General features: G+C 52.0%; 11 protein-coding genes and 1 pseudogene across 17 annotated transcripts; 5 read left to right on the top strand and 7 right to left on the bottom strand.

The window, feature by feature from the left end:
• Positions 1-5,978: 5,978 nt before the first annotated feature.
• On the top strand, positions 5,979-10,152 carry FOSB (FosB proto-oncogene, AP-1 transcription factor subunit; the record flags this gene model as incomplete). Of its 2 annotated transcripts, XM_081108239.1 has the most annotated exons (4): positions 5,979-6,104; positions 8,024-8,344; positions 8,591-8,698; positions 9,691-10,152. In XM_081108239.1, 4 exons carry the CDS (start codon positions 5,979-5,981, stop codon positions 10,150-10,152), a joined length of 1,017 nt encoding a protein of 338 aa, XP_080964365.1. The 2 variants fall into 2 exon arrangements, with proteins under 2 accessions (XP_080964365.1, XP_080964366.1); XM_081108240.1 differs by lacking the exon at positions 8,591-8,698.
• A 9,129-nt stretch (positions 10,153-19,281) lies between these two features.
• RTN2 (reticulon 2) lies at positions 19,282-31,109 on the bottom strand. Of its 4 annotated transcripts, XM_081108174.1 has the most exons (11): positions 30,904-31,105; positions 28,713-28,757; positions 28,144-28,614; positions 27,764-28,034; positions 26,881-27,113; positions 22,945-23,152; positions 22,451-22,589; positions 22,241-22,310; positions 21,824-21,870; positions 20,029-20,087; positions 19,282-19,768 (listed from the first exon to the last, which is right to left on the bottom strand). In XM_081108174.1, the coding sequence occupies exons 1-11, from the start codon at positions 30,935-30,937 to the stop codon at positions 19,687-19,689; spliced, it is 1,659 nt and encodes a 552-aa protein (XP_080964300.1). In that variant the 5' UTR covers positions 30,938-31,105; the 3' UTR covers positions 19,282-19,686. The 4 variants fall into 4 exon arrangements, with proteins under 4 accessions (XP_080964300.1, XP_080964298.1, XP_080964297.1 ...); XM_081108172.1 differs by lacking the exon at positions 26,881-27,113 and having other exon boundaries at positions 27,777-28,034; positions 30,904-31,109; XM_081108171.1 differs by lacking the exon at positions 26,881-27,113 and having other exon boundaries at positions 27,777-28,034; positions 28,713-28,754; positions 30,904-31,070.
• Positions 31,110-31,698: 589 nt separating this feature from the next.
• Positions 31,699-35,843, top strand: PPM1N (protein phosphatase, Mg2+/Mn2+ dependent 1N (putative); the record flags this gene model as incomplete). Its single annotated transcript, XM_081107337.1, is given in 12 exon segments — positions 31,699-31,742; positions 32,286-32,305; positions 32,308-32,393; positions 32,396-32,480; positions 32,483-32,723; positions 32,725-32,944; positions 34,167-34,205; positions 34,207-34,232; positions 34,234-34,277; positions 34,351-34,456; positions 34,557-34,617; positions 35,760-35,843. Coding segments are annotated over 12 exon segments (1,056 nt in total).
• A 4,097-nt stretch (positions 35,844-39,940) lies between these two features.
• Positions 39,941-54,170, top strand: VASP (vasodilator stimulated phosphoprotein). Its single transcript, XM_081108620.1, has 13 exons — positions 39,941-40,228; positions 47,283-47,454; positions 47,535-47,700; positions 49,886-50,000; positions 50,367-50,404; positions 50,519-50,760; positions 50,890-50,990; positions 51,963-52,014; positions 52,177-52,213; positions 52,434-52,479; positions 52,619-52,709; positions 53,859-53,916; positions 54,020-54,170. Exons 1-13 carry the CDS (start codon positions 40,224-40,226, stop codon positions 54,055-54,057), a joined length of 1,161 nt encoding a protein of 386 aa, XP_080964746.1. The 5' UTR covers positions 39,941-40,223; the 3' UTR covers positions 54,058-54,170.
• Positions 54,171-56,340: 2,170 nt separating this feature from the next.
• On the bottom strand, positions 56,341-150,979 carry LOC308531249 (optic atrophy 3 protein-like; the record flags this gene model as incomplete). Its single annotated transcript, XM_081108175.1, has 2 exons — positions 150,204-150,979; positions 56,341-56,762 (listed from the first exon to the last, which is right to left on the bottom strand). The coding sequence occupies exons 1-2, from the start codon at positions 150,343-150,345 to the stop codon at positions 56,341-56,343; spliced, it is 564 nt and encodes a 187-aa protein (XP_080964301.1). The 5' UTR covers positions 150,346-150,979.
• LOC308531358 (optic atrophy 3 protein-like) lies at positions 116,152-117,369 on the bottom strand (annotated as a pseudogene). Its single transcript has 2 exons — positions 117,215-117,369; positions 116,152-116,564 (listed from the first exon to the last, which is right to left on the bottom strand). The product of its transcript is annotated as an optic atrophy 3 protein-like (transcript).
• Positions 150,980-151,841: 862 nt separating the features above from the next.
• GPR4 (G protein-coupled receptor 4) lies at positions 151,842-155,964 on the bottom strand. Its single transcript, XM_081108024.1, has one exon. The coding sequence runs from the start codon at positions 155,554-155,556 to the stop codon at positions 154,465-154,467; it is 1,092 nt and encodes a 363-aa protein (XP_080964150.1). The 5' UTR covers positions 155,557-155,964; the 3' UTR covers positions 151,842-154,464.
• Positions 155,965-167,520: 11,556 nt separating this feature from the next.
• Positions 167,521-194,965, bottom strand: EML2 (EMAP like 2; the record flags this gene model as incomplete). Its single annotated transcript, XM_081106832.1, is given in 23 exon segments — positions 167,521-167,967; positions 169,768-169,898; positions 171,386-171,481; positions 171,923-172,010; positions 172,567-172,664; positions 172,895-172,983; positions 173,254-173,321; positions 176,654-176,785; positions 179,236-179,361; positions 179,475-179,629; positions 180,801-180,900; positions 181,893-182,027; positions 183,157-183,252; positions 184,361-184,471; positions 184,597-184,666; positions 185,395-185,544; positions 189,433-189,562; positions 189,770-189,798; positions 191,643-191,747; positions 191,921-192,044; positions 192,139-192,357; positions 194,795-194,917; positions 194,920-194,965. Coding segments are annotated over 23 exon segments (2,547 nt in total). The 3' UTR covers positions 167,521-167,841.
• Positions 194,966-205,300: 10,335 nt separating this feature from the next.
• GIPR (gastric inhibitory polypeptide receptor) lies at positions 205,301-214,946 on the top strand (the record flags this gene model as incomplete). The annotated part of the gene is made up of 13 exons (XM_081107831.1): positions 205,301-205,381; positions 205,768-205,867; positions 206,438-206,545; positions 207,077-207,180; positions 208,320-208,423; positions 208,613-208,757; positions 209,487-209,646; positions 210,077-210,137; positions 210,452-210,521; positions 210,643-210,731; positions 210,819-210,957; positions 212,689-212,730; positions 212,823-214,946. The coding sequence occupies 13 exons, from the start codon at positions 205,301-205,303 to the stop codon at positions 213,027-213,029; spliced, it is 1,410 nt and encodes a 469-aa protein (XP_080963957.1). The 3' UTR covers positions 213,030-214,946.
• Positions 214,947-217,280: 2,334 nt separating this feature from the next.
• On the bottom strand, positions 217,281-224,870 carry SNRPD2 (small nuclear ribonucleoprotein D2 polypeptide). The gene is made up of 3 exons (XM_081106910.1): positions 222,968-224,870; positions 221,432-221,611; positions 217,281-217,551 (listed from the first exon to the last, which is right to left on the bottom strand). Coding segments are annotated over exons 1-3 (357 nt in total). The 5' UTR covers positions 222,970-224,870; the 3' UTR covers positions 217,281-217,376.
• Positions 223,750-232,733, top strand: QPCTL (glutaminyl-peptide cyclotransferase like). Of its 2 annotated transcripts, none has more exons than XM_081106908.1 (7): positions 223,750-224,020; positions 224,500-224,643; positions 225,382-225,663; positions 227,385-227,537; positions 227,637-227,736; positions 228,190-228,306; positions 230,724-232,733. In XM_081106908.1, exons 1-7 carry the CDS (start codon positions 223,811-223,813, stop codon positions 230,867-230,869), a joined length of 1,152 nt encoding a protein of 383 aa, XP_080963034.1. In that variant the 5' UTR covers positions 223,750-223,810; the 3' UTR covers positions 230,870-232,733. The 2 variants fall into 2 exon arrangements, with proteins under 2 accessions (XP_080963034.1, XP_080963035.1); XM_081106909.1 differs by having other exon boundaries at positions 223,796-224,020; positions 227,376-227,537.
• Positions 232,734-235,126: 2,393 nt separating this feature from the next.
• Positions 235,127-251,453, bottom strand: FBXO46 (F-box protein 46). The gene is made up of 2 exons (XM_081106907.1): positions 251,395-251,453; positions 235,127-238,054 (listed from the first exon to the last, which is right to left on the bottom strand). Exon 2 carries the CDS (start codon positions 237,975-237,977, stop codon positions 236,160-236,162), a length of 1,818 nt encoding a protein of 605 aa, XP_080963033.1. The 5' UTR covers positions 237,978-238,054; positions 251,395-251,453; the 3' UTR covers positions 235,127-236,159.
• Between the last annotated feature and the right edge of the window lie 11,543 nt (positions 251,454-262,996).

Genomic DNA, 262,996 nt, shown 5'->3' on the forward strand with positions numbered 1-262,996 from the left:
GACCAGAGAGGTCCAGATAGGTTTCTGTCTGAGACAGTCTATCAGAGTTTATGAAAGAATAAATGAGCCCTAATTGGTTTGGGTCAGTGGATACAGCATTAGCCTGCAGAGCAAAGGGTCCCAGGTTCAATTCCCAACAAGGGCACATACCTCGGTTGCAGGCTCATTCCCAGCCTGGGCCTGGGTCGGGGTTTGTGCAGGAGGCAACCAATCGATGTCTTTCTCTTTCTTTTCCATTCTCTCTAAAAATCAATGGAAAAATATTCTCGGGTGAGGATTTAAAAATAAATAAGTCCTCGAGTGAGGATTAACAAAAATAAGTAAATAAATGAGTGAATGAAGATTTATTTAACCAACAACTGTTTATTGAGCACCTACTGGGTGCCCGGCACGTTGCTAGGGACGTGGCAGTGACCAGGACAGCCTCAGCCCCGTGGGGGAGACAGACCTGTTCCCAGTGATGAACCCAGACAGGCAGAGCTGGGAGGGGAACCTGGGAACTGACCCAGCTTGGAACTGACACATACACCCTGGCTGTCTCTCTCCCAAGATCAAGGGGTTTTGGGAGGAAGGGCTATTGGAGCTGAGTCCTGGAGGAAGAGCGTTTGAGCCGGAGGAAGCAAAAGGAAGAGAGTTCCAGGTAGAGGGAAGAGCACACAGAAAGACCTGGAGACGAAGGAGAGACACCATGGCATCTGGAGCGCTGAGGAGGAGTTGGGAGAGGGGAGCCTGGGTGGTCAGCAGTGGCCAGGATGTGCCAGGCCTGTGGGCCTTGGTGAGTGAGGAGTTTCAATGCAGAATGCCAGGGTATTGGCAAGGCCAAGCTAAGAGTCCCCATTGTGGACGATTCTGCTTTCCTGACACACCACAGACACCCCCTCCAGGAGGCTTCCAGGATTGCTCACTGGGAGCTGGCCCAGCCAGCCAGTAACACTGTTCAATGCTGGGCAGTGAGGAGCCAGTAGTTACTATTAATCAGACTGGTCCTACCCTCACTGAGGTCACAGTGATGACATTCGCAACCTCCCTCCTCTCATGCCTTAGAAACGCTCACAGGCCTTTCTCTCGGAGCCAAAGCCGTGGCATCACCCAGGGCTTGCTGGAAACAACAGACTACACCAGACCTGCAGTTTAACCAGATCCCCAGGCGAGCCATGATCACATTCACAGCTGCGCAGCACTGCTCTGGAGCTGAAATCTCCTTGTGCCTCAGTTTCCTTCTCGGAACCATGGGGCTAATTCCCCATTGATGGGACAGGTGTGGTGAGAATCCGCTGACGTGTGTGTGTGAAAGCGCTGAGCACAGCGGACTAAGTGTTTGCTTTCAGAGGTCCCTCCTCTTCATGTTTATTAAGTTTCAGAGCCCACAGTCCTCTAGCCTTCTTGCTCTCTGGATGGGGAAACTGAGAAATGGGGTAGCAGCGATTTTGCCAAAGGGCGGAAGGACAGACGGAGGCCTGCCTTTGGCAAAGTTGGCCCAGGGCTCTTTACAGGCTGTGCTGAGCACTGTCACCCCGCCTCTCACCTGCGGGGCAGAAGCCTCGGGGTTCTCCTTGCCTGCTCCACACCGAGAGCCAGGGGTTCTGCCCTCTCTCCTTTCCTCAAGTTCTCCTCCTCCTGGAAGCCCCCAAAATTGAGCCCCAGAGAGGAAGACTTGCTTTGCTCACCCCATGCTCTGTGGGTGGGTGTGTATGTCTGTGTGTGTGTTTGAGGAAGAGAGAGAGAGTGTCCAATGCCAACTTTTCCCTTGCACACAGTAGGCACTATGCTAGGGCCCATGACAATCCTAGGGGCCCATGAGAATGTTTGATTTCTTTTAAAATCTGAAGGAAAAACTAAACGTCTAGGGAAAAGAAAGTGCTTTAATATATAATGTTATTTGTCTTTATAGCAATGCAGTTGTGAAATATAATTTAAAAAAATTTTTTTTTAGGAAGAGGCCCACCGAGGTAACAGCGCCAGGGGCCTGTGAAAGTTACCATGCGATTGTGTTTCTCTGCTTCCCATGACGTCTCTAGGAGGCTCTATGTCTGAAAAGGTTAGGGTGGCTTTGTTTTTAACTTTCCTTTTTTAATCCTCACCTGAGGACATGCTCAGAGAGAGGGCGGGAGAGAGAGAGAGAAACATCAATGTGAGAGAGAAAGTGTGTGACAGAGAAACATCGATTGTCTGCCCTCTGCAAGTGCCCTAATCTGGGACCGGACCCACAACCCAGGCATGGGCCCTGATGGGGGATTGAACCAGCTACCTTTCGGTGCACAGGACAACGCTCTGCCAACCGAGCCACTCGGGCCGGGCACAGTGGTTTGGTTTCAATAATAAAACAAATCCCTATAAATGTGCCAGGTGTGTTCTGGGAGCTTTATTGATATTTACGTAACCTTCCCACCAGCCCCAAGATCTGGGCACTATTTTGTCCTCATTGCCAGGTGAGGAAACACTTCCAGACATCACTCGCTCAAGTTCCTCCGGCCACTCACTGGTAGGGCCAGAACGTAAGCTCAGGCTGCCTAGATTCTGGGTCTGCCTCTTGGGGGGCAAACACGCAGTGTCCACATTCGTGTGACCGTCTGGGTGCACCACTATTGACACACATCACTCATTCAACGATCGTTAAAATCACAGCCTCTGAAGCCCTCATGCTTCACGTTTACCCCAGCGCCGCCACTCATTCGCCGTGTGACTCTAGGCAAGGGACTTCAGCTCTCTGGGCCTCCTATTCCTTTGCCTGTAAAATGATCATTCCTACCTCATAGGAGTGTGGTGAGAATGAAATAAGAATTAGCCCTTGGCCCTGGCTGGTTTGGCTCAGTGGATAGAGCGTTGGCCTGTGGACTGAAGGGTCCCAGGTTCGATTCCAGTCAAGGGCATGTACCTGGGTTGTGGGCACATCCCCGGTGGGGGGTGTGCAGGAGGCAGCTGATGGATGTTTCTCTCTCATCGATGTTTCTAACTCTCTATCCCTCTCCCTTCCTCGCTGTAAAATATCAATAAAATATATTAAAAAAAAAAGAATTAGCCCTTGTTATTGTTGAGTGAAGAACACCCATGAGTTCCTGTAGGGAAGGTGTACCTGTCATGTGTGTGTCACGTGTGCTGGTAACCATGTGATGGTGTGTGTTTCTATGTACAGGCATGTGTAATAAAGCTGTTTTTCTGTGTGGCCATGTGTGTTGCTGATTGTGGGAGAATGCCTGAATGCCCCAGTGTGACCCTGGGAGTAGATACCAGTGGCTGTGTGGCTGTGTGGGCCACCCATGTTGGGCGACCGTCTTTGGGTAGCCAGGCGAGGTATTTGTGTGTCTCCTTTATTCCAAGGGAGAGGAGATGAGGGGCCTTGAGGGGACAGGGGATTGAGGGTCACTCCCTGTCTGATGCTGGGGCCGAGTCACGGCCTGCTGGTGGTTGGTGTGTCATTTCCTAGTCCCTGTCCCCACTTCCAGACTGGCAGCCGACAGAGGAGGCGTCGGGGGACGAGGCAGAGGTCAGTCTTGAGGCTGGGCTTTTGTCTGGCAGCATCCACCTCCCCATATTGCCCCCAGTGTCCGTCCAGCCTTCCACATCTCCCTCCCGCTCCCCACTACTGAGCAGAGAATCAAAACTCTCCTGGGAATCCGGGACCACCCCCTCCTGCTCTGCCTGAGATGTGCTGTGTGGCCCAGAGCCAGACCCTCCCCTTCTCTGGGCCTGTAGCGTTCAACAATTTTAAAGTGATTCCCCCGCTGAGCCCAGGGCGGGCCAGGCCCGGGCTTGGCACCTGGAGGGAAGTGCCAGGATCTCAGAATTGTGAAGCCGCTGGTGGGACCCTTTCCAGTGGGTGCTTATGAGTTGGGCCTGTGGCTTCCAAAATATCCGGATTAGACTATCTAACCCCAGTTCCTAACTGGGTGGCCTCAGGTGAGCACTTTACCCCTCTGAGCCCGGGTTACCACAGTGGACACTGTGAGCAGACAGGGCTGGATTTGCAAGGCTTACAGCTCTGGACGACTGGAAGCTGCTGCTACCGCAATTGTCACTTAAACAGTCCCAACACCTAGGGCTTTTCAGGGAATGTCACTGAACCAAGCAGCTCTCAGAAACCAGGAAGAGGGTAGGAACTCTGGCGTTTGACAGTTTTGAGTTTGACTCTTTCGGTGGAACCTTGGGAAAGTTATTTAACCCCTACAAGTATCATTTTCCTCTTTTAGCAAATGAAGATTTTCCTCCCTAAACCCTCAAGAGTTGTTTTAAGGATTACAAATCTTGTATTGAAAGTCTTAGTATAGAAGCTGGCATTTGGTTATTGTTGAATACATAACATCAATCATTATTATTATTATTACTAGAGATCCGATGCACGAAATTCGTGCAAGAATAGGCCTTCCTTCCCCCAGCTGCCAGCACCGGCCTCCCTCTGGCACCCAGGACCCAGGCTTCCCTCGAAGCCCTGGCTTCATCCGGAAGGTCGTCTGGAAGGACGTCTGGTCTAATTAGCATATTACACTTTTATTATTATAGATTATTATTCCCACACACACATTCTTACTGTCTATAGATAATAAATGGATACTTAGAGGTTACCAACACCATTAGCAGAGACGTGTCACCTTGCTTCATTACCCATCCCCTCCAAACCTGCATACCTCCCAAACTGTGGACCTGGGGGGCCAGTGGTGTCCAAGACCCACATCCTTAGTCCAAGCTGAAAAAACTAAAGCTGAAGCTCAAAGAGGGAAAACATTCCCAAGCTCACAGGGCAGGGCAGAAGCTGCGCAGAACTTCGGGACTCCACCCCACCTCCACTTTCACCTGGAGAACCCCAGCCCCTCCCACCCGGCTCGGGACTCCAGCACCCTAGCCGGCGTCTACTTTTGGAGATCTGACCTTCCTCTCGAGGGGGGGGCGCTGCACCGCCGGGAAAGTTGGGAGGCGCTGCCGGAGTGGAGGGGTCTCCCCCGCCAGGGTCTTCCCTGGGACCTTCCCCAAATAGTCTAAGAGCCTATTAATACCAGCCCCCGGGGCGACGCGGCCCTGCGCAGGCGCGAATGGGTTCCGCAAGCGCGCCGTGAGTGCGGGCCAGCGAGCGAGGGATTCCCTCTGACGTAATTGCTAGGTTACCAAACAAACACTCTGCCTAGCCGGCCGAGCTCCTTATATGGTTAATTGCGTCACAGGAACTCGGGGAGGCGGGGCCGGGATCCCCTCCTGCCGAATGCCCTGGAGCGCAGCCCCCGAGATCCCCCGGGGCCGCGAAGGTGTTGCAGGTGACCAGATGGAAGACAGGGCACCCTCCCGCCGGGCGGCGCGGGGTTCAGTACAGCGGGGCCAGAAATCTGGGGAAGTTTTCAGAAAGAGGGGCGGGTGACGTAAGCAGGGAGGCGGGTCCAGGCATATAAATACAGGCTGGCGGCTTTGGGGTTCATTCATAAGACTGAGAGCTACGGCCACCACTGGGACACGCGGAGCTGGGACTTGGGGACTTGATTGTTGTGGTTGTTGGGGCTGCGGAATTCTGTTTATTAGTTTTTCTTCCGGAAACTTTTTGGAAGGATTCTTCTGGAGAATTCTACATTTTACTTTGGAGGACCCACTTACTTTTTTCCGTCCTCTTTATTACTCCCTTTCCCTTGGGGGACCCGCCGGACGCGTGGAGGAGACAGCACCTGAAGCAGATTCTGTACGGCCAGACAGCGCTCTCCGCCTCTGGGGGAGCGATCCCTCCGACCCCACGACCCCACGCCACTGGGTCCTACGGAGCCTGGACTTTCAGGCGGCACAGCGGCATCTTGTGGGGGCCTGAGCACCGCAGAGGAATTGCACCGAAACTTTGCCGTTGTTGGAACGGGACGCTGCCCCCCACCCCGAGGTTCCCCGGACAGCGCACTTTGGGGACGCGCTCGGCTCACCCCGGACTCGCGCCTTTCGTCCCCCACCCGGCCATAGCCTTGGCTTCCCGGCGACCTCAGCGTGGTCACAGGGCCCCCCCTGTGCCCAGGGAAATGTTTCAGGCTTTCCCCGGAGACTACGACTCCGGCTCCAGGTGCAGCTCCTCACCCTCTGCCGAGTCTCAGTATCTGTCTTCGGTGGACTCTTTTGGCAGCCCACCCACCGCCACCGCCTCTCAGGTAAGTTCCAATGAGTTGGGGTACTGCTTTGTGAGGTTTCTTTCTTTTTATCGTTTTTTATTTTTTAGGCAAGGGTGGAACGAGCAATCTCCCCACCCCAAATAAAGACGCGTCAAAACCCGGGATCTGCTAGGGCATAGGCTCACAGCGCACTTTGCAAACTGCAGAGTCGGGACTTGTTGGTCGCGTAAGCGAAGCGCAGGGAGGGACCGCAGAGGGGTACGCTTTGAGAGTGGGAAGAATGTGCCGTTTAGTGAAACGCGCGGTCTGCGGCAGCAGGACTGAGGACTTTTAGGGGGCTCCGGGACTGTCCCCGACCCAGGTCCCCCCTCTAGCGCGGTTAGGCAGGTGGGGGAAATCCCGGGGACGCGTCCAGCAGCCCCCTCCCTTTACCTCCTCCATTGGAGCGCCCACTCGGGCGCTGTAGCTCCCGATGCAGCGGGAAGGTGGGCCGAAATCGCGGCTGCACTGCCTCCGCCTCCTGCGTAGAGACGTAACGGGGGACCCGTGCGTAACGGCTGACGTGCTGGAACCCTCCGTCTGACGCGAGGCACGCACGGCGCGCGGCGCCCCCTCCGTCCGCCCCGCCCCTGACGTCCCGGGAGCGTTCTATTTTGGAACGGCAGGGCCACGTTGCTAGGGAGGGAGCAGCTCGGCGTTCCGATTGGTCGCCGCGCCGCGAGCGTTAGCCAATCAACTTTCCCTTCCTATTTGTATGGTGCCGTTCCCTTCCCACTCCGTCCTTGGAACCGTGGGTTTCTCGGCGCTCCGGTCTCTTTGACGGGCCTCTAGCAGCGGAGCGAGGGAATCGTGTCGCGACAGGAGCAACCCTCTGCGACACGATGGGTCTGCGAGGACCGGCCGGGGATCCGGTCCCTCCGCTCTCAGGGGCAGGGAATGTCTGTTGGTAGGCAGGGGTTTCTTCGGGAGATATGGTGGCCGGCATACCTTCTCCAGGCACAGGCACACTCTATCTCCCTCTGCCCCGGACTCCCGGGCCCTCCGAGGTGTCCAAAGACAGGACTAGAACCGCTAACTCTGGGAGCAGCAGCCAGGTGGTCTCCAGGAGCCCCGCCCCCTCTGGGTTTCCAGGGCGCTGATTGGCCAGCGGGCCAGCCCGTCCCTCACCACGCCCCCTGGGAGAGTAGTTAGCGTGGCGAGCAGTTCTAGGCTACCGTTTGGGGATTGGGGAGATGAGCGCTGCTGGGGTTTGGGGGCTCGGGACCCATGCCCTTCCCTCTCCGCGACAGTCCGAGGGAGCCCGGGTTGTCATTTTTTTCTACCTGGGCGTCCATCGTAACCTGTCACTGTCAGCCTCACTCTGGGGAGAGACCATTACTTGAAACGTTGCTCTGAACTCCTAGGCCCATCTCCCAACACCCTTTTAGCTGGGACCCCCGCCCCTGCGCAAGGGGGGGTCTCACGGACCCTCCAACAGCTCGTCCTCGCATCCAGAGGGGTGTGTGTATGTGCACGAGTGGAGAGGAAGGCTTGGCCTAAGGCCTCTCCCTCTCCCTCCCCTTGCCTCTGGGGTGGGGGTGGGGTGTAGTGGCTGTGTGTGTGGCTGTGACTCTCTCCGGGGCTTCTGTCACCCGGCTGTGTCCAGCCTTCTCCCCACCCCCCCACACCTAAGAGTCACCAACTCGGGGTGTGATTCACCACCCGCTGGAACCGTGCAACCTTTCCCCGAGGAAGAAGGAGGAGGTAGAAGCCAGTTGAGCAGAGATCCTCTCATTAACCACTGCGTCACGGTGTAGTGGAAGGGTGGGTGTTGTGGCTTTTTGCCTGTGACACACACATCCACACCCGCTCACCCTGTGCTCACTCACGGGGCCGGTGTGTATATGTGTGCTGGGTCTGTGTGTGTCGGTGTCTCTGTTTGTGTGTCTACGCCTGTGTGTGTATGTGTCACCCCGTAGGAGTGCGCCGGTCTTGGGGAAATGCCCAGTTCCTTCGTGCCCACGGTCACCGCGATCACAACCAGCCAGGACCTCCAGTGGCTCGTGCAACCCACCCTCATCTCTTCCATGGCTCAGTCCCAGGGACAGCCCCTGGGCTCCCAGCCCCCCGCCGTCGACCCCTATGACATGCCTGGAACCAGTTACTCCACGCCAGGCATAAGTGGCTACAGCAGTGGTGGAGCCAGTGGCAGCGGTGGGCCTTCCACCAGCGGGACCACCAGTGGACCTGGGCCTGCCCGCCCATCCCGAGCCCGGCCTAGGAGACCCCGAGAGGAGACGGTGAGTAAGAGGCCTCAGAACTTCATCTGGGGAGAGGAGACAAGAGAGGCAGGAACTTTCTCATATTGGGGTGAGGGGCCACCGAGGCCTCAGGGCCGCAGGAACCCCAGAGTCCTTGTCACAGCTGGCGAGGACCGGCGGGTGCTGTGCTGGCTCCTGGGGGTTCTGGAAGAAGAGGAGGTGCAGGGTGGGCGGACGAGGTGCACCATGTTCCCAAACCTCATAACCTTTATCTCCCCTACTCAGCTTACCCCTGAGGAGGAGGAGAAGCGAAGGGTGCGCCGGGAAAGGAACAAACTGGCAGCAGCTAAATGCAGGAACCGTCGGAGGGAGCTGACCGACCGACTCCAGGCGGTGAGGATGGCCCCTGATTGGGGGGAGGGGGTGAGGGTACGCTGAAGGGGGGCTCTTTCCCCACCCTCTGTCACCCCCACCTGTGCCCTTATCCTGGGCTGAGAACCAGAGCTTCCACATATGAAACTAGGTCCAGGGGAGGCCAGATAGGGGCCCCCTGTGCCCACACCCAGACCCTCACATACTCAGGTCAACCCCTGGCCACTCACCCCCGTCTATGCCCCCCACCCCCGCCCCCACACACACCACTCTCCTGGCCTTCACTTCTTGCTGAGGTGGCATATGATGGAACTTGAATAGAGGGAGCTGCCAGGCGTCCCTCCCCTTTGGTCTTGGGCAAGCAATAACCCAAGTTTTGCCTCAGTTTCTCCATCTCTTCCACCCCTCGTCAGATCCCCCAGGTCCCTTCTAGCTTTAACATCTCAGAGAGTCTGGGAATTGAACTCCTCCTGTCCGACGTCAACGCCCCACTACCCACCCCAGCCCCGCGTAGCTCCTAGACTGTGGGCAGGTGGCATCCAGCAGTCCCCCTCCCCTGTAACGTCCTCCCTCGACCGGAGAGTGTCCTGCTTTGGGCTGGCAGTGTGACCTGCTGCTCCTAGAGGAACCGGGGAGAGCCTGTCCGTTTCTGGGGGGACAGAGGAGACTGGCCAACAGAGGTAGCATGACAAACATAACCACCGTTCATTCACTCAACAAACCAGACACCCCCATGTGCGCCTGGCCGCTTCCCCACCACCCACTGGGCCGATGGGGAAACTGAGGCTCCTAAAAGGCAAAAGCCCCTGGCCCCGGGTTCCACAGCACCAGGACCCCCACCTCAAGGGGCCTGTGTTCTCAGCCAGAGCTGCCTTCCAGCCCTGGGCCTTCGCAGCAGCAAGTCCAAGGGACAGGGCTTCGGGGCTCCAGCCACCACCCTCCTTCTCTCGTGGCTCATGGTCTTTCTCTTCTCCTTCCTCCCTCTTCTGCATGACCGGCCGCCGGGGGCTCAGGAGACAGATCAGCTGGAGGAGGAAAAGGCGGAGCTGGAGTCAGAGATCGCCGAGCTCCAAAAGGAGAAGGAGCGCCTGGAGTTTGTGCTGGTGGCCCACAAACCGGGCTGCAAGATCCCCTACGAAGAGGGGCCGGGCCCCGGCCCGCTGGCGGAGGTGAGAGATTTGCCGGGGCCAGCGCCCGCTAAGGAAGATGGTTTCGGCTGGCTGCTGCCGCCCCCGCCACCACCGCCCCTGCCCTTCCAGACCGGCCAGGACGCACCCCCCAACCTGACAGCTTCTCTCTTTACACACAGTGAAGTCCAAGTCCTCGGCGACCCCTTCCCCGTTGTTAACCCTTCGTACACTTCTTCGTTTGTCCTCACCTGCCCGGAGGTGTCCGCGTTCGCCAGCGCCCATCGCACCAGCGCCAGCGACCAGCCTTCCGACCCCCTGAACTCGCCCTCCCTTCTCGCTCTGTGAACTCTTGAGACTCAAAACAGACAAACACACGGGGGAGACTTGCAAGAGGAGGAGGAGGAGGAGGAGGAGGAGGAGGGGAGAGGGGGGACGAGGCTGAGCGGGTGCGTGGCTCCCCCGCCTCTCCTGCCGGACTCTGCAGCCCCCGCACCGCACCGCACCGGACAGGAGGGCCTCCTGGGTTTTGCGCTGCCTCTGGTGCCGGTGGCCCCGCGAGGCCAGGAAGCTGGTGACTTTGGGGGCAGGGGGTGGGGAGGGGATGGGGGTGTCCATCCCAGCTGCCTGTTGTTCGTCTCACTTCAACCCGGTCTCTGGGGCTGAGGGGGTGGGGGCGATGCCCGCCTGCGGGCTGGAGGGGGAGGGGTGCCGGCGTGGGCCGGGCTGGCGGGTGGAGAGGCCCAACTAGGACGCGCCCCAGGCCCCTGCCCGGTGTCCCCCAGGCCCGCCCTCAGGGAGCGATCAGGCTGGTCCTCCCTGCTGCCCGCCCTGAGCTGAGTGATCCGCCTGCTCCGGGGTCAGATCCTCCTCTGAATTGAGCCCCCTTTGGAGGGAAGTTGGTGTTCCCCGAGGGGGACCGCCTGCCCCCGACCCAGACTCAGTCTGCAATGTGAGCCTCCCTCCCCGGCCGTCCAGCCGCCCCCTCCCGGCGACACCGCCTCTGATTGGATTTCTCACCCCCCGGGGTGCCCCGCGCTCAGCCCCCCGCCCCGCGTCCGATGACAGTGTTATTCCCGGCCGCGCCCCGTCGGCCTCCCCTCCTGGCCTTCCTGGTTGGGCCTCTCTGATCCGGGCAGCAGGGGGCGCTGTGATGCCTGTCCTGCTGGAGTGTTTATACTGTGAAATGAGCTGGCCTGTTGTGGGGGGAAGGGTGGCGAGGGGAGTCGGGTGGGACCGAGCCCTTGCGGGGGGATTGTGCGCCCCGCTCCCCGAAGCCTCTTCTTGGTTTCTCTCCCCGCTGCCTGCCTCCTTCCTCCCCTCGGCAGTGAGTTAGACTCAAGGGGGTGACAGATTCGAGAGGGGTGACCCCTCCGCCTCTCTCCTCAGGACCCCCAGCCCCCCCGAGATGCGGCCTTTTTCTCCAAGGCCTGTCACCCTACCCCGGCCTAGGACGCCAATTTCTCTCTCCCCTGGGCACCCCCACATCTTACCTAGAAAAGGAGGTTGCCAGGGGGGAACCCCATTATTTTCCCGGAGAAGATTTAAAGGCTGAGGCTTTGGTCCCCATCCCCCCAATATTTTTGGACTGGTGAACTGGAAGGGGCCGGGCTCCCGTGAGCCCAGCTTCCTCTCCCCATCCCCCCAGTCCCAAATCTTGGTTTTGGCTCCCCCCGACCCCACCCCACCTTTTCCTTGTGCTTCACCTCATGAGAATTTTATTGTGAAGCAAAAACTGATATTTTTAAAAATCGGGTGGGCCAGGCCACCCTCGTGCTGCATGGAGAACATTCCACGTGCCCCGTCCTGCGCCTCCCAGACCCCTCCCATAGCTATTTATCCCTTTCCTGGTTTCCGAAAGGCACTTATATCTATTATGTATAAATAAATATATTATATATGGGTGTGTGTGTGCGCGCGCGTGTGAGCGCTTCTGCAACCTCAACCTAGGTCACTTTGGCCCCCAAAGCCATGCCCTCGAATTGGAAACGCTGCTTCTGGAAAATCTGGAGGCAGCCTGTCTCTAGCTGCGTCCTTTCTGACCGGCTCAGCCCCTCTGGTCGTTCCTGGCAGCCTCTGGCTGTCTCTCTCCCGTGTCTCTCCCACTCTGTCTCTTCCCAGCCTGTGTGTCTCTGACCATTTCCACCCATCTCCTCTCTGACCGTCCCTGATCGGCCAGCTGCCTTCTGACTGTGGGTTCGCTGGGGACATGAGATTTTATTTTTGTGAGTAAGCCTGAGGAATCATAGGCTTTCATAGTCTGTATCGTTGAGAATTCTGGGTGCCAGTGTGAGATTGCGAGCAGGGCCTGCCCCTGCCAGCCATGATTTATTGACTCCCCCACCCCATTCTGTATTTGTGATTCTCTTTTTGTATTTTGCACCTGACCCCAGGGGGCTGGGACTGGCTGGCCCTGGGCCACGACCCTCCCCCACATGGTTCTGCACTGTCGCCAATAAAAAAGCTCTTAAAGATGCATCCACCAAGCCTCGGGATCTATTTTCTCCTGACACCCATCACCTGCCTTCCTTTCAACACGAGGGAGTGAAGGTTAGATTGCTGCGGGGACTACACACACACACACACACACACACACACACACACACACAACTCCTGCTAGTGAATCAGCCTACAGCAGGATGGAGGGAGGGTAGATAGTCAAGAGGACTTCCCACACACAGGTTGTGCCTCCTGCTAGAAAAAAAAAAAAAAATAAGCCGAATATTAGCTGTCAAGTGTGTGGTACTAAAGAGCCAGGGAGGTTTCCTTATGAGGAAGGAATATGTGGGACCCTGTCTGCTCTGGGGGTGCTCTGAGCAAAAAACGGCACAAGTAGAGCAGCTTGAAGCATACACCCTGATTCTGGAAGAACATTTAAGTTGGCCTTCGGAAGTCATAAGCACTACAAAAATATAGATGATGAAAAATATGAAGATGAGTTTCCTTTTGCTTTTCGCGTGACTACTTCTGGCTTATGAGCAACCTATCAGGGTCAACCCACGACTGACTAGAGAGGAAACATTGTCACTTTGCCAAAAGATACAGCTGAGCCTTCCCCGTTACAAAACCCAAGCCCTCACTTATTGGCAGAGCAGCAAGCACTCGGGGAATGGGAGTGATGCTCCAGGGGTCATCCGGATGCCCAGTAACTTAAAGGGACAAGCAGAGAAAGTTGTCACGGATTTCATTAGTTACTTTTTACAGTTTTGCTAAGCACCTGCCCTGTACCCAGCCCTGTGCTGTGCCGTGTTGGAGACCCTGCAGGGACGGAGACAGGCCAGGCTCTCCTCTCCTAGAATAGGGTTCACGGTCCAGTGGGGTACACAGTCAGGGATGATCCAAAGTGAACAGGATTGGGAGAGTCCGTGAGCCTGGGGGGGGCCCAGGGGGGGCTTCTAATCTGGTCTGGGAGTCAAGAAAGACTTCTCGGAGAAGGGGACAGCTAGGCTGAGTCCCAGAGGATCCATAGGGGGTGTAGAAGGGAATAAATAGGAAAAGACTGGGGCTGACCCGGGCAGTGAGTACAGAGAGCTGTTGGTGGAGAGAGGGCTCGATACTCACTCTGAGGAAGCTGGAGGGTCACAGTAGCTGGGACAACAGGTACAGAGAAACAGGCTAGCAGGGACCATATCCCGCAGGCATCAATTCCGGACGGAGACTTTAGAGCCAGGGCAGGTTTGGGGGACAAGAAGGGGGGGACAGTTTTATGCTTTAGGAAGACTCCTCTTAGCCTTTCAGGAGAACGGTAGCTGGGGGAGAAAGGGGCAAGAGTCGGGCAGGAGACCGGGGAGGATGCCAAGGTGGGGCACTGGAGTGGGAGGGAGTCTTGGAACAGGGCCAAGGCTGTGGGGGAGAGAGGGGAGGCAAAGGATCTAAAAGTAGTTGAAGAGGTAGAGGAGACAGGACTTGGTGAGGAGCTGGCGTGCAAAAGACGGTACAGAGAAGTGGTCAATAGCATGGTCCCCGGGGTCTGCGAGCTGGACGGGAGGCTGCCAAAGCTGGGTGACCTTGGGCAAGAAACTTCATCTCTCTGAACCTGTTTCTCCTGCTGCATAATGGGCCGGTAGTGAGTGCATACTCCGCCCACCAGTTGGGAGAAGGGAGGATCTATCAGTGAGGAGTCAGTGAGCTCCTGTGACAGCAATTACCACCGTCCCCATCGTCATTGTCCTTATTGAGGCCACCCTGACTCCCACCAGGAATATCTTAACCCCCACCCCCACCCCCCGCTGCTGGCTAATCCCCTCTCATCCTCAGGTTCTGCTCAAATATTACCCTGCGACCCCGCCTACGTCAGCTCTCCGTAATAGATGTCTCATCTACTTTGTACTTTCCTTCTTAGTAGTCACCCACCTTTCTAATTGTTCATCAAAAGTGCAATTAATGATTGTTCAATGTTTGCCTTCTCCACTGGACTGGGAGTACCATGAGGCCAGGGCCGGGGCCGTCGTCACCATCGTGTGCCCAGCACCGCCCAGTACAGGGCCAGGCATGGAACACAGCCTTGATGAATAAGTGAATGAATGAATGAATGAATGAATGAATAAAAATGAGTACATATTTCACTGGTTAATAAAGTGCACGCACAAATGACTGAGTGGGTAAGCGACAGGGAGAAATCCAATATAATTCTGAAGCCAAATATCCTAGCACCGAGAGGGTAGATGAGTTTTTCTCCGTCTTTGAAATTCGCGGGAAAGATGTAACCACCGGAAGAGACCCGCGACGTTTAGGATGCGCGGTGATGCAGAAGCCTGCAGCGACCTCTCCAGGTGCTGGCGCCAATCCGCACGCTCAAGTCCATTTTGGGGAAAGGAAAAAAGAGGGAAACGTGTCGCCCGAAAGGTGGAATTGAACCACTCTGTCGCTAGACAGCTACAGGTTTGAAGCCTGCACCCCAGACCACTGAGGTTCATCCGGGCGAGACACTCCTGCCCATGCCCAGCTATATAAAACACAACAATTCCTGTCACTTTATGGTTATGGTCGTGTAGTTTGGAAGGTTATGGGATTGTTTACTTCAATAACTAAAAGTTCCTGCCAGTTATTTATTGTGGCTGATAGACTTCCAAAATATTATCTTTGCCTCCCATGATAAGCACCATCTTCTCTTTGGAAACCGTTTATTTGCATATCGCGGAGCATTCTGGGAAACGGTTCCCGAGGACGTGGCCCACGCTCCATAGTTGTTAAAGGGCCAGTGCCCCCCCTTTTTTTTTTCCAAGTGAGAAATCCGTTTTTCAAGAGAAGAGACTCGTAATTTGGCCTTCGGAAGTCCCTTTCCTGAAAAATCCGAATTGGAGTGAGTGGGTTTCTGCTGGGGTCTGACTGAAGCAAACCCGGGAGGCTCCGGCAGGCGGCTGTGGGGCTGGGGCGACACCTGCTGTTCTTTTATGGAACTTCAGCGACTTACGAACACCTATGATAATTCAAATATTGGAGCGCCTACTGAGTCCCAGGCACTGTCCTAGGTGCTGGGGATACAGAAATTCTGTCCCCTTTCCGCTCAGCCACTAGAAACCATCAATTTCTGTCCCTGCATTTTATGGCCAGGGAAACTGAGGCTTAGAAACGAACAGTACCCGTAATTCAACGCAGCCCACCCTGTACCTGGGGGAACCCAACCTGTGCCATTGTAATTATTATTACTAAAAAGGTCATCCTTTTATAACCGAAGTCAGTAATCCCCCCCCCGCCCCGCCTTTTTTTAAGTCAGTGATCCTTTATCAACAATATCATTCCCCCACATGAAACCTTCCCATGGCTCCCATCTCAGAGTAAAAGTCAAAGTTCTCATCACGGCTTATAGCCCAGCCCCTTCCACCCCTCTGACCCCACCTATCCCTCTCTCCTCATATACTTGAATTCTGGCATAAAGATTTTCTGCTACACATACCAGGCATGCTCCCTTCTCAGAGACATTGCGTTTGCCAATCCCCCTGCTCGCATCTCCTTTCCTCCACATGCTCACATGACTCCCTGCCTCCCTTCACCCTGGCCTCTGCTCCAATATCACCACTTAATGAGACCTTCCCTGACCAGCCAGTTTAAAATAGCAAGTCCTGTCACTCTATCCCCTTACTCTGCTGGCTTCTTCTCCATCACCCTGCTATATTCTATGTCTATTTGCTTACCATCTGTCTGTTCTGCTAGAATATTGGCTCTATGAAACCATAAACGTCGTTTTGGTTCATTTCTGTGTCTCTGGTGCCTAAAGAGTGCTTGAGCAGGTAGCGGATGATGCTCAGTAAATACTTGTAGGATGAATGAGAGACTATTATTGCTGTCACTAGAGGTCCTTGGCCTGGCCTGCCGGGATCCGGCAGAAACCGGCTCTCCGACATCCCCAGAGGGGTCCCGGATTCTGAGAGGGTGCAAGCCAGGCTGAGGGACCCCACTATGGGCCTCTAGTTTGCATATAAGATATTTAGTTCATCTCTTTCCCCCCTCCCCCCTCCCTCCTTCCCTCTGAGATTCATCGGTCTGCTCCATGTTTCCATGCCTGTGGTTTCCCCTCCTGCTTTGAGTGTCTGCCCCCTGGTGGTCAGTGTGCATCATAGCTACTGGCCGGTCAGCTGGTGGCTTAGGCTTTTATAAATATACACACTAGAGCCCCAGTGCATGAAACTCGTGCAAGAGACTCAGCTCCTGCTCCTGCAGTGGCTGCCTCAGCCCCTGCCACTGCAGCTTCGTCTGGAAGGACATCTGGTCTAATTAGCATACTATACTTTTATTATTATAGATAGACTAGAGGCCCATGCACTTGGGGGGTGGGGTCCCTTAGCCTGGCCTGCACCCTCTTGCAGTTCAGAAGCCCTCAGGGGAGCCCTCAGTTGGACATCCTTAGCACTGCCACGGAGGCAGGAGAGGCTCTTGCCACCGCCACTGTGATCCCCAGCCATGAGTCTGGCTCAGGGCTTCTGGCTGAGCAGTGCTCCCCCTGTGGGAGTGCACTGACCACCAAGGGGCAGCTCCTGCGTTGAGCCTCTGCCCCCTGGTGGTCAGTGCACATCATAGCGAGTGATTGAGTGGCCTTAGCATATCATTAGCATATTATGCTTTGATTGGTCGAATGGCCAACTGGACGACCAGACACTTAACATATTAGGCTTTTATTATATAGGATTCCCTAAGCTTCAGTTTCCCCACCTGGAAAACAAGACGAGTATAACTGATTTCACTGGAGGAATGGTAATGAGCAGATAGACATAAAAATATGGCACAGGGGGTTATGGTGGGATAAGGACGCATATGTAATACCTTAATCAATGAAGAGATTTTAAAAAATATATGGCACAGGACCAGGCAACTAGGAGGCACTCAGTACAGGCTGCTTCAATATCCAGCCTGTGTTCTGCCTCTGGGATGGAGAGTGGGGGTGCCAAGGATGGGCTTGGGACTTCAGCCATTCCTGGACCCTTAATTTATCCCCCCTTGCTTTATTTGTTATATAAACATTCTTTTTAAAAATTATTTATTGTTGAAAGTATCACATATGACCCTCTTTTTCCCCCATTGACCCCCTCCAGCCTGCCCTGGACCCATAATTTTGACCAGTCCTTCTTCCTCCATTCTTTAATACGGACAAATTAACACTTTGTCTTATAGAAAGTGTGAATAAAAGCATCTTTATGAAGTTTTGCTATTGATTTTTAAAATTTGGAAATTTAAAAAGTTGTCTCTGCTTAGTAAATCCAGATTTGAGAAAAGCCTCCACTAAACCCCTTTCTTTTAGTTTGATAGTCATGGTGAGGCAACCCATGTATAACTATTGCTCCTGTAACATCATCTGTCTCCTAAAATGTAACATGTGTTGCTAGAGGCAAGTGAAATGATTTTAGGTTATACATTTTATTTAATTGTTGACAGTATTACAGATGTCTCCCATTTTCTCCCTTTTTTGCCCCCCTCCACCCAACCACTACCCCACCCCAGGATTTCCCCATGATAGTGTCTGTGTCTATCCTATATAACCCTATATAATAAAAGGGTAATATGCAAATTGACCTAACAGTGGAACCACTGGTTGCTATGGTGCTCACTGACCACCAGGGACCAGATGCTCAATGCAGGAGCTGCCCCCTGGTGGTCAGTGTGCTCCCACAGGGGGAGCTCAGCTCAGCCAGAAGCCACCAGGTTCACGGCTGGCAAGTGCAGCGGGCGGCAGCAGGCCTAAGCTGTCAGTGGCACATCCCCTGAGGGCTCCTGAACTACTAGAGGGCACAGGCTGGGCTGAGGAAGCCCCCCTTCTCCCCCCGCACCTCCCCCACACACACACACATGCAAGTGAACAAATTTTGTGCACTAGGCCTCTAGTATGCATATGTGTTCTTTGATTAATCTCTTACTGCCTACCCCCCCAAGATCTGTTATTCTATTACTAACAAACATTTTAAATGTTCATAATTTTGTGTTTATTGTTACTGTTATTGTCTATTTCTGGCAAGTGATACTGACTTCCTTAGCGATGAATTAACATTTCCTTTAAAAGGACATTTGTCTTTTTTTAAAAAAATCTTCCCCAAGCCCAGCTTGTGTTGCTCAGTGGTTGAGCATGGATCTAGGAACCAAGAGGTCACGGTTGGATTCCTAGCAGGGTTGCTGGCTTGATCCCTGGTGGGGGGCCAATTGACGTTCCTCTCTCATTGATGTTTCTATCTTTCTACCCCTCTCCCTCCCTCCATAAAGTAATAAAAACATATTTTAGCCCTGGCCGGTTTGGCTCAGTGGATAGAGCGTCAGCCTGCGGACTCAAGGGTCCCAGGTTCGATTCTGGTCAAGGGCATGTACCTTGGTTGCGGGCGCATCCCCAGTGCGGGATGTGCAGGAGGCACCTGATCGATGTTTCTCTCTCATGGATGTTTCTGACTCTCTATCCCTCTCCCTTCCTCTCTGTAAAAAAAAAAAAAAAAAAATCACTAAAATCTACTTTTTTAAAAAAAACAAGGCAGTGGCTATGTGTCTGGATTTCAGATGAGATGGCTGTGCAGCAGGTAGAGTGTGGGGAATGGCTAGGGGTGCTGCCTTGGGCACAGGTATTGAAAGTGGCTGCCAAGGATTGGTTAGCCCTTGGATGGGCAATCAATCTCTCAGCCTCCTCCCCTCAATCATGTCATCATCTAAACAGATGGTCCAGGGGGCTTCTTCTGCAGAGATGGGGAAGGTTCCTCCTTGAGTGTCGCTTACGTACTTTTTAAAAAAATGTGTATTTTTATTGATTTCAGAGAGGAAGGGAGAGGGAGAGAGAGATAGAAACATCAATGATGAGAGAGAATCATTGATCGGCTGCCTCCTGCACGCCCCACACTGGGGATCGAGCCCGCAACCCAGGCATGTGCCCTTGGCCAGAATCGAACCCGGGACCCTTCAGTCCGCAGGCCGACGCTCTGCTCACTGAGCCAAACCGGCTAGGTCAATGAAATACTTTTTCGTGAAGGAAGGTGAAAGCCGGAGGGGGCTTGAAGAACAAGAAGGCTTGGGTTTCCACAGAAGTCTTTATTACGGTGTAAATCCAAGCTCAGGCCTCCCCTGGGCCCCATGCAAAGCCCCGGCGTGGGCCCAGTAGCGTCCAGAAGACACCAAGCCCTCACGGCGCCTCCAGCGGCGGGGTAAGTGCAGGGCGGGTGCCCTAGCTAGACAACTACAAGTACCAGCAGGACCTCGGCCAAGGTGCCTCGCTTTTCCTGGACTCCTAGAGCAGAGCCTCTTGGGAAATGTAGTCCTGGCCGCTCAGGCAATTGGCGCCTGGTGTGAGTGATCCAGACACCCACCCGGATACGGCTGGGGCTGAGAAGGGAAGAGGGTGGGGATGAATGGGAGACCGAGGGGGACAGGGGGCTGCAGGTGGTGGGGGCAGGCGTCCCGCGGACAGAGACGCCCTTTTCATTCGGCTTTGGCTTTGGATCCGGAGACTGAGGCTGCTGCCGAGGCAAGGGCTCCGGTCCCTGGGATCTTAGCTCGGATCCTGAGGGAGAAACAGGTAGAGGGGTAAGACGCTGAGAATGAAGAATGATCAATTCTGAGAACTAAGGGGAAAGCTGGGTTGGGGGACTAGCTGAGTCCCCAAAGCAAGCCCTGCCCTCCAGCTAATGGCTTGGGTTGGAGTCGTCCAGCACCCTACTTTGAGAAGGGGGCATTCAGCCCCAGGAGATTTAGGGACAGGGAATGAGGAGTTCTCACATTCCCCCCTTCCCCATCTCACCCCTCTCCATCCCATGCCCTTACTTAGCTTTGATGTGGCTCAACTGATTGGTCACCAATCCCACATACTGGTCGATCTGGGCCTGGGGAGACCAAGAAAGGATCAAAGGAGAGATTAGAGGGGGGTTCCTCTTCCTAATTTATGCAGGAGGCTGCTTTCTCCCCCACATCCAAGTCAGGATTTGGGGGGATGACTCCACTTTCAACTTTAAACTTGTGCCCTAACCAGTTTGGCTCAGTGGAGAGAGCGTGGGCCTGCAGACTGAAGGATCCCAGGTTCGATTCCGCTCAAGGGCATGTACCTGGGTTGCGGGCACATCCCCAGTAGAGAGTGTGCAGGAGGCAGCTGATCCATGTTTGATCGATGTTTCTCTCACATTGATGTCTCTAACTCTCTATCCCTCTCCCTTCCTCTCTGTAAAAAATCAAAATATATTTAAAAAATAAAATAAAATAAACTTTAAACCTGATGCCCTGAAAGACAGAAGTTCAAGTTGAAGTGTCAGTCGATTGGGCCACACTCTGTGTGGGGCGTGATGTCACGTAGACTTGCGAATTGGACAGTGAGTCTGTTTCCTGGGACGACTGTTAATCTTTGAGTGAGGGTGTGTGTGTGTGTGTGTGTGTGTGTGTGTGTGTGTGTGTGTGTGTGTGTGTTTAGGGATAGAGTGAAAGTAGAGGCATTGGTGTTAGCTGTCATTGATTTAAATACTCATTTAATCCGTAGTGTCGGTTGACTTTGAGGTCTGGATGATTCCAGCATGTGAAGAAGTTAGGCCTATCTCTGGCAGGGACATGAGTTAACTCTCAGCTGTGCTGGAGGAGGGCATGTCAGTCCCTCTGTCTGTCTCTGGATAGGATGCATGTCAGTTGGCCTTGGTTCTGTTAGCATTCTGGGCAAAAGTCATCCACCCATTCTGCCGGAGACGTCAGTCCCTGGCCACTTTAGGGAGGGAGAGCGTCAGTCGGTCCACCTGTGCTGCCTGGGATGGAGACCATCAGACCCAGAGTACGTGTAAGGATAGATGGCATCGGTTTGTCTGTCTGTCTGCAGCTGGACTATGTGTTTGTCAGTCTCTGGTGGTGTCAGAGGGAGAAGGCATTCATCCGTCTGCCTGTTTCTGGCTAGGATGAGTGTTGTTCCGTGTGAGGCTGTGGCAGGGAAAGAAGACATCAGTTAGACTGACTCTCTGCAGCGAGGACTTGACAGTCAGACCTCGGGCGCATCGTCAGCGAGGAGCATCAGTTAGTCCCCCTGCCTTGGGCTGGGGCATGTCAGTCAAATCCTGGCTCTGTCAGGGGACACCAATCAAAACCCTGTCTCTGGCTGCTTAAATATATTGGTTAGACCAGAGATGGCGAACCTATGACACGCGTGTCAGAGGTGACACACAAACTCATTTTTTTGGTTGATTACTCTTTGTTAAATGGCATTTATATATATATAATAAATATCAAAAATATAAATCTTTGTTTTACTATGGTTGCAAATATCAAAAATTTTCTCTATGTGACACGGCACCAGAGTTAAGTTAGGGTTTTTCAAAAGGCTGACACGCCGAGCTCAGAAGGTTCGCCGTCGCTGGGTTAGACTCTAGCTCTATTGAGGGCAGCAGCCAGAGCACCTGTGCCTGGCTGGGACCTATGTCAGTCAGACCCTGATCCTTTCCGGGGCAGAAACACCAATTGTTCCTCTTGTCTCTGGTTGGGACATCTGTCAATGGAACCCGGACTGTAGAGGAGGGGGGGCAGCCAGACCACCCATATTTGGCTGGGATACCGCCAACCGAGGGCCTGAAAGAGGGCCCGTCACACTCACCTGATGCTGTCGGTACAGCAGGGGGACGGTGAATACGCCAATCACTCCTGTGGGCACAGAGATGGGGGGTCAGGGTTCTCACAAGAGATTAACAATTCCACCGAAACCGGTTTGGCTCAGTGGATAGAGCGTCGGCCTGCGGACTCAAGGGTCCCAGGTTCGATTCTGGTCAAGGGCATGTACCTGGGTTTCGGGCACATCCCCAGTGGGAGATGTGTAGGAGGCAGCTGATGGATGTTTCTCTCTCATCGATGTTTCTAACTCTCTATCTCTCTCCCTTCCTCTCTGTAAAAAATCAATAAAATATATTTAAAAAAAAAGAGATTAACAATTCCATCTAGGTCCCTGTTCCCCTCAATGACCCACCTCCTCACCCAGCCCCCCACAGCCTTGCCCCCCACAGCCTTCCCAGCTCACCCAGAATGAGAAGAGTCAAACCATTGAAGACGGCACCCACGAAGGTCAAGATGTAGAAGAGAAGGGCGAGCTGCGGGTGAGGGTCAGGGTCAGCAGAGCTTGTAAGACACTCCCCAGGGTCTGAACTTACCCAGAAATGGTCCTCTTACCCCCCAGGGGAAGGAAGGCGAATGGTCGGGAACCCAGGAGAGAAGGGGGGCTTTGGGGCACCTTGAGGGAGTCCACGAGGTCTTCTACCAGGAAGAAATGCCGCAGCTGGGTGGCCGCAGACACCACTTTGGAGGCAATCTGCTGGGACAAACGTTCTATCTGCTCCCGAGTCAGGGTCAGGTCCACGTCCAGATAGGCCCTGAGAGGACAAAGGGGTGTGAGGTGACTCAATGGGTGGGTGGGGCTCAGGCTGAGAGGTGTGGCTGGGACAAGGGCAAGAAATGGGGTTTGGAGGAAAGCCGGGTGTAGAGGGCTAAGGTCAAGGTCAGGGTCAGGGTCAGGGTCAGGAGATGGGATCAAGGAGTACAGTTTAGGGCTGCAATGGACAGATCAGAGCATGGTTTAGTCAGGGGCAGGGCCAGGTTGGAGTCAGAGAGAGGAATAGGTTGGGTCAGGACCAGGGTGAGAAGTCGGTGCCTGAACTGAGGTCATCGGTCATGACTTAGGGTCAGCACCGGGGTCTAGAGAGTCAGGGTCAGGGCCGGGGTCCTCACTGGAAGGGGTTGGCACCGTCCCCCCGGTGCACGGCCTGCAGCACTTTTCGGTAAACCCTGAGAGAGATGGTGCCACAGAGCAGCAACAGGGCCACATGGGCAGCCACGGACACGATGCTAAAGTGCAGGAGGCACAACAGGGAGACCATGAGGCCTGTGAAGACCACTCCTGATGTCTTCGTGTCCTTCCAGTACAGCAAGTCCGCCACTGTGGAGGAGGGGAGCAATCAGGCTGGGGTTTGGGCCTGGCCTGGCTGACCTCTTGACCTCCCACCTCCTGTCTCAGGGCTGAACCATGACCCCTTGACGCAGCCATGTCAGCCTTAACCCCAATTTCCAACGTTTTAGTGTCTTCTTTTATTCCATACTAGGGGCCCAGTGCACGAAATTCGTGCACTGGGTGTGTTTGGGGGGTTGTGTCCCCCAGCCCAGCCTGCCCCCTCTCACATACTGGGAGCCCTCAGGCGTTGACCCCCATCACCCTCCAATCGCAGGATCGGCCCCTTGCCCAGGCCTGATGCCTCTGACAGAGGTGTCAGTCTGGGCAGGGGACCCTCATTTCCCCCCATCACTGGTTCTGCCCCCAGCCCAGGCCTGATGCCTCTGGCCCAGGCGTCAGGCCTGGGCAGGGGACCCCCAGACCCCTCTGATTGCTGGCTCTGCCCCTTGCCCAGGCCTGATGCCTCGGCCAGAGGCGTAGACCCCCATCACCTTCCGATCGCCTGATCGGCCCCTTGCCCAGGCCTGACGCCTCCGCCAGAGGTGTCAGGCTTGGACAGGGGACCCCCATCTCCCCCCGATCACTGGCTCTGACCCCCACCCAGGCCTGAGGTCTCTGGCCCAGGAATCATGCCTGGGCAGGGGACCCCATCTCCCTCTGATCGCTTGCTCTACCCCCCGCCCAAGCCTGACGCCTCTGACCCAGGCTTCAGGCCTGGGCAAGGGGACCATCATATCCCCCCAATCCCCGGCTCTGCCCCCCACCCAGGCCTGATGCCTCTGGCCCAGGCATCAGGCCTGGGCAGGGGACCCCCAGCCCCCCACCCAGGCCTGATGCCTCGGCCAGAGGAGTTGACCCTCATCACTCTCCGATCACCAATCACCGGATTGGCCCCTTGACCAGGCCTGAGGCCTCCAGCAGAGGTGTCAGGCCTGGGCAGGGGACCCCCAGCTCCCCGCGGTTGCAGGCTCCGCCCCTGCCCAGGCCTAATGCCTCTGGCCTGGGCGTCCGGCCCAGGCAGTGGGGACCCGCAGCTGCAGTGGCCCCGCGATCGTGGGCTCTGCTTTAGGCCCAGGCAAGGGACCCCTAGCTCCTGGGACTGCCAGCTTCGACCGTGCCCAGCTCCCATCGCTGGCTCCACCCCTACTTCCTGCTATCACTGGCCAGGGCGGCAAAGGCACCTGATTCTCCGATCATGGCTGGGGGGCAGGGCAAAGGCCTTTGCCCTGCCCCCAGCTCTTAGCTCCCCCCTGGGTTTCAGATCACTGTCAGTGGCAGGAGGCTTCTTCCTGCTTTCCCTTTCACCTCCCTGCATTATGCCTACATATGCAAATTAACTGCCATCTTGTTGGCAGTTAACTGCCAATCTTAGTTGGCAGTTAATTTGCATATAGCCCTGATTAGCCAATGAAAACGGTAGCGCCGTACGCCAATTACCATTTTTCTCTTTTATTAGTGTAGATCGCCTCCCCTCTCCCCTTCTTGGGAAACCCAAGTTAACCATCTAGCAAGTCTCTTTATCTTACTCCAAGTATAGATGATGTGTGGACCCAACTTTTGGTCATTATGTATGAAAAATGGAATCGTATATACACACATTTCTGCATCACACGTATCTCGATCTATCTTCCCTCCTAGAATTCCCTGCTAGTCAACTGGAATAGCTCTTAATTCATTCTTTTTACTTAAGAGCGCCACAATACTCTGAAGTGTAGCTTCACTGCCATTCATTTTATTCGATCACATATCTATTGCTGGACCATTCACTGTTCCCTCCCCTCCTTTTCATAACAGTACTGCAAGCACCAGCCTTCTACAGATATTTTTCTCTTTTTTTCTTTTCTTTTTTTACGGAGAGGAAGGGAGAGGGATAGAGAGCTAGAAACATCGATGAGAGAGAAACAACATCGATCAGCTGCCTCCTGCACATCCTCTACTGATGATGTGCCCACAACCAAGGTACATGCTCTTGACCGGAATCGAACCTGGGACCCTTCAGTCTGCAGGTTGATGCTCTATCCACTGAGCCAAACCAGTCAGGGCTCTTCTCTCTGAGAGAGAATCCCAAGGTGGAATGGCTGGGTGGATGTCATAAATACTCCCAGATGCCTGACTAGCAAGACTGTAGCAATTCTCATATCCATGAGCAAATCGAATGGTGATCTTTTCCCAGCATCCTGCCCAGCAGTGGGTGTTACTGTTCTTTATATTTTGGGGCAGCCTGGTAGTGTAAAGTGATAGCTCCTTGATATCCCTACCAGCACATTTTCCTAAGTCCTAAATGTATTAATAACCCACCCTCCTTCCTAAGCATCTCAGCCACATTTCTGACCTCTTTCTGAGACCCACCTCCCAAGTCCTATCAATAATCTCCAGACCAGCCCTAGTCGGTTTGGTTCCGTGGATAGAGCGTTGGCCTGCGGACTGAAAGGTCCAGGGTTCGATTCCCAGTGGGGGGCATGCAGGAGGCAGTCGATCAATGATTCTCTCATCATTAATGTTTCTCTCTCTCCCTCTCCCTTCCTCTCTGAAATCAATAAAGAAATATATTTTTAAAAATTAAAAAAAAATGCTCTAGCTGGTTTGGCTCAATGGATAGAGCGCTGGCCTGTGGACTGAAGGGTCCCAGGTTTGATTCTGGCCAAGGGCACATGCCTGGGTTGCGGGCTCGATCCCCAGTAGGGGATGTGCAGGAGGCAGCCAATCAATGATTCTCTCTCATCATTGATGTTTCTCTCTCTCTCTCTCTCCCTCCCTCTCTCTCTCTCTCTCTCTCTCTCTCTCTCTCTCTCTCTCCCTTTCCCTACCTCTCTAAAATCAATAAAATATATTTTTAAAAAAATTAAAAAAAAATCACCTCCAGCCCTAGCCGGTTTTGCTCAGTGGATAGAGCGTCGGCCTGTGGACTCAAGGGTCTCGGGTTCGATTCCAGTCAAGGGCATGTACCTGGGTTGCGGGCACATCCCCAGTGGGAGGTGTGCAGGTGGCAGCTGATCGATATTTCTCTCTCATCAATGTTTCTAACTCTCTATCCCTCTCCCTTCCTCTCTGTAAAAAACCAATAAAATAAAAAAACAATAACCTCCAGACCCTGTGTTTCATCGCACTCATATACACTGTATCAGCCTCCCCATAATCCGCTAACCAGGAGCCCAGACCCTTCCACTTCTTTCTTCACCCGCTCACCCTCACTCCAATCAAACCCTGATCCATCCCGATGGTTCTTCTCGGAGTCTGACTCCCCTTCGTATCCACCCTGTGCACACCCTCCCATCTACCTTTAACTAGGGCAGGCCACCCCGCACCCCCAGGCGCAGGGGCCTCCCCAGCAGGCTCCCCGAGGCCCGCGCCAGCGGGTGGGGGAGGGGCCGGGTCGCCCGAGGCGGGGGCTAAGTTTAGGCTCGCGGGGGGGAGGGGGCCCGGCCTGCAGCTGTGCTGGCCCATCCAGCTCCTGAGTGACAGCGCCGCCTGGGCCTGAGGCTGGGGGAGGGTGCCTTCCTGCTCTTAGACTCCAAAGCCCTGTCTTGGGGGAGAGGGTACCCCACGCTCCCTCCACGCTCTCCCTCGACACCCCCAAACCACCCCCAGCCTCAGCCTGCAGCTCTGGGGAATCTGGGACCAATAGGAAGCATCCTCCCAGACGTGAGGGCGGTAGCGAATCTGGATCCCTTTCCGCCGCCCCCCAGTCCCGATCCCAGCCCGCCCCGCAGGCCCACCTTTACTCCCCATCTCTGCTCCGCGGGAAAGGCTGCGGGCTCCACCGCTTCTCGGGGCTTTTGCCCACTTCAGGGGAACCCAGAGGGAGGGAGCAGGGGGGGCGGGGCCCCTTTGCGCCCAGCCAATGGCTCTCCACGGAGGTGGGGACAGTTCCCAAAAGGCGTGGTTCTCTTTGTAAACAGCCCCCAGCCGGGGTGTCTGCAAGCAGCCAGCCCTTGGCGGTTCGTGGAGGCTGAGCATATTCTAACGCAGCGTCTGCTGGCCACTGGCTCGCGGCTGTGGTCAGGGGAGAGGAGTTTTTGAAAGGCACAGAGTTTACTTATAACTGTCCCACAGCCACATCCAGAGGAGAGCTTTATTTTTTTCTGGGGTTTGGCCTGTCCACAATCAGCCTCTAGGGGGAGCACTCCAAAAGAGGGATTTATTCATTTTTTACTTTTTAGCAATCAACCAATCCTAATGCTCGAAAAAAAACGGCTAACTTCCCAGTGGAAATCTATATAAAAAGAGCCGATGGCAAAAAAGAAAGAAAGAAAGAAAGAAAGAAAGAAAGAAAGAAAGAAAGAAAGAAAGAAAGAAAGAAAGAAAGAAAGAAAGAAGGAAAGAAGGAAAGAAGGAAAGAAGGAAAGAAAGAAAGAAAGAAAGAAAGAAGGAAAGAAGGAAAGAAGGAAAGAAGGAAAGAAAGAAAGAAAGAAAGAAAGAAAGAAAGAAAGAAAGAAAGAAAAAGAAAAAAAGAGCTGATGGCAATCTTAGGTAACGGGCAGTTAAAGGGCGGCATTCATATGTCCAGCCTCCTCCCTTCACTCTCCATTCCTTGGCGAAGTTGGTCCCTTCAAATTGCAACCCGCCCACCCGCGCTGTGATCCGCAGGAGCACCTTCACTCGAGCAGTTTACCTAGAAGGTGTGGTTCCAGTGTGGATTCTGATTGGTCCGTGCTAACAAGGCACTGCCCCGTGATTGGTTCCCGGTCCAGCTGCCTCCTAGGCTCTTCCTCTTTCTCGTCCAGCGAGGGCTCAGCAGGCCATGAGTTCGAGTCCCGGGATCCGGGCGGGGACGGGGTCCGGGCCTGGGGGGTGCCAGAGCCAGGGCTGGATGGTGGAGTCAAGGCTCCGGGCGGCGAGGACTGAGCGAATTCGAGCTGTAGGTCCAGTTCTGGCGCGTTAGAGAGAGAAGGCCATGAGCTCTCACCTTGGAGGTGCCCTGGGAAGAGACTAACTCCCCGCCGCCCGGTGACTGGTCCCAGCACGTGGGGACATCTCACCTTTCCCAGCCTCTCTGGCCTCCGATCCGTCGGGCTCCTCGTCTTCCAGGGGCGTGGAGCTACTGGTGGCAGAGTCCTCCCCGGACCCCGCTCCCCGGCCCACCCAGTCCAGCTGGTCCAGCCGGAGCCCCAGGTCCTCCGGGGTGCGCTCGGCCTGCGGGGCCGTGTCAGGGTCTCCCCGGCGCACAGGCTCCGGGGATTGGCTCAGGCTGGGGATGCTCTCCAGGCTGTCGCCCAGGCCGGGCTGGGTGGGTGGGTCTCTCGTTTCCGAGACTGAGCGGCCCTGGGGCCGGGGCCGGCGGGCAGCCGAATCCCGGCGCGCTCCGGAGCCCACCCCGCCGTCGAAGGCAATGTAGGAGAAGGTCAGCTCCCGGGGGGTGCCCCAGTCCTGCGACGTGGTCTCTTCCTCATCGTCCTCCGAGAACTCCCGGGCTGTGTGCAGCTCCCGGAAATCCGAGTCGTCGTTCCCTCCTGCAGTGAGCAAAGCAGGCGTGACCACCCTCCTCCCCCTCCTCCCCAGCTGTGAGCTTCTTTCAAGTCACATGTTCACGTCCTCCCCCTCCACTTACCTTCCGTGGAGTCAGGGGTAGACGAGGCCGTAGAGGGAGCTTCTTCTGGGAGAGGGGAGAAAGCAAAGATTCTTAGAAGTTTAGACTGACCACTGAAGGGCGCCAGTCCTGGGAACCTGGATGGTCCGAGCTAAGGAATCTTAGAACATTTGAGTCCCAGGGCCTTTACAACATTTGCACACAGACTGTAAAGCCTAACTCATTTCTTTTTTATTTTTTAAATATATTTTATTGACTTTTTTTACAGAGAGGAAGGGCGAGAGATAGAGAGTTAGAAACATCCATGAGAGAGAAACAACATCGATCAGCTGCCTCCTGCACACTCCCCTACTGGGGCTGTGCCTGCAACCAAGGTACATGCCCTTGACCGGAATCGAACCTGGGACCCTTCAGTCCACAGGCTGACGCTCTATCCACTGAGCCAAACCAGTCAGGGCAACTCATTTCTTTTTTTTAAAAAAAAAAAAAATACATTTTTATTGATTTCAGAAAGGAAGGAAGAGGGAGAGAGAGATAGAAACATTAATGGTAAGAGAGAATCATTAATTGGCTGCCTCCTACACACCCCACTCTGAGGATCAAGCCCGCAGTCCAGGCACGTGCCCTGACCAGCAATGGAACCGTGACCTCCAGGTTCATAGGTTGACACTCAACCACTGAGCCACACTGGCTGGGCAAGTCTAACTCATGTCTATCAGAAGCTCAGTCTTAGAAGTTCAAGTCCAGGAACCCTAATTTCAGACTCTTCAAATTAGGAGTCTTAGGAGGTACTAATTCACTCATTCTTTCAACAACCATTTGGTGAAAGCCCACTATGGGCTGGGCACTGTTTTAACCCCAAGGATACAACTGCGAACAATATAGACAAAACCCCTGCCCTCAAAAGCTTCTAGAGGAGACAGACAATAAACAAGTAAATAAATGAGGTTGGTGCTTTATGTGTGTGGAGAAAAGAGCACGGTGAGAGGGTGCAACTTCAGACAGGGTGGTGAGAAGACTTCTCTGATAAGATGACATTTGAGCAGAGGTCTGAATGAAGCATCCAAGCAGGTATTTAGGGAAGAATCTCCCAGGCAGATGGAAAAGCTCAGTGCAAAGGCCCCGAGGCAGGCACTGTTTGGCAAATTTGAGGAAAAGAGAGGTGCAAATGTGCAATTGGAGCCAAATAACTGAGGGGACGAAGGGTGGGAGATGAGGGATGATAAATAAGGTGGGAGATCATGTAGGGCCACCTTTATAAGCCCAATAAAGACCTTAGAATTTTTGGGATGATACGCTAAAACGTTGAAATAACAAATTCTTAGAATTTTGGCATCTGGGCTTCCCAGACATGCAATTGGCTAGATCTGAGGGTGTGGAAATCCCCAGCTGTCAGAACCACGGGAGTGTGGGACAGAATGCGAGACAGGGACTACAAGAGCCCTGGGCGCAGAGATCGCGAGGGTCAGACAAGGCTTTTTCAGTTGTGGAATCCTGCCCCTCACAGCTACCGAGCTTCGGGCTTTGCCTACAGGAGATGCTCAAAACCCTTTGGAAATTGGACTCAGACTCCTTCCGCTCCCATCTTGTTTCCTTAGCTGGGGCATGGGATGCCAGGAACCAGAGGGCCGGAGCAGAGTGAGTCTCTTCCAGGGTTACCACTAACCAGTGGTAACGCCTGCGAAGGACCCAGGAGTCCTCGCCCCAACCCAGGAATGGCTGCTTCCCAGGGACAGGAGGTTGGACAGTTTGGGCGAGGTCGGGGCTGCCTGTGAGTCAGGGCAGAAAACAGAGGTGGAATGCGAAGGGGGGTGATGGGAGGGGGGGTGGTGTGAGACTTCTCTTTTCCATCCTGATTCTACCCCTCCATTCAACCGCCCTCCCCGCCCGCAGCGGCCAGCACCAGGCATGGGGACAGCTCCCGGCAAACGTCCTCATCCCCGGGGTGAGGCCTGGCCACACACCCCAGCGCCCAGCGCGCCCCCACGCCAGTTATCTCAGTGCCCCCCAACTCCGCCCTGTGTCACTCAAGTCCTCCGGGTCAGGTCGCCCCCGTTGCCGCTAGATCGCGGGGGGAGGGGAGAGCATCCTTTGTCTCCTTCGCCCCCTCCCCCATCCCTGCTCGCCCGCGGCCCGGTGCGGACAGGATACCAGGGAGGAGCCCACCCGGGCCTCTGCGCCCCGCACCAGGCCGGAGCCTGCCCCTACTCACTGCAGTGGGCGAAGACCGGCAGGACCTGCCCCATGGCCCCCCTCGGGCCTGCATCGGGACCCCCGCCCACTCCGGCCACGCCGCCCTGGGCCTGGGGCCGCGGGCACTCATCTCCACCGAGCCCACGACGCCGGCGCCATCCTTGCCGCCTCCTCCTCCCGGGCAGCTCCAGCAGCCGCCACCACCGCCGCCGCCCTTCGCTCGGCTCGGCGGGGCGGGCGGGGCCGCGGCGGGGAAGGCACTGCAGCGCGGAGCTGGGGGCGGGGCCAAAGGGCAGGCGGGGCGGGGCCTGAGGGCGGGCGGGGGCGGGGCAACACCGGGAGGAGGGCGTGGCTTTTGTACTAGAGGAGTGGGGCTAGGTAGGATAGGGTACCGGGCCGACAAGTCGGTAAAAGAAAAGGGCGGAGTCTGGATGGAAGGGGGCGCGGCCTGTAGGGGAAGAGGTGCGGAGCCTAGGGTGGGGTGAGGGGCTCGGGAAAGAACGGTGGGGCCATGGATCTCCGAGGAGCGGAGTTAGGGGTGGCACTGAGGAGAAGCAGGATTTGAGTCTGGATTTTCAGAGGGAGTGGGAAAGGGGGGGGATAGAAAATACCCAGAAAGTTTTGAGACCTGGAGAAGAGCTCAGACAAGGGTGGGGCTTAAGCCGGTTTATAATTACGTATTCCGATAGCTGGGCGGGGTCAGTCAGAGACAGAGGAGCTAGAGGCGAGATATAAAGGGAATAGGAGGCCAGGCACGGGGGGCGTGGCCTAGGAGGTGGGCGTAACCCGCAGAGAGGAGGCGTGTTTTGGCGCAATGTCGGGGCTGGCCTGCAGTGAAGAGGCGGGGCTAGAGGTGGGGCCAGGACGGAGACTATTAAGAGTTTGAGGCTGTGGGATTGCCTGAGTGGCGGGAGCAGGAAAGGAAGCATCCGAAGTCCGGGGTTGACACCCAGAAGTGGAGAGGTCGAACTAAAAAAATAAAGGATTTAAAGATTTAAAAACGGGGGCGAGACCACTGAGCTTGGACGGAGCAGGGCCGGTGGGGACTGAAGCCAAGAATGTAGTGTTGAGAACATGGATTCTACAGTTCGTGTCCCAGCTGGTTCTGCGACTCAGTTTCCTCTTCTGTAAACCGGAAATGATGATGTAAAATAGTGTGTAATACATGGTGAATGTGAATGCTACTTTGCTATTATTTTTCCCTGACCCTGATCCCAAACCTCCCTTTGAAGGTGCGAGACAAAGGAAGACTCATTAGTCAATCTCTTTGAGTGGCTCGACTTGAGTGCAGATCAAGGAGATTTCGTGGTTTAAAATCTCACAGTGGAGGGGATTAATGCAGTGGTGGTGGTGGTGGGGGCAGGTGCAGAGGGTGAAGCCTTCCTGATCCCAAGACTGAAGGGTGGTGGCCCTTGCCCGCCTGCGGAGCGTCTGCTCTGGCCAGCGCAAAAGGAGGAGGGGGCAGAGGAGGAGGAGGGGCGCAGGGCTCCCAACGGGCCTCGCCTTGGTTCCTCTTGGACGCCCCGCGATGCGCTCAGCGGCCGCACGGGGGTGAGGCAGCCTCTTGGGGCCTGCGCTTCGGAGCGAGCGCAGCGCAGATTGGCGCGCGCACATGGAGGACGCGCATTGCGCTTGGCTCGCGTTCCCCGGGCTGCCCCAGGGCTGGGCTTTCTTTGCTGTCCTCGACGGCCAAGGCGGGGCGCGAGCAGCCCTCTTCAGCGCGCGCTACCTGCCCCGGCACATGCTCTTGGCGTGGGACCCTGCGCCTGGCGAGCCAGAGGGCGTGTGCGGGGCGCTTCGCCTGGCTTTCTGGAGCGCAGACGCACGCCTGAGCTCGCTCAGAGCGGCCCCGCGGCGAACCACGCGGCTCCACCGCGGTGGTGTTACTCGTCTCCCCGCGCTTTCTGTACCTGGCACACTGCGGTGACTCTCGCGCGGTGCTGAGCCGCGCTGGAGCTGTTGCCTTCAGCACCGAGGGCCATCGACCCCTCCGGCTCCGGGAACGCGAGCGTATCCGTGTGCTTCTCGGCGCGCAGCTGTTGGATACGTGCCTGTGCAAGGTCCTGGGGTGGGGCTTGGGGCGAGGAGCCTAATGGTTTTAGGGCGGAAGGGCTTTAATGGAGAGGCATGAGTAAAACTAAACAGGAGGTGGAGTTCCACTGAAAGGCTTCTGCTGGAATGGGGCAGGGCCAAAATATGGAGAGGGCAGAGCCGGAGGGCTGCCTTGAAGCAAGATGGAAAAGTGGTACTTGAAGTGCTAAATAAATAGGTGGGAGGGGTTTAAGAGAAAGGGCGTGGTCTTTTGGGTGGGAGGGCCCTGGGTTATAGGAGTGGGTCTTGTTTTTTAATTTAATTTTTATTTATTGATTGTAGAAAGAGAAGAAAAGAGAAAGACATTATTATTCCACTTATACATTCATTGGTTGACTCTTGTATGTGCCCTAACTGGGAATCGAACCCGCAACCTTGGTGTATCAGCACAATGCTCTAACCAAATGAGCTACCCAGTCAGGGCCCAGAGTGTTTCTTTTTTTTTGTTTTTTTTTTTTTTTTTTTTTTTTTTAAGAGAGGGAGAGATGCCGAAACCGGTTTGGCTCAGTGGATAGAGCGTCAGCCTGCGGACTGAAAGGTCCCAGGTTCGATTCCGGTCAAGGGCATGTACCTGGGTTGCAGGCACATCCCTGGTGGGGGATGTGCAGGAGGCGGCTGGTCGATGTTTCTCTTTCATCGATGTTTCTGACTCTATCTCTCTCCCTTCCTCTCTGTAAAAAATCAATAAAATATATTAAAAAAAAAAAGAGAGGGAGAGAGAGATAGAAACATCAATGATCAGAAAGAATCATTGATCGGCTGCCTCCTGCACACCCCCTACTGGGGATCGAGCCCGAAAACAGGGCATGTGCCCTGACGGGGAATTGAACCATGACCTCCTGGTTCATAGATCAGTGTTCAACCACTGAGCCACACAGGCCGGGCGGAGTGGGTCTTGAGGCCTGATTAGGACCAGGAGGCGCAGCTAGAGTGGGAGGAGCTTTGGAGAAGGGGCGTGGTTCTCTTAGCGCCGGCGGGGCTAGACCAGCAAGGGGTGTGGCCTAAGGGATCTGTCCCTGTGAGGTGGCTTGGTTTAGACTGGCAGATGGGCGGGGCTTGAGAGAAATGGGAAGACCCACACCAGAACTCAGGGATTGTTAGGGAGCTCTGCTTCCGAGAGCGTGGGGCCCCGCGCTGGGGCATTCAATCATGTCCCACTACTGTATACTCTCTTTTCTCCACCTTCTTCAGGGCGGCCCGGACAACACGACCTGCATCCTGGTCTGCTTCCCCGGGGGCCCCCAGGCCTTGCGAGGAGGAAGGAGCTAGAGCTGGATGCAGCCCTGGGCCGCAGGGTCGCAGGTGGGCAAGCTCTGGAAGCCCAGCGGGAAGGGTGGTGGCAGGGGCACTCCCATAATCCTTGCCTTCTTCTCAGCGCTGTGTTCCTCTGCCCAGGAGCCCCCCAGCCTGAACAAGGTGTTCAGGACTCTGGCCTCTGAGGACATCCCGGATTTACCTCCTGGGGGAGGGCTGTACTGCATGTGAGTCGGGTGGGAGGGGGTAGGCTGGGGGGTGGGGGGAGGTGGCCAGAGGAGGGTCTCGTCCTGAGGCCCCCCCCCCTCCCCCCACTCTGCTCTCCAGGGCCGCTGTCATCGCTGAAGCTTATTCTCAGCTCTTCCAGGCCTCAGGGCAGCGCTGGGAGGTAAGGACCCTCTGTTCTTGAATGGTTCTCTTGGAAGCATGTAATCCGGCCCCCTCCCCCCGCCCCACACACCTCCTTTAGGGATAGGGAAATTGAGGTCAGAGGGGACAAGGGACTTGCCTGGTATATTAGTACCTTCTCACCCCTGGCTTGAAGCATTGTGCTAGGTATTACGGCGGGGAAGCAGAGCAGAAGAGACTGCGCCCCCGCCAAGAAATGTGCCCCTGCAATGCTCTGTAAAGCCCCATCATTCCAAGCACCACCCCCTCCATCCAGGAATAAGGCAGAAACATTCAAGGAATGTTGTGGACCAGGCCTGGGTGCACTCCGGGCCAAGAGATCCCTGAGGATGGCCTGGGTCTTGGAGAGAGGCTGTGAATTGGGCCCAGGCAGCCTAAGAGAACTGGAGATGTCCAAAGAGGCGGTGGATGGGCCACGTAAAGGCAGGGTGAGGTGGGGCTCCGAGTGGAAATGGGAAGGAGGAAGCCGGGGCCAGAGGCTTCCGCATAGCAGAAAAGAGAGTTTGGTTATTTCCACTTAGAGGAGGGCGGCTGGTGCTAGTGTCTGAGCAGCAGGAGGAGGTATTTGTCAGACTTGTTTTGAGTTGTGAGTGACAAACCGAATTCATTCTGGGAAAGCAAAACAGGGAATTTACTGGGCCATGTCATTGAGGAGTTCGGGGACTTAAGGCATGACTGCGTCCAGTTGTCAGATGATGTCATCAGGAACTGTCTCTTAGTTTTATTTCCTCTGAGTTGGCTTCGTGCCCAGGCAGGGTCTGAGCTCGAGGGAGCAGAGACTTGCAGCTCCAGCCTCACACCCCAGGAGCTTAGCATCCTCCGTGGAAAGAAGGCACCGGTTTCCCAGGAGTGGCAGCAATGGCTCCAGAGCTGGTTTTCATCGGCCGCCCTGGGTCACATGCCTGCCAGTCACTGTGTCTCTGACTGGCCAGACTGTGGTCACAAGCCCACCCCTAGAGCTTAGGGTTGGGGGTCCAGTGCATCCAAACCCGATGGATTGAGAGATGGGGGATGCTGGTCCCCCCAAAGGGAAATAGGAGTGGTAGCTTCTAGAATATAGGGGAGTAGATACTGAGACTAGAAGGGGCGTCTATGCACCATCTCTTATGTTTTATGCTACAGAAGGTGCAGAACGGGGCTGGGAAGGCCACTGGCACCCATTCAAGCTCGGCCTTGGACTTCAGGCCTGACAGCTGTCGTCCTTAGGTGTCCCCCTGTTGTTCTTTGGGGCCCTAAGGGAACTTAGAAACCTCTCCTTCCTCAGCTACAAAGAACAGCGGAAGGAAGAAGAGCTGATGGAGGAACCTCAAAAGGTTTATTTCCCCTTCTCCGACTTCCCTCTCACAAAAAAGTCTTATGAGAGGGGGAATTCCACTCACCATCTAGATGGAAAACACACACCCCAAAACCAAATGTTTAGAGCTGAACGGATCCTGAAGGATCACCCAGTTCAATAACCATCTCTCCCCTTTCCATTTCTCATCTGTTATGGAGGAGCTAGGGGAGATGTTGTTATGAAATTAGAATTACATAATTCAAGATACATTTTTCTTATAGAAAACACACCCTCCCCCCACCCCCAAACACCGTTTGCCCAGTCATTTGGCAAATATATTGGGCACCTGCTCACAGCCATCAGCCAGGGGGCCTCACTGAGATTCCTGTGTATTCTAGGGGCCCACCTCCAAGAGCAGTGGTTCTCAACCTTCTGGCCCTTTAAATACAGTTCCTCATGTTGTGACCCAACCATAAAATGATTTTCGTTGCTACTTCATCACTGTAATGTTGCTCCTGTTATGAATCATCATGTAAATATCTGATATGCAGGATGGTCTTAGGCGACCCCTGTGAAAGGGTCGTTCGACCGCCAAAGGGGTCGCGACCCACAGGTTGAGAACCGTTGTCCTAGTGTGTGTGTGTGGGGGGGGGGGGCAAACAAGGGAACCGATAAACAAGGTCACCTCAGACACTGACAAGTGTCTCAAGGAAAATAAAATAGGGGGATGTGGTAAGAAAGGCTACTTTGGTTTTTTAAAATTGTCATTTATTTTTTTTAATGGTAATAGATCCCTTGGTTCAAATTCAAAGGGTACAAAAAGGTATGAGAAATCTTGCCCTAGCTGGTTTGTCTCAGCAGATAGAGCGTTAGCCTGCAGACCAAAGGGTCCCAGGTTCAATTCCTGCAAAGGGCACATGCCCGGGTTGCAGGCTTGATCCCCAGTGGGGGGAGTGCAGGAGGCAGCCAATCAATGATTCCTTCTTCCATCATGTTTCTATCTTTCTCTCTCCCCCTCCCTTCCTCTCTGAAACCAATAAAAATATATTTTAAATAAATAAATAAATAAATAAAATGAGAAGTCTTTCTCCATCCCCACCCCTCAGCCCCTCGGATTGGATGCTTTAGATGGCGGATCAGTCTGAGGAGGGGACAATGAGCGGAGATCTGACAGAGAAGCAGCCAGCCATATAAACACCCCAAGGAAGTGTCCCAAGGCAGACCAGTGCGAAAGCCTAGAGACAGGATCAAACTTGGTATTTTCTTTTCTTTTTTTTTTTTAAATATATTTTATTGATTTTTCACAGAGAGAAAGGGAGAGAGACAGAGAGCTAGAAACATCAATGAGAGAGAAACACCGATCAGCTGACTCCTGCACACACCCCAGTGGGGATGTGCCCGCAACCCAGGTACATGCCCTTGACCGGAATCGAACCTGGGACCTTTCAGTCCGCAGGCCGACGCTCTATCCATTGAGCCAAACCGGTTTCAGCAAACTTGGTATTTTCTTTAAAAAAAAAAAAAAAAAAGAGTATTGATTTGAGAGAAACATTGATTTTTTTTGTTCCACTTATTAATGCATTTATTGGTTGATGCTTGTATGGGCTCTGATGGGGGATCAAACCCGAAACCTTGGTGTATTGGGACAACCCTCGAACCAACTGAGCCTGGCTAGGGCTGGAACTTGGCATTTTCAGGATGAGGCTTGAGAATGACCATCGAATACTCCACAATCCCATTCCCTATCCTGTTGGTAACCACTGCCATGAGTTGGGAGTGGCTTTTTCCAGACTTTTGATTCTGCACATACACCCATGTATATGGTGTTTCCTTGATCGTTTTCATATCCTCTGTAGCATTTGGCAGTTTGTTTGTTTTTCCACTCAGTGATATGTTGGGGGTAGTTTCATGCCATTTGCACGCCTCATTCTTTTTTTTAATGTATCTTTATTATTTTTTAATTTATTTATTAAGTTATTACATATGTATCCTTATCCACACATTATCCCCCCCGTTCCTCCCTGCACTCCTCATGCTTTTAGCTGCTGCCCAGTGCTTCAGATAAGGGATGTGCAATGGTTTCCCTATCCATCCTCCTCTTTAAAAAAAAGAAAAATTTTATTTATTTTTTACAAAGAGGAAGGGAGAAGGATAGAGAGTTAGACACATCAATCAGCTGCCTCCTGCACACCTCCCACTGGGGATGTGCCTGCAACTAAGGTACATGCCCTTGACCGGAATCGAACCTGGGACCTTTCAGTCCGCAGGCCGATGCTCTAGCCACTGAGCCAAACCGGTTAGGGCTCCAGCCTCCTCTTGGTGGACCTGTAGGCTATTTCCAATTTCCTGCCCTCACATCACTGCTGCCATCAAGATCTTGGTCAGGCTCCTTGTGTACATTTGCAAGGGTTTCTCCAGTGCAGGGAGTCTTAACTACCTGTTTTACACAACACGAGTTAAGAATGGCTTTTACATTTTAAAGGGCTGTAAAAGACACGTCAAAGGGACTCTATGCCTAATACGCCTAAAACACCTACTAGAAAAAGTTTGCTGACTGCAGTGCGGGTGGCACACAGAAGCACCACCCCTCCCATTTCACAGATGGAAAAGCTGAGACCCAGAGAGGAGAAAGGACTTGCCCAAGGTCACACAGAACTGGAGTTCTGACTCAGTTGAATACCTGGGTGTTGAAATGCTGTCCTGGGCCTGGCTGAGTTAGTGAGTCACAGAAATACGAGGAAGTCTACACTTATTCCCAAAGAACTTACAGCCTGAGGAGACACGCAGAGAAACAATTCTAACCCAGGTGGGCCCGGGTTCAAGGGCTGCCACGGTGAGCCGGCGCAGTGACTCGATTCTGCAGAGAAGAAATGATGTCAGCACATGTCCGAGAAGCATGAGGTGAGGTCAGGGCGGCACCGAGGCAGGGGCTGTGGCTTGGACAAAGCCTGGGAAGGTTGATGGGCTCACCTGGTCATCTGGACCCTTGAGTACTGTTCGTTGTACACTTCGCACCAAGCACCCTCAGCTCTGGGGGTTCAGGCAAGAGGCTGATAGCCCAGATATATCCCCTGCCTCCAGGCCTCAGTCTCCCCATGTGTAAACGGCAGACTGATGATTCCCCAGGCTTCTGCCCCCCCGACTGGGGCACCTACCCGGCCAGGTGGCGCCGTGCGGGAGAGGTGGGGCCTCAGGAGTGACGTCACGCGGGCGGGGCCGGCGGGGCCGGCGGGACCCGCTGCGGAAGCTTCGGCGGGTGTTGGGGCTCAGCCCGCAGCCCGCGCGGGGCGGGGGGAAGGGGCTCGCGGGAGCGGGGACCGGGGAGGGTCGCCCCGCCTTCGTGCCCCCCAGTTGCGGGATGATCGTGCCATTCTCCGCGGGCGGGACTGAGTGACGGCGGGGCGTGCGTGGGGAGGGAGCTGGGGGCCTCGTCCCCCTGGAACCGGCGCCTCACCCCCACCCGGTCCCGCCGCACCCCACCCCCCGCGGCTGTGAGTCAGCGGCGGCCGCGCCCCCTCGGCCCACTTCCTCCTCACCTTCCCGGCCGGGCGGGGGGCGGTGCGGGGCGGAGTCCTTCCCACCTTCCCCCCGCCAGTGCCGGGGAGAGGGTGCGCCTTCAGTCACCCCCCAAATTGGCAGAGAAGAGAGACGTTGGGGGGCCAGAGGGGAGGAGTTAAGGGGGAAAATGTGAGGGTCCTCCTCGCCCCCTCCCCAAAGTGAGCAGAGTGCAAAGAAACGGAGAGGTGGATGGGAAGGGCGAGAATGCACGGTGCCCCCCTGAGATCCCCCTGGATTCCCATCGTGGGGAGAACTCGGGTCCCTCCCCCTCCACCGAGCGGCCCCCCCACGTGAGAGTGACCCCGGCAAGCGGCCCCACGCGGCAACGTTGGGGTGTAAGGTTCCGCGTTGCCCTTTTAAGCGCCCTCCGCCCCACCCACCCCGCCGCGGTTGGCTCGCGGCCCCTTTAAGGCGCAGGGAACTGTGGGTACGGGGAGTGGATGTTGGAACGAGCGGCCGGGAGGGAAGTACAGTAGTAAGAGTAGCACTGTAGCCGCCGGCGGCCGCGGGGAGCGCCGCGGAGGGGACGTCGCACCCCCTTCTGTCGCGGGGACCCCGGTCAGACCCCCCCAGAGGGTGGAGGTCGCCCGAGGACCCGCCCCGGCCCCGTCCACGTTTTCCCCAGGAAGCCGGACTCTATGGGGCGGGACCCTGGGGGAGACTGAGCAGAACCCGGAGCCAACCCCGAACCCCTGAACCTCGAGCCCGGGGCGCCCCGTTCTGTGGGTGCGCCGCCCGCCTGCGGAGCAGCCATGAGGTGAGCCTCCAAAGCCTCCAGACCCTGCCCCGCCGGCGCGGCCCCCCGCCCCGCCTTTGTCCCCTCCCCCCAACTCGCTCCGGGCTGGAATTTGGGGACCGGGCGCTGGGAGCCTCGGATTGGCGGCCGAGCCCCCTTGGATGAGCTCCAGATGTCGACCTCTTCCCCCGACTCCCAAGGTCCGCGGTGGTGCCGGGGAGGTTCTCCGGGGAGAACCTCAGATTCGGGGGCGTTCCGAGGACTCCCGAATTTTTAAGACTTTTTCCGGCGGCCGTCCAAGTTGGCAGGTCCTCCCCGCCGGGGGGCCAGGCTTCAGGCAGTTCTCAGGATCCCCCCAAATCTCAACTCGGGCCCCGAGAGGGTTTGTGGGGGCCGGTGTGGGGGTCCCCGGCACCTGGAGCACAGATGGGAGCGCCCACCCTGATTCGCGGGGTTCCCCTTTACGTGCCGCGGGAAAGTCTTCCCGAGCGGGACTCGCTCCTGAACTTCGAGGGCCCGGAAGCCGCCCCGCAGGTGGAGGGGCTCGCCCGGTGCAGGAGGTCGGGACGCCCATCCCCCGGCGCCCGGCGCCTCCGCCTCGAACCCGCCGAGCCCTGCGCCGCGGGACCGCGCACCGAGCTGCGTGCCGAGGGCGGCGCCCCGGCCCGGGGCCAGGCGGGCGGCCCGCTCCCCACCTGCGCGGCTCGGGCCGGAGGGGGCGCGGCGGCTGGGGGAGGGGGCCTTTGTCTGCCTGACTCACCTGTCGAGACAGCTGGTGCGCGTGGGGGAGGGGGCCGGCGCTCCCCGCCCCCCGCCCCCCCCCCCGGCGGCGCCTCCCCTCCCCCCACCTCCCCCTCCGGCCGCCGGACTGCGGGGTTGGAGGAGGGGGCGCCCTGGGAGCGTCAAGGTCACAGCACTCTCCCCGGGGACCCAGCTTCCCAGATCGTCCCAGCCGTCTCCCCTCGAATTTAATCCTGGGGGGGGTGTGCGGGGGGGAGGGGGCCAGGGACCCGGGGGTTTTGTCCTACCCTGGCCTCCCTCAAAACTCCTGGGCTCACCTGAGGGCGGGGCCGTGGGGGCGGGGGCCCGGGCCGGACCCCCCCATTCTCGCTTCCCCTGGAGCCCCATCATGTCTCCCCAGTGGCCTGAGTCAGACAATACTATCTCCCTTCCTCCACTCTCCCAGGGACTTCCTGCCCCAGAGACCCCGGCGTAAGGGGGAGGCCCCTGGGGACAGCTGGGTGTTAACCCCGTGGCGCCCACATCCTCCCGCCCCCCACTCTCCACACGCGCCCCCTGACATCGGGGTGGCGTTCCTTCTTATGACCATTGGGGAACCCACCTCCCGCATTTGTCCCTTCTGATGTGAAAGGGATGGTTGGAAAATTGGGGACCAGGAGGCACCCCCAGATACCCTCAAGGCTTCCTGCCTGCCCTTCCTCCCAGGACAGCAACATCCCTCCAGGTCTGCCCTGGACAGAGGGCAGTTCCGGGGAGCGGGGCTCTCGTCCCTCACCCTCTTCCCCGGGGAGTCCTCTCTCCCACTGGCCCCCGCCCCGCCCCGTGCGCCCCCCCGCCCCCCCGCGTTTCCGGTCCCAGCACCGTGGAAGGCGGATGGCGGATGTCCGAGTTAGTGCTGCCTCACTCGCTGAGACCGTAAAAGGGCAGGAGCAGTGTCTGGGCCGGCCTCCCACCCCCACCCTCACCCCCAAGCCCAGTCCCGAGGCCCTGGCCCGACCACAGCCCCCGCTGCTGGTGGAGGCCCAGCTTCCCACCTTCTGGGGGGTGGGCAGAAGCTGAGCTGGGGGTGTCCCACCAGGGGGTTACTTCCACTTCCTGGGGGGTCTTCCCAGTCAGTGGCCACACCCCACTCTCTGGGCTGTGCCTCTTCTCCAAAGACAGCTAGGATTCAAATGGACCCACCCCCCCTGGATCCAGCTGGGGAAACTGAGGCTCTGGGAGAGCCGGGCCGAGCAAGATGCAGCCAGAGGCAACCTTGAGGGAGAGAGCAGACTAGGATCCTCTGATTTCTGGCTGGTTTGGATGGTGGCAGTCTTGGGGGGCAGTTGGAAGAGAGGATGTTAAGATGGAAAATTACAAGATAAACGCTCTTTTTCCCCCAGTTTGACAAATATTTGTTGAGTGTCTAATGTGTCTTAGACTCTGAGCTGGGATTCTGGGAAAGCGGGGAAGCCGGGCGCAAGTCTGAGCCTCTCAGGGCAGAGGGACGCTAAAGGAGAATTTGGGTTCGGTTCTTTCTCCTCCGATAGCAGTCCTTGCTATTATTTTTATTTTAAAAAATTGTGAGACCATTGGATCAATGATCTACTTTGTGCAGACGCTGTACTAGGTACCTAATTCCGTGTAATCTTCAACAGCAGTTCTAAGAGAGAGATATGTCCTGACTGCCCCACCTCCGAGTTTACAGATGGGGAAACTGAGGCATGGACAAATGAAGCAGATTCCCCAACAGTTTGGAAGTAGGCAAGTCTGAATTTGAACTCAGGACTGTCTCCAGAGTATTATGCTATTAAAGAAAAAGGAAAAGAAAACCTTTAATTTTTTTTTCCGCATATATATTTTTATTGATTTCGGAGAGGAAGGGAGAGGGAGAGAGAATCATTGATCGCTGCTTCCTGCACACCCCACACTGGGGATCGAGCCTGAAATTCGTGCATGTGCCCTGACCGGGAATCAAACCATGACCTCCTGGTTCATAGGTCGATCGATGCTCAACCACTGAGTCACACTGGCTAGGCTTAATGGTCTTTTTTTTTTTTTTTTAATATATTTTATTGATTTTTTACAGAGAGGTAAGGAGAGGGATAGAGAGTTAGAAACATCAATGAGAGAGAAACATCGATCAGCTGCCTCCTGCACACTCCCTACTGGGGATGTGCCCACAACCAAGGTACATGCCCTTGACCGGAATCGAACCTGGGACCCTTCAGTCCGAAGGCTGACGCTCTATCCACTGAGCCAGACCGGTTGGGCGGCTTAATGGTCTTTTAAAAATATATAGGTATAAAGAATTAAAAAAAACAAACATAGGTAACATGCTTTCACTGTATGAACAGTTCATGGAGATACGAAAAACGAAACCCCTGTGGGAACCTTTACTTTCTTGTTCGCTTATAGGAAACAGACTGGTCAGGGGAGAGGGACTGGTGTGAGCCTACACAAGCCCCACAGACAAGAGATCTGGTTCCCTATTACAGGGTTGTTTCAAAAGAGTAGTAGTTTGGAAAGGTTGTGTGTGGGTGCCGGCAGTGTGGATCACAAGTTGTGTGGTGTCAGGCAGCTATAGGGTACGTCTTAGGGTAGAAAAAGGGGCAAGCCTCTGACCTGGAAGGTTTGAGTAAACCAGAGTGACTATGCTTGATTGCCTCCAGTGATGAGAGGCTCTCTCCCCTGTTTTGACCCTCCGCTTCCTTATATGGAGCCTGTGCATGAGCTTCAGGGTTTTTCTTATCTCTTTGAAGCGTTACAGCAAACCACTGAGTGATGGTTCCCAGGGCTGGAGACAGAGGCTCAGAGAGGTGAAGCCACACAGCACCAGGTTGACTTGAGCCCTCTCCCATCCACCACCACTTGCTAGAGTTTTCCAGAAGGTGGGGACCTGTGGGGAAGGGAGGGTCCTGCGCTGGCTGGGAATTAAGGCTCTCTGATGCGGGACTCTAAGAGACGAACCTCAGTCCCAGCTTCCTGGCTGTGGGATTTTCTGCTGCAGGTTTTGCCTGGCTTATAGTTTTAATTTTTGAACATAAGTACTGAATGAGTTTTTTCTTGCTAATACCAGCCTGTGGTGAAAAAAAGAGAGAAAGAAAGAATCAAGCCCTAGCCGGTTTGGCTCAGTGGATAGAGCGTCAGCCTGCGGTCTGAAGGGTCCCGGGTTCAATTCTGGTCAAGGGCACATACCCAGGTTGCGGCCTGATCCCCAGTAGGGGTCGTGCAGGAGGCAGCCCATCGATGATTGTCTCTCATCACTGATGTTTCTCTCTCTCTTCTCTCCCTCTCCCTTCCTATCTGAAATCAATACTAATACTACTAATAAAAAAAGAGTCAAGCAGTTTTAAAAAGTGAAGAGTGCGATGTGTCCGTTTCCTCCTTCCTCAGGTCCGCAGTGCCCGTCCTCGGAGGCAGGCACTGTTAGTCCCTGAGAAGGACCTCTGCAAAAATCACCACTGTGTACGGATGTGTTTGTCTCCTCCCCACCTTCTTTTAAAAACCTCTGACACACACCACTTTAGCCCTTGGCTTCTTCAAGTTTTAGCTTAGCTGTTTCCTCACCTTTAAGTGAGGTGAGGAACTTGGGTGGACTTGGTTTCAAATGCCAGCCCCTCTGCTTACTCGCTGTGTGACCTGGGACAAATGTCTTCACCTCTCTGTGCCCATGGTTCCTCCTCTGTAGTAAGAGTAAGGACCAGAGTCCTTCTCCTGAGGTCCCTGCGAGGTTCTTTGTGGAAACTGCAGCTCAGCAGCACCCAGAACAATGTCTGTAGCCCAGCTGCCGTTGCTGTAAGTTTTCATTTTTTATCGATGGCTGATTTAACAGCTGTTGAACACCTATGTGCTGGACACCATTCTGGGTTCTGGAGACACACATCCCGGCCCTCATGGTCCTGACCTTTTGTAGGACAGATGGGGACTGTCAGGGAGGGAGGGACGCCATGACGTGGGACGTGCGATGAGAGGGAGAGACTTTCCTGTAGTCAGGGGAAGAGGCTGGGGGAGGTGAGGATCCAGGTGGAGGAAGAAGTGCTTCGCCTGAGGCAGGAATGCGCCTGTAGAAGGAACAGCTTGGAGGCCGGAGGGGCTGAAACTGCGAGCTGGGGGCAGGGAAGGGATGAGATCAGAGATCACACAGATCACGGAAGCCACAGAGAGATCTTGGCTTTTTTTCTCCCAGAGAAGGGAAGGGACTCCATCTGACGTGTTTTTGCAGATCCTTCTGCTGTAATGGGGACACTGGGGCCTGGTGAGGGGTAGGACCAGCCTGGGGTCGCTCAGCAGGCGCCCCTGGGCCAGGCCAAAGCCTTGGGCAGGGCAGGGCAGCTTGGGAGAGCAAAGTGCAGCCAGGGTGGGGTAGCAAACACAACCCGGGCTCCCGGCCAGAGCCGGCCCTGTGGGTGGGTGGCAGGTGTGGGCGAGGCCTTCGTCCTGCCCTGCCAGGGGGCAGTGGGAGCCAGAAATGGCCCCTGAGGCCGCACCGGTCTGGAAACAGCACCTGGTGTTTGGGTTGGTTTGGGGCCCACACAGTTCCTGGCGGTTGAGGCTGTGGACTTGGCTGCCAGGTGGCCTGGGTTCAAATCCTCATTCTGCTGCTGACGAGCTCTGTGACCCGGAGCAAGCACACAGCCTCACTGGGCCCCCACTGGCTCCCCGCGTGCGTACTGAGGATGAAGTAGTGCGCATCTTGAAGGAGAATAAAGTGAGTGACCGAGGAGAGGGCTTAGGATGTCCGATGAGCAGACACCCGAGGAAGGAGACGCCACGATTTATGTAAACTTGGGGGTGTCCGGCGTTCAGCCCCGGGCCTAGGAACCCAGAGCTGGGTCTGCTGAGGGGTTTTCCCTGACTCGTCTTGAGCAGCCTGAGCCGCACACCCAGCCCCCAGGCCTGGCTGAGACAGGGCCCTTGTGGGGTATAATTTCTCTCCCCGGAAACCTCTGACCATCCACTTCCTCTTTTCAGGAAAAAGTTTGGTGGGGGTGGGGCGGGGTAGGGACTAGCACTTCCCCAGGTCTGTGTGACCTTGAGCAAGTCACTTCCTGTCTGGGAGCCTGAGTTTCCTCGCTGGGGGAGGGGAGGTTGACCCTCCCCAGAAGGACTGCGGGGGGGGGGGGGGGGCGGGGTAGGGGGGGTGCCTGTGATGTGAGAGATGCTGACAGTTACTAAGTGCTCAGTCCATGCCAAGTACGTGGCTTTACGTGTCCAGACTCATTGCTCCTCCCACTGTCCTGGGCGTGGGGGGTGGGGGTGGGGGGCCTGTCATTTCCCCAGTTTGCAGTTCTCAAGTGGGAGGGTCACTCGCTGAGTCACATGGAGCAGGTGGCTCCGTGGGGATTTGAACCCAGGTCTCTGGATATCAGAGCCTGAACTCTGAACTAGTTTCTTGATACCCCGCCCCGCCCCCCAAGGCTGAGTCAGATGTCACTTGCTCTGGAACTCCTCTGTGACGCCCAGGCCAGGAGGGTGCTCCCGACTGTCTGGGGACTGGACTGTCTCCTGCACTGGAGGGTGGGGCCGCGGCTGTCTGGGTCATTGCCCAAGACATGGGCCTGTGGGAGCAGGGAGTGTCTGCCGATGGCCCGGGGCACTGTGGGGTGATGGGCAGATGGATGGGGTGGCAGCAGGAAAAAGAAGAGGTTAGGGTGTAGCATTGGTCCCCAACTTGCTGCAGGACTACCCTTCCCCTCCCTGGGCTCAGCTTCCTCCTCCTACCGAAGCAGGGAGTGTGTGTGTGTGTGGGGGGGGGGGGGCGGACGGGGCGGGGAGAACCCTGGAAGAGATAGGGAAACTGAGGCTCCAGGAGTGCCAGGCTGATTCCCAGTGCCGCCGCCCAGAGTTCCTGCCCCATCCCCACTGCCCTCCTCCTCCCGGGTCCCCTCCTCCTGCTCTCACTCCGGACTTCTCTCTCTGCCTCTCTGCCCTTTCCATGTGTTCCCCTCACCGTTCCCTTGTCTGTCTCCCCATTGTCAGTCTGACTCTCTCTCTCAGCTCTCTCTCCATGTCAGCCTGTTTGTCCATTCCACTCGGTCTGTCTGTCTGACTTCCTCTCCCTCTCCTTCTCCCCGTCTGTCTCACATCCCCAGTTTGTGTCTTTGTCTCCCCCAGTCTGTCTGTCTGTCTGTCTGTCTGTCTGGCTCAGCCCCGCCTGTGTGTTTTCCTTCCCAATCACTGTCCATCTGGGCGTCTTCAGGGGTCCATCTCCCCCTGCCTTCCCGCGTTTTCTCTCTTCCTCTCACACTGTCCCTGAATCGGAGGGGGACCCAGGTGGAGAAGGTGCCCAGACCTGGAGGGGTGCCTCTTTCCCGCTAACGGCCTCACCCCCTCTCTCCCCATTTCCCGGCAGCGAGACGGTCATCTGCTCCAGCCGGGCCACTGTGATGCTCTATGACGACGGCAACAAGCGGTGGCTGCCTGCGGGCACGGGCCCCCAGACCTTCAGCCGAGTCCAGATCTACCACAACCCCACGGCCAACTCCTTCCGGGTGGTCGGCCGGAAGATGCAGCCAGACCAGCAGGTGAAGCCCGCGGCCGCCCCTTCCCAGGGCCGCGCCCTCCGCCCCTGCACCCCCCTCACCCACCTTTCCCCTCCTGCCAGGTGGTCATCAACTGCGCCATCATCCGGGGTCTCAAGTATAACCAGGCCACCCCCAACTTCCACCAGTGGCGGGACGCCCGCCAGGTCTGGGGCCTCAACTTTGGCAGCAAGGAGGACGCCGCACAGTTCGCCGCGAGCATGGCCAGTGCCCTGGAGGCGTTGGAAGGTCAGAGACAGTGGGCGGAGGGGCCCCTGAGCCCTGCCGTGTGGCCTGGGGCCGCCACTTCACTGCTCGTGGCCTCAGTTTACTCATCTGAAAATGGGGCTGATTCATTGCTACCGTGGACCGTTTTTCTGAGGATTTTGTGTGGGCTCCTGTGTGCCCCTTGTACCCCTGGATTCCTAAGGCTGCAGTTGCCCCATGAATTTTCACATGAACACTCCTGGGTGACCGCCTCCCAGATCAAGGTGTAGCTGTTTCCAGCTCTTGGAAGGCTCCCTCTGCCCTTTGCCGGGTATTGTACTGGCTCATATCATCATCAACTCGTTTTCAGACATCGATATTAAAAAGATCTCCAGGTGGTAGTTCTTTAAAACATAAATAAATTATATATATTTTAATATCTTTTTATTGACTTCAGAGAGGAAGGGAGAGGGAGAGAGAGAGATAGAAACATCAATGATGAGAGAGACTCATTGATGGGCTGCCTCCTGCATACCCCCCACTGGGGATTGAGCCTGCAACCAGACATGTGCCCTGACCAGGAATCGAACTGTGACCTCCTGGTTCATAGGTTGATGCTCAACCACTGAGACACACTGGCCGGGTGGTAGTTCTTTTTTTTAAAATTCATTTTTGAGTGAGAGAGGCTGGGGGTGGGGAGAGAGATGCTGATTTGTTGTTCCGCTTATTTATGTATTCACTAGAGGCCTGGTGCATGAATTCATGCACTGATGGGGTCCCTCGGCCTGGCTGGCGATCGAGGCCTATTGGGGGTGGGGGGGCAGCCAGCTGAGGGAGAGGGGCCACAGGAGGTTGGCCAGGGGGCAGCTCCTGCATTGAGCGTCTGCCCCCTGGTGGTCAGTGCATGTCATACAGTTGTTCCTGTCCGGTCATGACAGTCGCTTAGGCTTTTATATACAGTGGGGCCTTGACTTACGAGTGTCCCGACTAATGAGTTTTTCGAGATACGAGCTGTCTCTCGGCCAATTTTTTGCTTTTGAGTTGCGAGCTAAAATTCGGGTTACCAGCCAGCTTCAGATACCCCACCTCTAGTTGGCGCAGCGAACGTCACAGTGAACACCACATCAGCCCAGCATCACGTGTCTCAGTCGTTCACTTTTTGACTTGACATATGAGTAATTTGAGTTACAAGCTCCGTCACGGAACAAATTAAACTCGTAAGTCAAGGCCCCACTGTATATCGATTGGTTGATTCCTGTATGTGCCCTGACTGAGGACTGAACCTTGGTTCATCAGGACGATGCTTTGAGCTACCGGCCAGGACCAAGGTGGTAGCTCTTAACCTGGACATCTGGGTAAAAGGCAGGTTCCAGTTCAGTTGGGCTGAGGTGGGGCTGAACCTCTGCGTGTCTAGCAAGTGCCTGGCAGTGGCAGCCCCTGGGCAGCGAGGCGTTAGGTGCCGCTGTGCCTCGGGTCAGGTCGCTGCTGGAGAGCTTCAGATCACCAAGGGCAGGGCTGTCTGCTTCCTGGAGCGGCTGCGGTGACAGGGCTTGCTTGTCGGGGCACAGAGAGAACGATGGGGGGTGGAACTTTGTGTCCGACGCCAGAGGCCGGGGGTGGTAAGGAGCAGGCTTTCAGCCTTTTCAGGGTCCTGGGGCTGGGGTCTCCGTGGCTGAGCCCCTGGTTAAGAGTAGATGTGGGAGCCCTGGCCGGTGTTTCAGTGGTTCGAGCGTCAGCCTGCACACCCGAGGGGCACAGGTTCGGTCAGGGGCACGTGCCTGGGTTGCAGGTTCAGTCCCTGCCCCGGGACTGGGAGCTGTGCAGGAGGCCGCCAATCGATCTGTCTTGCACTCCTCTTCCCGCTCCCTTCCACTCTGAAAATCAATGGAAAAATATCCTCGGGTGAGGATTAAAAAAAGAGAGAGAGAGTAGATGTGGGAATCATCCTGAATTTGTCTTGTTTCTGCAAATTCCAGTCTGCAAGTGACTGCCCCTTTGGGCCGTCATTGTCCCCCACCAGTCACTCGGGCATCACCACAGCCTCCACCACCAATCAGCTCAGTCAAGGGAAGCTTGCCCAGGTGCCCACACCAGCCGGAGTGTCGGGAAGTGAGCGGGCACCTCTGGGCAGGAATCCTGCCGGGCCTGGGAGAGCGGAGGGAAAGTGCCCCGAGGCGGGGCCAGGTTCCGGGCTGACGCATCACCGGGTTCCACTCTCGCTTTCCAGGAGGTGGGCCTCCAGCACCGCCGCCACCGCCACCGCCAGCGCAGCCACAGGCGGCCCCGCCCTCCTGGTCGGTCCAGAACGGCCCCGCCCCCGAGGAGGCGGAGCTTCAGAGAAGGTGGGTGGGGTCCCGGTGGGAATCCTACCGCTGCCGCGCCCCCGACGCCTAGAATTCTCACCTCCAACTGCAACTCCCAGCGGCTAGTAGACCGTAGCTTTCAGGCGCTCCTGCCTCCTGCTGGTTTAGAAACCCCTCTCCCTTCCGAGAGTCCAACGCTTGGCTCTTTAAAGCATCTCGCGCGTTTTGTAATTCAGCTGCTGACAGTCTGGTGACTACAGTGCTTGCATCTTGGTCTCACCCTGTCCCTGCTGTCCCCCCCCCCCCCCCCGCTTTCCTGGGCCCCTGGGGAAGGGAGCGGGTGGGAGTTAGGAGCCCGTCTCAGGGTCCTGAGTGACGGCAGCCCCTCCCTCCTCCCCTCCTCAGGCAGCCAGAGCACCTGGAGCGCCGTGTCTCCAATGCAGGTGATTGTTCACATGGTCCCTGGGGGGAGGGGGGCTCCCAGAGGAGGGGGGCCAGCTGGATAACAAGGAGGGAGGCCTCTCTCTCAGCACCCCTCCTTTGTCTGTTTGTTTCAGGAGCCCCCCCTGCTCTCCCAGCTGGGGGACCGCCTCCACCTCCAGGACCTCCCCCGCCTCCGGGTCCCCCCCCACCCTCTGGTCTGCCCCCCTCGGGGGTCTCCGCTGTAGGGCATGGAGCAGGGGGAGGCCCACCCCCTCCACCCCCTCTCCCCACAGCAGCTGGCCCCAGTGGTGGAGGGACTGGGGCCGCCGGCCTGGCTGCAGCCATTGCCGGAGCCAAACTCAGGAAAGTCAGCAAGGTGAGGGGGCCAGACATGGCAGGGTGTGGGGAGACGGGGCCCTGAGGGAATAGTGGGGAATGAGGCCTGAGTTGCCTGGGGACATCAGGAGGCCTGCGCATAAAGCCCCCCTCTCTGTAATTTCTCCAGCAGGAGGAGGCCTCAGGGGGGCCCGCAGCCCCCAAAGCTGAGAGCAGTCGAAGCACAGGGGGCGGGCTCATGGAGGAGATGAACGCCATGCTGGCCCGGAGGTGAGCCCGAGCCCGGACCTCCGTGCGCCTGGGAGGCTCTGGGAACAAACCCTCAGACCAGCGGTTATCACCGGGGCCGGTAGGGCCAGGTGTGGGGCTGGCTGATTCCCGTTGTGTTTGTGTTGTTGTTTCTTTGGATGAAAGTTCCCTCTGTGATAGCCAGGTTTGGGATATAATGCTGCAATTGCCTTCTCCTGAGATGGCTGGGTTTGCAACCACCTGGTAGGCTCTAGATTCAGTGGTTCTCAACCTTCTGGCCCTTTTTAAAAAAATATATATATTTTATTGATTTTTTACAGAGAGGAAGGGAGAGGGACAGAGAGTCAGAAACATCGATGAGAAACATCGATCAGCTGCCTCCTGCACACTCCCCACTGGGGATGTGCCCGCAACCAAGACACATGCCTCTGACCGGAATCGAACCTGGGACCCTTCAGTCCGCAGGCCGATGCTCTATCCACTGAGCCAAACCGGTCAGGGCAACCTTCTGGCCCTTTAAATACAGTTCCTCATGTTGTGACCCAACCATAAAATTATTTTCGTTGCTACTTCATCACTGTCATGTTGCTACTGTTGTGAATCGTAATGTAAATATCTGATATGCAGGATGGTCTTAGGCGACCCCTGTGAAAGGGTCGTTCGACCGCTAAAGGGGTCGCGAACCCACAGGTTGAGAACCGCTGCAAATTCTAGGACCTTAGACATTCCTGCCTCAGAACCTGAAAAGTTGGGTTCCTAGAATTCCAGAGCCCTCGGCCCTTAGAACTTTGTGGTTCCCAAATGTGAAAAACGCAAAATCCCCATCCTACCTCGAGAACAGCACTCTGTAACTTCTAAAATTAAAGTTTTCTTAGCGTTCACAAGTTCCACAACTCTGTACCCTAGAATCCGCCTTTCTGAGCTCTGGGAAGGGGGCTGTTGAGTGGCTGAGGGAGGGCTGGAGCCATCTGTTTTTGCCTTTCCCTCCTGCAGAAGGAAAGCCACACTAGTTGGGGAGAAACCCCCCAAGGATGAATCTGCCAATGTGAGTTAGGGGCTCTTCCTGCCACATACACCTTAGGCTGTCCCGTTGGGGTAGGGATATTGGGGAGGCGGTGTGACAAGGCTGGGCTGGACAGAACCTGGAAGAGGAAAATGCACAGAGGTGTGGCAGGGACTGGCTCATGACAGTTTTATTTCCCACCAGCAGGAGGAGCCAGAAGCCAGAGTCCCAGCCCAAAGCGGTGAGTGATAGCCCAGTCTAGCCACAGGAACTACAAATCCCAGGATGCTTTGTCCTCACACATAAAGCACATTCTTGAAAGGGTCTGTGCAAACAATACTGGGGACTGTAGTCTCCTGAGATGGTTCTTTGCACAGGGGCTGATGAGGCTGTGGGAGGATGGGGGTGGGGGGGGGGCATTCCTCCTCCCTTATCTTTCTGATTTGTTGCCTGTCCCCCAGAACCTGTGCGGAGACCCTGGGAGAAGAACAGCACAACCTTGCCAAGGTGGGTCGTCAGTACTGGGTCCCTCCTGCCCCAAGTAGGTGGATTTGCTGAATCTGTAGGGAGGAACGCCATGCTTGTGGGATGGGCGGCAGGCCCTCTCCAACCTCATGTCTGCCCCAAACCACACCCTCTCTCCCAGGATGAAGTCGTCGTCTTCAGTGACCACTTCCGAGGCCCACCCCGCTACACCCAGCTCCGGCGATGAGTCAGACCTGGAGAGGGTGAAGCAGGTAGCTTGGCCAGGGGACGGGGGGCGAGGTTCGGGGGCTATGAAAGGGGCCACAGGAAGAAGAGAGATCTGGGTCTACATCAGTGATGGCGAACCTATGACACGCGTGTCAGAGGTGACACGCGAACTCATTTTTTTGGTTGATTTTTCTTTGTTAAATGGCATTTAAATATATAAGATGAATATCAAAAATATAAGTCTTTGTTTTACTATGGTTGCAAATATCAAAAAATTTCTACATGTGACACGGCACCAGAGTTAAGTTAGGGTTTTTCAAAATGCTGACACGCCGAGCTCAAAAGGTTCGCCATCACTGGTCTAAATTCTGCCACTGACTTGCCATGTGATTCTAGAAAGGGCCTCGGAGACACACTCTAATCTATCACCGCACGCTTTCCCGGGGAGTACCCAGAGTCCTTTTCAGCACACTGGCCCCAGACGCCCATTACCCACTGGAGTTGGCAGGAGAATAGAATGTATTTGCCATCCCTGGTACTGGATGTTCTCCAGTGCTTTTCTTCTAGCTCAGAGGATCCAGAAATCTCCAGAATTCTCCAGTCCCTCTGCGGCTTTGTCAGTGAGGTCATGGTGTGTGTGTGGCCCTTCAGTCATTAAGAAAGGAGAAATTAGCCCTAGCTGGTTTGGCTCAGTGGATAAAGCATTGGCCTGAGAACTGAAGGGTTCCGGGTTTGATTGTGGTCAAGGGCATATGCCCTGGTTGCAGGCTCGAACCCCAGTAGGGGGCGTGGAGGAGGCAGCTGGTCAAGATCAATGATTCTCTCTCATCATTGATGTTTCTCTCTCTCCCTCTCTGAAGTCAATAAAAATAAAATTAAATAGCCCTAGCTGGTTTGGCTCAGTGGATAGAGCGTCCACCTGTGGACTGAATGATCTCAGGTTCGATTCCAGTCAAAGGCACATGCCCAGATTGCAGGCTCGATCCCCAGCAGGGGGCGTGCAGGAGGCAGCGATCAATGATTCTCTCTCATCATTGATGTTTCTATCTCTCTCCCTTTCCCTTCCTCTCTGAAATCAATAAAAAATATTTTAAAAAATAAAATAAAAATAAATAAATGAATTAAAGAAAGGAGAGACGAGTGTCTGCAAGTCCAGGCACTCTTCCTGATTGGTTGCACCCCATTGCTTTCAGGAGTTTCTGGAAGAGGTGAGGAAGGAATTGCAGAAAGTGAAAGAAGAAATAATTGAAGGTGAGGGGGTTTTGGAGGGATCCTGTCCCTGGGAAAGAGCCCTGTTTTGGAAGGGAAGGGGGAAGAGACTCTGCCCTGACCTCTGACCTTTGTTTCCTTCCAGCCTTTGTCCAGGAGCTGAGGAAGAGGGGTTCCCCCTGACCACAGGGCCCCAGAAGACCCCGTTTCTCCTTTCCGCACACCTTGCCTGTCACCCTGCTTTCCCTGCCTCGACTTGACTTGGAATTGGCTGAAGACTACACAGGAAGCGTCCTCCCCCCTCCTCATCCCACTTGGAAAATTCCAAGGGGGTGTGGCTTCTGCCATGCCCACTCCTATACTGGCTGCTGATTGGCTGGGGAGGCCCCCACCCTCTGCTCCCTTTGGTCCTTCCCCTCGGCCATCCCCTTGGGGCAGGTCCCTCTGCGGGGGATGTACCAGTGAACCCCACAGGGGGAGGAAGGAGGGAACGGCACATTCCCTTGTTCTAGATTTCACTTTATCGCTTAATGCCTTCAAATTTTTGTTTTTTTAAGGAAAAAAATTATATATATATATATATATATATTTAGGTTTTGGGGGGAAGGGAAATTTTTTTCTCTTTGGTTTTGATAAAATGGGGAGTTTTTAAATGCTTTAGCCCCGGGCTTGTCGGATTCCGGGCAGCTATTTAAGGGGGGGGGGTGGTCCCACCAGGCTGGGGGCATCTCCCCTCACCCCAGGGAACATCCTTTCCCTCCGGCTCCTTCCCCTTTTCTATGAGGAATTAAGATGCTGTAACTTTTTGGAACCTCAGTTTTTTGGTTTTTTATTTGGGTAGGTTTTGGGGTCCAGGCCATTTTTACCCCCTTAGGGAAAATAAGATGAGGGAGAAAGGAAAAGGGGAGGAAAGCTTTCCTCCCCTCTCCCACCTTCACCTTCAGCTTCTTGAAAATGGGCCCCCGCGGAATAAATCTGCCAGTTTTTATAAATGCTAAGATTTCTGGAGTGATTGGAAGGGCTGCTCTGATGAGGACGGGAGGGGGTTGCTGTCCTCCGTCCCCAGCAACCCACCTGCTCCTCTGCGTCCTTCTAACCGCCCTGCACCTGTTCCAGTTCCCTCGGGCTCCTTCAGCCAGGGTGGGCTCTGCCGGCTCTGACTTTTCCACAGACCTCCCTCCCTCCCTCCCTCCCTCCGCTCCTTACCAAGGCAGCTTCCTCATTCCTTCCTTTTCCCTCCTCCCCCTCCCTTAGCCAAACCAATCCCCCGGCCTAGAGAAAGCCCGGGGCTGTCCCTCACAGACTGCCGGCCCGGGGCAGGCCCCTTTGCTGCCCGGAGACCTTGTTCCCCATCTGCCCACTTCCCGTCAGAACCTCCCAGCTTCTCCTAATTGTAATGACCCGTGTGTCCTTACCGGCATGCACCATGGCTCTCGGACACACTGAGATGCCCCCATTACCTCGGAGCTCCTTTAATTATAAAAACATTTACAGTCTAAAAAAATAGGAAGCCGCAGAGCTCACGCACACCCCCTGCAGTGGTCCACTGGGTTGGCAGGCAGGCTGCACCGCCTGGTGGAATATTCCCTTGGGATGGGGGCGGGGAGCTTAGGGCCCAGGGGCCAGTGGTCCCGCGGAGGAAGCCTTTGCATGAAGGAGGTTGAGGGGGGACTGGGGGCCAGTCCAAAGGCAGAAAGGGAGAGGGACCCCTGAGTGTTCTGAAGAGCAGGTGTGGATGGAAGGTGGGGTCAGGACCGCTGCCCAGGTAGTAGGAGAACAGGTGGGTCCGGGTGAAAGGCCAGCGGGGAGGATGGTGGGTAAGGACAGCGGTGGGTCCAGAACTGCTGGTGAACGGGGCTTTGGTTACAACAGAACTGTTCAGCCCCCTGGCGGCACCGACTTCTCCAACCTGAAGGGCATGTCCTGCTGGAACAGGTCCCGGGAGCAGGGGACGGGGGAGCCGGTGGAGCTGCTGGGAGGACCCTGCCAGCCTTTCCTGCGGGCGGTGCCCAGACGAAGGTGCTGGTGCCGCTGTTGGGATGATCACTTAGGAGGCGCCCTCAGTAGAGGTGCCAGTGGGGGGCCAAAGTCAGGCACCGCAGTGACCTATTGGAGCCAGAGCTTTCCAAGATCCATCCTATTTCTCACCCCCATAAAGAGCTGAGGTAGACAGATTTCTGCATTTCCCTTACAAGGGTCGCAAAGGAGCGAAGTTTCGGTGTCATGGGGAGGCCCCCTCCGGGTAAGTGGCGGTGTGAGTGACAGAGGGTTAGCCAGGTCTGCGTGTCCTGCTGGCCCCTCTCGTGGGGAAAGTGACCCAAAGCCTGGTTGGATCAGCCCGGGTCTAGGATCCATTCTGCCCCCAAAGGGACCGGTGGTATTAGCTGGACCGGGTCAGGAAGGGACGGGGCGGACGGAAGGCCATATCGGGGAAAGTCACGCTCCAGACTAGGGCCCGGCGGCCTCCTAGTCCTCAGGCTCGGGCGGGGGCTCTTCCTCGGGCTCGGGCTCGGCCTCGGGCGCGTCCGGGTCCTGGGTGCACATGTGGGTGCGCAGATCCTGGATCTCCGCCCGCAGCTCCTCCAGGGCGCTCTGCTTGGGCGCCGCCTGCACCTGCGCCTGCAGCGCCTCCAGCGCCAGCGCCAGCTGCTCCAGCTCGTCCTGCATCTCGCCCCAGGCCACGTCCTGCCGCCGCTCCTTGCGGCGCTGCTGCGACTTCTGGCGCCAGAACTCCAGCAGCAGGCAGCCGCCCGCCACCGCGAAGACCGTGGCCTCGCCCAGCAGCTCGGCGCCCAGCTCGGCGGCCGCCGCCTCGTTCAGCGGCTTCACGGCCTGCGCGTCGAAGCCCAGGAGGCGCATCTTGGCCCGCATCTCCGCCCAGTGGTACACTGCGGGCGAGAGGGGGGTCAGGCACCTTGGGGGGGGGCGCCCCCTCCAGCCCGCCCCTCCACGCCTCCAAGTCCCGTCCGGAGCTACTACGGGGAAGGGCGGCGGAATGTCTGTGGTTGGGGAGTGAGCGCCGCAAAGAAGACCCGCGGGCACCACGCCGCCCAGCACGCGGGGTCGGAGTTAGTTCTTCGGACGGGGCGGCCGGCGGGAGGGCGGCCGGCGGGCGGGCGGGCATCTTTTGAAAACGTCCCGAAGGTTATGGCGAGTAGCCGAGAAAGAAGTGCTGCCCTGGAGGGGGGTTCTTAGTGGGTGGCCCCAGCCCAGAGCCGGGTAAACGTCGCTCCCTCTGGTCCGCCCCCCGTCTCCCCCCCGAAGGGCCAGACAAGCTCCTTTCGGCCTCCCCAGGAGGCGCTGACAGTTGGCCCTTTCCCTGTGCGGGTTCGGGCTGTGGAAGGAGCTCGGGGCTGGGCGAGGCTGCTCTAGCGACGACTCCTTTACCTAATCCTTACTCATGGGCGTGAGGGAAACGTAACATAAACAGGGAGTTGGTGCTGAAACCTGACTCACTCCACGAATATTCATATCCATCCATTGATCTAGGGGCTGCTGGGAAAAACGATAAGCCTCTTTGCCCTCATTAAGGGATGGATTCCTGGAAACGTCGCAGCAGCCGGGCTGATCTGATCGGGCCACATTCCCACAGAAAGGGGCGAGTCGCCAGGGCAGTCCATCGGCCGCCTCCCGCTGTGGTCCCACCCCGCCAAGGTGAACCACTTTTTATCTTTTCTGCATTTTTTCTTCCACTTTAACCCTAGGGTGCCAAATCACAAGCTTATACCTCTAACTCTTGATTTACTCAATTGGATTTTTAAAAATTTTATGACTTGAGCCCTGGCCGATGTGGCTCAGTTGGTTGAGCGTTGTCCCATGCACCAGGAGGCTCCCCCCCCAGTTGGGTTCCCTGTCAGGGCACATGACCGGGTTTCAGGCTCAGTCCGCGGTGGAGAGGGGTGGGGGTGGGAGTGCAGGAGGCAGCCTATTGATGTGTCACTTTCACATCAATGTTTCTCTCCCTCTCCCTCTCAAAATCAATAAAATATTTAAAAACATTATGACTTTACTTTCCACTGCTACCCCCACTTGTGTGAATTTAGCACATTCTGTGTCCTTTCCTCTCCCAAGTTTTGCAAGCGATTTTTATTTTGTCTGTTACTATTTTTTTAAATATATATTTTACTGATTTTTTACAGAGAGGAAGGGAGAGGGATAGAGAGTTAGAAACATCGATCAGCTGCCTCCTGCACACTCCCCACTGGGGATGTGCCAGCAACCAAGGTACATGCCCTTGACCGGAATCGAACCTGGGACCCTTGAGTCCGCAGGCGGACGCTCTGTCCACTGAGCCAAACCGGTTAGGGCTGTCTGTTACCATTAATTGGTAGCCTTTGTGGTTCTAAATAACATGCCTATTGCCTTAACTTCCTGAGGCGCACTTGTAGGCACATTAACTGCTCCTCCCACTCTCTCCTCTCCCCTGCCCTCCATCTCCTGTGGTCTGTCTGCTGTGCTATTATATTTACACTAGAGGCCTGGTGCACGAAATTCATGCAAGAGTAGGCCTTCCTTTCCCCAGCTGCCAGCACGGGCTTCCCTCCGGCACCTGGAACCTGGGCTGGCTTCCCCCAGGTTGCTCGCAGGCACCCGGGACCCGGATGGCAGGAAGGATGTCCGGAATGACATCTGGTCTAATTAGCATATTACACTTTTATTATAGATGCCTTTCTGAGTCATAATAAGTGTTTACTGTTCTTTGCCTACTTTCACACTAGACTAGATGACAGTTTCTAGGCCCAGAATCACCCGTGCAAAATTCCTCAGCCGTTTGGGGCCTGGTTCCATCACTTGTGCCGGCGGAGGGACTTTCTGTCACCCTGTAGCACTGACTGCACCAGGATGGGCTTATGGATGAGTTCCTCCTGTTCCATTCTTTTATACTTTTCTATCCTAAGCTTGTTTTTCTCTTTAGTCCTGGGAATGTTTCTTGTCTGCGCAGTAAAGGATTAACCCTACCCTGCAGCTGGAGCTCTGGCCTTCGCCCTTCTGTCCCGTCCGGAGAGGAAGTCTTTAAGTCCTTGGAATGTCCTGCCTGATAGGAGTGTCTGTTTACTTGGGGCCTGGGCCGTGCCCGAGAGTGGACTCTAGCTCTTCATTTACCGGGAGGGCTTTGGGCCCCGTGGTATCAGCTCACCCCCTGGAGCCAAGCGGCTGACCTAAGGTGGGCCACACAGTTCGGAAACCTGGTCTCTGCGACCCACCCCCCTTAAAGCCCCTGGAGGACATGGCCTGGGCGAGCTTCCCTGGTTGTCACTCATTGCTGCTGGGAGAAGTTAGTGCTGTCCCCGATCCCACTGGGACCACGGGAGCTCTCCTGGATTCTGCCCCACGTACCTCTTCCCGAGGCTGATTTTAACCTGCATCCTCTCTCTAATAAACTGTAACGGGGGGTGTAATAATCAGTGAGTCTTTCCACCAAATTATTGAAATTGGAGGTGGTTTGGGCTCCCTGAACTTGCGGTTGGTTGTAGGGAGTGGCTATAGCAGTGGTTCTCAACCTTCCTAACGCCGCAACCCTTTAATACAGTTCCTCATGTTGTGGTGATCCCCAAACATAAAATTATTTTCGTTGCTACTTCATAACTGTAATTTTGCTACTGTTATGAATCATCATGTAAATATCTGATAGGCAGGATGTATTTTCATTGTTACAAATTGAACATAATTAAAGCATAGTGATTAGTCACAAAAACAATATGTAATTATATCTGTGTTTTCCGATGGTCTTAGGCGGCCCCTGTGAAAGGGTCATTCCACCCCCAAAGGGGTCGCGACCCACAGGTTGAGAACCGCTGGGCTATAGGGTTAAGCCTCAGATTGACCTGTTGGCAAAGCCACAAACAATTCCCAGCTTAGAGGGCACAGCCCTCTTAGCATAATTAGGCTTGACCTTATTGATGTTATCTGGATAGCTAATGAGCTGTGGGAAACTCACTGTAACTATGGTGACCACTACCTTGTTTACTTCTGGCTATAACAGAAGGCTCAGCTTGCCCTCTGGCTCTCTCTGTGGCCTCAGCCAGGCACAGGAGATCCACCTAGACCCAGCTTATTCTCTTTGTCTGTCTTTTCTACAAAGGCTCCCCAAACCTTTGGCTGAGCTGGCCGCGCACAGTTGGTGTCAGAGTGAGGGTGTGCCTGGCGACCCCTCACTGTGCGTGGGATGCATTTCCTCCCCTCCATTTCCCTGTCACTCCTGGAACACTTCCTCGTCTGGAACACGGCCCTGCACTGATCCTTCACCTCTAGACTTTTCTCTCCTGTTTTTCTTTAAAATTGATTTTAGAGAGAGGAAGAAGGGGGAGAAACATCGATGTGAAAGAGAAACGTATATCGGCTGCCTTCCGCATGCGCCCCAACTGGGAACTGAACCCACCAGATGATGCTCCGACCATCGGAGGCACACCAGCCAGGGCTTTCTTTTTTAATTTAATTTTCCTCATCACCATTTATCCCCCTATACCATCCTCCCCCCCCCCCCCCCCCGCCCTGCGCTTCTGTCCTGTTTTCTCCTCCCTCCTCTTTGTTCTACATTCTGGGGCTTTCATTAACTTTTCCTTTCAGAACATCTTTGAGTTTGGGGGATTTTTGCAACCATGCCTGTGATTTTCATTGTCTTTCTTTATTTAAACAATTGTATTAGAAAACATCCAAGCTTAGAGACAAGTTTAGCTTCTCCATGAAGCGTTATCAAATCTACATCTTGAGCCCTGGCTGGTGGCTCAGTGGTTAGAGTGTTGGCCCACACACCAAAGAGTCTTGGGTTTGATTCTTAGTCAAGGGCACCTACCTGGGTTGCAGGTTTGAGGGGGAACCAATCCATGTGTCTCTCTCATATCAATCAATGTCTCTCTCTCTCTCTCTTCCTCAGAGTTTTTTTTATTTTTATTTATTTATTTTATTGCTTAAAGTATTACAAAGGGTATTACATATGTGTCCTTTTTTCCCCTCCGCCCTTGACAATCCCCTGGCCTCCCCTACCCCCCAGTGTCTTATGTCCATTGGTTATGCTTATATGCATGCATACAAGTCCTTCAGTTGATCTCTTACCCCCCTCCCTCCTGCCCCCCAACCCTCCCCGGCCTTCCCGCTGCAGTTTGACAATCTGTTTGAGGCAGCTCTGCCTCTGTATCTATTATTGTTCAAAAGTTTATAATGGTCTTCCTCAGAGTTTTAAATTAGTCCACTTCGTCCACTTATCAGGATGTAGCGTTTTGCCGAAACCGGTTTGGCTCAGTGGATAGAGCCTCGGCCTGTGGACTGAAAGGTCCCGGGTTCGATTCCGGTCAAGGGCATGTACCTGGGTTGTGGGCACATCCCCAGTAGGGGGTGTGCAGGAGGCAGCTGATCAATGTTTCTCTCTCATCGATGTTTCTGACTCTCTATCCCTCTCCCTTCCTCTCTGTAAAAAATCAATAAAATATATTAAAAAAAAAAAAAGATGTAGGGTTTTTTTGTTTATCCTCACCCGAGGACATTTTTCTCATTGTTTTTTAGAGAGAGTGGAAAGGAGGGAGTGGGGATAGAGAGAAACATTGATGTGAGGAACACTGATTGGTTGCCTTTAGTACATGCCCCGAATGGGGACTGAACTGCAACCTTTTGGTGCCCAGGACGATGACACTCCAGTTGGTCTGATTGCCATTCTTTTTTTTATTTATTTATTTAATATATTTTATTGATTTTTTACAGAGAGGAAGGGAGAGGGCTAGAGAGCCAGAAACATCAATGAGAGAGAAACATCGATCAGCTGCCTCCTGCACATTCCCCACTGGGGATGTGCCCACAACCCAGGTACATGCCCCTGACCGGAATCGAACCTGGGACCCTCCAGTCCACAGGCCGACGCTCTATCCACTGAGCCAAACTAGTTAGGGCATGGTTGCCATTCTTTATGCTGTGTCTGTGGACGCTGCCACAGGAATCCAACATCCTATATAATAAAAGGTCAGGGAACATAAGCAGAATGACCAGAATGACTACTTGACCGGTCGCCATGAGGTGCATTGACCACCTCTCAGTCCCCCTGCCCCAGCCCGTGAGCGGTGGCTCACGGTGGCTCACGGCAGCAGCTCATGGCGGTGGGTGGGGTGATGAGTGGCGGCAAGCGGCGGCAAGTTATGTGTGCATGATTTCGTGCACTGGGCCTCTAGTCTATATATATAAAGCCTAAGCAACCGTTATGACTGGTTGACCGAACGACTGGTCAACAGGTCACTGTGATGTGCACTGACCACCAGGGGGCAGATGCTCAATGCAGGAGCTGCCCCCTGGTGGTCAGTGTGCTCCCACAGCCAACCTCCTGCAGCCAGCCAACCTCCCATGGTCCTTCCCCCTGGCCGGCCAGCCTTGATCGGCCCCAACTGGGACTGGGGAAAATGGCCCCAATTGGCCCCAATCAGCCCAGGTCGAGGAACCCCACCCATGCACGAATTCGTGCACTGGGCCTCTAGTCAATTATAACAGGCTCTCTAAGGCATGTGCCTGTCTGGCTATCTCCATTTAGTCTAGGGTGCGGAAATCTTCTAGGATATACAGTTGGATCCACTGGGTGCCGCTTGAGTCCCTACCCTGACAGACCCAGAGGCATGACTAGGATAACTGGTAAACACACAAGGTAAAAACCAGGAGTGGGGAAAGGTTTCCGGAATAAAAAGGTGTTGGGAGTGACTTGACCCAGCAACACCAAAGTCAGTGTGGGCCATTCCCAACTTTTGTAGGCAAAATCATGCTGTTCCTGGCATATCTGGACTGGGGTTCACTAGAGAGCTAAAGGAACCAGTGGTGGTGTGGTGTGGGGTGCCCTCCTCACGGAGGCCATGGCACCTGAACAGCTTAAATGCTTGTGTGTAATTTTTAATTAAAAAAAAAACAACACCTGACTTTAGAGAAAGAGGAAGAGAGAGGGAAAGAGAGAGCAAGAAACATCAATTGGTTGCCTCCTGTTTGGGGATTGAACCTGCAACCTGGCTATGTTCCCTCACTGGGAATCGAACCCACAGTCCTTTGGTGCATGGGACGAGGCTCCCACCGCCTGAGCCACACTGGCCAGGGCCAGAAAGCTTAAATGTTGCTTCAAAGGCAGCTCTCTTTGCTGGTACCTACCCTTCTGTGCGGGTAAAGACCACTTTGAAAAAGTTGGTCCCCGTGTGTGGAAAAAATACAGTGTTGTGTTTCTCCTTTATTCTCACACGAGTCTCCTCACACCACATGTGTGGGCTTCTTTCTCGCACACCGGGCAACTCTCTGAAACACCAGCCCGGTGGCCTACAATTCAATGAATCCAGACACTAACTGCAGTTCATGAGAAGCCCTCCAGCTGAGGGCTCAGCGCCACAGCACGGCCCCCCACTTCAGACTCTAAATACAAACAGCAGGTCTCCAGGTCCCCCACAACTCCTGTCTAACATGGCTACAAACTAGAGCAGTGGTTCTCAACCTTCTGGCCTTTAAATACAGTTCCTCATGTTGTGACCCAACCATGGAATTATTTTCGTTGCTACTTCATCACTGTAATGTTGCTACTGTTATGAATCGTAATGTAAATATGTGATATGCAGGATGGTCTGAGGCGACCCCTGTGAAAGGGTCGTTCGACCGCCAAAGGGGTCGTGACCCACAGGTTGAGAACCGCTGAATTAGAGGTTCCCATTGTTGTGGCAGAATGCACGGGAGGACGATCAGCCAGCACTCTGAGGGAGGGAAGTTTAACTTTTATTTCGAGATCTGCTAATCCAGGGGAATTCCGGGTCCAAAGTCTGAACTGAACTCCTGGGGAGGCTCTGACCTATATCTCCTCCTGTGGCGGGTCCCTGAGGGTCCCTGAGGGTCCCCGCAGCTCCACCCAAGTCAGCTTTGGCGGGACCTTGGGGTTAGGCTCCGCAGCTCAGCCCAAGTCAGTCAGAGTGGGGAAGTAAGACTACAGTTTTAACCAGATACTGAACTAGGTTACAAGCATTCCCCCCACCACCCCCATTTTCCTTTTCACCATGACATTCTCCTTGGATTTGATCATTTGCTAGAACAGCTCACAGATCTCAGGAAAACACGGAAGATAACCAGTTTATCTATATATATAATACCCTAATATGCAAATAGACCGAAAGGCGGAACAAGCGAACAACCAACCGGTGACCATGACGTACGCTGACCACCAGGGGGCACGTGCGGAACATGTCGGGCGTTGGCAGCAGGTGGCAGAGTGTGGAACATGGCGGGCATTGGCTGCAGCAGGATGGTGGAGCAGGTGAGCGGGGGCATCAGACCAAGGCAGGGCACCGGTCGCTGTCATCAGCGCGAGCCTCTGGTGGTTACTGAAAATTCTTTGCTCCTGCACGCTGCGGTCCTGCCGAGCGCTTGCACCCGCTGCAGGCGCCGTTCCCACTTGCACCTGCTGCAGGCGACGGCCCTGCTCATACCCACTGCCAGCACTGTCCCCGCTCACACCTGCAGCTAGCACTGGAGCCACCACTTGCACCTGCTGCCGGTGCCCAGCACTGATCTCGATCATCCCTGAGGCCTTCTCCATCTCCCCCTGCTCCTGAGAGGTGATCAGGGCAGCAGCCGCCTCTTGTACCCGCTGACGGCACTGGCTCCGCTTGTACCTGCTGCTGGTACCGGCCCCAATCGCTTCGTGCCATCAGTGGGTGCGAGTGGGGCTGGCGCCATCAGTGCGTGGGAGAGGCAGCAGTGGGAGCAGGGCTGCCGGCAGACAGGGGACCAGGGGCCACAGTGGGAGGGGCCAGGCTGGGGTGTGGAGGATGGGCTGAGACCCACCTGTATGCCCACTGCAGCCTCACGGCCCACAGTTCCTTCCAAGGTGCATGAGTTCGTGCACTGGGCCCCTAGTTACATATTAAAGGACACGATGGAGAATATGGATAAGCAGAAAGGTCGCGCCCTGTGAGGGTGGGAGCACAGGAGCTCCCTCCTGGTGCAGCTCGTCACCACCTTCCTGGGCCCTGATGTGAGCACCAGGTTCTCTGAACTCCATCATTATGAAGGCATAAATGATTATTAACTCAACCTCCAGACTCTCTTCCCTTCCAGGAAGATGTGGGTGGGGTTAACATGTCAAACTTCTAATCATGGCTGGTGGCCAGCACCCATCCTGAAGCCATCCATGACCCTGCTCAGCATCGCCTCGCTTTCAAAACAAAGGACACTCCTATCACCCAGGAAATTCCAGAGGGTTTAGGAACTCTGTGTAGGAAACCAGGACCAAAGACCCAATGTTACAAAAAAGATGCTCCCAGTGTTTTTATCACTTAGGAAATTACAAAGGGTTCCAGAGGTCTGTGCCAGATTAGATGGATGGATGGATGGATAGATAGATAGACAGATAGATAGATAGAAGGATATTTTTTTCTATTATTTCACAACCTGCCTGACAGAGGTCTTCTGAAAGAGATTTCCCTTGGACCAGGAAGCTTGTGCACGAATATTCATTAGGTATATGCTAAAGCAATTTCTTCACCGATACATCTCCTAGGGCAGCCGTGGGCAAACTACGGCCCGCGGGCCGGATCCAGCCCGTTTGAAATGAATAAAACTAAAAAAAAAAAAAAAAAAAAGACTGTACCCTTTTATGTAATGATGTTTACTTTGAATTTATATTAGTTCACACAAACACTCCATCCATGCTTTTGTTCTGGCCCTCCGGTCCAGTTTAAGAACCCATTGTGGCCCTCGAGTCAAAAAGTTTGCCCACCCCTGTCCTAGGGCAATGGAAACTAAAGAGAAAATAAAAAAATGGGACTACATCAAAATAAAAAGCTTCTGCACAGCAAAAGGAACCATCAACAAAACAACAAGAAAGCCCACTGCATGAGAGAGCATATTTGCCAATGTCATCATCGATAAGGGTTTAATCTCCAACATTTATAGGGAACTCATACAACTTAACAAAAGGAAGATAAACAATCCAATCAAAAAATGGGCAAAGTACCTAAATAGATACTTTTCAAAAGAGGACATTCAGAAAGCCAAGAGACATGTGAAAACATGCTCAAAGTCACTAATAATCCGAGAGATGCAAATCAAAACAACAATGAGGTACCATCTCACGCCTGTCAGAATGGCTATCATCAACAAATAAACAAACGACAAGTGCTGGAGAGGATGCGGAGAAAAAGGAACACTTGTGCACTGCTGGTGGGAATGCAGACTGGTGCAGCCACTGTAGAGAACAGTATGGAGTTTCCTCAAAAAGTTAAAAATGGAACTCCCATTTGACCCATTGATCCCAATGCTAGGAATATATCCCAAGAAACCAGGAACACCAATCAGAAAGGATATATGCACCCCAATGTTCATAGCAGCACAATTTACCATAGCTAAGATTTGGAAACAGCATAAGTTCCCATCAACAGATGAATGGATTAGAAAACTGTGGTACATATACACAATGGAATACTATGCTGCTGTAAAAAAGAAGGAATTCTTACCATTTGCAACAGCATGGATGGAACTGGAAAGCATTATGTTAAGTGAAATAAGCCAGTCGGAGAAAGAGAAATACCACATGATCTCACTCATTTATGGATAATAAAGACCATTATAAACTGATAAAAATTGATACAGAGGCAAAGCAGCATTAAACAGACTGTCAAACTACAGCAGGAAGGCTGGGGAGGGTTGGCGGGGGGGCGGGGGGGTAAGAGATCAACTGAAGGACTTGCATGCATGCATATAAGCATAACCAATGGACACAAGGCACTGGGGGGTAGGGGAGGCTAGGGGAAGGTCAAGGGGGAAAAAAAGGAGACAAATGTACTACCCTTTGTAATATTTTAAGCAATAAAAAAAGCAAAAAAAATATCGATGAGAAAAAAGAAAGAAAGAAAAATATTCATTAGGTCTTCTTACACCATACACAAAGATAAACTCAAAATGGATTAAATACCTTAAATATTAGACTCACAACCATAACAATTCTAGAAGAAAACGTAAACAGGAAAATGTTGGACATTTCTCAAAGCAATATTTTTTTCTGGTATATTTCATTGGGAAACAATCCTATCTAATAATAGAGAAACATGGTAATTAACCATAACTTTGCTACCCTGCCCATTGGCTAATCAGCGATATATGCAAATTAACTGCCTGCCAAGATGGCGGCCAGCAGCCAGGCAGCTGAAGCGAACATGAGGCTTGCTTACTCCAGTGATGGAGGAAGTCAACGTTCCCTGCCTGCCGCAGCTCAGCTCTGAGCTCCGGATGAAGCAATGTTGCAATTATAGAATCTAAACAAACCCCAGATACCTGCTTTCAGCCAGCGCAGTCTCAGAGCTTAGAGCGGCCAGTGATGGCAACAGAGTTTCAATTATAGAATCTAAACAAACCCAGGTACCTGCTTTCAGCCGGTAATGGCCTCAGAGCTGGAGCCTGCTCTCAGCTCCAGTGACAGCTATAGAAGGTAAATTAATCCCAGAATAAAAAGAAAAAAAGAAAAAAGGAGAGGCTGGGAGCTTCAGTCTCCCACCAGCCTGAAAACAGCCCTCAGCCCCTCACCCAGACTGGCCAGGCACCCCGGTGGGGACCCCCACCCTGAAGGGGGTGTGACCAGCTGCAAACAGCCATCATCCCCTCATCCAGGCTGGCCAGGCACCCAAGCGGGACCCCCACCCTGAAGGGGGTGTGACCAGCTGCAAACAGCCATCATCCCCTCAACCAGGCTGACCAGGCACCCAAGCAGGACCCCCACCCTGATCTGGGACACCCTTCAGGGCAAACCAGCCGGCCCCCACCCGTGCACCAGGCCTCTATCCTATATAGTAAACGGGTAATATTGAAACTGACCTTAACAGCAGAAGGACTGGGAATGACTGATCACTATGACACACACTGACCACCAGGGGGCAGACACTCAATGCAGGAGCTGCCCCCGGTGGTCAGGGCGCTCTCACATGGGAGGAGCTCTGCTCAGCCACAAGCCAGGCTGATGGCTGCCAGTACAGCAGTGGTGGTAGTAGCCTCTCCTGCCTCCTCAGCAGCGCTAAGGATGTCCGACTGCAGCTTAGGCCTGCTCCCCGCTGGCAAGTGGACATCCCCCGAGGGCTGCCGGGCTGCCAGAGGGATGTCTGATTGCCATCTTAGGCCCAATCCCCTGGGGAGGAGGCCTAAGCCAGCAGGTGGTCATACCCTGAGGGGTCCCAGACTGTGAGAGGGCACAGGCCGGGCTGAGGGACCCCCCATCCCCTCCAAGTGCACAAATTTTTGTGCACCGGGCCTCTAGTCTATATATATAAAAAGCCAGCGACTATAAAGACCATAACGACTGGTTGCTTTGGGATGAAATGTTCTGAAGATGTCAATTAATTCCATCTGATCTAGTGAATCATTTAGGATTGAAGTTTCTTTGCTGATTTTTTGTTTAGAGGATTTGTCCAATGGTGATAGTGGGGTGTTAAAGTCCCCTACTATGATTGTATTGCTGTCAATCTCTCCCTTGATCCCCTCCAGAAGTTTTCTTATGTATTTGGGTGCTCCTATATTGGGTGCGTATATGTTTACCAGAGTTATTTCTTCTTTGTTGGATTGCTCCCTTTAGTATTATGAAGTGGCCTTCCTTATCTCTTTTTATGTCCTTCACTTTGAGATCTAATTTATCAGATATAAGTATTGCTACCCCAGCTTTTTTTCATTTCCATTCGCCTGAAGAACCTTTTTCCATCCCTTCGCCATCAGTCTGTGTGTGTCTTTTTTTCTGATGTGTGTTTCCTGTAGACAGCAGATATATGGGTCATGTTTTCTTATCCACTCAGTTACCCTATGTCTTTTGATTGGGGCATTTAATCCATTTACATTTAAAGTTATTATTGATAGATACTTGTTTCTCGCCATTTTTATTCTTTACCCATGTGTTCCTTTTTCGTTTCCTATTTTTTCTTAGGACAGGTAATCCTCAGGGTGGTAACAAAGATATTTGGGGGTCAGGCAGAAAAGGGAAGGAGCCTTCTTTCTTGTCTAAATATTCAATATACAATAAATTAAGCTGTGACTTGCAGTCTTTGCCGATCTCCTCGGCGTATACGCTCCCACTGTGACCAATTAAAATCTGCCTTCATTCAATGGATAGAGCGTCGGCCTGTGGGCTGAAGGGTCCCGGGTTCGATTCCGCTCAAGGGCATTTGCCCGGATTGTGGGCTCGATCCCCAGTGGGGTGTGTGAAGGAGGCAGCCAGTCCATTATTCTCTCTCATCATTGATGTTTCTATCTCTCTCTCTCTCCCTCCCTTCATCTATGAAATCAATAAAAATATATTTTAAAAAAACAACAAAACACCATCATGATGTGACTGAACATGAACTGAAAAGCTGCCAGTAGCCCACCAGCATACTCCATTTTGTTACAGAAAACCGGAGAAGAACCAAGCAACTCTTAGAGAGATGGAGTTACATTTATTATTATTATTATTATTATTATTATTATTTGCCGGGAGCCGGTCCATCCTTGCTGTTTCAAGGGACCTGGCATATATGGCATACTGTTCTTAATATGTTTGCTCACCTTCTTGGCACTGTGTGTTTTAACCAAGGTCACCTCTCTGAGAAAGGTTGTTTCCCCAGGTAGGGATTTTCCCCTGAAGTTAGGGAGGGAATAAAACCCCTTAACTAAGTGCCAGGGGGGTAATTAATCACTTTAACTACGAACAATCATGCTTAAGCTACATAATCTTTACTCCCTGGAATGGAGATAAGAAATGCCCTAACCTTTGGAATAGAGATTGATAGGATTGGAATCAACTGGTATAAATACAGATGTAACAAGACAACAGGACACAGAACCTAGACACAGAACCTACACAGAACCTAGAGACAGAGGAACTTCGCTGGAGAGAACATGGCAAAAGATCCTGGACAGAAACTGGAGACAGAACCTAGAGACAGAACCTAGAGACAGAACATGGCAAAAGATCCTGGACAGAAACTGGCCACAGAACCTAGAGACAGAACCTAGCGAGAGAACCTGGCTGAAGAACCTAGAGACAGAACCTAGCTACAGAACCTGGATAGAACATGGCAAGAGAACCTGACTAGAACAGAACTTGGCTGGAGATCCAGACCAGAACTTGGCTGGAGATCCTGGCTAGAGATCCTGGCTAGGCTGCTGATCAACTGAACGCTGTCTCCGTGTCATTCCTTCTTCGCCGACTCCATCCACACCTTTGGAGACCCCTGGACCTGCTGGGGTTGGACCCCAGCAATTATTATTACGCGCATCAGTGCGCGTCATTGCGACTGGTCAACTAGTCATCCGGTTGTTCCGGTTATTCAGTCATACCAGTTGTTTAGGCTTATATATATACTAGAGGTCCGGTGCACAAAAATTTGTGCACTTGGGGGGGGGGGTCCCTCAGCCCGGCCTGTGCCCTCTCGCAGTCTGGGACCCCTTGGGAGATAACGCCCTGCTGGCTTAGGCCTGCTTCTGGGTGTCAGAGGGCAGGCCCAATCCCTAGGTGCAGCCCCTGGTCGGGCTCAGAGCAGGGCCGATTGGGGAGTTGGGGCGCCACCCCCTGTCATGCACAGAGCAGGGGGTGGCGGATTGGGAGGTTGCGATGCCACCCCCAGTCACGCTCAGGGTAGGGCCGATTGGGGGGTTGGGGCACCGCCTGCTTTCACACTCAAGGCAGGGTCGATGGGGAGGTTGCGGCACCACCCCCTGTCACGCACAGAGCAGGGCCAATCAGGGGGTTGGGGCGCCACACGCTGTCGCACACAGAGCCACAGGGCGATCAGGGGCTTGGGGAGCTCCCCCCTATCAGGCACAGAGCAGGGCTGAACAGGGGGTTGGGGCGCCTTCCCCTGTCACAAACAGAGCAGGGCAGATAGGGAGGTTGTGGCCCTGCCCCCTGTCACACACAGAGCCGCAGGGCGATCAGGGGGTTTGGGCGCTGCCCCCTGTCACACTGATCCCGGTGCTGGGAGGCATATTACCCTTTTACTATATAGGATAGAGGCCTGGTTCATGGGTGGGGGCCGGCTGGTTTGCCCTGAAGGGTGTCCTGGATCAGGGTGGGGGTCCCCACTGGGGTGCCTGGCCAGTCTGGATGAGGGGATGATGGCTGTTTGCAGCTGGTCACACACCCTTCAGGGTGGGGGTCCCCACTGGGGTGCCTGGCCAGCCTGGGTGAGGGGATGAGGGGCCATTTTTGCTAATTTTTTGAGCAAATGGCAACGTTCAGTAAAATTACGATAACTGTAGTTTACGTATTTATATGTTACCCGCATTCTACTGCTAGTCTATAAAAAACTTATTAATACGTGTCCCACACTCTACTACCAGTCAACGTAAAACATATAAGTAAAACGTATAAATACGTTTCCCACATACAATGTGTTATTAAAGATCAAGGCTCAAAAGGGAAACAGCCTAAAATTGAGAAGGATTTTATGTCAAAAATCTATAAATCAAGCCATAGTTGTCAAGCACAGTCATTAAGACAAAACAGCAAAAACGGTGAAATCACTCACATTTGTGTGTCTTATAACCTAGCAGTGGCTTATAACCACAGTCATGTTTTTGCCAACTGACTAACAACTCTGAAATATTTCACTGCTAATAAATCTCATGATTTGCAAGGAAAAAAAAAAATAGTCCAGCTGGTGTGGCTCAGTGGTTGAGCATCAACCCATGAACCAGGAGGCGACCAGTTCAATTCCTGGTCAGAGCACATGCCCAAGCTGTGGGATCTATCTCCAGTAAGGGGCGTGCAGGAGGCAGCCAATCGATGTTTCTCCCTCTCCCTTCCTCTCTAAAATTAATAAAAATATATTTTAAAAAAGAATTGTTCATAGTCTCATGTCATTTTAATAATCCTTTTAAATTGTTGCTGTTATCTCTTGAAATATGATTTATTTATTTTTCAAAAATTTTATTGATTTTTTTAGAGAAAGGAAGGAAAAAAAGAGAGAGATAGAAACATCCATGAGAGAGAAAAACACCAATTGTCTGCCTCCTGCACACTCCTACCAGGAATCGGGGATGGAACCCATGACTCAGGCATGTGCCCTGACCAGGAATCTAACCTGTGACCTCTTGGTGCATTAGTAGACACTTAACCACTGAGTCACACTGGCCGGGCTGAAATATGTTTGATTAATTGGTTTATTTATTTATTTTAGGGAGATTTTATATATTTTTTCTTTATTTTTATTGCTGACACCATTACAGATGTCCCTGTTCCCCCTCTCAGCCCCTTCCACTGAAATATGATTTAGATTGCTAATCCCACTCATTCAGGAAATGCCAGGAGATGGTCTGTGGGGAAATGGTGTCTCTATACCAGTGGTTCTCAACCTTGGGTGCACATTAGAATCACCTGGGGATCTTTTTATTTTTATTTTACTTATTTTTAATCTTTATTGTTCAGATTATTGCAGATGTTCCTCTTTTTCCCCCCATACCTCCCCTCTACACATCCCACAGTAGGCTCTCACCACCCCACTGTCCGCATCCGTAGGTACTGCATACGTGCATATATGATCTTTGCTCAGTCTCTTCCCGCACCCTCCCTATGCCCCCTTCCCCCCTGAGAACTGTCAGTCCGCTCCATTTCCATGCCCCTGATTCTATTAGATTCACCAGTTTATTCTGTTCTTCAGAATTTTTATTCATTTGATTTTTAGATTCACTTGTTGATAGATATATATTTGTTGTCACTTTGTTTTTCATAATTTTTTATCTTTACCTTTTTCTTCTTCTTCCTCTTCTTAAGAATACTCTTCAGCATTTCATATAATACTGGTTTGGTTGTGATGAACTCCTTTAGCTTTTTCTTTCTTTCTTTCTTTCTTTCTTTTTTTTTACTTTTTTTTTTTAATTAGATCTTTATTGTTCAGATTATTATTTGTTCCTCTTTTTTCCCCCCATAACTCCCCTCCACCCAGTTCCCACCCCACCCTCCACCCTCACTCCCCACCCACTGTCCTCATCCATAGGTGCACGATTTCTGTCCAGTCTCTTCCAGCATCCCCCTCACCCCTTTCCCCCCCAAGAATAGTCAGTCTATTCCCTTTCTATGCCCCTGATTCTATTATAATCACCAGTTCATTCTGTTCATCAGATTATGTATTCCCTTGATTTTTAGATTCACTTATTGATAGATGTGTATTTTTTGTTCATAATTTGTATCTTTACCTTTTTCTTCTTCTTCCTCTTCTTAAAGGAGACCTTTCAGCATTTCATATAATACTGATTTGGTGGTGATGAACTCCTTTAGCTTTTTCTTATCTGTGAAGCTCTTTATCTGACCTTCAATTTTAAATGATAGCTTTGCTGGATGAAGTAATCTTGGTTGTAGGTTCCTGCTATTCATCACTTTGAATATTTTTTGCCACTCCCTTCTGGCCTGCATGATTTCTGTTGAGAAATCAGCTGACAATCATATGGGTACTCCCTTGTAGGTAACTAACTGTTTTTCTCTTGCTGCTTTTAATATTCTCTCTTTGTCTTTTGCCCTTGGCATTTTAATTATGATGTGTCTTGGTGTGGTCCTCTTTGGATTCCTCTTGTTTGGGTTCTCTATGCTTCCTGGACTTGTAAGTCTATTTCTTTCACCAGGTAGGGAAAGTTTTCTGTCATTATTTCTTCAAATAGGTTTTTAATATCTTGCTCTCTTTCTTCTTCTGGCACTCCCATAATTCAGATGTTGGTACACTTGAAGTATCCCAGAGGCTCCTTACACTATCTTCATATTTTTGGATTCTTTTTTCTTTTTGCTTTTCTGGTTGGGTGTTTTTTGCTTCTTCGTATTTCAAATCTTTAACTTGATTCTTGGGATCCTCTAGTCTGCTGTTGGATCTCTGTATATTATTTTTTATTTCAGTCAGTGTATGCTTAATTTCTGACTGGCCCTTTTCCATTTTTAAAAAAACATATTTTATTGATTTTTTACAGAGAGGAAGGGAGAGGAATAGAGAGTTAGAAACATCGATCAGCTGCCTCCTGCACACTCCCCACTGGGGATGTGCCCGCAACCAAGGTACATGCCCTTGCTGGAATCGAACCTGGGACCTTTCAGTCCACAGGCCGACGCTCTATCTACTGAGCCAAACTGGCCAGGGTGGTTAACAGATTCTTGCTCAAAACAAAAGGAGGGGCCAATAAACCAGACACACCCTTGAAGAGATGCGCAACACCTTAATCATCAGAGAAACACAACTCAAAACCACAACAAGACAATGTTTCACACCCACTAGGATAACTATAATCAGAACAACAAAGAACCCAAGTGCTTTCCAGATTTCTGAGGAAAAGGAACTCTCACATGCCTCTGGTGGAAATGTAAAGCAGTCTGGAAGTTTCTTAAAAGTTAAACATAAAAAAAGAAGTAAAACATAAACTTACCATATGTCCTAACAGTTCCACTTCTAAGTATGTGTATATCCAAGAGAAATAACATGTCCACATGCTTGTGCACAAATGACCACAGAAGCATTATTCACAATAACTAAAAAGTGGGAATCACCCAAATGCCCATGAATTGGTGAACAGATAAACAATCCGGTACATTTACAAGTGGAATATTTTTTGTTGTTGTTAATACTCACCTGAATATTTTTCCCATTGATTTTTAGAGAGAGTGGAAGGGATGGGGAGATACAGAGAGAGAAACTTCAGTTGGTTCCCTCCCGCACACCCTTGATGGGAATCGAATCCTCCCTGATCTATGGGCCAACGTTCTAACCACTGAGCAACTGGCTTCGGCAAAAATGGAGTATTATCCCATCTAATAATAGACAAACATGGTAATTAACCGTAACTTCGCTATCCTTCCCATTGGCTAATCAGGGCGATATGCAAATTAACTGCCAACTAAGATGGCGGTTAACCGCCAACAAATATGACGGCTAATTTGCATACTGAAGGCAGGGCGGGACAGTGCCATCCTGCCTGCCCCACTGCCATCCGGGCCTGCTATTTGCGACCCGGTCTGCAGGCGGCAGGTATGAAAACAGACCCAGGGCTGGCAGTGGGACCGCAGCAATCGGCCACTGGCCACGCCCACAAATGGCCCTCCAGGGGCAATCTGGGCTGGTGGGTGCTAACACACTGATCCGCCACCAGCCACACCCACAAACGTCCATCCTGAGGGGATCCGAGACTGGCGGGTGCTAATGCACCGATCTGCCACTGGCCACGCCCACAAACGGCCCTGGGAGGGGGAATCCCCGCCTGACAAGTGCTAATGCACCAATCTGCCAAAATGCACACCCCTGCTGCCTTTGCCCTGTGCGAACTATGCAGCCGCTGGGAGCAGGGCGGAAACTTCCCGGTGTTTCTGTCAGGCAGCCCATAGCAGAGTGCAAACTATCCCTGCTGGTAGCTGCTTGCTCATTCACTTACTTGCTCATTCATTCACTCACTCACTCACTCACTCAGCAAACCCTCTCAGGTCCCTGGCACCAGGCCAGGCACTGAAGTTGAAGCAGGATAACACAGAGCTATGTCCTCAAGATGTTAGTAATTCAGCATGCAGCCAGGAGAGGGGACCCAGGCCGCTGGGAACAGGGAGGAACTTTCCCAGGGTGGGCTCCAGGGAGCTGGGAGTGAGGCCGGAACTTCTGCCGTGTTGCCATGGCAACAAGTTCCTGCCCCTTAGCTGCTTATTCATTCACTCATTCACTCACTCACTCAGCAAACCCTCTCAGGTCCCAGGCACCAGGGCAGGCACTGAAGGTGAAGCAGGATAAGACGGAGCTATGTCCTCAAGATGTCAGTAATTCAGTAGGGCGAAGCAGGCACATGAACGAGGCAGTTGTATGCACAGATGCAGTGTACTGGGTTCGGTGAGGGCTGTAACTAATGCCGACTTTGTTCTCTTGATAAAATGGGGCCTCGGGAGCCAGGCCGCCCCAGGCCTGTAGGCCTGTGCCTAGGCCAGGAGTGGCCGGGGTCCCAGAACATGACAGAAGGTGCAGGTCGGGCTGAGGGGTCTGGCCCCACGCCTCACCCTCACCCCGGAGTGCACAAATTTTTGTGCACCGGACTACTAGTCTATATATATAAAAGGCTAAGTGTCTATCCATCCAACCAGTAGCTATGATGTGCACTGACTACCAGGGGGCAGACGCTCAATGCAGGAGCTGCCATGATGCGCACTGGCCGTTTACTAGTAAAACAAATGGCATCACGGACCTGGCACCAACAAACCAACACTTGGCTTCCCCCAAGTGGGACACAGGCCCTGCCACCACCCCGGGCGACACCCCACCAAATCGCAGCCAATGCTGCCAAGACCCCATGGCACAAAATTCGGCCCACAGCCCAGCCCAGTCCGGAAATGGTGGCTGTGGGCGCCGAGTAATGACGCCACATAGCAACTCCCGGCTTCTTCTACCTAGCAACTAGCCCCCTTGGAGTTTCTTCAGCCCAGGAACCCTACTTGCTTTATAGCCAGGTGCAAACATTTTACAGTTTGGTGTTTTTTTTTGGCCTTTGAAATTGTCTTTATTTCTGAACATTCCTTTACAACCATCCACCCCAGGATTAACTCCCACAGATGCACCTTGAGCCCCAATCCCCACCCCTCCTCAAGCAAATCAGATGCATGTTTCTGATTGTAGGACACTTTTTGCCTTTGTGGTCCCTCAAACTCCCCAACCTTTGCCCGCCCCTGCAATCCTGTTCCCGAGCTGGGTCCCTCCCTTTCCCCATTCACACTGAGCATGAACCTGAAACATGAGTGGCCCCTGCATACTGCACCCCAGTCCGAGGTTTTAGCTTCCGGGGTCCTAGAAGGAAGCCCTTGTTAGGGGCACCTGGTGAGCAGGGTCACTACAGGGGCACATCACGGGCTCCATGTCATGAAAATGCCACGTGATAAAACTCCCTATGTCTACAGTGCTTGGTGGCAAGCAGGATTCTCCTGGGTCGTCCTAACTCCCTCAGTATCCCCGTGAGCTCAGCCTGGATCAGGGCAACTCTCTCCTGGTCCACAGTCCCCCGGGTCCTGTAACACTCCAGGGGGACGGGGTACAGCTCGAGCTCCAAACTGCGCAGCCCGGCTGTGTGGCGCAGCTTCGCCACGGTGGCCACGGGGAAGTTGTTTATCGAGATGGAGAAGAGGCTGAGCTGGTGGCTGCGGCTCAGGGCAGGCAGGATGGCCTCGACTTGGGAGCCCGCCATCCCACAGTCATCCAGACCCAGGTCCTGGAGGGTGGGTGCCACTGCCTCCAGCAGAGCTCGCAGGGGCTCGGGACTGAAATCCGCAAGGCTGAGGCTAAATAGATGCAGGATCTTCAGCTGCCTGAGGTTCGGGCACTGGAACAGGTGTTTCAGGTCTGAATGCGTCAGCCGCTGGCCAAGTGTTATGGAGAGTTTGTCCAAGGGGGTCTGCAGGCACCTGAGCATCTGGTCCAGACGGCCTCGGAGGAAGGAGGGAGAACGCATGTCGAGCTCCCGGAGGTGCTGCAGCCTGAGCATCTGAGAGAGGAATTGGGAAAAGGACCACTGCTCTTCCTGCTCCTGCCTTTCCACCTCCTGCTCCTCTGCCTCCTCCCACTCCTGCTCCTCCCTCTCTAACTCCCCTTCCTCCTCCCACTCCTGCTCCTCTTCCTGTTGTTCTTCTTCCTCGTCCTCCTCCTCCTGCTCTTCATCCTCATCCTCCTCAGGCAACAATTGGATGTGGGGGAGAGAGAGTCTCTGCAGGTTACTCATCTGACCCAGGTGGAGAGCAAATGTCCCCAGGGTGGTCAGGTCCCAGGTGCAGTGCACTTCCGCCTCCTGGATGCAGTCCAGCTGCACCCTATCCAGGACCCTCCTGACCCTCTGGAAGGGCATCTCAGAAATCCTCACTGCCTTGCAGCACAGGTGTAGCAACCTTTCCCTCTGCTGGGCCCATTGGATGATGTGCATGGAAAACTCATCCCCGTTCCTTTCATTGAAGTTAAGGTCTAGGAACACCTCCAAGGGAGCCAGGGGATGCTCCACGTTGGGGCTGGAGCTGTGCACAGTCACTGGTCCTGTCAGTGAGCAATGCCAGGCGTTGTCTCTACACAATGTATTCCAGAAGTTGGCACCCGTGTTCCTTAAATCCAGCACCCGCAGTTTGCACCTCCTGGGCCGAATCTCCTGTGCAAGCAGAACGTCAAGCGCATCAAACACGGCTTTTAAGCCCATGGCTCTGGTTGGGGCGTGATCAGGGGGACGCTGCATCAGGACCCCCAGAGGGAGGACAGTGAAGGGCCAGGCTTGGGCCATCACCTTCAGGAGCTGGCGGTGGTGTCCACTATGGCAGGCCAGGACGAACAGGTCCGGGAAGAGCTCGGCGGGCAGGTACTCCAGAACTGCGATGGCCGAGGCCTGGTCCCTCAGCAGGAGCTTTGCTGCCAGCTCCAGGAGTGTGGGTGGCATCTGGATGCTCATCTTCAAGGCTCTCAGAAAGGAATCCTGCAGAAACGTCTGCTGTGACCGGGTTGGCTGGGGCTCAGATCTCAGACCTGGTGGAGAACCACCGCACTGACTGCAGAGCTGGAGGACTCTGAATCTCTCCTCTGGTGCCTGAGGTTTTTATACACCTTCTCAAATGCTAACATCCAATTAGAACCCCTGGTCTAAACCCCATAATCCTAATGGGATTTATGTGTTTCTCCCTATTAGTTGATTGACCCAGATATCCATTTAGGAAAGAGAAAGTTAGGGAGGGGCAAGGTTGAAGACTGGCTCATTGATTCCTTCCAAAGGCACTGACTGAGGTGGATGGATGGCCCATAGCTATCATACTTGATGTGAGAGAGTAAAGGGTGTAATGGGTCAACATTTTACAGTTTAACCAAATGTCTGTGAAGCATTTTCCCGCGCCTCATCTCATTTGATCCTCACAGAAGTCCTGGAGTAGGTAGATAGGAGACTCGGTAGAATCCTATTTTCTTTTCATTAGCAAGACGCAAATAGCGATATTAAAATAACTTCTAATTAATTCCTTTTAATGTGCACAAATCCATGCACCAGGACACTAGTTAGTACATAAAAGGGAATGAAGCACTGACACATACTACAACATGGATGCATCTTGAAACATCATACTAAGTGAAAGAAGCCAGACACCAAAGGTTTCAAGTATATGATTCCTTTTATATGAAACTAGAGGCCCAGTGCATGACATTTGCACCCTCTCCAATCAGGGAGCCCTCAGGGGAGCCCTCTCCAATCCGGGAGTTTCTGTCTGTCTTTGCAATCATATGAGCAAATTGTCTGAGACCCCAACTCAGTTTGGTTTGTTGCTCACAGAACAATAGAGGCATTTTTTTTCTTGGCTTCATTGGTGGAGATTTCCTGGAAGTTTTAGGATATCTTCCCTTTAATTTTTCCTAGACATTCTGATTTTACTTATGTCTCTCACCTTTGCTTTCCCTCCATCCCCCACCACAACAGTAACTTGCTCCAGGATCACTTTGCTCTAGTGTCTAGGACAGTGGTCAGCAAACTCATTAGTCAACAGAGCCAAATATCAACAGTAGAATGATTGAAATTTCTTTTGAGAGCCAAATTTTTTAAACTTAAACTATATAGGTAGGTACATTGTTATTAGCTTAATTAGGGTACTCCTAAGCTGGCTTTGCTAAAAACGTCCTCCATCTGATTGAGGTACGTTTGCTGAGGTCGACCCCTTCCAACTCTACCATCCACACTCATCTTGTATACTTGTTTCGTCTATCTCCTTTCCGAAAACCGACTTCTGGGCATGGGCCACGAAGTTTCAATCACACTGTATGTGCGCACCCACACGTGGTATTTTGTGGAAGAGCCACCCTCAAGGGGCCAAAGAGCCGCATGTGGCTCGCGAGCCGCAGTTTGCCGACCACTGGTCTAGGAGATCCGTCTGTCACCAGAGCTATGATTCCCAGCATTCCTGGTGCTCCCCACTCTCTGGGCTTCCACTTCCGGTCCTGGGGCTGCCACCAGAACTACTATTCCCAGAATTCCTGGTGTTCCCTGGGCTCTTGGTTTTCCCTTCCTGCCGGAAGCTGGTCCACCCTTGCAGCTTGACACAGTTGCTGCAGGGAAGAAACATCTGCACAGCTTATGTTTCAAGGGACCTGGCATATATGGCATATGTTTGCTCCCCCTCTTAGCGCTATGTGTTTTAACCAACCAGGACCACCTCCCCGAGAAAGGTTGTTTCCCCAGGTGGGGATTTTTCCCTGGAGTTAGGGATTAACAGGACTAAGGAAGGGAATAAATCAGTAAAACCCCTTAACTAAGTGCCAGGCGGGTAGTTAATCACTTTAACTATGAACAATCAGGCTTAAGATACATAATCTTTACTTAGGATAATCTCCTTCAGTTACTTTCTTGTAGCTTAACAGAACAATAGAGTAGGGACCTTGGAATGGAGATAACAAACGCCCTAACCTTTGGAATAGAATGGATAGGATTAAAATCAACTGGTATAAATACAGATGTAACAGGAGAATAAAGACAGAACCTGGCTAGAACCTTGCTAGAGAACCTGGCTAGGCTGCTGATCAACTGAACGCTGTCTCCATGTCATTCCTTCTTCACTGACTCCATCCACACCTTTGGGAACCCCTGGACCTCCTGGGGCTGGACCCCAACACCTTCCTGCTCTGTCTCCTACCCCATGGCCTCCCACTCTGCCAAGTCCTCCAAGCCACCAGCTCTCCCTCTCTGCTCTTCATCTGGGGCTTGGGGAGCCAAGTTCCCCAAGCCGCTCCACTCTCCGCCGGCTCTCCCACTCTGCTCTCTGCCTGGCGCCTATGTATGCAAATCAACCCACCATCTTTGTTGGGTAAATTTGCATACTCACTCTTGATTGGCTGGTGGGCATTGAGGTCAATTTACATGTTTCTCTTTTATTATTATATAGGATGTCCAGAATAGAAAAATCTATGGAGACAGAAAATAGATTAGTGGTTGCAGGGGTGGAGCTGAGTGGAGGGAGGAATGTAGAGTGATTACTAATGGACACAAGGGATCCTTTTATTATTTATTTAATGTTTTTATTGATTTTTAGAGAGAGAGGAAGAGAGAAAGAGAAACATCAATTGATCACTTGCTTCCCGTACACACCCAGGGGATCAAACCACAACCTAGGTATGGGCCCTGATGGGGAATTGAACCTGCAACCTTTTGGTGTACAAGACAATGCTCCAACCAACCGAGCCACCCCCTCCCGCTCCCCCACTTCACCCTTCCCAAGGACACTTCCTTGACTGCACAGGCTTACTCAATAGTCTGGCTATTATCAGAAACTGAGATCATTATCTCTAGGAAGAATGTGGCAGTTTTAAAATGCAAGTGGCTAGAGGCCTGGGAACAGACTGCAGGGCCTGCTCCCTCCTCGCCCTGCATTTTCTCCAGCCTCATGTACCTACACATAATTTTCCAAAGTCTTTATTAACTTAAAGACTTTGGAGCATTGCTGTGCTAAACAATACTGAAACAATGATGTATACTTTCTTGAAAGTAAGAGAAATACTTAATGGAAGGTCTGAGGCATGGTTATGCATTTTTTTAAAAAATATATTTTATTGATTTCTTACAGAGAGGAAGGGAGAGGGATAGAGAGTTAGAAACATCCATGAGAGAGAAACATCCATCAGCTGCCTCCTGCACACCTCCTACTGGGGATGTGCCCGCAACCCAGGTACATGCCCTTGACCGGAATTGAACCTGGGACTCTTCAGTCCACAGGCTGACGCTCTAGCCACTGAGCCAAACTGGTCAGGGCTGGTAATGCATTTTTGAAGGACATTAGAAAGAAGGTTTGAAGGCTAATTTGAAAGTGTGAAATTTGTGAAGGTTGTGTATGTGATGAGAAGGAAGGAGGGAAGGAGGGAGGGAAGGAGGGAGGGAAGGAAGGAAGGAAGGAGTTCTAAATTAACTATTTATAAGAATTATAAAAGGGCCATTTTACTCTGAGCAAGAAAGTGAGGTTTCAGTCTCCAAGCCTGGCAGGAAGGTTGCTGGACACTTCTTAAGCTAAACCAGAATATTCAGAAAAACAGCAAGGATCAAGGTTCAGTAAAAATAAGAAGTTAAGCCAGCACAGTGTCTTACTTCTTATGCAACCATCCAGGTCCCCGGCTTCCACTGCTCCTTTCCTTCCTATTCTCTTTTCCCTTGGATAACAGCCCATTCTAACGTTCCCTCCCACTTTCACTGCAATACCTTCCTCTCTCAGGCTCACCGAGTGCCTCCCACCATCCCTGAAGAAGACTCAGCAGCACCATCCAGGACCTGATGGCCCATCACTCCTCACAGGCTCTTACCTGGCAAGGGACCCTCCAATTTTTAGTTCTCAGGTTTCGAATTCCTTTTTATATGTCTCATCTCCTCACCATAATCCTCCTACAGGCAGCTAGCAATGAGTGCACCAATGAAGGTTTTTGGTCTTTTTAGGTGAAACGGACTTGGGATGATGAGGGAGTCATCAATTCTACTATAATTGTCTTTATCAAAAACTATATTAATCCCCAACCTATCCCTCCCCCACTAAAGGACATTCTCTCTCGCCCTGCAGACCCCGAACCTACTCCTTTGCCCACCCTCATCAACACAACTTTCCACCTACTCTCTAACATCAATCCCTCCTTCTCCACATCCTGCTGGAGTTGTCTGTCACTGGCTCGAACCCTCATCATAGCCACTCCAATCCCAACCTATTGGACCACTAACTTAACTCTTACCTATACCAGACCTCAACGCACCCCATACAACATCTCTCTCTTTAATACGGAAAACACTACCTGTTTAACAAACACCTCTCAAACCACTACCTCAACTACTCCTACACCTTACTACTGTGCACAATCTATAAGTTTACCCCCTCCCTTAGCCTGCCCTCCACCAGTATTTTTCTCCTCTGTGGGACTACAGCCTACACCTGAGTCCCCCAGGACCTGTCACACTCGCTCTGCCTTTATGTCTTCCTAACCCCCAACCTTTCTATCAGAACAGAGGGAGAACTCGAATCCTCTCTTGGTCTTCTCAGGTCTCGCCACAATAGGGTGGCCCTTGTTCCCCTCTTAGTGGGTACGAGAGTTCGCACTGCAGTAGGGACAGGCGTAGGAGGCATTTCCTCCTCTGTTCATTTCTACCACAAATTGTCTGCTGAATTTTCAGAAGATATCTCCATCATTAGCAGTTCCCTTGAATCCCTTCAAAGGCAGGTAGACTCCTCAGCAGCAGTAGCCCTATAGAACCAGCGTGCTTTAGATCTCTTGACAGCAGAAAAAGGAGGTACCTGTGTCTCTCTTGGGGAAGAATGCTGCTACTTTGTAAATGAATCAGGAATTGTCAAAGATCACATTAAATCCCTCCGGGACAGAATTGACCAAAGGACATAATCAGCTAGAAGGGGGGTATGCCATCTTTGGCTCATTTACTCCATGGCTCCTCCCACTATTAGGCCCACCGGTGTTTATTCTTTTGATTTTGCTCTTTGGCCCCTGTCTCATGTGCTGTTTTACTAGTATTTTGCAGAACAGAATGCAGGCGTTTGCCAACGAGAAGGTGAGATAGATCTATCTGGCCTTGAATTCAGAACCTAGAGACACCTATGTCACCGGAATCTTTGAGACCCCGGGTAGATGCCCCTGACAACACCCCCTCTCAGCAGGAAGTAGCTACAGAAGACAGACCTTCACCCCCTGACCTTGCCCGGACTCTCAATTTTTTTACTATTACCAAAAGCCTGGAATAATAGATCCTCCCTTCCCCCAACTGGTGGGCAGAGTATGACGTAACCTGTAGCCTGTAAATACCTGAGTGACTAATCATGTACCTTATAAGGACTATACATTGGACCACTAATCCACACCTGCCAAATATCCTAAGCCAGAGGTCCTCAAACTTTTTAAACAGGGGGCCAGTTCACTGTCCCTCAGACATTCCACACATGCGCACTGCAGGGCCAGGACGAGTCGGCTGCTACACAGGACAGGCAGCGGCGGCAAAAACACCCGGCAGGCCAGATAAATGTTTTCGGCGGGCCGGAGTTTGAGGACGCCTGCCCTAAGCCCTTGTCCTATATGGACAAGGCAGTAAGCCACCAATCAGTGTGCGCTGAGTACACTAAGCCCCCCACCCCTTCCCATCCGCCCGTCAAAAGGCGTGCCCACCCCTGCACGTGCTGCTGTCCTCCCCTTGCGAGACAGCTCTTGCAGGTCCTTCTCCTCTAATAAAGCCTGTAGTCCTGGTTTTCGGCCTCTGTCTGATCTTTCAGAAACCACGGGGTATCATGAATACACATGGAGTAGATTTCCCTGCATGTCAGATGCGGCCACCCTCCATGCAGGGACTCACATGCCCCTGGCTGGCTGCGGGCCCTGCCTGATGAAACTGGGGTCCCTCTGACGGAGAAGCTGGGAGGGCGGTGACTGGTGAGGAACCAGAGCGTCTGCCAAGACGAGTGCTGCTGGCAGGACCTCACCTCTTCTCCACAGCCACCCAGCAGGCTGCTGCTCTCCCACCGGCAACCAGCTCTCAGGCCGGCGGGACAGGCTGATCGTCTTACTCCCTCTCTGGACCTGAAATCTCAAGCAAGGCTTCGAGGTCACAAGGAGGGCCTAGGAGTCATGCAGGAGAGGGGGTAGCAGGTTCAGGGCAGATGTGGGGGTGCTCCCCGCGGTGCTGACAGCCCTCTGACCTCAGGGAGTCCATCAGTGCCTCAGGCTCAGCCTAGCGTAGACTCCATGCTCTGAAGTGTCGGCCCAGACAGGGACTACATTTCCCAGTGCCCCTTGCAGTTAGGTGAGGTCCGGGCATTGAGTGCTGGCAAGGCGAACTGAGCTGACGTGAACTGGGTGCCACCCTCAGCCTGGTCCATAAGAGCCTGTGCTGTGCTCCCTCACTCTTCACCTGCCTCTGGCTGGAGTAGGCATGACCCCCAGCGCGACCTTGAAATGCACATGCTGAAGGTGGTGGGGCCGCATCAGCCTGGGTCCTGAGTGACCGAGTGCTGGAGGGCTGCCCTGCAAACTCTGCCCCTGCCAGTACTGCAGGACCAGCAAGAACTAAACTCCATTTCCAGGCACCAGGACACATTTCAGGTCTCTTGGCGACCACACTGGTTCTGAACAACACACCTCCACGATTCCTGCCCCTACTCTTGGCCTTGGCCTGCGGCGAGCCAGCTGATAGCCAACCAATGTATTGTTTCTCTGCTCTGACAATGCGGAAGGATGACAGAATGCCACATTTTGCAACTGTGTGCTGGGCACAAGGGTACCTTGTTAGATGTTTTGTTTGTTTTCCTTCCTGGGTGTCTTGAACGTTTCCAAGGCGTGTGTGATGCCATTGTCATAACAGTGCCACAAAGGAAGTTCTGTCCCCAGACTCCAGTGACTTCCACCAGCTCACCCAGCTCACCCAGCCAGCGTGAGGCGCCGCACACCGAGCAGTCGCCGTGGCTCTAGGCTTGAGTACAGGACTGGAGCCAGCCCACTCTTCTCCAGGATGCTCACTGCCCTCCAGCCAGACTCCCTAAGCTTTAAACCAGCGGTTCTCAACCTGTGGGTCGCGAACCCTTTGGGGGTCGAATGACCCTTTCACAGGGGTCGTTGGAAAATACATCCTGCATATCAGATATTTCCATTACGATTCATAACAGTAGCAAAATTACAGTTATGAAGTAGCAACGAGAATAATTTTATGGTTGGCGGTCACCACAACATGAGGAACTGTATTAAAGGGTCGCGGCATTAGGAAGGTTGAGAACCACTGCTTTAAATGGACTGCAAACCACATGCCTGTCCATACAGCACTATTCACAATCGCCAAGAGGTGGAAACAACCCAAATTCCATCAACTGATGAACGGATAAACAAACTGTGGTCTGTCTGTACAGTGGAATGTTATTTAGCCACCAAAAGCAATGAGCACTGATCCATTGCACAACACGGATAAACCTTGAAAGGACTGTTGAGTGTAAGACGCCAGACATGAAAGGCAACATATTGCATGATTCTATTCCTATGAAATATCCAGAATCCGTAGAGACAGGCATCAGATTGGAATTTTCCAGGGGCTAGAGAGGGAGGGTATGTGTTATGCCCAGATTTCAAGATCCCCAAAGAACCACCAGGGAGTGCCGAGTCCGATGCCGAAGCAAAAGAGCCTTTATTCAAGCTCGAGCCAGGTCCCTCCGCTCTACTGATGCGGTGGCAGCATGCAAAGAGCCCCGAGTCTCAAGAGAACAAAGATTTTATAGGGCTTGGGGTTGGGAGGTGAGGGCATACTTCTAATTGGTTGGGTGAGGGCTAGGGGCTAGAGATGCAAAGGCAGGGTGTGGCTAGGGTCTGGTTACACAAAGACAGGGGGTGGTCAGCATACTTTTGGCCTTGTATTAGTTCCCCTTGCATTCCCATTGGCTGATTTAAGGGCAGGCTGGGTAACTGACACATTCTGTGGTTTGTTTCTTGGAAGAGGGGTTAGGGACACAGCTATCAGTCCCATTCTGTCCTTTCATATGGAGGTTCTGGTTAATGGGTACCACGTTTTACTTTGGGAATGATGAACATGTTTTGGAACCAGATAGGGGTAATGGTTGTACAATGTTGTGAATATACTAAATGCCACTTCATTGTTCATCATAAACTGGTCACTGTGGCGTTATGTAAATTTCACATCAACAACACACACACACACACACACACACACACACACACACAACTGCAAGGCCACCACGAGACTGCAAAGCGGCCTCACGTGGAACCGGGGGTGGTGGGTAGGGGCTCTGGAGCCAGGGCAGGGCCAGCCCTTTCCCTTGCCCATGACTGTCCTAGTCCGCAGGGCACCCTCGGCCAAGAGCTCTGGCTCCTCTCATTCCTGCAAGGGACCAAAGAGAAGACAAGTGGAGGGATGATCCGGCTTCATCCACCAGCCCTGCACCCTGCTTCTGAGAGAGCCCATCCGTGGTTGCTTGGGGGAGGGGAGAGTGCAGAGGGGAAGCAGGGGGGAGGGGAAGTGCTGGGGGTTCATGGGCACGCACGTATGTCAAAACATCAAGTTACACACTACCTACATGTACATTCCATGTGTCACTTATACTGCAAGAAAGCTGCTTTGGAGAAAACTCGAGATAAGGCAGGACCAGCACCTTGGAAACAGAGGGACAGGACCGAAAGTCCGTGGCAGGAGACAGGGCACAGGATGCGAGCTGCTACTTTAAAAAAATTAATTTATTATTGAGTTCAGAGAGGAAGGGAGAGGGAGAGAGAGAAACAGTGATCGGCTGCCTCCTTCCTGCACACCCCCTACTGGGGACTGAGCCCACAACCCAGGCATGTGCCCTTGGCCGGAATTGAACCCGGGATCCTTCAGTCCACAGGCAGATGCTCTATCTGAGCCAAACCAGCTGGGGCGCGAGCTGCTACTTTTTACTATAAACATTATGGAGTGGTTTTTAAAGTCTTTAAAATGAAAATGAAAACCCACTTAACGTAATTACACAGTATTTGTGGGGCCCGAGCACTATCTTGAAGCCTCGTCTCCTCATCTGACTAGTTACTGGGTCTGTAACATTATTACAGTTTAGTTATAAGAACCACAGGGAGGGTGAGGGGGCAGGGAGCTCCCACTCTTTCCCGTAAATCAGCTCCTGCCGGGAAATCAGCCTGTCCCCCGAGAAACCTGCCAGAGGGGCCTCATCGGCCTGTCCCTGAGGCCAGTGGGTTTCCTGCTCCTGACTAGAAGGTCACCTGTGGCTGTGATTCCCGAATGGAACCAGAACCTCCATGAAGAATGATCCCCTTTGAAAGGTCATGAAACGCAGATACCTGAAATTTGGTGAAGTAGAGAGAAATCTTGAAGCTAGAGCTGTACAATCTTTCCCTTTTAAAAGTTACAAAAGTCAACTTTTTCTTTAATTGCTTTAAACAGAAAATCATGATTCCCGCCCCCTCCCCCCCACAGAAACAAACTAACAGACTTTTCTTTACATCCTCATCTGATTCTAGAGTGAGAGGAGGGAAGAGGGGGAGAGAGAGAGACGTCTATGTGAGAGAAACATCCCTACCTGGGATGGAACCTGCAGCCTGGGTATGTGCCCTGATGGGGAATCGAACCCTTTGGCACATGGGACGATGCTTCAACTAACTGAGCCACCCGGCCAGGGCAACAGTCTTGCTTTGCATTTTTATGTTTCAATATTTTTTTTATTGATTTCAGAGAGTAAGGAAGAGGGAGAGAGATAGAAACATCAATGATGAGAGAGAATCAGTGATTGGCTGCCTCCTGCACACCCCTTACTGGGGATGGAGCCCGCAACCCAAGCATGTGCTCTTGATCGGAATCGAACCCGGGACCCTTCAGTCTGCAGGCCAACGTTCTATCCACAGAGCCAAACCAGGTAGGCCTAGACTTGCTTTTTATTCATTAGTTTTCTCATCTCCCATCGCAGGCTAATGCCCAGGTGTGGGGTCTTGACCAGATATGCCAGAGGTTAAAGGCCCACTCGCCATACGCATGTGTGCAGGCAATGACAAGGACATGCTATGTTAAAGACCCTTTGCCTTACGCATGCGCGGGGGCAATGACTTAGCAGTAGCGCTATATGTGCTGCACAGGCACACCCTTATATAACCTTATATCACTGTAGCACAGATGTCACTAATCGGCACGAGGCCTCTGGTTTAAGCAAGCGTGTATATAAGATGCCACTGACCAGCCAGTTGTGCTTTCATAACAAAACATGTCCCACCACCCTGGCTGGTTTTGCTCAGTGGATAGAGCATCAGCCTATGGACTGAAGGGTCCTGGGTTCAATTCCAGTCAAGGTCACATGCCCGGGTTGCAGGATCGATCCCCAATAGGGGGTGTGCAGGAAGCAGCTGATCAATGATTCCCTCTCATCATTGATGTTTCTATCTCTCTCCCTCTCCCTTCCTCTCTTAAATAAAAAATATATTTCAAAACAAAACATGTTCCACCTCCCTATGGCCACTCGTGTATTCTTCCAATTTCTGACATGCAGAGGGGTCAAGTCCCCGGCTGAGGAACTTGCACCCGACACCAGGGTGGATTGTAGGTTGTAGGTAGAATGTAGGTTGTAGGTTGTAGTCTGTCTGTTCTATTCTCAGTTATCCACTAAATCAAGCATGCCACATGCTGGAGGATATACATCTAAATGGCTTACATTAGGCCTGGCCAAGTGGTTCAGTTGGTTGGAGCCTTGTTCTGTACACCAAAAAGATTTCGGGTTCCATTCCTGGTCAGGGTGCATACCTAGGTTTCTGGTTCCATCCCTGGTTGGAACACATATGGGAGGCAACTAATTGATGTTTCTCTCTCTCTTTCTCTCTCTCTCTCTCTCTCTCTCTCTCTCTCTCTCTCTCTCTCAAAAAACAGTAAACAGCCTGACCAGCATACCTCAATGGTTGAACATCAACCTATGATGCTCATCATTGATGTTTCTATCTCTCTCTCCCTCTCCCTTCCTCTCTGAAATCAATAAAAATATATATTTAAAAATAAAAAATCCATAAACATATCCTCAGGTGAGGATAAAAATAAAGAAAATAAATGGCTCATATTAAAAGGGCACTTGTTTTTTTTAATATATATATTTATTGATTTTTTACAGAGAGGAAGGGAGAGAGATAGAGAGTTAGAAACATCGATGAGAGAGAAACATTGATCAACTACCTCCTGCACACTCCCTACTGGGGATGTGCCCGCAACCAAGGTACATGCCCTTGACCGGAATTGAACCTGGGACCCTTCAGGCCACAGGCTGACGCTCTATCCACTGAGCCAAACCAGCCAGGGCAAGGGCACTTGTTTTTTTTTTTTTTTTTAATATATTTTTTATTGATTTTTCACAGAGAGGAAGGGAGAGAGATAGAAAGTTAGAAACATCGATGAGAGAGAAACATCGATCAGCTGCCTCCTGCACATCTCCCACTGGGGATGTGCCCGCAACCCAGGTACATGCCCTTGACCGGAATCGAACCTGGGACCTTTCAGTCCGCAGGCCGACGCTCTATCCACTGAGCCAAACCGGTTTCGGCACACTTGTTTTTTATCATCTCCTGCTCTCTCTCCCTACTTTTTCAGCTCCTCCTCTGCTTCCCCCCTCCCCACATTTTCAGCGCCCTCACTTAACCCTTTGAGTGACAGCCATTATCCTAGGAACTATGCTAAAATTGCCAAGGCATTTTTTGCTGATTTTATAGCAGTTTAGGAAAAAAATTATGAATCGCAAGTAAATGAAGTTACATATTCAAAAACTTAAGGAAACCTTTACTACATTTGTTTTCATCTTTGACATATATTGTTTGCTGATTGTATTATAAAATACTAGAGGCCCAGTGCACAAAAATTTGTGCACTGGGCGGGGGGGGAGGGGGGTCCCTCAGCCTGGCCTGTGCCCTCTTGCAGTCTGGGACCCCTCGGGAGATAACGACCTGCTGCTCCCGGGTGGCAGAGGGCAGGCCCAATCCCTAGGTGCATCCCCTGGTCGGGCTCAGAGCAGGGCCGATTGGGGAGTTGGGGCGCCTTCCCCTGTCATGCACAGAGCAGGGCAGGTTGGGAGGTTGCGATGCCACCCTCAGTCACGCTCAGGGTAGGGCCGATTGGGGGGTTGGGGCACCGCCCGCTGTCACACTCAAGGCAGGGTCGATGGGGAGGTTGCGGCGCCACGCCCTGTCACGCACAGAGCAGGGCCCATCAGGGGGGTTGGGGCTCCATACCCTGTCATGCACAGAGCAGGGCCGATAGGGGAGTTGGGGCACCGCCCCCTGTCACACACAGAGCAGGGCGGATCAGGGGGTTGGGGCGCCGCCACTGTCACACTCAGGGCAGGGCCAATGGGGAGGTTATGGCTCTACCCCATCACACACAGAGCAGGGCCTGTGGAGGGGCGGGGATTGGGGAGCCGCACCCTGTCACACACACAGCTGCAGGGCGATCAGGGGGTTTGGGCGCTGCCCCCTGTCACGCTGATCCCGGTGCTGGGAGGCATATTACCCTTTTACTATATAGGATAGAGGCCTGGTGCATGGGTGGGGCTGGCTGGTTTGCCCTGAAGGGTGTCCTGGATGAGGGTGGGGGTCCCCACTGGGGTGCCTGGCCAGTCTGGGTGAGGGGATGAGGGCTGTTTTCAGGCAGGGACTGAAGCTCCCAACCGCTCCTTTTTTTCTTTTTTCTTTTTTTTTTTTTATATATTTTATTGATTTCTTACAGAGAGGAAGGGAGAGGGATAGAGAGCCAGAAACATCCATGAGAGAGAAACATGGATCAGCTGCCTCCTGCACGGCCCCCCACCGGGGATGTGCCCGCAACCAAGGCACATGCCCCTGACCGGAACCGAACCGGGGACCCCCGAGTCCGCAGGCCGAAGCTTTATCCACTGAGCTAAACCGGTACTGGCCTTTTTTTCTTTTTTTATTCTGGGCCAACTTTAGCTCTGAGGCCTCGGCTGCGGTCCGGCTGGCTGAAGCTCCACTGAGTAAAGCAGGTTTCTGGGGTTTTTTTAGCTTCTTTATTCGCAACGTAGTTGCTTAGAGTTGCAGCTGAGAGGCCAGCAAGTCAGGCGGGACGTTGGAGTTCTCCCTCACTGAAGCAAGCAAGCCTCCCCTTTCGCATCAGCTGCCTGGCTGCTGGCTGCCATCTTGGCTGCCAGTTAATTTGCATATCTCGGCCCTACTCTGTGAGTGACAGGGGGATTAGCCAATGGGAAGGGTAGTGGTCGTACACCAATTACCATGTTTCTCTTTTATTAGTGTAGACTAGTAGAAAAAAATTTGAACAAAACATATAATGTTAAAATAAATAGAGGGACACCCTTCTCCAATATCTTCCACAAAATCGTCATCTTCACAGCAAGGATTGACATATTTAGCAATGTCATCATCACTAATAAAAGCAGACTTAGAAGTGGACGCCACTTCGAAGCTTTAGGGCTACAAAATCTGAGTAAACTTCATAAAATCGTAACCTGTAAAAAATTAGGCAGATAAATGCCAGTGGTCAATTTTAGAACTACAAACATTCGGCATCATAAGTAACCTGCACTTAGATGCCATCTGTCAATACAGAGTGAACTCCTAGCATCGAATAGCGACACTGCAGGCGGAGCCTGAGAGCACTCCCGGCACTTTTGGCGAAAGACAGGAGAAGCGCGATCGCGCTCCCCGGCACTCTAGGGGTTAAAGTATTTGAGCTAAATCAATTTCCCCCACCTGTCCATGTAAGGTAAAACAAAACACAAACTTGCAGTGTGTTTGGAAACCAGGCATGACGCAGGTTGTCAACAAACAGTGATAAAATCATTCAATCACCAGGTGATTGAACCAATCCAGAGCCACACCATCCCAAGTTAGGAAATCTAATATACTGCCACCTCTTTCTGATGACTAAGCCCCAACCCAAATCACCTCATTAACATTAACATAGGGTATATAAACTGTCTTCTCCCAAATGCTGTGGCCTCCACAACATGCATCCACCAGGAGCAGCCAGATCCAGGCCAGGACCCAGCGGGAGGGAGTCCAGACTCCTTATCTTCTCAGGTAAGGGCCTCCCACCACCCAAGGTACCAGGGTAAGGGCCTCCCATCACCCACCTCCTCCAGCTGGGACCCCAACCCTCACACCTCTCTCCCCTGCAGTCCTCTTCTTCCCGCTGTTCCCATTGGTGCCTGGAGGACTCCAAACCTCCCAAGGTGAGCATGGGTGTGAGGACAGGGAAGCCTGGCCCCACTGGTGCCTGGCAGTAGTGAGGGTGCAACTTCCACCTGTGCTCCTGTTCAGCAGAAATGCCAGCCTCAGGGAGGAGTTCAGACCCACCTCCTACCAGGGCCCTGGGGGCCAGCCCCTGTGAGCAACCCCACATCCCCATGGCCTCTCCTTGTGCTGAATGTGGTGCAGGGCAGGGTGGAGGGAGAGCCCCTGGGGAGGGAGCAGAAATGGGGACATGGGAGAAGGGAGTGATCTGCTGAGTCAAGAGCCAAAGTCAAGGGCCTCCTCCCACCACAGGCCGGAGGTGAGCTCTTCTATTAAAACTCCCTTCAATCAGCCCCACTCCTCACCAGCAGTCTGTGTGACACCCCCACGAAGCAGAAGAGACTCTTTTAGAAATGGAAAAAGTGGGGGCTCAGAGAGGTGAAGTTCATTGCCCGAAGCCACACAGCAGGTGAAGGGAAGGATGGCCTTGAACCCTGACTTGGCTGAGGAGTCCTCTGTCTTCTACTTTTCTAAGCAAACTCCTAACATGAGGTGCCATGAGTTTCAGCCCTGGAAGGAGCCCAAGACCAGGGAAGGGCAGTAAGGGGGTGAGGGATGGAAGGAATGTGGGAGTGAGTGAGGAGGAGGTGACCCAGCTCCTGACAGTGTGAGGCAGGAATGGAGGGCAGAGACCAGGGTCTCTGAGCCTGTGAAGCTCCCCCTGCCCCCACTCCCATCCTCCCCTCCCAAATCCCTACCCCTCTACCCCAGCTTTGCTGCCTGAAGATGCTGACCTCGCCCTGGCCACTGGTTGGGGCACCTGCAGCAGGTAGCCCATCAATGTTTCCCTGTTTCTCTCTCACATTGATGTTTCTCTCTCACACCCTCCTCTCTCTAAAATAAAGTAAAATAAATAAATAATAGATAAATAAATGGGGGAAAAGACAGATTTTTTTTTAAGATGCTGACCTCCTGCCTGCGCTGCCCAATCTGCTCTCCCTCCAGTGCCCATGCCCAGCATCCACTTAGTCAGTTGGCCAGTCTCATGGGTAGACAGGGCATCTCACTGGCCTGAGTGAGGCTGAGCATCACTTCCAAGGGCCACAGCCTGTGACCCGGGTGGCACCCAAGGTGGGCGGTGGAAGCCCCGCTCACAAGGTCAGGTCAGGAGCCCATGGGGTGTGAGAGCTCAGTGAGGACCCCACCCGTGGGCTGGACAGAGGCCACTGGACATGGGACCTGGGTGCTGGGGGAAGATGAATGGATGCGGGAGAGATAAGGCCCAGGAGGAGGGCAGGCCCCCACCCAGGACCCGCCAGGCCTTATGCTGAGCTGTCTGGCCCCAGGCGAGGTGCTGCTGGTGAGAAAGGAGAAGTGGCGACTCTGTGGCAGCGTGGCCCTGGCCCCCAAGGACTCCACGTGGAGCTGTTGCAGAGACATGTACCCCTTCCACCGCCCCACACAGAGGTGCTGCCAGACCTCGGGGATATTCGTCATCCCCAAGGACTGCAACAAGTCAGAGGCTGAAGACTGTGGGATGTACACCCAGCGGACCCCAGGTAGGGCCTGGCCGCTTCGCCTTCTGCTCCTCCTGTGCTGGGGAGCCACAGGGTCCCTTCTTTCTCGCCCTCCTTTCTTCCCTCCTTCCTTCCCTCCTTCCTAGAAGCTCTGCCCTCCATGGAGGGGCCCCAGCTGCTACTGGGCAGGGGTCTGTGCCATTAACTTAGCTGTGTCCTAACTTCCTGCCAGAGTCCTGCCCTCCCTGGGCCCAGTCTATCTGACCCCAGGTGAGGGGGGAGGAGTAAGTGTGCACAAGTAGTTCTCACCCAAAGAGCGAGGCTGGGGCTCTTCTGGTCCCTTCCCACAGCTCCCACAGTGACTCATCTGTAAATCATCAGGCCTCTCTGCCTTTGGCCTCTGCCAAGCCCCTCCCCCTCCCCTGCCCCTGCCCCAAATCCCTGTGTGTGATGGGCAGCCCCCTGGGTGTGTGTACCACAGAACATATGCAGGGGAGGGATGGGGCAAAGGAAAGAGGCTCCTCTCCTGGTTGGAAGTCATGACCAGGTGGGGATCTCATGAGGGTCCCCATGCAGCAGTGGCACCTGCAGCCCCTTCACAGGTCGCACAGAGGCGCTCACAAGGTCAGGGGAGCTGGGCCGCCCTGGGCTGGTGGTGACCTGAATGTCTGGTTTTCTCTTCTCTATAAACTCGGATGAAAAGTAAATCCTACTGGTAATAGGCTAGTCATGTGCATCTTTCCCCTCCCCCCTTCTTCCCCCACAGGCATTCATCCAAATTCTAAGGGACCTCAGGAGATTTGCAAGGAGGGGAGCAATGGACAGGGACAGGTGCACCCAGGCTGACCCCTGAACCTGTCTCCAGGTCCCCATTTCCTGCCCTGCCGGCGTGGCTCGGTGGTTGAGCGTGGCCCTATGAACCAGGAGGGCACCTGCCTGGGTTGTGGTTTCCATCCCCAGTGTGGAGCGTGCAGGAGGCAGCAGATCCAGGATTTGCTCTCATCATTGATGTTTCTATGGACAGAAACATCTATGGGCAGTCCCCTGGGTGCCCTCTCCCTCTCCCTTCCTCTCTGACATCAATAAAAATATTTGCTTCTCAAAAGGAAAAAGGCATCCTAACTGGTTAGGCTCAGTGGATAGAGCATCAACCTGTGGACTCAAGGGTCCCAGGTTCAATTCTGGTCAAGGACATGTACCTTGGTTTTGGGCACATCCCCAGTAGGGGGCATGCAGGAGGCAGCTGATTGATGTTTCTAACTCTCTATCCCTCTCCCTTGCTCTCTGTAAAAAATCATTAAATATATTTTTAAAAAAAAAGAAAAAAAGAAAGGAAAAAAGCCCCCTTTTCCTCAAGCAGCCCCGCCCAATCTCATTTCTTTCCTACATAACATTTTCAGAGACCAGAGCAGCCCCGCCTGGGTGTCCCCTTGCTTCTCCTATGCTAAGCCTTCCTGCCTCACTGTCCCCAGCTTTCATACACACACTCTCCCCCTGGCCCCTGTGACTCAGTTGGTTGAGCGACCGGTGGGCGAGTGCACCAGACCAGTGGGTCCTTGGGTTGGACTCCTATGGTGACATTTTTCCTGCAAGAAGTCAAGAACCCACACATCTCTGGCTGCCCTGCAGACCCGCCCAGGGCTGGGTCCCTGCCTGGTACCACTGCTGACTGATTCAGTTTTAAATGAGCAGGCTTTACAGAAGCAGAAAGGAACTTTTCCTGGGACTGCGCCCTGCCCGCCTGCTCAGGCGCAGGCGGAGGCACTGGACAACCAGGGAGTGACTCAATTTGTCAGGTATGAGCTCAGTTCCCCAGGTCATTTACCTATGTCTCCAGAGCCCCACCTCCCAAAGAGTCAGGTATTTCAATATCTCGCCATCTCTTTCTGTGATTAAGCACCAATCCAAATCAACTCATTAGCATAAAATAGGATATAAAAACTGTCTTTCTCCCAAATGCTGTGGCCTCCACAACATGCATCCACCAGGAGCAGCCAGATGCAGGCCAGGACCCAGCGGGAGGGAGTCCAGACTCCTTATCTGCTCAGGTGCGGGCCTCCCATCACCCAAGGTACCAGGGTAAGAGCCTCCCACCACCCACCTCCTCCAGCTGGGACCCCAACCCTCACACCTCTCTCCCCTGCAGTCCTCTTCTTCCTGCTGTTCCCATTGGTGCATGGAGGACACCAAAACTCCCAAGGTGAGCATGGGTGTGGGGGAGGGAAGCCTGACCCTCCAGGTGCCTGACAGCCATGAGGGTGCAACTTCCACCTGAGCTCCTGCTCAGCGGAAATGCCAGCCTCAGGGAGGAGTTCAGACCCCCCCCCCCTCCCCAGGGCCCTGGGGGCCAGCCCCTGTGAGCATCCCCCATCCCCCTGCCCTCTCCTTGTGCTGAATGTGGGGCAGGGCAGGGTGGAGGGAGAACCCCTGGGGAGGGAGCAGAAATGGGGAGTCGGGAGCAGGGAGTGATCTGCTGAGTCAAGAGCCAAAGTCAAGGGCCTCCTCCCACCACAGGCCGGAGGTGAGCTCTTCTATTAAAACTCCCTTCAATCAGCCCCACTCCTCACCAGCAGTCTGTGTGACACCCCCACGAAGCAGAAGAGACTCTTTTAGAAATGGAAAAAGTGGGGGCTCAGAGAGGTGAAGTTCATTGCCCGAAGCCACACAGCAGGTGAAGGGAAGGATGGCCTTGAACCCTGACTTGGCTGAGGAGTCCTCTGTCTTCTACTTTTCTAAGCAAACTCCTAACATGAGGTGCCATGAGTTTCAGCCCTGGAAGGAGCCCAAGGACCAGGGAAGGGCAGTGAGGGGGTGAGGGATGGAAGGAATGTGGGAGTGAGCGAGGAGGAGGTGACCCAGCTCCTGACAGTGTGAGGCAAGAATGGAGGGCAGAGACCAGGGTCTCTGAGCCTGTGAAGCTCCCAGTCCCCATTCCATCTCCCCCCCTTCCCAGGCTTTGCTGCCTGAAGATGCTGACCTCGCCCTGGCCACTGGTTGGGGCACCTGCAGCAGGTAGCCCATCAATGTTTCCCTGTTTCTCTCTCACATTGATGTTTCTCTCTCACACCCTCCTCTCCCAAAAATAAAGTAAAATAAATAAATAAATAAGGAGAAAAGACAGATTTTTTTTTTAAAGATGCTGACCTCCTGCCTGCGCTGCCCAATCTGCTCTCCCTCCAGTGCCCATGCCCAGCATCCACTTAGTCAGTTGGCCAGTCTCATGGGTAGACAGGGCATCTCACTGGCCTGAGTGAGGCTGAGCATCACTTCCAAGGGCCACAGCCTATGACCTGGGTGGCACCCAAGGTGGGCGGTGGAAGCCCCGCTCACAAGGTCAGGTCAGGAGCCCATGGGGTGTGAGAGCTCAGTGAGGACCCCACCCGTGGGCTGGACAGAGGCCACTGGACATGGGACCTGGGTGCTGGGGGAAGATGAATGGATGCGGGAGAGATAAGGCCCAGGAGGAGGGCAGGCCCCCACCCAGGACCCGCCAGGCCTTATGCTGAGCTGTCTGGCCCCAGGCGAGGTGCTGCTGGTGAGAAAGGAGAAGTGGCGACTCTGTGGCAGCGTGGCCCTGGCCCCCAAGGACTCCACGTGGAGCTGTTGCAGAGACATGTACCCCTTCCACCGCCCCACACAGAGGTGCTGCCAGACCTCGGGGATATTCGTCATCCCCAAGGACTGCAACAAGTCAGAGGCTGAAGACTGTAAAACATACACCCAGCGGACCCCAGGTAGGTCCTGGCCACTTCCCCTTCTGCTCCTCCTGTGCTCGGAAGCCACAGGGACCCTTCCTTCCTTCCCTCCTCCCGGAAGCTCTGCCCTCCATGGACGGGACCGCCTGCTACTGGACAGGGGTCTGTGCCATTAACTTAGCTGTGTTCTAACTTCCTGCCAGAATCCTGCCCTCCCTGGGCCCAGTCTATCTGACCCCAGGTGAGGGGGAGGAGTAAATGTGCACAAGAAGTTCTCACCCAAAGAGCGAGGCTGGGGCTCTTCTGGTCCCTTCCCACAGCTCCCACAGTGACTCATCTGTAAATCATCAGGCCTCCCTCCATTTGGCCTCTTCTAAGCCCCTCCCCCTCCCCAGCCCCTGCCCCAAATCCCTGTGTGTGATGGGCAGCCCCCTGGGTGTGTGTACCACAGAACATATGCAGGGCAGGGATGGGGGCAAAGGAAAGAGGCTCATCTTCTGGTTGGAAGTCATGACCAGGTGGGGATCTCACGAGGGTCCCCATGCAGCAGTGGCACCTGCAGCCCCTTCAGGGTCGCACAGAGGCGCTCACAAGGTCAGGGGAGCTGGGCCGCCCTGGGCTGGTGGTGACCTGAATGTCTGGTTTTCTCTTCTCTATAAACTCGGATGAAAAGTAAGTCCTACTAGTAATAGGCTAGTCATGTGCATCTTTCCCCTCCCCCTTTGTCCCCCACAGGCATTCATCCAAATTCTAAGGGACCTCAGGAGATTTGCAAGAAGGGGCGCAATGGTCAGGGGCAGGTGCACCCAGGCTGACCCCTGAACCTGTCTCCAGGCCCCGTTTTCCTGCCCTGCCAGCGGGCTCAGTGGTTGAGCGTGGACCTATGAACCAGGAGGGCACCTGCCTGGGTTGTGGTCTCAATCCCCAGTGTGGAGCGTGCAGGAGGCAGCAGATCCACGATTCTCTGTCATCATTGATGTTTCTATGGACAGAAACATCTATGGGCAGTCCCCTGGGTGCCCTCTCCCTCTCCCTTCCTCTCTGACATCAATAAAAATGTTTGTTTTTAAAAAAGGAAAAAGGCCCCCTTTTCCTCAAGCAGCCCCCCCCAGGCTCATGTCTTTCCTACAGAACATTTTCAGAGACCAGAGCAGCCCCGCCTGGGTGTCCCCTTGTTTCTTCTGTGCTAAGCCTTCCTGCCTCACTGTCCCAGCTTTCATACACACACTCTCCCTCTGGCCCCTGTGGCTCAGCTGGGGGCCTCCCCAGTGCACCAGACCAGTGGTTCCCGAGGTTGGATTCCTGGTCAGGGCACACGCCCTGTTTGGGGATGGATCCCCAGTAGGAGGCGTGCAGGAAGCAGCAAATCAGTGTTTCTCTCCTTTGCCCTTCCTCTCTCTGAAATCAGTGAAAACACAGTTAAACATGTACATACACAAAATAAACGTACTTTCAAAACCACCCTGGACTCGTATGGTGACATTTTTCCCGCAAGGATTCAAGCACCCACACAGCGCCGGCTGCCCCAGGCAGACCCACCCATGGCCGGGTCCCTGCCAGTACCACCCAGGCTGATCCGGTTTCAAAGGAGCAGACCTATAGACGTGGGAAGAAGCAGGCGCCATCTCCTTCGGAGAAGCACAGCCCCGCGGTCCAAAGCAAACCCCTCAAGCGGGAGGAGACGCGGGTCCCGCCAGCTCAGGCGCCGCATTCCGCCGCGCTGATGTGAGGCCGCGGGCGGAGGCTGGGCATCAACACTCAGCGCAAGGGTGACGGTCAGGTTGGGCTGCCGCCCGGGGGGCTGAGGTGAGCGGGTGGTGTGGGGGTTCTGCTTTCACATTACCCTGGAAAGCTGCGGACGAGGGACTGCGGCGATTCTCTCTGCCCCCAGCCCCCCTCTGCACTCTGCCCGCCGAGGCTGAGCGCTGGGCATGTCATCCCTGACGCCCGCCCTCAGTATTGGGGTGGGCAGTGGCCGGGAAGGAGGAAGGGATGGGGGAAGGGGAGGTGAGCTTGTCCCCCGCCCGCTCCTAGGCTGGCCCTCAGCGCTGTGCACCTGCGCATCTGAAACCTGCTCCTGGCGCCCTGGGGTCTGAGGGTGGGATCAGCCCTGCTGTGTCCACTCTCAGGGGCCTCGACTGTCCCTGGATCCCTCCATCCTCCCTGCGCCCGCCCACGCCGCCATCCTGCAGGGCACAGGGGTCTCTTAGCTCACCCCTCGAGATCCTGCACAAACCCCCCTCCCAGCTACCCGCCCCCTCCTGCTCAGCCCTGCCTCTCCTGCCATGTCCTGGGGCAGCCAGGTCTTTGCACCTGCTGTGCCCGCCCTCCCTTAAGGAACCGCCTCTTAAGCTGAAGCTGGGCAGGTGCCCTCTCCTCCGAGACCCTTTACTGATCGTCTAAGAGACGGATACAGAACACTTACCAGATGATTGCCGCTTTGTACATATGAATACATCCAACACATATAACTTTGTTCTCTATACACAAACATTTAGGACAGGAAACACAGCTGACAGGTGTGGCCCCAAGCCTTGGGTGATCTGGTCACCATGGGAATCGAACCATCGACCTCTTGGTTCCTGGGTCAACGCTCAGCCACTGAGCCACACTGGCTGAACACCAACTTGGGTTCTGTGCACCCTAAGCTCTAGGGCTGGGACATTAAAACTTTTCTTTTGCACAAGCCCTTCTCACTCTCACCTCTGGGCCTTCGCACATGCTGTTCCCACTGCACCCAGGCTCCCCTGGACTCACTCCAGGTGCCTTTCCTGTTTGTTGATTTTAATCTGCATCCTTTCCCTGTATAAACTGTAACCATCTGTATTCAGCTCTTCTAAATCTGTGAGTCCTTCTAGCCCAGCGGTTCTCAACCTGTGGGTCGCGACCTCTTTGGGGGTCGAACGACCCTTTCACAGGGGTCGCCTAAGACCATCCTGCATATCAGGTATTTACATTACGATTCATAACAGTAGCAACATTACAGTTATGAAGTAGCAACGAAAATAATTTTATGGTTGGGTGACAACATGAGGAACTGTATTTAAAGGACCAGAAGGTTGAGAACCACTGCTCTGGCCAATCGTGGAGCCTGGGGTGGTTTGTGGACCCAACACAAGGAGATTCAAGGATTCAATGATATAACTTATGTAAAACCCTTCACACAAGCTGCTTTCTTTTTCATCCTAGTGGATAAGGAAAGGGAGCGGGTCCTGGAATGAACTTCTGCTTTTGACTTACAACAGCCTCCGAATAAGAATAAGTGCTACCTTGTGACCAGCCCCCGAGAGCAGGAGCTGCAGGCTGCCTTGTCCCAGCTGCTGTTTCTATTTGTTTTGATGCAAAGAGGCCAAGTTAGGAGACCTCATTTGGTCCAGAAGACCCTCCCAGAAGGAGCAGCATAGGGCGGGCCTGCCTTTCATTTGCTCTTGCCCTCTCCTTTGTGGTTGTGGGGCCAGGATGCAGTTAGCTCTGTGACGGGAAAGGGACAGAGGAATAGCCTTTGGGTTTGGGCTGGAACATGTTCTCAACACCAGTGGTTCTCAACCTTGGCTGCACATTAGAGACACCTGGGAATCTTTTTAAAATCCTGATTTCTGGGGACCCACCCCATAACAAAACAAAAAAAACCCAGAATTTCCGGAGGATGAGGCCCAGAAATCAGGATTTTAACAAGATTCCCAGGTGATTCTAATGTGCAGCCAAGGTTGAGGACCACTGCTCAACACCAAGCCTTTCATGATGGTCCTCCTCAGCATCTTTAGAATTCTTCCTCTTTGGGGACTGGTGCTTCTACAGAGCAGAGTCCACAGGGAAAAGGTAGGGCACTCTCCACTGGGCCTGGCTGGAGCCCCTGCCTTGTCCCTGACTCAGGAGCGGCTAGACCAGCATGTCAAACTCATGGCCCGCGGGCCTCATGCGGCCCACAACGAACAGTTTTGCATCCCAGCCAATATAACAGTATGTAAGAAACGTTTTAATAAAAATTTCATAAGTTAATTTTTACAGCATCCTGTTATACTTAATTATTAATAACAAACTACTACGTTCGCTAATGACTGATTACTATCATCGTGTTGCATTCATTTCCCTTATGTGCAGGCGCACTATTTCTCTCACTAATACTGGCAGCGAATATGTCAGCAGCCGACTGCCTCGTCATTAGTCTTGGACTGACTTGTTTGGTGTGTGCAACAGGAAATATTTCGCTTTTGGAGAACAAGAAAAATAGGTTTATTTGTGTTACACTTATTAATTTGTGCAGTTATTCAGTGTCTGGTAAGTTAATGTGCAAGAAAAAATATTAATTTTTATTAAAATGTTCTATTATTTTATGTTAATGATGACTCATTCATTTCAGCCCTTTGTATTCAGCATGGCTGTCAAAATAAACCTATGTTTCTATGAAAATTGAAGCTTTTATTTTGGGGGGCCCACATACACCTTGTTTTACACCTTGTTTATTTGGCCTTTGAGTTTGACACGCTTGTGCTAGAGACTAGCCCAGTGATGGCGAACCTTTTGATCTCAGCGTGTCAGCATTTTGAAAAACCCTAACTTAACTCTGGTGCCGTGTCACATATAGAAATTTTTTGATATTTGCAACCATAGTAAAACAAAGACTTATATTTTTGATATTCATCTTATATATTTAAATGCCATTTAACAAAGAAAAATCAACCAAAAAAATGAGTTCGCGTGTCACCTCTGACACGCGTGTCATGGGTTCGCCATCACTGGACTAGACGAAGCCCCTGGCAAGCAGCAGAGGAAGCCACGGGTCCCCGGGCATCCCATGGGGTACAGGCTGGAGTAGCACCAGCGCTCAGCTGGGGCGGGTGGGCAGCCCAGGGAGAACTGCACGATGGGGGCCCATGGTGAGGCTGGTGAGGCCCTTGGCCAACGTGGAAGGCCTCTCACAGGCCCCCGGCCTATGCAGACCCTGGACTTTCCTCTGAGACCAAACCAGGTTGCCTACCAGCTAGTCAGAGCCACTGTGGTTGACCGCCGGCAACTTCACCTAGCTGCTCCCACCTACAGGGAAACGAATACGGAGCTGTCTGCGACAAAGTCATTTCCAAACCACCCACATCCATGGCGAAGAGAAATGGGAAGAGCTGTCGGTGCTCACTGGATCCCAATGGGGAGTCATTGTAACCTTCCTATGGAGCACCAGGCTTCACAGGTCATCGTCCTGCTTATGTCACAATAACCTGCTCATTACTCCACAGAGAAAGCTCTCCGGCGTCTCACAGGCTAGGAATTGGCCTGGCTGGGGGCACAAGGGGCAGAGGCTGCACTTAGGAAGCTTAAAGGGCCTGGTAGGAGGACACATCATGCTGAGGCCTGGGTCTGACTTCATGCTGGGCCTGCCTGCTGTGCAAGTCCAGTCTGGCTCTGGGCATGGGTCTCGGGGGAGCCGGGCTTGCTGCCTTGGGAGGCTTGGAGCTCCACCTTGGACTGTAACTCTTTTCTACTCCTCTGCTGTATTGAAGTGGGGAACTGGGCTGTGTCACAAATAAATCATTTTCTTGTTAAATTAAAAAAAAAAAATCCTTCACACAGTGCCTGGAACGCAGGAAATGTGAAATGGACCAGATTCATTTCCCCTGAGCCCCAGTCCCCTCCTCTGCACTCTTGGGGTCGGGGTGCTTGTAACTTGGGGTGAAGAAGCTCTTCCCGAACAAGGGAGGAAGAGGAAGAGCCGTAAAGGAGGAGATGAGGTTTATTAAAACGGAAAAACATTTGTAGGACAGAAGACACCACAAACGGGCTTTAAGGACGGGTACAGCAGGCATTACACACAGGAATTCTAATGTCCACCAACAGCTGAGAACACGCCGAGCCCACGAGGGATCCTCAGGGAAGCGCAGCCCACACTCCCCCATGCCAGTCTTCACACCCCACACCTCCCGACAGCAGCTTGCCAGGAAGTATGCCCATCTCAAACAAGGTTTGCCAGGAAGTATCCCCATCTCAAACAAAGGGGCGGCTCACAGGTCCTGGGAAGACCACCTGCAATTGCTGGGAGAAAGACTGAAAGCCTAAAAAAGTGGATGTGAGAGAACCTGAGATGGCGGCATAGGGAAACACCTGAAATTGCTGCCTCGCACAACCACTTCAAAACTACAACTAAAAGACAAAGCGGACATCATCCAGAACCACAGGAAGGCTGGCTGAGTGGAAATTCTACAACTAGAAGGAAAGAGAAAAGCACACTGAGACTCAGAGGAGGTGCGGAAGTAAAGTGCAGAGGTGCGGAGGCGCACACAGAGAGGGCTGGCAACAGAGGACAAGGTTGTCTTTTTCAATTGGGAGGGAGATACAGATCCCAACTGCTCTGAACTCCAGCTTTGGGCAAGTCTCTGGGGACCCAGACTCATACGGGGAGAAACTGGATTGTCTGGCATTGGGTGGAACTCGAGAGCAGCTTTCTCTCAGAGGTGCTTGCAGCGATTACTGCAGGACACTGAGACCCAAGGCCTCTTAGGGCAGGACTAAGGATCAGACATAGCTGTTTGCTCCACCCTGTTGATTCCCTGAGACCCTGCCCCACCCAAGCTGTGAGCAGAGGCTTTTGCATATGAATGGCCTGGCCCTTTTGCAATCTAAAATTACCTAACAAACTGCAGCTGGGTCAGAGAGACCCAGAACTTCCAAAAGAAGGCCCAAGGCCCCACAGCAGCTTGCATTGCTTCACAGCTGGGCCTCATCAGGGCACCTCCAAACCCCAAACAAGGAAGAAGAATCTTCAGATCTCTCCATAGCTCCTGCTGGGTAGCCTCAGGCAGAGGCTAAATTAGCAGCTAGAGCCAGTGTACCCAGTGATCAGAGTGGGACCATCCAGATTACAACTCCTCAGATCCATAAGGGACACACTCAGGGGGCAGACTCAGTGAGCACCAAAGCCCCACTGAAGCAAGTCTTGCCCCATATGGGTGTCTCCAGCACAGAAGTTCTCCCACTGTAGACACAGCTGATTCTCACAGCCAATTGGCCTGGAGAACAATTCCTCCCAGTGATACCAACTACAATCAAGGCTTAACTACAACAAGACTGTGCACAAAGCCCACCAAGGGGTGCACCAAGAGTGTCCACCTCAGGTAATTGGGGAGGCTGAGCCACTGGGCCCAATAGGACACCTAGCACAGAAAGCCACTCTATCAACACAGGGAAGCATAAAAAATGCAGAGACAAAGAAACAGGTCACAAATGACAGAAATGGAGGAAAGCAAACTACTGGATATAGAGTTCAAAATCACAGTTATAAGGTTTTTCAAGAATTTTCTAGAAACCACTGATAAATTTAGTGAGACCCTTGAGGATATGAAAAAGGACCAACTAGAAATTAAGCATACACTGACTGAAATTAAGAATAATATACAGAGTTCCAACAGCAGACTAGAGGATCACAAGAATCAAGTCAAAGATTTGAAATACGAAGAAGCAAAAAACACCCAGCCAGAAAAGCAAAAAGAAAAAAGAATCCAAAAATATAAAGATAGTGTAAGGAGCTTCTGGGACAACTTCAAGCATACCAACATCCGAATTATAGGGGTGCCAGAAGAAGAGAGAGAACAAGATATTGAAAACCTATTTGAAGAAATAATGATAGAAAACTTCCCCTACCTGGTAAAAGAAATAGACTTATAAGTCCAAGAAGCACAGAGAACCCCAAACAAAAGGAATCCAAAGAGGACCACACCAAGCTACTTCATAATTAAATGCCAAGAGCAAAAGACAAAGAGAGAATCTTAAAAGCAGCAAGAGAAAAAAAGTCAGTTACCTACAAGGGAATACCCATACGATTGTCAGCTGATTTCTCAACAGAAACTATACAGGCCAGAAGGGAGTAGCAAGAAATATTCAAAGTGATGAATAGCAAGAACCTACAACCAAGATTACCCAGCAAAGCTATCATTCAGAATTGAAGGTCAGATAAAGAGCTTCACAGATTAGAAAAAGCTAAAGGAGTTCATCACCACCAAACCAGTATTATATGAAATGCTGAAAGGTATTCTTTAAGAAGAGGAAGAAGAAGAAAAAGGTAAAGATAAAAATTATGAACAACAAATACATATCTATCAACACGTGAATCTAAAAATCAAGTGAATAAAAAATCTGGTGCTCACTTCAGCCGCACATATACTAAAATTGGAATGATACAGAGAAGATTAGCATGGCCCCTGCGCAAGGATGACACACAAATTTGTGAAACGTTCCATATTTTTTCAGAAAGGATATATGCACTCCTATGTTCATAGCAGCACAATTTACAATAGCTAAGATTTGGAAACAGCCTAAGTGCCCATCAGCAGATGAATGGATTAAAAAACTTTGGCACATCTACGTAATGGAATACTAGGCTGCTGTAAAAAGGAAGGAACTCCTACCATTTGCAACAGCATGGATGGAGCTGGAGAGCATTATGCTAAGTGAAATAAGTCAAGCAGAGAAAGATAAATATCACATGCTCTCACTCATTTGTGGATTATAATGAACAACATAAACTGATGAACAAAAACAGATGTAGAGACAGAGAAGCATCGATCAGATGCTCAAAACTCAGAGGGAAGGTAGGGGAGGGTGGGGGTGAGGGGGAGAGATCAACCAAAGGACTTGTATGCATGCATATAAGCATAAGCGATGGATGTGGACAACAGGGGGTGAGGGTGAGGGCAGGATTAGGGGGATGAGGGGACATTGGGGGGATAAGAACACATCTGTAGTATCTTAATCAATAAAGGGGAAAAAATCTGATGAACAGAATAAACTGGTGAATATAATAGAATCAGGGGCATAGAAAGGGAGTGGACTGACAATTCTTGGGGGAAAAGGGATGTGGGGGTGCGGGAAGAAACTGGACAAAAATCATACACCTATGGATGAGGTCAGTAGGGGAGGGGTAAGGGCAGAAGGTGGGGTATGGGAACTGGGTGGAGGGGAGCTATAGTGGGGAAAAAGAGGAACAACTGTAATAATCTGAACAATAAAGATTTAATAAAGGCCCTCTGAAAACTCAAAAAAAAGAAAAAAAAGAAAGTGGATGTGGTGCATTAAATGATGGTCCCCACATATGTCCACATTGCAACCCCCAAACTGGCCAATCTTACTTGACACGGCAAAAGGACTTTGCAGATGTGATGAACTTAAGGATTTTGAAATGGGGAGCTTTTCCTGGATTCTCCATCCAGCTGGGCCCTAAATGCCACCCACGGTGTCCTCACTGCAGGGAGGCGGGGGAGCTGATCACTGTATCAGGTGGAAAGATGGCGCTGGAGAAAGAATTCCACACCCTAATCCCTGGAACACGTGTTGCCTAATTTGGCAAGAGGGTCTTTGCAGATGTCTTCAATTTAAGGAACTAAAGATAAGCCCATCCAGGCCCTGGCTGGGTAGCTCAGTTGATTAGACCGTCGTCCCCGTATGCCAAGGTTGTGCGTTCGACCCCTGGTCAGGGCATATCCAAGAATCAACTAATGAGTGAATAAATTAAATTTGTGTTTCTCTCTCTCAATTAAAAAGAAAAGATGAGTCCAGCTGGTGTGGCTCGGTGGTTGAGCAACGATCTATGAATCAGGAGGTCACCGTTCAATTCCCAGTCAGGACATGTGGCCAAGTTGTGGGCTCAATCCCCAGTGTGGGGCGTGCCGGAGGCAGCCGGTCAATGATTCTCTCTCATCATTGATGTTTCTCTTTGTCTTCTTCTTCCTTCCTGTCTGAAGTAAATTTTTTTTTAAATATATTTTATTGATTTTTTACAGAGAGGAAGGGAGAGAGCTAGAAAGTTAGAAACATTGATGAGAGAGAAACATCGATCAGCTGCCTCCTGCACATCTCCCACTGGGGATGTGCCCGCAACCCAGGTACATGCCCTTGACCGGAATCGAAACCGGGACCTTTCAGTCCGCAGGCCGATGCTCTATCCACTGAGCCAAACTGGTTTTGGCGCGAAGTAAATTTTTTAAAAAAAATTTTTAACGATGAGATCAGCCTGCATTATTCAGGTGTCCTTAAAAGAGACTGAAGAGAAGACACAGATACACAGAGGAGAAGGTATGTGAAGATGGAGACAGAGATTACAGCGATGCAGTCACAAGCCCAGGAATGTGTGGAGCCATCAGAATCTGTGAGACAAGGAAAATCCCCCCCTGAACCTCTGGAGGGAGGCCAACAGTGCCACATCTTGGTTTGCAGCCCGGAACTGCAAGTGAATACATGCGTATTGTCTTAGCCACCACGGCTGGGGTAATTTGTCAACAGCAGCCACAGGAAACTAATACAATGGATAAGAGACTTGAACAGATATAATTAGTATCTTTGCCAAACAAAACAATAAGAATAGCCAATAAGCACATACAAAGATGCTCGACATCACTGTTCATCGGAGAAAGACAAAAACACAACGAGATACCACTGCCTACTTACCAGAATGGTCAAAATTCCAAAGAAAGAGAAGAAAATAAGTTGACTGTCCATATGGAGCGTTGTCAGGACAGGGAGCTACCGGGACTTGCATGCTTGGTGCTTGGGAGGGGAGGGGAGGGGAGGGAGGGAGGAGGAGGAGAATGTCATCGAACTCACTTCAAAAGGCATGGGCAGTTTCTCCTAAGATAACACCTTATTGTCCTATGACTCACGCCTATTCTCAGGGAAACAAGTGCAGCGCATGCTGATACCCACAATGCCTGTGGAGACTGGCTGGGCAGCGAGGTAAGGTCATCGCTGCAGTGATGATGAAGTAGCCTACCCTTGTCCGTGTTGGCAGGGCGAAGCAGAAGTCCTGATTCCTATGCACAGCAACCACTCCCCATGATTTCTTAAAGTGACTGCTTTTCCCCTTTGTAATCAATTTGAACGCTATGCTGGCAAAGTGGATCGCGTGAAACCAAAGGTGGTCAACCCACTATTTGCTATTCGGCTGCTTTTCTTTTTCCCCTCCCTTTGCTTTCCTGTCCTCCTATACAATAGCAATAGGTATACCCTTCAGGTTTCTGTCTCCTCCTGGCCTCTTTCCTGTTTTTGTAAAACAGAGAAAATAATTGTACCTATTTTACAAGACTGCTGAGAGGACAGTGAGATAGATAATCCACAGGGAAGAGCTTGGTAAAGTGGAAAAACGACAACAAATGCAACACCCACCACAGCCTTCTGCCAGGATGGTCCTAGCAGCTTTGTTCATAACAGCCAAGCCTGGGGACCACCTGCGTGCAGATCATTCAGCCGGTAAAACAGTGTGTGTGGTCAGCAGTGGAATACTACACAGCAACAAAAAAGAATACTTGATTGCTACACAGAACACAGATGGATCTCTCAGATATTATACTGAGCAAAAGAAGCCATGCCCCCCCCCCCCACGCAAATAAAAAAGACCATTCCATCCCCGGCTCAGTTGATTGGAGTGTCGTCCCATACAGGTTCAATCCCCAGTCAGGGTGAGTACAGGAAGCAACCAATTGATGTTTCTCTCTCCCTCCCTCCCCCTTTTCTCTCTCTCCCTCTTCTTGTCTCTCTAAAAATCAATTTAAAGCCCTAGCCAGTTTGGCTCAGTGGATAGAGAATTGGCCCCCACACTGAAGGGTCCTGGATTCGATTCCAGTCAAGGGCACATACCTTGATTGCAGGCTTGATCCCTGGAAACAAAACATATCCTTGGGTGAGGATTCAAACAAAACAAAACAAAACCACATTCCATACGAGTCTGTTGATAATAAGTCCAGGACCAGGCAAATGTTATCTACAGATAGATTTCAGAATAGTGGTTTACGTGGGAAGGGTGCCGTCTGGGAAAAAGCAGGCGGCAGCTTCTGGGCCCTGGAATGCCCTCCGTCTCCACCTGGGTGCTGGTTACACGTGTTTTACCCCTTTGTGAGGAATCACTGAGCCACATCCAGTGCAGTTTACACACTTCACTGTATTGTTTTTTAATATATTTTTATTGATTTCAGAGAGGAAGGGAGAGGGAGAGAGAGATAGAAACATCAATGATGAGAGGGAATCATTGATTGGCTGCCTCCTGCACGCCTCCTACTGGGCATTGAGCCCACAACCCGGGCATATGTACTTTACCAGAATTGAACCCGGAACCCTTCAGTCCACAGGCCGACACTCTATTCACTGATCCAAACCGGCTAGGTCTATCTGTAGTTTTTCTTTATGAAACGAAATGTAATAAAAATAGGAAATAGACTGCACATATTAAGGGATTTAGTGAAACTTCTATTCTAATGATATATATAAACACATACAACATATAATGTACAATGTGATGTTACATATTACACAAAATATATTTTTATAGTCCATTATATACTACTAGAGGCCCGGTGCATGAAATTCATGCACTGGGGTTGGGGGGTGGTGTCCCTCAGTCCAAACCTGCACCCTCTCCAATCTAGGACCCCTCGGGGAATGTCTGACTGCTGGTTTAGGCCCCCTGTGGGATCAGGACTAAACCAGCAGCTGCACATCCCTCTCAGAATCTGGGACTGCTGGTTCCCAACCACTCGCCTGACTGCCTGCCGGATCACCCCCTAACCACTCCCCTGCCAGCTTGATCAAAAACTAACTGCTCCCCTGCTGGCCTGGTCCCCCCCAACTGCCCTCCCCTGCTGACCTGGTCACCTCCAACTGCCCTCCCCTGCCGGCCTGGTCGCCCCTAATTATTTTCTCCTGTAGGACTGGTTGCCCCCAATTTCCCTCCCCTGCTGGCCTGGTTGCCCCCAACTGCCCTCCCCTGCAGGCCCGGTCGCTCCTAACTGCCCTCCCCTGCAGGCCTGGTCACCCACAGCTGCCCTCCTCTGCTGGCCATCTTGTGCCCACATGGAGGCAGCCATCTTGTGTGAGGGCATGATGGCCAATTTGCATATTACCTCTTTATTATATAAGATGTCACATAATGCACTAATTATGCAGTGTTGGAAATGCATATTGAGTGAAAACTGTGAATTATATAAAAATTGCACATATGGCCCTGGCCGGTTTGGCTCAGTGGATGGAGCGTCGGCCTGCGGACTGAAGGGTCCCAGGTTCGATTCTGGTCAAGGGCATGTACCTTGGTTGCAGACACATCCCCAGTGGGGGGTGTGCAGGAGGCAGCTGATGGATGTTTCTCTCTCATTGATGTTTCTAACTCTCTATCTCTCGCCCTTCCCGTTAAAAAAAAAATCAATAAAATATATTTTTTAAAAAACTGTGCATATGTGTGGATTATATAACTGGTTCCTGGAAATGGAGATGGAGTGTGTGCAGTGGGTGTACCTTGGAGCCTCTGGGGACAGCTCCTGTGGGTGGGGCTGAAGGAGGCAGGACTGGGCAGGGAGAGCTGAGGTGAATGCAGTCCCAACAGTCTATCTGATGGGGCACCTAGAGCTGGCATGACCTCCAGTTGTGCCAAGGGGGCTGGCTTTTGTGCTCTGACCCCCTCACTCATCCCCCTCTCCCCTTACTTCCTCTTTTCCAGGGGTCGGTAAACTCTTTATGTAAAGGGCTAGATAGTAAATATTTTTGTCTTTCAGGCCATATGATATCTAGAGCAAATACTCAACTCTGCCATTGAAAAATATATAAACGAATGAGCGTGGCTGTGGACACTGGATTTGGCCTCAGGGCCTTGGTCCACTAACCCCTGCTCTATCCCGGTAACAGAACCTCCTGCTGTTCCAGGAACAGGCCAATCCCACACCTGCCTCAGGGCCTCCGTCCATACTAATAGCCCTTTCTGACTCTCAGGCAGCTGCCTTTGGGCTCATCTCAAATGTGGCTTCCTCCAAGACCCCCTCATCTGAATTGGCCATCCCCATTACTCCTGAACTCTGACACTGGGTTAGTTCTTGACTTCTTTACTGTCCCTTTCCCCGCACCAGATGTCAGCCCATAATGGTGAAAGGATTTGAGAATCGGGAGAGGCAGGTTAGGGGAAGGGGGTCCACAGGAGAGGAATGCATACGTGATGGGCAGAGACAGCCCCAAGGCCCCGATTGTTTACAAGAATGTTACAAGATAAGGAAGAAGGAGAGGGGGGTGCCCGCTGAGCTTTGAAACTTTGAAACTGAGCCCATGCAGGGAAAGGGGGAACGTGACCAATTAGGAAAGCTCGGGGGACATAAAATAAGGAAGGGTCCAATTAGAAAGTGGAATGAACGGAAGAAGAAGCTCCCAGCATTTATAAACTGGTACACAAAGAGATGAAAGGGACTAGGTTCTCCCATTGTAGAGAGAGCAGGTTTTCTCCATTTGGGGAGTCTCCCCAGGGGGAGTTTGTATGCCCTCGCCATGAACTTCCACATTTTTGCTTAAAATCTTTTAGTCCGCGAATTTATTCTTCAAGCTTCATGAGAGGAGAACCATGCAATGAGAGACCGAGCCTGCCATTCCACGTGTCAACGGCGGGGACTTTGTCTTGTTCTCCATTAATTCTCAGCGGCTGGAATGGGGCGTGGTAGGTGCTCAGTAAACATTTGTTTAATGTGAGGGTAGATTTCTCCTCTCTGTCCTTGGGGCTGAGGGGCCCGGCCTAGCCACTCAGCGTCACAGTGGCTCGTACAGGGATGGCAGGGGCCTCCTGAAGTCCATTTGCTCCTGGGGTGGCCCTCTCCGCTGGACAAAAAAACCAACATGGGATGGACAGGGCCTGCCGGGAGCTGGGAGAGACAGAGGCTCCGGCACGTTCTGAGGCTTTTGTGAGCCAGTGTGCATGAGTTTCTGTTCTTTCCTCCCTAAAGCGCCGAGTACCTCTGGAGGGAGGAATCTGGATCCAGCCTGATTGCCAAGTAACCAGAGACAGGGCAGGTAACACTTGGGGGGGGGGGGGGGAGGAGTCTGTATGTACGTCTGTCTCCCCACTGGACTGTGAGTCCTGTGAGGGAGGGGGAGGCTGTCCCAGTCACCGCTGGGACCCACATGGCACAGAACAGGCAGGACGCATAATGGGCACCTGGGTGACAGTGTCTTAAATGAAAGAATAAATGAAGGACAGTTTTGCTAAGGTTAACAGGGATTTTTCAAATACGGGAAAAAAGCAGCAATTTGAACACAACCAACTTGAATTACAAATTTATTCTAACCCCTCTCTCCCCAAGTCGCAAATGCATACAAAATTTCTGTAGTAAGTTGGAGCGATGAACCATCCATCCTCCGGCCTCGTGTATTTTGAGAGGGCGCTCTTCCCACCTGCACACACCCTGATCCCACCCCCACCCGGTGGGTGAAGCTGTTGCATCCCACAGGTCTGGCCACGTCAACACACACAGGGGCTGTTTTCTTTTTCTTAAACATATTTTATTGATTTCAGAGAGGAAGGGACAGGGAGAGATAGAAACATCAATGATGAGAATCGTGATTGGCTGCTTCTTGCCCACCCCCTATTGGGGATCCAGCCCACAACCCAGGCGTGTGCCCTTGACTGCAATCGAACCCGGGACCTTTCAGTCCACAGGCTGACGCTCTATCCACTGAGCCAAATTGGCCAGGGCAGGGGCTGTTTTCAGTCTCACACGTGAGCACAGCGCTACCTCGGGGCCAGGGGCTTAGGCTCCCACCTCCTCCTCTTTCCTGCCTGTGTGACCTTGGGCAGGTGACTTTCCCTCTCTGTGCCTCAGCTTCTTCATGAATGAAGAAAATGTCGCTGGGATTACGTAAAGCACTTAGAACAGTGCCTGACACCCACCCAGAGCTGAATGGGTTCCACCTGACTGCTGTTTACTAACATGATGGAGAGGGGTTTGCAGTCAAGATCCCTGGCATCCAGCAACCCGTCCTCCAGAGATGTGACGGGGCCAGAGTGAATCCTCTCAGGGGTAACCATGGAAACCAGGCACTGAGCCTGCCCACCTGGCTCCTCGGTCCACCACCCTTCCATGCACTGGTATCTCTTGCCTTCTTCCCCTCATCATTTAACCCACTCGGGTCACTCCTACTGTAGAAACACCCCACCCATGACCCATCTCTGCGCCCTCTACACCAGCCTCTCCCTTTCTTCTATAAAGAATTGATGTAGCCGAAACCGGTTTGGCTCAGTGGATAGAGCGTCGGCCTGCGGACTGAAAGGTCCCAGGTTCGATTCCGGTCAAGGGCATGTACCTGGGTTGCGGGCACATCCCCAGTGGGAGATGTGCAGGAGGCAGCTGATTGATGTTTCTCTCTCATCGATGTTTCTAACTTTCTATCTCTTTCCCTTCCTCTCTGTGAAAAATCAATAAAATATATTAAAAAAAAAAAAAAAGAATTGATGTTTCACTAACCCAGTTTACTGGGTTTCTACCAGGTCTTGTGGCCAGGTGTTTTTAACCACCTGGGGGAAGTGGAAGAAAACGTGCCCCACCCATTTCCTGGTCTATGACTCCGCCCATTCACTGAATGCCAACGTCTTGGGTGGCTGTGATTGGGGATGGAGGGCCACCCACTCTTAGCACCGCTCTGGGACCTCTGTGGAGATTCCCACCCCTCCCCCAGTGATCGGCCTCCCCCTCATCTCCCTTCTGGCCCCCCACCTGTTCCCTCAAGCACCCTGCACCCAGGGTGACCTGGGCTCCCGTTTCCCTCCCAGTGCCACTGGCTCCCATCCCTCATGGGCTTCATAGCCCTGGGCAAGTCCCTTGGCTTCCCGAGCCTCAGTTTCCCCATCTGGGACAGTTCATAGGATGACTCTAGACCAGCCGTGGGCAAACTACGGCCCGCGGGCCGTAGTTTGCCCACGGGCCAGATCCGGCCCGTTTGAAATGAATAAAACTAAAAAAAAAAAAAAAAAAATCAGATCGTACCCTTTTATGTAATGATGTTTACTTTGAATTTATATTAGTTCACACAAACACTCCATCTTCTGGCCCTCCGGTCCAGTTTAAGAACCCATTGTGGCCCTCGAGTCAAAAAGTTTGCCCACCCCTGCTCTAGACTCAGCCCCATCAGATCTCTCAGCTTCTCTCCTAATTTTAATGAGCTTTGTACCCATTTTGGAGATCCATATAATGGTTCTCAAACAGTCCTTTAATTAGGAAACACCTACAGTCTGAAAAATAGGAGCTCTCCTTGGACTGTTCCTCTCGCATGTGGGAAAGGTCAAATGTCCCAAAGGTCAAATGTCCCATGGGGTCGGCAGGAGTCCCAGCACACTCTTGGGGTGGGGAGGTGGAGCGAGGTGATGGAACTTGTGAATGTGAGCTTATTTGGGAAAAGGGCCTTTCCTAGAGTTAGGGTGGCCCTAAGTCCAATGGCCAGGTGTCTTTATAAGAGACAGAAGAGAAGGCCACGTGAGGATGGAGGCGGAGACTGGAGAGAATGCAGCCGCAAGCCAAGGAGCCTGGAGACACCAGAAGCTGGACGAGACAAGGATCCCCCACTCAAGCCTTCGGAGGCAGTGCCGACAGCTGACTTTGGATCTGCGGCCTCTAGGACTGGGAGAGAATAAATTCTGGTTGTCCTAAGCCACCAAGTTTGTGGTAATTTGTTAGGCAGCCCTAGGAAACGACTAAAGAAGGTAAGACCAACTAGGGGCCCACACCAGGGAGATGGAGGTGGCACTTGGGGCTACGGAGGCAGGAGGTACCAGTGCATGAAGAGGGACTGCTGGACCAGTCCGGAGCCCCAGGGGAGGGGGCAGGAGCCCACAGATCAGCATTTAAAGGAAACATGGGGGATGTGATCATCTAATCCATGGCCAGGGTTGCCTGAGAGAGGCCCCTGGGGAAGGTAGGAAAGGACAGCCAGGAAAGCCCCAGGGACTCTGACGACAGGTAACAGGAAGCTGAGGCTGAAAGGCAAGTTGATTAGCCCTGGGCAAAATCAAAGTCCACCACATCAAGGGGGTTGGGAGGGCACTGCCTGAGAAGACCAGCCATTCCAGTGGGTGGTGCCACAGACTGAAGGAGGAGGGGGCTCTGTTGGAGTATTCCACTTGAGGACTCAGGAGAAGGTCTCACAGATCAGGTTAAGGAAAAGATATTCGGTGGATCGATTGCAAGCCAGGATCCTTTTCCCCCCTCTTAAGATAAGGGGGACAGAAGTCCAGGGAAAGACACTGCATTCCTTACAACGGTCTGTACCAACTGATCAAAAGAAGGGGGTGTTCAGTGTAATGGCCGAGTGTCCCAGGGAAGGTAGCACTGACCAGGCAAATGGGGAGCTTGACAGGCTGATTCAGCTGAGGTCCAGGTTCCATGTTTTCCTTCTGCCAGAAGAGTGAGCATGTCGTCCTGCTGGCTGGGACCTAGAAGGCCGGTGAGGTTTGGGATGGGGTGGAGAGGTGAGCACTGCGGGCTGTACCAATGAGGTAAGGAAGGGGCTATGTTGGAACGCTTCACAGTCCCAGTGCAGGGTACTACCGCTGGTCAGCAGGGGGTGACCAACAGCCAAGTTCATCAAAATCTCAGTGGCTTCCGCTGGGCCAGCACATTAGGGCGCACATGGCCACACCCAAGTTCAGGTTTCAGCAGCCTATTTCTCGGACGTGGGCGCTGCCTTGGGCGTGGACTTGGACCGCGCCTCCGCGTCCCGGGTGTAGAGTTCAGCGCGCACCTCTTGCATCTGCGCCTGCAGCTCCTCCAGGGCTCTCGGCGCCTCCTGTGCCTGCACCTGCGCCTGCAGCGCCTGCAGCGCCAGCGCCAGGCGGCCCACCTCGTCCTGCATCTCGATCCAGGCGGCGCGCTGCTCCTCCTCCTTGCGGCGCTGCTGCGCCTGGTGGCGCGAGTACTCCAGCACCATGCAGGCGCCGCCCACGATGAAGATGGTGGCCTCGCCCAGGAGCTCGGCGCCCAGCTCGGCGGCCGCCTCCTCGTTCAGCGGCTTGATGGCTGTGCCCCGGAAGCCCATAATGCGCATCTTGGTCCGCATCTCCACCCAGTGGTACACTGCAGGGGAAGAGAGGGGTCAGCCCGTGCTCTGCGAGCCCCCGCCAGCCCCGCCCAGCACGCCTGTGTCCAGGTGGGAGCGATGGAGACACAGCAAACAGAATCGCCAGGGGGCGCTTGAAACAAACCCGAACCGGCCTCGCCCAGAGAAGGCCGAGTCACCTGGCCTGGGGTAACCCCGTGGGCATCTTTTTAAATCGCCCAGAAGATTCTGGCAAGCAGCCAGGAAAGAGAAACCCTGCCCAGGAGAGGGCTGTGCCCCTGAAGGGTCACCAGAAGCTCCCAGAGCACCAAGTCCCCGGAAGCTGTGAAGGCTCCATTGGCAGGCGCTTAGCTCCCTCTGCTCCCCCCCACCCCCACCCCCAAGCCATCCGGGCCAGCCCGTCCTCCTCCCCTGGCACTGTCATCCCATCTGCTTCCCAGGAGAAAGGGCGACCCCCTTTCTTTTCAAATCTTCCCAGAATGCAGTGTCAGGGCTGAGGCAGAGGGTGACCCACTGGATCCAAGGAAAGGGCAGCTGAAATGTGAGATGCGGTTAAGCCTTGAACCTGTGAAAAGCGGGTAACAGGGCTGGTGGCTCCCGAACAGCCCCACAGCCCGAAGCGGGAGCTGACAGTTGCGGGCTCTCCATGGCGGGTGTAGAAACACACCTTGGAAGGGGCTTAAGAGTTGACTGGTGCTGCTGGCACAGAAACTGCCTTGCCTGGCCGCTTCTGTGAGGAAAACTTCCAGCCCTTCTGAGCCTTAAAAGCCAAGGCAGGATTGATGCGAACCCTGACTCACCCCTGTAATAATGCATCTTCATCCAAGAGCACGTGGAATTAATGCGGGTGCCCTGTCTAGCTTATTTGGAGATTCATTTCCAACATATTTTACTTTTTTTTTTTTTTTTTAAAATATTTTATTGATTTTTTACAGAGAAGAAGGGAGAGTGATAGAGAGCCAGAAACATCGATGAGAGAGATCGATCAGCTGCCTCCTGCACGCCCCCCACTGGGGACGTGCCTGCAACCAAGGTACATGCCCTTGACCGGAATCGAACCTGGGACCCTTCAGTCCAAAGGCCAATGCTCTATCCACTGAGCCAAACCGGTCTGGCATATTTTACTTTTTTTGTTGTTAATCCTCACCTGTGGATATTTCTTCCACTGCTTTTCAGAGAGAATGGAAGGGAGGGAAGGAGGGGAAGAGAGAGAAATAGACTGGTTGCTAATAGCTGCCTCCCGCACTCCCCAAGGGGGAGGAAATAGGATGGGGGGGGCAGCTTGACTGGAAGGGAACCCAGGACCCTTCGGTGCTCAGCTGGAGCTCCAACCATTGAACAACACCGGCCAGGGCCAACATATTTTACTTTCAATGTTTAATACTTATGAAAATACATGAAACATGAAATGTTTTATATTATTTGTGCACTAGCAAAAATTTAAAAGTAATTCAATCCAGAAGAAAATATTTTAACATTTGGAACCTTATAGTCACAGGAAACTAAATAAAATTAAAGCCGAAACCGGTTTGGCTCAGTGGATAGAGCGTCGGCCTGCGGACTGAGGGGTCCCAGGTTCGATCAAGGGCATGTACCTGGGTTGCGGGCACATCCCCAGTGGGGGATGTGCAGGAGGCGGCTGATCGATGTTTCTGACTCTCTATCTCTCTCCCTTCCTCTCTGTAAAAAAATCAATAAAATATATATTTAAAATAAATAAATAAGTAAATAAATAAATAAAATTAAAAATTTAGTTTCTGTATATATTTTGGTTGATAATACCTAATTCATGAGGCAGAATTCTGTCCAGAGGGAGCTCCAAGTTAAGGTCAAGGACAAAGAGGAAGAATGTAAAATTCCTGACAGTAAAAGAAGAGTTTGTTCTTTTTGAAACGGGGCACTGGCTAGCGCCAAATCACCAGCGCAGGTGGATGGCATTAGATGTGTCAAAGGAAGGACGCGCCACTCTGCTGGAATATGTCAATGTTCACATCACAAGTTATATCCTTTGCAACTACTTGAACTTTCAGAGAGTTTAGTGTCAACTTGAAAATGCACTAGAGAGTAATCTGTCGATTGTTTTAAGGGGCAGGGTAGCGCTCTGCCACGGTGGCTGCCACCTTCTGCCGCTCGGGGGGCTGCTTGTGGTCGGTGGGTGCTCAGTGGACCTGGCACCTCTTTTGTGAAGCCGCGGCTGAGGAGACTCGGGTGTTCACCAAGGCCAAGGGAAAGCCCCAGAAGGAGCCCAGAGTGAGAATAATGATCATATTAATCTGAGGGGCAGGGGGCAGGATGGTTTGCGATGCGCTTTAAGACTAAGAGGCAATACACCTCTTAGTAAACGCATGGAAGTCTATTGTGACTAGCAGGTTTGCCAATGAGGTGGATCAGATTTCGATTTGACGGGCAGCCAATCAATGCAACAGACACAGCTGCACAGCTAAACACGTGTCTGGAACAGTCCAGCAGCAGAGGGAGTGTCTACTCACTGAGACGGGAACCTGCTACTCCGCACCGCAATGTGCCTCCACCACACCCAGGCTACCACAGTAGCTTTCTCTCTTCTTTCACTTCCCCCTTCCCCATTCTTTTATTATACATCAGGTAACTGATGTATGTGTGCAGAATTTGCATTTTTAAAAATTAAAGGCCAATGGTGGGTTTTGATTGACATCAAATGGAGATGGGATAGAGACAAACACTGGTTTTCCATTAGTGGGTGCTCATTTCAGCTCTTACCTTTCTATTCCAGGAAGTTATTTGGCTCTCACTGTTTAACAAAAAAAAGAGCACATAGTGGTTGAGCATCAACCTATGAACCAGGAGGGGAAGGTTCGATTCCCAGTCAGGGCACATACCTATGTCAGTTTGCTCTCGGCTGGACAATGATTTTCTAGAATTCTTGGTTTCCACTCACATGGTATTTCTCAAACGGGTTTGGGGTTTTTTGCTGGCTGTTCGTCATTTTCCACTTGGTAACAGTTTGTGGCTTGCCATAAGAAGTGGCGGCTCTCTCAACTTCCTTTTATGGTGACGTCACCTGTTTATCTATAAAACCACCACTTCTGCTTGCTGTGGGGTGCCTAGTCTATGGGTGGGGTGGGGCGGAGGGGAGGGGCAGAACAGGGGTGGGGGGTTAGGGGCTGATGGTGGCTACTTGGAATGGGGGCCCTGCACTGGCTTTGCCAGGCAGGCTGCCTGGCTGTTTCCTGGAGGCTCCCTGAGCCAGGTGGAGGCTGGAGAGACTGAGAGCTCTGGAGATTCCGACATTGTGACTGTGATTGAAAATGGACTTCCTGAAAAAGAAGCTCGCCCACCAGTGACGAGTCGGCCTTAGGGAGACCTGTGTGATGGGGGATCGGTTCCCCAGGACACTCAGTGTTTCCACAGGAGCTTAAAACTGCAGATTTTGTCTTGTAAGCGGGTAATGAAATCAATTTAGTTGCACAGATCTATTTAGTTCCATTAAAAACATGATGGAGATACAACAGAAAATATGGAAGCCAATCTGAAGTAGTAAGGGTAAGTAGTGTTTCATAAAACTTTTGTTCTTGGGAGTGTGTGTGTGTGTGTGTGTGTGTGTGTGTGTGACTGAGTAATCAGAACACCGTTGAAAGGTTGAAAGCCATTGTCCTAGATTTGGGTTGGAATCCATTGAGTCTACAGAGTATTTTCAGGACACTGTCATCTTCCCAATAATGTCTTTGAAGCCACAAACGCAGCATCTCTCTACATTCATTCTCTAATTTTCTCTGCATGTCGTGTACTTCTTCGATTATATTTAGTCCTGGGTCCTGATATTTTTGACATGATTATTTATAGTATTTTACATTCCATTTTCAATTTGGTTGGGGCTGATATATAGAAATACAATGGAGTTAATGATATGTAGAAATACAAATCATTATGTAAATGCTTTTCTATCCAGTGAACTCACTAAATTCATTCTTTTTTATCTTTTTAACAAAATATAATTTTCATGAAGCTCCATGACTTTTTACATTTGCATATGCTAGGGTTCTCAGGGACAATTTTGCTCCCTGCCAGAAGCACCTCCCATGTTTTGACAACCAAAATGTCTTCAGACGTTGCTAATGTCCTCAGGTAGCAAGGGAGTGGGGCCTGTTGCATATGCATATGCAACTGCATCATTTATACAAATGACCATCCTTTCCTCACTGAGCTGTGGTATCTTTGTTAGAAATCAACATACATACTACATACTAATTACATACCCATTACTCATGCAGCCCAGGATGGTGAAAGGGTGCTCAATATGGCATAACTGGTAACAGGATTGTTTAATTACTGAGAGGGGGTGTTGTTGTTTTTATATGGGAGGAGAGTAAAAGCATGAAATTTTTATCTTCCATATTAGGAAGTCAACAGGTAATAAAAAAGGGGGGGGTGTCTTTAAGAACTAGGAGTATACATGCCTTACTTAGAAATAAGGTGGCAGCCCTAGCTGGTTTGGCTCAGGGGATAAATCGTCAGCCTGCAGACTGTAGGGTCCCGGGTTCAAATCTGATCAAGGGCACACACCCGGGTTTCGGGCTCGATCCCCAGTAGGGGGCATGCAGGAGGCAGCTGATTAATGATTTTCTCTCGTCATTTGATATTTCTATCTCTCCCTCTCCCTTCCTCTCTGAAATCAATTTTTAAAAATATATATTAGAAATATTATAATAATGTGGCAAATGTCCCCAAACAGCCAGGAGAGCCAATGGGACCAAGAGCCTGCTCCGCTTGGAGGACCTGGTTCCTCACCTACTCAGGTACTGCTCCCAGGGCCCCTCACCCAGTCCCCTCTGCACCCAGCCCCTCACCCAGGGTCCCCTGCACCCAGCCCTCACTCTCTTCTCTCCCTTGAAGCCTTCTGCCTCCTATTGTGGCCATTCTCTAATGGAATGCCTGTGCCTACCTCGCCCTCCTGGAGCCAAGAACCCAGAGGTGAGAATGGGTATGAGGATCTTCCGAGGGAGGCAAATATGAGAGGTGGGTTGGCAGTAACACAGCTTTCCAAGTGGGAGTTTTTAAACTTCAGGTCTATGATCTTAAGTGGCAAAATCAATTTGGTGTGTTACGACCAGCATTTCTTTCATTCTTTTTTAAAAATACTTTTATTGATTTCAGAGAAGAAGAAAGAGGGAGAGAGAGATAGAAACATCAATGATGAGAGAATCACTGATCAAGTGCCTCCTACATGCCCCACACTGGGGATTAAGCCTGCAACCTGGGCATGTGCCCTTGTCCGGAATCGAACCCGGGACCCTTCAGTCCGCAGGCCAACGCTCTATCCACTGAGCCAAACTGGCTAGGGCCAGCATTTCTTTAAAGAAAAAAAAAGTTAAGTACATACTGTATAATTCCATTTATAAAAATTCTAGAAAATGCAGACATCTAGCAGACCAGTGGTTGCCTGGGGATCCAGAAGTTGCCTGGGATTTCAAGGAGCATGAAGATACTTTGGGGCTAATGGATATGTTTGTTCTCTAGATCACGAGGATGGTTGGGTGGCCATGTCTATTGAAACTTATCTGATTGTATATTTTAAATAAACCCGACAGACTAAGTCACGCAGGAAGGAAGAGGAAGGAGTAGGCGTTAGGTGGAGTGATAAGCATCACAGGAGATAAAGGGCAGTCCCCAGAAGGGAGGTAGGAGCTGAACTGGAATGAGGAGGGAGGACCCATCTCCCAGCCCTGCCCAGGCCCAGGCTGAGCTGTTTCTGGTTCCCAGGCAAGGCCCTAGCGGAGGGTTGGAGGCGCTGTGGCAACGTGGTCCTGGACCCAAAGGACAGCAAGTGGAGCTGCTGTGGGCTCCACTCCCCCTTCCACCGGGGCTCCCAGAGGTGCTGCTCGACCTACATGAAGGAGTTCCGGGTCATTCCCAAGGACAACAGCAAGTCGGAATACGAGGACTGCAGGACCTACAACAACAGGAAGGACCTCTAGGCTCCAGGAAGGCACGCTTCCCCACCTGACTCCCCCAGCACCGGCCCTTTCCTCCTAAGCTTTCAACAAGAGTCTAAGCTATGGGCCACAGGTTCCCACCGTGTGATGTTAGGAAGTCACCTCGTATTTCTGGGCCGTAGGCTCCAAAACAGACTGAATTGGAGAGGCTTCCAGCGCTGGCTGGGGGAAAGGATGATGGCCCAATGGCCAGGGAAGATGGGCCTGCAGTTCTGGAATCCCTTTCCCAAGTGCTCCTTGGGTCAGGGGAGATTTCTTGCTGTTAACAAGTGAACAGGCTGAGCTGAAGGCCCCAGATTGCTCAGTTCACCCCAAAGTGGTGCAAGAACTTCTCTCTGTCCCTTCCCCTTCCTAGCAATTCTCCTGAGCTGCAGGCCTCTCCCTGGGGCATCTTCCCAGCACCTGAGAGGCAACAGTCCCAAGAGGGGAAGCTGGGCACTCGAGGACGCTCTCCCCGGTGAGGAGAGGGTGAGAAGTGGGAAAGCCACCTGCCAGAACATTCCCAGGTCGTGCACATGACCGTCCCTGTGACTGGGCCTTCCCGCATCATGAGGCTGCGACACTCTAAAGCAGTGGTTCCCCACGTGGGGCACATGCCCCACAGGGGGGCAATTTGATTTAGGGGGGCCAATTTGAAAATGAGCTATTAACAGTGAATTTTTTGCATTTCTTATGGTTCTAGGGATCTCCTATACAGTATATAAATATATATTATGACATATTTATGCATTTCAGTTCTCTATTATATGTTTTGAAACTTTATTTGCTATTTTTTCATATCACTTCATATTATTATTATTTACAATTTCTTAGTGATTTCTTCCTCAGCTCTTCAACTGTCCTTTTGTTCTTTTATTTTTCTCTTTCGTGGATGCCGTGTTCTTTGGAAGCTTGTTTAGACGAAGTTAATATCCTTTTAGGCTTCCTCCACGTGAATAGGAGCTCACTTTTTTTTTTTTAATATATTTTATTGATTTTTTTACAGAGAGGAAGGGAGAGGGATAGAGAGTTAGAAACATCGATGAGAGAGAAACATCGATCAGCTGCCTCCCACACATCTTCTATTGGGGATGTGCCCGCAACCCAGGTACATGCCCTTGACCGGAATCGAACCTGGGACCTTTCAGTCCGCAAGCCGACGCTCTACTCACTGAGCCAAACCGGTTTCGGCAAGGAGCTCACTTTTTGAATAATAAGAATTCTATGTCACGGGGGCATCAGGATTTTAGAGACGCTTAGGTGGGGCACGGCCAAACAAGGTTGGGAACCACTGCTCTGAAGGCTACTTCCCTGACTGCCCTGCCACACAGACCCCGGATGTGAGCTAGTCAGCCAATGAGGAGTGAGACAGGGCCCCAAACTGTAGTTTTGGTTCTGTGGTGTTGGTCCCAGACCCAGCCAAGAGCTGCTTTACCCAGCCCTCCCAGTGACTGTGCCCGCCTCAGCCTTTGTATTAAGTGCCTCCTGAAATGCATAAAGAGTGAGAGAGAAGGATGGATGGGCAGAGGGGTGGACCAATGGATGCAAGTGTCATCAAGCAAATACGGTAAAATATTAGCGGGAGTATCTTCGTGTGGGTGTTTGGCTGTGTTTCAATGTAAAATTCTTTCAATGTTGCTGTATGTTTGATGTTCCTAATAAAATGTTGAGGGGAAAATTCCTTCTTTCTTGAAAAAAAAAAACCTCACCCAAAGACATGCTCATTGATTTGAGAAAGAGAGAGAGAGAGAGAAAGAGAGAGAGAGAGAGAGAGAGAGAGAGAGAGAGAGAGAACATTGATTGGTTGCCTTCTGTATATGCCCCAACCAGGGATTAAACCCACAACCTGAGTATTAACTACAAAGAGAAAAACAGTGGGCAAACCTAGCACACATCATGCTAAATATGTGACCAAGGTCGCATGATCTGAGATAACACATACTGAAGTCATGAGCCCCTGATGGGCACAACATCATTTCTGTGGTATTCCTGTCAAAAAGGGAGAACCTCTCTCCAATCAAGAGAGAACATCAGACAACCCAAATCGGAGGACAGTCTAGACCAGTGATGGCGAACCTTTTGAGCTCGGCGTGCCAGCATTTTGAAAAACCCTAACTTAACTCTGGTGCTGTGTCACATATAGAAATTCCTTGATATTTGCAACCATAGTAAAACAAAGACTTATATTTTTGATATTTATTTTATATATTTAAATGCCATTTAACAAAGAAAAATCATCCAAAAAAATGAGTTCACGTGTCACCTCTGACACGCGTGTCATAGGTTCGCCATCACTGGTCTATACAATAATTAACCAGGACTCTTCAGGGGGTCAAGGTCACGAAAGACGAAGAAAGACTGAGAAACTGTCACCGACTGAAGGGGACGAAAGCTATATGACAATAGCTGAGCCACAGGACCCTGGGACAGAAAAAGCCATTGGCGGGAAACCTCTGAATGAGGTCTGGAGTTGCACTAGTAGCTCTGCATGCATGTGCATTTCCTGGGTTTGCACTGAACTATTTAAGATGCTATCGCAGGGGAAGCTGAGTGAAAGGTATGCAGGAACCTTCTGCACTGTTTTTCCAACACTCCTGTAAATCTAATCTTAGTCCAAAGAAAGAAGATAAAAACAGAACTCGCCTTCAGGTGGCGAGGCTGTGAGGAAGGGGGGCCCTCCCAAACACTGCTGCTGCCTCCGGGCCGTAATCCTGCTTGGGGAAACGGATGCCAGATTTACCCCACGGGTGTGAAAGGCTGCTCACCGCCGTTAATCCTGCAGCATCAGCATCGCTTAACAGTGGTTCTCAACCTTCTGGCCCTTTAAATACAGTTCCTCATGTTGTGACCCAACCATAAAATTATTTTCATTGCAACTTCATAACTGTCATGTTGCTACTGTTATGAATCGTAATGTAAATATCTGATATGCAGGATGGTTTTAGGCGACCCCTGTGAAAGGGTCGTTCGACCGCCAAAGGGGTCGCGACCCACAGGTTGAGAACCGCTGGTTTATAATAACAATGAAAAAAGCCAGGAGGGGCCCTGCAAGACTATCTACAGCAGCGGTTCTCAACCTGTGGGTCGCCACCCCTTTGGCGGTCGAACGACCCTTTCACAGGGGTCGCCTAGGACCATCGGGAAACACATCTATAATTATATTTTTTGTGTGATTAATCACTATGCTTTAATTATGTTCAATTTGTAACAATGAAATTGGGGTCAGCACAACATGAGGAACTGTATTAAAGGGTCGCGGCATTAGGAAGGTTGACAACCACTGATCTACAGTCTCCTAAATTACAGTAATTCTGGCAGCAGCTGAAATAAAGAGTACGGAAGGTTTTTATGTGCTGAGAGGTCATTCTCTGCAGTCCGGCATGGTCAGTGGAAGCAGTGAGGACTAGCACAATGTATACTGTTAGCTACATTCATGGAACATTCAAAAAGGGAGGGTGGGGTGAGGTGGAATTGCATATTGGCATTTGTTTGGAAATGCAGCTTTTAAAAAGTTACAAACTGTGAACATAAAAGGGGCTACATACATGGCAGGCCTGACAGGTTCAGTGACCAGGATGGTCTGATCATAAATTCCTAGCTGGGCAGGTCACGGTGGGCAGTCATGTCCCAGGCCTCTAGCTTCTATTTTTTTTTAATTTTATTTTATTGTTTAAAGTATTACAAATAGTAGTACATATGTCTCCTTTTTTCCCCATTGACCTCCCCGCTCCCATCCTCTGGCACAAGCCCCCACCCTAGCTTCTTTAGCACACTAAGGTCAGTCTTTACCTTAATGAGCCTGTTGTTCTTATGCATCAGATACCACCTTTGAAAGGTCAGAGTAACTTTCTTTCCCTGTCAAGAGCACATGGACTGAACACCTCTTTGTTACCTGGTTGCCCACATCCCATCTCCAGTTACTACACGTGTTAAATGTTAACTATCCTGTCCCCGCCAACGTGAAGGAAGTATGGATCTCTCCATTTTGTTTTGTATCCAATCGCTTTGCTTTCTCCATCTTCCTCGACCTACCACAAATGGATGTCATGTAACCTGCCTTACATTTTCTCCCTTGATTCTAACTTCACAACATGAACTGCAAAACTGCCATTTTTTGGAGCATCTTCTCAATTTGTTAAGATCTTGCTTCCAGGCATCTACAGTTTGGCTCAAATAAACTGTTATAAATTTTTTCTATAGGTTTGGATGTTCTTTTGTAGACATGAGAAAGAAAGAAAGACAGATCCCTACCTCACACCTAACACCCAAAATAAATTCCAGATGCATCAAAGATTCAACACACATACAAATGTAAAACTGTAAAATTACTATAAGAAAACATAAGATAAATCACTTATAATCTAGAAACAGTCTTTCTAAAGATGACACAAAACCTAAAAGTCATAAAAGAAAAGATGAATACATTTGACTAAATTATTTTTTTTTTAAAGTTTTTAGCCCTTGCCCTGACCAGTTTGGCTCAGTGGATGGAGCGTTGGCCTGCAGACTCAAGGGTCCCGGGTTCGATTCTGGTCAAGGGCATGTACCTTGGTTGAGGGCCCATCCCTGGTGGTGAATGTGCAGGAGGCAGCTGATCGATGTTTCTCTCTCACCGATGTTTCTAACTCTCCATTCCTCTCCCTTCCTCTCTGTAAAAAATCAATAAAATATATTTTTTTTAAAAAAGGTTTTAACCCTACCTAGTTTGGCTCAGTGGATAAAGCGAGCATCAGCCTGTGGACTGAAGGGTCCTGGATTCGATTCCAGTCAAGAGCACATGTGCGGTTGCAGACTCAATCCCCAGTGTGGAGCGTGCAGGAGGCAGCCGATCAATGATTCTCTCTCATCACTGATGTTTCTCTCTCTCTCTTCCTCTCTGAAATCAATAAAAATATATTTTTTAACATGTTAAGAGCCCAGCCTGTTTTGTCTTCTGGACAGAAAGTATAGTGTCAGTCACCAGTGACTGACTGGGCGCTTGAGGTGTTAAAAAATGATACATCAACCAGCTCTTTTGTAACAGTGTTTGCATCATTCCTTGTTCTCCTTGAAGTTCAAACTATATTTTACTCTCTCTACAAAATTTTATACTAACAGAACATATTTAATGCTCAAATGTCCTATTATATTTTTCTGAAACACAAAAAAATGTGTCTATGAGTGAAAGTCAAAATTTTCATTTCTTGTGACCTTAGCTAAAAATGTTTTTAGGCTGCATTACAATTACAGATACTATTAGTACATCACTGATCAGAGCAGCATATATTACACAATATGATGCATAATATTAAACATAAAAAGTAACGTCCTGGCTGAGGTGCATGCCTTAATAAGGGGGCTGGGGGAAGCCTTCCTGCGGTCAATATTTCAAGTGTTCCTCTGTGAGCCCGGAGACTTTTACACCCGGAGCATCATCGTACGACCAGAAAGAGGGACAGGTTTGTCTTTTCCCCCCACACTTCTCCCATAATTTCTTTTCCTGGGAGTAGAGCCAAGCAAAGACCCAACAGATTCCTCAGGCAAGTCCAGTGAAGCTGGAGATCGTGCAGGTGTGTGTGTGGGGGGGTGGATGTGGGGCACATGTACCTCAGCATTAAGGCTGCCTGCCAAGTGCCACGTAGACTGGAATACCGATGGCAGCATTCTCTGGGAGAATATAACCCAGAAGTAACCTAAATGTCCACCAACAGGGGCCTGGGCTCTCCACACTGTGCGGACTGCTATGAAAAAGAACGTGGGAGCTCTTGCCCTGGCCGGTGTGGCTCAGTAGATAGAGCCGAAGACTGAAGGGTCCCAGGTTCGATTCCGGTCAAGGGCAAGTACCTCGGTTGCAGGCCTGATCCCTGGCCCTGGTCAGGGTGCGTGTAGGAGGCAACCAATTGATGTGTTTCTCTCTGTGTATCTCTCCCTTTCCCTTCCACTCTCTCTGAAAATCAATGGGAAAATATCCTCGGGTGAGGATTAACAACAACAAAAAACACACACACAAAAAAAAAAACCCAAAGAAAGAAAGAATGTGGGAGCTCTGAATGTGTGCTACAGACGGATTTTCAAGGTATACTGCTAAGCGGGAAAAACTGGGCACAAAACAGAGTGAACAGTAAACTATATATGTGATTACCCATACACATGCGTAGGATATGCTTGATTATACACAGAACACTTCTGGAAGGTGGCTGGGGGGAGAGGGGGTGACTTTGGTAGCTCCCCCTCTGACAGCTGACCTACGTTACCACTCACCCCCTGCCCTAGCCACCCACAGAGGCTAGGCCTCCTCACCATTCCTGGAACCCAGTGGGCATTTTCTAGCCTCGGGGCCTTTGCACTCACTGTATCTTATGCCTAAAACGCTTTCCTCAAATATCCACACTTCCTCACCTTACACAAGTCTCTAATCAAACATTTATCTCCTCAGAGAGGCCTTCCTAAACCTAATGCATGTGCCTTCCTATTACATCTATCCTTCCTCCTTGCTTCATTTTTCTTCAGTACTTATTACTACCTAACACAAAATATATTTTGCTTTCTTGACTTGTTTATTATCTGTCTCCCATCAGGAAAACCTCAACTTCATATGGGAAACCAACTTAGGTCTCTTTTTAAACAGTTGTATCCCCATGCCCTAGCCCAGTGGTCAGCAAACTCATTAGTCAACAGAGCCAAATATCAACAGTACAACGATTGAAATTTCTTTTGGGAGCCAAATTTGTTTAACTTAAACTATATAGGTAGGTACATTGTTATTAACTTAATTGGGTACTCCTAAGCTGGCCTTTGCTAAAAACGTCCTCAATCTGATTGAGGTCCGTTCGCTGAGGTCGACCCCTTCCAATTCTCCCATCCACACTTGACTTGTATACTTGCTTCAGATAGACGAGTGTGGATGGGAGAGTTGGAAGGGGTCGACCTCAGCTACCATACCTCAAAACAATGTACCTCCCCCGCGCTGCGTCTCCCGTTAGCCGACCGACCGACACCCCCCACTTCTTCTAACGCCACTTCTTCAAAATAGACTCGCCCAGGCCGAAAACAGACTTCTGCCCACAGGCCACGAAGTTTCAATCACACTGTATGTGCGCACCCGCACGTGGTATTTTGTGGAAGAGCCACGCTCAAGGGGCCAAAGAGCCGCATGTGGCTTGCGAGCCGTGGTTTGCTGACCAGTGCCCTAGCCGGTGTGCTCAACTGTTAGAGGGTAGGCCGGCACACCGAAGGGGCTCAAGTTTGATTCCAGGTCAAGGGATATACCTGGTTGCAGGATCAAACCAGGCCCAGTGGGGGGGTGTGCAGGAGGCAACCAATCTATGTGTCTTTCTCACATAGATGTTTCTCTCTCTCCCCCCCTTCCCTTCCACTCTCTGAAAAAAACAAATAACCAAAAAACACAGTGTATCCCCAGTGCCTGGCAAGCAGCAGACATTTAGTAAATATTTCTTAAGGAATAAAGAAAAGAAGAAAGACAGATAGGCAGGCAGGAGTGAGAAACATATGTACTCTTCACCATATTTGCTTTCATACCAACTGAATTTTCCCCCCATATGCATTATCACTGACAATAGAATTAAATTAAAAATCAATAACAATGAAGAATGTAAAAACGGCCCAATATTGGAAATGAGACAACACACCATGGCTCAAAGAAGAGACCACAAGTGAGACCAGAAAATATACAGAACTGAATGACAATGAAGAGACAACATTCAGGTTTTATGAGAAACATCTAAAGCACTGTCTAGAGGAAAAGTTGTATTTCAATGCTTATATAAAAAAAAGAAGAGAAACCAAGATGGCGGCATAGGTAAACACCGGAGATTGCTGCCTCGCACAACCACTTCAAAAATACAACTAAAAGACCGAACAGACATCACCCAGAACCACAGGAAGGCTGGCTGAGTGGAAATTCTACAACTAGAAGGAAAGAGAAAAGCATACCGAGACTCAGAGGAGGTGCAGTGCGGAAGTAAAATACTAAGGTGCAGAGGTGCATGTGGAGCCGGCTGGCGGCTGAGGGCGCGGTTGTCTTTTTCAATCGGGAGGGAGTCTCAGGCTCTGAGCTCCAGCTCCGGGCGAGTCTCTGGGGACCCAGACTCAAACGGGAGAAGCGGGACTGTCTGGCATTGGTCGGAACTCGAGGACAGCTTTCTCTCCGAGGTACTTGCAGCAATTGCTGGCACAGTGAGAAACAGAGCGTCTGAAGGCAGGACTGAGAGCAGCCTAACTGCTCGCTCCACCCGCCCTGTTGATCCCCTTCGACCCGCCCCGCCCAAGCCTTGCATGGAGGCATTTGCTGGATAGCCTCAGGCAGGGGCTAGATTAGCACCTCCCTAGAGATCATGATAGAAGTTCTCCCACTGCAGACACAGCTGATTCTCACAGCCAATTGGCCTGGAGGTCAAATCCCCCCCAGTGTTACCTACAACAATCAAGGCTTAACTACAACAAGACTGTGCACAAAGACCACAAGGGGGTGCACCAAGAAAGCATAAAAAATGCGGAGACAAAGAAACAGGACACAAATGACAGAAATGGAGGAAAGCAAACTGCTGGATATAGAGTTGAAAACCACACTTTTAAGGTGTTTCAAGAACTGTCTAGAAGCCGCTGATAAATTTAGTAAGGCCCTCGAAAACACTGGTGAGACCGCCGATAAATGTACTGAGATCCTCAAGAAATCTAGTGAGGCCCTTAATGTTGTGATAAAGGACCAACTAGAAATTAAGCATACACTGACTGAAATAAAGAATATTATACAGAGAAACTAAGATGGCGGCATAGATAAACACCGGGAAATAGTCGCCTCCCACAACAATTGAAAATTAGCCCAAAGGACGGAGCAAACATCGTCCAAAACAACAGGAAGGCTGACTGAGTGTAATTTCTACAACTAGAAGAAAAGAAAAGCACGCTGAGAGCCAGAGGAGCTGCGGAGGCTGAGTGCAGAGGTACGCGACGGCTCGCGCGCGCGCGGAAAGGGGGTGGCACCTGAGGACGCGGCTGTCTTTTTGAATCACAAGCTCCCGACTGCTCTGATCTCCGGTTCCGGGAAGTCTCTGGGGACCCAGGTCTCATACGGGGAGAGGCTGCTCTCTCAGGCGGCAGCGGGCGAACTTGGGGGCAGATTTCCCTCGGAGGTGCTTGCAGCCATTGCCAGGACACTGAGACGCGCGACTCCGGGCACGGAGAATCAGCCATAGCTTCTTTCTCCGCCCTTTGACTCCCTGAGACCCCGCCCCACCCGGGCTGCGGCAGAGGCTTTTGCATGTGAATGCCCCAGAACTTTGCAACCTGATAATTACCTAACTGCAGCCGGGCCAGCCAGACCCGGAACTTCCAAGAGAAGGCCCAAGGCCCCGCAGCGGCTTGCATTGCTTCACAGCTGAGCCTCTTCATAGTTCCTGCTGTGTGGCCTCAGGCAGGGGCTGAATTAGCACCTCCTTAGATCCAGGAGCCACTGTACCCAGTGGTCAGAGGGGGTCCATTCTCCCACTTCAGACACAGCTGCTTCCCACAGCCAATTGGCCTGGAGGTCAATTCCTCCCAGTGATCCTACAACAAGCGAGGCACCAAGAGTGCACCAAGAGTGTCCACCCCAGGTAACTGGGGAGGCTGAGCTACTGGGCCCTACAGGACACCTGGCATGCAGGGCCACTCTATCAACACAGGGAAGCAGCCAAAATGCGGAGACAAAGAAACAGGTCACAATTGGCAGAAACGGAGGAGGCCAGACGACTGGATATAGAGTTCAAGGCCACGTTTATAAGGTTTGTCAAGAATTTTATGGAAACCGCCGATAAATTTAATGAATCCCTCAAGGAGTATGGTGAGACCATGGAGGTCATGAAAAAGGACCAATTAGAAATTATGCATACACTGACTGAAATAAAGAATACTTTACAGAGCTCCAACAGCAGACAAGAGGATCCCAAGAATCAAGTCAAAGATTTGAAATGCAAAGAAACAAAAAATACCCAACCGAAAAAGAAAAAAGAAAAGAGATTCAAAAAATATGAAGACAGTGTAAGGAACCTCTGGGACAACTTCAAGCGTACCAACATCAGAATTATAGGGGTACCAGAAGGAGAGAGAGGGCAAGATATTGAAAACATTTTTGAAGAAATAATGACAGAAAACTTCCCCCACCTGGTGAAAGAAATGGACTTACAAGTCCAGGAAGCGCAGAGAACTCCAAACAAAAGGAATCCAAAGAGGACCACACCAAGACACATCATAATTAAAATGCCAAGAGCAAAAGATAAAGAGAGAATCTTAAAAGCAGCAAGAGAAAGACAGTCAGTTACCTACAAGGGAGTACCCATCCGACTGTCAGCTGATTTCTCAACAGAAACCATGCAGGCCAGAAGAGAGTGGCAAGAAATATTCAAAGAGATGAATAGCAAGAACCTGCAACCAAGATTACTTTACCCAGCAAAGCTATCATTCAGAATGGAAGGTCAGATAAAGAGCTTCACGGATAAGAATAAGCTAAAGGAGTTCATCACCACCAAACCAGCATTATATGAAAAGCTGAAAGGTATTCTTTAAGAAGAGGAAGAAGAAAAAGGAACTCTTACCATTTGCCACAGCTTGGATGGAACTGGAGAGCGGATAAATACCACAAGATCTCACTTATTTGTGGAATATAATGAACAACATAAACTGATGAACAAGGACTGATCCAGAGACGGAGAGGCATTGATTGGACTGTCGGGCCTTGGAGGGAAGGTAGGGGAGGGTGGGGGCAAGGGGGAAAGATCAACCAAAGGACTTATATGCAAGCATATAGGCCTAACCAATGGACACGGACAACGGGGGGGGTGAGGGGGTGAGCGGGGAGAGGGGGGGTAGAGGGTACACATATGTAATATCTTAATCAATAAAAAATATTAAAAAAAAAAAAGAATATTATACAGACTCCCAACAGCAGATCAGAGGATCGCAAGAATCAAGTCAAAGATTTGAAATACGAAGAAGCAAAAAACACCCAACTGGAAAAGCAAAATGAAAAAAGAATCCAAAAATACGAAGATAGTGTAAGGAGCCTCTAGGACAGCTTCAATCATACCAACATCCAAATTATAGGGGTGCCAGAAGAAGGGAGGGAGCAAGATATTGAAAACCTATTTGAAGAAATAATGACAGAAAACTTCCCCCACCTGGTGAAAGAAATAGACTTACAGGTCCAGGAAGCGCAGAGAACCCCAAACAAAAGGAATCCAAAGAGGACCACACCAAGACACATGACAATTAAAATGCCAAGAGCAAAAGACAAAGAGAGAATCTTAAAAGTAGCAAGAGAAAGAAAGTCAGTTACCTACAACGGAGTACCCATACGACTGTCAGCTGATTTCTCAACAGAAACTATACAGGCCAGAAGGGAGTGGCAAGAAATATTCAAAGTGATGAATAGGAAGAACCTACAACCAAGATTACTTTACCCAGCAAAGCTATCATTCAGAATTGAAGGTCAGATAAAGAGCTTCACAGATAAGAAAAAGCTAAAGGAGTTCATCACCACCAAACCAGTATTATATGAAATGCTGAAAGGTATTCTTTAAGAAGAGGAAGAAGAAGAAAAAGGTAAAGATACAAATTATGAACAACAAATACACATCTATCAACAAGTGAATCTAAAAATTAAGGGAATACATAATCTGATGAACAGAATGAACTGGTAATTATAATAGAATCAGGGACATAGAAAGGGAGTGGACTGACTATTCTTGGGGGGGAAAGGGGTGAGGGGGATGCGGGAAGAGACTGGACAAAAATTGCGCACCTATGGATGAGGACAGTGGGTGGGGAGTGAGGGCGGAGGGTGGGGTGGGAACTGGGTGGAGAGTAGTTGTGAGGGTAAAAAAGAGGAACAAATGTAATAATCTGAACAATAAAGATTTAATTTTAAAAAATAATAAAATAAAAAAAGAAGAAAGAGCCTGGCCAGTGTGGTTCAGTGGTTGAGCATCGACCTATGAACCAGGAGGTCACTGTTTGATTCCCTGTCAGACTCAATCCCCAGTAGAGGGCAAGCAGAAGGCAGCCAATCAATGATTCTCTCTCATCATTGATGTTTCTATCTCCTCCCTTCTAAAATCAATGAAAATATTTTTTTTAAAATATATTTTATTGATTTTTTACAGAGAGGAAGGGAGAGAGATAGAGAGTTAGAAACATCGATGAGAGAGAATCATCGATCAGCTGCCTCCTGCACATCTCCCACTGGGGATATGCCCGCAACCCAGGTACATGCCCTTGACCGGAATCGAACCTGGGACCTCTCAGTCCGCAGGCCGACGCTCTATCCACTGAGCCAAACCGGTTTCGGCGAAAATATTTTTTTTTAAAAAGAAAGATTTAAAAGCAATAATATGAGATTCTACCTTATTAAAAAGTAGCACATTAAACCCAAAGTAAATGGAAGGAAATAATAAGGATAAGAGTAGAAACCAATGAAATAGGAAACAGACAAATGAGAGAAAAATAACAAAGCCAAAGGGTGATCCTTTGGAAGATATATTGATAAACTACTACCAGGACTAGTGATCAAGAATAAAGAAAAGAGAAAACATAAATTACCATTATTTAGAAATTAAAGAAAAGACATCACTACATATCTTACAAATATTAAGAAGATGCCAAAGGAATATTACAAACAACTTTATACCAATAAAGTCATCAACTTATATGAAATGACATGTACCTTAAAAAACAACTTGTGAAAATTGACAGAAGAAATAGAAAATCTGAATAGTCCAATAACTACTAAGGAAACTGACTCCATTATTAAAAACTACAAGCCTAAATGGGCATTTATGTCAAATATTTAAGGGGAAAAATTCAATTTTATACAAAATCTTACAGAAAGTAAAGGATGAGGGAACATTTTCCCAACTGTTTTATGAGGTTAGCAAAACCATGATATTAAAACCTAACAAAGACACTGCAAGAAAAAAATTACAGAATATGTCACTTGTGACCACTGGAAAAACCTTTAGGAAAATATTAGCACATCAAAGTAGGAGTTATCTAGAAATATAAACTGGTTTAATATTCTTTTTTAAAAAGCAATCAGTTTGCTATGGCCAGTGTTGCTCAGTGGTTTGAGTGTGGGCCCTTGAGAAGGGTCTTGGGTTTTTTGTTTGTTTGTTTGTTTTTTGGGGGGGGGTCTTGAGCTTGATTCCTGGTCAAGGGTGCAGTTGTGGGGTTGCTCCTGGCCCCCCATTGGGGCACATGCAGAGGCAACAAATTGATGTGTCCCTCTCACATCAGTGTTTCTCTCTCTCTTTTTCTCTCTTTCTCCCTTCCTCCCTCCCTCTCTTCCACTCTCTCTTTAAAAAAAAATCCATCATTTAATTCATAGCGGTAATAGAATTGTGGTAAGCCAGCCTCCAAGATGGCCTCCAACAATCCCTGTCTCCGGTATTCACTCCCGTGCGTAGTTCCTTCCTTCATGATGTTACAGTTGGTCTGCACGACCAATAATAGAATGCGGCACAAGTGCAGTATGTCACTCCCAAAATTACGTTATAAAGACACGGTCTCTTCAGCTTTGGTCACTTTCCTTCTTGGATCACTCTCTTTGGGGGGAGCCAGCTGCCAGGACGTGAGTAGCCTAAGGAGAGGTCTATGTGGAGAGTAACCAAACCACACTTTTAAGGTTTTTCAAGAATTTTCTAGAAACTGCTGATAAACTTAATGAGATCTACAAGAAATCTAATGAGACCCTCAAGGTTGTGATAAAGGACCAACTAGAAATTAAGCATACACTGACTGAAATAAAGAATATTATACAGACTCCCAACAGCAGACTAGAGGATTGTAAGAATCAAGTCAACGATTTGAAATATGAAGAAGCAAAAAACACCCAACCAGAAAAGCAAAATGAAAAAAAGAATCCAAAAATACAGAGATAGTGTAAGGAGCCTCTGGGACAGCTTCAAGCGTACCAACATCTGAATTATCGGGGTGCCAGAAGAAGAGAGAGAGCAAGATATTGAAAACCTATTTGGCGCCGAAACCGGTTTGGCTCAGTGGATAGAGCATCGGCCTGCGGACTGAAAGGTCCCAGGTTCGATTCTGGTCAAGGGCATGTACCTGGTTGCGGGCATATCCCCAGTGGGAGATGTGCAGGAGGCAGCTGATCGATGTTTCTCTCACATCGATGTTTCTGACTCTCTGTCTCTCTCCCTTCCTCTTTGTGAAAAATCAATAAAATATATTTTAAAAAAAAGAAAAAAGAAAAAAAAAGAAAACCTATTTGGAGTCATTACAGAAGGCATTTCTGTTTTAAGGATGGCCTCAACCTTGCAGCATGGAGTGACAAAGAAAAGGCTTACCCTCCAGGAGATCTCGGTACGGCTGTGCTATTTTTTACTGCGTTTACGTGCTACCTGAGCAGCAAGCACATAGGAGGACAGAGATGAATACAACCAGCTTTACATTGCCACAAGTGACCATACCATCTCCAGTTATAGCCCTCCATGAGATCTCTGAAATTGTATTTATGGACTGGTAATTTATTAAAAGCTTAAGGCTCTTCTGAAAAATCAAAAAAGAAAAAAAGAAAAAAGAAAACCTATTTGAAGAAATAATGACAGAAAAGTTCCCCTACCTGGGAAAGAAATAGACTTACAAGTCCAAGAAGCGCAGAGAACCCCAAACAAAAGGAATCCAAAGAGGACCACACCAAGACACATCATAATTAAAATGCCAAGAGCAAAAGACAAAGAGAGAATCTTAAAAGCAGCAAGAGAAAGAAAGTCAGTTACATACAACGGAGTACCCATACGACTGTCAGCTGATTTCTCAACAGAAACTATACAGGCCAGAAGGGAGTGGCAAGAAATATTCAAAGTGATGAATAGGAAGAACCTACAACCAAGATTACTTTACCCAGCAAAGCTATCATTCAGAATTGAAGGTCAGATAAAGAGCTTCACAGATAAGAAAAAGCTAAAGGAGTTCATCACCACCAAACCAGTATTATATGAAATGCTGAAAGGTATTCTTTAAGAAGAGGAAGAAGAAGAAAAAGGTAAAGATACAAATTATGAACAACAAATACACATCTATCAACAAGTGAATCTAAAAATCAAGGGAATACATAATCTGATGAACAGAATGAACTGGTGATTATAATAGAATCAGGGGCATAGAAAGGGAATGGACTGCCTATTCTTGGGGGGGAAAGGGGGGAGGGGGATGCGGGAAGAGACTGGACAAAAATCGTGCACCTATGGATGAGGACAGTGGATGGGGAGTGAGGGAGGACGGTGGGGTGGGAACTGGGTGGAGGGGAGTTATGGGGGGAAAAAAGAGGAACAAATGTAATAATATGAACAATAAAGATTTAATTAAGAAAACAAAAATATATCCTCAAGTGAAGATTACAACAACAAAAACAAAAAACAGGATCATAAACCCTGGCTTGTAGGGACGTTGCCACATTCAAGGCTCGTGCATAAACTGACGTCTAGTAGGAGACACAGTTTAGCTGCCTACGGAGACCAGGAATGGAGGTGAAACCGTGGGTGCAAACCGGAATTAGATCTGGTTCTAACTCTCTCACTTAGCACCTGGGTGCCCTCGGGCAGGTTACCTAACACTCCATTCCGTTTCTTCAACCATTAAGGCAGTGTTAATGATGGTAATCTACCTCATAGGAAATGCTAAGAACAAATTAGCTTATGTAAAGACTACAACAGCTTTAGTGCTTATGATGATTAACACTATATTATTCTCTACTGTATTATTTACTCTCTTGTCATTAGACTCTAGACTTGATATTTAACAGTCTGACCTCCCATATAGCAGAGGAAGTATGTGACTCAATTCTCACCCATTAGCAGTGAGAAGAGTCTCCTGGGGGCTTCTGGGAAAATATTTTTCTCCTTGAAGAGCTCTCTCATTTCCCTGTCCCCGCTGCCACACACACATTCTCCCTTTGGAAACTGTAGTATAAAGACACGATGCCTGGTGCTCTAGCAGCCCTTGTGAGGCCTTGAGGAAAGCTATGGCCTGAAAGAAAGATAGTAGAGACAGAAAGAGTCCTCAGGTCCCTAATGGCATCACCAAACCACCAAACCGATCACAGAGCCACCTTTCTCCACCAACAATAAACATGCTTTTGATTTAGGTTTGGTTAAGATTTATTGGCTGGGTTTTCAGTTAGTCACAGATAAACACAAACTGATTTGTGTCTTGTTCTTTCTTTCACAATAAGCATATATTACTTCTGTAAATTTAGTAAGTCCCCCCCAAAGTACTTCAGAGTGAAAAACCCAAAAGTAAAATAAAATTTGATTTGATTTTAAAAAGAAGAGATAAAAATTGGCATCACACTCAGCAAAGGCGTGCTGAGCCCGCAGCAGAGGGCAGCTGCTACAGACCCAGGCGGCCTACAAGCCGGAGGATGGCTCGCTAGAGGGCAGTGAGGGAGCTCTGAGCACATCACCAGTCATAAGGAGGCTCAGAGGTCTGAGGTGGGGTCAGCAAGAGCCTGAGCACCAGGAAAAGAGGAGCCAAGAAGCTGGAGGTGGTGGTAAGACCCCATTTAGGGGCAGAGGCATCAGGGTAGGCCTGGGGGAGTCCAAGACATTGGGGTAGGCCTCTAAGGCACTGACCACGGAGTCTCAAGGAGCAGTGAACAAAGAGGGTGGACAAGGTGTTTCTTTGGGGCATAGGAAGCAAATATCAGAATTTCTGGTTAAGTTTATATTTTGAAGGAGAAGGGAAGGGAAAGAAGAGAAAGAAAAAAGGAAGAAGGGGGGAGGGGGAGGAGGAGGAAGAGGAGGAGGAGGAGGAGAAATTAAGCTTTACTGGCCATATACAGAGCTGTATAGAGGTCAACTACAGAGATGGTCTCTAGCGCCTCTCAGCTCGCAGGTGCCACCATCTGAAGGTGCTGGAGCTGGACCCAGAGGCTGAAAGGGTGACACGGGCGCCCTCTCCTGTCCGCTTAATGCAGTGGTTCTCAACCTTCCTAATGCCGCGATCCTTTAATACAGTTCCTCGTGTTGTGGTAAACCCCAACCATAAAATTATTTTCATTGCTACTTCCTAACTGTAATTTTGCTACTGTTATGAATCGTAATGTAAATATCTGATATGCAGGATGTATTTTCATTGTTACAAATTGAACATAATTAAAGCATAGTGATTAATCACAAAAACAACATGTGCCCTAGCCGGTTTGGCTCAGTGGATAGAGCGTCAGCCTGCGGACTCAAGGGTCCCGGGTTCGATTCCGGTCAAGGGCATGTACCTTGGTTGCGGGCACATCCCCAGTAGGGGGTGTGCAGGAGGCAGCTGATCGATGTTTCTCTCTCATCGATGTTTCTAACTCTCTATCCCTCTCCCTTCCTCTCTGTAAAAAATCAATAAAATATAGTTTAAAAAAAGCAAACAACAAAAAAACAACAACATGTAATTATATATGTGTTTTCGGATGGTCTTAGGCGACCCCTGTGAAAGGGTCGTTCGACTCCCAAAGGGGTCTCGACCCACAGGTTGAGAACCGCTGGCTTAATGTCATGCAGCCAGGGCAAATAGATTCCTGAGAAAAGTCTCAGGTTGCAAAGCAACCAGCCCTCACACAGGGGCTTCTTAAAGACTCCTGCTCAGAAACCTCCACTGAAGATTTACAATGTGAGCACAAGCAAATTCTAGCAAATGTCTCCGCATATAAAGGGGTAGGACTGAAAAATGAGCAGCGGGATTAAATGTAGCTGATGGCACACTGCTCTCACTGGATTTCTGTGCCTTAGTTGGGTCTTTGCAGCTGTGACAACCATACATAAAGAATGTCAAAACTAGGCTCTCACCAAGAGTTTCCAAATGCATTAACAGGGTCTGTATAAGAAAACATTTTTATTCTATATAAAGTATGTTTTCATTGTTTTTAAAGAGAGGAAGGGAGAGGAAGAGAGAGACCGGTTGCTTCCACATGCATCCTGAGGGCTGAACCCGCAACCTGACCAGAAATCGAACTAGTGATCTTTCAGTGCACAGAACAACACGCAACCACTGAGTCACACTGGCCAGGGCAAAGGAAACATTTTTAGGGAGAGCAAAAATATTTGAGGGGCCATGAATACATAAAATTTTTATTTTAAAAATATTAATTTCAACCCTTCTAATCTTCATGTTTTTTAAAAATATATATTTGATTTTTTTACAGAGAGGAAGGGAGAGGGATAGAGAGTTAGAAACATCTATGAGAGAGAAACATTGATCAGCTGCCTCCTGCACACTCCCTACTGGCGATGTGCCTGCAACCAAGGTATATGCCCTTGACCGGACTTGAACCTGGGACCCTTCATTCCATAGGCCAACGTTCTATCCACTGAGCCAAACCAGCTAGGGCTAATCTTTATGTTTTTAGGTGCACATAATATATCTATACTATTATATATTAGCACTATATATGATTGTAAATAACTAATAACTACACACACACACACACACACACACACACACACACACACGCCGCGCACAGGGGAGAATGTTAAAAAATGTTTCCTTAACAGGAGAACATAATAAAACTGTTCGGAGGTCACCGGCAGCAGCCTGGATGTCCTGTAACATAACCGACGTGGTGCCCTGGAGATTATAAATAGATTCCAGGGCAGTGATTTCAAACACTCATACACACAGGAATCCTCTCTGGAGAATGTTAAAAATAAAAACGTCCAGCCCTTCCCCAGATGGAGCCCAACAGGGCCTGCAGGTGGCACTCCTGGGCAGCTAAGGGATGCACCCCACAAAGCTGGCTTTTTCCCTTCAGATGGGCTATCTTTCAGCTTATCAATCTTCTAAGCAGCTGTATTTAATCTGGTGTTTGTCTAGAGCAGTGGTTCTCAACCTTGGCTGCACATTAGAATCACCTGGGAATCTTTTTAAAATCCTGATTTCTGGGCCTCATCCTCCGGAAATTCTGTTTCTCTGTTATGGGGTGGAAACAGAATTTCCGGAGGATGAGGCCCAGAAATCAGGATTTTAAGAAGATTCCCAGGTGATTCTAATGTGCCGCCAAGGTTGAGAACCACTGGCCTAGGCCTTCGACGGAGCTCTGAACATCAACTGCTGTATTTGTCATTTCTCGGTGTTCTACTTGGTTCTTTTTCTAACTTCCTGGTAACTTTTTATTTTACTTATGTTTTATATTCCTCCTATTTTATCCTTTTCAGATACAAACATAGGTATCTGATGTCCACATCTTCATTCCAATGCCCCCAGTGTCTGCAGGTCTGGACCTGCCATGTTTTGTGTCTGCTGACTCTCCCTCATGGTGCCCGCTTGTCCGTACAGCGCGTACTTTTTTATCATGAGCTCCTATGTGCCAGATCTCTACCTGAAGGCATTCTCCAAGGCGCAGGCACAGGTGGCGCGCCTACAGAGAGGGTTTGCTTGTCCTTGCCAGGAGCTTAGGGGCACAGTCCCGGATTCCCTCTCAGCCTGCTGTCTCCAGGACTTTTCAAAGAGTGCAATTCAGGCCCAAACCCACATGAGAGACAGCTCAGTGGCCACAAATTCTCAGAGGAGACCCTTTCAGTCTCCACCTAGATCTGAGGCTGTGTGCCTCTGCAAGGTGGGTTTTCTCTAGTTCACCTTTAAGCCCCCCTGCCCAGCTTTCCCACAGCACAGCCCCTGTCCCCAAGGCCACGGGAAACCGAATGTCCCTAGAGGATCAGGCAGCTGCAAGGCTCAGTCCCTTCCTCCCCAGCTTGTTGCTGCTGCTTTCTCCTTGCTCTGGGAAGAGCCCTTTTCTTCCTTGCAGGTACAAGCACTCATTTCAAAGGATGCTTTAAATATTTCATGAAGCATTAGGTAGTGGGAGGCTCTCTACTCAGCCACACGGCCCTCCCTCTGGTCGACTTTGTCACATTTCTTCACTTAGAAATATAACTCCCATATGATCAGACAAACATAGTAAGTGCCCCATGCTGGTTGGCCCAGACCTTTCTGCCTGTGGTAATACGCCTGTTAGGGCTGACAGGAAGAGGGGCAACATGATCCAGAGGCTTGAAGTACTGACTGCTCAGCTGTTACAGGCGACTTGGGAGTACACACTGAGTGAGAAGGATCGCACTAACAGGGGTGGGCAAACTTTTTGACTCGAGGGCCACAATGGGTTCTTAAACTGGACCGGAGGGCCGGAACAAAAGCATGGATGGAGTGTTTGTGTGAACTAATATAAATTCAAAGTAAACATCATTACATAAAAGGGTGCGGTCTTTTTTTTCAATAGTTTTATTCATTTCAAACGGGCTGATCCGGCCCGCAGGCCGTAGTTTGCCCACGGCTGCACTAGAAGGTTTAGCATTAGATGATGATGATGATAAGGAAGATAATAACGGTGTCTTGACGGTCAACAAACATTTATGCAGCACTAAGGGCCAGGCAGCGCTGAATGCTGTATGGATTGTTAACGTACAGAATCAACATGAACAATCCAATTTACAGACAATGACACTGAGGCGTAGAGGTCACAGAGAAGGCGGCAGGACTGGCATTCACACCCAGGCGGCTCCAGAGGCCGGGTTCTCGGCCACTTGGCCACACAGCTGTTTACTGAACTTAGTACGTGCCAGGCCTGTGCGAAAGGTGTCGGCCCACGCAACAGACCCAACCGTCAAGCATATGAGGTGAGCGCTATTCTTCACAGTGGGGGAAACAGGTGACCTGCCCAGGACACACACCAAGTAAATGGCAGGGCAAAAAGCCTTTATCTAGAAGCAGAGTTTTTAAGTAACTTTTTTTGGTGTGCATGTTTTTTTATAAAAAACAATTTTATTGATTTCAGAGACTAAGGGAGAGGGAGAGACAGAAAGACCAATGATAAAAAAGAATCATTGACCAGCTGCCTCCTACACGCCCCACACTGAGGATCAAGCCCGAGACCTGGGCATGTGCCCTGACCAGGAATCGAACCGTGACCTCCTGCTTCATAGGTCAACACTCAACCACTGAGCAGTGCCAGCCGGGTTAGAAGCAGCGTCTTTATCATCTGAGCAGTAATGCCCGCGTACAATAAGCACAAATTCTGTAAGTTCTCGTAGCCAGTATTAATCAGATATGCACACTTTGGTCCAGGCTTCAATACTCACTGTCATCTGCATCCTCACAAGAATTCCAGCAGATGAGCTCTATTATTAACCTTTTTTGATAAATATGGAAACAGAGGCTCAGAGAGATCCAGCTACTTGCCCAAAGTCACACAGCTAATAAGTGGTGTCAAGATTCAGACCCAAGAGTGTCCACTCTGTAGTAGACTGCCTGCCTGTGGTGACGCCGCATATCACACCCTGTGCAGCCCCTCCACCCTCACTATGCCAAGGTCGCCTTGACCAACTGAGTGTGCAGTGCCAGGTCTTGCCCTTAAATGGCTGCAGCTTCTTACTTCTTCCCTCCTGGAAACCTGGCTTTTGGGAGCCCTGAGTAACCAAGTGGGAAATTCTGCTACCTGCTGGAGAGGCCGTGTGGAGAAGAGAGGCCCTGAGACAACACTGAGAGGGAAGAGGGAACTGGCCATTTCAACGTCCCAGTCGAGCCTCCTGATAACCTCAGTTCCAGCTGCCCTTTGACCACAATCCCAGGAAGACCACTCAGCAAAACCAGCAGAACTGCCCAGCTGAGCCCAGCCAGCTCACAGAACTAAGAAAAAGAATTAAAGGGTCACTGGTTGTTTTTTTTAGTTTCTTTTTCATCCTCACCCAAGGATATTTTTCCATCGATTTTTAGACAGAGGGAAAGAGAGAGAGAAATATCAGTGTGAGAGAAACACATTGATTGGTTGCCTCCTGCACGAGTACCGACCAGAGCCCGGGCCAGGGAGGAGCCTGCAACCAAGATACATGCCCTTGACCGGAACCGAACCAAGAACTCTTCGTCCGCAGGCTGACGTTCTATCCACTGAGCCAAACTGGCTAGGGAAAAGGGGTCACTGTTTTAAGCCACTAAGCTTTGGGTCAGATTGCTATGTAGCAACAGAAAAATTGAAACCAACTCCAAGGCCGGGTGGCTAAGTTCATTGGAGTGTCGTTCTGATATGCCAATATTGCAGGTTTGATCCCTGGTCAGGGCACATACAAGAATCAACCAATGAATGCATAAATAAGTGGAATAATAAATATCTCCCTCTCTCCCCCGCCCCCTTTCTCTTTCTCTCTTAAAAAAAAGAAAAGAAAATCAGTTTTAAAAAAATGGGATGACTACACAAAGTTAAGCACTTCTAAAAATATTACCCAGCAACCTGAATGAGTTATCATGTGGTGTATTACTTTCCTGTTGTTTCTGTAACAAAAGACCACAAACACGGTGGCTTAAAACAACACATTGATTATCTATGGTTCCTGAGAATATAAGGTCAGAATGGGTCTCACTGGGCTGAACCCAAGGTGTCAGCAGGGGACGTTCCTTCCAGAGGCTGGAGGGGAGAAGCCACTTCCTTGCCTTTTCCAGCCTCTCCAGCCGCCTGCATTACTTGGCTCGTGGCCCCTCCTCCATCTCCAAGGCCAGCAGTGTAGCACCTTCAAATGTTCCCTTCCCTGCCTTCCTCCTTCATTTCTAAGGACCTGGTGATTACAGGGGGCCCAGGCGGATACCCCAGGATAATCTCCCTACCCCCAATCCTTGATTTCATCACATCCGTGAAGTCCCCTTGGCCATGTAAGGTGAACACATCGGAATTAACAGGTTAGGGATTAAGATGCGGCCATCTTTGGGGGGGACCATTACTGTGCCTACTGTGAGCAGTAAACTAGGAAAATGACCAGCATATTCCAAAGGAGTAGGCAGAAACACTGGGATCTTCCCTCTGCCCAGAGACATCCCACGGCTCCCCTGAAGTATCAGCAGTGCGCTTGGCGAGAGTGGCCTCAATCCGCCTGGCATCACCAACCTTTAGTATTCTTTTTCTTGCCCAGAATTCTTTGTTTAAAAAGATCCTTGCTCCCCAACATAGTGCATCATCGATGAGTTATGCTTCTGGCATTTACTGTTCTTTTCTCAGGCAGACACACCTACCACTCCAGCCTCTCTGCTGAGTCAGAGGCAGCCCGGCCAAAGGCACAGACACTGGATGCATAGGTCAGTTCCAGGCCTGACCTGAGAGGACGCAAAGCTGCTACTGGGAATTCTAATCGCACAATCAGGGGGCCAGAGTGATGGGCAATTAGCAATGTGAAGACAGAAACAACATAAGAAGAGTAAAGATGAAAGTCAGTGCACTTTAACAGTATCTAATAGCATCTCCAGCTAAACCTGTCCCAGGCTGAGCTCCTGGGCCTTTCTGTGCAACCCGCCCCTCCTCCAGGCTGCACGTCACACCCAATCCACAGGAAATCCTGCTGGCTCCACCTTCCAAACAAATCCACTGGTTATTCATTAGTCAGGGGAAAAGGAAAGGTTCTTGGGGTGGTCACCCCCTTAACCAAGGGCTCCAAGTTACCATCACAAATGACGGAAGAACAGACATCAGTAGCCCCCTGAGGTGATGTCCTCAGGACACACCGTCATGCCTGTGATAGTCCTGCCAAAGATGCTCAGTGTAACCAAATCAGAGGGAATGATCAGAAAACTCGAGGTTGGGGGACATTCCATGGAACTCTTGGACTCTTCCAAATGTCAATGTTATGAAAAACAAGGAAGAACAGGAATGCTGTTATAGAGCTGGGTCAGCAAACATTTTCCATAAAAGGCCAACGAATAAGTATTTTAGATTTGTGGGCCATACAAACCCACCTTTGCAGCTACAGACCAAATGCAAACAAATGTGTGTGGCTGTGTTCTAATAAAACTTTATGAAGACAGGCAGTGGGCCAATTGCAGAGTCCTGTTGTAGACTAAAGGTTACTAAAGAGACATGATAATGAAATACAGTGCTTGATCCTAAGCAGATCCTAGATTAAAAATAATAATAAACATACCCTAACCGGTTTGGCTCAGTGGATAGAGCGTTGGCCTGCGGACTGAAAGGTCCCAGATTAGATTCTGGTCAAGGGCATGTACCTTGGTTGCGGGCAAATCCCCAGTAGGGTGTGTGCAGGAGGCAGCTGATCGATGTTTCTAACTCTCTATCCCTCTCCCTCCTCTCTGTAAAAAATCAATAAAATATATTAAAAATAATGATAATAATAATAATAAACAATGCATATAAGCAAAACCCATGGAGGGGGGTGAGGGCATGTGAGGGCATGGGCTGGGGAGAAGTCAATGGAGGAAAAAGGAGACATATGTAATACTTTAAGCAATAAAGAATTTAAATTTAAAAATAATAATAAAGAGAAGCAGTAGCCCTGTAAGTTGCTTGGTGTTAATAATAATAATAATAATAATAATAATAAAGAGTAAATAAAAGGGTTTGGGGGGCAATTGGAGAAATCAGAATATAAGCTATATATTAATATTATTATCAATATTATTATCAGTATTAAAATTCTCAGGTATGATATCGACACTGTTATATAGAATGTTTTTGTTCTTAAGAGATACAGGCTGAAATATTTAGGTGTGAAGTGTTACATCCATCCACAACCTATTTTCAAAGTGTTCAGGGGGGAAAATGTGTATACATACATACACGTATACAGATGAAAGCAAAGACACAGCAAATTTGTTGAAGGCTAATAATGGATGAAATAGGTAGTAGCAGGTATGTAACCAATGACTACACCATTCTTTCTTTCAACTTTTCTGTGGGTTTGGCAATTTTAAATGAAGAGTTGGGGAGAAATTTCTCCAGAATCTGACTTCTCCTCCTCACTCACCTCCCACCTGGACTACTGTGTTGCCTCCTCCCTATATCCACGCGTCATCCTATGATTGCCAAATGACTGCTATCTATATAAATATAAAAGGCTAATATGCAAAGTGTCCCCTCGGGAGTTCAACCGGGAGTTCAATCACTCACTATGACATGCGCTGACGACCAGGGGGTGGCGTGGAACAAAGGAAGACCCCAGCCAGCAGTCAGAGGCCCTGATCGGCCCTGATCACAAGCCAAGCCTAGGGACCCTACCCATGCATGAATTCCGTGCACCGGGCCTCTAGTTAAAATATAAGGCAGAGCCTTGGCCCGGTGGCTCAGTTGGATAGAGCATTGTCCTGATACACCAAGGTTGTGGGTTCAAACCCAGGTCAGGGCACATACGAGTACCAACCAATGAATACATAAATAAGTGGAACAACAAATCAATGTGTGTCTCTGCCTCTCAAATCAATAAATTAATTTAAAATTATATATATATTTCACAGATCCTGTCCTTCCTCTGCTCAGACCCTCCAGTGAGTCCCACCCACTCAGAGTAAAGCCAAAGCATTTGCAGTGACCCACAGGCCCTGCACAGTCTGCCCACCTTTCCCAGCACCAACAGTTTCCCCTCAGCCCTCAGTCTCCACTTGATCTGTCTGCTCAGCCGCACTTGCCTTGCTGTTCATCCAACATGCCAGGTACACTCTCACCTCAGGGCCTTTGCATGTGCAGAACCTTTGGGCTAGAATGTTCTCCCCCCGACACCTGTACTGTTCGTTCCCTCCTGAGTATTTTCAGTGAGGTCTCCCTAATAATCCTATCTATACTTACAACCTGCCCCAAATACTCCTCCTTCTGCATCCCAGGTGTTTTCTCTAGAACAGTTATTGCTATCTAATACACTTCATATGTTAAATATTGATTTTATTTATTGTCTGGCTTCCCCCCAGAATGTAAGGTCCCTGAGGACAGGATTTTTTGCATTTTCTTCTCTGCTGTATTCACATCTACACAAATACATCTGTGAACCACTGACTTAACATTGTATATCCATTTACTCCTCACAACACGTATTATACATAGCATAAATTCGTATATAGTACACAAAATGGGAATAATAATAGTATACACATCTCATAATAATGTGTGAGAATTGAATGTCAGAAGGCCTGTGAAGTGCTCAGCACACTGCCTAGCACAAAGTGAGGGCGCATTAAATGTTGTGATTATAAAATACCCACAGAAGAGGAGACTGAAGCTCTGATTGGTTAGATGACCAGCCCAAAGCTACCTGGCCGGGAAGGCGTAGGGCCCAGAATGGAACCCATGACAGCCTAACTCAAGAAGCCACCTTCTAAACCACAATGCGAAGACATACCAGTGTTTGGGAGAAAGGCAGTGGCAGGAACAGAAACCAGCACAGTCCAGGATTTAGGTCCTGCCTTTGGCACAAACTCATGTGTGACCGCAGCAGTTCACTTCTGCTCTCGGGGTCTCCATTTTTTCCTTCTATAAACTGGGAGAAGTCATTTCCCAACCCTGACATAGGGACAAAATAGTGTGAAACTCAAGTAAGATAAGCTGATAGGAGAGTACTTGGTAACTGTGCGATCCAACACTTTTCCAGGCTAAGATCTGCAGCTGTGGCAAAGGGCCCACCAAAAACACCAATGGACTAAGAATTGTAGGCTCCAGAATGCAAAAAGCACCCAAACTTATAAGAAAAAAAAAAATGGTATGTGTTCCTCTTAACCACTTGGCCTTTGCCCATGCTTCGCCCGCTCCCTCGACATCATCCCTGCCCCCCATGTTGTTGGTGAGGTTCTCCTCACCCTGAAGCCATCCCTGAACCCCAAGCCAGGTCAGGCACCCAGTGGGCAATCCCATCCCAACTCTGCCCATCTGGTTGTCACTCTTGCAGAATGGGTCGGTCCCGACTGGACGGAGCTCCTTGAGGGCACAGATTGGGCTGACTTGGTCCCTGCTGTCTCACCAACACTGCCCAGCACAAGGCCAGGCACAGAGTCGATGCTCAGAAAATACTAGCCAAATGAAGCAATGGATGGATAGATGGATGAGCCAACAAACTACGTCAATTTCCTTATTCTGTGCTCCCATAGGCCTATTCATCTAGTTCATCTTTTTAAAGTAGCTTGTATTTTGAGTGTTTACGATGCCCTTTAGATCTCAGCTCGGGCTGCCCTCGTCTAGACACCATGACCCTGGATCAGGTGGCCTCTCTGAGCTCCGGAGTTCCCGCCACCCTGACCACTTGGGGGTGACACTGACGGGTCATGAGTGTCTCTCCCAGTAGCCAGCACAAAGCCAGCATGGGCTGTCTCTTCAATAAATGGACGAGCAAACACGGCGTATCGGTGTATTAAGGGACAGACGGATGAGTGTCTGCCAGATTCTCAGGCCACCTCCCCAGACCGCAACTTAACTTTGCCCCGAGACACGCTTCTAACCCATTCCTGTTTCCCAGAGTATTAACCGGGGCAAACCGCTGTCCTAAACGAATGACATACAAACACCTTTAACTCCCAAGACAAGAGGAAAACTGAGGCACGAGATGGAGTTTTGGAAGCCAAGATGCCCAAGGATGGCTGGGCAAATCACTCCGCCTAGTTCCTCCTCCGCTGGCCCCGGAGGGCCCGGCCCAAATTACTCTCGTCCCACACTATTGGCTCGCCCAGACATCAGTCGCCACGCGCTCTCTTACTCTATTGGCTGGTATTTTCAACTCGGGAGCTAGCGCCCTGCCCCGCCCCTTAGCCCACGCCCGCCCTTGCAATTGGACTCGCCGCAAGCCCTTATCCCAGAGACCCTCCCTATTGGCTGCAAAACTTTGCCGGTTCGGGCTGTGATTGGTCGTGAACAGAAGTCCAGCCCCTGAACAACCACCTGAGAGGAGTTGGAGAATGGAAAGGTTGGAGGGACCGTGGGGTCAGACTCACGCTGAGCCGGCGGGAGGCAGACATAGGTCTTGAAGAACTCGCTTCGGCGGGCGCCCGCCTTAATGCGGTTGGCAAGCGGCTTGCTGATCTGCCGGACGCCCAAGTATAGCAGCTTCGCCATGGGGAACGCACCCACCACCATCTTGGCGGTCGCACGAGGGACGCGTAACCCTCCTGACTGGGCGGGGCGCTTCCAACCTCTCCCTCCTCCGCCGCCCGCTCGTCGCTGTGCGTGCGTGCGTGCGTGCGTGCGTGCCTACGCTCGGGGGGAACTGCATGGGCGCTCCCTGACGTCACCGCGTCGCGCTTACGCGCCGACATCGTTCGCTGAATATGCAAATGCACGGCGGAAGCGAGGCGGTCAGGGGGCAGGGTTGTTAAACGGCTGATTGCGGGAGCGTGGATGGGTCCCCACTTCCGCGTCGGGTGGTGTTGCCGCGCTCTTTCGTGACGTTACGTACCTAGGTGGTCGCTCGGCCCCAATGAGGCTCTCAATTAGTCCTAATTGGGTTAATGAATCCCAAATACACCTGCCCCCGCAGGTTAGGGCTGTCACTGGGATTAAGAGAAAACTGGCTGTGTAGTCATACAGACCTGGTTTGAGAGCCCAGCTCCGTCATTCATTCATTTGCTGTGTGATATATTACGCGAGTGACTTAACCTCTCTGGGCATCAGTAGTCGCGTCTACAAAACGTGATTCATGATAGCTCTTACTGGGTTGCATGTGCATCTGAGTGTAAAAATATAACGAACTCTGTTAAGTGCTTAGAACGGTGCCAGTCGCATAGTAACTTAATAAGCATTTAATAAACAGCCCTTATTACTATACACGTATTCGTGTCATCATTGCTAACTCTAGTGGGAGGCTGCATTTCATCGCCAGAGGCAGCTAATCCAGCCCTCTCCCAAGCAACAGAGAAGGGCAGGGGGCTGGCACAAGGTCCCTCAGCCGGCAGAGGTTGAGAGCCCAGCATTTTGGCCAGTAAAACCGTACCCTGTCTCAAGCAGCCCCACTGCCTCCATCGCGGGGCGAAGGTCCCCAGGGAGCTGGCTCAGGAAGGAGTTTAAGGACATGTTCCAGCCTGTCCTCCCTTACCCAGCAGGGAGCAAAATCATATAAACAGGGTCAGGAAGGGGTTGAGAGAAATTTCTGGGTGGTGGAGTGCTGATGGGTAATTGAGAGGCTCCAGGGGCGGCAGAGGGAGACGAAGAGAGGAGCAGAGGAGTGGGGTGCAAGAGGGCACAAACCTTCAGCACGTAGAGTCGGGAGACCCTGGGCTTTCCTTGCATCCACTCTGACTCCCTGACCATCCTTTGTCAAGTCCCAGGCGCTGGTGTTCCTGTTTCTTCATCTGTAATAATGATGGCACTGACATGTGTGAACCCAGATATTCTAAATCATGTAGTAAGCGTGACAAGACCATAAAGCAAACCTCCCCTGGGATCCCTTCTGGACAAAGTGTGAGGGAGCTTGGAGCCTATCCAAGGTCCATATCCACGAGGGACCAACCCCCTCCCCATTTTACAGACTGGCTAACGGAGGCCAGAGAATGAAAACAGTCATCAGGATGGAGCTGAAGGCTGGGATTTCACTCCCTTTCTTTAAAATGTGATTTTGTTTTTTAAAATATGTTTTTATTGATTTGAGAGTGAGAGAAAGAGAGAGAGAGAAACATTGATGTGAGAAACATTGATCCACTGCCTCCACACACACCCCAACTGGGGATTGAACCCGCAACCTGGGCATGTGCCCTGACCGGGAATCAAACCCAGAGATCTTTGATTGCACAGGACTATGCCCAACCGACTGAGCCACACTGGCCAGGGCGAGGCTTGGATTTCTTGAGTCCCACCCCCAGAGTCTTCTCCTGGAGCCCAAGGACCTACTGGGGGGACTTAGGTAACTTCCAAACTTGTACATGACTTTTTTCTGTATAAGTCACTGCTGTTTCCTCAGCTCCTAGAACAGTGCCGGGCACATAGTGGGTACTCAATAAATATTTATTGAATGCAAATGAGCATTTGGTGGAGGGTAATGTGCAGGCTTTCGTCTCATCCTCTGAGGAGACTGTGTTCAAAATATCTGACCCCCTGCAACTCCATCCCAATAGCTTTATGGTGGTGAGACAGGATGGGAAAATTACCAGAGCCCCCAGATCCTAGACCCCCCCCTTTTCTTTCCCAACACCAAAGCCCCAACTTCCTGCATCTCAGTAACCCCCGCCCCTGCAAAACCATTTTCTTCATTAAGTTCTTTTTTCCCCCCTCATTCCCGTCCTCCCTCCTCTTCCTTTCTCTAAGAAGGGTTTCCAGGAACCTCTTCTGGGAACTTCTGGGGCAAGGGTGTGTGTGGAGAGAGGTGGGGGTCGTCACAGCTCATCAGGAGCATGAAGCCTGTTAGGTAACCAAGAAAGGTAACCTACCAGAATGGGTGAGGCCGGCCCAGGGGCAGGTGCGTCCTCCTGTTCTCCAGCCTGGCTATAGGAGGACCATTCCTGGTGACCTCCGGGGGCTGAGAGAGGGAGGGAGAGACCAGCCAGAGCCGGCAGCCTTGGCCACTCTGGGGCGTGGGAACAGAGGCAGCGACCGGGAGGGGAGAGGGAGCCCAGGATGGCCCCAGGCTGACTCACCGGCTGTGCGACTCCAGGCTACTCTCTTGGCCTCTCCAGTGACCACCCCGGAACAGGGCCTGGGATCGCTCCCAGAGGTCCTTCCAACTCAGGCTCTCCGTCACCGTTTTCCCAGGATGGGCAAGAGGCTCATGCTACACAATCCCACAGCCCCCAGCTTCTTCCCTCATTGTGTTTCTTCAAAGTAAAAACCCCAAAGCAAGCGCAGCACTGTTCCTTGCTCACTCCACCGCCCACCTCACCTCGGTCCCCCTGCCAGCATCTCCCACCTGGGCTACTACACGCTTCACCGGCTCCCAGCTCCCGCCCTAACTTCCCCTATTCTGTTCCTCACTCAGCAACCAGCGGGATCCGGTTAACATTGAAGTCAAATCACATCCCTCCTCTTATGGCTTCCATTTACCTCAGAGTAAAAGGCAAAGTCCTCAGCAGGACTTTGCAAGCCCCGAAAGATGGGCCTCTGTCCCCTTGCCAGTCTCACTCCCACATCTGTCACCCCCCATCTGCTGTAGGCATACCGTGGTCCTAGTGCGCCTCAGAATTCAGGCATCTCTGACTCCAGGGCTTTCCACTTGCTGTTCCCTCTGCCTGTGATGCTCTTCTCCCCCCCCCCAACCCCCCACCCCCGGCAGCCACAGGGGCCCCCTCCCCTCCTCCAGGACTTTGCTCAAATGCCACCTTCTCAGTGAGCCCTCCCCTGACCTCGTCTAGCTCAGACTCCATGTCCCTCTGTCCCCTTGTGTGGCTTTATTTTTACCCAATATACTTATCAGTTCCAAACTTTGTATTTATTTTGATTTACTCCCTTCCTGGGCGCCCCTCGATGGTGGCTCCGGGCCTGTCTTGGTCACCACTGTGTCCCCAGCCCCAGCCCGCACAGGGCCGATGAGAGGTACAAATAAACCTGTTGACTGAACGACTCCTCCGGCCAGTCTTCCTTGATTGCCCTCCACTTGGGTTTGGACATTCTCCCTCTTCTTCCTCAGTCCTGACTTGGAGAATGTTAATCTGAAAACTCAGAAGTGCTCTGTCCTGCTCACTCTCCCCTACATGACGGGGGCTTCCCTACAGCAAAAGTGATCACTCCACACTCAGTGGGTTTCTCCTTCCGCCTTCCCCTTGAGTCACCCCCTCATTGGAAATCATCCTCATGTTTCTTTTTTTTTTTTTTTTGTCTTCACCTCTGGAAACTTCACGTACTGGTCTCCTCCTCCAGGAAGCCCTCCCTGTCCCCCAGACTGGGTCAGATGCCCTTTGGGGTTCCCCCAGACCCTGGCCTCTCCTGCCTGAGCCCTGCCCCCCTGGATCATCACTGCCCAGGGGCAGATCTGTCTCCCCCATTGGAGTGGGAGCCCTGAGGGCCGGGCCAGGTCTGTCACTCATCACCCCTATGTCGCTAACTGCCCCGGGCAAGGCCAGGCACCCTTCAGCTGGACTATTAAGGGGCCGTGACAGGGGATGACAACTGACCAGCGACACCCCAACCTTGCTGTTTTCCTCTTTTCTTATATTCACATGCTTAGTCACATGGCCTTATTTACATACAATCGGCATACACCAGAGCAAGAGGAGCCAGGGTGTGGGATGAATTTAGGGGGGGGAGGGGGTGCGTCTCTGTGCGATCTGAAGTTCATTGCGCCACCGGAGGCAGCATCTTCAGCTGCACCTGGTCCTCCTGGGAGGGCGGAGCTGCCGCCCAGCCGGCGGCCGTGACCCTGGCCACGTTGCTCCTCTTGGAAGTGAGCGGGGTCTCCAGGGTGAGGGAGGCGCTGGCCATCTCCTGGGGCTTGTCGCTGGCCAGGAAGTGCAGCAGGTCGTGCAGGGCCCTGGCGACGTCGCTGCGGGTGCCCTCGTTGACCAGGCAGTAGAGGATGGGGTCGGCCACGCAGTTGAGGCTGGTGAAGGCCAGCGAGCTGTGGTAGGCGGGGAACACGCGCTCCTCGAAGCCGCAGTCCCGGGGCCGGCCCAGGTGCACGGCGCTGCGGGACAGCAGGAGCACGTGGTAGGGCGCGAAGCAGACCAGCACGATGGCGATGAGGCTGAGGGCCAGCCGCTTTATCTTGCTCTTCTCCTGGCGCTCGGTGGACACGCTGCCCCGCACGGCGCGCAGGATGCCGCGGTAGGACAGCAGCATGAGGGCCCAGGGGAACAGGAAGCCCACGAAGACCCGGTAGAGGTTCATCCAGGCCACCCAGCTCTCCATGGGGAACTTCTCGAAGCAGAAGGTGTGGTTGTAGCGGTCGCGGAAGAGCTCGTCATGGAACAGGGGCGCCGAGTTGGCGCCCAGCTCCGTGGCCCAGACCACCGAGCTCACGGCCACGGCCGTCTTGACGCGGCGCAGGCGGGCGAAGCGCAGCGGGTGGGCCACGGCCAGGTAGCGGTCCACCGAGATGCAGCACAGGAAGGCGATGCTGATGTAGATGTTGGTGTAGAAAACGAAGCCGAAGAGCTTGCACGAGCCGGGCCCGTGGATCCAGTTGTCGTGGTGCAGGAAGTAGTCGACCCAGAGCGGCAGCGTGCAGATGTACAGCAGGTCGGCGATGCTCAGGTTCATCAGGTACACGCCCAGCTCGTTGCGCTGGCGCACCTGGCGGTAGGCGGCCCACAGCGCCAGGCAGTTGGTGGGCAGCCCCACGCCGATGACGAAGATGTAGAGCGAGGGCGGGAAGAGGTGGTCCATGCGCGAGTCCACGTGGCAGCCCTCCCAGCTGCCGTTGCCCATCCTCGGCGCCGCCGGGCCTTTCAGGGGCTTCCCATGGCCCCCGGGGGCTGCGGGGCCGCGGGGGGCGGGAGGCCATGGGGCTCCCTGAGCCCCCTCCCTGGAGGCTCAGGGGGACATTGGTGGGAGGCGGTGTCCCCGGGGAGGAGAGGGGGGTGGCTGTGGACGGGAAAGGCTGGAGCTTGAGAGGGGAAAGTTGGGGGGAGGGCTGAATCAACACAAGAGGGAATTGGGGGTGGGGGGTGAGGGGGAAGGGCCAAGGGCTTTGTCAAGGAGGTGTTTAGACGCAGTCAGAGCGCCAATGGGGGAGGAACGGGGTGACCCAGAAAGTGGCCGAGGGGCGTGTTTATGGAGGAGATGCAGGCGTCGGTGGGCCCTGGCGGGGACTCTGTACAGGATGGACGGTGCACGTGGGGCTGAGCCGGAGTAAAGGTGGGAGGAATGTACCAGAAGACACAGGAAACATACAGGAAGGTGTTGAGACAGGACGGGCTACAAGCAGGGAGTGAACAGACCAGGCGATGCGGGTGTGGGAGCTGGCATTTCCCGGGAAAAGGAGGTGTGGGGGGGTGGAGGGGCGGGGGTACAGGGCGGAGGAAGGGCTCAGCCTGGGGATGTGGGAACTGGAACAGGAAGGAGGTGAGTAAAGGCCAGATCAGAGGCGGATTGTAGATGGAAGGGGCAATGGGAAGGGGGCAGGGGAGGCTGCGGCCTGTCCTTCCTGTGGGAGCTGAGCAGTGAGATGAGGCGGCCCCACCTGCCGGTTCTGCGCGCTGGCCTCGCAGTGCCTGTGGGGAGAGGCCTGAGTGAGGGGCGTGGCTGTGACACACCTGGCAGAGACCCCCCCGGAGGCCGCAGAGGGGGGACACCCAGATCATGCCTCTTTGACCCCCATGCTAGACAACCGCTCTCTGAAAACACAGATCTGAGGCGCCAGATATATTTTCCCCTAATAGATGTTAAAATAATGACCCTACTTAGATTTTAGAACATTCTTCCAGAAACCACATAAAGCTGGCACAGGAGTCTATCCTGCTTTGGGGAAAGCTGGATGAGGTTTACGCCGTCATTTCACAGGCAGGGGGGAGGGGCTCAGAGAGGCTGGGTCACGCCCCTCAAGGACGCACAACAAGGTAGTGACGGAACCGGAACCAGAACCAGAAATGGAACCAGAACCAGCCTCTCATTCCTAACCCAGGGCACCCCATTCTTTTTTCTTTCTTTTTTAGCTTATTTATAATTTTATCCTCTCCTGAGGATATTTTTTCATTGATTTTTAGAGGGAGTGGAAGAGAGAAAGACAGAGAGAAACATTGATATGAGAGAGACACATCAATTGGCTGCCTCCTGCACCCGCCCTCACCAGGGCCCGGGCCAGGGAGAAGCCTACAACTTAGGTACATGCCCTTAACTGGAATTGAACCTGGGACCTTTCGGTCCGAAGGCCGATGCTCTATCCACTGAGCCAAACCAGCTGGGGCCAGGGCACCCCATTCTTGATAGTGATGATGATGAGGAGGATATTCACAGCTAAAGATTGTGAGTCCTGCTACATAGCAAACCTTGTTCTAAGCACTTTTATGGGTGTTAATTCTTTTTTTTTTTCTCTTGGTTTCATGCTTTATTTTCACCTTCTTGAAATTCTTTTTTTTTTTTTAGAAGTTTAAAAGTATATATATATTTATTTATTTATTTATTTTTTTATTGCTTAAAGTATTACAAAGAGTATTACATATGTCTCCTTTTTTTCCCCCGCCCTTGACAATCCCCTGGCCTCCCCTACCCCCCAGTGTCTTATGTCCATTGGTTATGCTTATATGCATGGGTGTTAATTCTTTAAAATGTCAAGAACCCCATTGAAAGTACTATTATTCCTGCTATTGGACAAACTGAGGCACAGACCGGTTCAGAGACCTGTCCAAGGTACTGATGATGAGAGAGGAGGAACCTCGGCTCTCGCCCCCTTTGCTCCAGCCTGTGCTTCAGGTTCCTCTGGAAAATAACTGGACAGAAAGAGGCCTGGACAGCAGGGGCTGGGAGCCACAGCTGCAGGGGGCTGGGGTGAGGGCTGAGCGCAGAGGCTGCTGGATCCGATCAAGGTCAGGGAGCAGGGCCAGCAGGCCGTCCCCTCCCTCAGGGACCACACCCTCATTGCCTCCTTTCTGACTTTCCCCGAGTGAGAACCCTGGGCCGGGCACCTCCTTGGTCCTGGGAAGACCTGCAAGCAGGGCCAGAGGGCAGTCATGGACCGAGCCACTCCCTGAGCGCGGTCAGCCCCAGAGAGAAGGGGAGCGAAGCCCGAATCCCAGGCATTTTCAGAGACTCCATTCAGGGGTTCGCACAGGTTTCATTTCCTGGGCTTTTTAGAAACAGGAAAGGTCTTAAGTGGAAACCCCACGTAAGATAGTGAAAAGGGAAGGCTGCTCTGTGCTCTGGATGGAATAAGGAGGCGGGACACCTCTGAGGAATCCCCCGACACACTTAGAAAACCATGGGCCAAGCCAATGGGCCAGATGACAAAACGGAGGCCAGAGAGGGGAAGGGAGGAGCCCTAACTCCCACAGCAGGCCTTGGCCACCTCCCAGGTGCCTGCGCGTCCTTCCACGGGACACCCCTCCGGTTCCGCCCCCTCCACGACCCGCCCTGAGTCCCTGCGGGTCTCTAAGCCCCTCCGCTGCCTGCTCTGTGCCTCCATCACGGCTCCCCTGCTGGGACCCCGCAGTAGCCTGCCCCCTGCTTTCTGGCTGCCATTCTGATGTCCTTCGCCTCGTTTCCCACGCTGCAGCCAGAGAGGTCTCTCCACCATGGAAACCAGCTCTGGTGGCTCCTCTGCTCCTAGCCCTCCAATGGCCTCCCAACGAACTGGGGGTAAAATCCCAGCTCCCTGCCCCCGGTGCCAAGGCGCTGCCTGACTTCCTTGCCCACCGCCCCTTCCCCCTCTCAGCGGGTGCAAGGCCAGTACCTCCTTCCCAGCTGGAAAGGTGTGCCCCGCCGCCCAGACTGCTCTTTTTTTTTTTTTTAATTCCTCACCCAAGGATATGTTTCCATTGATATTTTTTTTAGGGAGAGTGGGAGAGAGAGGGAACGACAGAGAGAAATCTCGATGTGAGAGAAACACATTGACTGGTTGCCTCCTGCATGCACCCTGACCAGAGCCAGGGCCGGGGAGGAGCCTGCAACCAAGGTGTGAGCCCTTGACGGGAATCAAACCCAGGACCCTTTGGTCCGCAGGCCGACGCTCTATCCATTGAGCCAACCCGGCCAGGGCTGCCTGGACCGGGCGCTCTTCCAGATCTTGGTAGAGCCAGCTTCCTCGCCTCCCTCACTTCCTCAAGGGGCCCTTCCCACCCAGAGTCCCGCCCACCACCATCCCCAGGACTATTCCCTCACCTCACCTTGTATCTTGTTTTTGTCTGTCTGTCTGTCTAGAGTGGAAGTCCCAGGAGGGCAGGGGCATTGCGTTGACTGCTAAAGCTCCAACATACAGTAGGTGCTCAATAAATGACTGTTGACTAGAGGAGCACACATTGGCCAGCCTATCCCCAAGGCAGGCTCCCTTGAGGTGCCCCACCCCACCACACACACACACACACACACACACACACACACACACACACTTCTGGCTCAAACAAGCCCCTGTGGGGTCCCAGAGAAAGAGGTGGGGTGTGTGTGTGAAAAGGGCAGGATCTATCCGCTACGGAACCGACTTTGAAAGGTCAGGGCTGAGTCCTGCTTGGTAAGTCCTACCCCCTGCGGGGTCCTCGCCACAGGGCGCCTGCCCTCACCCCAGACTCAGGCGGAGGCTGGATCCTGTGGAGAAAGGATGCAGGGGGCTTGCTCCCTGCTGCCCCAGTGCACTCCAGTCCCTCCAAATCAGAACCTGCCCCTGCCCAGACCAAGTTACCCAACCCTCGCCCCCCTGCCCCCGGCTCTCTGTCCCTTGGTCTCTCTCTGCCCTCTGACTCTCCTTCTGCCTTTTGTAATATCAAGGGAATTACTTCTTTTTCAGGAGCATCAGTTTCCCCTTCTTATAAAAGGAGGGACACAACTTGTATTTATACTTGTCACATCACAGATCCAAACATCCTTGTTGGTATCACCTTATCAATTATTGAACAATAATTGTTATTCTACCGCCGCTGGAGAGCTGAGACCAGAAGCCAGTGTGCAGCGGGCGGAGGCCCCCAGAGCCGGGATTTCCCGCTGCCCCGGCCTCCGGAGACCCCCTGGGTTCAGCCGCAGCGGCACCGGCACCGGCTGGAGACTAATTCCTTGCAGCCACAGGAAATACGCTTCTCCTTGCTAATCTCCTCAAGGGGAACCAGTGGGACGCTCACCCCTTCCTGCTCCCGCCCCTCCACCTCAGCCCACCTGCTTCCAGGGAGCGCTGGGCATGGGGGAGGGGCACTCAGACAGCCCCGTCTCCCCCAGATCTGCCCACCACGGGGCCCCGAAAGACAGCACAGTGTGTGACAACTGGGGTGCGAGGCTTTTTCTGACCTCTGCCTGCCCAGATGGGGAAACTGAGGCCGGGGGGGGGGGGGCAAGGCAGTTCTCTAAGGCACATGAGGTGCCACCACTGGGCAGATGTGTCCCCCTTAACTGAAGAGCTTCCCTGCCTGGATGCTGTCTCTCACTCCCCGCACCCCGGGAACTCCCCCTCAAGACTCGCTGGGGTTCTCAGACCCTCGGAGAATCTGCTGGAAGACACACCGACTTTCTCACTGTAAGAAAGCAAGAGGCCTGGCCGACGTGGCTCAGCGGTTGAGCTTCGACCAGTGGATCAGGAGGTCGCGACTAGACTCCCTGTCAGGACACATGCCCGGGTTGCGGGCTCGATCCCCAGTGGGGGGCGTGCAGGAGGCAGCCAATCAATGATTCTTTCTCATCATTGATGTTTCTCTCTCTCTCTCTCTCTCCCTTCTTCTCTGAAATCAATAAAAATATATTGAAAGAAAGAACGAAAGAAAGAAAGGAAGAAAGAAAGGAAGGAAGGAAGGAAGGAAGGAAGGAAGGAAGGAAGGAAGGAAGGGCTTGTAGTGTCTTGGCCATCCCTTCATCAGCCCCCCTTGTCCAGCTCCCCACCCCTCCCCCCAGTGTTGACCCTCTTCAGTTGGGATCTAAGTGGCCTCCCCTACTCAGACTTTGTTGGGAGCTCGCCCCCCAAATCTCTCAGCCCCCACAAGAAGCTCCCCCTGTCCCACAGGCCCCCTCCCCGTTTTGGTCCCTAAAACCCCTCCCCAGGGGAGCAGGAAGAGAGAGAAGCCCAAGTGTGGAGTGATAGTGGGGGGACGAGAAGGATTGATCAGACCCCGGCCCCCACTTTATGCCTCAGCTTTGCAGGCCAGATTAGTGCCTAGGTCTGCCAGCCACCCCTGAACCCAGCGAGGATGAAGGACTGGGGTGGGGGTGAGAGGACAGAGGGAGACGTGGAGCCACAGGCTACCTCCCCCCACTTCCCTCCTCTGTGGGCTCTGCCCCCCACCTTTCCTCACCCCCCCTCCCCGGCTCCCCATCCCCTGGCAGCCCCAGGGGACCAGCCAGCTCCGGTCTGCTCATTAGGGGACGAAATGTGATCACCGCTCGGCTCCTCGCTCCCCACCTGGTGCCCTGGTGGCAGGCGGAAGCCAGGGGACAGTCAGGCTGCGCTGACCGCCCTGCTGTGCCTCGGTTTACCCTTTTCTACCAAAGGGGTCCTCACGTCCCCCAAGGCCCACGCCGCCAGGAAGGGACAGCAGGGTCACCAGCCTTATCCCTCTGATGTTGTAAGTTCCAGCGTTCTCAGGCCTCAGGTGCTATTGTTAGTCCGCCCATGGTTGGCTGTTCTATTATTGTAACATCCTAGAGCCTTACCTTCGCTCCGTCCTCTTATTATCATCCTCACAGCTTTCCATGCCCTCGCCCAATGTGCCAGGAGGCTCGCATTCCAACATTCGAAAGTTCTATTGTTAGAACGCGCTCTGATTTTTTTTTTTTTGGTAACATTCTACGACTTTCATAATCTATTATTAACCTCTCGGTGATTATTATCTTTGCCAAGCAAAACCATGAATGCGTATTTCCCTTTTTTTTTTTTTACAGAAATGGGAACATACTGCATGTACGGTGAACCCCGCTTCCTTTCCCCCCTTATCTATTCCGTTTCTTTAATGTTCCAGCAGCCTGAAGTTCAACGTTAGGCAGAATTCTCAGATACTAAGGACTCCTGGGGAGGGGGGTTAGTCACCACCTCCCTAGTCCCTAAATTCTCACGTGGGGGGGAGGCAGGCCCTAGGAGCCCAGGCTGCCTCCCTACTCCTCGCTCAGAGGGTTTAGAATCAGCCCTCCCGCTGGCTCACACCAGCTGAGTTATTATTTGTCTAGACACAAACCAAATTATAGGCCCTGTCCCAGGGGAGCAGTGGGCTTCATGGGGAGGGTCAAGAGACAGAACCAGGCAGGAACTGATCCTGCCTCCCCACTTTGCCTCCTCTCCCCCTCGAACCAGCCCTTGTCCCCTCTCCCTTGCCACCACCCTGGCTTTAGAAATATTTTCTCTTCTCTGCTTCTAAAACGCTCCTCTGGGCTCCAGCCATTCCTACTCACCCGGGCCTTCTTCCCTCCTCCCAGTGAAGACTCCCTTCTCCAAGTTAATGCACTGAGCAGAAGAAGCCAGGGCTTCCGTGGAACTAGACCCCCAGCCCCCAGACCGGCACTGACTCGCTGTGGGGACTTCTGCCCTCGGGCCTCAGTTTCCCCATCTGTAAAGTGGGTGCTTGGCCCAGATGGTTCTGGAAGCCCTTTGGAGCCCACAGCTGGGAACGCTGAAGACGGCCAAGATTCCAGCAGGAATCTCTTTGGATTGAAGGGTTCAAATATCTTGAGACCTTCGACTTGAAGGTTGCACGGAGCATTCATTCCCAGTTCTCCCCTCCGATCATTCCCACGTTCTAGGTCTTTCCACTCGAAGACTTCACAGTCAAGGCTTCTTGAATATACGATTCCCAGAACCTGGCAGCCCCCATGGGTCTCTGTCATCTCATCCTAATCGAACTCCCTCCGAAAGGAAAGGCTCCCCATCCTCATCCCAAATATGAATTGGAGTTGAGGGGTGCCCTTTGGGGGGGTGTCAGGAGGAATGAGGCTGGTGGGGGGGCCTGGAGGGGGCATTGGAGGGTGTAGCCCCCATCATCTCCATCTGTGCCTCCAAACAAACCCCCAGCACACATCCTGCGTGGGCGCACACAGATAACCCCCAACGGACGCCCCACCGAAACCCCAGAGCTGCCCCTCAGCCTGGTTTGGTTGGGGGGTGGGGTGTCCAGTTCAAAGAGGGGGATGAAATGGAGGTAGGAAGGAGTTAACGGTGACCAGCCAAATCCCGGAAGGGAGGAAGTGTGAAAGGAAGTCCCCCCACACCCCCACCCCCGCCAGGAATTCCTGAAATTGGAGGGTGGGGTGGGTGGGAACTCGGGAGCCGCGGGTGGCTGTGTGAAAAGAGCGCTGGGGCCACAATGTCACTCAGAGGCCACCTGGCCCAGGTAGCAGCCCTGCGCCCCCCCTCCCCCACACACAGCCCAGGAGCGGGTTTGGGGGTGGGCGAGGATTTGGAGTGAGATGAGGACGGGGCCTAAAACACAGGGAAACAGCGAGTGAGGCAGAGACAGGAGGGAAAGGGCAGAGAGAGGCACGGACAGAGGGAGGCGGAGGCGGAGGCAGAGATGGAGAGTTCCGCCAGAGACGGGGATAGAGGCGCACAGCGACCCGGAGAGAGAAGGGGTGCCGAGGCCGAGAGAGAGGGACAGGGGGACAGAGACGGGCAAAGAAAGGGACACAGACACCCAGAGGTGCAGAGGGAGGCACGCCCAGAGGGAGAGGGCCCGCGGTACCGAGAGAATCGGAGGCAGGCGGGGAGATGGAGGCAGATCCGAGACAAAGTCAACCGCGGAGGCGTCGGGAGAGCCCGCAGCGGAGAGGGGCGGGGGCCAGACGGCGCGGGACACCGGGGCAGCCGGCCGAGGGGCGCTCAGCCCCCGAGGGGCGCGGGGAGCAGCGCCCCGCGGCGGCCGGACGCCGGGCGGGCGCGGACCGGGGAGGGATGCGCACCTACCTGCGCGCGCCGGCTCCACGGAGGCGGGCGGCGGCGGCGGTCCCGGCGGGGTCTGGGCTCGACGGTGGCCCGGGACCCAGCGGCGACTCCTCCCGGCCGAGGCCCCGCCCCGGCCAGGCCCGCCCCCCCGGTAACCCCTCCTTTGTCGCTCCCCTTAACCCCTTTAAGCCTCCGCCCCACTGGAGACTTCCAGCGCCAGGAGAACCGCACCTGCTGCTCGAACCCCTCCCCCGCACACCCGTCCCGCAGAGCCACCTGCCGGGGTGCCCGCAGGTCCTTAGCCCCTTGGCTCACCCTCCCTCCAGCCCACACCTCCGGTGTGATCAAGCCCCCAGCTGGGGGGCAGGCGGGCTCCCCTTTGGGCTCTCCTAGAGCTGAGCCATGTGCTCGCTTGGAGACCCCACGCCTGGGAGGTCACAGGCCCCCCAGGGACAGGACACGGGGCTCTGCTCGGTCCCCACTGCCCGGGCCTGGCCGCCCCCGGAAGGAGTTCGGGGCTGGCGGTCCCGCCCTGCCTCTGGATCGGACCTCAGCCGGGGACCTCTCGGCACCTGTTTCCTCTCCCGCCATTATGGTCGCAGGGTAGTCCCCTGTCACGGGGATGTCATTTGGAGGTGTCAGCACCATCACGTTTGTAGAACATGCCCCCAGCTCCCATTCCTCCTTGCTTTGCTTACCCTTCCTCCCGTAACTGTCACCGTCCGATGTCCCATGCGTCTCATTTATTTTCTCCTAATGATCCGCCTCCCCCAGGAGGAGTGTAACCTGTCATTTTGGTGGCTGATTTGCATACGGTGGTGTCTGTTGCCTAGAAGCCCCTCCCCTACCTCTCCCACCTCCCCTACCTCCCCCACCTCCCCTACCTCCCCCACTCTCCCCCCCCCCACCCCCCGCACGTGGTAGGTGTGCAATGCGCATGGTGTTCAGGGAGCAAATACGTGAATGGTGAGCGGGCCCAACAGGTTTGCTTGTTTTTATGATTCTCGTCACCACCAACTGGTCGTGAGAATTCATTCTAGGTCAAAGCATTCCGCACAGACCTGTGATGTCGGACTCAAAAATAGCAGCTATTGGGTTTGCAAATTCTTTTTTGCTTATTTGTTGTTGTTTTTTTTTTAATAAAAAGAATGCCCGGATCTTAAGTACAATGAGTTGTGACCCACAGATACACCCATGTGACTAAGCATTCAACTCAAGACGGAGAACATTTCCATCACCCAGGACGTGGCTCTGCCCCCCTTTCCAGGCATTGCTCACCGGCTGCTCCCCCCCACCCCCCCACCCCCAGAGGCACCTCTGTGCTTCCTTTTCTCACGGGAGATTCGTGTTGCCTATTCTAGAACTTCATATAAATGAAGTGACTCAGTTGTTGTTTTAAAGGTCGCTATTTCGGTCATTTGCTGTGTGGCTTTGGACAAGTGACTACACCTCTCTGAGCCGTATCACTGCCTTCTTCCCAGGGCTCTTGAGGGAAACAAAAAGTGAGAATTAACCAAGGACCTAAGTGACCTGCAACACACGCATCATAAAGGCTGTTTCCTTCTACCCTCCCTCCAGGGACAGTCAGGGACAGATCCAAGGAAGGTGTCCTGAAGGCTTTTAGCCCCTCCCCCAAAATAACCCCATATACATCCTGTCAGCTGCAGGACAAGTCCCACATAGCCCTCCTCAGCCCCGTGGCCACCCCAAGCTCTTCCTAAAGAGAAATTCTGGGCCTCACTGGTAGCCAAGTGTCCCCCATTTTCTCCTGGGCTCGCCCTGAGTTTATGCTGTGATTCAGTCAGGTTCCTGGCAGGAAACAGGTGGCCACTCAAAGAGTTTAAGTGGCAGCACTTATATCTATTTTTATTATTGATTTGAGAAAGTAACATTGATCTGTTGTTCCACGTGTTGATGCATCCATTGGTTGATCCTTGTGTGTGCCCTGATGGAACCCTCAACCAACCGAGCTGCCCCGCCAGGGCTAAGTGGCAGCACTTACGAAGGGATGTTTTCGAGGGATGGCCAGAGTGTAGGACCCCGCAGAGGATGGTGTGTTACCAGGGGCCCAGCCTCAGGGAAAGCCAAGCCATTGCTACCCTTTGGACAGAAAGTTAGAATTTGGAGGAGCTGTGGCTGTAGGTACAGGAACTCGGCCACTGCAAGAAGGGCAGGGATGCAGAGGCCGGAAAAGAAACACTCCCACCTCCGCCTGCTACCCTCGGGTTTCCGGTCAGTGCCTCTGAGAGGCAGAACCCAAGGCAGAAGGCGGAGGGCAGGGGACCCTCGTGGGCGGAGTCCGCACAGGATAGTCTCCCAGGGCCCTGGGGTGGGGGGGACACGTGGAGAATTCCCAGCAGGATCCCCGCAGAACTTTCTAGGCACATTTTTTTTCCGTGCAGGTTTGAGGCTGGGCACAAGGGGGCGACAATGCCCTAAGAGACCCAATGAAGAGGATGCTTCAGAAGCACTGGCGACTTCCCCAGAACTTGAACTACCAGGAGAGGGCTTGCAGGAGTTCCTTCCCCCGGGAAGAGGGGGGCTTGGTAAGCTGTCCCCGTGGAACCGCGAGGCCCTGAGCTTTTTTTTATCCTCTGTAGCGGGGACAAAATGACTACGTACTGTTCTGTCCGGGGAAACCCGACGTTTGCTATCTTATTCTATTTCCATTAGAGCAGAGGTTCTCAAACTGTGGTCCCTGATGGGGCTTGGGGGCGCTGCATTGCCAGCATCACAAGGCCTGCAGGCGATTCTCATGTTCCTTCAAGTTTGGGAACTACTCAACTAGTGAAAAAAAATCTGCCTCAAACATAAAAAGAAATATAGAGATGCAATTAGATAGCATCAGTCAGTTATCTTGGCTACAAAAGATAAAATCAGAATAACTCAATCCCCATCCCTACATATATTTGCCCCTATGGTGTGGTAAGTCAGGGTAGTGGTTACCAGGGGTGGGCAATGACTAGGAGGGGACACAAGAGGGCTTGGCGGGGGGGTGGGGGGGTGGGGGGGGTGAGGGGGGGGTGCGGGGGGGGGGGCTTGTGATATTTCTCCAGCTGGGAGCTGGCTGCATGGATGGGTTGTGAATCCAGCAGACTAGTTTATGAGTGCATGTCTCTGCTGTTTGTTGAACACCAATAAAAAGTTAAATATTTGCTCAAGGTTACAGATACTGACTTGAGAAATTCCTGATGACATTTGAGCTGGTCCAGCTGGGTCCCTCCTAGGCTACCCAGTTCCAGGACCTAGCAACTTTTTATTGTTTAATGCTGGGTGGAGTTGAGTTTCTGTCTCTTGCCACCCAGAGTCCTCATACCCTAACTCACAGCACCTTTTGTCATAGGCCCAGTTCTCTGAAATCTGAAAACATTTCTTGCCTTATTTCAATCCTGTGAAATAAGTGGAGGCTACCATGGTTTTATACTACCCCACCTCCCTGATCACAATCATTGGTCTAGGACTGGTACTTCACCCAAGTGGAGCCAATCACAATAGACCATCCAACAAGTCAGTTTGATTGATCTGTAGATGGGCCAATCATAATCTTTCCCTGGGATTTTTTTGGCCTTGGGGACCAAGGCTGGTTGATGTGAGCTTTGCAGCTGCTGGGTGCAATGTTTCTGTGGTGTGGAGAATGCTGACCCCAGAGACAAATGATGACTGGCAGGTAAGAGAAGGTATAATGGGAGTGTCCCGGTGGCCCTCAAATTCTTGGTTCAATGTCCCTGAAGCCCAGAGGCACTTACTTGTTTATTTGAGGGTCAATTGAGTTCTCTTTTGGCTTAAGTTAGAACAAGCTTGGTTTCTGTCACTTGTATACAATAAAGACTTAAGTAATAACGGTCCCTCATCAAACACTGTAATCCATGCACACACACATCCCTCATTCACACCGGCCTGTAGACACAATCCATGACACGCCACCTCAGTGCACATGTCTTTATTTCTGGATGATATAAAAGAATAAACTTAAAAAACACCCCAAACCAAGCACCCTAATGGCTCCCCCAAAACAATGTGACCCCCTCTTCCCACCCTGATAAATAGAGACTTCTGTCTGTCGGTCCGCCCTCCCAACACCATAACCCTCTCTGCTATAGACATACTCTGGGTATATATTACTCTACTCGGCAATAGACATCTCCCGAAAATAGAATTCCAGCCCTGCCACCTGACTCTCCCTCGGCCCCATGTCTCTGGGACCCCTCCGCACCCCCACTTCAGACCACCCGCCACTGCAGTATGCTGGTGTCCTTGCCCCCTGTGGTCAGGGCCATGCTGTCATCCCACAAGAAGGCCACGTTTGTCACGTGGCTGCTGTGTCCACCGTATTTGTGGCTGTGGGCCTGCGATAGGGAAAAAAGGAAGTGAAAGGTGAAAAGGGGCAATGCCACCCCAAGTTCTCCCAAGCTAACCCTCTTCTCTTCTGCTTAGTAACACCCCCGCCCCCCCCTAAGAACAAGGGCAACTGATCTGATTCCTTCAACAGGCCAACGGCGCACACAAAAACGAGTATGCACGTAGGGGGCGCTGTTCTGTATGACAAGACACGAGACACAAGCAAATGCAATGTCCGGACCTTAATTCAAACAAACCAAGTGTAGAAGGCCATTTGGGGGGAAATTAGGAAAATATGAATACAGATCTATTACAGGGTATTAGATTATATTAAAAAGTTAATGTTAACCAGTGGGTATGAGCATGGATTTGTGAATATGCATGAATTATCTTTATTTTTGAGCTATAAATGCTAATTTGAGAGGCTAAAAGGTCATATATGGTTTTTCTTTTTTTAAGTAAATGCCAAATATGGTAATAGCTGAAAATGGGTAATAGGTACAGAAGGGATCACTGCACTTTTTTTTCACTGCACTCTTTTAAAAACATATTTTTAAACATATTTTTATTGATTTCAGAAAGGAAGGGAGAGGGAGAGAGGGAGAAAAACATCAATGATGAGAGAGAATCATTGATCAGCTGCCTCCTGCAAGCCCCTTACTGGGGATTGAGACCACAACCCGGGCATGTGCCCCCGACTGGAATTGAACCTGGTACCTTTCAGTCCACAGGCCGATGCTCTATCCACTGAGCCAAACTGGCCAGGGCTCTACTTTTATGTCTGCAAATTTCATAATAAAATGCTAAAGCAAATTTCACCTGTTAGAAGCAGGGATTGGTAAAATTAACACCAAGTTTTACGGTAGACACAGGTTATTTGCTGGTGATCTGTGGATGAGTTGAATTTTTCTCAGTGTTGGTAGAAAGATAGTTGCTGACATTTACAGATCGAAGGAATTCACATTAAAATTTTGATTTTCAGCCTAGCCGGTGTGGCTCAGTGGTTGAACATTGACCTATGAACTAGGAGGTCACAGTTCAATTCCCGATCAGAGCACATGCCCTGGTTGCAGGCTCGATCCTCATGGGGGACATGCGGGAGACAGCCAATCCATTATTCTCTTTCATTGATGTTTCCATCTCTCCTCTCCCTTCCTTTCTCTATAAATCAATAAAAACATATTTTTAAAAAATCAATAGAAAAAAATATCCTCAGGTGAGGATTAAAAAAAAAAAAAGAATGTCAGCTCAGTGACCTCATGTGACTTGTTTACTGCTGTACCTATCCCCTGTTCCCAGGCACACAGCAGGTGCTCAGTAAATATTTGTTGAGCCCTAGCCAGTTTAGCTCAGTGGAGAGCGTCAGCCTGCGGACTGAAGGGTCCTGGGTTCGATTCTGGTCAAGGGCACATTCCAGGGTTGCTGGCTAGATCCCCAGTGGGAGGCATGCAGGAGGCAACCAAACAATGATTCTCATCATTGATGTTTCTATCTTTCCCTCTCCTTCTCCTTTCCTCTCTGAAATCAATAAAAATAAAATGTTTTAAATAAAATATATATATATATTTGTTGAGTTAATAAGGATAAAAGATCTCAAAATTGCAGATGCTCAGAGATTTAGCACTTCAGACTCTGAAATGCATCAACCTTCAGGTTAAGAAAGGCCCTTGGGGTCAAGCCCACTGCCCTTCTTACACAGTTGGGGAAACTGAGGCCCAGAGAGGGCTGGTGGTGGACCAGTGCTGCCTCAAACTTGCCCCCATTGTTGCTTGTTACCTCTACCCTGCCAGCCCCCCAGAGGGACTCACTCGAGGCTGACAACAGGGGTAGCTAAACAGGTGGACTTTGCCAAAGTCATCAGCTGAAGCCAGCAACTTGCCATCATGGGAGCGCGCCACGGCGTTGATGTCAGTACCGTCCGCTCCCTCGGACCAGATCCCTGCGGGCAAGATAGGGGGGAGTTGGTGGTAAGATGTCAGCAGGAGCCAGGGACCCCCCCCCCCGCCCTTCCTTTCACTTAGCCTGTCTCTAGCCAGGGATGGGCGTCAGAATGATCTTTTGGAAATGTGGGTCTGACCCTGTCCCCGCAGTGCTCAGAATCCTTCCTGGCTCCCTGGTGGCCTCAGGAGGAAGCCCAGGCTTCTTACCGTGATCCCCAAGCTCTGCTGGCCTGGTCCCCCCACTGCTCCAGCCTTGTCCTTACTAGTGCTCCCCTGAAACTCTGCAATGATTTAGCCTTCTTGCATCTCTCCAAATTCCAAGCTCTGTGTCACCTCTGGATCTCTGTACGTGCTATTATGCCCTTTGCCTAGAGCAGTGGTCGCAAACCACGGCCCCTTGAGTGTGGCTCTTCCACAAAATACCACGTGCGGGCGCGCACAGACAGTGCGATTGAAACTTCGTGGCCCATGCACAGAAGTCGGTTTTCAGCCTGGGCGAGTCTATTTTGAAGAAGTGGCGTTAGAAGAAGTGGGGGGTGTCGGTCGGTAGGTCGGGCGACGGGAGACGCGGTGCAGGCGGACCGTGGGATATGCAGCTCAGGGGAGGCGCATGCGATTCATGCACGAGTTGCTTGCGGATGGGAGAGTTGGAAGGGGTCGACCTCAGCGAGCAACCTCAATCAGACTGAGGACGTTTTTAGCAAAGGCCAGCTTAGGAGTTCCCTAATTAAGTTAATAACAATGTATCTACCTATATAGTTTAAGTTTAAAAAATTTGGCTCTCAAAAGAAATTTCAATCGTTGTACTGTTGATATTTGGCTCTGTTGACTAATGGGTTTGCCGACCACTGGCCTAGAGCAAGCATGTCAAACTTGTGGCCCGCGGGCCACATGCCTTGTTTATTTGGCCCGTGTTAGCCTTTGAGTTTGACATGCTTGGCCCAGAGACTTCTTCACCATGCTGGAATATCTCATCCTCCATATTGGATGTCCCTTCCTCCAGGAAGTCCTCTCTGACTCCATCACAGACAGGCCAGACACCACCACTGGGCTTCCTTGTCCCTGCCCAGTCTACTTTGGGCTGTCCAGGGACAGGTCAGTCTCCCCCACCAGACAATAAACACCATGATACCCAGGCTGGGGCCACGGTAGTCACCACCACGTCCCACAGAGGTGCTCAGGACGTAGTTGTTAACTGCATTAATGCCTGAATAAAGGAGTGGCTGGGGCCTGGGCAGTATAATTCTCTCTGGACCAGGTGCCACCACCCATCTGGTCTCATTACATTACAGGTCCAGGCGACCTCAGCAGTCATCTAACCACCCCCCACTCCCCCGCCCCAGAACACAGATACTGCCCATAGGTGTAAAAGAGTGAGTTTCCTGCCCTGGAGGTAACCAATAGAAAAAGACTCTGAAAGCCACCAGACAGGGATGTTTCTTCAAACGTCTGGGTTCAGTGATACCTTCCCCATTCCAGAACTTACCAAACACCCCAAATCCCAGGACACAAGTAGCTGTGGCCCATTCCATGTTCCTCACTTCATCTGCACTGGTGATCTGCTTACAGGTGGCTGAGTCCCCTGGGGCAGAAAACGGGGGGAGGGATTCAGAGCTGAAGGAACTACTGACTTGACCCACCCATGTCATAGGTGGGCACTGAGGTCCAAGGCAGGAGGCCAGGGTCCCAGGGCTGGTTCCACCTCACTGGACTGGCCATGGGGGCTGGATTCTGGGTCCTGACACCCCAAGACCTGAGCAGGGGCATGTGCTTAGAAACCTGGACCCTACCCGTTCAACCAGAAAGGGGAGGACTTGGTGAAAAGCGGGGTCTACCAGGTAGGAAATCAGAAAGCAGGAAACCGACCAATCAGAACAGCCCCTAAATACAACAGTCAGAGGAGAGAGACTTGAAGAAGCCCATGCCTCTCTCCCCTCCCGGAACTCAAGGAAGGCCATGCCAAGTCACACAACGCAAATGAGGAGGCCGGAGGAGGAACGCCTTTGGGTCTCAGAGAACTCACAGTACAGAATCTCATAGTCCCCGGAGTTGGTGACGAAGCGGCTGCTGTCCCGGGCCCAGTCCAGGTGGGTGATAAAACTGGAATGGCCCTGCGGGGAGGCAAGGGGCCGAGTTAGAGCTGGAGGGGGCGGGATGAGAACAGGAAGGACGGCTGGCAAAATACAGAGGCACAGTGAGCACACAGAGGGGCTAAGGGAGGATACACAGGGCTCCGGGGCGTGGGGGCGGGGCCAGGCTCCCGGGGGCGGGGCCAGGCTCCCGGGGGCGGGGCTAGACAGAAAGGGCTTAAAACACAAGGGGAGTTTCGAACACGTGGGCATAGCTAGACACAGAGGGATGGGCTTTGACTACAAGGGGCTACTGGGCTACACGGAGGGTGCTGAGAACGTGGGGGGCGGGGCTACAAGGGGGGCTTAGAACGTGGGGGCGGGGCTACAAGGGGAGCTTAGAACGTGGGGGCGGGGCTACACAAAGGGGCGGGCTTAGAACACGATGGGGTGAGTGTGTGGGCGGGGCTAAGACTCCTTGAGGTGAGCAGGGCAGTCAGTTGAAGGTTGAAGCTGTGCTCCCTTGAGGTAGAAAACTGGTTAATTCTGCACCCCCTAGACAGGGTGGCGGCGCGGGCCGGGGCCACTGCCCACTCACCGAGCACTTGCCCAGGCGGCTGACCTTGCGGCCGCCTTGGTCCACCTTGTACACGTACACCAAGTTGTCGTGGGAGCCCACCGCCAGGTACGCCCCGTCTGGGGGAGGGGAGGGGGCTATGAGGAGGCACCCAGGCTCCGCCCCCTCCTCGCTCAGATTCAGCCCCCCACTATCCCAGGCTGCTCCGCAGTCCCAAGCTCCATCCCCACTACAGTCCCAGACCTGCAGCCAGGCCCAGCCACACAGGCCCCACCCCGTCCCCCTGACGGCAGCTCTGAGGCTCAGTTCCCAGGCCTTGCCTCTCCGAGGTCCCAGGCCCTGCCCTTACCTGGCGAGAAGCTGACCACTGAGATCTGTTCGTTGCCATCTGTATGGATAGCCACCAGGTCGCTGGTCTCTGTGTCCAGCAGCAACCATCTTTAAGGAGAAGGCAAGGGGGTGGAGGAGGAGGGTGAGCTGATCTCGTAGGAGGGGGGGCAATCTGTAGGGCCTGAGAGGCTCCAGAAGAGATTTGGGGGGGGAGGCTGACTTCAGAGGAATGTTGGGAGATCAAGTCTTGCTTGGTAAACAGTTGGTACCTAACTAATGTTCTCTGCAGACTCTGAGACAGTAGGGAACGGGGGTGAAGGGACAATTTGGGGAGAGGAGAGCAGAGAAGCCCTCCCCAAATGCCCAATCCAGCCTTACCTGCCAGTCACTGTGCCCACAGCCAGGACAGAGCTACTGGGGTGGAAGCCAGCAGAGCGGGCAGGGTCCTGGGAGGGAGAGAAGAGGCAGGGCTCAGAGGTGCTCCCCATCCATCTGGCCATTCCCGGGCCTCAGCCAGGCAACGAGGCTCTCACCTCCCTCTGCTGCCCTCCAGGAACCCACTGCCTCACACACGCTGGGATCAGTCCCCTTTCCTCTAACAAGCCACCTCGAACAGAAAGCATCCCTCCTGTCACTGTGGGTCCTGGATCCTTTTTGACTCCTGTTCGAAATTCCCACAGCTTGATTCATCCAAGATGCTTTACTAGGTAATTTTCTAGAGTGAGGCTACTGGGACGAAGGTATTAATATTTTTAAGAGTTTTGATATAACCTGACCGGCGTGGCTCAGTGATTGAGCATCAACCTGTGAACCAGGAGATCAGGAGATCACAGTTCAATTCTCCGTCAAGGCACATGCCTGGGTTTTGGACTCAATCACCGGGGGGCGGGGGGTGGGGGGGCTGCAGGAGGCAGCCGATCGGTGATCCTCTCATCATTGATGTTTCTATCTCTCTCTCCCCCTTCCTCTCTGAAATCAATAAAAAAATTTTTTTTTAAAAAAAAGGAGTTTTGAGCCGAAACCGGTTTGGCTCAGTGGATAGAGCGTCAGCCTGCGGACTGAAAGGTCCCAGGTTCGATTCCGGTCAAGGGCATGTACCTGGGTTGCGTGCACATCCCCAGTGGGGGGTATGAAGGAGGCAGCTGATCGATGTTTCTCTCTCATCGATGTTTCTGGCTCTCTATCTCTCTCCCTTCCTCTCTGTAAAAAATCAATAAAATATATTTTAAAAAAAAAAAAAAGGAGTTTTGATATATAATATCAATTTGCTTTCTGCAAAAGTATGCCAACTTATGACCAGGTGTGTCTGAAGGACTGTTTCCCGCACCTTTAGCTAACACCCAGCACTGGGTACTATCATTTTTAAAGTTTTGGGGGCATTGGGTTGGTTCACAGGCAGTAGGGAGCACCATGGAATCAGACCTGGGTTCCAAGCGGCTCCGATACCTCCTAGTTATATAACATCAAATAAATGTCCCGCGGTTGTCGCATCTGGTAGATGGAGATGAATCCACACTTTCCAGGATCGTTATAAGCAAGGGGCAAAGTCCTTAGGCTGGTTAGCTGGTAAGACGGTCACAGGAAGCACTCAGTAAAGATCAGCTATAATTTTAAATACACTGTGACTCTGGCCTGGTAGCTCAATTGGTCAGAGCATCGTCCTGATATGCCAAGGTTGTGGGTTCAATCTCCAGCCCAGGCACATACAGGACGCCACCAATGAATGCATAAATGAATGGAGCATGTTTCTCTCTCTCTCTCTCTCCCAAATCAATAAATAAAATTTAAAAATAAATTATTTTAAAAAATTATAACTACACAGATGATGGGTGAGGGATCTTGCTTTTCTGAGCCTGTTTCTGAGTGGGGATTTTTCACCCTTGTGAAGACTGCAGGGAGAAGTTAAAAAGATGATGTGCATAACGTGTTGAGTGGCTTCTCTAGGCCTGGTCAGCAACCCACCCAAATCAGAGTCACTGGAGGGAGCTCATTACCACCTGCAGATTTTAAGCCTCAAATCCAGACCCTGAACAACACTCTGGATGGGGCTGGGGATTCTGTGCTTTTAACAATTCCCAGGTGATTCTGATGCCCTGGCAAGCTGGAGAACTGCTGTGTTCAACTTCGGCCTGGCATATAGTAGCTGCTCAATTAGGCAACTGGGATGATTATTATACGCGGCCTAACAATTTCCGGGCACACCATTCCTGATTCACAGAAGTTCAAACGCCATCATGTGTTCCAGAACCAGAGGTAACCCTATACTCTGGCAGCAAAGCCTCAAAGAATGGTATAGGGCAGTGGTCGGCAAACTGCAGCTCGCGAGCCACATGCGGCTCTTTGGCCCCTTGAGCATGGCTCTTCCACAAAATACCGACTTCTGTGCATGGGCCACGAAGTTTCAATCGCACTGTACGTGCATGCCCACGCATGGTATTTTGTGGAAGAGCTACGCTCAAAGGGCCAAAGAGCCGCATGTGGCTCGCGAGCCGCAGTTTGCCAACCACTGGTATAGGGGATATGATGAACTGACCTTCCAAAGTCCCACACTGCACAGCCAGGGGAGCTAAAAAACTACACTGCCCAGAATCCCTTGCAGCTATGGTTCTGCTGTGATTTGGGTTCGACAATAAGTTGCACTTTTTTTGTTGTTGTTAATCCTCACCCGAGGATACTTTTTCCATTGACTTTCAGAGAGAGTGGGAGGGAGGGAGGGGGAGAGAGAGAGAGATATCAATTGGTTTCCTCCTGCACATGCCCCCACTGGGAATCGAATCTGCAACCCTGGCATGTGCCCTTGACAAGGAATCGAACCCTTGACCCTTTGGTGAGCAGGTCAATGCTCTAACCACTGGGCCACCAGCCAGGGCAATAAGTTGCGCTTTTGTGGGTTCCGGTAGGCAGAGGCAGAAGCCCCACTTTTGCCACTCCCACTGACCAGCTGGGTCGTGAAAGCAATGACATTTGCTATGCTAGTGAGTAATTACTAGCCTTGAAAAGCAAGGACAAAGAGTATCCATTTTTGGGCAGTGAAAATATAGCTGCTGTTGGGCCACTCTAGAGCAGTGGTGGGAAACCTTTCTTCTGCCAATGGCCATTTGGATATTTATAACATCATTTGCGGACAAAACAAAATTATCAACTTAAAAATTAGCCTGCTATATTTGGTCAAACATTTCATTAACGCACCCCTTGAGCCTTGGCAGGGCCAGACCAATGATTTCACGGGCCTTTTCCGGCTCACGGGCCGACGTTCCCCGCCCCTGCTCGAGCGCAACAGTCCCACAGAACCTTCTGCAATGATGATGTTCTCTATTGCACTTTCCAATATGGGAGCCACTAGCCCCATGTTTGAAATGTAGCTAGTGCAACCAAGAACTGAATGTTTAATACTATTTACACTTTAAAGTTAATTTAAGTGTCAACAGCCACATGTTTTGGACAGTGTAGTTCTAGAGCCAACACTGGCAGCGACCACAGCTTCCTGGTTCCTGGATCACAGCTAAAGCGACGGCAGTTTCTTGAACTCAGCGGTTTCTGGCTCCCCACCCTCCTGACTGTGGCAGGACAGCAGCTCCCCTGGAAGGTCGGTTTGATGGCGTTCTGGGCGTCCTTCCAGTTGAGGACCCTCCCCTCCAGCCCTTCCCAGCGAGTTTGTAAGGGTTTGAGTTTATGAGGGACGTTAAATCCTCTGCTTAAACAGACGGAGCGTGGCTTCCACCTGGTGCCCCGAGTCCTGACCCACCGGGAAGGGGTGTTAAGTCCCCTGTGCCCTTACCTCGATGATCCTGCTCCACAGCGGCTGGTGGGACTCCACGCTCCACAGATGCACCAGTTTATCATGCCCGCATGTCACAAACTGGGCCCCGCTGGGGTGCGTGGCCAGGCCCCACACCTCTTCCATGTGGCCCTGGCGGAAATGGGAGACAGCAGATTGGAGACCACAAATCCTGGCCCTTTCCCCAAACGCTGATGCCAGAAAGAGGAGCTGGACTAGCCCAGCAACACGCCTGCCCACAGGTGACCCAGGGAAGGCCCTTTCCCAGTGTCTGAAGGAGGCTGTGACAGGGCAGACCTGTGCCAGTGTGTGGCTCGAGGCAAATGCCCCCTCCCCCCCCCCACCTCCAGTTCTACTTCCCAGCTTGCACAGTGGGAGACAAGAGAACAGACGGGTAGGAGTTTGACTTTGGGAGTCAGCTGGCACCCAGAGGGCTGTGGGATCCCGTGTACCCCGCCTGGGGGGTCTACCTACAGCTCTCTCTTACTGACTGTGGCAGTCACCTGGGCAGGGGACTTCTCTTTGGGGCCACAGTTTGACCTTCTGTAAAATGGGGCTAATCACAGTGCTGGTGTCTGACTCAAATCATGGAGGGGGAAGAGCATGAGGCTAGAACAGCCGTGGGCAAACTACGGCCCGCGGGCCGGATCCGGCCCGTTTGAAATGAATAAAACTAAAAATAAAAAGACCGTACTCTTTTATGTAATGATGTTTACTTTGAATTTATATTAGTTCACACAAACACTCCATCCATGCTTTTGTTCCGGCCCTCCGGTCCAGTTTAAGAACCCATTGTGGCCCTCGAGTCAAAAAGTTTGCCCACCCCTGGGCTAGAATAAAGTGATTACAAAGTGGAAGTGGCCATTACTATTGTTTCCAACATAGACTATTAATATATTGTTAATTAATAATAAGTCATTGCCTTGGCCGGGTGCTCAGTTGGTTAGAGCATCATTCCGATAAGCCAAGGTTGCGGTTTTGATCCCCAGTCAAGGCACGTATAAGAATCAACCAAGAATGCATAAATAAGCCCTGGCCGGTTTAGCTCGGTGGATAGAGCGTCGGCCTGCAGACTGAAGGGTCCCAGGTTCGATTCTGGTCAAGGGCATGTACCTTGGTTGCGGGCACATCCCCAGTAGCGGGTGTGCAGGAAGCAGCTAATCGATGTTTCTCTCTCATCGATGTTTCTAACTCTCTATCCCTCTCCCTTCCTCTCTGTAAAAAATCAATAAAATATATTTTAAAAAGCCGAAGCCGGTTTGGCTCAGTGGATAGAGCGTCGGCCTGCGGATTGACGGGTCCCAGGTTCGATTCCGGTCAAGGGCATGTGCCTGGGTTGCGGGCACATCCCCAGTGGGAGATGTGCAGGAGGCGGCTGATCGATGTTTCTCGCTCATCGATGTTTCTAACTCTCTATCTCTCTCCCTTCCTCTCTGTAAAAAATCAATAAAATATATTTAAAAATATATATATATATTTTAAAAAAAGAATGCATAAATAAGGAGAATAACAAATCAATGCTTCTCTCTGTCTCTTCCTCTCTCTCTCAAATCAATAAAATAATAATGTTATTAACATTAATAATATAACTATAATAATTGGTATCAATATAATAGTAATGCTAAAATTAATCTAATTAGAATATAATAAATCATGTAAAATATTGATGATATCATTAGGGGTCTCCAAGGTCTATTCTGGGGACACCTAGACGGTCCCTCCAGCCTTTGTTCATCTCCTTCTATGGAAACTAGAGCCAAAGAGGGGATCTAAAGGCAGTAGCATGGATTTCAGCTGGCCTGTCATCGGGGAAAATGCTGGAGGGGGAGAAGGAAGGGGGCCGCTGGACAAGGAGCAGTTTTGGCCAAGACTCTTTGAGCACCTACTCTGTGCCAGGCACCCATTCCAAATGCTGCATATGAACTGACCACGGAATCATCACAAAACCCCATGAGGTCCGCCGCTCTTCCCCAGGTTATTAGAGGCACAACGAGGTTTCTCACTGGCCTCAGACCACACAGCTCATGAGTGACAGGGCTGCGATTAGATCCCAGGCAGCCACACCCAGAATTCATATTCCTGACAACGGCACTCTACACCTTTAGGGAAGTGGGGCTGCTAGGTGGGGTGGGAGGGTGGCGAGAAGGTTTGGGCACAGTCGAAGGGAGGAGTGAGCATCTGAGCTGCAGGAAGAAAAGCAGGCCGGCTCCTGAGAGCCCGCCGGATCCTTGGACCTGGCACCTGGAAGGTACGTGGCCCAAGGTGTGTGCAGCCTGTGTGGCACCTGCCATGGCCTTACCAACAGGAGAGGACACTACGCTCATCAGAAGAGCCGGGCAGCTCAGCGGGAATGGGGTTCTGGGACCCGCAGTTCACCTGTTGGTTGCTGGATCGTGGGGAGTTTGGGGAGGGGTCCTGAGTCAGGGGTGGGGTTATGGAGCAGGAGCAGGTAAAGGGAAGGAAAGTGGTGTTTTCCAGGCCAGAGGAAAGGGACGGGGCAGGGAGGTGAGGAAAAACCAGACAGGGAAGAGATGAGAGGTGGCGGGCCAGGGGCGCGGGCAGGTGCAGAAGAGAGAGCTCACCTGGACGAGCAGCGAGAAGCCCGTGTGAACCGAGCCCTGCAGGATGCAGTTGCGGGTGGTCCCCACATACAGCGTGTCTCCCCGGCCCTCTGCCACGGTGCGCACGGGGCCAAAGTCCTCGGGCACCTGGGCGGGCAAACGCGGAGAAGGGAGGACACACAAAGGGGTGGGGCTGGGAGTGACGTGCTGGGGAGAGAAGGGGTCCCCTCACCTTCGTAGGAGCCCCTCCCCCTTCTCACCTCCACCTCCTGCAGCTTGCTGTAGTCAGGACCCCAGAAGACCACCCTCCGATCGCGGCCGCCTCCAGACACCAGCGTCCCGTCCCGCAGGGCGCAGAGCCCAAACACGCCACCATCGTGGGCACCAGGCACCACCTGTGTGATGCGGTTTCCACCTATGGGATGGGCAGGGGCAGGGGTCAGCATGGGGAAGCTTCCCCTGTACTGACCCCCCAGAGCATCTCACACTCTCAATCCTGTACCCAGCCATTCACCACCTTTCCTTCTATCCACCCTTCCACTCACCTGTTCCAATACCCTGCCATCCACCCATTCAACCATCGGAACTAACATCTTCTCCTCTACCCATCCACCCTTTGATCCATCTACCCGCAACCATTCCTCCACTCACCTATCTACTGGTCTGTCCATCCACCTCTTCATTCCTCAGCCACACATCTACCCATCTGTCCATTCATCCAGCCATCCACCCTTCCTTCCTGGCACCCATCCATCCATCTCTCATCCATTCATTCACTCACCCTGTTTTATCCAAGTACTCACTCACCAATCAATCCATCCTTCTAGCCAACCATCCACACTTCTCCACCTGTCCATTACACTCATCTACCCACTTACATGTCAATCTAGCCATCCGTTTATTCATTCATTAACCCATTCAATCATTAATTATTTAACATTTACTCTGAGCCCAGCCATTGGTTAGAACAATAAACTCATTTATTCATTTATTCAGTAATCAACCCACTTCCTAGAACAATCCAGTCTTCATAACACATTCATCTATTGGCTGAGATAACCAATCATTCATTCATCACTTTATAGATCCACTGAAAAAACTTACTCATTCATTAATACAGTCATACATTATGGGGACAACCACTCATTTTTTTTAGTTGTCTATTCACCTAATCATCCAATATTAAGTAGGAAAACATTCATTTACTCAATTCTTTTATTCATTTACTCATTCTTTCATTCATTGGCTAGAACAACCCCTTCATTCCCTCATTCACTCATTCATTTCTCTGGGACAAACCACTTTTCCATCTATCCATCCATCCACAACTAGGCTAAACCATTTATTAATAGTTCAAACTTGATCCCTAATATGGGATTTGCAGAGAACAAGGGTGGGAAATAAGTGAAGATGTCACGGAGGTGGGATTTTGGAGCTGAGCCTTGATGGGGGGTTGGAATTGAACACGTAAGGATTTGGCCTGTTTAATCATACATTCCACACAGCAGCGTCAGAGGAAGGGAGACGCAGCTAAAGGGGGTTAGGGAGGACTGGGTTGGGGGCCAAACAGGTGGGATGACACTGACCTTTGCCCCAGACATAGAGGTTCCCTCCAGAGTCCCCGGTGACGACATCGCCACCCTCCAGAAAGGTCACACACAGCACGTACTTGGGTTTCTCGTGTTTCTAAGGCAGGGGAGGCGGGGAAGGTGTCAAGGTCGCTGAGCTGGGTGGCCTCCCGAGCTTACCTATCGTCCAGGACCCCTCCATGGTTTTGGGTGAGGGCCTGCGTGGAGCATCCCCATCTCCAACCCACCTCCATGGAGTGCTCACGTCATCCGGTTTCTGACCCCATTGTCTCCTTCCCGCCCCTGGACCCACGTCCTGCCTAACTTCTGTTCCCCTCTCTGTCCTCAGTTTCCCCTGCTCTCTTCCCCTTGGATTCCCCTCACCCCTGACCCTCACTCCTCCCCTCTCCCTCCCTGCCTTCCTCCCCATCTCTGTCTCTACGTCTTCCTCCCAGCCCCATCCCACCCTCTTCCCAGTGTCTCCAGTTCATCTCCATCTGTGCCTGGTGTTCTCAAGGCCTCTCTTTTTGGGGTGAAGCCCCAACTCCCACCAAAGGCAGGGGAGCCCCATCGGAAGTGCCCTGGATCTTCTCTCCTGGGCCCTCAGCTTCTCACTGGATTTCTGCCTCGGTGCACGTTCCTCTCTGCCAGTCGGCCTCTGACCTCTTTGTGGGTCCGTAATATTGACAGCCTATACCAGTGATCGGCAAACCGCGGCTCGCGAGCCACATGCGGCTCTTTGGCCCCGTGGCATGGGCCACGAAGTTTCAATCACACTGTACGTGCGCGCCCACACATGGTATTTTGTGGAAGAGCCACACTCAAGGGGCCAGTTTGCTGACCACTGGCCTATACTATCTGCTAGGAGCTGCTAAACTCTTCACCCCACTAATCCTCACGATTTCAGCGTTAAGGAGGATCATCTGATCGCTGCATCCACCCCATGGTCTAGAGCAGGACACTTAGGCCCCGGCAGGCAACAGCGCAGCACCTGCGTAACCGCCAGCCTCTGGGACCCTCGGGAGTACCTGTTGTCTGCCTGGGTGTCCCTGCCTGCCTGCCTCAGGCCCAGCCTGTCCTCCCCCCCTTCCCCCCGACCCCGGCACTCACCTCAAAGAGGCCCTGCCGCTTGCTCAGGCTGCCCCCCTCCAGGCTCCAGAAGTAGATGTGGGATTTCCCGCAGGTGATGATCACAGTGGGGTCGGTGGGGTGGAAGGTGGCCACCAGCACAGCGTCGTTGGAGCACTTTGGGGAGTGGGGGATCTGAATGAAGTCCTCAGACCACCGGAGCCGCCACACCCACCCCACGCAGGAGCGCCCCGCACAGCTGCGTGGGTTGTGCACTGCACACCGACTTGTCTGTATCTTTCCTCTCCGGGCAAAAGGCACAGGAGGCAGGGCCCACCAGCAAAGCCTTACTGGCGTCTTCATTAACCTAACACCAAGGCACCAGGACAGCCCTACTGGGCACCTAGCACCATGCTAAGCACTTTACATTTATCCTCACGGCACCCTGTGAGGTAAGGCTCATCCGTGCCCCCCTATTACACATAAGGAGTGAGGCTTGCCTGGCTGGTGTGGCCCAGTGGCTGAGCACCAACCCATGAACTGAGAGATGGCAGCGGTTCAATTCTTGGTCAGGGCACATGCCCATGTTTTGGGCTCCATCCCCAGTGGGGGGCATGCAGGGGGCAGCCAATCAATGATGCTCCAATTAATAATAGAAACATCATTGATGTTTCTATCTCTCTCTCCCTCTCCCTTCCTCTCTGAAATCAATACAAATACATTAAAAGGAAACAAAGAAGAAATGAGGCTCAGAGAGGTGAAGTTACTTGCCTAAAGCCACACAGCCAGGTAAGCATCGTGTTCAGCATCAATTCACATAGGTCTGACCCCAGAGCCCAGCCTCTCAACCATTTCTCTTTCCCCAAACCGTGGGTCCCAATCCAGAACCCAGGTCTCCGGCCCCTAGCCCAGAACTGGCATGTGACCTTGGACAAGGACTTCTCCCCTCCACCATGCCCAAGGTCCCTCATCTGTAAAGGAGGCCACTGCCCAGGGATGCAAGTCAAGGTCAGTCTTGGACCTGGCAGGACTGTAGAGTCAGCAGCCACCTCACACCAACCCTTCTGTTGGGCCTGGTCCCCTACCCCATATCCCAACATCAAAGCCAAGGCCCTACAAGGAAGATGCTTCCATTTTACAGATGAGGCAACTGCGGCTCAGAGAGGGCAAGCCCAGAGTCACCAGCCAGCAAATGCAAAGCCAGGGTTTCAAGGTGAGCCTATCTCATACCAGACTCCTAACCAGTGAGATCCAGCCGGTCCCCCCGGGGCACCCCGAGGAGGAGGGATGGGAAGGGTCACCCCACCTTGCTATCCACCACCTTGGCCTCCTTGGTCCAGTCCCACACGGAAAGCACGTGGTCGTTGGATTCGTCCACCGCACAGAGCAGGTTGCCCCCATTCTAGGAGAGAGGGGCAAGGTGGGTCAGGATCCACCCCCCCACAACTCCCCCCCATGGGGCACTTGCCACTCAGACCTGTTTTAAGGTTTTCAAAGGCTCTGGCCCACGTTACATGAAGCACATGAAAATACACTCCCTATCCAGGAGCCATACACACGTTTAAAAGGTTTCTATAATGTTCCCTTTGAAATGACTTGTCCCTAAGAAGTGTGTCTAATTTGCCCTCAGTTACAATTTCTCTGCAGTCATCTTGCAGTCAGGAATTCATACCGAGACCATCTAATCTCCATTTTCCTATGAAATGCCTTTTATGTATATGAAATTAAACAAGTAATTAACTTGGCAAGATATTTTTTCATATCTTTAGTTAAACACAGGTTAATTTTGATTTTGCAGGACCTTTCTCTCTCTCTCTCTCTCTCTCTCTCTCTCTCTCTCACACACACAAACACACACGGGCAATAAAATCGCTTTTTTCCTCCCAAAGCTCTCAACTGTCTCGTTAGGACTCAGAAAACCTGTGAGGCTCTAACCCAGGGCTGCTTAACCTGTCTGTGGGAAGACTGGTTGTTTTTTATTCCCCGATCCATGACAGACCAACACTTTGGTAAAATAATGATAAAAATGTAAAATATGGTGTTAAAAACAACACACCACCATACTTGGACTTGGTGTGGGAATGTCAACTTGCTCTACAAATTCCTAAAGGCTTACTCTCAATTGCTTTACTTATCTTGCCCAGACCCGCCAACACCCATCTGGTTACAACAAGGCCCACCTCCCTGGACACTGGCCTGAAAATGCCTAAGGAGTCAGGGCCCTTGGAGAATGGAAGGTGGTGTGAGAAGCAGTGCAACAGCCTTACCTGATCTACAGGGGATCACGGAGGAGTCTGGGGCAATCGGGACCTACGGGTTCCCTTCATAGAGGCTAACAGAGCAGGTCTGTGAAGTCCCAGAGATGGGTGCCCAGCCCGGAGAGCCTGAGTGATCCCGCCAGGAGCAGGGCCTACACCCGTGGCATCCATCCCCAGGGGCCAGCGGGAAGGTGCTGTGCTGGCTCCAGATTCCGGGGGTGGGGGGCAGGGGAGGGTGGGGGCAGGACTTACCGATTTGGAAAAGCCCACACAGCACACAGCTCTGTCAAACACGCCCAGGCCCAGCACGTGTAAAGTGGAGAGAGAAACGGAGTCCCAGACGCGCACATGGGGTGGCAGTGGCTGCAGGGAAGAGAGGCCTGTTACCTGGGGCGGCCCAGCTGCCTGCCCCCCGCCCCCCGCCCCCCCCCCCCCCCCCCCGCCAAGACCCCACTCGTCTCCTGGTTCTGCCCTCGTCACTCCGTTACCTTCCCTTCCTTAGTGGTGCCTGCCACCTGTCCAGTGGCAATGGTGACCATATCAGGGTGGACAGCCAGGCTGAGGAGAGAGAGGACAGATGGCCAGGGCTCAGTGGGAGCGAGGGTGGCCAGGAGCCCCCCGGCAGCATGCCACAGTCGTGATGCCTGGTTATTCATTCTACAGTTGGTTGACTGAGTTATTTAGTCAATAAACAGTATCAATAAAGAGGTACCAGCTCAGAAGCAAGACCTGGGCCCGTGGTCTCACCACAAATGTACCACAAGTGCCACAAATGGCCAGGAGAGGGCATCCCCTTAAAGGGGCAGCCACTGCCCTGGCAGGTATATGCAGTGGTTAGGGTGTTGGCTAGTATACTGGAGGGTCTCAGGATCTGTTCCCGGTCAGGGCACACGCCCAGGGTTGCGAACTCAATCCCCAGTGTGGGGAGAATGCAAGAGGCAGCCAATCAATGATTCTCTCATCACTGATGTTTCTGTCTCCCTCTCCCTTCCTCTCTGAAATCAATAAAAATAAATCAGTAAATAAGTTAAGTAAAAAGAAAAATAAGTGGCCACACCAAGTAGGTCCGACAGACGGCTGGATTATCTGGGGTGCCAGCTAGAAGTTTTCAAAGGAAGTGAAATATCCAGGCATTTGAGAAAATTAACCAATATTTGAAATATAACCAATCCACACCTTTCCCCTCTGAATTCGGCCTGCAGGCCACCAAAGGCCCGGCCCCTCCCACCCCACCCCCAATACTGTCCCCAGTAGCATCTCTCTCCAGGCCCCCTCCCAGGCCTCACCATTTGATGTCATCGTTGTGTCCCAGGTAGTGCCGCTGCCTCTGCTCCTCCACGCTGTACAGCACGGCCACGGAGGCCACGAAGTACACTATCTCCCCCGTGGGCAGCAGGTAAAGGTTAGCGCGGCAGTCTCGGCCCCGGTAGCCATAGCTGGAGATGCCCGGGCTGGTTAAGGAGCCTGTTTGGCATTGCGTGTGCCGACTGACTGCCGAACTCAACCAGGTAACGGGAGGTGGGTTTTCTTGCTTCCAACCTTCCCCCCCTCGGGGGCTTGAATGATGGTAGGCCCCCAAAATTATGTGTCCACCCAAATATTAACGCCGGAACCTGAGACTGTGGCCTTACTTGGAGAAGGCGTCTTTGTAGGTGTAATTGAGGATTTTAGGATGAGATCAGCTGGGGTGGAAAAGGCCATGTGAATCGACCTCTGAACCAGGAAGTCACTGCTCAAATCCCGGTCAGGGCACATGCCCGGGTCACGGGCTTGATCGCCAATGTGGGCGAGCAGGAGGCAGCTGATCAATGATTCTCTCTCATTGTTGATGTTTCTGTCTCTCTCTCCCTCTCCCTTCCTCTCTGAAATCAATACAAATATATTTTTTTAAAAAGAAAAGGCCCTGTGAAGATAGAGATTGGAGTGGTGCAGCTACAAGTCAAAGAACTCCTGGGGTTGTCAAACAACAGCCAGCAAAAGCTACGAGCCAGACATGGACAAATCCTCCCCAGAACCTTGGAGGGAGTGGCCCTGCTGACCCCTTGCTTTGGGATTTCTGGCCTCCAGAGCTGTGAGAGAAGGGCTTTCTGGTGTTTTACGCCACCACGTTTGTGGTCATTTATGACAGCAGCCACGGGAAATTAATATCACTTCCTGCCCACCCCTCTCCCCCACGGGGATGCAGTTAAACCCACTCACGCTAATTCCGCTTACACCCCCCCTCTTCTCAGAACCTTCCTATGGGTGGGTCCCACCTCACTCAGAATCAAAGTCAAAGTCCTCACAAAAGCCCAGGCAGGAGGCCTAACCTGATATGGGCCCTGATTCTTCATTCCTCTCCCCCTACTCAGCTCCGGTCCCAGGAGCTGTCCTCCCTTCTCACCTCAGCGGCTTTGCCCCTGCTCTTCCCTCCACTGGAGCCCTCCTCCCCTTCAGCTCTCATGGCCCCTCAGTTCCTCCCGCCCTCTGCTCAGTTGTCAGCTCTGGAGGAGGCCTTCCTGCCCCTGCTCTCTGAAACTGCAAACTCATGCACCCTCACTGCCGCCACCCGCTCCTGGCTCCATCTCTGCGCTGTGCACTCACCAGCATCTAATGCTGTCTGTTCAATTATCTGCAATTATCTGCCTCCTCCGCTAGTGTCCGCTCTGGGAGGGCAGGGCTGTCTGTCCATTTTGTTCACTGCTGTATCCCCCATGCCCAGATCAGGGCCTGATGCACAGCGGACATCCAGGGGTGGCAAAAGCAGGTGAATAATAATAAAAATAAACAATACAATAATTAATGAATAAATAAGAATACAAGAATAAACTGATTCACGTCCGCATCACTATAAACCTACTTTTACAGCCCTCCCTCCCCCGTATAAATTCAGTATCTGCTGAAGGAATGACCGACTCTCCCCTGTTGAGAACTTCCTGTGGCTCCCCAGGACTCCTAGGAGAAAGCCAAGCTCCTCCTCCGGCCTGGGTGGCCCCTCCTCGGCTCTAGCAGGGCTCCTGGCCTCCCTGGACTGTTTTTAGAGTTCCTCAACATGCCAAGGTCATTACCACCCCCCAGGCCGTGGCAGTAGCTTTCCCTTTGCCCAGTACATTCTACCTGCCACCCTTCTTAGCTGTCGCTGCCTCCTCCAAGCTGCCCTCAGGCTCATCCTCCATGGCACTTCCCCACTTAGTAATTATCTGGTTGACTTGTTAACGGCCCCTGCTCCCCAGTGAGACTGAGTTCCATGGTGGGGCACTCAGGGCTATTTTGTTTACTTCTGTAACTCCTCCTCCAAGAAGCCCTCCCTGACCCCCAGGCTGGGGCAGCTGCCCCCTCGGGGTTCCCCCATCCCAGCCCTGCCCACTCTGAGTGGTCACTGTCAAGGTGTCTGTCCCCACACTGGACTGTGAGCCCAGGAGGGCAGGCAGACACTGTCACAGTGACTACTGGATCCCCAGCCTCTGGCCCCAGAAAATGTTCAGAAAAGATTTGAATGAATGTCACCATGTATATCCCAACCCCACCGGAACTGCTCCACCTCGTAGCCATTTCTGAGATGGGAAAGGAGACCCACGCAGCTGTCTGCTCTCAGCTGCCTCTCATCTGATGCTCTCAAGCTCATCCTGGCATGACGGCTTGGTGTTCCTAGATTCCCATGGATATTTCCGGCTGCCTCGAGGACAGTCTGGGCTCCAACATCCCTGCCTCCTCCAGAGCAGACACCAAGGCCAAGAGAAGAAGACAGGGTTGGGTCCCATGGATGCTGATCCCAAGCTCCAGGGGGCTTTTGGGAAGAGCCTGGGGTCTAGAGTCAGAGTTCTTGACTCAGACCTATGCTGACTCCCTAGGACAGGGCTCCGTCCCCTCTCCCAGCCTCAGCTTCCTCATCTGGGAAGTGTGGTAGTAACTCCCAGCCTGCCTGCAGGCCTCAGAGAGCTCTGGAGGCCACCAGTTGTAAAAATGCTCAATTCCGCCCTAGCTGGTTTGGCTCAGTGGATAGAGCGTCAGCCTGCGGACTGAAGGGTCCCGGGTTCGATTCCAGTCAAGGGCACATGCCCAGGCTGTGGGCTTGATCCCCAGTAGGGAGCATGTAAGAGGCAGCCAATCAATGATTCTCTCTCATCATTGATGTTTCTATCTCTCTCTCCCTCTCCCTTTCTCTGTGAAATCAATAAAAATGTATTTTTTTTAAAAAAAAAATGCTCAATTCCACAAAAGAGAAGGACCATATCATTCAACATATTTATACATCAAATAATTCAGAACAGCCGGGCTGGTGTAGCTCAGTGGTTGAGCATCAACCTATGAACCAGAAGGTCCTAGAGCAGTGCCTGGCATATAAGCGTTCAATAACGATTAGTTGTTATTTTATAATCCCTATTTATGGGGCACATGCTACAAGCTCAGCACCTTTACACCTCGCTTCACAGCCCTCCGAATCTGAGATCATGAAACCCATTTTTCAGAGGAGGCAACTTAGAGCCAGAGAGGCAAGGTAACTTGTCCAAGGGTCACACAGCCAGCAGGGGCTTCAACCCATTTGTGCCAGCCTCCGCAGACAGCGTTCTTAACCATTACCACCTTCTATTCGTCAAATACACCACGCTCACTGGACACAGAGCCCTTGTGCCCGCTGAGGCCTCTGTTTGGAACATCTGAGTTCTTCCTAATTGTTCAACTCACAGTCCACATGCCCCCTCCTCAGAGAAACCGTTATTCCCCTTGGATGAGCCTAGGACAGTGGTAGGCAAACTGTGGCTCGCGAGCCACATGCAGCTCTTTGGCCCCTTGAGTGTGGCTCTTCCACAAAATACCACGTGCGGGTGCGCATGTAAAGTGCGATTGAAACCGTGGCCCATGCACAGAAGTTGGTATTTTGTGGAAGAGCCACACTCAAGGGGCCAAAGAGCCGCATGTGGCTCGTGAGCCGCAGTTTGCCAACCACTGGCCTAGGATACTGTACTCCCAGCTTTTACTACTAGCTGAAATTATCTTGTTTATTTAATCACTGGCTAATGTGCTATCCTGTGTCCCCCACCCCAGCTTTAAAAGCTTGCAAATAAATAGAAGAGAATCTGACATATGGAAGGCACCCAGCAAACATTTGCTGTTTCAGTGAATCATACAAGGTCCTTTCAGTGAACCTGCCTTCCACTGCCCCCTCCGCCTCCAGGTCATCCTGACCCCTCAAGCCTGAGGGGCGTGGGAAGCCCGGCCTTCAGTACAAAGACGCTTCCATGTGCTGAGGTCCCACCCCAGAAGGACCTCTGTCCCCTCCTGACTGGGGGATGGGATGTGAAGGAGGTGGTGGGGGGAGGGGAGGGATTAAAGCAAGAGGATACACCCAGTCCAGCTTGAGTCTGCAGGAAGGCAGCTCGGAGCGCGTGTCCAGGCTGTAGGTGGGCACCAGCTCATCCGGGATCAGCATGGGCACAGGACGGCCCCTCAGGAACATCTTCACGGAGCCCTCCTCTGCCAGGACACCCCGAGAGGTCAGGTGCTAGCACCAGCCCCCACCCCCATTCCCTCTCCCCTTCAGGCTTCACTTTAAAAAAAAAATAGGTGGGGAAACTGAGGCCAGAGAAGCAAAAGCCCAGTAGCCAGGTCCCCAGACCTCCAGCTTCGGGGGTCTCTCCCCAGTAAGCCCCCAACCAAGCCCCGCCCCCTCTGCGCACTTACCCACGCTGAAGATAGCTTCTTTGGTTTTGCTGTCAGGACAGAAGAAGGAGGAAAAAACAGTTATCCTTTTTATTAGGGAGCAGTTCAGGAAAGGAGGGACACCGCTGCTTCGCCCCACCGCACCCGGGAGGCCTCTGATGAATAAAGGACCGGGGGCCGCGACAGGAGCAGAGCGCTGCCTCTCTGCAGGCCGTGTGCTTTGCTCGGTTGATCTTGCAGAGCCTAAGACACAGGCCCAGAGAGGCAGTGATCGCCAAAGATCACACAGCACGAGGCGGCAGGCACGCGATCCTGGAAGAGGGGAGTCACCGGGGACCCCTCCCTCCTAAACAGCACGCTCTCCCAGCGCTCCCCACCCCCACTCCCACAGCGCCCCAAACTTCCAGCAGCAAGGAAAGCCGTGAAGGTTTCAGGGGAGGGGCGTGTCTCCACGTTCCCTCCGTCGGCGGAAAGGAGTGATGCTCGCGGGCCTGGGTCCCTGGCGAGGGGGACCCCTGGGACTCAGGCCCCGGGAGCGCAGAGGGGAGGGGGGTCTGCGAGGGTCTCACCAAGCTCCAAAGCTACTCATGGCGGCGGCTGGCGGAGCTCCGGGACCGGGGGTGGAGCCGGGACCGGCCCCGCCGCTTCCGGCCCTGGGAGGCGCCCGCGCCGCCGCGCCCAGCCCCGCCCCGCCCTCCGCGGCTGACCCCGGGAGCCGGCGGGTCACACTGGGTCTCAGGTCCCAGGCGGTGGGTCCTGATACCGGGTTCTTTTTATGGGGGGGTGGGAAGGGGAGGGGAGAGTGTTGTTTGAGAACATGGACTCGGGGGCGTGTCTGCCTGCGTTCAAACCCCAGCCCCGCCACTGCCTCGCAGCGTGGACAAGTTGCCCAACCTCTGCCTCGGTTTCCTCGTTTTTAAAAGGAGGCTAATAGAGTACCTACTTTCCGGGGTGGTTGCAAGGATTCAATTGGTTCATTCATGTTAAGTGCCTGGAGTAGTGCCTGTACAAGTCTATGTTTGTGTTTGCTGTTATTTGAATGGGGTTGAAATGTGTGTGTATTTTAATCCTGTCCCTGCCTTACTCTCACGCCCCAGCCCTGACCACGCCCACTGCCTTCTGGCCCCGCCCAGTCCTTCGGTAAGGCCCCGCCTCCAGGAGTTGGCCACGCCCGACATTCCGGTCACACCCACTGGTCTGATCCTGCCCCTGAGTTGATTGCTTCTTGACAACTGACCTCCCCGCCTCTGGTCCCGCCAGGCATTCGGACCACGACCACTTTCACGTGATCCAGTCCTCGAGTTGAGTCCCTCCACATCCGGAGATGTGGCCAGGCCCACCTACGACCGCGCCCGTTTTCGCTGGGCACTGACCCAGGCTCCGCTCCACCCGGCTTCCTGCATCTGACTCGTCCCCACCTGGTCGCAGCCCCAGGGACCCCGGCCCCGGGTTCTGATTCGGCCCAGGCTGACATGCGGGCCACACCCTCAAATTCCAATCACGCGCCTACCTCTGGATCCCCCATTCCCTGCAGAAACTCCACCTGAGACTCAATGGGAATTCTCCTTGACATTCATTCATTAGCCCACAAACCCAGCTCCTCTCTGACCTCTGCCCTGGCTCACCCAGGAGACCCGGACCATCCACGCCCATGTTCTAATGGGGCCCCTGAGGGCTTTAACCACGCCCCTCGGCGTTGGCTCCGCCTCTCCCGGCCTTCCGTTTCCACCATGCTATCTCAGACGGGTCCCTCCAGGCTTCCGGCCCGGCCCCCGTCTTCTGAACCAGATGATCTCGTGGCCTGGGGCATCACCCTAAGTTCCCCATTCTTTCCGATGCCTATCTGAGGTCTTGGCCCCACAGTCTGTGACCTGTCCCCGCCCCCGACACTCACCCTTCCTTTTTGGCGCTACAATTGCTGCTAGAGGATGTGGTGCGGCTGCGGGGGTCTTCGCGGCGCACCGAGGCGAGGCGTTCTGGTGACAAGTAGCGGCGGGCACTGTGAAGACGACAGAGCACACAGTAGGGGCGGATCCTGGGAGGCCAGCAGGCGACAGAGGGCGGAGGGCGAGGACCTCTGGGCACCGTTCACTACCGGAGTTCGGGCACATGCGTCCATCCCTCTCCACAAGGTCTTAGAGGAGGCGGGGGACCCCAGCTGCTGCGCCTTACCTGTGCCGGGAGGTGGCCTCCTTCTTGGGCGAGGATGGGGACGTGGCATAGCCACCCACGCGCCGCGGGGGTCCTGAGCCATTGAGGGGCGTCCTGGTGGGAAGGCCTTTCAAGAGCTGACACACTAGAGAGATGGGGGTGAGGGGGGCAGAAGCAGGTGAGGGTGAGGTCCCAGTCCGGCCCCTCCCTATCTCAGCCCCCCGGTCTAGCGAAGATACCCGAGGCTGTGGTGCCCAGGCGCGGAGGCGCGCGGCCCTTGGGGGTGCTCCGCGCGCGCAGCGCAGCGCCCTGCTCCTCGCACGCTCTTAGGCGACGCAGCGCGTCGGCCAGCGCCGCCTTTAGGACCGCCAGTTCGTCTTCCTGCAGCTGCAGCCGCTGCTCCAGCGCCGACACGCGGTCGTCCACCTCCATGCCGCTCGTACCGGACAAGTTGTCATCTGGAAGGCAGGGGAGAGCTAGCTGCGGGGGCCACCCAGGACCTCCAACGCCCGAGGGGTCCCTCCTGCCATCCTGGGTCTCAGCGGGGCCGGCCACGCTCCCTTCCTCTCCCGCAACCAGCGGCTGGGACGCTTGGAGACCGGCCAGGAAGAGGGCCCGAGCGGGAAGGAAAGCCCCAAGGCTCTCACCCCTTGCCTCCTCGCTCTCCTCCGCTCAGCGCCCTGGAGGTGTGACCTTAGGGAAGTCCCCTCCTCTCCTCTAAGCGTCTACGCATCAGTAGACTTTCGACCCTGGTTTTAAGATGCTATGACTAAGATGCTAAATATTTATGAGTGATATCAGCGCTTTAAAGATGGCATCAACTTATTCCCGGTGACACCAATGTTCTAGAATTGATTTCTAGAGACTATCAATATTTTATCGCGAGGACTAAGTTCTCTCTCTCTGTTTCTAAGACTCTCCAAGCCAAAAGGTCATGCCTGGTCCCTCCTCTTCCCATTCTGTCCCCACTAAGGGGTTGGACCCTAGCGCCGCCCGCAAGGACGGGGTTCCTGCGCCCCCTGGCGGCAGATTTGAGGGTTGCGGGTAGCGCATCGCAGACCCAGGAGACCCAAACTCTTTTTTTTTTTTAATCGGAGCTTCTCTCCTCTGTTCCTCTGTTCCTCTGTTCCCCTTCTTTTTTTCGCTTCTGTGTACCCCACGCCCTAGATTCGTTTCTCCTTCTCCTTCCAGCCCTTGGGTGCAGCCAAATAACTCCTCCATCGCCCCTCCCGCCCGTTTCCCCGACAGGAGAGGGGCGGGCCACCGAGGTGGTACCCCCTTCCCCGTCCTCTCAGACCACTCATACCCAGACTCATTGCTGACAACAACCGAGGAAGCCCTGGCTCCCAGCCGGGTGGGGTTGAAGGCGGCAGCATTAACAGGGACGGGGCGTGGAGGTCGCATCTGCCATCCAGAAGCTGTAGGCTGCCCCACCCGCCCGCTGGCCTCCGCAGTGCAGCTCTCGGCCCCTCCCTTCCCTCCCCCCGCCCCCGGGGGCCCAATCGCCTGCCGGACCTCACCCGCCCTGCCCCCTCCCACTGCCTCTCTGGTCCGGTGCCTGGACCTGCAGAGGAAGGTGGGGGCCTCTCAAGGTCGGGCGGGGGGTGAGGGGGGGAGAGCTGTCAAGGCTTGGAACTCAAGAGGAGGGAATCCCAGGGTCCCGCTGGCATCATATATGCGAAGGAGGAAAACTAAAGACGGAAGTTGGAGAAATATACAGACACTCTCCAGAGGTCACACAGCCAATAGGTGAGGGGCAGGAGGGCGCAGTCACCTCTTTGTATTGATCCCCCTTTTTCTACCATTAATAGTAGTATAGCAAAAATGAGATCTGCTATAGAGGGTTTACATGTGGCAGGCACTGTTCATGCAAAAACGCTTAGCAACATTTCAATTTTATGGTACCTAATGCTCCGAGCAACTCTGGTAGTTGTGCTACTATACTCATTTTAGAAGGAGGGGAGGTAAGGTGAGACTGAGGCTCAGAGAGGTTAGATTACTTGTACATGGACACACAGCCTTCCAGCAGCGGAAAAGGTACTCAGCCCTGTCACTCTGCCTCTTAGAGAGGGAATGGAGGACAAAATGAGCCAGCATCCTGACCCTCTGCCAGCTGCAGTGGTCCCTGTCCCTGGGGTGTGCACTCAGGGGCGCAAGCCTCTAAACTGGAAGAGGGCCCCCACCCAGAGAGGCCAGCTGCATGCTGAGGCCTCGGCCTGCCCCCACCAAACCATGACTCAAGTCCTCTGATCCCTCCATACCATCCCCCCACCCTCAGCCCTTCTGCCCAGGGACCAACCCTCAGTGCCCATTTCCCTCCCATCTCCCCTCCCCTCTGCCTCCAGCACCCCTCATCTGGGCCGGACACCCACAATGGCCCTTCTGGTATCATACTCATTTGTCTAGGGAGAAGAAGTGAGTCCTAATGGATGGAAGGTGTGGGGCCTAAGGATTTGGGCGGGGGGGGGGGGGGAGGTTAGTAAAGGTGAAGTCCTCTGGTGGTCCTCCCAGGTCCCACACCAAGTCCACAGCCAACACCAAACCCCACGCTCCCCTCATCTGTCTATCCCTCTGCCAGGGAGAAGGGGGGTGTCCCAGAGGACTGAGAGGGGAAAGGCAGGACAGAGTTCCAGACCTCCCGGCCGTTGCCTCTTCAACCCCGGAGGGGAGCGGGGGGTGGGGGGGAGAAGAGGAGGGTGGAAGCGGGGGAGGGGGTCTGGGATCAGGGCTTTGAGGACCAGGGACCTTGCTCTGGGGTCAGAGTCCTTCTGCGAGAGAAATGGAGATCTTCAGCAAGGGGCGAGGATGGGGACTTGGAAAGAGGAGGTTGGGGCAGGAGGAGATGGGTCCAGCGCTGGGCAGGGCCAGGGTCGGAAGGGTGGAGAGGGTGCTCACCGTTGCAGTATTGAAGCAGCGAGGACGTGTCATAGAGGCCGCAGAAGGCCGGGCCGCGCTCCGCCATCGCCCCGCCACAGCCACCGCCGGAGCCCCCGGCCCCAGCCCGGGCCCGGTCCCCACCCCAGGCCCTGCCTCCCGTTGCCATAGCAACACCCTTCGTTCCAGCATCCCCGGCACGGCCCGCCCGGCATCAGGCGGCCGGTGCCGGGCCTGGCACCGGGGTCATCCCTCAGGATGCCCAGAAAGGGGGTGTGTGTCGGGACACCCCCTGCTAAGCCCCCCAACACAATCCTCAAGCCCGGATTGGTTGGGTCGAGATCCCCCACCCCCGGTACCGTCTGGTCCAGCCCACAACCTGCGCAAATTCTCTCTAGACCCCCACTTGTCTGTTCAGGACCAATGAGAGCCTGTCGCGCAGGGCCTTCCACCAATAGGAACACAGAAGGCTTGGCAGGGGCGGGGCCTTCCCTGCTTTTCAGCCATAGGCTTAGCCCCGACTCTAAGAGGGAGATCGGGTGGAGGAAGACACTTCCATATCCCCCGAAACCTTCTCCCCAGTCTCTTACTGGATTTCCCAAAAGCCCCCTTTGCAAGACTAGAACCCGACTCTGGGATCTTAAATCCACCCAGACATCCACTAGCTCCGCCCTGGAACTCTGCTCCTCGCCCAGTTCTTAGAGCCCTTGTTTATTAGATCGAGACCCGCCCCCCGAGGTCTTAACTCCACCCCAGAATCCTGCGGGAGACCCCGAGGGCAGTAATGCTCTGTCCAGAGCCCCCGACCCAGCCTTCTTATGGGATTAGCTCCGCCCCCGGAGTCTAGGCCCCCCCCCCCCAAGCCTGTACCTCCTTAATCTTTCCTTCCACTTTCCTATCAGCCGCCCCTAGTTCCTCCCCTACAACTTCATCTCCCACAACTTCACCATCCAGTCCGGGTTTTGACACAGGTCCAGCTCTGACGCCTGGCCCGCTGGCGGTGTCTGCAGGAGCCGGCTCCGAAGTTGGGGGAAGATGGGAGGGTGGAACACCTGACAGTGGGTTTAAAGAATGGTGGACCACCTTCCCCAAGTCCCCACGGAGGGTCACCACCCAGCTAGACATGACCCATGTTTAGGGAGGGGAAGCGAGCCCAAAGCGGGAAGAGATTTGCCTCTGGAAACACAGGCTGACACTGAGAGCACAGGGCTTTGGGACCAGATTGATCGGGGTTTGATTCCTGATTCCACCACTTTCTCCTTGTGACTCTGAGAGTCAGTTTCCACATCTGGAAAGTGTGTGTGTTTCGGGGGACTCGGGGAGGGCGCGGGGGTGGGGGGGGGACTGGTGTCCTATCACGCCTACCTCTTTCATTCATTTATTTTTTTTAATTTTGTTGTATTGCTTCAAGTATTACAAAAGTATTACATATGTCTCCTTCCCCCCGCCCCTTGACATTCCCCCAGCTTCCCCTACCCCCAGTGTCTTGTGTCCATTGGTTATGCTTATATGCATGCATACAAGTCCTTCAGTTGATCTTTCATTCATTTAAAAACGTTCACTGAGCCCTAGCTCTTTTGGCTCAGTGGATAGAGCATCCGCCTGCAGACGGAAGGGTCCCAGGTTCGATTCCGGCCAAGGGCACATGCCCGGGTTTGGGTGCTCAATCTCCAATGGGGGGCGTACAGGAGGCAGCAGGTCAATGATTCTCTCACATCATTGATGTTTCTATCTCTCTCTCCCTCTCTGAAATCAATAAAAAAATATATTTTAAAAAAATTAAAAATGTTCACTGAGCCGTGGCTGATGTGGCTCAATTGGTTGGGTGTCGTCCTGCCAACTGAGAGGTTGCCTGTTAGGGCACATGCCCGGGCTCTATTCCTGGTGGGGGGTGTGCAGGAGGCAGCCGATGGGTGATATTTCTATCTATCCTTCTCCCTTCCTCTCTCTCTAAAAATCAATAAAAAAAAAAAACATTTTAAAAAAGAAAGGAGCCCTGACTGGTTTGGCTCAGTGGATAGAGCGTCGACCTGCGGACTCAAGGGTCCCAGGTTCGATTCCGGTCAAGGGCATGTACCTTGGTTGCAGGCACATCCCCAGTGGGGAGTGTGCAGGAGGCAGCTGATCAATGTTTCTCTTTCATCGATGTTTCTAACTCTCTATCCCTCTCCCTTCTTCTCTGTAAAAAATTAATAAAATATATAAAAAAAGAAAAGGAAGTCCATTGGAGAAAAGCGAGAGTTCAGGGAGATGACAGTTTCTTATTGGCTGAGCTGCTGGGGAAGCTGATTTCTTGTAGGAGATGCAATGTACATCTTCTCTTGTTGGGGCCTGTAACTGACGATTCTCAAGGATTCTTCCGTTGAAGGGTGTAATTGACAATTCTTCTTGTAACTGACATCAAGTGGTACTGTGTGAGAGCTCCCCCTTCTGGCCTCCTAACGTCCCTTTTAGTGAGGTTTCTCTTTATTAATTTCCACAATCAATAATGGGTTCTGAGTGATGACCAAAATAGATGCGGACGATGATCACAGCTAATTGCGTTACTGATAGAAACAAAACGGGGACTCAGACTTCCTGCCTCCCGAACTCCTGCTTCTCCCACCCTGCACCCTGATGAGCTCAGATTCTAGGAGAGGGGAAGTCACACTCCTACATACAGACTTGCAGCAGGCTGCCGTGTGCTAAGGGCTGTTACCGAGTTTTCCCAGAGGACTGCGGGAGCCCAGGGGAGTTCAGATCTTGCCAGATCCATGTGCTGGGGGAGTGGAGCCAGGGTGTGCATGAGGGAACCGCAGGCAGGAGTTCAGGCTGGCAGGCTCTATGTTCCGAGGACAGGGCGTAGTGGGGGCGACACACAAAGATGAGTTAGGCCTTGCCCTTGAGGTGTCAGGATCCATGTGAGGACAGTGACCTTAGCTTTTCTTTCTCTGCAAAATGGGAGCTATCCCAGCACCCACTTCCCAGGGGAGAAGAGCAGATTCAGTGAGCTCATGCCTGTCAAGTGCTCCGCACATGGCTTTTGGGTACAGCTAATGGAGCTGGATTTATTACAAGTGCTCTCACAGAGAGATGTCAAGGGCGGGAGTGGGGAGGGGGAGGCTGGGGGATAGGGGGCAGGGCTCAAGGTCGTGCTTCGTCTTTTCTCTCTGCCTCTAGGCTCCCCTTTCCATGCTGCTTTTCTCTCTCATCCCTGTCTCTATGTCTCTGTCTGGAAATTGGGTCATTGATCCATCACTGACCAGCTATGTCACCTTGAGCAAGTTACCTAGCCTCTCTGAACCTCATTTCTTCATCTGGAATACAGAGTTGAAAATACCTCTGCTTGTCAAAACCGGTTTGGCTCAGTGGATAGAGCGTCGGCCTGCGACTGAAAGGTCCCAGGTTCGATTCCGGTCCAGGGCATGTACCTGGGTTGCGGGCACATCCCCAATGGGAGATGTGCAGGAGGCAGCTGATCGATGTTTCTCTCTCATCGATGTTTCTAACTATCTCTCTCCCTTCCTCTCTGTAAAAAATCAATAAAATATATTTAAAAAAAAAAAAGAAAATACCTCTGCTGCAGGTTTGCTACGAGGATTAAATGAGACACATACGTGTAAAATGCCCATTATTTGGTACCTATTATTATTCATTTTTTTGTTAATCCTCTCCTGAGGATATTTTTCCCATTGATTTCTAGACAGAGTGGAAGGGAGGGGGAGAGATAGAATCATCAATGAGAGAATCATTAGTCGATCGGCTGCCTCTGCACACCGGCTACTGGGGATCAAACCTGCAACCCAGGCATGTGCCCCGACGGGTAATAAAACCCTGACCCCCTTGTTCATAGGTAGATGCTCAACCACTGAGCCACACCAGCTGGGCTGATTTTGTTTTTCTCTCAGCTTCTTTATTCCTCTGTCTTTCTAACTATTTCTTTCTTTGTGTTTCTCTTCTGTTAGTCTGTCACCCTATTTGGGCCTGTGCTTGAACTCCATAAGGGCAGGGCAACGCTATCTTGGCCACCCAGGTCCCCAGCCTTGCCAAGCCCAGCCCTGGTACATAACAAGTACTCAAAACGAATTGAACTCTGGTCTGTGTCAAACCATGTTGGGCAATGCTGGGGACCCAGCGGTAACTGAGACAGCCCCAGCCCTGCTCTCAAAGAGATCACAATCCAGGACAGGAAATATGTGTTGAATGAATGAATGAATGAATGAATGAATGAATGAGTGAGTGACCTAGCTTTAAAATGGGCTTGGAAGACTCAACAAAAAGTGGGTGGAGGCATTTGAAGCAGAGAAAATGTCTAGAATTAAGGTTCGGGGTGGGGGCGACTAGGAAGAGATTGAAGGGTTAAGATGTCATGGGAAGAAGGCTGGAGAGCTCAGCAAAAGGCTTAAAGGCCGTGGAGAGGAGCCTGAGTTTTCTCCTGAGGGCACTGGGGAGCCACGGCAGGTTCTGAGCAGGAGTGGGACAGGGTCAGGTTTGTGCTCTGGCCCTTTCCCCCGCTGCCGGTAAGGTGCTCGGTTCTTCCGAGGGAGCTAAGACCGCGTTGGGGTGAGGCCCTCACTTCATCCGGCGACTAGCACTGCTCCGGGCTAGCACTGCTCCGGGCAGCGCTCGCCCAGCATAAAAAAAAGAATGACCACTCTGACTGCCTGGCTGCCCTATTGGAGGGCGGGGGCGGGTGGATGAAGAGAGAGGGGCCCGACTGGGGTAGGAGACCCCAGAGAGGAGGGTCCTGAACCAGAGCAGGGGCTGCGGGGAGAGGGAAGAGGAACCAGATTCTAGAACCGAGAGGAAAATGCCTGGACCAGCCTGCTGTCCTTGAGCTTCAGGGCTCACGCACCACCACCACCAGGGGGCAGCCAAGGGTACAGGTTTGAGTATCCTGGCTTCTCCCAGGACAGGGAGGTTTGCACCCCCATTTAGGGGTGGGGTTAGAACTGTCTGTGGGGTCCCAGATGAGAGGCCTCCTGCTCTCCTGCCCCCATCCCGGCCTTTTGGGCTTCTGGAGCCCCCACCCCACCAGCACAAGATTATGTCAACACAGCCCCGCTGTTTCTGCCCAGGACAATATTTGCCCTCTGGATCTGGGGAGGTTGCTATGGAGATGTGCTGCAGGGGGAGGTGAAGGTGGGGTGGGGGAAGCGTCTGTGGGCGAGCGCACACACACACACACACACACACACACTCGCACATACACACACTCACACTCACACACACACACACGCACACACACATACACACACACATTCACACACACCGTCCAGAAGAGGGCAAGGGGAGCTGGGCTTCTTGCCTCATCTCTGAGTGATTGTGTCTGAGTTCTTTTTTTAAAAAAATATATTGATTTTTTACAGAGAGGAAGGGAGAGAGAGAGAGCTAGAAACATCAATGAGAGAGAAACATCAATCAGCCACCTCCTGCACATCTCCCACTGGGGATGTGCCCGCAACCCAGGTACATGCCCTTGACCAGAATCGAACCTGGGACCCTTCAGTCCGCAGGCCGACGCTCTATCCACTGAGCCAAACCAGTTTCGGCTGTGTCTGAGTTCTGAGAGCGTTTACCCACCCCCATCTATCTGGGTTCTAACCCCCACTCCTCCCTATCTCTCAGGTCTCTTCCTCTGTCCTTCACTCTCTCTCTCTCTCCAGGTCCCCATCTCTGTTTCTCCATGTCTCTGTCTCTCTCTGGGTTTCATGTCTCTATGTCTCTGTTTCTCTTTGGATCTGTGTCTCTGTCTCAGACGCCGTGTTGCATTGTGTTTCCTAGGCCCCTGTCTCTGGCCCGTGTGAGGGTGTGCATCCCTGTCTCCATCGCTCTGTCTCGGCCCCTCTGGATCCCCATGCTTGTGAGCATGTCTCTCTCAGCCGGTCTCTCTACTGCTGTCTCTCACTGTGTGTGTGTGTGTGTGTGTGGCCTCCTCTCCGCCGTCCTGAATCTCAGGGGGCTGGCTCAGGCGCCCGTTTCTGGCCTCAGTCCCCATGGGGCATGCCCTCTCCCCATCCCTCTCTGCCTCATTGCTCCTGCACCATCTGCTGGCACCCCAGGCCCCGGCCTGCTCCCACAGGCTCTGCTTGGCTGGGCAGCCCCATGGGGGAGGCACAGGCCCTCCGGCTGCCTCCCCACCACTGCGTCCTGAGCTGAGGGCACTGCCTGGTCATTGCTGGGGTGGGGAGAGGGGCCAACAGCCTGGAAACCCAGGGGCAATGGAGGGAGAGAAACAGACAGACAGGCACCAGCGAGAAGATGAGGGAAAGGGGAGAGAAAGGGGAAAGTTTAAAGATTGGCTAGAAGAGGCTGATCCGGAGAACACGAGGGAGCAAGAGAAATGAGCAGAGGAGCAGAATGAAACCGGAGGAAGAAAAGGGACAAGACAGTCCAGCGAGCTAGAGAAGACAGACCAACGGAGTGGGTGCTTGGAGAAAAGGAGAAAGGGGGATTCGGACCAAAGCGGGGGGCGGAGGGGTGGCAGGGAGAGATGGACAGCAGAGAAGGGGGTGGGAAGGGGGTGGTGCACAGCTGTTTCTCTGCCTGCAGGTTCCAGCAGCCCTGAGCGTGGGATTGGGGAGGGCCCATGTGGCTACCCCTGTGGCCCTGCTGTCCCCTCCTGATCCCAGGAGACTGCAGAGACCCCAGGAGGCTGAGATGGGCAGTCAGGACCCAGGCATCTCCCCTCCTGCCGGACATGAGCCCCTCCCTGTGCCCTGTTCTGTCCTGTGTCCTCATAGAGCGGCCGATGAAGGGCTGTGGGGCTCGGAGGCCAGCCTCAGGCTCATCCCCGCAGCTCCTGCCTTGGCCATCTTTCCTCAGGCCCCACCTTTCAGGCTCTCTCTCCCTCCACCCTCCCCATCTTCATCTCTCTACGTCTCCATCTCTCAGCTTGTCTCTCTTCTGTCTCTCTCCCTCTCTTAGTCCCTGTTCCCTCTCCCCTGATTCCTCTTTCTCTTTCTCTCTGTTTTGATTTCTTTACTTTATTCTTATTTTTTAATCCTCAACCTGAGGATATTTTTTCCATTGAGTTTTAGAGAAAGTAGGAGGGAGGGAGGAGGGAGAGGGAGAGGGAGAGAGAGAGAGATGAGAGACACACATTGATTGGCTACCTCCCGCATGCACCTGGACCGGGATGGAGGTAAACCTGCAACCCAGGCACATGCCCTTGACTGGGAATCAAACCTGAGACCCTTCGGTCCTCAGGCCGACGCTCTAACCACTGAGCAACGGGCCAGGGCTCCCTTTCTTTCCTGCCGGTCTCGTTTGGTCTTCCTCTTTCCCGTGGTCTCTCTCATCTCTGCTTCTTCCTGTCTCTGTTCTTTCTTGAGCTTTGGTTTCTTTTCCTATTTCTCTCACCACCTCAGTTCCTCTCACTGCTTCCCCTCCCGCCTAGTTTCTCCCTCCATTCCAGCCTCCCCCCACCTTCCCACCCTAGCAGAGAGACACCCGCCCCCCCCCCCCATAGGCCCTCTGGGGGCCAAGGAGAGATTCCCTCCAAACCCCAGCGTCTCCCGAGGTGCTGGGCAACCTCAGACCCCTTTTCCTCCCCACCCCGCAGCCTGAGCCTTTCCCAGGACCCAAAGGGCGCCAGGAATGTGGGGCGGAGAGCAGGGAGGCCAGCTGGAGGCCAGGAAGTCAGGACCCCCCCCCCACGCTCCTCCCCTCCCCCAGACGTGCCTCCTTCTCCTTCCGGCCTCTGGTGCTGGACCTCACCTCAGGCCACCCCTGTTCCCTGCCCGTACTGGGGTCTCTGGGCCTCAGTTTCTCCTCTGCAAAATGGGCAAACTTGCCTCTGACCCACTTACCTCATAGGTCCCAGCGGAGTGTGTACTCTGAGTGTTCACCGCACGATTAATGTGCGTGCATTGGTAATTAGCGTTAAGGGGGGATGAGAGTGCCAAGAGCTGGGACGCTGTTTCTAAGGCTTCTCCCAGCATGCACAGATGTTCCTCATCTTTTAGGGTTCCCCTTTTTTTGGTTAATTCTCACCTGAAGATATTTTTCCCAATGATTTTTAGAGAGAGTGGAAGTGAGGGAGAGGAGGAGAGAGAGAGAGAGAGAGAGAGAGATTGATGTGGGATCAAACCTGCAACCCAGGTATGTGCCCTTGACTGAGAATGGAACTTATGACCCTGGGGTGCCTGGGCGGATGCTCTAACCACTGAGCACACTGGCCAAGGCATTGTGCTTGGATTGTTCATGTTTAAGGAAGAGACTGAAAGGGGAGATTTTCAGATGTGGGGGTCAATGATCGTGACCATGAGACCGTGTGAGGCTGTGGGCTCATGTGTGATTGTGAGGTGATGGTGTGTGACCCTGTGTGACTTGTGAGTGTGGGTGAGGCTGTGATGGAGAGAGCTGTGTATCTGTACAACCGCGGCACTGAGGTGACTGTGGGGGTGACAGTGTGATGGTGTGACGCCGGGAGCCTGTGAGAGTGTGTGCTGGGGCCGCTGGGTAATGTGCGTTGCTGGGGTGCCGCGGTGGACCCGGCCGGTGATGATGTGAAGTGTGAAATGATGTGTGAGAGTGTTAATGGGCCTGGCTGTGTAACATTGTGAGATGTTGTCATTAAAGGATTATACGACCATGTGAGGAGCCACATAACTGTGCATTTATTTTATTTTTTTAATATGTTTTTATTGATTTTAGAGAGAGAGGAAGGGAAAGGAAGGGAGGGATAGAAACATCCATGATGAGAGAGAACCATTGATCAGCTGCCTCCTGCACGGCCCCTCCTGGGGATCGAGCCCGCAACCTGGACATGTGCCCTGACCGGGAATCGAACCTGTGACCTCCTGGTTCATAGGTCAGCACTCAACCACTGAGCGACCTTGGCCAGGCTGTGTATTTATTTAATCAACAATCATTCATTGAGCCTCTGTGCTCTGTGCCCAAACCTGTGCTGAGTGATACTGGGGACCCAGAGATGCCTGGCCCCGTTTGCATGGGGGCACACAGGCCAGGGGGGGGAGACAGATGGTGTTTGTGACGTGACCTGGTGAGTGTGTGAGTGTGTGTGTGTGTGTGTGTGAGTGTGTGGTTGACACAGTGTCACTGGGACTGTGGGTAGCGGCGGTTGTGTCACTGTGAGTGCAGGTGCCCACGCCCGAGGACGCGTGCCCGTGTGTCCTGTGGGTGACAGCCTGCCTGCGGGCGTGGACCGGGCTCTCTGGGTGTGACCGTAGATCGCACAGCTGAGTGAGCACCAGGAACAGGCTCTGTGCAGAACAGCATGTGACATTGTGTACTGAGCCCGCGCCTCGGTTAATGGGACTGTGTGCGACACTGCGTGTGACTGCCTGAGTCTGTGGGCGACGGCGGGTGGGACAGTGAGAGACTGCCCTGGGGGCGGGGTGGCTGCTCCCTCATGTGACCTGGAGTGCTGTGATGCTCACAGGCCAGGGCCCCTGCTCCCCTGGAGCCCCCCCTTCCTGTTCCCTGGCCCCGCCCCTCCCACCACACAGGCTGTCACCTCTTCCAGAGCTCCGGAGGGAGGCCGTGGAGGCAGCGGCAGAGGCAGCGGCAGGACAGGTGAGGGCTCCCCTGCCCCCTGGACCCTCAAGTCCGTGGGTCCCTCTCTCTGTGTTTCTGAGCCTTTGTCTCTCTCTGTCTCCGTGGCCACAATCTCTAACCTCCTCTAACCCGGTGTCTTACCTTCGTCCCCAGCCTCCCAATCTCTGTCGAACCTCTAAGTAGCTCTGGGCCCCTATCTCCTCCGCCGCCGAGCCCACATTTTGTCTCTTTCTCCGCCTTGTGGTCTCCGGCCTCTTGCTGCGCCTCTCCTATCTGTCTCCGTCTCTCGCTCTGTGTGTCTGTCTCATGCATCTCTGACCCGGGTCTGACCCGTGTCTGTGGTCTGGTCTGAAGTCCTCCCCGCCTCTCCTGCCCCCACCTGGTGCTGCGTGGTGGGGGGTGTTGAGCGCGAGAGACAGGTTTCCAGGCGCGTGGCCCCTGCACACCTCAGCCCGGGGTCTGAGCCTCTCCGGTCCCTCGGGAGAGCACGTCCCACGGACTCCGGGCGTTGTCCTCAGCGGGATAAGTTCCCTACTGCCAGGTTTTTATCCCCGATTTGGATTTGAAAACCCTTTGGGCTCAGGGAGTGGGAACTCCGAGGGCCGTCTGCAGCCCCGTGCCCTCCGCTGCCAGGCGGCCCCCAGGTTCACCCCGGTCTCCACGTCTAGACTCCGGGTGACATTAGCACTTCCGCCGGCGCAGCTCTAGGGCAACCACGCCCTCAGCAAACACCGCCCCCCCCCACCCCCCCGCCGCCGCTGCTCCCGCAACAGCTGCGGGTGGGCCCGGGGATCGCGGGGCGGACCCCAGCCTCGTCCCTTCTCACGCATCTCCCCCCTACCCCGCACCCACAGATCATCACGTGTGGGGACGGGGCGGGGGGGGGGGCGCTGTCTCGGAGTCCGCGCGTGTAATCTCGGGGAGGCCGGCGGCGTGAGGCTGGGACTGGGGGCGGAAGGCGGAGGCTCCTGACCCCGCCCTCGGACCCTCCAGGCCGGCTGCCCCCCGGGCCCCGCCGCCCTCACCATGCCGACCCGTGCGCCCCGGAGGCTGCTGCTGCTGCTGCTGCTGCTCTGGCTGTGGGGGCCGCTGCTGCCGAGGGCGGAGGTGAGGACCCGGGAGCCGCGGGGGGCGAGGGCTCGGGGGGGGGGGAGGTCTGGGACGGTTTAGTCGCCCCCGGGGCCGAGGTTTAGAGACGGCCCCACTCGCGCAGATTCGAGTTTAGGTGGTTGTTTCCAGTCCGTCTTCTTTGCCTCGCAAATCTTCCTGCTGATTTCCATTCCCGCAATTTTCCTGGAGGTTTTCAGTCCCCCAAGCAGCTCCCCTGGAGGTTTCCAGGCTCCCCTCAAGAGTTAGAAGAGGTTTCTCGGCCACCCAAGACTCCTGGGCAAACAGGACAGCCCTCCAGGCCCCCCGAGGGTCTCTGGCGCACACGCACCAGGCAGCCTGGGAGCGGGGTCGGTGGGGGCGTCCTCCCTTCTCTCTCTCCGTAGACAGGCTCGGAGGAGCAGACGGCGCGGGCGCTGTACCAGCGCTGGGAGCGCTACCGCAGGGAGTGCCAGGGGACCCTGGAGGCCGCGGAGCCCCCGGCAGGTGCGACTGGGGAGCAGGAGGGCTGGGCCCCCCAGGAGGGGTGGGCTGGGAGGACGGTAAGGGCTGAGGTTGAGGGGGGTGGGCTAAGGACCAGGCGCTGGGCCTGAAGGAGTTGTCCGGGGTAGATGTGGGCTTGGCCTCGGCGGGAAGGGCCTGGATCCGAGTGGGATGCTACTCCGATTAGTGGAACAAGCCTGGGAAGAAGCTTGGAATGGGCGGGGTCTTGGGCGGGGCTGCACTGGGTGGGCGGGGTCTGGATGAACAGAAAGGGGTGGGGCTTCACTGGGTGGGCGGGGCCTGAAAGGTACAGAAAGGGGGCGGGGCTTGAGTGGTGCCTGGAAAGTCCTCCAGCAGTGGGAACCTCGTGCAGCGGGAACTTGCTTGGTGGGGAGCCCCGAGTAGGGCTCGGAGGCTGGGCGGGCCTTGGGGTCTGATGGGCGCAGCTGTGGCGCTGCAGGGTTGGACCACGCCCCGTGGGTGGGCCTAGGGCAGGGCTTGTGGGTGTGAGGAGGAGGGCTTTGGGCAGAGGGTGCAGTGATCCACCCGACATCTGCCCCTATGCCACTCCAGGCCTCGCCTGTAATGGATCCTTCGATATGTACGTCTGCTGGGACTACGCTGCACCCAACACCACTGCCCGTGCTTCCTGCCCCTGGTACCTGCCCTGGCACCGTCACGGTGAGGTGCCCCCTGAGTTGTGGGCCTTTCTGGACACAAACAGCTCCTAACCCTTGCCCCAGACACCACTTCCCCCAAACTCACCTACAGCCCATGTCCTGCTCCTCTCTGTCCAGCTGGATGTCTCCTCTGCCTGTCCAACCCGGGCTGGGTCGCCCTGATCCTGGCTCTGTCACATAATGCCCCTTCTCTGGCTGTCTCTCTCTTAGGACTAGGGGTTCTTGTTTTCTCTCCTTTATCTGAGTCTGTCTCTGGGCATCCTGGTCTTTCTGTCCTAACTAGCTATGTGGTCCAGGGCAGTTTATTTAATGTCTTTATACCTCAACCACCCCATCTGTAAAATGGGATTGATGATAGCACCTGCTTCATAGGTATCTTATGAATATTAAATTAATACGTGTAAAATTCCATAGAAGGGCTCATCATCATCATCATCACATTGGCTCTCTCTCTCTGCCTTTCCTCCCAGTTGGTCTCTCTGTCTCCATCTCTTTCTCTGTGCCTCTAATCCCCTCCCCCGATTTCCCCCAGTGGCTGCAGGCTTTGTCCTCCGCCAGTGTGGCAGTGATGGCCAATGGGGACCTTGGAGAGACCATTCTCAGTGTGAGAACCCAGAGAAGAATGGGACCTATCAGGTAAGAAGAGGTGAGGGACTCAGATTGGATGTCTAGGGAGAGGTGAAAAGGCAGCAGCCTCAGACTGAGCCTGAAATCCCTTGTACTGTTCAGGACTCTGGGTTCCAAGTGATAGAAATTCCAAGTAAACGTGCTTGATGCAGAAAAAAAATAAAAGTCTTTATTTCTGTGACTGAAACATATTCAGCCACGCACAGCTTCAGGCACGGCTGGATCTAGGTGTTCGAATAATGTTGGGGATCTCTCTGTTGCTCGCCATCGTGCGCCTGTGTTTTTCTATGTGCTGGTCTCATCTTCTCTGTGGGGTGGAACAGGTTTGTCTTCTCCATTAGCACCAGGCTCACATCCCACCAACCAAGCAACACTGTGGGAAGACTGAGCTTTGTTCTCAATAGTTCCAGCATAATGTCACAGGACTGATTCTTTTTAAAATGTGTCTTTTTCCTTAAAAAAAAAAAAAAGCATTTTTGTTGATTTCCAAAAGGAAGGATGAGAGAGAGAGAGAGAAAGAGAGAGAGAGAGAGAGAGAGAGAGAGAGAGAGAGAGAGAGAGAAACAAATGATGAGAGAGAATCATTGATTGGCTGCCTCCTGCACGCCCCGGACTGGGGATCAAGCCCACAACCCGGGCATGTGACTGCCTGGAATCGAACCCAGGACCCTTCAGTCCACAGGCTAATGCTCTATCCACTGAGCCAAACCAGCTAGGGCTAAAATTTTTATTTTTCAATTACATTGTCATTCAATATTATTTTATACTAGCGGCCCGATGCACAAAATTCGTGCGAGGGGCTCGGCCCTCGCAGCCCCTTGTAGCCTCCGCCAACCCTCGCAGCCCCAAACTTTCAGGATTGACTCTTATTGTCCTGATCTGGGTCATATGCCCACCCTGGGCTAATCACTGTGCACTGTGTGTGTGTGTGTGTGGGGGGGGGTTAGAATGCTCTGATTGGCTGGTCACATGTCCAGTCTGGAGCAGAGGGGTGGAGATAGCCCCATTGAAATAAGGGAAGTCGGATCCCCAAGAGAAAGTTGGGGTGCTTGGCAGGAACAAGGAGCAGATCGATGTCTGTCCAGCCCCTGTCTGGCCCTGGGGAAAGAGCTGAGCTCTGTTCCTGTGTCCTTCCCTGTACCCCCCAGAACCAAAAGCTGATCTTGGAGCGGCTACAGGTCGTGTACACCGTGGGCTACTCCCTGTCCCTGGCTGCGCTGCTGCTGGCCCTGCTCATCTTGAGCTTCTTCAGGTGGGACCCCCCAACTGTGAGTGGCAGAGACTGGGCCTCAATTTGCCCACTAAGATGGGGGGTCAGGCTCCACCAGCCACAGGCACCCAATGGCGGTTCTGTGAGAAGAAGGGCTGGGAGGCGGTTAAAGGGGCTCCGTGTGGCCACGGATAGGTCTCCATGGATCCCCACTGCCTCCCCAACCCCCAGGCGGCTGCACTGCACACGCAACTACATTCACATCAACCTGTTCACGTCTTTCATGCTCCGGGCAGCAGCCATCCTCACCCGAGACCGGCTGCTACCTCCACTGAGCCCCGCACCCGGGGACCAGGCCCCTATCCTGTGGGACCAGGTGAGCATCGCCCCTCTTCCTCTCAAACTGGGGTTCCACCTCCTCTGATGGGCAGGAGGTTCCCAAGCTACCCACTACCCACTACACGAGACAGTTTGCCTCTCTCTTGACCACGCCGAAGACTTTGGGAGAGGGGCTCCCAACTCAGCCGCCTTCATTGTTGACCCCCCATCTCCTTCATTGGAATTTTCCATTCTCTCTATTATATTACCCACCACTGGCCTTTCCCACCCCTGAGAGAGTCTTCTGCTGGAGGTGAGGAGGAGACAGATTGGGGGAGCCAGCTGGTGGGAGGATGTGGTAGACCCCCGTTTGTTACTGAGGAACAAGGTGAGAGAGGCCTGAGGCTGGGAACAGGGGGGAAAACCATTGTTAGGAAGCCTGGGGGTTGGCGGGAGAGGAGTGGCGAGATGGGAGAAACTTTTGGAGAGGTGGAGTAGCTGAGCACAGTTCGCAGGAGATGGGGTGGGAGAAGCCATATTTGGGGGCATCTTGCGGTGGGGGGGAGGGGGGGAGTTTGATAGTGAGATGGAAGATACCAGTTGTTGAAGCGGTGGGAGTGGGAGAGTTCATATAGGGCGAGAGACACCAAGCACGGGTACCGCCCGTCGGTGATACAGAGCGGGAGACTGATGGCGAGAGATGGGGGCGAAAGGACGAGCAGCTGGAGGAAAGCTGGGGTCCCCCCGCGCCCTGACGGCCCCCTCCCCCTGTCTGGCCACCCTCCAGGCTCTAGCCCCCTGCAGGACGGCCCAGATTGTGACCCAGTACTGCGTGGGCGCCAACTACACCTGGCTGCTGGTGGAGGGCATCTACCTGCACAGCCTCCTGGTGCTCGTGGGAGGCTCCGAGGGGGGCCACTTCCGCGGCTACCTGCTCTTCGGCTGGGGTGAGCCCCGACGCTGTCCCCTGCCCGCCCGGCCCAGCGCACCACCGCTCCCCGACTACCCTGCTGGCCGGCTTCAGGGGTCTCTTCCTCTCTCTAGGCCAGCGGTTCTCAACCTGTGGGTCGCGACCCCTTTGGCGGTCGAACGACCCTTTCACAGGGGTCGCCTAAGACCATCCTGCAGATCAGATATTTACATGACGATTCATAAGAGTAGCAACATTACAGTTATGAAGTAGCAACGAAAATAATTTTATGGTTGGGTCACAACATGAGGAACTGTACTTAAAGGGCCAGAAGGTTGAGAACCACTGCTCTAGGCTTTTGCCTTCTCATCTCAGCGGGGGAATTCCGCGGGTCTTGGGCCAGGCGAGGCCCGCGCGCGTGCTGACAGCTGCGGCGGGGTGGGGGGTGGGGGTCGGGGTCTGCACAGGGGCCCCCGCGCTTTTCGTCATTCCCTGGGTGATCGTCAGGTACCTGTACGAGAACACGCAGTGAGTTGCGGGGGGTCTGGGCGGGGCCTGGGGAGGCGGGCGGGGCTTTGAGGCACCTGGGCGGGTGTGCTGGAAGCGTGGGGTGGTCCTGATGGCACCTGGGGGCTGGGAGGGAACGTGGGTGGGGCTAAAGGAATGGCAGCTTGGAAAGATTGGAAGGGGGTGGTGAGGGCGGGGCCAGGGCAGGAGCAGGCGGGGCTCTGGAGGAATGTGGGTGCGGCATTCAGGAGGGCGGGCGGGACCCGGCGCGTGAACGTGCGTACCCGGTGCTTCCAGCGGTTTTCAATCTCTTAGCTCTACAACCCCTACTCCAGGTGCTGGGAGCGGAACGACGTCAAGGCCATTTGGTGGATCATACGCACCCCTATCTTCATGACCATTTTGGTACGACCGGCCCCACCTCCTCCAGGCAGCCCTCGGGGATTTCTCATCCTGGGGAGAGGGGTGCCACCCTCTGTCTCCCAGGATGGGATCGGGCTGGCTCAGCCTCTATCTTTCCCCGCAGGTTAATTTCTTCATCTTTATCCGAATCCTTGGCATCCTCGTGTCCAAGCTGAGGACCCAGCAGATGCGCTGTCCGGACTACCGGCTAAGGTGGGGGAGGGCGGGGGAAGGAGGGAAGAGGGCCGGACGTGAGATGGGGACCCGGGCCGCCAGCCCACAGCTGCCCTCTCCTCCCAGGCTGGCTCGCTCCACGCTGACGCTGGTGCCGCTACTGGGCGTCCACGAGGTGGTGTCTGCTCCTGTGACCGAGGAGCAAGTCCGGGGCCACCTGCGCTTCGCCAAGCTCGGCTTTGAGATCTTCCTCAGCTCCTTCCAGGTGCTCAGGCTGGGGGCAGGGGCTGCACCCTTCCACCTGGGGCCCTTCTCCCCGAGAGGGGCAGAGGGCTGCAGTCATCCCCTGGCGCAGCCACTGAGTTGGGTGTGACTATGCGAGTTCATTCATTCTGCACAGGATGCTGAGCTGGTGCAGTTCTCAGCTGAGGAAGCGCAGGGACCAAGACAGGAGACGGAGGCCTTAGCAGTACTGCCTCCTGGTGAAGATCTAGGGCTTTGAGACTGGACAGGGCTGGGGCCAAACTCAGATCCGTCAGAGCTAGGGTGGCAAGAGAGGTGCTCAGGGCGCAAAAGACAGGAAGGCACTCACTCCAACATGTAAGGCTGGCCCTGCATGTGCTTGCCCTAACCCCAGTCCCCACCCTGTTTTACCTGCTTGGGGCTCAGTGTCCTCATCTCTACAGTGGGGACAACACGTCTCACCTCACATGCCTGTTCATGTCATTAAATCCAGCACACTTTTATTGCATACATTTTTCCTACCTCGTTGTGGGAATATTGCCAAGAACCGAAATGGTCTCTACATTCTTGTAGGAGAGACGGATGCTATACACACATGGTATATAAGTAAAATATATACAGAGTGGCAGATGGTAAGATGTGAGTAGAGGGAAAAAAGCAAGAAAATAGAGGTGAAGATTAGACAAAAGATAGAGTTACAGGCAGGGGGTCAAGGAAGGCCTCCCTGAGAAGAAGATATTGGAGCAAAGACAGAAGAAGGCGAGGGAATGAGCGGGGCGGGTACTGGGGGAAGTGTTCCAGGAAGAGGCACCTCACATGTCAGATCCCTGAGGTGGGAGTACCTGTCACCATGGAGGAGGGCTGGCGGGCCTGAAGCAGTGGGAGCCAGTGGAGCAAGGGGGAGATAAGACAAGTAATATTTTACCAATAACACATATAAATAATTGACTTGTATTAATTTATCAAGTAAGTTATTATTAATTATAAATACAAATGTATTTTATATTTATTTGTGAAACACACATATAAAACTAATTAAAATTAATTGATCAATAATTTAGGATAATCATTACTAATTAAAATTAAGCAAATATAATAAACTTGATTTATTAATATTTACTAGTGATTATGTAATAATGGTAAGATAAATCATAAGACTAAGTAAAAGGTTTAACAGTATGTACCAGACACTACAGCTTCTTGCATACCAGTATCTCAATTCTCACAACCACCATGGTATTACCCCATTTTCCAGGTGAAGAAACTGAGGCCCAGAGGGGTTAAGCAGTTTGCCCACGTGGGGTAGAAACTAGGGAAGCGGTTATTACATCCAGGGTCTTTTTTTTTTTTTTAAATATATTTTATTGATTTTTTACAGAGAGAAAGGGAGAGAGATAGTGAGTTAGAAACATCAATGAGAGAGAAACATCGATCAGCTGCCTCCTGCACATCTCCCACTGGGGATATGCCCGCAACCCAGGTACATGCCCTTGACCGGAATCGAACCTGGGACCTTTTAGTCCGCAGGCCGACGCTCTATCCACTGAGCCAAACCGGTTTCGGCCAGGGTCTTCTTTATTGCTCAGCAAACTGGGGAGGAGAGGGGGGAGCAGGGAGCCTGGGAGGTGCCTGCAAAAGTCTAGAACCGGGATAGTGGCACCCGAGGTAGTGTGGGGCCTGGCAAGGGCCCGAGCTCTTAAAGAGGTGCTCATAAGCCTGTCCCCAATCCCTGATATAACGCCTTGTTTGACAGGGCTTGCTGGTCAGCTTCCTCTACTGCTTCATCAACAAGGAGGTAGGGAGAGCCCCGGCCTGCCGCCCGCGCCCTCTGGCGGCGGCACAGCGAACGGCGTGCCTGGCACCGACTCTGAGCGCTACCCGTTGCAGGTGCAGTCGGAGATCCGCCGAAGTTGGCACCGCTGCCGCCTGCGCCGCAGCCTCGGAGAGGAGCCGCACCAGCCCCCACAGCGTGCCTCTCTGACCCTGCAGTTGAGCTCCGGACCCAGACAGGTCGCCACTGGCCGTGCCCTGTCCTCGGGGAACCTTCCAGGGCCTGGGGATGAGGCCAGCCGGGTCTTGGAAAGTTACTGCTAGGCAGCGGGATTCCTGTGATCATTCCGTTAGCATGTATTTATTGAGCGCCTACTGTGTACCGGGCCCCTTGTGGAGGGAGGGCGCTGGGGAAATGGGGTGGAAGGAAACGGAGAAAGGCCCCTAGAGTTCGAAATTGAGTGGGGGAAACAGGCCCTTAAGACAATACATGGTTATATATAGGCTGTGGAGTGGAATGGCTTCTGAAGGAAAATTAGAAGGGGCATACGGTGGTCAGGGAGGGCATCTCTGAGGAGGTAACATTTAAGCCATACCTGCCAGAGGAGCAGGAGACAACTGGTAGGCAAGATTCTAGGCAGAAGGAACAGCATCTGCAGAGGCACTTGGCCATGTCTTAGGAGCAGACAGGTGGCCTGCATGGCTGGAGCTGGTGAGTCAGAGCCAAATGGAGAGAGAAGTGAGCAGGCGCAAAGAGTTGGGATTTTATTCCAGGTGCACTGAAAACTCTTAGCAGGAGCATCTCATGGGCTGTGTGTGTGTGTGTTTTATTAATTGAGAAACATCAATTTGTTGTTCCACATATTTATTTATACATTCACTGGCTGATTCGTTTATTTAAATAAAGTATGTTTTTATTGCTACCTTTGAGAGAGAGGAAGGGAGAGGGAGAAACATCAATGTGAGCAACATCTATTCGTTTACCGGTTGCCTCCTGTACAAACCCCGATTTGGGCTCAAACCTGCAACCTGGGCATATGCCCTGGCTGGAAATCGAACCAGCGGTTCTTCAGTGCACGGAGCAACACTCAGCCAACAGAGCTACACAGGCCAGGGCTACCTATTGGCCGCTTCTTGTATGTGCTCTGACCGGGGGCCAAACTCGAAACCTGGGTGTATCGCAGGGAGAGGGAACATCTGGTTCATGGGCTCTATAAGGTCTGCAAGATCATTTGGTCTGGCCCTGCCAAGGCATCAGGGGTGAGTTAATCCAATGTTTGACCAAATATAGAAGGCTAATTTTTAAGTTGATGATTTTTCATGGCCTGAGAATGATGTTGTAAATATCCAAATGGCCCTTGGCAGAAAAAAGGCTCCCCTCCCCTGTAATGTAAATAAAGCATGAGAAACAGTTGTGTTGTGTTTTTTGGTGTGTGTGTTGACACAGAGAGAGAGAGAGAGAGAGAGAGAGAGAGAGAGAGAGAGAGAGAGAATGGGAATCTTTTGGCCAGGCAATTAGAAATGACTGAGGCTGGGTGCATGGCTGGGAGCCTGTGGTGGCCACACACACCCTGGAGGGTAGCACTGCTCATCTTCAGCCATGTGTTTCCATGATAACATGGACATCAACATGTACATCATGCTGTCACAGTCCCCACTGCCTAAGAGAAGCCCCAATTGGGAATGTTCATGTGATGCTTAACTATTTACAATGTATACAATTAAAATTGTGTGTGTGTGTGTGTTTAAGTGCACCAAACACTTCCTAAGGGTTGCTTCTCTGAAAGGCAGTACTAAAAGTAAAGCTTGCCCTAGCCGATGTGGCTCAGTTGGCCGACAGTCCTCCTAAGCACCGAAAAGGTTGCTGGTTCGATTCCCAGTCAGGGCACATGCCTAGGTTGCGGGCTTGATCCCCAGGAGGGGACGTGCATGAGGTAGCTGATTGATGTTTTGTTCTCACATCGATGTCTCTCTCTTTCCTCTCCCTCCCATTCTCTCTTCCCCTATCTCTAAAAAACCAATAAAAAACCTTAAAAAACAACAGCGTAAACCCCTAGCCGGTTTGGCTCTGTGGATAGAGCCTGTGGACTGAAGGGTCCAGCATTGGATTCCTGTCAAGGGCACTTGCCTGGTTGTGGGCTCAATCCCCAGTAGGGGGCGCGCAGGAAGCAGCTGATCAATGATTCTCTCATCACTGATGTTTCTCCCCCTCTCCCTTCCTCTGAAATCAATAAAAAGATATTTAAATGAATCTCATTTTAAAATCAAGTATTTATTTGGTTATTGAGTGCCTAGCTGTGGAAGGTTATATATATATTATAACCATGTTTTTTACTGTGATAAAATATATACAAATTTTGCCATTTTAACAAAAACAGAAACCAGAATAAAGCTGCAGGAAACAAATAGCCTGGTTCAAATCTTAGTTTGGCTACTTATTAGTTGTGTGACTTGGAGAAGATTCTCAGCTTCTCTATGCCTCACTTTCCAATTCTGGAAAATGAGTATAACAGTACCTTGCCTGAGTTTCCAATGAGTTATTCTTCTTAGGATGCCTGGTGCGTGGTGGGTGCTGAATGCTTGGCCAGCGTGCCTGGGGCTATGCCTGCCGCCTCTGCTTTTGTTTCCACCACTGAAGAAAAGGTGAATTAGGAACCATTTGGGAGGTGATGGCGGCTGAAATTCAAACTGATGCCAAGCTGGGTGCTGGGCTGGAATCTTGCCCCAGCCTGAAAGGCAGGATAATTAAGTTCCATCCCCCAGGGGAGACAAGTCAACAACCAGAGAGAGGCCGGACAGATTTGAACAGAAGATTGGGACTCCAGGCCTTGTGCTGTCCTTACTCCTGCAAAAGAACCGAATCCCCCGGAAGTTTCCTGCAGCAGTACCACTGCCCCCACTTTATTACTTTATTCTTATAGGACATGATTTTGATTTTAGAGGAAAAGAGCGAGAGAAATGGTTGCCTCCCATACATACTAAAATCAGGATCAATCCACCTTCCGGTGTTCAGGACAATGTTCCGACCAGCTGACCATACCGGCCAGGCACCACTGACCCCACTTCACAGATTAGGACATTGTGGCTCTGGCCCGTTCCCTGACAGTAAAGGCGGCTCATGCGGGCCTGACTCCCTGAGCTCGAACGTGTCTCCATTGCTTCCCTGAGTGACGTGTTGTAAAGTCATTACCCGCTAAGCCCCAGCTGTCTCATCTGTAAACTGGGATGGCTCCCGTATCTACTTCAGAGGGTTGTTCCAATTCACCACCCGGTAAGCATTCAACTTTATAGCCCCACGCGTCACCCTGTGCAAGTCAGGTCCTCTCCTGCTGCAGGATCCCTAGCTCTGCAGCCCACAGGATAGGTCAGGCTCTGCAAACTCCTGCACCACCTGGCATTAGGCCCTGAGAACAGAGACAGGGATGCAGGCAGACAGAACTCAGAGATCTCGATGGGGAGAGAGTGAGTGATGTGTGTACATCAGAGGAAAACAGTAAGTAAGGCCCTCCTTTCTCGCTCTACTCCCGTTTGTCAGAGAATTTCCCTCGATGGTAATTAAGTTGTAATGTGAAGGACAGCAGAGCTCAGGGGTGAAGCCACAGGCTCAGGAGCAGGGTGGGTTTGAACCAGCACCACTTCCTGGCTGGGTGTCCCTGGGCAAGTGACACCACTTCTCTGTGCCTCAGCTCCCTCCTCGGGGAATTGGAGGTGATAACAGTGCCAGCTGCTGGAAGTCTGACCAGCAGAGCCAGGGCTGGCAGCCTAACAGCTCAGTGGGTGACAGCATGGTTGCTTTTTCTTTGTCCTTATAAACATTGTTTACATTTTTTTTTTTTTTTAAGAGAGAGGGAGAGATAAACATTGAGAGAGAAAACATGAAACAGTGAGTGGCCAGGGAAAGGTAGACCACTAGAACCAATCACTTGAGGTTACTGGACACTTTAAAAATCTGTACTTACTGATTTTAGAAAGAAGGGAGAGGGAGAGAGGAGGAAAGAGAAACACAGATGTGTTGTTCCACTTCCTTATGCATTCATTGGCTGCTTCTTGTATGTGACCTAATTATACATGGAACCCGCAACCCTGGCGTATCGGGATGACACTCTACCAACTGAGCTACCTGGTCAGGACCTTGAGTACCAACTGCTTTAAACATGTATCTCCTCCCATCAGTGAGGGCGGGTCAGAGCTGTCTCAAGCACTGCTGTGTCCCCAGGATTGCAACACAAAGCTGGACACAGAGAAAGTAAACATTGGGGAATGTTGATCTGCCTGAAGAAACAGAAAAAAAGACCAGAAATTTCAAGCAAGGCTGACTCATTCAGAGGAAGAAAGGAGAGACAGGGTAATGAGAAGCTAGAAAAGATTAAATAGGAAAGAGCAAAAGCTTTCTCTGTCCAACAGATTCACTTCACAGATAGGGAAACTGAGGCATGGAAGGGGCAGAGACAGGGCCACTTCATCTGCTCAGAGAGGTCCTGATCCCAGTGCTTGGCCCCATGCTCAGCTGCCTCCCTCCCCCAAGTCCGTCCCACTCACAAGGCCCTGGGAACAGACAGATGCCACTAGAAAAAAAGAAAAAAAAAACACACCAGGCTTTTATTGTTTTCGTGACAAAGGGCGGGTCTTTGCAGGACAGGGGAGTGAGTTTTGACAGCAGGGAGCAAGCCCCTACTTGCCAGCGATGAGGGGGTTCCGCAGGACGACAATGACCGAATCCCCGCGCAGGAACATCTTGGAGATGTAGCGGTCCTTGTTGACCGGCTTGGACTTCTTCTTGCCCTTGCCACTCTTGGGGACCTCGGTCCACATCTCCTTCACATTCTCCAGCACCATGTTGCAGTGCCTGGTGGGGACAGGGAGGGGAAGGCCCTGGGTGTGAGGGGGCAGCCTTCGGACCGGCCCTCCTCTGTGAGGTGCTGCCTCCCTCCTGCAGCAGCACGGCCAGTCCTCAGGTGCAGGCGGAGGCAAAGGACAGCATCCCCCTGTGCCTCAGTTTCCTCCGCTCTAAAATGGAGACATTCATGGTGCCCACCTCGTGGGGCTGTTGTACAGATTACATCAGCATTCTTGTAAAGTACTTAGAACAGGGCCTGGCACAGAATGAAGGCAAACAAAATGGTCCCTCTTGTGCTTTTTGTTGTTAATCCTCACTCCAGGGTACTTTCCCATGGATTTTTGGAGAGAGTGGAAAGGAGACAGAGAGAGAAACATCGATGTGAAAGAGACACATGGATTCCTTGCCTCCTGCATGTGCCCGGGCCGGGGACTGAGCCTGAAACCAAGGTAGGTGTCCTTGACTGGAATCAAACCTGGGACCCTTCCGTCCAAGGGCCGATGCTCTATCCACTGAGCAAAACTGGCTAGAATCAGAGGCCCCTGGGGCCTGGGTAGGCTCGTGTGAAGACAGTATGCATTACTCCACTCAACAAACACTTGCAATGAACAAAACAGACATCATCCCTGTCCCGATGGGGTGTGCATTCTAGTGAGGAGAGGATGCTAAGCAAGCGAACAGAGCCTGGACCTGTAACATGCTGTCATGTGGTAACTGCTATGAAGGAAAACTAAAGCAAGGTGAAGGGATAAGAGGATATACGGAAATATCTTCAAATGCTAAGAAAAAAAATTAAGATGAATGAGGAACCCTGGCTGGGGTGGCTCAGTTGGTTGAGCACTGTCCTGCGCACCAAAAGGCTGCCAGTTCAATTCCTGGTCAGGTCACATGCCCAGGTTGTGGACTAGATCCCTGGTGGGGGTGCATGTGGGAGGCAACTGACAGGTGTTACGCTATCACATCGATGTTTTTCTTTCTCTCTCTGAAAATCATTAAAAATTAATCTTTAAAAAAAATGTAGGGAGACCTAACCCGTTCGGCTCAGTGGCTAGAGCATCGGCCTGTGGACTGAAGGGTCCCAGGTTTGATTCCGGTGAAGGACACATGACCCAGTTGTGGGCTCGATCCCCAGTGTGAGGCACGCAGGAGGCAGCCGATCCATGATTCTCTCTCTTCATTGATGTTTCTATCACTTTCTCCCTCTCCCTTCTTCTCAGAAATCAATTTAAAAAAAAAAAAAGGAAAGAAAATGTAGAGAAAAAAAGACAAGGAAGCTCTGTGCCTTGCTATGGAGTAACCACCAGATCCTGTTGAGTGGAAAAGGGAGAACAGTATACATGGAAAATTACCTTTTGTAGGAAAAAGGGGGTGAAGTAGGAGAAGCCTACCACCCACTTGCTTGTACAATGCAGAATCCTAGGAAGACCCCTAGAGATTGGTGGTAGTGGAGTGACCCAGGGGACAAGCTGGATGGAAACTTTTTAAAAATATATATATTTTATTGATTTTTTTATGGAGGGGAAGGGAGAGGGATAGAGAGTGAGAAACATCGATGAGAGAGAGAAACATCTATCAGCTGCCTCCTGCACATCCCCTACTGGGGATGTGCCCGCAACCAAGGTACATGCCCTTGACCGGAATCGAACCTGGGACCCTTGAGTCTGCAGGCGACGCTCTATTCACTGAGCCAAATTGGTTAGGGCTGGATGGAAACCTTTCTTTGGACTGTTATTAAGAGGAAAAAGCCAAGGCTTAGTACTGTGTGCTGCCCTAGCTGGTTTGGCTCAGTGGATAGAGCATCCGACTGCGAACTAAAGGGTCCCGGGTTCGATTCCAGTCAAGGGCACATACCTCGGTTGCAGGCTGTATTCCCAAAAATATCCCCGGGTGAGGATTAATAACAAAAAAGCAAAAAACAACACCGTGCTGTGCTACTGGCAGTGATTTAAGAATAAACTAAAAAGTATTCTCCACCATCTTTTTTTTTTTAAATATATTTTTATTGATTTCAGAGGGGAAGGTAGAGGGAGAGAGAGATAGAAATATCAATGATGAGAGAGAATTATTGATTGGCTGCCTCCTGCATGCCCCACACTGGGGATTGAGCCTGCAACCCGGGCATGTGCCCTGATCGGGACTCGGAATTGTGACCTCCTGGTTCATAGGTTGACGTTCAACCACTGAGCCACGCCAGCCAAGCCCCGGTCAGAGCCCATATGGGAGGCAACCAATTGATGTCTTTCTCCTACATGGATGTTTCTCTCTTTCTCCCCAATTCCCCACTCCCTTCCAATTTCTCTCTTAAAAAAAAAAAAAAAAAATCAGTAGAAAAAAATATCCCCGGGAGAGGATTAACAACAAGAAACAATTGATTTTAATGTTATATTACGACAGGTCAATTATACTTCAATAAAGCTGTAACCAACACCACAAAAGATTCCCTGATTCAAATGTGACAGGATTCATACTAGGGTGGGGGGCTGGGAGGGCTGGAGAGGTAGGAGGGTTATATGGACTAGAGGAGGAAACAGGGGAAAAGAAAAAGAGTCAACTTAAAAGAAATAAAATACAAGAGAGAGAGAAAGAGAGAGAAATAAAGTACATGCCTTCAATCACTGCATCACATCCAGGAGGTAAACACCAGTGTTACCTCCCACTTCTACAGCAGAAAACTGAACACAATGGGATGACGTGACTCACCCCAGGTCACACGTTTTGGAAGTGACAGAGCCAGTGTTCCCATCCAGGTCTACCTGCTTCCTGGTGCTCAGCACTTCCTGTTCTTATTCCCGTTTTACTCCAGAGGAAAGTGAGGCTCAGAGGGAGACTTGTTCATGTAACAGCTAGTGGCCAAAATGTTCCAGAAGCAAGCCTCAGCACACTGCCATGAGGAAAGCATTTTACAAACGCTAACTGAAAAGTACGAATTACAGCCCGAGCCGGTTTGGCTCAGTGGCTAGAACGTCGGCCCGCAGACTGAAGGGTCCCGGGTTCAATTCTGGTGAAGGGCATGTTCCCTGTGGCTGAAACATGCAGGCCCTCGATTGCTTGTTCATCTTATTCAGGTCTGTTCATCGCTGTCTCTTCAGATGGGGCCTCTCTGATTACCCATATAATACAGCATCCCCTTCCCCAGTGCTCCATATTCTTACCTGGCTTTACTTTTCTCCGTAGAACTTACCAATTCCCGTCGGCTTTCCTACCTATAACAAGCTCCCTGAGTTTAGAAACCAGGTTTGTTTTAGTCACTGCTGTGTCTCCAGAGCCTAAAACAGTACCTGGAACAGTGCACCCTCTGATTATGCAATACCTACATTGAGGAGCGCCTGTGTGCCAGATACTGTGCTTCTAGTGACTTATTACACGTTACATGTATTAAGCCGTTGAACTCTGCAACCACCATGATTATTGCCACTGTACAGACACGACAGTCACCTGCCAAAGGTCACGTGGCTGCTAAGAGACAGCGTTGGGACATGAACCCTCGAGGACTGGCTCCTAAGTAGATGCCTCTCGGGCAAGAGACAGGCACACCTTGGGTTTTAAGGTGCTTATTCTCCTAGCTCAGTGATGGCGAACTTATGACATGCAAACTCATTTTTTTGGTTGATTTTTCTTTGTTAAATGGCATTTAAATATATAAAATAAATATCAAAAATATAAGTCTTTGTTTTACTATGGTTGCAAATATCAAAAAATTTCTATATGTGACATGGCACCAGAGTTAAGTTAGGGTTTTTCAAAATGCTGACACGCCGAGCTCAAAAGGTTCGCCATCACTGTCCTAGCTTCTGAGGAACCTGGGATACAGGCTCCTCGGGCTGCAGCTGGGGCTGATTCTCCAGGCCGGGACAGAACCCCTCCCAAGACCCCGTCAAAAAGCCGTCACCTGTCGAAAGCCTTCACCCGGCCCAGGAGCTTCTTGTTGTTGCGACAGTTGATGAGCACCTGGGTGTTGTTCTTGACGGACTGCGTGAGCACGGAGAGCGGGCCCGTGTTAAACTCCTCCTCCTCCCGCTTCTGCAGCTCCTCCGGGGTCATCTCACTCTTGGGCTTGTTGAGAAGGCTCCTGAGTGGGCAAGTATGAAACCCACAGGTGAGAGCGCTCGGAGCAGGCGCAGGGGTGGTCACGCTCCCTCGCCTTCCCAACCTTTCCCCCAGCACAACCCACCCTCCGCAGGCCTCGCACGGCATCGCCACCTGGATGCCTAACAGATTTCCAATCTTGCACATCCTAGACCGAGCTCCACAATGCCCAACCACCTCCACTTACTCTAGCCACAGCCTTCCTCATCTCCATCAAGGGTACCACCACCCTCCCAGTTCTTCGAGCAAAAACCGGTGTCAACTTGATTCTCTTCTCTCTCTCACATCCTACATTCAATCTGTCTGCAAAGCCTGCCATCTGCCTCTAAAATATATCCAGAATCCAGCCATCTCTTACCACGTCCTGCCCCTCCATCACCTCTTTCCTAGAGTCTGGCTGGTCTCCCTACACTGCCCGGAAGTGCTCTATGGAGCCAAGACCTAAATCACGTCATCTCGCTCTTCAAAATCCTCTCAGGGCTCCTATCTCAGTGCAAAATCCAACGTTTTTACCAGGCCCTGCATCTACCCATCTCTTTCACTCTGTTGCAGCCACAGTGGCCTCCTGGGTGGTTAAGATATTTGGCAAATTTTCATCCTGGGCCTCTGCTTGGATGCCTCTCCAGGTATCTCTGTGGCTCGTTCTCTCACTTTCTTTACACGTGTCCTTCTGTGCTAGTTAAGTTACTGTCTCTCAAAATTGCCATTAGCGTTGTTTTTACTCTGCTCTCTTGTTTCGTTATTCGTAGCCCCGGTCACCTAACACACCATATACTTTACCTGTTTATTATTATTACATTGACCACTTGCCCCTTCCCGCCCCCATAAGCTGAGCAGAGGACTTTTCTTGGGGGAGGGGACTTCACTGATAGGCCCCAGGTAGGTAAAGCAGTGCCTGATACACGAGCACTTCCGTAATTGCTCCATGGATAAATGACTAAAAATCATTCCTGTGTCTCATTATTAGAAAATGTCACGAATTAGGTCCCCAGCTCAAATTATCCGGATAGTCCCTCATCTCAAGTCGTTATTCCCACAATTCCGCATTTTTCCTCTCGAGGTTCTGTATTCGTAAAATCGCTCCCGCTTAAAATTCATTTCAGGAAGGCTAATTATTTGGAAAAGCCGCCAGCCCGTTATCTGATAGAGCTGTTCCCTCTCCGGAACTCAGGGGCCGTCAAAGCCCCACGCGCGTTCTCAAACTCAACAGAACAGGACCCCCCACTCGACCCCTAAAACCCCCGTCTCCGCGCCCCGCTCTGCCCATCCCCTTCCACCGGTAAGTGGCCAAATTTGTACCCTCCACCCACTCCCGCCGTTTAAGCCTCCCCGGCCTCACATGGTGGCGGTGGTTGCGCTCTCAGAACGCTCCTGTCCTCCGCGTTGCCTCGGCCTCCGAAGAGAAAGCGCGAGAAAGGCGGGACTTCCGCTTCCCGCAGCTCACTTCCGTGCGCGCCTGCGCAAACTCAACCAGCGGTGTGGGTGTGGCCTGTTGGTCCAGCGAGCCCGCCTTGGTTCTATTCAGTTCCTTGGTAGAGGCGTTGGGGTAAAAGCATTGCTTAGTCGTTCAGCGTCACTCAGGACCATACGGGTTAGATGTTCACGACAACGGAGAGAAAAAGAAAGCGGGTCCGATTTAGACCATTTTGTGGTAGAACGGCTCAGGTGGCTCAAGGGAAAGGACGCGCCAGTTCTAAAGGCCCGCCGGCCCTCCTCTCGGGGGCGTGGTTTCTGATAAGCCAATCCGCTCTTCTCTTTCGGGGATAGACCCCGCCCCTTTCTCTTGGGGGAAGGTTCGTTTACGTGTCTATTGATCTTTCCGACTCCACGAAACCAAAGCTTTGCCTACATCCGGGAGGGGCGTGGACTCACGCCCGGGAAGTCGAAGGTTTTCCATAATTAAACGCTTCTCATTGGCTTCCCCTCTCACGCTGAGGCGGAGCCTACCCCTTTCGCGCTCCCTTTACGGTTGTGTAACTCTCTGGGGAATCGTTGCCTAAGCCGCTGGGAGGCTGGGGGGCGTGGCCTCAGAACGAGAGTCCCTATTGGCTTCGCTGCTCGCGGGAGGGTGGGATGGTGCAGGCGCTCTTGTTGCTCATTGGCCCGGTAATTCCATGGGGTGGGACTTGGCTGGGCCTAAATTCGATCCGCGGTCCAGGACCGGTTTCTGGTCAAAGCTACCATGCGTTCCGGGGGTCGCGGGCGGCCCCGGCTACGGCTCGGGGGACGCGGCCTCTTGCAGCCACCCTCCCCGCCCAATCGCCGCCTGCTACCGCGGGCGCAGCAGCTGCCGCTGCTGCTGCTGGCGCTGGCCGTGGCCTCGGCGTTCTACACCATCTGGAGCGGTTGGCACCGCGGGGCTGAGGAGTTGCCGCCCGGCCGGGAGCTGCGGGTGAGGCCCGGCGGGGGCACCACGGGGGCCCCTCATCCCTCTCCTCCCCCTACCTAAGGTTTCGGGTGGACGTGGCTTTATCACGTCCTAAGCTGCAGGTGCCACTGCCGTGGTCTTTAGGACGCATCCCCCTTGTTAATGGAATGAGGCTTCAGGCTTGTTCTGTAATAGTGGCTCCCCTTTAAGAGGAAGGGTCTGGGGTGGTGAAATTGGGATTTCTGGGCTCTAATCCTAAAGTCATCTATTTGGAAGAATCCCTTCCTCTCCCTGGGCCTCGATTTCCCGATCAGGATTTGGGTAGGATGGACAGGATGGGCTGTTCCTGTGACTAGGGTTTATCCTAGACACCTCTGATGCGGGAACCTGCAATTAGGAAAAGGAACCGGGGCTTCTTAGGGGCGACGGCGCCCGGAGTAGGGTTAGAAGTGGGGGGTTGCTCTCACGCTCATCTTTTCCCCATCCCACCCCCCTTACCCAAGGGCCCATTGATCGCGAGCCTCCCCGAAGCCCGAATGCGGAAGGTGGTCGGGCAACTGGACCCCCAGCGTCTCTGGAACGCTTACCTGCGCCCCCTGCTGGTTGTGCGAACGCCGGGCAGCCCGGGCAGTCTCCAAGTCAGAAAGGTAAAGGGTCACTCACACCTGACCCCTCAGGCCGCTAGGGAACGGGAAATGGGCATTCTGCCCAAGACCCCAGAGGGTGGAGCTAAACTTACTCTCTAGAGACTCTAGTAAGTGGCTACCAGGCTGTACTGCCCTCTGTCCCGCCCCCACTAAAAGCCTACTATGTGCTTGGCACAAGTAACAACAGCCTTATGACGTGGGTACCAATGTGACCTTCACTATGCAGACGGGGAAACTGAGGCCCAGAGCAGTTGGGCCTTTTATGCCCAAATCCCACAGCTAGTAAATGGTGTACCTACGGTTTCAATCCGAACAGCTTGGCTCCAGAGCTGGTGCTGTAACGACTCTATATTGCCCCCCAGAAAGCAGCCAGAGTCATTTGAATACTGCCCGCGTTCAAATCCCACTTCAGCCCCTTGGAGTAGTTTCCTAAGCGCCTTGAGCCTCGGTTTCCTCATCTTTGAATTGAGCCACTGATGGTCCCTACCCCACAGAGTTCCTAGAACAGGGCTTGGCACACACTTAGGGCTTTAGAGGAGAGAGCTGTGGTTAGTCTTGGCATCAAGAGGTGGGGCCATTCCATGGCACTTAATAGGTACTTAGCAGACGTGTGAAAGGAATGATTAAAACTGAAGTGGGACTTGTGAGTCAACCCGACTGCTCTGCATGGCTCAGGTCACAAGGCCCTTTTCCCTCTACACTCCCCAGTACCCCCACCCACCTCTCTCTTGCCACTAGTTCCTGGAGGCCACTTTGCGGACCCTGACGGCAGGCTGGCACGTGGAGCTGGACCCCTTTACAGCCTCAACGCCCCTGGGACCACTGGACTTTGCCAATGTGGTGGCCACACTGGACCCAGGGGCTGCCCGTCACCTCACCCTTGCCTGCCATTATGACTCGAAGCTCTTCCCATCTGAGTCAGCCCCATTTGTGGGGGCCACGGATTCAGCTGTGCCTTGTGCCCTGCTACTGGAGCTGGCCCAGGCCCTGGACCAGGAACTGAGTAGAACCAAGGATCAGGTGAGGAGTGGGGGAAGGGGAGGGGGGAGGGCAGGGACAACCTCTCCCTTGGTTGAAGCCACCACCCTCCCTTGCCCGGTCTTGTTTTCCTGTCACCACTACACATACAAAGCCACCGGGATCTTTCCAACTCCTGTCCCTTCTCTGCCCCAAATTCTCCCATGGCCCCTACCTCATTCCATGCATAAGCCAGAGAGTTTTTATAGTGGCCCATGAGATGCGCCCCATCCTACTAGTTACCTCTCTAGTCTCATCTGCTACCCCTCGCCCCTCTCTCATCCTACTCTAGCTACCTACTGCCTTGTGTACCTCAAATCCACAAGGATAACTCCCCGAGGAGCATTTGTACTTGCTAGGATGTGCTTTTCTTTCTCTTTCTTTCTTTCTCTTTCTTTCTTTCTTTCTTTCTTTCTTTCTTTCTTTCTTTCTTTCTCTTTCTTTCAATATATTTTTATTGATTTCAGAGAGGAAGGGAGAGGATAGAGAGATAGAAACATCAAAGATGAGAGAGAATCATTGATTGGCTGCCTCCTGCACATCCTCTACTGGGGATCGAGCCCGCAACCCAGGCATGTGCCCTTGGCCGGAATCGAACCCGGGACCCTCCAGTCCGCAGGCCGATGCTCTATCCACTGAGCCAAACCGGCTAGGGCGAATGTGCTTTTCTCAGTTATCTTCCTAGCTGGCTCCCATCCTTCATTCAGGTGTCCATTCTGATGTTACCTCCTCAACAAGGCCTTCCCATGATTTGTGATGCTTATGTTGATTTGTTTGTCTGTCTCACACTAGAATAAGCTCCATCTAGTCAGGGACTTGTCTGCTTTGTTTCTGGTCTATTCCCTGGGCCCAGAGTATTGCCTGGAATGAAGTAAGATGTCAATTAAAATGAGTGGAAGTAGGAAAAAATAAAAAATAAGATTCGTGGAATGAATGAATGAATGAAAACACTAGTTTCCTCATGCTCCTCCCCTGCTTAGACCCGCCCCCCTTCCCAGTGCCCCAAAGCCCAAGCTCCCTGGCCCTTGCTGACCCCTCAGGCCACTTCTCAAACTTTCCCTGACCCCTTCTCTGGCCCCGGCCTGGTCCATATTGCTTCCTTGCCTCTGACCCGGTTTGCCAGGCCAGCTCCCACTACCCTCAGTACAAACATCCCTTTCCCACAGACCCGACATGCCCCCGGGCCAGCTATGCTCCATGCCCTTCCTGTGTTCTTTCAGGACCCTGTAATTTTTGGGAGCAATTGGTCTCAACTGCATTTCACTGTTTGTATAATTATTCATTTCTGGGTGTGTCTCTTTTACAAAACAGGCTAGAGAAATAATGATGATAATCAGAGCTAACCCTTTAGTTACTGTGTGCCAGTTACTATTCTAGGACCTGGTTCAAATCCTACCCTATAAATAGAACTGTTATTAACCCCATTTCTTTCTTTTTCTTTCTCTCTCTCCTCTCTCTCTCTCTCTCTCTCTCTCCCTCTCTCTCTCTCTCTCTCTCTCTTAACCCCATTTCTATATGAGGATACTGATGCTTTGAGAAGTTAATAACTTACCCATGACTGCTTGGCTAGGAAGCAGCTGAGCCAGGATTTGAACCCAGACGGTCTGGCTCAGAGTCTATGCTCTGTGAGTGAGGAGACCTAGTTTGTCCCATTCAGCTTTGCAGGGGGCAGGAAATGGGGGTGGGTCAAGATCAGGGCTGACACTGAGCACCAGCTCCCACAGGCAGCCCCAGTGACCCTGCAGCTGCTCTTCTTGGACGGCGAAGAGGCGCTGAAGGAGTGGGGACCCAAGGACTCCCTCTATGGCTCCCGGCACCTGGCCCAGCTCATGGAGTCTGCACCCCACAGTCCTGGCCCCACCAGGATCCAGGCTATTGTAAGACCAGGGCCCCACTGGGTTCGGTGAGGGAGGGAGGGGGTAAGGTAAGGTTGGCAGTATCCCACCTGGCCTCTCCAGCCTGGCCTCTCTCCCTAGGAGCTCTTTATGCTTCTTGATCTCCTGGGAGCCCCCCATCCAACCTTCTACAGTCACTTCCCCCGCACAGCCCGCTGGTTCCATCGGCTGAAGAGCATCGGTAAGGGTGACGGTGGAGGCAGGCTCTAGCCTGGAATGCAGGTGGGAGGGTCGGGGTGGGGCAGGCACCTGTCCTCTGAGGGGCCATCCAGCTTTCTCTCTATGGCACTAACACAAAGGGCAAGACACAAACAGATCCCACAGCTGTCGTGATTATAAACAGGGCAGGGGGTCAGGTAGCCCTGGGTTCGAATCTTGGCTCTCCTTACCGGCTGTGTGAACTTGGGCAAGCGGCTTCATCCCTGAGCCTCCATTTCCTGTCTGTAAAGTGGGCATGCTGCTAATGATCATCGGGGAACACGGTACAGCTGCAGGAAGGGGGAACTAACATTCATTCTTACACTGGGGTGACCAGTGCTTTACCTTCAGACCCCCTGCCCTCCTCTGATTTCTGAGCAAAAGCTTTGACCCCTGAGGGGACTGACTTTGGCTCCCTAATCCCCACTACCTCCAGAGAAGCGCCTGCACCGTTTGAACCTGCTCCAGGCTCACCCCCAGGAAGTGATGTACTTCCAGCCCGGGGAGCCCCCTGGCTCTGTGGAAGACGACCACATCCCCTTCCTCCGCAGAGGTACTTGTTGCAAGGGGGCGTGGGGGGCGGACTTCCAAGGGAAGCCACAGATGGGACCTGGCCCTGACCCCTTCCCAGGGTTGGGGACTGCTGGCAAGTTGCTTAACCTATTTGTGCCTTGATTTCCTCATCTTTAAAGTGGGGATAATAGCCCCCACCTCAGTTCCTTTCTCGTTGAAGGGATTGAATGTGCTGATACAAAATGTAAAGGCCTTTCTTGGACAAGTGCCTGGCACATAACAAGCATTTGAGAGATGTGAGCTGGTACTGTTTGTGCCTTAGTAATTGCAGTTTCTTCTAGCTCTTGACTTTCCGTGCCCTGGCAGCCCAGCAGAATCACCCGAGGAGCTTAGGAGAACACCCCATCACATTTTGGGCCCACCGAGCCACCGTCTCGGGCCTCTGTGCTATTTTTGCAAAACTCCCAGGTGATGCGGATGCACAGCTAGCGGGGGAAGACATCTGGTCGAGGGTTTCAGATAGTAGGTTTCAGAACTGGTCTGAGCTCTAGGATCTGCAACTTACCACTGGTTGACCTAAGGCAAATTATGTAGCCTCTCTGAGCCCCCGTTTCTTCTGGGAAAATGAAGAGATTTGCACATAAAAAGCACATCTGTGTGTATATGCCTAATCACAGTGTTGGGAGGATGAGATAAGATTAGGTTCAGTGGGGCCTTGACTTATGAGTGTCCCGACTAACGAGTTTTTCGAGATATGAGCCGTCTCTCGGCCGATTTTTTGCTTTGAGTTGCGAGCTAAAATTCGGGTTACGAGCCAGCTTCAGATACCCCACCGCTAGTTGGTGCAGCGAACATCACAGTGAACGCCACAACATCAGCCCAGCATCACGTGTCTCACTCGTTCACAATTGATTTGACATACGAGTCATTTGAGTTATGAGCTCCGTCACGGAACAAATTAAACCCGTAAGTCAAGGCCCCACTGTATATGAAATGCCTGCTTCCACAGTGCTTGGCCTATAGTAAGTGCTAAAAACTGCTTTTAAAATTTTTACTCAGTAATTTTTCATTCAACAAATATGCATTCCTTACAACACCTTTTTTAAAAAACTATATATTTTTATTAATTTCAGAGAGGAAGGGAGAGGGAGAGATATAAACATCTATGATGAAAGAGAATCACTGATCGGCTGCCTCCTGCACGCCCCACATTGGGAATCGAGCCCATAACCTGGGCATGCACTCTGATGGGGAATTGAATCGTGACCTCCTAGTTCATAGGTCAACGCTCAACCACTGAACCACGCCAGCTGGACTACAACACCTTTTTTATAGATTCATTCAACGAATACTTCCCAAGGCAGGTACTGAGCGAGGTATCAGGGATACAGTGATGCACCAGAATACACCTGCCTCCTGTCTAGTGGTGGGACCGATATTTAACAAATCTGGAAAAATGCAGAGAGAAGTGCTCTGAGGACAGGAACCCAATGCAGAAGAGTGATTAAGAGCACAGACTCTGGCCCAGCCAGCGTGGCTCAGTGGCTGAGCGTTGATCTATGAATCAGGAGGTCATAGTTGGATTCCCGGTCAGGGAACATGCCTGGGTTGTGGGCTCAATCCCGAGTGGGGGGCGTGCAGGAGGCAGCCGATCAATGACTCTCTCATCATTGATGTTTCTATCTCTCCCTCTTTCTCTCTGAAATCAGTAAAAAATATTTTTAAAATGGGGGAGGTGGGGAGCACATGGAGACATATGGCCCGGGTTCAAATTCTGACTGTTGCTTACTAGAGACGGGATCTTAGGCAAGTCACCTGCCTACCTCTGTGCCTCAGTGTCCACATCTGTAAAATGGTAGTTATGGTGTCCACCTTAAAGGGTAATTATAAAGATAAAATGGTGTGTATTTGTGATATATGGCCTTAGACTAGGGCCTGGAATAGAACAAATACTATGTAAGTGCTATTAGTAAAGAAGAGAAAAAGAGCCGAAACCGGCTTGGCTCAGTGGATAGAGCGTTGGCCTGCGGACTGAAGGGTCCCAGGTTCGATTCCGGTCAGGGGCATGTGCCTGGGTTGCGGGCATATCCCCAGTGGGAGATGTGCAGGAGGCAGCTGATCGATGTTTCTCTCTCATTGATGTTTCTAACTCTCTATCTCTCTCCCTTCCTCTCTGTAAAAAATCAATAAAATATAAAAAAAAAAAAAAAAAGAAGAGAAAAAGAGAGGATAGTCAGACATCTGTCCTTTCTCCTGGTCTTTCCATAATACATTAAATTTTGAGTTCCTCTTAATTTTTGTCAGGAAAACAATATACTGGATACATATTTTTAAACTAACATGGACCCTCACACACTTAAAGCGATTGCTCAGAGTTCTTCAATCGCCAGAACAGTTATCTTCTGAGGGGGCGGGGGGGGGGGGGGCCTGGGCCTGAGTCTTCTCTCTGTCCCACAGGGGTCCCGGTGCTCCACCTCATCTCCACGCCCTTCCCCTCTGTCTGGCACACCGCTGACGACGCTGAGGCCAATCTGCACCCCCCTACGGTGCACAACCTGAGCCGCATCCTTGCCGTGTTCCTGGCTGAATACTTGGGGCTCTAGCCTGCCGGGTTGACTCTGAAGGAGAAAGACCCAGCAGGGAATGTGGCAGGGGCACCGGGAGCCAGCGAGCTCAGGCCGGGCCCACCTCGGCTGTGCTGGCTCGTCCTCTTTAATGCCTTTGGCTCTGCTTGTGTTGTTACTGGAAGACCCTCTCTCCTTTGAGTGTCTCAAGCTGCCACTCTTCAAAGACATGGAAGAGACCGTTGTGGGGTGAGAGCCAAAGGAATAAGAGCTCCCTGCTCTGAGGGAGACATTGGGCTGAAGAAGTTCGCAAGGGCAACTGCTATTCTTGGTTTTAATCAGCAAACCGTGGACTGGCATATGGACCGGCAACGCCACCCAACCCAGTGAATTCTCTGTGGCTGTTGTTTTTGTGGCACTTCCTCCTCCAGAGGGTCAGCCTTGCTACTGCACCGTCCAAACCCAGCTCCCACGTGGATGTGCCATGTGGGGCCCACAGAGGATGTGCTCCTAAGCGGGAGCAGGAGATGGAAGCCAATACGTGGGAACTCCAGATTCTGCAGACCCAATAGGCAATAATCCAGTGTTTCTGCAAAACATATTCTGCAGAACTTTAAAGGTGTTGCATGAAAGAAGGGATCAAGGAAGAAGGGTGAGACATTAAATGAGTTCATTGCACAATGTGAATTTTCAACGGGAAGACAATGCATTGTTTTCCCAAGTATTTCACCATGGAACCCCTTTTTGGGGAAGCACCTCACAGAACTAGGTACCTCAGAAGATACTTTGGGAAACACTGCTATGTTTATGGAAGGAATAAGACAGGCCAGAGGTCACTGCAAACTAGTTATACCAAACTGTCCTGTCTCTTAAGTTATGGGTACAGGAGTGCGAGATGGTGGGTATAACTCCAACTCCAGTGATGGCCTGAGGAAGTATTTCCCAACCATACCTAATTTTCAGACTCCACTGGAGTACTTATTAAAAATGCAGGCTCCACCCTGGCTGGTGTGGCTAAATGGTTAGTGTCAGTCTGCATACCAAAGGGTCTTGGGTTCAATTTCTGGTCAAGGGCACATACCAGAAACCTTTCTGTGGACGGGATGCCACCCAACCAAGCCACACAGGCCAGGGCCTACCTTTTTGACTTTGATGGAGACCTGGTAGGTAGCAGGGATATCAGGCCAGTTTGGAGGGTTATTAGATAGTAAAGGTGAGCATTGATTGGCCTGAGTCAATGCGAGGCTGGAGAAGATTCAAGAATTCATGGGTTTAAACTCAGGATATCAAATGAGAGGATAAAGAGAAGGTTCTCGATTCACATTCTGCCACAGTAGCTGACATTTATTGGGGTACCTACTACAGGCCAGGCACCATGAGCACTTTATATATAGCAACTCAGTCTCCCCCCAAACCCTGAGGTAGGTATGATTTTGGTTCTCATTTTGCAAATGAGGGGGTTGGGCCTGAAATTTATGAACCAGTTGTTTACAGATTCTTACACAGGGCCATGCTCCTAACCCCATGTCCTACCTCCCTTCCAAGTCACACGTTTGGGACCAACAGATTGTTAACAAAAAGTAGCTCCTCTTAGCCCTGACCGGTTTGGCTCAGTGGGTAGAGCGTCGGCCTGCGGACTCAAGGGTCCCAGGTTCGATTCCGGTCAAGGGCATGTGCCTTGGTTGCGGGCACATCCCCAGTGGGGAGTGTGCAGGAGGCGGCTGATCGATGTTTCTCTCTCATCGATGTTTCTCTCTATCCCTCTCCCTTCCTCTCTGTAAAAAAAAAAAAAAAAAAAGTAGCCCCTCCTGAGGCTTTTAATTGGGTGCAAGTTAGAGTAGGGTTGGGGGTGAGTGGATGGACCGACTAATAACCTCTTAGAGGTGGAACTGGCGGAAGTCCAGAGTTCAGAAAGGAAAATTGACAGACATCAGCCGGAGGGTCTCAAACCACATGGAGATTCCTGTTTGCTCATTTCTTGTGGGCCACCATGTCCCCTGAGCTTTCCAGCCATGCAGAAGTACATGAGACATCACCTCCATATTGGAGAGGGGAAGCAGTGTTCGGTTACATCCCCAGCCTGTCTCCCTACAAGACACCCTGGTTGAGTGCACCATGCGCCAGGCACTGGGCAAGGGGCCTGATGAATAGTTTCTGCATGAATCCGGGGCAAGGATTGTGAGCTCCATTTTACAGATGAGGTTGCCGCTGCTGCTTTCCCCCGCTCCATTTGTCCCCCAAACTTGGGATCCCCAGCCTCGTGCTCTGAAGGGGCCACTAGGTGTATTTAGTAAGCACAGTTGAGCGCTCTGGATGAGATGTATCACGCCAATCTTTTGAGGAACCATCAGCATTCTCATTTTTCATTTTAAGATACTGAGATTCAGAGAAATCCATTGCCGAAGATCACATAGCTGGACTCATTCACTGCAGTGTGTCTAGGGGTACATTTCTTTTTATTCATCCTGCTTGACTGGTTGGGCTTATTGGTCTTATCAGCCTGGAGTAAAGAACATCTTTAAATATCTTTGCACTATCCTTGCTTCTGATTCTAGAATGCCAATTAAATACTTTTTCCCTCTATCCTCTATAACTTTTTAAAAATATATATATATTGATTTCAAAGAGGAAAGGAGAGGGAGGGAAAGAAACATCAATGATGAGAGAATCACACCCCACACTGGGGATTGAGTCTGCAACCTGGGAATGTGCCCTGACCAGGAATCAAACCATGACTTCCTGGCTCATAGGTGAACACCCAACCACTGAGCCACACCAGCCAGGCTATATAAACTGTTGTCTGCTACTTTGTGGACTTATCTCTGGTGTAATAAATCTCCAGTTGTGTCTAATTTGCTGTTTAGCCACGCTTGAGTTTTTACTTTTGGTTATTACATGTTGGTGGGCTTTTTCCTTTCATATTGGCTAGGCTATTATTTAACTGAGTTCCCTGCAGGTATTTGCAAGCTCTTGTTGTATTCTCATCTATGACGGAGTCTCATCATCTGAAGCCTGTTTTTGCTCTGTTGTTTTGCTGGTTCTTGCTCGTGCTGGTGTATTTCCATGCATATTTGGTTATTTGACTGTATACCACTCATTGTCTGAAAATTATGTGTGGGGGACTCTCAGGGACAGTTCCTTACACCAGAGGATGTGTGTTTGTTTCTGCCAAACATCTCAGCTAGAAGTACTCTTTGGTCAGTGCTCCCCTCAGTGTCCAGAACATCTCTGCAATCTTCTGGGTCACCCTTACCCAGCCTATGGTTCAGTGGGATCTCAGCTGTTAGATTCCTCACCTCGGGCAGGCTTTGGCCTTGACTTCTGCCTGCCCCAATAAGGCTACAAACAGGAAACCCACGCTTGTCCACATCAGCAAATGCCCTCAGAGCAAAAAGTGGCTTCAGGACCCCATGTACCTTTTCTTTAAATTTATGGGCTCAGTGTGTCCTTAACCATATTTTATTGGCTATTTGATGCTTTAAAGATATTTAACTTACTATTTTCAGCAGCAGAGTCCCAATAATCTGGTTCCCTCCACAGGGAACAGAAGTCCCATAAAACCAAGCCAAGATTCAAACCCAAGTCTCTTTTATTCTAAAATCTAAGCATTGAGTAACTACTATGGATATATCCTAGTCTCTCTGGCAATTTTGATTCCCTGATAAGAATATCAAAGAATGTCAGCTACCTCTCAAAATCTATTTTCCCTCTTCTTATACTTGAATTTTTTAAATGTCTTAATCCCTTTTTATTTAGTAAGTAATCAAATGGATATTTTAAAACTTTCATGATAGGGATCTTTAGTAAGAGTTCTTTTGTTGGGCATAACACATCCAGCTAAAAGACTACATTTCCCAGTCCCCTTTGCAGTCCTTCCATTTGGTTAAGTTCTGACTAGTGAGAAGCAAATGACGTTGAATGAAATGATGTTAATTTGAGGACCTACTGTACAGTGTAGTGCTCTCGGAAGGAAGGGGGTTTCCCTTCCTACAAAACGGTGATGGCTAGAGTTCTAGCAGTCACCTTGGACCAAGTGTTCCTGACGACTTCAGGGCCACCATACCTGCCCAATACTGGATTTCTAAAGAAATAAAAACTATCTTGTTTAAGCTATTACTATTTTAAGATTTGAGTCCAAACTGACACAGATGAAGAGTCAAAAATAATTTCATGCTAAGGGACTTGGCTAAGGATCCTTTTCTCAGCTTTTTCCATCTCACCATGCTTGGACCCATGACTCCCTTCTCTCCCAGATCCCCTCCCTGAACAGTATACAAACCAGTCTGCGCTCAGCCTTATAAATATGGATTTTATAGAAAGGACCAATTCAAAATTGGTCAGATGCCACACGCCAGAGGCTTCCAGAACCACAGGGATGAAAAAACAAGAACAACAACAAAAAAACAAAACCCAAACAGAACAAACAAAATCGCCCCAGACCCAACTGCCTGAAAAATCAAGGTCTCAGTTAACCAAAGGCTTTTCCTAAAGAAACATACGTGGCTCAGGTGGAGACCCTAAAGCCTGAACAAGTACCCAGAGCAGAAGGAAAACAACCAAATTCAAACCCACAGTCCCTGCCCACTGGCCCCCCACGCCGTCAAGAGCGAGGCAAAGGGCTTCACAGCTTTTTTTTTTTTTTAAAGCGGTGGTGATGGTAAATAGCTTAAATAATGGGAGGAGGGAAATTTTTATAGTTCAACTTTCTTTTTTCTTCCCCTTTGGGGGAAGTGGAGAGACTAGTAGCTTGAGGTTAAGGAGAAAACTGATTTTTATTGTTTTAATGGGGAAAACATGTAGAAATGGCAGGCTGCCATGAAACGTACCTAATTTGATCCGTGATCGAATGGCCCCCAATTCCTGAAGAGGAGGTGAGCCCTGGCACAGGTTAGGAGAGGTACCAGCCTTGGGTGCTGCAGCCTCTTGGGAGAGAGAACACAGCCCCAGAGCAGAGAATGGGCATGGCTAGGGGGGAGCAGAAGGGGGCCAGGATGGGGGAACCCTTAAGTAGTACCAAAATTAGCTGCCGTCTGCTCCCTGCTGGTGGGTCCCTGGGGTGTCGAGTGGCAGGAAGGGTGCTAGGGCTGAATGGAGAAGAAACTTGAGATGCTATAAAAACACCCTCCACGAGGGTCCCTGGCCCTGGGTCTCAAGAATAGAAAACCAACGGGGGTCAGTCAGAGTGCTTCTTCGGTCATCCCCCTGGACCCAGCTCAGCCTGGAGGGGGATGAACACTGCCCGGACTGGGGGTAGGGCTGGTGACCAAGTCCTGGCGCTCGGCACCCACGGAGAGGGGCGGGCATGGTGGGCTCCCCCTCTCCCCTGGCTTCACCTCCCCTCCTCCCGGCCAGCCCGGCCCCCGCCCCCACCAGGCCCATTGCAGGGCAGCACCCAGTTGTTATCGTGCAGACCCAGGCGGCAGCCCGGCGTCTCTCGATCGGCTCGGCGGCAGCACATCCAGTAGGAGCGTCCGTAAGGCAGGTCATGGTGGTAGGGCTTAGGGTGCCAGCGGCAGAGCGACACGTCGCCCTTCTCGTATCTCTTGCGGCACTGCTTACAAGGGTCATCGCGGTAGAGGGGGTCTCGGCTCCAGCGCGAGTCTGTGGCCCGAACGCCGAACGCTTCGATGATGCCCTTGAAGTGGTGGCAGGTGCACTTGAGGGCGGCCAGGGCCCGGGTGGGCAGGAAGCTGAAGATCTTGACCAGCACGTGCTCGGGAAGCAGAAGCATGTACTGCCGTGGCTCCAGCAGCCTCTGGATCTTGAAGCGGATTTCCAGGAAGTCGTGTGACACGTGCCGGTACAGGCGGCACAGGGAGGTGTCTGCTGTGCCCTCAGCGTCATCTGGGCCTGGTGCAGTGGCCGGCGAGTCTGCTGGGGGTGGCTCGGGAGGCCCGTCCGGCCCCCGGGACTGGAGGAAGAAGAGCTGGCCAGGCGGGGGTGGCTCCTCAGGACTGACCGTCAGGCACACTGTCTCCTCCTTCACATTCTTGGTACCATCCTTGCCAAAGAAGATGCACTCGTCCACCACGCCTGTCACCACCACATCCACGTGGAAGCCGGATGCTCCGCAGTCCCGGGCGGGGGGTGGAGGGGGTGCCGGGGGAGTGTCCTCGGGCCTGGCAGGGGCCGGGGCCTCCCCCTCGCTGGCTTCGTCCGCCCTGGCCAGAAGGAACTCCATGTTGCTAGGGAGGGCGTCCCGAGAGGGACTGATGAGCTGGTACAGATCACAGGTAATCTTGTCCTTGGCTCGGGCCCCTGGTCCGGGGCTGCCCGGGTAGGCACAGCCTGGCCGGCCCCCACTCCCGTTGGGCAAGCTGCCGTCTGGTGCGCGGGGCTCTCGGCCATTGGAGATACGGAAGGCGATGCGTACCTCCCCGGGGCCTGGCCCAGGCCTCTCCTCCTTGCGGAGGCCCTTGGCTGGAGGGTTGTCCCGCTGGGCCTCGAAATGAGCCACCGCCTCAGCCACACGGCTGCAGTCCCCGCCACCAGACCGCCGTTCAGACCCCAGCCCCTTGGCAGAACCACCCTGCTCTGCCGACACAAAGACCACAGGCGCTGGGGTGCCGGGGTGGGGGTAGTTCTGCAGGGCCAGGGCAGCCCGCTGTTCCACCAGGGCCACCATCTCAGCCACAGAGAGCAGGTCCACATCCTCACTGGCTGCGGCTGGGGTCCCCTGAGCAGCAGGGGGCCCCTCCCGGCCCCCGGGGTCCGGCGGAGCTTTCGTAGGCTCAAGACAGCGCCTCCTCCGCTTGGCCTTGGAGCTGTCACTGCCCCAGTGCCCCTTGACCTTCATGGAGCTGGCCCGGCTGCCGCCACCACACTGGTGGGCCACAAAGAAGGCCACCTTCTCCTTTGTATTCCCAGGCTTGATCACATACCACGTGTCCAGCAGGACTCGACCCTCATCACCAGCAGCGGCTGCGGAGAGGAGAGGGGCAGGCTGGGAGGAAGGGGCCTCCGTGGCCAAGGCGGGTGGCGTGTTCTCTGAGTGGGCAGGCCCATGGTCTGGCTCAGCCCTGCTGCCTGACTCCGAACAGGCTGACGGCTTGAGGGCTGTGGAAGGTGGGCGCGGCTGGTTCTGTGAGTAGGTACCAAAGGGCCGGGGGCACCACAGCTGGAAGGGCAGGAGGCCGCCACGGTCCATTCTGGGGAATGGTGGCAGACGGGCGGGGGTCACTGCGTCTCAGGACCTGGATGGTGGTGGGGTCCTCCACGGGCCACCTGGACACGGGAAAGAGGAGGTTGGGAAGCTGGAGGTGCCTGCCCTCCCGGTACCACCCTGACCTCCACCTGTCCTGTTGAAACTGACCAAATGAGACCACCAAGAACTCTTTTCCTGCCCCACTGCAAGGGTGAGCAAATGGAGAGCTGCAGAGGGGATGGGACCTCTCTTTTAACACCAGGAGCATGAGCGGAGAAGGCAGCTTGCTCCAACCCTATAGAGGTCTCTTGCTGTCATCATCTTAAACTTCAGTGAAAATATCACCTGACAGACAGCTCCTCCTTTTTCTATTTGCTCATCCAGGAGCCAGTTCCTGAAAAGACAAGAATTCCCAGCCCAGCCCACAGCTATCTACGCAAACCCACAGAAAGAACGAGATGGGTTGGGAAGGGGGAATCTGAGGCCAAGCCTGACAGGCCCTTAAGAAACTGGCTCCTCCCTTTGTTCAGCGCATGGGGCCCTTTAAGGATTTCTGAAAGCCGTGTATCCCCGCCCAGAAAAATGCATACACTTGCACAATACTGTGCAGGTAATTCCCTTAGGCAAATCTACAGACCACTGGGATAAGAAAGCCTGTTCTAGCCCAGCCAGCATGGCTCAGTGGTTGAGTCTTGACCTATGAACCAGGAGGTCACAGTTCAATTCCCAGTCAGGACATATGCCTGGGTTGTGGACTTGATCCCCAGTGTGGGGTGTGCAGGAGACAGCCGATCAATGATTCTCTCTAATCACTGACGTTTCTCTCCCTCTCCCTCTCCCTCTCTGAAATCAATAAACATATATTCAGTAAAAAAATAAAAAGGAAAGCCTGTTCTAGTCTAGGCTCTCCAAGTTGTACAGGTAAACAGGGTCAAGAGTGGGGAAGGGTACACAGTGCAAGACCAGGCCCTCAAACTTGCTTTCAGGACTTTTCAATTCAGGCTCTCTCTCTCTCTCTTTTTAAAAAATATACTTTTATTGATTTCAGAGAGGAAGAGAGAGGGAGAGAGTGATAGAAACATCAGAGAGAATCATTGATTGGCTGCCTCCTGCACATCCTCTACTGGGGATGGAGCCCGCAAGCCAGGCATGTGCCCTTGGCTGGAATTGTACCTGGGACCCTTCAGTCCACAGGCAGATGCTCTATCCACTGAGCCAAACCAGCTAGGGCCAGGCTCTGTTAATAATGATCATTTTATTTTGCAACAATTTTGTATGCATGACCTAATCTGGAGGCAAATCTGCTTATGAGTCAGACATGACCATTTTTCACTGCAGGAACAATAGGTGGCATATCCCTGTCTCAATCCTTCCCTGACCCATGTGTCTCCAGACATTTCGAAACCAAAATACCTTCCAGACCTCAAACCTTCCACATGTCTATAGACCAGAGGTCAGCAAAGTACGGCCTGTGGGCCAAGGCTGGCCTACAGCCTGTCTTTGCAAATAAAGTTTTATTAAAACATGCTTATTTGTTTATGGCTGCTTTCGTGCTCCAATGGAAGAGTTGAGTAACTGCAACAGAGAACACATGATCTCGCAAAGCCTACAACATTCATTATCTGGACCTTTATGGAAAAAGTTTGCTGACCCTTGAAGTACAGGCTATCCTTGTAAATACAGGCAATTCCACAAATACCACTAAAACCCCACCTTTCATGGTCCATTCAAAACCGACAGCCTCCAAACACCCACAGATACCAGTCACAAAGACAGTTCCAATCCTAAAAATCTTTACCGCCCTTATCCCTAATCCCACCTACCACAAAAATTCTTACAGCCCCTGCTGAAATTACAGTTCCTTACTAAAAAAAAAAAAATTTACACACAGCCCCTAAGACCTATAGATGCCTAAGTTTACTAACCACCAATACATCTAAATGCCCAGGAATGGGCATTAACACAGCAAAGGTGCTATCCCTCTCAACTTAACCACCCCCTGAAGTCCTCCAATCAGTTCATATCCTCATCTCCAGAATATCAATGCCCCCTAAAATATCCAGACCCTTTCAAATTCTAAACTTCCAAACCTATAAATATCCCCTCCAGCACAGAAGACCGCAATCTCAAGGAACCCCTCACAAATCCCAGGCCTACCAAGAACTCCTGCACAGTAATTTCCCAAAATCACAGATGCCCGAAAAGTCCACTTTTCTGAAATCCCATGCTCACCTCAAACTCTTTCTAAACCTTATGTTATTCCCTAATTACACAGAAGCCTCCAAAATCGCAAAATAACTCACTAACACAGAAAAGCTCCCTAATACATAAAACTAACCACACAGCCCTGACTGGTTTGGCTCAGTGGATAGAGCGTCGGCCTGCGGACTGAAAGGTCCCAGGTTCGATTCTGGTCAAGGGCATGTACCTTGGTTGCGGGCACATCCCCAGTAGGGGGTGTGTAGGAGGCAGCTGACCGATGTTTCTCTCCCATCGATGTTTCTAACTCTCTATCTCTCTCCCTTCCTCTCTGTAAAAAATCAATAAAATATATATAAAACTAACCACACATTTCTCATCTAAGGAATATCCCCCCCACACACACACACATCCCAAGAAACCCTATGCATGTTTTAATAGCAGACAGGTGCTTAATGCAGGTCATTGCGAGCTAATTAGGTTCTGTTCTAACAATTCCTGCTCATCCTCCTGGTCCCCAAGAAGCAGGCAGTGCATTAGACCCTGTGTGCAGATGAGGCACAGAACGGATAAACCCCCAATCTGAAGCCAGACAGGCAGGAGGAAGTAGGGACAGATAGGCAAACACCCAGGCATTCTTGCTCCAGAACTGGAACTCCTCAAATCATATACCCACCAAACATCCCAAACCACAAAAGAGGCCCCTACAACACATGGAACCTGTCACATTATAAAAGAAACCCAAACCCAAGGCACCCTCTAAGCTCAAGGGAACCCTAAGTACTCCCCAAACCCAGCATACACTTGCCCAAGGCCCAAAATATCACTTCAATACAAAGGAAATCTCCCAATTTTGTAACCGCACCCCCCCCCCCCCATTCGCCAACCCCGAGACGACCCTCCAAAGCTAGACACGCCCCCAAGGCACTCTCACCCGCGAGCCCCGCCCCCTGCGGAGGGAGAAGGTGGAAGCCCACACGCATGCGTACAAGGAGAACCGGGCCCGCCCACTCCCTCCTTTCCTCCGGCAGCCGCGCGGCTGGGAGCACGACTGGTTTCCCTCCGCCCCTTTGTTGACAGAATCGCGCGTGACGTCCCCAGCCAATGAGCGGCTGCCGTTCGGGGCCGTGCCCATATAAGGAAGGCCTTGGCCAAGGGGCCCAACTTCGAAAGAGGGAGGAGTAGGCGAGAGGTGACGGAGGAGGTGTGGAAGCAGCGGCATGTAAGAGAACGTGGGACAATTCCCAACTTCCTGCTAGACGGAGGCACGAGGCCGGGACCGAGGCCACCGCGTTCAAGGAGAGGCTTATTACAGGACGTTCCCTTTACACAGGAGCCCTGATTGACAACTGAGATTTAAAGGGCCAAACAGCTCTGAGATTGAGACGCCCGGGCGGAAGCAAGCAAGCAGGAAGATCTGAGAGTGCCCAGCTTTGGTTGGGAACCGCGGGGGCCAAGATCTGGGACAGCGGGATCACCTCACCCTGAAAACCAAACAGCAGAACTCTGCGACGGCTGCGGCCGGTCTAAAGCCCTGCGCGTGGCATCCCAGGCTCCGGCCCTGTATCCAAAAGAACCTCTCCTTCCAGCCTTTCCAACGGGGCACCCCAAATCTGACTCCGACTTAGCAATAAAAAGAATACTGAACACCTCAGCAATGACTTTTAAATACTGATTACCTGTTAAAATATTTATATAATTTAGTTAAAATGCTTCATCTCTTTTTTGACCTTTTTAATGTGGCTACTAGAAGATTTTTTAATTACACCTATGGCTTGCATTATAATTATACTAGTATTTCTACTGAACAGCGCTGGTATAGATCCTTTAATGCCGGGCTGATTGAAGAGGCACCCAAAGGTGCCTCCACCGCAGGCGCCCATCCAGGCATCACTTATTCCCCCACCACACTGCTCCAGCCTTACCTGCTTCCAGCCACCTCACATCGCAGCTGGAAGGGTCTGGCACAAACCTGACCCTGTCCCTACCCAGTTCAAAACATGCCAAGACTCCTCAGTGCTCTTGGGGAAAAGCCCAGGTACCTGGCCGACCCAGCCTCACCCCTCCCTAGTCCTCCACACCCGCCACGGGCACCTGACCAGCATAGAGAGCAGATATAATAGCCTTTTCTGATGCTCAGCAGGAGCTGTTATCACCTGCACTATATGAAGAAACTGAGGCAGGACAGGCTGACTTAACCAGCCCAAGGTCATACAGAACTGGTGTGACTGGAGCAGCGGTGTGAAACCCGGGAATCTGATTCCAGCTGACTGCTCTGTTGTTTCACTATCTATTCGCGGGGGTCTCTGCTCAGCCATCCCCTCTTCCAAGATGCTAGCCCCCCAGGCTCCACCTCTGGGCTCCCACCCTTGGCCTTGTTATCTATTCCTCAGAGCGCTTTCCCTCTAGAGCAGCGGTTCTCAACCTGTGGGTCGTGACCCCTTTGGGGGTCGAACAACCCTTTCACAGGGGTCGCCTAAGACCATTGGAAAACACATATATAATTACATATTTAATTATGTTCAATTTGTAACAATGAAAATACATCCTGCCTATCAGATATTTACATTACGGTTCATAACAGTAGCAACATTACAGTTATGAAGTAGCAATGAAAATAATTTTATGGTTGGGGGTCACCACAACATGAGGAATTGTATGAAAGGGTCGCGGCATTAGGAAGGTTGAGAACCACTGCTCTACAGTCTTTTACATTTGCTGTTCCTGCTAACTAGAATGCTCCCCCACCCCCCTGCAACCCCCAATCTCCACATAGCCCAGTTCCTTATTTCATTCCAGTCTTTGCTCAAATGTCACTTTAACAGAGAGGCCTTCCCCGAGCCCTCTTCCTGGAAACTACCCACCTGTCCAGAGGGGGACCTTTGGGTTCCCTTGTCCCAGTCCTGCCCACTCGGGGTCATCACTGCCTAAAGATGGATTAGCCTCCTCCACTGGACTGGAAACCCAGGCCCGGGGCAGGGGGGGGCCGGGGGCGGGGGAGGAAGGGCCGGACTACCATGGCCATCTTGGTGTCCCGGGCAGCACTGCCCAGCACGAGACCAGGCGAATCAAAGCTCCCTTCCCTGCAGCGCCACTCCATGTCCTTACTTGGCAGTCTCAACTCTGTTTCACACCCAGATCTGTCTGTGTCCCAGCTGGAGGGATCACTGGGGCAGAATTTGCTAAATCCTCACACACTGAGCCAAGAAAAGGCCCTACCTCAGATCAGCTTCCAGAAAATGATCCACGAAGATCCATCACAACACAGAAAAGCAAAGTCAAAAGATGAAAAAAGACTGACCAAGCAACTACGAACCAAGAGACAAGGGGAGTGACATTACCACTTAAAAACATTTTTTTTTTGACAAAAGCAAAAGGTATTATTAGGGATAAAGACGGTGATAAAACAAACTGACCGATTATACATAAAAGTTCTCAACATAAGTGCTCCTAAGGCAGAAACCTTAAGTAAGCAAGTATCATGTCATAATTTGGCCTCAGAATAGAAACAGTCTTGATTTAAAAAAAAAAAAAAAAACAACACACACACACAAAAAACTATGTAGTTTAATTCCTTGATAGTAAAATAAGAGAAAAAGAGATAGTCAGCAATCTAGATTAAAAACTCAAGACAGGCACTAGAATAGCTGTGTGGCTCCGTGATTAGAGCATCAGCCCTTGGACTGAACCGTTGAGGGTTCCATTTGAGTCAAGGGCACGGACCTCGGTTGCCGGCCTGATTCCTGGCCCGGGTTAGCGTGTGTTTGAGAGGCAACCAATCAATGTGTCTCTCTCACATCAATGTTTCTCCCTCCCTGTCTCTTCCTCTCCCTTCCACTCTCTCTAAAAATCAATATCCTTGGGTGAGGATTAACAAAAAAATATATACATTTAAGGCTGTTTGGATGAATGCACTGTGAAAATCAGTCTTAATGAATTCTTTAATGTATGTCTAAAACACGGTATAATACACAAGGCATTCTTGCCACTGGATAGTCTTCAATAAAAGTTTAACTGCAAAATAATAATAATAACAACAACAATAATAAGTGCTCCTAATACTATAGCCTGAAAATATATACAGCAAAACACAAGATAACAGCCCTGGCCGGTTTGGCTTGGTGGATAGAGCGTCGGCCTGCGGACTGAAGGGTCCCAGGTTCGATTCTGGTCAAGGGCACATGCCTGGGTTGTGGGCTCGATCCCCAGTGGGGGGCGTGCAGGAGGCAGTCAATCAATGATTCCCTCTCATCATTGATGTTTCTATCTCTCCCTCTTCCTTCCTCTCTGAAATTAATAAAAATATTTAAAAACAAAACAAAACACAAGATAACAAAGAGTTTGACACATCCACAATTGTAACGAGAAACCTTAACATCTCTCTCCATATAGATCAGTTGAAAAGATAAAATTAGTAAGGACCCGAACCACATAATGAATACCCTGGATGGATTGCCCCCAACAATTTGAGAATCGCCATTTTACATCCCTAGCCTGACAGCCAGAGTTCTCCTGCATGCTGGCCCTGGGCTGGTGCTCGGGACACAGAGATGACACTGAGCTCACCAGGAAGAGCCCATGGGAAAGGGGCAGACTTCCAACTGACCAATCAGGACCAACATGAATACATTAGCGGGAAAATGATGATCACAACAGCAGTTGTCACTTGAGCTCTCACTGTGAGCCAGGCTCTGCTCTCAGTGCTCTATAAACATTAACTCGGTCTATTCTCATATCTCACTGTTTTTAATCTCCTGTCCAAGATTAGGACATGGAGATACAGAATGGCTAAGTAATTGGCTTTGGACACAGCTTTGTGGCAAGAACTTTGAATCGAATGAACTTGGCTGCCTCCAGAGCACAAGTTCATGGTTTCATTCACTGAGTATACGGAAAACTTTGCAAGGGTCATCCTGTTCAGTCCTCAGTACCTTTGCACTCTCTGATCCCCCTGCCCAGGATTCTCTTCCCTAGAATCCACAAGGCTTTCCCCCCTTACTCCTCCAGGTTTGGCTCAGAAATCACCTTCATGAGACCTTCCTTGATTTAAAACTGCAGCACGCGCGCCCCCCCCCCCCAGCCCCCGTCCCAACAGACATACCATATACCCCTTCCCTGATTTATTTTCTCCTTAGCATGCATTACTATCTAATATACTATAAACTTCACTTATAAAGTTTGTCAGCTTCCCCTCACTAAAATAAAAGCCCCCCCGGGACACTATTTTTGGCTAGTTTTGTCACTGCTACATCCCCAGCTTCTAGAACAGCGCTGAGCACCTGGCTACTCTGTGTGGTCCCAGGGCAGCAGCCCCTGGGAGGGTCTGTTAGACATTCCGCAGCCTCCACCTGCTGAGTAAGGGCGTGATCTGCAACAAGATCTCTGGCGCAGTGGTCCGCACATTTGAGTTTGAGACACAATGCCCCAGCGACTCATAGGTGTGCAATGCGTATTAGTTTGAGTGAATGAACAGACTCCTAGCACTCACTCAGGACATCATCTATTTGGGACCTCTTGGGGGGGAAAAAAAGCTGGTTCCAGCCACGTCCCCCTATGGAAATCCTGCGCCCAGGACGAAGGTGTCCTAATGCCCTCCCAAGCCACATGGGCTCTCTTCCTCCTGCAGCGCCTGGCACTGCTGAATGACAACGACCTCCCCTCCACCTGTGGGTTTCTGGAAGGCCGGACCGCTCCTCGAAGGTGCAGCTCCGGCCTCTACACTTGGCTCACGGGATAGTTCAGCTCTTCCCACCCCATCCCAGCCGGAGAGCGCTTTCCAGACACAAATCGGGCCACAGCACTCCCCTCCCCTGCTTAAAACCCTTCCACGAGGTGCAAACTCATAGAAAGAAAAAACATGTCCATAAACCCCTGCTCAGGAAGCTACTGGAGAATCTGCTTCTCCAAAAATGAAGGGGTAACCAAGAAAAAGGAGGAAGTGATCAGATCAGATCAATATGATCCAGCCCAGAAAAGAGGCAGCAGGAATCCCAGGGAGAGACCCGGCCAGCTGCGCAGCAGAAACGCAGACAGGAGAAAGGCTGACAATTAAGGACCTAAGTGTGCCACTTAAGATGTTGTCAACAACATCGACAGCAAACCAAAGACAGAAGGAAATGATAAAAAACAGATGCCTGCCCCCCCTACCCCAGAAGCTGACTCCCCTGCCCCCACCTAGGGGTGCTTCCATCCCAGCATCAGGGCTGTCAGGGTCATGTCATGCCCCGCACAGGGCTGGGCACAGAGCAGGTGCTCAGGGGACACGCTTGCTCAATCACACGGGAGTTAGCGGCAGGGCACCATGGCCCTCTTCCTGGTCCTGCTCCTTCTATCCCTAACGCTCTAGACCACTGGTTCTCAACCTTCTGGCCCTGTACATACAGTTCCTCATGTTGTGACCCAACCACAGAATTATTTTCGTTGCTACTTCATCACTGTCATGTTGCTACTGTTATGAATCATAATGTAAATATCTGATATGCAGGATGGTCTTAGGCGACCCCTGTGAAAGGGTCGTTCGACCGCCAAAGGGGTCGCGACCCACAGGTTGAGAACCGCTGCTCTAGACCCTGCCACCCACCTTACCACCACTCTGTCCATAATCCTGATCCATCCATACCCGTCTTGGCTTTTAGGCTTCAGGCAGACTGCCACGTGCAGCGCCTCATTTGGATGTGTCCGGAGTCTTGGAAGCTTGACTACCCCTACGTTCTCCTACAAATGGACCTTGAGAGCTTGTTTGGAGGTTCTAGCAGAGGAGCGCAGCTACTCGCATACCCTTGACCGAGACCGGTCCTCTCCTCTTAGACCGAGCACAGCTTCAGGAGGATGCACATGGATCGGTGAGGGAGGAGGGGACACCCGCCTAGCCACCCAGATCAGCCGAATCAACCCCGGTGATCAATGGGGTGAGAGATGTCGCAGCCAGACTGCCATCCGAGTTTTCCTTTCTGACTAGTTAGTAAGCTCGCTAACAGTAGGAATCATGTAAATCCAAATTGTCAGGGTCTAGAGACCCAGGGCACAGACAGAATCCAGGAAGGGCCTGTCAGCACCCCAGTGCTCCCCACTTCTGGGGGTGTGACCTCAGGCAGGATGCTTAACCCGCCATGCCTCAGTTTCCCCCACTGTAAAATGCAGATAACAGCACCCACTCACGGGTTAGTTGATGATTCACTGAGATCAACCCAGGGGAGCATTCAGTGCCAGCGAGGCACCCAGGGGAGCCTCATTATTCAGGTGCTGGGATTATTAAGAAAAAGTCAGACTACTTAAGAGTTTGGAAATCACTGATGGGAGCCAAAGACTTCTTCCCTCTTTATTTCACATTCTGAAATTAATCTGGGCCTCGTCCCTCAAAATAACCAAGATATGGCCCTTCCTTTGTTCCTGTTGGGCATTGGATCTCACTTATTAACTGAACAGATATTTACAGAGCAGCTACTGTGCGCCAGGCACTGTTCTGGAGAGAGGGACAATAAATACACAGTAAGTTTCAAGGTGGCAAAGTGTTAAAAATCCATAAAAACTAACACAGTAAAAGGGATCGGGATGTATAGGATGGAGGAAAGTCAGATCTCTTTCTATTTTGTTTATTCATTTATTTTTTAATCCTCACCTGAGGATATGCTTATTGATATTAGAGAGAAGGAAAGGGAGAGAGAGAGAGAGAGAGAAAGAGAGAGAGAGAAACATCGATTGGTTGCCTCCTGTATGCCGCCCGACTTTCAGTATATAGGACGCTGCTCCAACCAACGGAGCCACACCAGCCTGGGTGGGAAGTTATGATCTTAATGAAGGTGTCAGATGGCATCACAAAGCAGGTAATAAGCCTCGTCTTTTTTTTCCCCCCACTTATTGTTTTTTTAATCCTCACCTGAGGGTATTTTTCCATTGATTTTTAGACAGAGTGGAAGAGAGGGAAAGACAGAGAGAAATATCAATGTGAGAGAAACACATAGATCAGTTGCCTTCTGCACGTGCCCTGAGCAAGCCCAGGCCAGGGAAGAGGCTGCAACCGAGGTACGTGCCCTTGACCGGAATCGAACCCGGGACCCTTCAGTCCACAGGCCGAAGCTCTATCCACTGAGCCAAACCGGCTAGGGTAGCCACGTCTTTTTAGAAGACCCGTGCTTTTAGGAATAATACGGATTACCACAGCTCCTAGAAATATACCATTAAAAGTGGTTAAAAAAAAAAAAAGCATTTTGTACAAGTAAGCTTCAGACAAACACGGGCTAGAAACACATTTAAGATGTCAAGAAAAGGCAAAATAACTTAGAACACAGACATATTTTCTAAGACAAACAAGTAAAGGAAAGGGGGGGGGGGGTGGGGGTGTTGTCACATCACCCAGGGCGCCCAGACGTGACATACAGGAACAAGGATGAATGAGAGGTTGGCAACTTTTCCTCAAAGCTATATGATTACAGATAATTCACTGAGAGTTGGAGACAAAGTGTAAAAAATCCATGAGAACAATGACAAGCAGGCAACGCTGGCATGAGGGGCTGAAAGTGAATCAGTAATAGAGAAACCCAAACCAGAAAAATGAACACAAGTTGCCACCACAGCTGCAAAAGTGCCCCAGCGTTGTGGCAACAACGAGCTCCCCGAGGGCAGGCCCCAGCACACAGTAGGTGCTTTATCAACACTGTGGACTACTCAAGAAATAAACCCACATTCCCAGAAGAGAAAATGAGGTCCAGAGGGGTTAAATGACTTGCCCAAAGTCACACAGTTGATGGGTGGTGGCACCAGGATTCAAATCTGGATGTTCTGGTTCTGGAGTGCACGCTCAATAAATTGTTCTTGAAAGAGTGAAAATCATTAAAAGACTTCGCACTGATTAAGGGCTTCATAAGCACCAGTCATGTCATATATTAACCCCATCAACCCCTTACAAGAGCCTCATGGTTGGAATGTTGCCCCATTTTACATATAAGAAAACTGAAGTCCGGAGTGAGAACAGCGGCAGAGGTGGGGATCTGAACCTGGACCTACCTGACGTCAATGATTTTCTATCACAGTCAGAGAACTTTCAAGATAAACTCAGGACCAAACTGTTTCAAGATGAATTTACAAAGTTGCTGAATTGCCATGTGAGGCCCTAATGACCAAAAGTGTGAGGGGTAAAAAAAACAAAACAAGCCGAAGCCGGTTTGGCTCAGTGGATAGAGCGTCGGCCTGCGGACTGAGGGGTCCCAGGTTCGATTCCGGTCAAGGGCATGTACCTGGGTTGCGGGCACATCCCCAGTGGGAGATGTGCAGGAGGCAGCTGATCGATGTTTCTCTCTCATCGATGTTTCTGACTCTCTATCTCTCTCCCTTCCTCTCTGTAAAAAATCAATAAAATATATTTAAAAAAAACAAAACAACAACAACCCACAGTTGTTAGAAATATTTCCTATTCATTGAAATACCTGGAATTGGGCCAGGCTGGGCATTGGCAGGGTGAATTATTTATATTTGGCTGGGGATAGAGATGGGAATGAGGACAGATTGAGTTTCTGAGCACCCCCTTGGGGAGTCACCTGGGGAGCCCAGGGGTAGAGGATGGGGAATTAGAAGGGTCAGGATATGGGTGGACCTGGGAGAGTAAAGGAAGGAGGCAGCCTGGTTGATGTCTCACTCACGGGTCCCTCTCTACTGACTTCTGTATTTCCCATTCATGTTAAAAAAAAAAAAAAAGACACTCGTGTACTGAGCACTTACTCCCAGCGCTTTACATGTTTACCTCCATGAACATCCATTATAACCTTCCCAGGGTTATGGATCCCATTCTATAGTTGAGGAGGGGCCAAAAGACTTACACATCAAGCAAATGGCAGAAGTAAAATTCAAACGGAAGAGAAGTCTCTGTCCCGCTCATGACTCTATTCATGACACTGTACTTCAGTCCAAGGAGAGGGGACTAAATGACCGTGGTGGAAGCCAGATTCTGAGCCCGGATGCCTAGGTTGGAATCCTAAACCTACCATGTAATGCTGGATGGCCTTGGGAAAGTTGCTTAACCTCTCTGTGCCTCTGCTGCCTTTCTGTAGAATGGAAATAACAGCACCTACATCTTAGAGGAGTGTCGTCAGAATTAAACGAGTTAATGTGCACAAGCAGCTAAGAACAGGGCCAGGCACTTCCTAAACAGTAAGTGTTAGCTGTAATCTGGTAAGTGTTAGCTGTACTAGACAGAGGGGAGCCCTGCATGCTTCTGAACTAGGGTGTGCCCAGATCAGTGTCAGGTTTTCAGAAAATGCCTGGGGGGTGGGGGGGGGGCTGGACTGAAAAGGAGGGAATCCATTAGCACCTGTGACCCAGTCACATTCCTGGGGTGGGGAACTTCTCACCCACAGCTCCGAGCCTGAGGACTCATTGCCAGCCAGGGTAACGATCTTATGGCGCCTCCCCTCCTCTCAGGGGCAAGTCGTTCCCACAATACAGATAAGGGCACGCCGCGTTTCAGACCGGGGAGACATGCAACAGGCCACAAAGGAGTGGCAGCATACGCGATCTGAACGCTGGGCGACCCATACACATAACCCACCACACTTTTCTACATCCCACTGGAGAAATAAGAACGCAAAAGGTTGTCTCGATGACCCGTCTGGTCATATTATCTTACAGTTCCGACTGTCCAGTTTGTCGGGAGTCGCTGGCGGGGCTACAGAAACTATCGCTACGTCCAGGCTCCTCATCTCACGTTCCCATCCCAGCCCCAGTCCTGGAGCCCAACTCACACACCACTCGACCATTGATTTCTCTTGCCCACTATCTAAACTTGCTCCCTGGCTCCCAATCCGACCCAGAGGCCCACATCCACCGCATCCACAACTGGCCTCTCCCTCGAAACCTCCAGACGCCCCTCATTCATCTGGCCCTGACCACCCATGCTTTTCCATACCCCCCCGGTTAACCCCCTCAAAACTGCCCCCATCAGGGCCTCTGCCTGGACGCCTAGTCCTTTCTCCAATTCAGGACTCCCTTCCCTAGCTCTCAGCCCCCTTACAATCAATCCCAAACCTCGACTCCCTCGCCACCCCCAACACCCATCCCCAGCCCCCATTCCTCTACTCCCTCCGGCTCCCATTCCCCCCAGCCCCCTCCCCGCAGCGATTTCCCTTCGTCCAGCCCTTTCTTTAGCCCCTACCTCTTCCTTGTCGCCACCCGGCCCCGAACCCCCGCCTCAGCTCTTAAGCGTCCCCGGGCCCCCGCTCACGGTTCTCACCATCTCCCCGCGCCGAAGCTCCCTCGGCTACGCGGGTTTCCCCCCACTCGCTCCTCTCCAGCCTCCCCTTCCGGGTTCCCGCCCCGAAGCCCGCTGGGAATTGGAGTCCGCGCGGCCACGGACTACACCTCCCAGAAGGCAGCACGGTCAAGCTTGGAGGTGGGGAAGGAAGCAAACTGGGCGGGCAGAGGGAAAGAATGACTCTAATTCCCTGGAGGCAAAGAGAGCACTTGGCAGCGCAGGCGCAGAGAGCGCCCCCGCCAGGCGGCGGGGAGATGGAGTCCAGCCTCCTCCATTTTGGCCCGGGGCCCTTGGAAAGAGAATTGAGAAAATTGCAAAGGGACGGCTGTGAGAGGTGGAGAATTTGGAAAGGACAAGTTTATCGATTTACTTAAACTGATTAACGCAATAAATAACAGTGCCCTGTATTTCGTCAAACACTTTCCCATCCATTCCCCCCCCTCCCCCCCCCCCCCGCCCCCGGTTTTCTTAGCACCACCTCCTAATTTACAAATGAGAAAATTAAGCTTTGGAAGGGAAGATACCCCATGCGCTAGGAACTTGTCCACATCGTAGTAGGTATACAAGCTCCACGAGGACTGGCACCTTTGTGTATCTTGTACAAACACCCGGAACGGCGTAAATAAGTGTAAAAACAGTGTAAATTCCCAACTTGCCGCATGTTCATTATATGAGACACCCTGCAGACAACCCTAGTAAGAATTATTCCAAAATTATAAATATGGCAGAAAGAGATTAAACCTCTTCTCCATGGCAGCACAGCGAGAAAGTGATTGGAACTGAAATGTGTTGGACACCAAGGCCTCCATCCTGCGTTTACGTTCCAGGCCATCCTCCTCGTCGGCCATGAGAGTGAGCTTTCTGAAATGGAGAGTTTGCTATATCAAAGCACATACATCTTCACGAAGGGCACTGCTACTAAGGCCCAATTCCAATAGTCCCCTTCTTTGAATGGTTTTCTCAATGTATTGCTCTGCAATTAGCCCCTGCCTCACTGTATTCCCAAGCTCCGTGAGCCTTCCAGACTGAGCTGGGAAAATCACGGCTCAATTCCCAACCTGCCGCGTGGTGCTTGGCAACAGTAAGCCCTCGTGAGATGCGCGCTGACGGGAAAAGATGGAAATGGGACACTGGAGGGACTGAAGGGGGACAGGACGGTCCAGAGGTGGCAGTTGAGAAGACCCCGCCTCCTCTCCATTAGGATCCGCGGGCTCAGGGCCAGCTAGAGCCCCTAGGAGGCGTGGTCTGTGGAGGCGTGGCCAGGCGGGGCGGGGGCGGGACCCGCAGAGCAGACGGGCAGCTGGCTGAGCGCTGATTGGTCGGCACTTTGGCGCGCTCCAGCAAGGAAGTGTCAGGAGGCACGAGGCCCAGTTCGCGCCATGGGGCCCTTCGCCCGGCGCGCGTGCGCACGTCCACTCGCACCCTGCCCTTTCCCGCTTCCAGTCTCGCGCCCAGCACTCTTGGCGGGAACTGTAGGGGGCGTGGCTTGGCCTCCGGGGTGCACACGGCTCGGCCCCAGGGGCGCACGCTTGCTCTTCTCAGGCCTGCGCAGGGGCATTCGCGCCTCCTCACGCCTGGGATAGGACGGAGGTGACCGAGGCCGGCCCGGGGCCCGCACGCACCGCCAGCCTTCCAGGACCCGCAGGAGACGCAGTCCAATCCGGCTCCCAAGTGTGGGGCTGGCGCTAAACCAGAAGGGGTGCCTCACGCCATTTTGCACGTCCTGAGGCGGGTGCTGGAGGCTGAGGGGAATCGGGGTGGGAACTGACCGGCATACAGGCCTCGCTCCACTCGTGAGCAGCGCGGTGGGGCTGCGGCCTGGCCTCCCTCCGGGGCTTCCGGGGCGTAGGGGCGGCTGACACGCTCCGCCCCCCGCCCGCGTGCAGGGCGGTGGCTGAGGCGGGACCTGAATGGCAGAGCTGAGAGCGGGTTCGAGGCGGGGCCTTGGTTCGGGGTCCGTGCTCACGTTTGAGACTCGGCAAGGCTCTTGAATCGGTGTGGGGACCCGGGCTCTCAGGGTTTGGGTGTGGATAGAACGAGTTTTGGAATCTGAAGGTCTTGGATTCTGTGACTGGAAGCTTCCCCGTTGGAGTCTGAGACCCTAATTTGGGGGCGTGGAAGTCGGGGTTCTGAGTTCTGGTGTATTCTTCTGAGGGTCCGGGGGTCAGATCTGAGGGGGATTGAAGTCTCAGTGTAGATTCGGGGTCCGAAATCTCAATGTAGAGCACAGGGTATGCGATTTAGGGTCTGGAGTCACCGTGGAACCTTGAGAATTAAGTTTCAGGGCCCAGGGTCCCTGGAGTGTGGGGCTTCCATTTAATTTAATCAATTTGTGTATTTATTGGTGGGGGGAGGGGCTTCCATTTTATTTTATTTTATTTATTTCTGTTTTTTGGGGGGAGGGGGCTTCGGTTTTAGAGTCTGGGTCTCAGAGTGGGACTCACAGGCGAGGTCTCTGGGGGTTGGGGTCATGACGTGAGGGTCTGAAGGGACACTTTGGGGGTGTTGGGGTTCCTTTTAGGACCTGAGGTCAATTGGGCGGGGCTTGGATTTCCTTAGGATTGGGGTTCTCCGCGTGCGGTTTGTGGCCTGTGACTGTAATGTTAGGGTTGGGGTCATATTTCTGGGTTCGAAGTTGAGTTCATGGGTCTAGGCCAGTGGTCGGCAAACTCATTAGTCAACAGAGCCAAATGTCAACAGTATAACCATTGAAATGTCTTTTGAGAGCCAAATTTTTCAAACTTAAACTATATAGGTAGATACATTGTTATTAACTTAATTAGGAAGAGCCACACTCAAGGGGCCAAAGAGCCACATGTGCCTCGCGAGCGGCAGTTTGCCGACCACGGGTCTAGGGCATCTCAGTCTCAGAGTTTAGGGTTTTTAGGTTTGGACGGGCCCCTTTTGGGGCTCTAAACCCTCGCTTTGGGAGTTTAAAGCCGCATAGTGTTAATGTCTTAGCATCACAGCTTAGAGATTGCAGGCCACCGTGTGCAGGCCTGGCGGGCTCCGTGTCAGGGCCTGACATCTCGCTGTGCAGACTGAGGTTCTGGAGTCATCGTTTGGGAATTTGCTCTTTAGTTTTAGCTCTGGGTCATGACTTGGGGGCCCCCATTTACAATGCGGGGTTCACGGGCTTCAGTGCAGAGTTTTGGGGTAATGATTTGGTTTGGGGGCCCATCTGTGTGGGGCTCGGGGGCACCCTTTTGGGATGCCTGGTGTTCAGAGCACCCTGCCCGTCGGGCCGCCCCTTCCTCCTGGAATCCCGAGGTCACTAACGAGTCTTTCCCTTTCCCTCTCTGCAGATGTGGGGTGCCAGCAGCTACCTGTTTTTCCCTGAATGCCCCAAAGCCGGGTCTCTGACTTCCAGTGACAGGTAAACACGCCCTCTCCCCATCTTCCTTACGGCTCCAGCCACTCCGGTGGACAAGAATAGAAATAATGTTTACGGAGCACTTTGTTTTGCCAGAGTCTTTTCTAAGCCTTTTGTTTCTTGGATATGCGTTAATTCTTTAAAATATATATATTTTTTTATTGATTTCAGAGAGGAAGGGAGAGGGAGAGAGAGAGAGAGAAACATCAGTGATGAGAGAGGATCAACGATCGGCTGCCTCCTGCACACCCCCCACTGGGGATCAAGCCTGCAACCCGGGCATGTGCCCTTGACCAGAATCGAACCAGGGACTCTTCCATCCGCAGGCCAACACTCTATCCCAGTGGTTCTCAACCTTCCTAATGCCGTGACCCTTTCATACAGTTCCTCATGTTGTGGTGACCCCCAACCATAAAATTATTTTCGTTGCTACTTCATAACTGTAATGTTGCTACTGTTATGAATCATAATGTAAATATCTGATAGGCAGGATGTATTTTCATTGTTACAAATTGAACATAATGAAAGCATAGTGATTAATCACAAAAACAATATGTAATTATAGATGTGTTTTCCGATGGTCTTAGGCGACCCCTGTGAAAGGGTAGTTAGACCCCCAAAGGGGTCGCGGCCCACAGGTTGAAAACCACCGCTGCTCCACTGAGCCAAACCAGCCAGGGCCACATGCTTTAATTCTAACAACTCCACAAGGAATGTAACTACCATTTGCAAGGTCAGAGACGTCTGAGGTGGTTGGCAAAGGTCATCCCTCAGCCCTTGCAGGCTTTGGCATTCTGAGTGTCTTAAATGCTCTTCCTTCCTTTCTTTTATACCCATATTCATTCTTCCATCAAGCATGTACCAAATGTCAGGGATCTTAGAGAGGGGATTTTCACAGCAGATTGAGGGTTGGATCACTTTTCTCCTTCCCTCCAAAGTCATGATAAAGAAAAAATAGCCCGGCTGGCGTGGCTCAGTGGTTGAACATTGACCTATGAGCCAAAAGGTCAGGGTTTGATTCCCGGTCAGGGCATATGCCTGGGTTGCAGGCTCGATCCCCAGTGGGGGGTGTGCAGGAGGCAGCCGATCAGTGATTCTCTCTCATCACTGATGTTTCTATCTCCCCCTCTCCCTTCATCTCTGAAATCAATAAAAATATATATTAAAAAAAGAAAAGAAAACATAGTCTGCCCTTGCTGGTATGGCTCAGTTCGTTGAGCATCATCCTGTACACCAAAGGTCACCGGTTCAGTTCCCATTCAGGGCACATGCCTGGGTTGTGGGCTTGGTCCCCTGCAGCTGTTCAATGTTTCTCTCTCTCTCTCCCTTCCCCTCTAAAATCAATAAAGACATTTAAAAAAAAAAATAAAAAGAAACCGAAACCGGTTTGGCTCAGTGGATAGAGCGTCGGCCTGCGGACTGAAAGGTCCCAGGTTCGATTCAGGTCAAGGGCATGTACCTGGGTTGCGGGCACATCCCCGGTGGGGGATGTGCAGGAGGCAGCTGGTCGATGTTTGTCTCTCATCGATGTTTCTGACTCTCTATTTCTCTCCCTTCCTCTCTGTAAAAAATCAATAAAATATATTTTAAAAAATAATAATAAAAATAAAAAGAAGAAGAAAAGAACCCTGACCAGTTTGGCTCAGTGGATAGAGCATCGGCCTGCGGACTGAAAGGTCCCAGGTTCAATTCCGGTCAAGGGCATGTACCTTACTTGCAGGCACATCCCCAGTGGGAGGTGTGCAGGAGGCAGCTGATCGATGTTTCTCTCTCATCGATGTTTCTAACTCTCTATCCCTCTCCCTTCCTCTCTGTAAAAAATCAATAAAATATATTTTTTTAAAAAAACATGCAAGGATTTAAAAAAACTAAAGAAAAGAAATAGCCAGAGGGGTCATCATATACCCTACTGTTCCCACCTCTTCCCCCCCCCCCATGACTTTCTGTCCATTCATCTCTTCATTTATTAACTCCAAAAATAAGTGTCTACTTTGTTCAAATTCTCTACTTAGGTACTGTGCTCAGAAGGAGCACTCTGAAGAAAATGAAGAATGCCCATCCCGCTGCCCATTCCTCCTGAATCCCAGAGGTCACCAGCAATGTGGGGTCCTTGTATTAAGAAAGCCTCTTAATTGCAATTAACAGAAACCTAGCTGAAACCAGCTTAAGCCTAAAAGGGGAATTATTGGATTCTTTAAACAAAAAATTCAGAGGCATCAGGCTTCGCTGGTTCCAGATGGGGGTTAAATGGTGTTGACATGAAACTGCCTTTCTCAGCTCTGGTCCCTGTTGGCTTCCTTCTCCAGCAGGCCCTCCCTTTGTTAGGATAAGATGGCTTCCAGCAGCTCCAAATCCAGATCTTGCTAACTTGACAACTGCAGCACAGTCCCATTCCAGAATCCATTGACTCTAATTGGCCAGACCTAGGTTACGACCCCAATCCTGAACCAATCTGCTTGGCTGGCCCTGGCTTCTGTGCTCCCTAGTGGAAGGGGAGGTCATGTTAGGCTCTCTGAACCACATGGACTGAGAGAGGGGCAGGGGTGTCCCCCCCAAAGGAAACTATTACCAGAAAAAGCGGGGTTTGGATGTTGGTCAACCCAGAACAACAGATCTATCAATCATAGCCATACAATAAATACCTCCACCCCATTCTCTAATATCCTTTATCCCTCAATCATTCTGACAAATGACTATTTACCTTCTGTCTGGAGCTAATCTTTTGTGAGCACTCCCTATGTTCCAGGTACTATGTTGAACACCTTCCCGACAAGATCAAACTTCCTAGCCACTTGCATTTTATAAATGAGTTAAAAACAGGCTCAGGGAGATGAAAGCAATTGCCAAAAGTCACACAGCCAGTGGCAGCACTGGGATTCCAGTCTAGGTCTGTCTGCTTTGAAAGTTGAAGCTTATAGTCAATTGTTATGCTGCCTCTTGGGCTTGCTCCCTGATTTGTTCCACTTGGGGCAGCTCTGACTCTTAAGTTCCTGTGATGTTAGAGCACACGGACCAGGCCTTGGCTTTCCCACGCCTTATAGAAGTTTGGACTGGCTCTGGGTTAAGGCTCCTTCCAGCTCCCATAACATACAGGAACGAGGAAGTGTTTAAGCTATTTAGCTCAGGGAAGAGGAAACCCAGGAATTAGAGTCATTTGTCATTTCAGAGCCCAAGAGGCTGTCATAAGACAGAAGGGAGTATTCATTAATTCAACAGTTTTTTTTAATTGAGCACCTACTAAGTGCTGGGCATTATTCTAGGAGCTGGAGATAAAGTCAGGGCCACATGATGACGTTCGTGGCCATAGGCAATTTTGTCTTCTTGGGCCCCTTCCCCTGTTAAAAGCATATTAAAAATTATAGTTAATAACAGCATTGATATAAAGATGAATATAATCCAAGTTGGATTATATGCGTTTTTTCTTCTGATTTTAAAGAAATTAAAATATTTTCATAAGCCCCTAAAGGTATCACAGCCCTGGGCACCATATCCACTATGCCTATGCGATGTCAGCCTGGGATATAGCAATAAAAAAAGACAAAAATCCTTCCCGTTGTGGAAGGATTGTTTATAATAAACAAGATTTCATATGCTGATAAATGATAGAGCAAGTAACAAAAATGTGCTTATTTAGACTGAGTGGTCAGGAAAGAACTTTCTGAAGAGGTTACATGTTTTTAAAATATGTTTATTGATTTCAGAGAGGCAGGGAGAGGGAGAGAAATAGAAACATCAATGATGAGAATCATTGGTCGGCTGCCTCCTGCATGCCTCACACTGGGTATCGGACCTGCAACCCGGGCATGTGCCCTGACTGGGAATTGAACTGTGACCTCCTGGTTCACAGGTTCAACCACTGAACCACGTCAGCCGGGCAGTTACATATGTTTTAAATCCTCCCCGGAGGATATGTTTATTGATTTTTTTAATTTTTTTTTTTAAAGAAAAGAGAAACATCTATGTGAGTTCAGTTGCTTCCCATACAAGCCCCAGTTGGGGGTCAAACCCGTAACCTCAGTATGTGCCCTGACCAACAACACTCCAACCAACTGAGCCACTTGGCCAGGGCCAAAGAGGTTACATTTAAGATCAGCGGTGAATGGGGAAAAAGGAACCATCCATGCAAAAATCAGGGCAAAAGAACATTCAAATGGAGGGAATAGTAAGACCCTAAGGCAGAAATAAACTTGTCAGTTTAGAAAAACAGAAAAGGGATCCATGTGGCTGGAGCTGACCTGTCCCCTACAGACCCAGAGGGCAGAGCTGGGGTAAGTGGGTGAAAAGTATAGAGACTCTGAAGAAAGAACTTGACTAAAACCATAACCATCAGCAAGGAAAGGGGCAGCCTTGGGAGGGAGGATCTGGCTCCCAGAGGCCCCTGTGAGCAGAGCCCAGGTCACACCAATTCAGGACTACTGCCCAGAAGATGCCAGGATTTTGTGATTCTTAACCACCCCTTTGTTCCCTCCAAAAAATGTTTGCATAGAAGGCTCTCTTGGTGCTTTGCAAAACCCAGAGGAAACAGCCAGGGACTACAGTTAGTATGAAACCCTTTTGTCTGACACTAGGCCTGGATATTTTTTCATCCTTGCTTCCTGTGTTGCTTCTCACGGCCCCTCTAGAATTGAAGAAAAGTGATATGCAAAGAATAAATATCAGGCCTAGACAGGACATTACAGATCAGCCTACCCAGTTTTCCTCCAAGGACAGAACCCCAACTCTTCAAAGTTACGGTGTCTACCAGGAAGTAACTAGAGACCAATTGCTGATATATTTTTCTTTCATTCCTTCATTCAGTTGACTAATGTGTATCATTTTATGTATTCATAGTGGATTTGAGGAGATGAACTAATGATGTCATCCCCTGTGTAAAGCCCTTTAATGGCTCCCTGTTGGTCTTCGAACAAAGGCAAAACTCTTCTGTACTATGAGCCTACAAGACCCTGCCTCTTCTGGCCTCTGTATCCTTCTGCAGTCTTATCTCACCCTACAGAACTCTTTGCTTTCTCTGCTGCAGACACTACAAATTTATTTCTTTTGGATTCTCCATGCTTTCTTGTGCCCCGGGGCCTTTGCACATATTCCCTCTACCTGAAATGTTTTGCTCTTTACCGATATATTTTCTTTAATCCTTCAGGACAGGTTCTGGCCACGTTTACTTCTTCAGAGAAAACCTCATTGATTAGGTGAAAGCCAAGAGTCAAAGCTATGCCCTGGCTGTTTTGGTTCAGTGGATAGTGTTGGCCCATGAACTGAAGGGTCACAGGTTCGATTCCCAGTCAAGGGTGCATGTCTTGGTTGCAGGTTTTTTTTCTTTATTTTTGGAAGAGCAAAAGCTAAAATTCATTTGATTCATTCAGGGTTCATTAATAGTCCATTTTGCCTTAGCTGGTTTTTCTCAGTGGTAAGAGCTTTGGCCCCTGAACTAAAGGGTCCTGGGTTCAATTCTGGTCAAGGGTATTTACCTCAATCCCCAGCGCTGGTCAGGGCTTGTGGGGGAGGCAACCAATCCATGTCTCACTCTCACATCAATGTTTCTCTCTCTCTGTATCCCTCCCTCCCTTCCACTTCTCTAAAAATCAATAAAAAATATCCTCAGGTGAGGATTAACAAAAACAAAACACAAAGCTATTACAAGCTTCCATAACAGCAAGTGACACCTCGCCTTTGTCTCCATCGGATCAACGTCATGGACACGTGACTCATGTAGTCACAGGGTCCTGAGCTTAGAGGAGCCCAATGCTTGGTTTCATGCTCTGCTCTCACCATCTTGAAATTATCAGTTTTTGAACAAGGAATCCCACATTTTTATTTGTAGTACTGCTCCCCAAGCAAGTTATGTAGCTGTTTTTGGTCCTAGTTGCAATTTTTATGTTTGTTTGCATGACAGTTTGATTAATGACTTTATCCCTAACTATATTGTGGGTTCTAGAAGGGGCTGTGCTTGTTTTTTATATTTTTACTGGTGGCCCAGCGCATGAAATTCATGCACATTAAAAGAGGAAATATTTTAATATTGATATTCATGTCCCCCACCCACCAACGCTGCAAGTCCCCTCGCCCCCCTGTCCCCCTCCCCCGCCTCGCATGCAGCCTCCTGCTGTTCGGTCCTTACGGTGTCATGGCATGATGACCATTTGCATATTAGCCTTTTATTATTATGATTCCTATCACCTATCACAGTTCCTAGCACATAGTTGGTGCCCAATAAGTAACCGTTGAATGAATGAGTGAGAAATATATTTTCAGGATGTCAGAGTTTGTTGTTCACACTACTCCATTTCCTCAAGGACAGAGACAGTGATTCTTCTCCGTTTCCAAGGTGTCCAGCCCAGGGCCAGGCAGGAAGGCAAGGGAGATTGGGGCAGGTGGCATTTGAACTGGGCCCTAAAGGAAGGAGAAGAAAGGATTGATGGAGACAGGTGTTTGGGGATTCCTGAAGGAGAAGCATGAGCAATGGCATATGTGTGTAATTTAGGAGACAGGCTCCAATGTCTTTGTGTCTCCATCTGTTAGGAAAGGGCATGGAGGTGTGCGTGTATGGGCATATTATAAATTATTAATCCAGGGATTAGATCCCAGAAGTTCATCTGCCCAGGAGTCAACTGCTTTCATCCCCTTTTGTTTTTGTTGTTAATCCTCACCATAGACTATTTTTTCCATTGATTTTTAGAGAGAGTGGAAGGGAGGGGGAAAGACACAGAGAGAGAAACACATGGATTGGTTGCCTCCCAAACACACCCTGACAGGGCCAGGGCCTGCAACCAAGGTACGTGCTCTTGACCGGAATTGAACCTGCCACCCTTCAGTCCAGCGGTTCTCAACCTGTGGGTCGCGACCCCTTTGGGGGTCGAATGACCCTTTCATAGGGGTCACCTAAGACCATCGGAAAACACATATATAATTACATATTTTTTTTGTGATTAATCACTATGCTTTAATTATGTTCAATTTGTAACAATGTAATACATCCTGCATATCAGATATTTACATTACGATTCATAACAGTAGCAAAATTACAGTTATGAAGTAGCAACGAAAATAATTTTATGGTTGGGGGTCACCACAACATGAGGAACTGTATTAAAGGGTCGAGGCATTAGGAAGGTTGAGAACCACTGCTTTAGTCCATGGGCTGACACTATCCACTGAGCAAAACCAGCTGGGGCATGCCTTTTTTTTAATCCACTCATTTAGCAAACATGCACTGAGTTCCTGCAGTGTGCCAGACCCTGTTCAAGGGCTAGAGATACAGTGGTGCCGCCCACCCAGCTCTCAGCCCAGTTCAGGGATCAGAGAAGATCATGAACCCCGGGGCTGGGGGACCATAGCAAAGATACCTCACCTCCCTGTGGAGTTAGGGTCAGACAATGGGCGAGAACCAAAGGAAGTAAGAGAATGGTCAGCCTGGCCAGGCCATGAGGGGTATTGTAAGCCACACTGAGAGTTTGTATCTTTTAAAATGTTTATTTATTACATTGATTGGGGTGACATTGGTCAACATGAGCATTAGGTTTCAGGCGTGGGTTTCTATGTTAGGAGTTCTGTATATTGCACTGTGTGCCCACCCCCCAGATGTTGAGGGTTTACACTTGATCCCTAATAATGGGATGGGATTGAAAGGTCTGAAGCACCCATCAGGCAACTAATGTGTCAGGTTCTGTGCTGGGTGACTTCACACGCTCTGATTTATTTAGTCCTGTGGCTAATCCGCTGACCCTGAATGAATACCCTCATTCCCATTGCACAGATGAGAAAACCATGGTCAGATTCATATTTCAGAAAGATCACTCTGATTCTACTAGACCAGTGGTTCTCAACCTTCCTAATGCCGCGACCCTTTAATACAGTTCCTCATGTTGTGGTGACCCCCAATTTCATTGTTACAAATTGAACATAATGAAAGCATAGTGATGAATCACAGAAACAATATGTAATTATATATGTGTTTTCCGATGGTCTTAGGCGACCCCTGTGAAAGGGTCATTCGACCCCCAAAGGGGTCACGACCCACAGGTTGAGAACCGCTGTACTAGACAGTATGGATTGGAGGAGGCCAGGTGGGAAGCTGGGAGACCCATGAGTATGTCAGCAAATGGACTAAGCCAGGGGCTGCAGGGATGGAGAGAAGGGATCAGATGAGGAATGGACAGGATTTGGTGACTGATTGGACAATGGAAAAAGGGATGCCGTCCAGATGATGCCCGG

Source organism: Myotis nattereri, assembly GCF_964212035.1.
Source record: "Myotis nattereri genome assembly, chromosome: 15".
Lineage (NCBI taxonomy): Eukaryota > Metazoa > Chordata > Mammalia > Chiroptera > Vespertilionidae > Myotis > Myotis nattereri.

What these genes read in the sequence shown, in the direction of transcription:
- RTN2 (XM_081108174.1), bottom strand. Translation starts at nt 30,937, where the DNA reads ATGGGGCAGGTCCTGCCGGTCTTCGCCCACTGCA. An exon ending in GACGGTGCCAACCCCTTCCA is followed by an intron (nt 22,590 to 22,944) that starts GTGAGGACCCCG and finishes TTGTCCTCTCAG; the next exon opens with GGCCTATCTGGACGTGGACC. An exon ending in TTGAGCCACATCAAAGCTAA is followed by an intron (nt 19,769 to 20,028) that starts GTAAGGGCATGG and finishes TTTCTCCCTCAG; the next exon opens with GATCCGAGCTAAGATCCCAG.
- VASP (XM_081108620.1), top strand. An exon ending in TGCCCTGGAGGCGTTGGAAG is followed by an intron (nt 47,701 to 49,885) that starts GTCAGAGACAGT and finishes CTCGCTTTCCAG; the next exon opens with GAGGTGGGCCTCCAGCACCG. An exon ending in AACGCCATGCTGGCCCGGAG is followed by an intron (nt 50,991 to 51,962) that starts GTGAGCCCGAGC and finishes TCCCTCCTGCAG; the next exon opens with AAGGAAAGCCACACTAGTTG.
- GPR4 (XM_081108024.1), bottom strand. Translation starts at nt 155,556, where the DNA reads ATGGGCAACGGCAGCTGGGAGGGCTGCCACGTGGACTCGCGCATGGAC.
- SNRPD2 (XM_081106910.1), bottom strand. An exon ending in CGGGTGAAGGCTTTCGACAG is followed by an intron (nt 217,552 to 221,431) that starts GTGACGGCTTTT and finishes TGTCCCCACCAG; the next exon opens with GCACTGCAACATGGTGCTGG.
- QPCTL (XM_081106909.1), top strand. Translation starts at nt 223,811, where the DNA reads ATGCGTTCCGGGGGTCGCGGGCGGCCCCGGCTACGGCTCGGGGGACGC. An exon ending in TGAGTAGAACCAAGGATCAG is followed by an intron (nt 225,664 to 227,375) that starts GTGAGGAGTGGG and finishes ACTGAGCACCAG; the next exon opens with CTCCCACAGGCAGCCCCAGT. An exon ending in CATCCCCTTCCTCCGCAGAG is followed by an intron (nt 228,307 to 230,723) that starts GTACTTGTTGCA and finishes TCTGTCCCACAG; the next exon opens with GGGTCCCGGTGCTCCACCTC.
- FBXO46 (XM_081106907.1), bottom strand. Translation starts at nt 237,977, where the DNA reads ATGGACCGTGGCGGCCTCCTGCCCTTCCAGCTGTGGTGCCCCCGGCCC.